The sequence below is a fragment of the Thermobia domestica genome, chromosome 8 (assembly GCF_964235325.1).
Source record: "Thermobia domestica chromosome 8, izTheDome1.hap1.1, whole genome shotgun sequence".
NCBI lineage: Eukaryota > Metazoa > Arthropoda > Insecta > Zygentoma > Lepismatidae > Thermobia > Thermobia domestica.
In genome coordinates this window covers 154,597,350-154,836,034 of record NC_137461.1, presented here as the reverse complement: position 1 = coordinate 154,836,034, position 238,685 = coordinate 154,597,350, and the positions used below count along the sequence as shown (strand labels likewise).

Genomic DNA, 238,685 nt, shown 5'->3' with positions numbered 1-238,685 from the left:
GATCGGAAGTTGTTTAAAATAACCATTTTCGGTTCCAACATTGATCGATATAGAACAAAAATAGTAATAAGTAGCCACACGTGGGGTCCATACAGCGTCGCGAGAGTATATAAGCTATATACCATCTCAACCCACAATACTATCGAAACCGAAAGTGGCTGAATTTACTAGTATATTGGTTTCAATATTGATTTTTATAAAGGAAAAACTTGGAGAAATCGTGATGCGGTTTTTCGCGATCGACTAAGCTTTTTAAGAATAGGCTCTACCTTTTCCCTTGATCTCTATTCATCAGAAGTGATTCAAATTAACGATTATAAGTTTCAACATTTATCACCACAGAACAAAATTGGTAATAGATAGCCGCAAGTGGTTTACCTGCAATCGATTCATTGTCTCAAGAGGAAATACCATTACAATCCGCAACACTCCACAAGGGCAGAAATGGTTGAAGTTTATTATTATTTTTTTATTTTATAGGTTATACTAATTTTCATAGAGCAAAATCGGTGAGAGATATCGAGTTGGATTTTTTAAAATCAATTCAGAATCCCAAGAATAGATTCCACCTTCTTCGTTAACACTTTATTTGAACCGAAAGTGTTCAAATTAACCATTTCCGGTTATAACAATTGTCGCGATAAAACAAAAACTGTAATAGATAGCGACAAGCAATTTTCTGGAATCAATTCAAGGTTTTAAGTAACATATTGTCATAACCTGTTTCACTCTTTTGTAACCGGAAATGCTTGATATGTACTACTACTTTCGGTTCCAATACTTATATTCATAGAGCAAAAACTATAAAAGATACCGAGAAGAGGATTTTCTGAAATCGATTTTACGTCCTAAGAATAGATACGTTCCATCTCCTCCCTTAACCCTCTATTGAAGCCGGAAGTGGTTCAAATTAGCCATTCCTGCTTTCAATCTTTATCGCCATAGAACAAAAACGATAAGTGATAGCTAATAATGGCTTTTTGATACGGATTCAGCATCCAAGGAACAGATTCTATGTTTGATCTTATTAATCTATTCCAACCAGGAGTGTTAGTTGTGCTACTTGTTGTACTGAGGTTTGAGTATTCAATTCGCATAGAGTGGAAGTCTACCTTAGTTTTACACTGTGAAACGAAACTCACTTGTTTCTCTACAAAAACAGGAAGAAGGAAAATGTATCACAACTAGAGATGTAGGTCGGGTAAATACCCAATGGGTAGGTAAATAAAGAATGGGTATTTATCCTTTTTGTATTTACCTACCCAAAAAATGGGTATTTTACGAAAATTCAATTATTATGAAATGTTAAGAATAATTAACCATACGATGATGTTTTTTGTATTTTATTAATTACTGAAATTGTTACACTACGGATATTTTACACCAAAAGGCATAACATTCCTTAGTTTTATGGAGATTTTTGCAGTACTTTGTATGGTTTGAATATCAAAAAGGAAAGATAATCGTTGGAGTTAGTCTCTGCCTTCAATATTAGTCTTGTACTGTGCTCTGACTGTTCTGCAAGATGGGATTGCATCAGTTTCTGTCTAAACTATATTTTTTCACTGTTATTTCAACAGTGTTTTAAAAGACTATAAATATAACATAGGGAAGAAGGGTCATGTATGGCATTCTTTAAAGCCAAAAACAAAGGTGTTGTTTGCAAGTTCTGTAATAAAGAATATAAACTTGCGAATGTCAATAAGATGACAAATTATTTGAAAAAGTGTTTTAAGTGCCTAGGTCATGTTAAACGGCTTGAAGTACTTTTTCGAATACCGTTGTAAGTACATCATCTGCGAAAGAAATAGCTGAATTATTAGAAATAGACATTCCTGATGTTTCAGTATCAAAAGAAGCCCTGCACCCCTATCGCTCGGTTCATGTGCAATACAACTACTAGTTCTCATTCAAGTAAATCATTGGGTTCTTTGTCACCATTTGTGAACCATATGGATGCAATCATAAACGTAAGCTGCCAACAGGTTAGTATATCTTAATTAAGGTGGATATTAACCCTTACGGTACCAAGGGGGTATTCGTAGAACCCACAACCAATTGCTTTACCGTCCTAACAAATAAATTCAGCATTTTCAGAAGGAATGTTAAGAACAGATTTCAATTGCATTTCTTTCTCAATGGCTACTGATTTACCCTTCATAACCCCACAAGTAGGAATAGGTTCACGATCCTCTCTCCCTGTTGGTAAGGCATGCATTTGAGAGTGCCTGAAGCTTCAATGCGAGCTGTCATATAAAAAAATTAAAGTTACATATACCTACAGGGCAGTGTCCAATCGATATGATAACACCTGCGAAAAGAAAAACCATCAACAAGAATACAATTTAATAAAGCCTTTGAATGAAATTGAGTCCTGAATGAAAGAAACATTTCATTCAAGAAATATAAGAAAATGTAATTCAAACGGTTCTATCCCGACACGGACACCACAACAAAGATTACATTACATTACACTGAGTATTGTTGTTGATTGTTATTCTCTTCCCAGCTGAGTTGATTTTACCTCGATTGGGCACTATAAGTATACCTGGTAGATAACATTTATTTTATTATATGACAGCTCACATTGAATCTTCAGGTATCATCAAATGAGGTACTTACGGGGATCTAATGGCAACTTGAAACTCATATTAATGCGCAGGATGTTAGATTCATACAAAATAGACACCAATATCAAGTTTCACTTTGACCCAAAATGGGGATGGGAGTGCCACAGGCCACCAAATGGAGTCTTAGCGATTTTGGTGTCTTTCGAGTGTATTTTTTTATTCATTCATGAGTAAAACTTCAAAATAATAATAATAATACATTGACCCCGTTCAGGTGCGGTGCAGGTTTGCAGGCAGTTTTGACCATTGCGCACCCGCGTTACAATTGTGGATATAATATGTTATTCTAGGATTAACGCAACATTTAAAACCTATTTTTTAAAATATTTTTTCTCAAAGAACTTCATAGGTAAAGAGATCAAAATATTGAATCGAATTTTTTGAAAGAGGGAAATTGTGGGGATTAGCTGATATATTTTTCAGACGAAAATCTCGTGTATACCTATACATACATCTAAGTTTTAACAACATCGATCAAGCCAATCTTGAGAAATAATTCACATCACTTTTCCGATTTTACGTGATTGCTCACGAAAAAATTAGAGTTGAAGCATAAGGGATTAATGTCTCCTGGGGTACCTACAGGGGGACTCACTTGTCTAAAGATTGATATGGGCCCATTTTAGTATCTTACCCACCTATGCCCTTTCTTCACCAAGGTGTGAACGGCTTTTAAATTTAGATTCGTTTCACCAAGACCTAAAAAAATGAAGAAATCATAGTATGGCTTCAAGCTTTAGGTTAGGTGGTTAGGTTGTATACATAGAAATCGTAGATAAACCCTTTTTATTTAACCTTTGGGTGACAATCTCAGTTTTAAATGTAAAGTCTGCGATGATTCCAAATAGTGTGATGATTCCGACTTTGATCTTAGGGTTGATTCTGAGTAGGACGATAAAATTTGTAGTCGTTTCATAGTGCTCCAAGTATGGTAAAGGTTAATTGCTGCTCTATACTGAATAAGTATAAATATTGCCTTCACTGAGTTACTATACAGCTTAACATTGTTCATCACATTAATATTTTAAATATGCTATTCCAATAAAATACTTTCCCAAAGCATTAGTGTTAGTGTTAAACCCCATTTAGTAAACACTATAAAAATCATGAATTCGTTATTTAAGTATTTTACGAACTGTTATTCCTCATTTTATAGATAATTATCTCTCAACGGCATATTTAGTAAATAGGTAATTTGATCAACCAATTTATTTGACATTATGGCCTTAGTATATGATTGAAATATACATAATAAATTATGTATTGATTCAGCCAATTTATTAAATTTAGTTACTTTGATTATTCTGCAACTTTCGTAATCATACAATTACGTCTACAGAATGGCAAATAGGTAAATGTGTAATTTGTTTAGTTCTAAGTGTTTTCTAGGATATTACTTACTAAAGCCAAGTTTCTTTACTTTGATATAACTATATCATCAATTTAGTTGTTACAGTGTAATTTCTTAAACAGATTAAATTTATTAGTTCAGTAAACCAGGAGTAAAAGATAAGAAACTTATTGGTATAATTCTTTGCATAATTGACAATTCAGTACATCTCATTATCTATACATAAAATACCAAAAATAACATTATTTTGCGTGAAGAAAGTAACCAGCTGTATCCGGAATATCAGTTCAGTTTTCTTAATTATCAAAAAAGTTGTTTTTCATCCGTACTAGTCAATTTTTAAGGTAATGTTAAAAATATATATGTATAATAAAATTGTTGCAAACTTTAGACTCTCAAAATAGGAAAGTAATTATTAATAACTCATTTTCCGCCATTAATATATTTGGCAAACCAAAAGAAAACGTGTTTATTTATTTTAGTAATAGAGATCCTGCTATTATTTAAATAGTTTAGTTAGTGTGTTCATCGGTGATTTGAAAAAAAAAACTGGAGAAGGTGTTGGAAGATAAAAGAAGATACACCAGATTGAGAAAAATGGAGAAAGCAGTTATATCAGATGCGAACCTAAGGAAGAACTTAAATTCCGTGTCATTAATATCAGGAGCTGCTGGTAGGCAGAATACTTAATAATACTGTATGATTGGTTTAGTGACAAGTGACTTCACTTTCGTTAGTCATCGTTATGTTCTATCATAAATTTTATATTTTCGTCTTGGTTTGGTCCACTATCGAATTCTATCGCGTAGCTGATTGGACGTCTCAGGGGCACACTAAGGTAAAAGTTCATGGGGTAGAATGGACAATTATTTTCCACGAAGGGTAATAGAAGGAAATCTAGTATAAGTAGTGTTAGCCTGGTCTACTCTTGTTCGAAGTGAATGTGGGGATTGTAGCTAAAATGAGAAGACCAAACTAAACTTAGAGAAATATCTGAAATTTCTCTCTTAACTACGCCCCTGAAAGATAGGCAAAATGTGTAACATAAAAGTTAAGAATAATTTGAGTTGTGACCAATGAAAATGATATTGAATTCAGAGAAAAGACTAGTGTTCATTTCGTAACAGTTTATTGATCATTGAAATTTAGAGTTTTTAGATTTGACGCGTTTAAATGTCTGAAAGGTTGTAAGGAATAAAAGTAAGGAAATCTGGCCATAAGAATATCATACCTTGTGTACATCTGGATCCATGTTTTCAAGATTTTCTCCTCTGCAGCTCAACTTTGGATGTTATAAAACGTCCTTGGAAGAATGATACTCGATATTCGTAAAACACTCTCGGATAAGAATTGAACGCAAACTTTCCAGAAAACTTAAACTTAAATGACTTATTCTGCTTCGTTACTTTGAGTATAATCTCATAATGTAAAGTGACATGTTCGTTTACTAGTTCGGCGCGTCTGATTCTATGCACCGAGCTTTTTCATCTCTCGAACTCGATTTCGATCGTTTACTCTTACTGTTACTCTTTCCACTACTTGACTTTTTTTTACTACTTTTACTAACTTCTCTTTCCAAGGAAACGGTTTTATATAATCGAAAAATGAAGTTGCGGATTTCAGAGATGTTTTCATGACAACAACAGACTCCAGTTAGCACGTGGAAAACTCAGTTGAGAAAGAATATTCTGCTGACCAAAAATCCTTAAAATCTCCTGACACAATTTCCCACATAATTTAAATTTTGTCAATCTAAGAAATTTCTGGACAAGATGAATACAAGATTCTTACAATGTTACAAACATTCTGTACTAAATTCTAAAAATAAAATGCTGAATATACCCAGCATCTCCAGAGAAAAATGATGGTAAGTAGTAGGAAATCCGTATTCTGTTACTTAATAAATATCAAATTCATTCTTTAATTACTAGAAAAAATGATTAGTTAAGTGGTTATTTAGTATTCCTGTTGCAGGTGATACAAATTACCATTATATTTTTCATTGACAACGAGAAAATCCATTTATGGTTAATTGAAACACAAAATACCCATTTTGGGTAAATACCCGGGTATTTACCCAGGGTATTTACACGTTGAAACAAATACCCAGGTATTTTACATCCCTAATCACAACCAGAGTCGATCGCCCCCCACATACACTATTTCGAGAATCGAGACAAGACGAGAAATGTTTACGATACTTTTCATCTCGTCTCGATTCTCATCTCCAAAGCGAGACGATAATTTGAGTTTGCCTTGTCCCGTCTCGAATGTAAAATGTTCCTCGTCTCGTTTGCAACATTAAACAAAACCAAAACATTCTTGCCAAATGTCACGTTTCTGCTTGTAATGGTATGACCTGAGCGATAATTAGCTCCTAGCTTTTAACCTTCTACCAGATAATAATAATTATTATTAGTTTATTATTATTATTCATGAAGATTTGATAGTTCAAGTATTGAAACATCCGAATATTCAAATATCTGAATATAATAAAACGTGTGTCATTGTCGATCAATCGCCATCAAAAATACTAAAGAAAAATGCCCTACGTGGATACGAACCACGAACATCCAGATTACTGGTCCCACGCCTCGACCACTGAACCACGATCACTGTGCAGTAAATGATTCGTCTGTAGTCTCGTTACTTTAGCTTAGTTTGCCTTCGCTTCCAAAGTTGTATGTTATATTTCTTCGTTTTAGAACGTCTTTCGTATTTCTTTTATGATGATATACGTAAATAACCTTCGGAGAAGTTTATATTAATAACTTCAGTTTTTCTTAAACCTTTGGTTCACAAGTTCGTTCCTTCATCACACGAAACCACAGATATAACTGACTTAATTATCATACTTTGCATGTTTCAAAGCAGTTGACATTACCTGATCAATGATTTATGTCCACAAGATACATTGCGACTAAGTTACAAGAGTTTTACGTCCTATCTGAACGGCGCACCCATCGAGTCAACTTTTGGAATAACCCATTAATTTAGTTTTCAACGTAATTTAAGGAAACGTATGTGAACGAGTACATAGAGTTCTCCGTAGCAGAATGGATAAAATCATGGTTCGATAACTACTAGGTTCGTGGTTCGAAACTCGTCTCGGTAGCTTGAAATTTCTTAAATTCTTAATTCCTCAGTTCTCAAGATCTTTCTCTGCCTTCGTAATCATCTGACGCTTTGAAAAGAGTTCTCCACCTCAGTTCGGCAACTCCTCACAGTTCGAAACCTTCCCTTATTGTGTTTCTCAAAATCACAATTTTTGTCATAATACGAGTGCTGTCCGATCATTTTTCCTAATTCTGAATCTGTGTATATACATAATGCCCCCTCTCTCTTGCTCGCTCGCTCTGTCTCTCAATGTCGCCCAGGAATTCATATGGCTTGAGATCAAACCTTCGACTCTTGAATCCAAATGTAAGCTCTCTAGCAATGTGCTATCGTAACTCGATAGGTTTTTTGCTAAAAGCAATGTCTTTTAGATTTTATCCGGGGAGGGGGAATTACACCCTCCTGTCCTGCCCAAATGACGCCCCTGCAACATTTGCTTGCAATTACTGAAAAGAAATTAAATGAATCATTGAATAACACTCATTTCTCTCAGTAGATATTTTAGAGCTCTGTGCGTGCATTACAGACATTAGGAAGCACAAAAACCTACTGCCGTTATTGGTAATTTCCATAGATTTCTTAGGAAGCATCTTATTAGCTTGCAGTCTTTAAAGAGGGGAAAGAATGAAACTAAAAGTATTTATTAAGCTCTGGTAACATTGTGTGACTTTTTCTAAATTTAGACTCTTAAAATATTTCGGAACGAACGAATGGAAAAGACTGTTTTAAAGCTATAACGTTGTAAACTTTATTCCTGTTTCTTTTTCAGCTGAATGAAAAAAGTATACTACGTCACACACATTGCTTTAGACAAGGAGAGGCGGAGGAATGGGACGAGTTGGATTGAATACTAGAAGCAACTAATCGATTGAGACATGTATTTCTGGATGCATAAGAAAACGGAGCAAGAGTTTGTTAATAATGTGGACTTAGAATTTGTGTAGCAATTTCTATGCCGCGAACTGTACCAAGACATGATTATTCAACTAGCCTTTAGAATTGACTTACACAAAGTTAACCGAACGTGGAGCGTGACACATAGATATCCAATTTTGACTTGTTTCATTTTGGCCAATTTCTGACATACTGTTTCTCTCGCGCAGTCTTGAATTTACATAGCTGTAATTATCTTGCTTCATTGAATGTTAAAACAATTTGTCTCATTTATTAGAAGCGTTCTTACAACAATTGGCTCAATAATGAACTTTTGAAATTTTTAATAACCAAATTTCACAGTTAATTCATATCTTAGTACTGGTCCGCAAGGACAGAACAGCCTATGAACTTCAATAAGATGTTTGAAATATTGTAGTTCACTTAGCTAGAAGACAATAGTGTAGTATATTCATTAAAAGTGGTATTTATAAATTAAATATCTCTTAAACGTAGAAATTATGGGCAAGGATAAGTCATAAATCATGTGTATGACATTATTGACTATAAGTACAAGATGAAGCTGTGACAAGAGGTAGCGTGGGAAGGGGACTATTTAACAAGGAGGTTTCCACTCTGTCAGTATCTTGAATATGTTTTAGTGGCAGGGAAAATGAGTGCTCAACAACGTATGATATGTGAACTATTATTGTATTAGTTCAAACTCGGGTATAACGCTGCAGCAATTCGAGTATAACTGCAGACAGAGTTTGCAGTGAATTTCACAAGAGCAACCCGATGGTTCCAGAAATTCCGTACGAGTTCTAAAAATGTCGAAGATCAGCCAAGGTTCGGGCCCCTGAGACTAATAGATTCTGAGGTCATACGCCACGAATTGAAGTAAATACATTAACCGTCACACGACTATTGTCAAACCATCTTGACATGTCTCAGTCTATTATAGTGTATTACCTTCAGACGATTGGTAAATCTATAACTAGCTACCATACTGTGCCACATGAGTTGACCTCACCTTCAGCACGGAGAAGAATGTATATGTGTCAACAACTGCTCCAAAATCTAGTTATCATGTGAAACATCCACACTGTGCGGTCGAACTTTAGATTAGAACATTCCGAAGAGATTGCCTTAATTTTGTATGTACTATAGGCAGTAGACGAAGTGCTGATCAGTAATACAATCCAAATGGGCTATATAATTTTGGAAAAGTCTATCATGAAGATAGAATAACTCTGGTTTGCTTACTATAACATAAAGCCTATGAACAGGACTATTGCGGAAAGCACCAGTAACTAACCACCAATTCTCCAGGTGATGAACAATATCATTTTGTTTCAGCATAGAAAAACAAGCTTTTGAATACGTAATACAGCTATAATTAAACCTGATCTGAATAAGGCTATGTTATAATCATAATATACAGTTTGACGAGCATTACAGATGTCTTGAGAATGTCCATGAAGTAAGCTCAGAACGTTTAAATACAGGATTAATAAACCAAGTTAATTGGCAGAAGTTTACACAATAAGTTTCGTTTGCACTCCGCGATTAGTGCAAGAAACTTCAATAAGGAACGACATCGCCAATGAAGAGCAGACGATCTACTGAGGTACTAAATCTGCGGCAGGATTACGTTAGCGGCGACAGGAATATTGGACCAAGAAAGACTCGTATAAAGTAGATCGTGTTCCATTACCACAAATGTTATCGGATATTCCTTTCCGTTATAGTATTTGGTCTAAGAATAAATGATAATTTTTAAGTGGTAGGGAAGCAATGAATTACATGATTTTGCTATCTGAAATCTACTACAGATATTTCAATGTCAAGTAAACCTTAGGTCCCAATTTAAATTCCACTGTAAGAGATAAGATTGTAAGTCATGTGCAGAATATGCTTTGAAATATTGAAATTCTATTGGTTCACGTTATATTTTGTCAAAACTCGGTAAGACGTTTCAACATGTTACTATGTACACAAAAAGAGTCCAATTACGAAAGCAAGAATCATATTTTTAAAACAAATGAACTCCATGACTTATTACTTAGGATAATTTACAAAGGATAAATTATATAGTTAGGATAACTGTTCGACACACAACATTAGCGTTAGATTCCCCTTGCAAACCCGGAATTTTTCATGTTTTTACAGAAGCAATCAACTTTCACGTTTGCTAATTAATAACATCTTTCCTTTTAAATTGACAGATTAAGATTCTTGGTGAAGACTACAGCGAAATATATGATGACATTCCAAAAGATTACTTCCCAAACGAGTATGGTGGAACAATAGGCTCAACGGAGGAATTAAATGGTAAGATCCCTTCTTGATATTCACATTCTCATATAATTATTTTCCTATTGAAAATCATCTTTGGTCAATAAACCGTTTATGGGTACACAACTTTTAAATATTAACGAGAAAATAAAATTGTAATATTATTATAGTTTGTAAAAAAAATAGTATTCATATTTTCATGTCTTCCTGTACATACGATAACATTATGCTCTAATTTAATATTACTCCTCTAAAACTAAAGGTCAATGTTTACTTTAAGGTCTCCTTTACACGTTCTTTCGAGTCTTTTTTTTTTCATTAATGAGAAATATAAATTATTTTTTTTAAAAAAATTAAAGCAAGCATATTAAGTAGTAAATGCTATTAAATAATTTAAGAGGTTTTTAGATTTTATATTAAATCCAGACATATAGGGTGTAGTATATGGCTTATTAAACCTTTTAATAGGTTGACTGTCAAGGTGATTTGAGAGCACTCGTCCCAAGAGGCCATAATTTCTTCTTACCTTTGGCTCAATTATAAATAGTTATATCACATTTTTGTCGCGACATTTTGTTTCTTCCGACAATGTATCAATAGGAGCCGAGCACCATGTGTGATGTTCATGGTCTCACAGTAATTTGTGATAATGAGCATCATATATGCTGCTCAAGAACCTGGATAGATTAGTAATTTCTTAAATCAAACATGAGCATCATCTATGGTGCTCATGGCCCCACAGAAAAATAAGGTGAGCACCACATATAATGGTCAAGGCAGTCGACCTGTTTTAAAATCCTGCCTTTTGGAGGGTAAATTATAGACCTTCCGTTAAGCAGATACTTCTTCATTGCTGTTTACCGTAGAATCGTAGCTCATACCTCACTCTTTTCACAATCGAACAACCTTTCAAATGGTACTATTTCAATTTTCCTATCGTGTCCCTGAGGTGGGAAATTTTGCGAGAAATCGGGATTTTCTTTCTGAGAGTCGTTTTTTTTTTTTAATTGAGCCCTCTGCGTCTGGTGTTAACGCAAAGATCACAGTGTCAACTAAAAATACTAAGGAGTATACTGAATGTGTGTACAAAATTTCAAGCTTTTATCTTGAATAGTAAGGGCAGGAAAAATATTTACATATGAACCAAGAGATTCCCCACAATGCCCCAGATGACGCAGAAAGACCCGGATGTAATATAAACATTTCCTGACACATATCTCTTTATCCTTGGGTCATGTTTTGTCCTCATTCTCTTCATAATACAGTAGCCTTTCAAACGGCATGACTCACATGAGCCTATCGTGTCCCCAACGAGGGAAATTTTGAGGGAAATAGGAATTGGTGAAAAATCCCTTTTTCCTAAGGTTAGGCCTCTCTGAAACCCTGTTGTTTAAACGCACAGATCTCAAAATCAGCTGCAAAATACTAAGAAGTATACTGAATGCGTATACAAAATTTTCGGCTTCTATCTTGAAAAGTTAGGTATAAAATATTTACCAATATGCTAAGAGTATCCCCACAATACGTCAGATTCCCGTATAAAACAGGACATCAAGTAAAAATTTCCTAAGACATCCTATTTATCCTAGGATCATGGTTCATGCCACATTCTCTAAAGAATAGAACAGTCTTTCAAACGGTACTATTCACATGTCTTCATCGTGAAACTGAGGCGGGAAAATCATAAAGGAATGATTTTTTTATTTTTTTTTAAAAAAATCTCTTTTATTTTCTTTTCCCCTCTAGACCCTCCCTGTGTTAACGCAGAAATCTGATAAATCTGAATAATACTAAGGGATACACTGAATGTGTGTGTGTGTACAATTTCAATCTTCTAGAAGCTAAAGTAAGTCTACCAAAAACTAATAAAAGTAGGCATAACAAAAGAATATTAAATTGTGACGTCATCACCCCTATGTGTCGACGTAGAAAGGCGTGAAACCATACGTAATGTGTTCCACAATGACTCCATGCTTGCAAAATACACAAAATACCCGATCTAAAAGTCTTTATTAGTACTTTTGTTTCTTGTAATTCGAGGTTTTAGAATAGTTACTATGTTATTGTACTTGATTTCAAAGCTATTTTCAAGATTGATTTGATTTACCAAGTTGCAAGGGTAAGAAAATTGAAGTTCTGCAATAATACAAACGTTAACGAATTTTAATTTTTGTACGTAGATGAGACTTTCAGTATGTCAGTAGATAGATCCCGTTGAGTTGAACTAAATGATACACATGGGTGAAAATCTTCATACGTAACTTTCTAAAGATAAAGAAAAAACTTTTTGTGTGTTTGTGAACCTATATCTACTAATACTAAACAATAGCTTCATGAAGCTTTTCGTTATTACATTAGTAAGATATCAGTTACAAGATAGTTAATTATACGTAACTTGATATTATAATTATCTATTAATTTTTAATTATTGTTTAACTGCAGTGTTCTGCAAACTAATGAAGTTATATGCTTAAAGATATATTTTCATGAACAGTTTTTGAAAAATCAAGGAAAACGTACCGGTATTTTATGCGACTGAGACGTATGTTATTTGCAGCCATTAATAATTGATAGTTCTTCCTCTACTACTAAAAAGGATTATTTATCTTTTATCTACTAATAAGCATGTTTCGTCTATTTTTGTTTGTTTCCTTCTCATTGTAACACATAAAAGTGAGGCAGATTTCTAGTATTGATGAACTTACTACTTACAATTTTGGTTTTAAATTGTGGTAGCATTGAACTACTGCCCCTCAACCGCAACAGCTATGGGAGATTGTAACAGTTATGACGGAGAAAGTACAAGTTGCCTAAAGACAAGAACTTTAAATATTCTTCGTGATCTTCATGATAGTAGAAGATTCTGTCAGGCAAGCATAACACTCTATTCTATATTTATGACATGTTCCTATCTCACTATTTTTAATCATTTTACCTCCTGCCGTCTGTGATTTATAAGCCCAAGCTCCTTTACATATGTATGTAGGCTATCTCAATGTAGAGATAATAAACATTTAAAATGACTTGAACGTTTGCAAATACTTATATTTATAATATTAACTTTGAAAAGTGCATATAAAGTCTACATGAAGGTATTATAACTGTCAAGATGTTACAGTATAAATTGTAACTAACAAATGATCAATGTAAATTCTTTGTTAATCTCGGGAATCCAATTTCACCCAAACTCGTTTCATCAACAGTTTGCACTGCAGCAATTATGAACTGGGATATTATAGCTGGAAGCTGTTATACAGCAGTAATCAGTTTACTTGTATTGGGGTAGAAGTTACTTGTACACAACGTATTTGAAATGTTCACACAGAAAGGCGCAATAAGATAAGCCTGATAATCTTTGTGGCCAACCTGTTAATCATTTTGAGCGGTTCCCCAATCTAGAGGAGTCAAAGTATCTCATGAAGGTAATTCCTAATAGTCCTATGAAAGTAAAAAGGGGTTCCATGTAGTTGATACATAAAGTTTGCACTTCTGCTGCTGTACCATAAGTCACGTAGTAACGGTGTGCAATGTTTCTCCAGTCACAGTTTCTTTAGGAGAGAAGTATGGAGCGTATAATTTGAAGATGAAATGCCACAAGACAAATTTGTCTTTTGTTAATCACGTACAATTTCAATTTTGTGAGGCTTCTTAATCCCCAGATATGAATATTTTGTTTGTTTACTTTTTTCCCGTGAAACGACAAACCGACTAACGTGAAATATTAGTTCGCAAAATGCTTATCGGCATCACAAATTTTAAAGATCGTGGAACAACTTCTTATCGTTAGGATAATTTCGAAATTTATGAAACTAGTATATTTCGAAAGAACATCATTTGAGGTTTTGGATCATACCTTGTTACACTCAACATAAGCACCAACATTCTCAACACATTTTCTTACACGGACTGGTTCTTTCGCCATTATCTAGCGCTCACAAACACGTTCCGGCATGTTACTGATCACATCTGTAATTGTTGCTTCTAATTTGTCCAAATTGCATATTTTTTTCTTGTAAACTTCTTGCTTAACTCATCAGATGAAACAATCACAGGGAACAAAATCTGGGCTTCGATACAGCCATTCATTAATGCGAACCTCTTTTCCCAATCCAATGCCTTGGCAACTTATAATGTAGCCAGTTCTAATTGTTACATATCGTCATTGAAATTTGCGGGCGCACTATAATACATAAAACAGCTCTAGTTTTATTTCCTTTGAGACTATGGCTACACAAGAGTTTTGAAGATATTCTGATATATTTCGCTATTCGTTGTATTTCGCACAAAGAAAGTATCAATAACTTTGCATGACGTCAAAACCACCAAATCATGACCTTCGGTCGCTCCTATTTTTTTTCTTTCTTTTTCACAAATGTTCGGGTTATCGCGTGCCCAGACAAACTGTTGTGACACTTTGCAAATTCATTAACATGAACACTTCTTCATCACTTCACAAAGTATTGTCCATTGGTTCCTGCTAGTAACCATACCAAAACAACAAAATTTCTGCAACTGTTACCAAGAAAGTATTGTTGTAGGCAATGTGGTTTCCTTGGCATAAAAGGGAGATCCTTTATGAGAATAGTTGCAACTGCAGACCGTGTGAAACAATTTCCAAGAGCTTTTTGACAGACTGTTTTCCTTTCACGAACCTCTTGTTGAGTCTGGTAATGTTCTGTGATGTTATCAAAGGTGGTAGGTAGACTTGTCGAACTCCTTGCATCAGACACACTATATGTTATTATCAGTGTATTATTTGCCTTAAATATATGTTTAAATACTTTTCCCACTTTAATTCATGGTACATTTTGAACTAAATATTTCAGTAGTATATCCATAAAAGCAAACTTTGCTCGGATTTGATTCCCGGTGAGAAATCATACAAATCTCAACTCATTACAGTGGTTCGGATTTTACTTTAAACTATAGGCCATGTCTCACATAGCCTCAGTGTTGAAAAGGAATGCTGAACTTTTCACGAAAATGGATACGTAATATAGCAAACCACATATATTAAATACCAGAAATTCCAATCCTAATATAACAGCCATGGAGATGGCCCCTTAGAGAAAATTTCTTCAGGCGCCACCGGGTGGAATTCATTTCCAGACCGACGACGAGTTGGAAAACGAGTCGAATGCGGGAGAGTTCTACGACAAGGTATACGAAAAATGCCACAGCGCATGCAAACGTTCATCGGCCGCAACGGTGATTACGTCGAAAAATAGCTGAAGGTCCAGCCTTTCCATCGATGTAACATTTGTTGCCAATAAACTTGATTTCTATATGAAAAACAAATGGAGATCTTATTTTACGGACACGGCTCGTACATTCTCAATTTCCAGAACTACAGTATATTTTGTCTTATGATGTCTATCTTTTGTCCTTCCAACCAAAAGTGTTATTAAATTGATTTTATATAAAGATGTATAAAATAATTATCACTGTATTGCTAGCGGTGATAACGTAATTAAAAGCCTAATAGTCACCGCAACAAACAAATCACATCACTAGGAGGTACTTTCGAAGAACATCGTCTTCATCTTTAGCCTAGAAAAGATTTAAACCATAGGAAAGAAATTATGGATAGGTAAAAATGCTTAAAAAGAATTTTAAAAATATGCGAAGCAAAAATCTTGTCACTAGAAATAGACATATGTTAATAGTAATTGAGCTGTCGCTGTTCGCTGTTGTTTACTGATTTTCTTTTTCATTATCTTACAGAAAGCGGAAATGGCTAGTAAAAACATTGCTCCAAATGGCACTTATGTCACCTTTATCTGAATTGAATACCGGTTTCTCCTAACAAATGTAATAAGCTTCGAATAATAATTGGACATGTTCGAAACCAACATTCTCCCAAAATTTCCTAATATCAGGTATTTTCGATATGCTGACGATACCTTACTTCAGTACAAGGAATATCAGAATTTAAAGAAATTATTCAATGAATTTAATCAGATACATCCTAGTATCCATTCTCCTAGATGAAGAAAATGGAGCTCTTAACTTATTTGATATTACCATCAAAAGACAACCCAATAAGTTTGTTACTTCAGTATATCGTAAACCTTTTGCTGGTACCAAGTATATTAATTTTAAGTCATTCAATTCATGGCTTCAGAAACTGAATATTTTGAAAAAAACTTCTTTAGAAGAGCTGTTCTACTTTCTGAACTCCGTGGAGACCTCAACTAAGAAATTTAATAAATAATTAAAATTGGACAACATTTCTTTTAAAAGTCTTTATTATTGAAGTGGTGTAAACATTTAATTTACAACGGTAGATCGAAGGCACCCACCATCGGCCAACAACAATGCCGAAAAGGACAAATGGATTGTCGTCCCTCTGGTCCCATGTATTTCGGCAAAATTTAAGAAGGCATTGCATAAATATAACATCAAGGTTTCTGAAGTTCCTCCTAAATCTATAGAAACATATATTACAAAAGTTAAATAATTTTTTACTGATCCCCAATAAAGTAGTGGCGTCTATGGGGTTAAATGTCAATCTGACCAAAATTATATAGAACAAACAAAATGGAATATTTGTACCAGAATCACTGAGCACATTAGTACATCCAAATCTCCTAGCTTACAACAGTTATCTGGATTTGCATGACATTTCAAAGAAAGTAACCACAACATTTCTAATTCATGTTTGATAGAAAAAGCAAAAACAGCAACAGAACGGAAAATTAAAGAAGCTTATTACATTCATAACGAGAAACCGGCACTCAATTCAGATAATGCTGACATAAATGCCGCCAGTGCAGTATTTTTACTACTCATTTTTGTCATCTGGAAGGCAATCAAAAAAGAAAAACAGTAAACAACAGTGACAAGTGAATTAATATTAACATAAATCTATTTCTAATGACAAGAAGATTTTTGCTTCGCATATTTTAAAATTCTTTTTAAGCATTTTTACCTTTCCATAATTTCTTTCCTATGGTTTATGTCTTTTCGAAGTATGCCTAAACTGAAAATGAAGACGATGTTCCCAGTACTTCCCAGTAATGTGGTATGTTCCTTTTGATGACTATTAGCCTTTTACTTACGTTATTTCTACTGTATAAGTTTACTCTTTTCGATACTATATCATATACTTTTATTTTTTATTTTTTATTACAGAAGAATTTTGGCAGGTAGTTTTAGAAAGCAAGGAATGGCTTGTAAACCATGGAAGAAGGAGAACTGATGAAAGTAGAAGACAAGGAAAAAGCAAGACGTATTCCGACATCTTTGGAATGGAAGGAAGTTTCAGAGCTCTAACTGTAGATTGAGATTAGTTGTGACTTTCATGCATACAATATGTTCAATTTAACCTGTTTACTCATTTCCTGCTAAAAATCACAAAATAGGACGACGTATGCCAAACATAAACGAGCATGTGCAAAAGAAAAAGAGAACCTGATGGACTTGCGATGTCACGTATATTGCAAAACCAATTGCATTATTTTAGGTCTCACTTTCTGTTAAATCTCGTAGCATTTTAGTATTAGTTCTCGTGTAGCCATTTCATATTTTTGCAGCTGTGATAATTTAAAATATTGATTTCAACATTATACCTAAGAATTGTCACATTTGGAAATTAGCTTAAATACAATTAAATGTTTAGAGGTTTACGTTTAAAAACGCTGTGTTAGTTATCTTTCTACATTAGCGACTTACACGGTTCTATGATTTCGTCGCACATATTCATAAGATATTTTGAATTTACCTATCGACAATTGTGTATATTGTAGACTATAGAACCTACCGGAGAGGCTGTAGCCCCAGCATATTACGAGAGAAAATTATTATAATACAAATAAACTAATTTAGATTTAAATGATGTGGTAGCTGAATATGTAAATTAATGCAAATAAAATTATTATAATGAATATTAAATAGATTCTGAATATTAATGAGTTAATTTTGAATACTATGCAAAATATCTAGCAAACTCGGTAGAGCTAATTAAAAGTCGGTAGAGCAAAAGATTAATGAAAATGATCAAGTGATCACACTAAAAAAATGAATTATTGATTATTTAAATGTTGAGAAAAGATTAGACTCTACAAGGTCATCAACGTAGTTTTACTTCAGGTATTATGAAACAATACTGTCACTCACTTAACAACACTCACCATGAGTGTTGCGTTCAACCGTGTTTTCAAGGATTAGCATAACTCCAAAGCAGCTGAAAGAAAGATATGAGACAGAAAAATTCCACATACCTTGACTGACATCCTGAGGTAGAAATTATGCACTTCAGGTTAAGGTGAATAGACAACTTTAATGAGCACAATCACACAGTAAAAATATATACACACTTTTTTACACGAAGAAAAGAAAGAAAAAATTTAATTATGATTAAAATTTTGTTAGTTTCGCCGAAAATTGATATATTAAATTTTGAGGCCTTTTCTACCACATTGAGAGTTCTACCAGTGCACATTATTTTGCGAAGATGGATGCTAATTCCTGGCTGCTCCTGCTGGATTCCTATCCTTAATTCCCGCGGTGGTCTCATTATCTTCCCAATTTATGAGACGTATGTCCAACGCTGGCCTTGCTTCTCTTCCCATTAAAGGGAGACTTCCTGGAACTCTGGAGCTTCTCCCGTCGATTTTCTCAAAAAGGACTATAGCTTACTTACTGCTGTGACAAGTCCTTCTTGCAGTAAGAGCTATGCAATAGGAAACGATTTGACTTTCCCATTTTTCACGGTGCACATAATTTGACTTCTGGTGTAGTCAAGAGCTTGTTTCGCCTACCTAACGCGATCCAGTCCGGTAAGTGGCTAATATGCGTCTAATTAACTTTCAACACCCAAATAGCAAAAGGAAGATGACACTGACTTTATCTTAGCCCGCATTACTCGGTTAAACGGTAAATCACAGTTTTGTTGTTAACTGTTTTAAGATGTTGCACCCGTGACAAAATCTTAACGCATTGCAATAGTTTCTAAAATTGTGTTAAAACGATAAACGTTCTGTGCTATTGTACATTCTTGTCTTGGTAGTCTTCTTTTTACTGATGGCGGTAAATAGTTCAGCACACAAAACGACGAGTCCCTTTGCTTAAACAAGCAAAGTAATAATATAATACTGAGATAATTCTCATCTCGAAGTATGAACAAAGAATTGTCTATACTAGTACAACCCCAACCCCAACAAGCAACGAATCATCCTTCACGACGAACGAACAACGAATCATCTAATCTCCCCTGCTATTTGCTTTCAACGAACCACCTGTTCTTCCAGAAGTTTGGGCTCGCTTCTTACCTACCCAAAATTCTTATGGCGGGGTGTTTCGGAGAGAGGGGATTGTCACCACAGGTCATTGTCCTTCCTGACCCGATTACCACACCTTGCCTGCTTTCCTTGTTAATTGTCCAAAATTGACAATCGATATTTAAATTTTAACACTTGTACAGTGTTCTACGAAGTTCAAGCTTTTAGACGATATGCAATACACACTATTATTGTCACAGTTAAACACACTAATTAACTATGAACATTAACTAAACACTTCCGGGTTGACTTTTATACATTTTCCGCACTATTTATTTCTTGCTGCCACCTGTCGGAGTTCCTCATAGGTATCTCCCTTGTATGAGAAGCATTGGTAAACTGGTGTAGCCACCAAAGTTTTTTTTTTTTTTGTTTTTAAGTAAATTAACCACTTTCTCAAATGTAACACACTACAGTAAACAACTATATACATAAATACATATTCTCTAAGCATATGACATGTTGTCATTTAGTGATTGCTGAGTATTAAACAATTTTGTTGACGTCGGTGCTGTTTTTTCTACTCAGGACGTCCTCTGCTTCAACACGAGCATTGCTGCTCTTTCAAGCATCACGCCTCTCCCCCAGTTTAGACTGCTGGACTTATCATCCCAAATCAAAACAAGCCATTCTTTTAATAATACATATTGTAATATATATATATATATATATATATATATATATATATATATATATATATATATATATATATATATATATATATATATATATATATATATATATAAGAACACGGCTAATCTACACTATATACTACCATAACGAAAACTTCAAGAAAATTTCTACATGAATAAAGAATTATTTGTGGAAACATTTTTGTAAACAGGGGTGAAGGTTTCCACCAGGAATGTTCTCTCTTTGGTTTCTTCTCCAAGCAGCCGAGAAGTTAAAAATTCTAGATCCGTCCTGAACTGGCGGAAAAGTTCGTTGCAGACAAAGCCATCGAGGAAATAGGTGTGAGAAATGGTCAAGCTCGTATTTTCTTACACCTCTTTGTATTCCGAATTTTCGCACGTACGTACATATGAACTCCAGAGAACGTTTCCAACAATAGTCGTTCTCAACATCTTGTCTCCTAGTACCAGCGTCTCCTACTGCAGTGCTATTATCGACTATATCTTTTCTGTTAGTATAGGTACATGAAATTCACCTATTTGTACCTGTGCTTTGGATTATGTGGTTAGCAACGATGTAGCCTGTGCTTCTAACCAAGCGTATACTTTTTCTTCAGACAAAGACTCTCGTCTTTAAATTCCATTTTTTATCTATGCTACGCTAACCGAGAAAGCTGAGTTTTATGACTTTATATATGTTCTCATATAACATTTACTAGCAAAACTTTACACTGAAATTAAATATAGATATACATCGACATTATGATTAATAAAATATATTTCAATTTAATCCTTCACATTAATAAACATCATGCACAATAATAATAAAAATAATACACATACAAATCAACTTAAACTTGCTCCCACAACAAGTCCTTTATTTAATTACTTAAATCTATATATTCAAAGTGTTGGTATGCAAAATAGGTAATAAGATACAACCTCTGACAAGGAAGGACCATAAACCGTGAGAGTTGGATTTTGATGAAAATTAGTAACAAGATTCAGTTCGAGTCACTAAGCAAACGTAGTAATAGTTACTCGATGCGTAAATGCTTCGTTGAGCTGCTACACCGAAATCCGGCAATCTTGAAGTCCGGTAGGAAAAGTTCAAGAACACCCTTTTGGCACAAAAACGAAAAAAGTTTTTAGTAGATCTGACTTTACAATTGTAAACCGGGATAGGGCATTTATATATGAGAGTACTTCCAGTGCATGACTGCCATTTTGAAAGGCGCCATATTGAATCGCGCTCAAATATGATAAATGGCAAGGGGATCATGTAGGGTATCAGATAGCACTAGAATTTACTCTCGTAACCATTTCCGTAACAAAAGTTTACATATCTGTATTCATTTCAGAGTTAAGAGCTGTATCACCCACAGGTACATGTAAAAACTGTGCGAGTTAGATTTGTGTTATGAAATGCGGTCGTGCGAGCAGTAGTGCAGTAGTAGTCACTTAATGTACAATAGCCTCTAAACCAATCAGGTCTTGAGCCTAGTGAGAGAAATAATTAATTAAAATTGAAATATCTGTAGTAAAAAATGGAATGGCACCACTGCAAACAAATTATACCTATTTCGAAACGTGATGGAATACACTGATGGGCGATGAAACACACGTTTAATAGCTGACGAACAGAGAACATCAAAGGAATTATTCGGACATATATATAAAAGAAAAATTATATAAACTGGTGCACATAAGCAAATATTGACCTATCTAGATACTAACCTTCTGCTTATCAGTTGTGATGATGGAAATCCATAACGAAGCGATTAGTTTACAGGATCGTGTAGCAGTACCTACACTTAACAAATGCACTTAGTTTCAATCTTCATGACCCCAGCCACTATTTTCTATTCGCAACATAGGCTCCATAGCAAGTGACTACTACTGCGTAAGACAAATCTAACTCGCACAGTTCTTATATGTTCCTATGGGTGAGGGAGCTCTTAGCTCTGAAGTGAATAGAAATAAGCAAACTTTGGTCACAGAAATGGATTCAGGAATATCCATTATTATCATCAGGAATTATCATATTTGACCGCGATTCAGTATGGCGTCTTTCAAGATGGCAATAATTCACTGGAAGTACCCTCACATAAAGAAGTCCTATCTCAGTTTACAATGGTGAATCAGTTCTACCAAAAGATTATTCATTTTTGTGCCAAATGGTATTCTTGGACTTTGCCTACCGGATTTCAAGATGGCGTCCATGTAGTAGCTCAACGAAGCATTTGCGAATCGTGTGACGATTACTACATTGCTTAGCAACTTGAACTGAATCTTGTTACTAATTTTCATCAAAATTCAAGTGTCACGGTTTATGGGCCCTCCTTGTGAGTGCTATGTGTACTCTGTTTTGATTGATATGCAGTTCTCTAGACAGGAGATTTGACAACACTGTTAAGGCGCGGTGGCTCAGTGGTAGAGTGTTCACCTCCGATGCTTCGGGTCCCTGGTTCGATCCCAGCTTGCGCCGTGTGGACAAACACCGTGCTCGTCTGTTTTCTCGGGTTGTCCCTTTTCCGCCCACTTCCTTCATCCCACCATTTCACTCATCTCTCATCATCACCGTCTCCTTTAGCCTAACGGTATAAGCGTGTGACGTAAAACTTAAAGATTTCATTTCATTTTCATTTTCTGAGAACACTGTATAAAAAGCTGACTGCTGGTAACAGGTATCACATCTTTTACGGTATTCACGTCAGGCCGGTAGCCAACCCAAAAATGTAGGGGTGAGCGGTAGAAGTTAGGCGAGTCCGAACCAATCATATTATGGTTCATCACCATATTATAGTTCATTTTAAGCCTATTTTGAAAATTTTAGAAGGGCCGGTAAAAATTTAGGGGGAGCCCGGCCCCCCTAGATCCCCCCTGGATACTCGACTGATTCACATCATCTTCACCTGCTATTGTTCTAATAGGTTGCCAGATTAGCCAGTTACCAATCTACCCATGGATTTCTCAGATGCCTAAAGATGTGCTAATGGATTTATCGTACATCTCGCAGGAAAGTGGAAAAAGGTATGAAAAATGATTTTAAAAGAGTGTATTATTTTTTGTTTTGGTGAGCACTTTTGTTAGCAAATGCATAATTGTATGGACTTTATTTGTAAAAAAAAAAAAAAAAAAAAAAAAAAATCACTGCGGTTAGCGTACAAATAGAGTGAAATTTGTACAATTCGGTGTGGGAGACTCGGGTTCGATTCCCGGAAAGAGTTCATGCAGTTCGGATTTCATGTTAATCATTAGGTCGACGTTTCATATACCTCGCTGCTCAAAGGGACTTTAAGAGGCCTTATCACTGCGAAATTAAAATACCGCTAATTTTACAGTAATTCCGTGATATCTTCAAATAAATAAAAGATAATCGAAATGTGGAACAAGAGCGCCCTAGACAATTATTATTTTGCATGAATTACCGTTATCACGAGTCATCTAGTAGCTTTCCGTTTGCAGCCATTTAGAAACGCGAAAATAAATACCGGGTTTCTGAATGGCTGGAAATAGAAATAGTAAGTGAGTGGTGAGAACGGTATTTCATGTAAAATAATATTGTCTAGGGAGGTCTTGTATCATTTTTGATTAACTTTTATCTATTTGAAGATTCACAGAATTACTGTAAAATTAGCGGTATTTTAATTTCGCTGTGATGGGGCCTCTTAAACTCAAATCAACTCAAGTTGAAATTCACTGCAGTAACGGTGTAAATAAAAGCCAAATTACCAAATCTTAACTCTAGGTCATGACTAGAGCAAAAATTTGATGCAGTTGCTGAGTGGGTACTGCACATACAATCCTTTATGACCCATCCTTAGAGTATAGACTGTTCCTCACCACATTATATCTTCCCCAAAAGAGCTGGATCACACTAACACTCCTTCTTTCGACTATTAATTTAGAAGAAAAGTAATGTGTGTGTTCATGCCATTTTTACTTTATTTTTATATGATAAACTGGTTGATATGGTAATATATAAATTGGATCTGTAATAGCTGTAAGCTGTCGAAATTATTTTGTTATCCGCGTTATTGACTGGCAAACTTAATATATGGTCGAAATATGTTTTACTTTTCTACTTGAACTCACTTCGCACTGCAACCTCGAAACATAATAAATCAAAGACAAATTTACAGTAGCATCAGCTTTTTATTTTTATTTTTATTTTTTATTTTATTTATTTACTTTTTTTTTTTTTTTTGTAACGCAGACTTTATTTACAACTACATTAACAACAAGCTCCATAAAATGTACAGTGTATTCTTGTCAAACAAATTTGTAAATTTTGTTGACTTACTAAATACAGTCAGTTCTTAGAGTCATGTTGTGAGTAAATAATCAAGTGTAATAAATCAAGAAAATTATTCGAAACTTTCAAAATCCGTCAGTGACATTGACCATTATTATCCAATCATCTTTAGAGCTCTAAGGTCTTTCGTGATATTTCTTTAATTCAGAATTACTTTTCTGGTTATGATTAGCGTAGGACTTTTCCACGGTGGGTCCGGGATCAATTTCAGGTGGAAGAATGTATGGTTTGTATCCCTCGTTCAGCTGTAGATTCACGTCCCATTTAGCCTAGATGTTCAAAGGGACTCTAAACTACAATGTAGTTAACCAACTAATTGTCTGAAAATTAAACTTCAATACTAGTATACTCTGCCACTATTTGTGCATTACCAGGAAATTTTCATTGTTATTATCATTAATAGCGCAATTATCAACGTCAGTAGTAGCAATTGAAATAAAACACACCATTGCTAAATAAAACAAAACTAAATATTAACATCTGTCACAGAGGATTGTTTTACCACATTGTATCTACCTAATCAATTTAAATTACACTTTTCAACCATATTCCTCTCTATTGTTAGCCATCTTGATATGTTACATATTAAATCAATGCAAAGTTTAAAATATAATTTCAGTGGTCCCACTCAATAAGCAATGATTGAATAGAATATTTGTTGACAAGTTAAGGTAGAATTATTATTATTTTGAAACGAAATCAGTACAATCAAATACTCTTTACAAAGCTCCAAGGATAAGTGACTCGTTTGGCATTTTCTAGATTTTGATCTCAACAACAGGGATGTGACTCCATGCTTCACTTGTTGCAGATCTTTTCCCTCACTTCCAAAACTATCCCCACCCTCATTTTTAAAAGAATTTGTGCAATGGCAATTGGAAAAAAAGACCAAAGCTAAGTATCCAAGTTTTCCCTCTCCCCTTTGTAGCGGGATCGACCCCCTGACAGAGTTCTGCAGTTTAGCTACAGTGACTGGATGAAAAAGTTACGTATTATTACCTTTCTAGTTTTGCTTAAAATTTTAGAGATGGCAAGAATTTTTCCATACCATATTTTAACCCTTATTGAACTTTTTTTTTTTAACAAAAGAGACACTGGCCAAAGCTTAAAACCCACTTTATTTTAAATTATAATTTGTAACTGTTTCGGATATCTAGTATATCCTTCTTCAGACACTATCGTGTCTGACTTATTATTATTGTGGACAAGACTTATTGAACTTGTGGAACGTAGACCTTGTATATGGGATAAGATAACAGACTCTTTCAAGGACAGAATTGAAAAGCAAAATGCATGGCGAGAAGTTTATGCAAGCCTTGCCGAGGATTTTGAGTTCATGGAAAAAAAGAAACGAGAAACGACAGGTATGTATGGAGCAATGTAAAACAAAATTACTAATTCGAATATTATCATTTAATCTACTATGACATTAGTTTTAATTGCATAGAAAACAAAATAATATACATACATACAATATGTAACAGTGTTTCAACAAAAATTAAAACTAATATAGTTTGCAATGAACCGCAGCATCAATTCTCATAGAAACGCAAATAATATGTTTACGGCATCTATTTAAAACGGTACTGTTAAATCTAAACATGTTTAGGCATAGGCGTATTTCTTCTAAGTTTTGTACCGTCCTCCACACCTCTTCAGAACACTTCTTGTAGTGCTTGTTTTAAAAAATAATTTTCCCGTTTATTATTATTTTTATTTGTTTTCATATATGGAGAAGATTTTTTAGAAACACAGTGCATATATATTGTGTTTGTCGATTACTTCGCTCATAACCGACAACGATATTGTCGACGCTTCAACCGACATTGTCGGCGATGTGTGCAAAGTACGCCGACACCGACACCGATATTATTGGGACTTTCACCGATTTTGTCAGTATCGTGTGCAAACACGTTAACGCTATGGCGAATCCGTACGTAACTTAGGGAGGATCGTATGAATTTCACAGCTATTGTATTGATCTTCCAGAAACACAGAATCTTGTCTCCAAATACAGCTTAGCAAACCCAATAACTTGACCTAGTCTTTCGGTCTCTCCTAATGTTATAACGTTCTTCTTCTTCTTTTTTTAAAAAATGATTTTTAGGTTTTACTGTACTATGAAGTATGCAACATTGCTACAATGGACATCTGTGTCCGCAGCTGTGTAACTAAAATTTCCTAAAGTCTTTGTATCCTTGTGAGTTAAATAAAGAACTGTACTGTTTTTTATGACTTCTAAACCATTCTTAATATTAAAATAGCATTTGATATCTTCTTGATTTAACTTAATAGCAGTAAATAAGATATGCTAAATAAACTGAACACACTTTCAATATACTAAATTTCAAACTTTCTAAAGCTAAATATTCATGGATATAATAAATACAATAAACAGAAGATTAATTAGTTATATGCAAATTGATGAATATTCAAAGACATGGAAATAAGAAGGGGTATAACTGTCCCTCTACAAGGTCCTCCTGTGTTTTTAGTGGACTCCTTGTGACATCGTTCATTGGGAACTGTTACCAGCTGGTCAGAGCATCAATGCAACTGTGTACTGTCAGCAGTTGAGGCGCGTTCAAGAAAAACTCAAAACTCTGGAGCCAGCACTTCTGAATCGCAAAGGGGTACTCTTATTACAAGACAACGCTAAGCCCCCGTCGCTAGTATGACCCGGGACACAATTATACGCTTTGTATGGGAAACACTCTTGCATCTATGATACTCCTCGAACATTGCACCGTCCGATTATCACCTATTCCATTCCTTGGAAATCACTTTAGAGGTCGCCTGTTTAAATCCCTAGTAGAGGTGCAAAATGCACTTAATATTTTCTTCGCTTCAGGGCCCACCAAGTTCTACCACGATAGAATCCATGACCCTCAAGAACGTTGTAACAAGGTGATCGTTGCTGATAGGGACTATTTTAGATCTTCCAGGTACGTCTTAGTTGACATATCGATGTTCGAAGGTAGTGGGTGCAAAAGCGACAGAACTGTATCTTGTTTACCTTTATAAATATTTTGCTAATACTGGGTAAAGAGCACAAGGTAGCACTGGGTAAAGAGAGCTCCATCAGCAAGCTAGATGGAATGGATTTAGGATCCCCAATGCTCTATGTAAGCAGAAGGAGAAGGTAGCTCCTAGAGCTCCAACAAAGTTAAAGGAGTGAAGGTGACCAGTCGAAGACTGATAGTAGTTGCCGTGACTCTCCTGGTTTTATAGCTGTTCCAATGTGGTGATGGCGCTGGTGTACCTGTCGGCTGCCACTTTAGTCATTCGTAGTAGGATGAACATGGTTGATGTTTATAAATATGAGCACGTGTTGGTTGTTAGTAAGTATAGCCATGTGCGGGATGGTAAATCTCAATTTAGCTCACGTTCAGTAGGATTAATTAATGTGAACTCTATTCAGTACCGTAGGGAGAATATTTAATTCGGATGTAACTTTATCAAATGTCCAAGTCTATGTCGTTTAAAGTGTTTGCCTCTGGTTTCTTAATACAAGAAATAATTGACTTTTAATACTATCTTGTTCAAGAGGGAAAGGGTAAGCCCAGCAACCCTTTTGCTTAAGCCACTGAATGTGTAGACGAAATATTGAAGCCTTCAGAGGGAAAGTCCAATTTACTATAGTTTAATAAAAAGTTACGATTTCTGATAAATACCATAATTCAAATTTGTAAGTTTCTCCATATAATAGTGCATTACTTTCTTCCCTTTATTCTAATGATTAAGAAATTATTGCAAGGTTTAATCTATTAGTACTCAGAAAACATTTTTTTAAACACATTGCTGCAATAAGCCAATATGTTTCACATGTATTTAATACACTACAAAATGATGGCTTTACTGAAATGACCTCACCCGTGACACAATGATGGGCTTCCCCCAAATGTGTGAAATCAGCACAAATGAGTAGGTGTTTACCTGCCAACAAATGTGGACAAAATATGATTATATGCAGATGTTTATCTTCTACAAATATTGGCAATGAATAATGGATTGTGTTACATGGAGTATATTTATGTATGAATCATATACCGTTCAATAAAAATTCAAAATGAGAAAGCACAATGTCAGTTATATTGAATATAGAAAATTTTATACGTCAAATATATGAAACAAATATTAAGGCAAATAATTAGTTTGTTTTGTTATGAAGAATGTATTTTATCTGAAATAATATAGCTGTCTAAAAGGGGACGTGGAAATATTCATATATTGTATAAAAGTGAAAAACAAATTACAAATTACAAGTTCTACTTTCTACTTTTCCATGTGGAAATGTTCGAAACTCTTGCTCAGATCGTCAACATTAAAGTTTATACATAAATGACTAGAACTAGAAAACTAAATGTGCGCCGATGCGAACTCGCAGTTCCTGTAGGTAATGCACTGGGGTCTTGTGTACCGCATCCTTCACGATGCCGCACAGAAAAAAAATCTAGTGCGGTGATGTTCGGAGACCTTTGAGCCAGGCAAGCGGTCGTCCTCAACCAATCTGGAGACACGGAACTTTGTCGTCCAAAGCCCTCCTAACGATCGCGGTCCAGTAAGAGAGTGGCACCATTATGCTGCAGCAAGGCGTCAGGTTCCAAGTGTTCGACCTATGGAAATGTAAACTGTTCCAATATGATTGACGCCTCTGCGAAAAAGGAAAACAGGTAATAAAGCAGATCATACAACTCGTTTAACTTTGGACAATTTCCCGGCTTATATGGGGGCTCTCTGAGCTTCATATTGTGTGGGTTTACTATCCTGGACCCATGAAAGCACTCTTTGTCCGAGAACATTACATTTGACAGAAAATCTGGGTCCTCGTCTATGCGACACAGAATCTCAATTGTAGATGCTTTGTGCTTTGGACTGTCATCAGGTTGAAGTGCATGCAGCAGTTACAATTTCTTCGGCTCCAGAGAAATGCCTGTTGGACCCGCTCCACATCTGCTTCACTCCTGCTCGGGTATTCAGAACTCGTCCTCTTCATGACACTTCCGGCTTTTCTTGAACTTCGTGTACCACTGACGGATAGTCGAACGTGAGGGTGTTAGTCTGTGACGTGTCTGGAGGTACCGCTAGATCTAGGTTGTAGACCTGGTCTCTATCCACCATTCCACACACTGTATATCTCCTGGCGGGTAGCCATTTTTGTCAATTCCTCACCTGCAAAGATACAAACGAAAGATTTGATGTAAATGTTGGTACAGAAAAAGCTTTATGTTTGTGTAAATATTTTGCCGCAAACCGTACCTTTCTATCTACTTCCATTCCTGCCTTATACGGGATCAAATTTGAAACGATTATTTGGAACACCCTGTACTATTTTATAAAGATTATATATTCTCGTCGTTTATTAATTATAATGCTGAATATGTTTACTTTTGACAGAAAGTGTACAATACATGAAATTAGGCTTCAAACTTTCAATAATGAATGAATATCTCGGGCCCATTGCCAACAATGTGGGCAATGTAAAGTAAGCGAGTGAAACAAAATTACTCTTAATACGAAATATTTTCTGTTTATGTAAAAATGAACACTCGTTCCATTACAATTTAAAAATCATGTGAAACAAGTGCAAAAGAAATCTACGACGTTTAACCCACTACTATAAAACATTACTGTTAAGGAAGAAGGAAAATCGTCGGTGTGCAGTGAATTCAGAAAGTTGCACTTTTACGATTAGTTCTGTCATCTACTGCATATTCTAAGAAGAAAATATAGAATTAGATTTTTTTTTTTAAGAAAAGAAAAGAGTATAGATGAATTGTAACATCAAATCTTTAGACTGCATCAGTCTTTTCTTTAATAAACAATTATAGTTTTATTATGAAAGTTAAGTTTTGAGTTCAGAAGTTTAGAGGAGAATTCGAATCCGGTGGATACTAAGTATGGGTGCGCCCCTTGTGCTTCCACTAGTTAAATTTAGCATAATTTTGATGTGTTTATTATAGTTTTCATATTTCTTTACTTTATAAATCAGATGTTCCGAATATAAGGTCCAATGTTAATTCTCTTCAAGACAAGAGGAAAGCAAACAATGATATTTTTATTTTAAATCTGTCAGTCATTTATTGCTTTAAATCAACTTTGAAATTTCGATCCAGTTTAGTTTCCACTTTCAGATGACAGTTAACTTTGGTCGACTATGTTCCAACTTCTTTCTGAACTTTCACAATCCGATAATGCACTAAAAGATGTACAGGAATTAGCAATCACTCAACAGAATATTCTATAAAACGGGCAATGATAAGATTTTTCTTATAAGAAATCGCCCGAAAAATGCTTCCGTATCGAACAGACTTTAAATTTATTAGTACTGAGAAAATACTTCAGGAAAGAAAACACTACAGACCTATCGAGGAGGGTATACGGGAGTATACGGAACATCACCTAATTTATTTATAGTTCAGCATGTATTTACTTTATTTGAGAGATGTAATTGAGGTGTAAGGATGGATATGAGGTATAGTTTTGAAAATGGTCGGACGCATACCTATCAAAAATTCTAGTAGAACATAGCTGATTTAACTTATGAAAAAGAAATAATAAATACTAACAAACACAATTATAAATCTAACAGTATACCATCACATATCACGTTTTCACATTTGCCACTTTGTAATACATTGAGCGAATAATCTTTCTGTGTATAAAATACAATTTCAGAAGTAAGTTACCCCCACCTCTCAAGAAAAAAATTGTCCGCATTTTCTCAGAAGTGTTACAGCTGAACGTACGTTACCATAACCATCAATACTTGTCTTTTTCTATTTTGCATGTGTTAAAGATAAATCTTGAAATAGAAAAATTAGTTCCAAAATTTCCTTCAGATTCTCACAATATTGAAAGTACCGGAGGAACTCATGTGGTTGGGATTAGCTCCTTCCACGTTAATTCGTAGGTCCATGTCCCATATAGCTCCGTTGCCAAAAGGAACGTTCAACTCAAAATCAAGTCAATAATGAAATTAAGATTTTACCATTGTAGCAATGTTAACAAGTACAGTATGTTTTGATAAGCTATTCACTTATCTCAATAAACATTTAGTTTATTTAGGCAGGAAAACCGCAGCCTAAAGAAAAATAAAAGATTATAATTATTTAAAATAAGAGATTATTTGAGGTACTGCATATATCTCGTAAGCTGTTATCTTGTGATTAGATTAGTTTCCTTTATTTGTTAATACTAAAGATAACATACATTGTATACGGATGTTTCTATAGAAAAGAACAACACGCTGCAGAAACACGTTAGAAGTGAAGTTCTCAGAAATTCCCGTTTTATCGAAACAGTTAAGGATTTGCATAATCTGCTGTCATTGAAAATTGCTTAAAACTGCAAAGGTACCGGTTTCTTTTCGAAAACATAGGTTGATATTATCGTAGGATATCTACAAAATATCGCTTTCTTAGTCATCGATATTCAATCAAATGCAGAGAAAAAACACGTCACTCGTTTTCGATGAGTGGTAACTTATGGTGATATTTCAGCAGAAAGTAAGTACGTAAGTATGATTATATCTCATTTCATTATCAGTCTTCATAGAGTGTTCTGTTTATTTTCTTTCCTTAAATTTGAAAATCTAGAAACCCTAGTTATGACAAAATGCTTCTTCCTACTTGGAAGTCAACGAGAACGTTGTAGTAGCATAATCAGTTTCATGCTACTACAACGTTCTCGTTTGTGCGTAGATACCCTTTTAATGTGAACCACTAGTTGAATATCCATAAACATAGAAATACACTTGAGGCTAAATCGCTCTGGTTCTACAGGTTTATTAAAAGTACGAAGGACATTAAAATCATCATCCAATAAGAACATAAATAATATTTGGCGGGACTCAATTTCGTTTTCCTAAGGTGATGTGAGATTATTTTGAATGGTGAAGTAGTTTGAAGTTTGTATTCTTACGAACAAGAGTGTATTCCCATCCATCGTCTTGCAAAGTAGGCCTATGTGACCAATAGTTACTTATAGAAAGGCAGGTTGCATAAAAATTTGTGAGAGTTGTAATTTGAAGAAGTAATGGGAAGGTATATATAGTTAAGGCTGAGATTAACAGCATCACTGCTATATAATTTCTGAAAAGATTTGGATACTTAGTTTTGTGATTTCTTATCTGATACGTTGAGGTAAACATTACAATATGGATCAGCGACAATGTAGATACATTTATTTTTGAAAATTGACTCTGCACTCTATTTATCGGAACATTTATTTCCAGAGGGAGATAGGGAGAACACACACAAAAAAGACATAGTCTCGGTTCAGACGAGCGGGAAAGTCTGCTGTGGGCTCGCAACGAATACGGGCGGGCATCTCAGCCCACCAGTTCACATAGATATAGAAAAAAGCTCATTTTATTTTCAGCTGCAATTCTTTCTTATTTATTGATTTACGAAATGACGAAGAAAAGTTCTTTAATTATTTTCGCATGAGCACCACTTCGTTTGATGAACTCTTAACTAAAATAGTGATCAAATTAAAGCAGAAGATACTATCATGAGACTTCCGATACCACCAATTGAAATGTTATGGGAAGTTAACTACGTTAGCTACAGTATGCAACACACTTCTTCGTACAGTGTGAATATACTGGGGAAATTGCTCTGTAACCGATAAAAGGTAAACTTCGTGAACTACCATTATTTTAGTTTGTTGTAAGGAAACATCACAAACACCAATATATGAAAACCACGAACCAAATGTAACACTCAAACCCTAAAAATAGTGGGAAGAACCAAAAGTTACTTTTTTCGTGCAACATACTTGTTGCCTTGGTACACCAACTAGCTTTCAGAATGGTGGCACCTTTTCTTGGTGTCTTTCTACGTAGTCACCCCCTAAAGGCACAGGGTGCATTCCGAAAGACGAGAGTGTACGGTAGTTCACGTTGTGAATCTGCTTTGAAGAAAATGGAGCATCGAAAGGAGTTAAGTAGTAATTTGAAGAAAGTGATTGTAAAATTTACCTTAGAAGATAAGTAACTTAGAAACATAGGAAAAATTGTGAACAAATCTCAGTCAACTATTCAGTACATTGTGAGCAAATTTAAATACAACGGCTCAACCAGAAATTTACCACGCGGGGCGCCAGAAAAGAAACTAAATGAGAGAGATGAGCGAATGATTGTGAAGTAAATCAAAAGAAATCCTAAAATTGTGCTCTTAGACTTGAATTTGCTAAAAGGCATCTGAATGACCGGTGTGTGACGATCGCTTTTCTCAACATTTTTGTGATGCCATCTGAGTCAGATAAGTTTATTTTTGAGTCTTCTGAGCAGATGCCACTTTCCCAAAATTGAAGATTTTGGGGCAAAAACCCGTTAAGTACAAAAAGTGAAAGTGTAAAGAAGATAGCTTCACAAAGTTTTCTCTTCATCCGATTTTCTTCAAACTTTGCACCTATATACTAGACCAAAAATAAATCGACACGAATTTTTTGTTTCTTCCGGAAAATATGTTAAGGGGAGAAAAGGCCCCTTTGAAAAAAATGGCCCCTTTGTTTAAAAGGGACACTTTAAAGAAACGAAACTCTGGCGATGCAAAGAGGACCTCAAAGTAGGAAACACGGGTTTTGTCGTTTTTGCAAGAAAAGGATTGCAGGGGCAATGCCCCTTCGAAACGACAAAGGCCCGCGCACAATTCTTACGGAAATTGGATTTCGGTGGAACTGCTTAAAACCGTGATATGTTGTAGATATGGCTTTCTTGAGAAAAGATCTCGATAAGCACAACCACAAATCCCTGACCGTTTTGCCACTACAGGGCCACTTTTTTGAAAACAGCTAAAAATAGTGATATTCTGAATTTCGGTAAAAAAAAAAAAAAGAAAAAAGTTACTGAAACTATTATTAGAAAACGTTACGTGTACGTCTGATGTGGGTCTTGGCTAGAAGATCGAAACGTCACGTGTAAATGTGTTTTTATATTAAATAAGTGCAGTCTTGTTCAGCAGTGTGTTTATTTTTCTGATTTTATTCGCAAGACGTTGACTATGATTGTGTGTCAGTTTGAAACCATTATATGTTCTAGATATTGTGATCTGAGAAAGGTCTCAATGGGCACACTTATCGTTTGGCCACTACAGGGCAACTTTTTTTGAAAACAGCCGAAGAGAGTGATATTCGAAATTTCGGTAAAAGAAATGACTGAAACCGTGATATGTTGTAGATATTCTGATCCTGGGAAAAACTCTTAATGCGCATAACCACCAATCACTTATCGTTTGGCTACTACAGGGCAACATTTTGAAAAGAGCCGAAGATAGTGATATTTGGAATTTCGGTAAAAGAAATGACTGAAACCGTGATGTGTTGTAGATATTGTGATCTTGGGAAAAACTCTTAATCGGCATAACCACCAATTACTTATCGCTTGGCCACTGCAGGGCCACTTTTTTGAATTTCGGTAAAATAAAATGACTGAAACCGAGATATGTTGTAGATATTGTGATCCTGAGAAAAAGTCTCAATGGGCACAACCAACAGTCACTGACAGTTTGACCACTACATGGCCACTTAAAAAAATGAAGGTAACGATATTCTGGATTTCGGTGGAATTCCTTGAAACCGTGATATGTTGTAGATATTGTAATCCTGAAAAAAGTCTCAACAGGCGCAGCTACCAATTAATGACCCTTTGGCCACTACAGGGCCAGTTATTCTGGATTTCGGTGGAATTGTTTGAAACCGTGATATGTTGTGGATAGTGTGATCCTGAGAAAAAGTCTCAATTTGCACAACCATGGCATCACTAACTTTTGGCCACCACAGGGCCATTTAAAAAAAAAAGAGCTAAAGGTAACGGTATTCTAGATTTTGGTGGAAATGAATAAAACTGTGATATATTGTAGGTGTCTTGAACTTGAGAAAAATTGTCTAGGGCTTTAAGGGTTTTCAGTTGTCCCGCAAGATGAACATGTTAATGTTGTCTATTTTATTAACAGCTATATCTTACTTCCTGTTTTACACCAAGTAGCATTTTAAAAAAGCGAATGAAATTCAAACTTAAAAATTGAATAAAAACATTGTTTTTCACCAAATTTTCCATCTGATAAAAATATGTTTTATAAATCACTAGATAGAGCATATAAAAATATAATGTACTTACAAATTAATTTAGTACCAATGTTTTATGGTAGTATACCTATTTATAGCACCTTGATAAAACGTTTGTCATCAAACTCAAATATAAATCGCAATAAATTGAGTAATCTGTTGTCTAAAAAAAGTACCGTATACAATGCTACTTGATTTTAAAAATTGCTAAGTCTTAATAAAAAAAAAATTGAAAAGTGTTTCGAAAATCTTAGTCTTTCTTTTACCAACCCTGTGGAAATCTATTACAGCAACCTTATTTTCATATTCGTCCCATTCCATGCCTCGTCTGAGATACAAATATGAACAACCCTTATTCCGCTTTCGAGTCCAATTTTACACCTCAACTCAGAGTCATTATCACCATGCATGATGCACAACTGCTAAATTGACAACTTATGGCTAGGTTAGGTAATCCGTTTCAGCCAATCCTCACAAGAACCTCTAAAGCTATAATCTTTTGTAGAAATGCATTAAAATCGTAGAATAAGGTAGGCTATATTTACTGCTTGTGATATAGGGATATATAATTTACATAAACATTCAATTGAGGGGTTCAGTGAGAGACTAGGCTAACCTGCACACAAATATCTCCTTAGCTCAATACTTAATATTTTAAGGACATTTGGTAAAACGCCGGATCTTGTTGGGTAGAGTGCGGAAAAAGGCTCTGGCAGAGAAGGGGGATAAAGCCTGAGAGAATGTCCTTGTAGAATGATTTTCTACCAAAATGAATACTGTGTGTAGTTAGAGAAGAGAAAAATGCACTACAATACATAAATATGAGATTTGATTCTACATTAAATTCATTATTTATTATCGAATTGAAATAGTGAAATTTATTGTGGAAAACAGGATGCGAAATCCTTGGGGAACTGGGGAATTCCCCTCACTGAATATTTTTGGACAAAATTCCCTCTTTAAATCCTTGCTGGGGGGAATAATACAGTGAAATAATGTCAGAAGTTTCCAAAGTAATTACCTTAATTCATATTTAATCAACGTGTATTTATATTTAATTATTAGATGAACTAGTAATCAGCGGTATACTCGTAATACCTACCTTTGTATAGTTTACAACTTCTGGATGCCCAAATACGTGAACTTTCTATATCGAAACTTTGAAGCATAAAGGTGCGCAAAGCTTCTTTTCTTCCTTTTTTTTTAACTCTTCAGTCCTCCAGTCTCCTCCCACTTCGATTTCATGATTTAGCACTCTGATGAAATATATTAAATACCGGCAGAAAAAATACTAATATATAACTTCCCTTGTAGGCGCCCCTCCAACCACGCGCCCGGAGCACGTGCCTCGCTCCCTCCCCCATAGTTGCGACCCTGTGAGATACGTAAGTAACATACATCAGTATATGTGATGCTTTGACTTACAAATGCTATAAAGAAAGGAAGAATTGCAATTTTTGTTTAACTTTCGAAAGAAGCAGAACGGAGTTACAAATAATGTAGGAAAGGCAACTCATTTGTACGAAAATGAAGTGAAACACACATTGGTCTATGCTTTAACCCAGCAGACGTATTGTTTTGTACCCTAAAATGTGACTTTTGGAATCTTGCACTTAGGTTCACAGCGGAAGCGACGAAATGAATTGACTCCAGTGCCGTGCCGTGGAAGCTCAGCGCCCAGGAGGGGAGTATATGACGGCGCCCCCGTACATATGAGTGAGATTGACAGACCAGCCGCGAAGCGTAGAAAAATTTTCAAAATTAAATCCGGCTTTTTCTTGATTTTGAACACTTTTAATTACTTTTCTCCTTGCAATTTATACATGTGTACGCACATGCATTTTCCTCCCGAAGTTTGTGTCCCCTTACATCTGCACCCCAGGCGGTCACCCCACCCAAAGGCAGGGTACTGCTTCACATCCATTGTAGCTTTTCTCTACTGTGATACCATTCGCAAAACACATTTTGTTCAATTCTCCCTACTCGAAAAGCTCTGCAAATAGTCTTACTGCAAAACAACTAAAATAATCTGTTCTCCTCCGTATTAATATGGTCACTTTTTGTTTCAAAGGGAAGGGTCTATTCACACACAAAGGAGACACGGTTACACAATATATTCACTCTGGTATCAAAATCTACTTCCCTTTGATATTTTCCTATTAGGAAAAAACTCTTAAATTTATCAAATCTGCATACTATACATAGTAAAAAGTTTATACTAACCAGTCACTGTCTTGTTCTCATTTTATTAATAAGCCTATTAATTCTTATTATTCTCTTATTAATCTCCACAATCTGCGCGTTGTCTTGTATACGCTCTTGTATCAAATGCTTTTGCGTCCAATGCTCTGGGTGTCGGACATAAGGTCACCGGCAGAAAGCTCACTGGTCATAAGCTCACCGGCATAGACTCACCGGCAGTCTTATATTACAGGGGCGGACAAAAGCTCACCGATAGCAAACATAATCTTTCTTAAGGGACTTGTAATAAAATTCACCGAATATTGAAATTTAGGCTTTGACTACTTCCTAAGCAGAAAATGGAGCTACTATCTTATATCACTTATTAGGTATAAATAATAATAATAATAATAATAATAATAATAATAATAATAATAATAATAATAATAATAATAATAATAATAATAATAATAATAAGGACGTTGCGAAGTTGTGTTTTATTAAACGTGGACAGACCTTCATGCCCTGGATATTTAAATGCCCATAAAATGCCCTGGATATTAAAATCCAGTCTTTGACTAAAATTACATATAGACCTAATAACTCAGTAGAAAGTAGAGCTACTAATGTCGTATAGCTAGGGGTGCCCATCCCCCCCAAAGCTGATGGCGCACTCCCCCCCCAAATTAATAATCTCTTCCCTCCACAAAACTCAAGTCCTCTAAAAAAACAATTGCCCAGTGTAGCAGTAGTTTTTATAGTACTAGTAATTGTTATTTTTGTTGTTGTTTTTATTTCCTGTAGTAGTATTATAGAATGCTTGTAGTAGTAGTAGGGGCAGTAGTAATTATAAAAATGGCATTACTTTTATTAGTAGTCTTGGTAGTGTACTATGTGTGTGAATGTGTGATTACATTTTCCAGGATCTGCGAAAAACGAACAACTGCCTAGCTGGCTTCACTCTGTACAATACATGGAGCTGAATATATAGAATACTACTGGAGCGACCTCTCACGGAAAGTCTCTATTGTACACAGTGATGCCACTTTTGAGCTGGTTTTCAGTTCACCGCAGGCCCTGGAAAATGTAATCGCACAAACAGAAAACTATACAAAATATTATCATTAATTCATTTATTATACATCATGTAGCAATTGAACAGCATTACTTATTAAGTGTCGTGCATGGTATAAATAAGAAATAAATAAATGCTCCCAGCAGAAAATGGGTAAATTACCTACACAAAGCGATAAACCGACCAGCCCATCCTTTCATATAGCAACTTGAGCGGTACTTCATTCATAGAATTTCTAAGTAGGGGGTAGGGGGATTCATTCTCGAGATTAAAAAAAATCGCATCGTGTTCCAATGTTATTCTGACAACAGCAAAATTACTTATTCGACATTAGAGTAAAATTCTTCCCCAATTTTTTTATTCCTCCCAATTTTTTTCTCGATGGCACAACTTGCGCCATTCATCCCTCCTGTGGACGGCCCTTCTTTCTTAAAACGAACCAACCTTTCCCTTCATACGGCTATTTGCGCGGTACTTCATTCATCGAGTATCGAAGCAGGGGGTACGGGGGTTCACCCCGGAAAATTTTTGAAAATTAGCTTCTCAAAATCGTGTTTTAATGCTATTCCGACAGTAAAATTGCTAGTTCGAAAGTAGAGTAAAATCCCCCCCAAAATTTTTCTCAATGGCGCAGCTTGCGCCATACATCCCCCCTGTGGGCGGCCCTGCGTATAGCAGTTACCTGATATCAAAATAAAATAGGGATGTTGCAAGTTTAATGTGTTAAGCATAGGCGGCAGTAGGCCTAATTTTAGCCCTGGAAATTTTGGAACCAAATTTTTTTTATAAGCCGGACAATATATTACTCCATTAAAATAATTACATGATTGGACATGAATACTTACATATTAAAATTTGCTCGCTAACAAGATTGGAGATTCTGGTTTGTAACTTTTTTTTTAATGAATTCATCATTCTCAGATGTATTTAGGCCTTGCTTCCTAGTGCTGCCGTTGTATTTGCAAACCAACACTGAAACAAATATATATCTTATTTACTAACACAAAGCTTCTTTTTTTATTTTGGTTTCATAAGTTGTTGTTTTGTTCTTAGTAAATAAGAAAGAAATTGTATCAGGCATATCTCTCAATATTTATTATAGGATTATGTTTTTTAGATTTGCATACCAATATTTAAAATTTTCTTGTATAATTTGAGATTTATATATTATTTTTTTATATATTATTTTTTAAATATAGTTGTATATTTGCTTGCATAATGAAAAGGGGATGACTAATTTGGTAATAAATATATATGTTATATTTTATTAATTAATTATTATCTTTGTGAATTCATTTCAAATATCGTGAATAACTATTCATAGTCCTAAGGTTTTCAATCGTCGACTTTGTATACAGCGAAATTTCCCTATATACAGAAGATGCATTTCTTTAAAAAAAAAAAAAATCTGAACACGCCGAAGAGAGCCACCCAAGTTGTGGATAGCAGCGTATCTACAGTATCCACAAATGGAAAAGAAAACATGATTGGAAGAAATTTTAGTTTACTTTTTCTATGAGAGAAAAGGATATAAAGAAAATCAGAACCCATTAATGGTTTGAAACTATGGTTTACATGTCGTCCTGGGCGACATCCAGACTGCAAGATCTTTTGTATTCCAAGCTCTCGAAATTTTCGTAGCTTTCTGTGAAAACACAAGAAACAAAAGGTGTGAAATAAAATGAATTTGGCCGTTTCTCGCACTATGTAGGAGCTACGCGTCCAAATCCCCGACAGCCGAGGTCCGACCTATAATTTTAGTTTGTTTTTTCTTTCTTTCTTCTTGTCGAACAATTCACAAGGAACTATTCCATCGAGTGTCCTTCACCCCCGTAGCCAGTGAAAGCTTTCAGTCATCTATCATTATTATGTTTACTTGAAAATATATTAAAATTATAGTAATGTCCAGTCTCACCTATGCGAGTTATATTTCATTTTATTACAAAACAGCAAAGCTTATTTCAATCAATATCTGTTTGTTTCTTGTTGCACTGAATAGGGGTGGAACCTGTTAGTTGTAACTGAAGTAAACATCATCACGTGTGTTCTCTCTCTCGTAGCAGGCAGTTATTTTCAAAAAAATGTGTTAGTTATTATGTAATGTGTATATCAGTTTGTATTTACTATTTTTACATGATGTTTGTATATCATATGTATTCATATACTAATCAATGATATTTCTATAAATTTGAACTATTATCCATGTAAGCCTTCATTTACCGACTCTGTGCAAGAGAATGTATGGGGTAGTTTAGTTTTGCATTTGGCCGTCAGAGGTCAATGACAGACAGGGACATGTGATAGGAGCAGCAGATCTGTTAAAAGTTGTTTTCAGAGTTACAAACAGAATTAATAGCAAAATTAATAATCTTAACAAAATGTAAATATAATATATCAGATATCCGTGAAAAGCTGAAGTTTGCTCTGTAGTGTTGTCTATCTTGATTAACACGACAACGTAAATTATAGCTAGCATAAATGAAAATAGGTGTATAGTTGTGTTTTCAGACATTCTGTCGCCAGAGTTGATAACCCCTTTCGTCTCTTCACCCAGTCATAAAAATGACAGGTAGGTCGATGCGAGCCTATCCTTTTCTTAGTTTTTGGGTGTTTGTAAATATACTGCAGGGGACAAGGAAGAGTTAGTTGATTGCAAGTTCGAGTATATACAACATCGCTTCCATGTGTAGTATACTGTCAGTTTGAAAGAGACAACCTACATTCTGCTGATCAAGGAAGTGTTCGTTTAATTTCAAGCTGTGAATAGTTCCACGAAGAAATATTTGAACGATTATTATTATGTGATTTATTCTAATACCGGAGAAAAACTCCGTAGAGATTTTTTTTTAAAGTTTGGAGTAGTTAAAAATATTAACACATTATAGAATGTGTGGACAGTTTAGTTAGATGATGGCGTTCAGAACAAAACTGTCTAGTATTATACCGTAAACTGAAAAGACCTAACCGGGATGTTACTGAACTTCCAATATTATCCGAATATAGTGACAAATGAATTAAAATTTCTCAACACGCAGTTAATATATATATATATATATATATATATATATATATATATATATATATATATATATATATATATATATATATATATATATATATATATCTTTATCTTTACTAGTCGTTTAATTAGTGGCAAGCTGTGAATAGTTCTACGAACAATGTTATAAAAGTATTTCAACGGCTGTTTAAGTTGAAACTTTAGAACTATGCCTTCGGAATGTAGTTAATATTATGTTTGACACATATAAAATAAACTTTGTGATTAATTTACTTTATATTTAGTTTGGAGATAGAGAATGTGATGTTTTATTCAGAAATACAATTACTAAAGGTTATCGAAGCTGTTCCATTAAGTGTAGTTAACAGGACCGTTACCAGCATTCTTATTTGTTAGCTAGTGTTTGAATTTAGAAAAAGGGAGATTAAATGAGGTTGTTAAATGAAGACTATGAGTTGATTTGCCAATTGGAAGAGGCAAGTTCTGCAATGGAAAGGATCGTGATAACCTTATTTGAGAAGACCAAGGCCTTCGAGAAGAAATTCGGGATTATAATTTGGTGCTCAAACTAATTATTTATTAAAGTTTCCGGAAACGTAAATCAAAATTTATTTTTTTATTATTATTAATTTGCGAGTGTATATTCAGTGAGCTTGTTCTAAAAAAAATGTGCTTGTGAATCTATAAAATTTTGTTTGGTGCTTCATTAAAAATTTTATCAAAACGGATTTGGATTCCACTTCTGTCTTTTCTATTGAGGAACTAGGCCTACTAGTAGACAAAGTTCAGATTTAAATATCCGGAGCAATTTGTTACAAGTTTCTCAAAGCCCACCCACAACAGTGTTGGGTAAGTTACTTGTAAAACTGTAACGCGTTACAAGTTACTTTACTTTCTCTTAAAATGTAACGCGTTACTTGCTCCCAAAAAGTAACTGTTACTTTACTTCGAAAGTAACGCGTTACTAACGCGTTACTTTTAGGTCCGAAAATTAAAAAGTGTGGAAAAAAATTATGACTTCAATTTTCTGTACTACTATTACTACCGCTATTATTATTATTATTATTATTATTATTATTATTATTGCACGTTCTGAATCGCTTTATGTAAATGCAAGGACAAATTTTTACTTTATATACGAACATTTTCATATAATGTAACATTGATAAAATGCCATACTGCGTTACTCGTAGGGATGGGCATGGGCGAGTTCGAGCGAGTTTTGTTTGACACTCGATTCGACTAGAAACAGACATCTTTGCGCTCGACCCGAGAACTCGACTCGAAAAATTTCCTCCAACTTGACTCGAATTGGGGTCGAATTTTCAGTCGATTCGAACCAAATCCGGTGTGTAGTTTCGAGCACATTCTTCAAGTATATTACATGGACAGTATAATTATTATCAATGACACTACTACTACTACAACTATTATTATTATTATTATTATTATTATTATTATTATTATTATTATTATTATTATTATTATTATTATAAGAACACTGTATATAAAAAGAAAGATAGGCGGTTTCTATTTGAATACTAAAAAGCTAATTGATTGCCAACCTCGGTAGTCGTGAAATCTAGGAGTCAAGGACATTGTTCACGAGATTCTGAATTTGGGTTGAGGGTCTAGGTTGAGTATTCGAGCTCGAGCCAAACACTGTTAAAAGTTATAGGGCACTGGCCAAATATCTCCAAAACTGCTCTTCCTGGGTTTAAAATTGTCAACAACTCGAGCAGCTCGGCTCACAGCTCATTCACTATCGACCCGAACCGAGAAGTGAGCCGAGCCAACAGCAGATAAAACCGACTCGGCTAGAGCCCTCGGCTCAGTTGAGCCGAACCAAGCAAATGGCTCATCCCTACCAAGACAGCTCGAGCCGATGGTTCACCCCAAGTGAGCCGGCTCGAGCCATCTTCTCAGTTGAGGCGAGCTGAGCTGAGCTTGTTATAAAAAATATCTTGTGGTCTCGCTATCGAGAAGAGACGAAATGCGAGCAATGTCCCCTCTCGTGAGCAACACTAAAAGTATTCCATATTAATGTTTAGCTTACATTTCTCATGGTTTTCGTTTTCCAGTGTAATGAGGCCATGATTTCAAGACGACTTAAAATGAACAAGCCATTTATCAAACTCGACTGGACTCGAAACTCGACGCGAAAAACTGAATCGGCTCGGAACTCGACTCGAGGATATTACCCTTGAATTGACTCGAAACTAGACTTGAATTCGAGTCGAGTCGAGTTTTAGCTTGACTCGTGCTCATCCCTATGCGTTAGAAAAATGGTTGCTTATTATTATTCTGCTAAACTAATTATACAATAATGAAAATGTTATGTAAAATTAAAAATACAGAATATAGAGAAACATTACACTACTCTATAATCAACGGGACTCTAGGATAAGCAAACTGATCTGAAAGATTTCCAATATTACAAACCATCAGCAAACTATTTTCTAGTAATAAATTAGGTCTGCTCATCAGAACACAGTTTATTCATATTAACCCTTACTGTAAATCGTTAATTATGGCACCCTAGTTGTTGATAAATACTTTTCGCCAGGGCACTTCAGACACTTTACTTTTAAATTCTGTCCACCATCATCCTCAGCTCTTAAGAAAAAAGTATTCCTTCAAATGTTCGAACGGCATAATATTTTCCTTCTCCATCTTTATAAAAACAACACCAATCAAAGTAAAATAGACTACCGGTATCATTGCACTCCTAGTTCACTCACTGAATGTATTGATTTGGAGCTGTCAAAATCTACGACAAAATCTTCCAGGTGCTTTAAATCAGTACAAGTTATTTCCCTGAGGCTGTCCTCATGTTTCAAAAACAGCAAGTGGCACTACGAACTTATCTGTTTCTCTGTGTGTCGGTGACTGTTGGTCACTGACATACGTAGTTCATACTCGATTGTTTCATTCTGAGAAATTCACTTACAGGAAAGAAACATTTGTTTCTGAAAAAAATATACATATATTGTAGTTACTCATCCGAAATGTAACGCGCAAAAAGTAACGCAAACTAGGTACGTTATTTAAAAATTTGTAACGCGTTACCGTTACAGTTACTTTGGAAAAAATGTAACGCGTTACTAGGAAACGTTACTTGCGTTACGTTACTTCCCAACACTGACCAACAATTAAGACATTAAACCGTGCAACACACTTATTATTTTATTCTGATATCTTACAATGATAAATAGCATTAGTAGCTCTTTTTTCTACTGAATTAAGCCTACTACTAGTCAAAATCTAGATTTTAATACATATTCATTCCCATCATACGTTTTTCTAAAGCAAAGTGAAATATATATCTCAGATACTTTCAGGCATAGTGAAAAAAGAAAATAATGAAATACCCTTTCACCAAAATTTCGTTTACCGTTATTTCTGTGCTGCAAAATTTCTTGCACCGCAAGTTTCATCACATGAGAGGGGGTTACATTCTTCAATAAAAGAAAGTAGTAGTCTTTTGTTTGTCCAAAATTTGTTTATTCAAAATCTATTTCATATTAATATTCAAAGACTAGCTTTTATTTTTGTCATATTTTCAGTTTGCCATTTTCCTGCTGCTTATTTATTTTATTCAGGTTTAATTTCCTTTGCAATTTAATTAGTTAACCTATAAATGTAATTAGTTATCATTATTGTACTTTTTATTGTATTAATTATCGTATAATATGGGTGCACAATTATTAGTGGTGAGCTTATGAATGGGGAGCTTTTGTCCGCTTTTGCATTAATATAGGTGAGCTTATGTCCGCGACCCAATACTCTACCTGCAACCGAAACTCTTCTTCTGTCTTTGTTTTAATTTTGCATGCCACCTCTATTCAGCTCTTGTCAGTGGTACGATTTCCCGATTTTTCATTAAAGATTCGTCAAAATGTTTAGGAATATCAAATGAACAAAAGTGAAGTGTGATCACTTGCAGAGTCGGATTTAGGTTTAGTGGGGCCCTAAGCTGTTGCAGGAAATGAGGCACTTCACGTGTCCACGTGAACGTAGGCTTCCTATATACAGAAATGGATAAACTAATGATATTTTAGGAAGCAGGCTAGCAGAAGGGGCACCATTACTTACATCATAGTAGCCTATACACCAGGAAGCACTATTGCTACGTCCTACTGTATATGTAAATTTTTATTTTATTGGCTGATATTCTTATAGTTTGGAAATGGATATCTAGTTTTCTTCAGGTTTTCGGGACCCCCAAGACAGTTTGGCCTTAAGCTATAGCTTGCTTAGCTTATACGTAAATCCGGCACTGATCACTTGCGACAAGTAAAGAAGCTTTCAACGAATATATCAATTTATTTCAAGATAGGAAACTACACAAAATTTATGCCAAGTCTATGAAAGAACTGATAATGATTTGCAGCACGAATAAAACGGCATTCTTCAAATTGCCAACTAGGTATTTAAATTTGCCAACTTGTTAAGAAATTGGGAACTTTGGGGAGGGGGAAGCTCCACTCGTACCCCCTTAACGACGCCCCTGGATATCACACTATTTTTCGATCGATATGGTCAAATAGTATTTTCCATATTATTTTACCGTAAATTATTAATTATAAGTAAACTTTGTTATTTTTAAATGACTGAAGCGAGATAATCTTACGATGATGTTTTATAAGCTGGTCATTTGGAGGGGAGAGGCAAGAACTCATTTGGGGGACCTGGCCCCGATGGGCCTCCCCGTGGCAACATCCCTGATTGCTTACATCTAGCGTCTATTCATTTTTGCCAAAAATGGACTCCGAGGAATCACCAGAAAAAGCTATAAAATTATCTTAGGATCAACAAATCAAATACATTACAAAATGTTAATTATATGGTGCTCAAACATTCTACACTACTGAATGGCTACACCATCTGGTATATTCCCATTTGATATGCAACAAGTTCGGGAACATGAATTTCTTTTGTCAAATGAACATGATCCGCCAGTAGCTGGAAACTATTTATATTCTGTGTCATCAGACTCATCCTCAAACACGTGTCAATCGTTTTCAGAATCCACAGTTAAACAGTTCATATATTTTCCTGATATTGCTTCTTCCAAACCCCATCCCAAAGGACAAGTGTTGCTAAAAGATTAAGAGTCACGAATTGCAGTTTGTTTCAAACTGTCTCCTCAAACAGAATCGAAGGTATAGATGAAAACAACTGTGGATTTTGTGGAAATAATTATTATGCACCATCATCAAGCAAATACGGTTCCTGGGTGTCCTGTACTGTGTGTAAGACCTGGTTTCATGAAAGATGTGCGGGAGGTGACAAGGAGCTGTATTTTATCAGTGGTCGATGTGTCTTAATTATGACTAGCGCTTCACGAAACTGGTAGATGTCATTAACGCAAAAAAAAAAAAAAAAAAAAGTTACTCTTAGTGCACACATATTATATATTTTACTAATAATCTAGTTGTTACTAGCACAAAATAGTAGTACAATGTAGTTCTAATGGAAACAAATGTGATTATTGTGTTTAATGATTAAACACTATAGTATTAGTTACACTACTGTGCATTTAGCTTCAAGTTTCAACAGTCATGAGTATAGAAGTTGTTATGTTAGTAATTTATATGTATTTATCATGTATTTCCCCTTCTTATTTCATTATATATTATTTATTATTATATATTATTTCATTATATATTATATATTCTTATTTCATCATGTATTATACCCCTTCTTATTTCCATGTCTTTGAATATTCATCAATTTGCATATAACTAATTAATCTTCTGTTTATTGTATTTATTATATCCATGAATATTTAGCTTTAGAAAGTTTGAAATTTAGTATATTGAAAGTGTGTTCAGTTTATTTAGCATATCTTATTTACTGCTATTAAGTTAAATCAAGAAGATATCAAATGCTATTTTAATATTAAGAATGGTTTAGAAGTCATAAAAAACAGTACAGTTCTTTATTTAACTCACAAGGATACAAAGACTTTAGGAAATTTTAGTTACACAGCTGCGGACACAGATGTCCATTGTAGCAATGTTGCATACTTCATAGTACAGTAAAACCTAAAAATCATTTTTTTAAAAAAGAAGAAGAAGAACGTTATAACATTAGGAGAGACCGAAAGACTAGGTCAAGTTATTGGGTTTGCTAAGCTGTATTTGGAGACAAGATTCTGTGTTTCTGGAAGATCAATACAATAGCTGTGAAATTCATACGATCCTCCCTAAGTTACGTACGGATTCGCCATAGCGTTAACGTGTTTGCACACGATACTGACAAAATCGGTGAAAGTCCCAATAATATCGGTGTCGGTGTCGGCGTACTTTGCACACATCGCCGACAATGTCGGTTGAAGCGTCGACAATATCGTTGTCGGTTATGAGCGAAGTAATCGACAAACACAATATATATGCACTGTGTTTCTAAAAAATCTTCTCCATATATGAAAACAAATAAAAATAATAATAAACGGGAAAATTATTTTTTAAAACAAGCACTACAAGAAGTGTTCTGAAGAGGTGTGGAGGACGGTACAAAACTTAGAAGAAATACGCCTATGCCTAAACATGTTTAGATTTAACAGTACCGTTTTAAATAGATGCCGTAAACATATTATTTGCGTTTCTATGAGAATTGATGCTGCGGTTCATTGCAAACTATATTAGTTTTAATTTTTGTTGAAACACTGTTACATATTGTATGTATGTATATTATTTTGTTTTCTATGCAATTAAAACTAATGTCATAGTAGATTAAATGATAATATTCGAATTAGTAATTTTGTTTTACATTGCTCCATACATACCTGTCGTTTCTCGTTTCTTTTTTTCCATGAACTCAAAATCCTCGGCAAGGCTTGCATAAACTTCTCGCCATGCATTTTGCTTTTCAATTCTGTCCTTGAAAGAGTCTGTTATCTTATCCCATATACAAGGTCTACGTTCCACAAGTTCAATAAGTCTTGTCCACAATAATAATAAGTCAGACACGATAGTGTCTGAAGAAGGATATACTAGATATCCGAAACAGTTACAAATTATAATTTAAAATAAAGTGGGTTTTAAGCTTTGGCCAGTGTCTCTTTTGTTAAAAAAAAAAAGTTCAATAAGGGTTAAAATATGGTATGGAAAAATTCTTGCCATCTCTAAAATTTTAAGCAAAACTAGAAAGGTAATAATACGTAACTTTTTCATCCAGTCACTGTAGCTAAACTGCAGAACTCTGTCAGGGGGTCGATCCCGCTACAAAGGGGAGAGGGAAAACTTGGATACTTAGCTTTGGTCTTTTTTTCCAATTGCCATTGCACAAATTCTTTTAAAAATGAGGGTGGGGATAGTTTTGGAAGTGAGGGAAAAGATCTGCAACAAGTGAAGCATGGAGTCACATCCCTGTTGTTGAGATCAAAATCTAGAAAATGCCAAACGAGTCACTTATCCTTGGAGCTTTGTAAAGAGTATTTGATTGTACTGATTTCGTTTCAAAATAATAATAATTCTACCTTAACTTGTCAACAAATATTCTATTCAATCATTGCTTATTGAGTGGGACCACTGAAATTATATTTTAAACTTTGCATTGATTTAATATGTAACATATCAAGATGGCTAACAATAGAGAGTAATATGGTTGAAAAGTGTAATTTAAATTGATTAGGTAGATACAATGTGGTAAAACAATCCTCTGTGACAGATGTTAATATTTAGTTTTGTTTTATTTAGCAATGGTGTGTTTTATTTCAATTGCTACTACTGACGTTGATAATTGCGCTATTAATGATAATAACAATGAAAATTTCCTGGTAATGCACAAATAGTGGCAGAGTATACTAGTATTGAAGTTTAATTTTCAGACAATTAGTTGGTTAACTACATTGTAGTTTAGAGTCCCTTTGAACATCTAGGCTAAATGGGACGTGAATCTACAGCTGAACGAGGGATACAAACCATACATTCTTCCACCTGAAATTGATCCCGGACCCACCGTGGAAAAGTCCTACGCTAATCATAACCAGAAAAGTAATTCTGAATTAAAGAAATATCACGAAAGACCTTAGAGCTCTAAAGATGATTGGATAATAATGGTCAATGTCACTGACGGATTTTGAAAGTTTCGAATAATTTTCTTGATTTATTACACTTGATTATTTACTCACAACATGACTCTAAGAACTGACTGTATTTAGTAAGTCAACAAAATTTACAAATTTGTTTGACAAGAATACACTGTACATTTTATGGAGCTTGTTGTTAATGTAGTTGTAAATAAAGTCTGCGTTACAAAAAAAAAAAAAGTAAATAAATAAAATAAAAAATAAAAATAAAAATAAAAAGCTGATGCTACTGTAAATTTGTCTTTGATTTATTATGTTTCGAGGTTGCAGTGCGAAGTGAGTTCAAGTAGAAAAGTAAAACATATTTCGACCATATATTAAGTTTGCCAGTCAATAACGCGGATAACAAAATAATTTCGACAGCTTACAGCTATTACAGATCCAATTTATATATTACCATATCAACCAGTTTATCATATAAAAATAAAGTAAAAATGGCATGAACACACACATTACTTTTCTTCTAAATTAATAGTCGAAAGAAGGAGTGTTAGTGTGATCCAGCTCTTTTGGGGAAGATATAATGTGGTGAGGAACAGTCTATACTCTAAGGATGGGTCATAAAGGATTGTATGTGCAGTACCCACTCAGCAACTGCATCAAATTTTTGCTCTAGTCATGACCTAGAGTTAAGATTTGGTAATTTGGCTTTTATTTACACCGTTACTGCAGTGAATTTCAACTTGAGTTGATTTGAGTTTAAGAGGCCCCATCACAGCGAAATTAAAATACCGCTAATTTTACAGTAATTCTGTGAATCTTCAAATAGATAAAAGTTAATCAAAAATGATACAAGACCTCCCTAGACAATATTATTTTACATGAAATACCGTTCTCACCACTCACTTACTATTTCTATTTCCAGCCATTCAGAAACCCGGTATTTATTTTCGCGTTTCTAAATGGCTGCAAACGGAAAGCTACTAGATGACTCGTGATAACGGTAATTCATGCAAAATAATAATTGTCTAGGGCGCTCTTGTTCCACATTTCGATTATCTTTTATTTATTTGAAGATATCACGGAATTACTGTAAAATTAGCGGTATTTTAATTTCGCAGTGATAAGGCCTCTTAAAGTCCCTTTGAGCAGCGAGGTATATGAAACGTCGACCTAATGATTAACATGAAATCCGAACTGCATGAACTCTTTCCGGGAATCGAACCCGAGTCTCCCACACCGAATTGTACAAATTTCACTCTATTTGTACGCTAACCGCAGTGATTTTTTTTTTTTTTTTTTTTTTTTTTTACAAATAAAGTCCATACAATTATGCATTTGCTAACAAAAGTGCTCACCAAAACAAAAAATAATACACTCTTTTAAAATCATTTTTCATACCTTTTTCCACTTTCCTGCGAGATGTACGATAAATCCATTAGCACATCTTTAGGCATCTGAGAAATCCATGGGTAGATTGGTAACTGGCTAATCTGGCAACCTATTAGAACAATAGCAGGTGAAGATGATGTGAATCAGTCGAGTATCCAGGGGGGATCTAGGGGGGCCGGGCTCCCCCTAAATTTTTACCGGCCCTTCTAAAATTTTCAAAATAGGCTTAAAATGAACTATAATATGGTGATGAACCATAATATGATTGGTTCGGACTCGCCTAACTTCTACCGCTCACCCCTACATTTTTGGGTTGGCTACCGGCCTGACGTGAATACCGTAAAAGATGTGATACCTGTTACCAGCAGTCAGCTTTTTATACAGTGTTCTCAGAAAATGAAAATGAAATGAAATCTTTAAGTTTTACGTCACACGCTTATACCGTTAGGCTAAAGGAGACGGTGATGATGAGAGATGAGTGAAATGGTGGGATGAAGGAAGTGGGCGGAAAAGGGACAACCCGAGAAAACAGACGAGCACGGTGTTTGTCCACACGGCGCAAGCTGGGATCGAACCAGGGACCCGAAGCATCGGAGGTGAACACTCTACCACTGAGCCACCGCGCCTTAACAGTGTTGTCAAATCTCCTGTCTAGAGAACTGCATATCAATCAAAACAGAGTACACATAGCACTCACAAGGAGGGCCCATAAACCGTGACACTTGAATTTTGATGAAAATTAGTAACAAGATTCAGTTCAAGTTGCTAAGCAATGTAGTAATCGTCACACGATTCGCAAATGCTTCGTTGAGCTACTACATGGACGCCATCTTGAAATCCGGTAGGCAAAGTCCAAGAATACCATTTGGCACAAAAATGAATAATCTTTTGGTAGAACTGATTCACCATTGTAAACTGAGATAGGACTTCTTTATGTGAGGGTACTTCCAGTGAATTATTGCCATCTTGAAAGACGCCATACTGAATCGCGGTCAAATATGATAATTCCTGATGATAATAATGGATATTCCTGAATCCATTTCTGTGACCAAAGTTTGCTTATTTCTATTCACTTCAGAGCTAAGAGCTCCCTCACCCATAGGAACATATAAGAACTGTGCGAGTTAGATTTGTCTTACGCAGTAGTAGTCACTTGCTATGGAGCCTATGTTGCGAATAGAAAATAGTGGCTGGGGTCATGAAGATTGAAACTAAGTGCATTTGTTAAGTGTAGGTACTGCTACACGATCCTGTAAACTAATCGCTTCGTTATGGATTTCCATCATCACAACTGATAAGCAGAAGGTTAGTATCTAGATAGGTCAATATTTGCTTATGTGCACCAGTTTATATAATTTTTCTTTTATATATATGTCCGAATAATTCCTTTGATGTTCTCTGTTCGTCAGCTATTAAACGTGTGTTTCATCGCCCATCAGTGTATTCCATCACGTTTCGAAATAGGTATAATTTGTTTGCAGTGGTGCCATTCCATTTTTTACTACAGATATTTCAATTTTAATTAATTATTTCTCTCACTAGGCTCAAGACCTGATTGGTTTAGAGGCTATTGTACATTAAGTGACTACTACTGCACTACTGCTCGCACGACCGCATTTCATAACACAAATCTAACTCGCACAGTTTTTACATGTACCTGTGGGTGATACAGCTCTTAACTCTGAAATGAATACAGATATGTAAACTTTTGTTACGGAAATGGTTACGAGAGTAAATTCTAGTGCTATCTGATACCCTACATGATCCCCTTGCCATTTATCATATTTGAGCGCGATTCAATATGGCGCCTTTCAAAATGGCAGTCATGCACTGGAAGTACTCTCATATATAAATGCCCTATCCCGGTTTACAATTGTAAAGTCAGATCTACTAAAAACTTTTTTCGTTTTTGTGCCAAAAGGGTGTTCTTGAACTTTTCCTACCGGACTTCAAGATTGCCGGATTTCGGTGTAGCAGCTCAACGAAGCATTTACGCATCGAGTAACTATTACTACGTTTGCTTAGTGACTCGAACTGAATCTTGTTACTAATTTTCATCAAAATCCAACTCTCACGGTTTATGGTCCTTCCTTGTCAGAGGTTGTATCTTATTACCTATTTTGCATACCAACACTTTGAATATATAGATTTAAGTAATTAAATAAAGGACTTGTTGTGGGAGCAAGTTTAAGTTGATTTGTATGTGTATTATTTTTATTATTATTGTGCATGATGTTTATTAATGTGAAGGATTTAATTGAAATATATTTTATTAATCATAATGTCGATGTATATCTATATTTAATTTCAGTGTAAAGTTTTGCTAGTAAATGTTATATGAGAACATATATAAAGTCATAAAACTCAGCTTTCTCGGTTAGCGTAGCATAGATAAAAAATGGAATTTAAAGACGAGAGTCTTTGTCTGAAGAAAAAGTATACGCTTGGTTAGAAGCACAGGCTACATCGTTGCTAACCACATAATCCAAAGCACAGGTACAAATAGGTGAATTTCATGTACCTATACTAACAGAAAAGATATAGTCGATAATAGCACTGCAGTAGGAGACGCTGGTACTAGGAGACAAGATGTTGAGAACGACTATTGTTGGAAACGTTCTCTGGAGTTCATATGTACAGTGCTGGAAATTGGTATAAAGGCTGAGGGACATTTCAAAATAGGAGGAGGCAAGAATGCCGAGGATGGATGTAAGTAATATATTTACAAAGTAATGTTGTATACTGTACAAAATCAAAGGCATATCGTTTGCTAATACGTCACTGGCACACGTAATTTAAACAAAAAGAGAAATGAGACGATTCTTGGGTGGAAACTGGTATAAAGGCACCCATGGTTACTTGTCGATTGGCGCTCTCTACACGTTCAGCAGTACCCCTGATACGTCTTTGAGAATCAGCTGATACAGTGCGATAAGAGAAGCGCGGGTGTGAACGTCTGTGAGCTGTTGTGTGAGCCATGCCTCGTGGAAAATTCTTGTCGAGTGAGGAACAAGCGTGTGTCTGTGCGTACAAGGACATAGGCCTGTCAAATCTGCTAATTGCAAAACGGTTAAATCGTTCAAGTTGTGTAGTTAATAATTACGTTCGGTTGGGTTCACAATATGGAAAGAACGGGAAGTATGGTAGAACGAGAAAACTCGCGAAGTCCACGAAACTATTAATTGTGCGCAAGGCAAGGGCCGGAAATATGTCATCATCCCAAATTGTTGCTGCTTGCAAGTTACCTGTCACATCCAGAAGAGTGCGTCAAATTTTGAATCAAGATCCACATCTTACATTCAAGAAACGGAAGTGTAAACCACCCTTAAGTGCGACGCACAAGCAGGCGAGACTCCAGTTTGCGCAAACACATATGTCGTGGACATCCGAATGGAATCACGTTGTGTTTAGTGATGAGCAGAAGTTCAATTTAGATGGTCCGGATGGTTTTCAATACTATTGGCATGACCTTAAGGAAAAAGAGCAAGTGCAAATGAGCAGAAATTTTGGTGGAGGAAGTGTTATGATTTGGGCAGCATTTTGTGTTAAAGGTACAACCAACATTACATGGCTCAACACCAAGATGAATTCATCGACGTACACAGAGATGTTAGAAATAGAATTGCTGCGGATATATGAGGAGTTGGATGATCAAAACTTGATTTTCCAGCAGGACAACGCTGCTATCCACAGGGCAGCAGCAACTCTACAGTGGTTTCAAGACAAAGGCATTAAGGTCATGGAGTTGCCAGCGAGAAGCCCTGACCTTAACCCGATAGAAAACCTATGAGGCATCCTTGCGCGCAATGTTTATCGCAATGGACGGCAATTTGGGACCATTGCTGAGTTGAAAAACGCGATACGAAAAGAGTGGTGAGCGATTCCACGGTAACAACTAACATATCTCATAAAAACAATACCGAAGCGCATATTCCAACTCATTCAGAAGAAGGGAGGGACAATCAAGTACTGAACACTCATTTTCCATTCTGCACTTTAAATTATACTTTCATTTTTGTCAAAGACACTGGGTGCCTTTATACTAATTTCCACCCGAAAATCGTCTAATTTATCATTTTGTGTATACTACACGCGCCAGTGACATATTAGCAAACGATATGCCTTTGATTTTGTACAGTATACAATGTTACTTTGTAAATAGATCACCCTTATCCATCCTCGGCATTCTTGCCTTCTTCTATTTTCAAATGTCTCTCTGCCTTTATACCAATTTCCAGCACTGTACGTGCGAAAATTCGGAATACAAAGAGGTGTAAGAAAATACGAGCTTGACCATTTCTCACACCTATTTCCTCGATGGCTTTGTCTGCAACGAACTTTTCCGCCAGTTCAGGACGGATCTAGAATTTTTAACTTCTCGGCTGCTTGGAGAAGAAACCAAAGAGAGAACATTCCTGGTGGAAACCTTCACCCCTGTTTACAAAAATGTTTCCACAAATAATTCTTTATTCATGTAGAAATTTTCTTGAAGTTTTCGTTATGGTAGTATATAGTGTAGATTAGCCGTGTTCTTATATATATATATATATATATATATATATATATATATATATATATATATATATATATATTACAATATGTATTATTAAAAGAATGGCTTGTTTTGATTTGGGATGATAAGTCCAGCAGTCTAAACTGGGGGAGAGGCGTGATGCTTGAAAGAGCAGCAATGCTCGTGTTGAAGCAGAGGACGTCCTGAGTAGAAAAAACAGCACCGACGTCAACAAAATTGTTTAATACTCAGCAATCACTAAATGACAACATGTCATATGCTTAGAGAATATGTATTTATGTATATAGTTGTTTACTGTAGTGTGTTACATTTGAGAAAGTGGTTAATTTACTTAAAAACAAAAAAAAAAAAAAAACTTTGGTGGCTACACCAGTTTACCAATGCTTCTCATACAAGGGAGATACCTATGAGGAACTCCGACAGGTGGCAGCAAGAAATAAATAGTGCGGAAAATGTATAAAAGTCAACCCGGAAGTGTTTAGTTAATGTTCATAGTTAATTAGTGTGTTTAACTGTGACAATAATAGTGTGTATTGCATATCGTCTAAAAGCTTGAACTTCGTAGAACACTGTACAAGTGTTAAAATTTAAATATCGATTGTCAATTTTGGACAATTAACAAGGAAAGCAGGCAAGGTGTGGTAATCGGGTCAGGAAGGACAATGACCTGTGGTGACAATCCCCTCTCTCCGAAACACCCCGCCATAAGAATTTTGGGTAGGTAAGAAGCGAGCCCAAACTTCTGGAAGAACAGGTGGTTCGTTGAAAGCAAATAGCAGGGGAGATTAGATGATTCGTTGTTCGTTCGTCGTGAAGGATGATTCGTTGCTTGTTGGGGTTGGGGTTGTACTAGTATAGACAATTCTTTGTTCATACTTCGAGATGAGAATTATCTCAGTATTATATTATTACTTTGCTTGTTTAAGCAAAGGGACTCGTCGTTTTGTGTGCTGAACTATTTACCGCCATCAGTAAAAAGAAGACTACCAAGACAAGAATGTACAATAGCACAGAACGTTTATCGTTTTAACACAATTTTAGAAACTATTGCAATGCGTTAAGATTTTGTCACGGGTGCAACATCTTAAAACAGTTAACAACAAAACTGTGATTTACCGTTTAACCGAGTAATGCGGGCTAAGATAAAGTCAGTGTCATCTTCCTTTTGCTATTTGGGTGTTGAAAGTTAATTAGACGCATATTAGCCACTTACCGGACTGGATCGCGTTAGGTAGGCGAAACAAGCTCTTGACTACACCAGAAGTCAAATTATGTGCACCGTGAAAAATGGGAAAGTCAAATCGTTTCCTATTGCATAGCTCTTACTGCAAGAAGGACTTGTCACAGCAGTAAGTAAGCTATAGTCCTTTTTGAGAAAATCGACGGGAGAAGCTCCAGAGTTCCAGGAAGTCTCCCTTTAATGGGAAGAGAAGCAAGGCCAGCGTTGGACATACGTCTCATAAATTGGGAAGATAATGAGACCACCGCGGGAATTAAGGATAGGAATCCAGCAGGAGCAGCCAGGAATTAGCATCCATCTTCGCAAAATAATGTGCACTGGTAGAACTCTCAATGTGGTAGAAAAGGCCTCAAAATTTAATATATCAATTTTCGGCGAAACTAACAAAATTTTAATCATAATTAAATTTTTTCTTTCTTTTCTTCGTGTAAAAAAGTGTGTATATATTTTTACTGTGTGATTGTGCTCATTAAAGTTGTCTATTCACCTTAACCTGAAGTGCATAATTTCTACCTCAGGATGTCAGTCAAGGTATGTGGAATTTTTCTGTCTCATATCTTTCTTTCAGCTGCTTTGGAGTTATGCTAATCCTTGAAAACACCCTATTTCCCTGAGGCTGTCCTCATGTTTCAAAAACAGCAAGTGGCACTACGAACTTATCTGTTTCTCTGTGTGTCGGTGACTGTTGGTCACTGACATACGTAGTTCATACTCGATTGTTTCATTCTGAGAAATTCACTTACAGGAAAGAAACATTTGTTTCTGAAAAAAATATACATATATTGTAGTTACTCATCCGAAATGTAACGCGCAAAAAGTAACGCAAACTAGGTACGTTATTTAAAAATTTGTAACGCGTTACCGTTACAGTTACTTTGGAAAAAATGTAACGCGTTACTAGGAAACGTTACTTGCGTTACGTTACTTCCCAACACTGACCAACAATTAAGACATTAAACCGTGCAACACACTTATTATTTTATTCTGATATCTTACAATGATAAATAGCATTAGTAGCTCTTTTTTCTACTGAATTAAGCCTACTACTAGTCAAAATCTAGATTTTAATACATATTCATTCCCATCATACGTTTTTCTAAAGCAAAGTGAAATATATATCTCAGATACTTTCAGGCATAGTGAAAAAAGAAAATAATGAAATACCCTTTCACCAAAATTTCGTTTACCGTTATTTCTGTGCTGCAAAATTTCTTGCACCGCAAGTTTCATCACATGAGAGGGGGTTACATTCTTCAATAAAAGAAAGTAGTAGTCTTTTGTTTGTCCAAAATTTGTTTATTCAAAATCTATTTCATATTAATATTCAAAGACTAGCTTTTATTTTTGTCATATTTTCAGTTTGCCATTTTCCTGCTGCTTATTTATTTTATTCAGGTTTAATTTCCTTTGCAATTTAATTAGTTAACCTATAAATGTAATTAGTTATCATTATTGTACTTTTTATTGTATTAATTATCGTATAATATGGGTGCACAATTATTAGTGGTGAGCTTATGAATGGGGAGCTTTTGTCCGCTTTTGCATTAATATAGGTGAGCTTATGTCCGCGACCCAATACTCTACCTGCAACCGAAACTCTTCTTCTGTCTTTGTTTTAATTTTGCATGCCACCTCTATTCAGCTCTTGTCAGTGGTACGATTTCCCGATTTTTCATTAAAGATTCGTCAAAATGTTTAGGAATATCAAATGAACAAAAGTGAAGTGTGATCACTTGCAGAGTCGGATTTAGGTTTAGTGGGGCCCTAAGCTGTTGCAGGAAATGAGGCACTTCACGTGTCCACGTGAACGTAGGCTTCCTATATACAGAAATGGATAAACTAATGATATTTTAGGAAGCAGGCTAGCAGAAGGGGCACCATTACTTACATCATAGTAGCCTATACACCAGGAAGCACTATTGCTACGTCCTACTGTATATGTAAATTTTTATTTTATTGGCTGATATTCTTATAGTTTGGAAATGGATATCTAGTTTTCTTCAGGTTTTCGGGACCCCCAAGACAGTTTGGCCTTAAGCTATAGCTTGCTTAGCTTATACGTAAATCCGGCACTGATCACTTGCGACAAGTAAAGAAGCTTTCAACGAATATATCAATTTATTTCAAGATAGGAAACTACACAAAATTTATGCCAAGTCTATGAAAGAACTGATAATGATTTGCAGCACGAATAAAACGGCATTCTTCAAATTGCCAACTAGGTATTTAAATTTGCCAACTTGTTAAGAAATTGGGAACTTTGGGGAGGGGGAAGCTCCACTCGTACCCCCTTAACGACGCCCCTGGATATCACACTATTTTTCGATCGATATGGTCAAATAGTATTTTCCATATTATTTTACCGTAAATTATTAATTATAAGTAAACTTTGTTATTTTTAAATGACTGAAGCGAGATAATCTTACGATGATGTTTTATAAGCTGGTCATTTGGAGGGGAGAGGCAAGAACTCATTTGGGGGACCTGGCCCCGATGGGCCTCCCCGTGGCAACATCCCTGATTGCTTACATCTAGCGTCTATTCATTTTTGCCAAAAATGGACTCCGAGGAATCACCAGAAAAAGCTATAAAATTATCTTAGGATCAACAAATCAAATACATTACAAAATGTTAATTATATGGTGCTCAAACATTCTACACTACTGAATGGCTACACCATCTGGTATATTCCCATTTGATATGCAACAAGTTCGGGAACATGAATTTCTTTTGTCAAATGAACATGATCCGCCAGTAGCTGGAAACTATTTATATTCTGTGTCATCAGACTCATCCTCAAACACGTGTCAATCGTTTTCAGAATCCACAGTTAAACAGTTCATATATTTTCCTGATATTGCTTCTTCCAAACCCCATCCCAAAGGACAAGTGTTGCTAAAAGATTAAGAGTCACGAATTGCAGTTTGTTTCAAACTGTCTCCTCAAACAGAATCGAAGGTATAGATGAAAACAACTGTGGATTTTGTGGAAATAATTATTATGCACCATCATCAAGCAAATACGGTTCCTGGGTGTCCTGTACTGTGTGTAAGACCTGGTTTCATGAAAGATGTGCGGGAGGTGACAAGGAGCTGTATTTTATCAGTGGTCGATGTGTCTTAATTATGACTAGCGCTTCACGAAACTGGTAGATGTCATTAACGCAAAAAAAAAAAAAAAAAGTTACTCTTAGTGCACACATATTATATATTTTACTAATAATCTAGTTGTTACTAGCACAAAATAGTAGTACAATGTAGTTCTAATGGAAACAAATGTGATTATTGTGTTTAATGATTAAACACTATAGTATTAGTTACACTACTGTGCATTTAGCTTCAAGTTTCAACAGTCATGAGTATAGAAGTTGTTATGTTAGTAATTTATATGTATTTATCATGTATTTGTATTTATATTCTCTACTTATCATGTTAGAATGTTAGTATAGCAAGATAGTAAGCTAAAATATACATGCCATGTATATATCTTCCTTCAAAGTTCAGTGTCCGGAATTGCCGACCTACTATCCGGATTCATCCTTTCAAATTTGCAAATCAAATATTTTGTCAACTTTCAGAAAATTATTTTTTATTTCTTAACATGCCATTCCAGGAAAACTATTTCAGTTGTAGTTGCATACCAACATATCATTAAATAATATGACGAAGTATTGGGTATTTTCATTTAGCGGGCTAGTAGTAAACGGAAGAAACATCAGAACTGTCCGCATTCACCCAAACTTACCCTATATATATATATATATATATATATATATATATATATATATATATATATATATATATATATATATATATATATATATATAGCCGCGGATCCAGGATATAATGAAGGGGCTAAATCATAGTCTGCAGCTTTATCCAGTGTAAAGAAAGTAGGATTGAAGCCCATTTTACACAGTGTATACCTGAGCGTCAAAGTAGGCTATAGCTCTCCCGTTGGATCCGCGATATATGTTCTGAAATGCTTAAAATGCTGAAATTTTGTACCAAGTTGTGTGAAATATTGAAGGGGAAATTCTTCTAATATTCTACAATACCACTAGATAAACAAGCAGTGTTGCAAACACAACATAAAGTTATATTTTCTCAAATTGCACTACGTAAGGTATTACATATTTCTAATTTAGATATTAAATAAAATCACAATACCACATACATTATTCAGTGTAAAAAAGGACAATACAGTATCACTAATATCAACGTTTTGGAGTTCTCTAGTAACTCAAATGTCATGGACTATGCAATGCGCATCAATTTTATCTTAGCCTCAAATACTATGATCATGGTAGAATGTATTTCGAATGAACGAAGAAACAAAGTTACAAGAAATGGAAAATTTAACTTTTTCTAAACACTTCGAAAACGTGCTGACATATCGCATCTCATCATGTAGATGTTTTCAAAAGACTTAAATGTCATTTACAACAATTGTTATTTCAAACCGTTTCAGAGATACTAAACACATGGATACTAATTCTTATACTGCTTAAAATGCCGTATTTGTGTTAAAGTTTTATAACGATTGTTGCTTTTCTTTGCTTCTTTAACATTACAACAATAGTTTTTGGTGGTTTTAATTATAACAAGTCACAGTTACATTATTTTAAGCAGTGTCGCCCACTTAAATAAATTGGTAAATATTATTCTAAATACAGTGCAACTAACGTAGCTAAAGTGCAAAATTTTTATCAAGGTATTCGAAATTTGTTTTATGGTGCAAGAATGTTTTCAAAAGACGACGTGTTTCATTGTCTTTGGGCTACTTATAATGTTAATGTTAAAAGTTTTCGTTCCAGCAGTACATGTAGTGCAAATTGTAACTGAAATTAAATTTAACTGATACTTTTCAGTAACACTAGTTCTTCCTCCTAAGCCTTAGACCTGGTGTACACTTTAGATTAAAACCATGTTTAATTAAAATTTCTAATTACACCCTAATTACATTTCACGTGGTTTGGTTTGACCACCGACAACATCAAACTCAATCCATACCATATAACTATATGCAATTATTCAAGGACTTACAGTTAGTAATAGACATTATGTTGAATTTGGTTTGTTTTAGTTTAGCGTCGCACAATTATGCTAGGGCGGCTAAAGGAGACGTGGTTCTACTGATTATAGTGGAATTCGAACCACTTCGGTCTTTCAAATTTACCCCACCGAGAATCGAACTCGGGATCACGCGAACCTAAGTCAAGCGTTTTAACCGCTACATCAAACGGGATCCTCACATTGTGTTGATGTAAATCATTCAGTCAATATTGCCAGATCCGAAGATTAAAAAAAAGTAGCGGATTTGAACTATTTGTAGCCCAAATATATAGAAGTAAACTATTTGGCAACTAATGATTGGTATTAAAGAAATAATTTTAACGTGGACTGGAAAATATGTTGTACATATTGCTAGAGGAAATTATGATCGACGGACGAAAACAGTTCTAGACGGGATACACGTGACAAAAATAGCCTAGAAAACGTCCGCATACAAGAAGGTGTGACGAAATCAAGATCCATCTGGGAGTAACCTGAAAAAGAATTGTCCAAGACATATTTGTGGAGAAGACTTGGAAGACCTACATGCAGCAATGGATAGATAATGGTTGATTATGATGATTTTATTATATCTGGACCTCAGAGGTAAACTAAACCAAGTCATAATTTCGTAATTTTACAGGAGAAGCGAAAGACGATTTCTTAAGACCTATAGTACAGTTTTTCAAACTATACTAAGTGGTTACAAAGTAGTAGGATACTTATAGACTTACATTATTACACCCCTAGAAACAACATAGTCTATTAAAAAAGTATTCCAAACTCAATTTCGACCAAAAAGTAACTTAGCATAGTCTACCTATAAAGTTCATCGTATATACAGGGTAACTTTTAATTCGATGCATTCCTTTGGAAGGGAATATCCTACAAGTGTATTGGATCATTTTTACCTATGTGAACCGGGGATCACAAATCAATAGTTTCTGAGTAATTTGCACACCTATGATTTCTTTGAAATTTGTCGGCTAACGAGAAGAACGCGAGAAAGTTTTACCCTGACCCACTTACACGTATCGTAGAGCAACGAAATTGTATGTGTGCAATCCTGCGTACCTACGTAGCTCATGTAAAACTGTACAGCTCATAACTCTGTACCATTGCTATGTTATAGTTCCGGATGTGAAGTAAGGTGCAATGGTCCAAAATCACTTATTGCACCTTAGAAAGCAGCGTGGCAAAATCGCAGAATTACTTGCCCCTAGAAAATGAGTGTATGGTTAGGAAGTGGTGGAATGAAGATGATGCGCAGTCAAGAGAAAACGCAAACTATAATGGATTTCATACCCAAGGTCGTGCATCTGTTTGACCAAAATTCGGGCAGTGAACGGGTGAGTTATTTTCAAAGAGACGGATAACTTTTGTGAGCATGCCACACCCTGGGACTTCACAGAATTCCGCAACGTACGCAGCAGTGAGGCATAGCATATCCTGGTATTTGTGATAGCCTTTGTCTGGAAGCAAGTTGTAATATAGCTCATGCTGATCCCACAGAAACGTGATCATCCTTTTTGTCGCTCAGAGTTGAACACGGATTTCCTTTGGTGATGGTACGTTGGCACGCTGTCAGTTGTTTAACTAGATTTTCCTCAATTTGCTTCACTCCCACGAGGCAAAGGCTGGGATGGTACCTTCTACAAGGCCAGTTCCAGTTCTTTCTCAAATCCTAGACCCATCTAAAAGACTGATGTGACCCCGGAGTTGAAGATCCGAACCCTTGCTTGTGTCATTCCCTTGAAGAAATACGTATATCCATAAAAACCTAGTCAAATCAGTGACAGTGTACCGAAGTACCACCAGCAAAGAAAGTCTGTTCAACTCTGAGCGACAAAAGTGATGATCATGTTTATTTGGGATGATGAGCATGAAGTATATTACTACTTACTTTCCAGGCAAAGAGTACCATAATTACCAGGATAAACTATGCCTCAGTGCTGCGTGCGTTGCGTGATTCTCTGAAATCCCAGGGAGTGGCATGCTGACAAATGTCCGCCTCTTGGAAAACAACGCACTCGTTCACTGCCCGAATCTTGGCCAAACAGATGCACGACCCTGGATATGAAATCCGTCATAGTTCGCGTTTTCTCTTTACTGCACACTTTCTTCATTCCACTTCTTCCTAACCATGCAGTCATTTTCTAGGGACAAGTGCTTCTGTGATATTACTACACTGCTTTCTGAGGTATAGTAATGGATTTTGGACCATTTCACCTTACTTCACTTTCGAACTTATAATACAGCAACGGTTCAGAGTTACAAGTTGTACATTACCACACGACCTACATTGGTATGCAGGATTACACTCGTAAATTTCATCGTCTATGGTATGTGGAAGTAGGTCAGGGTAAAATTTATTTGAGCACCTCTTGTTAGGAAAGAAATTTCAAAGAAATCATAGTGTAAATTACTTAGAAACTATTGATTTGCAACCCCCGGTTCATACAGGTAAAAATGTTGCAAAGTACTTTTAGAGAATCCTCTTCCAGGGAATGCATCGAATTTCCAGTCACCCTGTATAAGCACCCGGGACAAAAAATTACGGAGTGGGAGCATTCGCTAGGTCATGAGGCAACAGGCCTGATATAGCAATATTCCTGTCGGTACCGCAAATTAGGGTTTTGTATGTTATTGTTGACACTGTCACGCTTCTACGACGTATACTGATGCCATATGCTTTCATTGCACGATGAACCATGGGCCGAAGGAAGGATGTGACCGAGTGACAAAAAGGAGCCATTGTGTTTGGGCGTGCGTATGGACATTTCCTGCAGGAGGTGGCTCAGTTTGTTGGCGTGTCCGAGTCCACGGTCAGTGCTTTCCATGCACAGTGGAGGGCGTCGGGCAGCAAGCAATCCTCTCGGAGCAACTATGGCCGAAAACCCATCATGGCCGAACACGGCACTCGACGTCTGGAGAGATTGGCGACCTCTCAACGGTTTCAAACCCGACAGGAACTGCCGCAGGAGTAAGTACAAGGCAGGACTTAATCGTCCAGTGTCTGAGCGAACGCTGCACCTAGAACTGTATGGTGTAGGCATATTCAATCGCGTTGCCCGGGTACACCCCAGGCTGACTGCCACACAGAAGAAAAAGCGCCTGGTGTGGGCGAAACAATACCGCCACTGGACTACTGAACAGTGGCGACGCATCATCTGGTCCGACGAGTCCCGGTTCTGTCTCTATTCCAAAGACGGCCGGGCCAAGGTGATACGGCGGACCGGAGAGGCCTACAAAGCAGAGTGTGTGCAACGGGCTGTACAGAAAGGGAGGTAGTAGGGTCATGTTTTGGGGATGTATTTCCAGTGCTGCTGTGGGTCCCTTGATAGAGGTGAGCAACCGCTTGACAGCTGCGGATTACATGACTATTCTGGACAATGAGGTGGTGCCATTCGTCCAGTTTCAGCAAAATGGCCACATCCCCGACCCCAATTCCAAGACGACAACTGCACTGTTCACCGAGCCAGGATTGTGCAGGATTGGTTTGTTGAGCATCAGGAGGACATCCCATATCTTTCCTGCCCCACAAATTCCCTGATCTCAACGTGATCGAGAAAAATTGGGACAGAACGGGCAGTGAAGAAAAGACAGCGATATCCCCTCACGTTGGCAGCTCTACGTGCCCAATTGTTCCAGGAATGGACCAAACTGGACGTGAATGTCATCTGATCCCACACTAACAGCATGCCAAACAAAATCAAAGCTGTTATACAAGCCAGTGGAGATGTATCACGGTATTGACCAATAAAGTTGACTATTCAAGGCTTTATGATGCTGCAGAACTACGGAAATTAACACAAAAGGAAACTAGAAAGTTAAGAATCACTTGTTTTGGCGAGAGAGGGAAAATAGATACAGATAGCTCGAATTATCTATATACTTATATATGTATGTCCATGTTTCGCAAGTAATTTTCAATCAATATAAAATTTCAACGTAATGAACACACGACTAGTTTTCTCGAATAAAGATCGCATGCGCCGCTGAGAGCTCTGGAATGAGCTTAATCTATGTTACGACACTGGATATATGCTTATGTAATGCATTACGACCTTATGAACTTGTATAAGAAACGGAATGTACTTAAAATGAGACGCGAACTATGAGAAACATCGGACTTAGAATCTAACTTGTTTGGTGATCCAATCCGAGACCACACATTGCAAAGATGAGTACCGTAGCTTAGAGGTCAGCAAACCATATATCATTTCGGGCTTGTAAATTTTTAAATATACAACCGTATTTCTCGAGCTTATTCGGACCTAACTTTGTAACGATACTGTACAGCAATATGTATCGAACCGTTCTTTCAGGAGAACTTTTAAAGCACAACTGCAAAATTAAACTTGTAATTGCTGTAAATGAAAATACAATTTTTGATAATTATTAAGTTTATATATTTCGGGCTTACTTCGGGCTCACTTGATTATCACACGGGCTTGGGCCTAAAAATTAAAACGTATTTCGAACTCGGGTCGGGTCTCACATTCTAAATTGATGAGCCGGGCCGGGCCCAAGCTAAAAATTCCGGCCCTTGCAGACCTCTACCGTTGTTCCCACCACAAGGTTAAGGAAGTTCGTGTTGTAGAGTGTCAGTTACACACGGAGATGTGAATGGTAATAAAGCATTTGTTCAATTTTAAACAAAATATATATTGCAATACTAATTTGCCATATTTGTTAAGATAATGAACGTTATATTCTGTTTTCAAAATGACAGTCAAACCAGATTGTATCGGGTAATAAATGAGAAATCGTAAAATTTCAATTTCGGTATGATTAAATACATTCGTGCTTCTGTGTTGCGTTATTCGTTAGGTGTTGCACAATTTTGATTCAAAAGATGGAAATAAACTACTGTATAGTACAGGAAGTAGTAATTGCATGACTTGGCCTAACTTTGGACTTTGACCCCGACCTTTATGACGTCATAGGTCAAAGGTCAATGACCTTGGCCCGGGGTCAATGACCTAGGGGTACATAGGACCACCCCCTCTAAATTTTGGCAGGGGTACCATGGCCCACCCCCTAAATTTTGGCAGGGGTACATAGGACCACCCCCCTTAAATTTTGGAAATTGCCAAATTTAAAAATTTGGTATGGTAGCCTAGGACCATAGTATGTACCTCTATCCGTATTGGGGGTCTATGTCGTTCCCTTTCATGGGTAAAAAATTGCCAAAAAGTCAAATTTTGGGGGTTTTTGACCTAATTTATCCCCTTGGATGAGGTTTTATTACCCTATATAGTTATATGGGCGTATACAGGGGTCCATTCCCTTTCATAAGACATGGGTATATTAATGCACTCCTTGAAAAATTTGGGAGGGGTACCTTGGCCCACCCCTTAAATTTTGGAAATTGACCAATTTAAACATTGGGTATTATAGAACAGGACCCTAATATGTATTATGATAAATTTGGGTGGTCCACCTCGTTCCCTTCTAGGGGTACAAAATTGCCAAAATATAAACGTAAGCAATACGTAGTACCACGTGTTTGGTTTTTGGTCGATTTTATCCCCTTTGATGAGGTGTTATTATCCTATATAGTTATATGGTCATGTATAGGGGTCCATTACTTTTCATAACATATGGGTATATTTGTACACTCCTTTAAAAATTTGGGAGGGGTACTTTGGCCCACCCCTTAAATTTTGGAAATTGCTCATTTTATATATTTGGTATTATAGTACTGGACCCTAACATGTATTATAATAAATTTGGGTGGTCCACCTCGTTCCCTTCTAGGGGTACAAAATTGCCAAAATATAAACGTAAGCAATACGTTGTACCACGTGTTTGTTCTTTTGGCCCAATTTATCCTCTTGGATGAGGTTCTATTACCTTATATGGTTATATGGTTATGTATAGGGGTCTATTCCCTATCATAAGACATAGGTACATTTGTACACTCCTTTAAAAATTTGGAAGGGGTACTTTGGCCCACCCCTTAAATTTTAGAAATTGCTCATTTTATATATTTGGTATTATAGTACTGGACCCTAACATGTATTATGATAAATTTGGGTGGTCCACCTCGTTCCCTTTTAGGGGTACAAAATTGCCAAAATATAAACGTAAGCAATACGTTGTACCACGTGTTTGGTTTTGACCTAAGTTATCCCCTTGGATGAGGTCCTATTACCTTATATGGTTATATGGTTATGTATAGGGGTCCATTCCCTATCATAAGACATAGGTACATTTGTGCACTCCTTTAAAAATTTGTGAGGGGTACCTTGGCCCACCCCTTAAATTTTAGAAATTGCTCATTTTATATATTTGGTATTATAGTACTGGACCCTAATATGTATTATGATAAATTTGGGTGGTCCACCTCGTTCCCTTTTAGGGGTACAAAATTGCCAAATTTTAGTACAACCACGTGTTTGTTTTGGCTCAATTTATCCCCTTGGATGAGGTCCTATTACCTTATATGATTATATGGTTATGTATATTGGTCCATTCCCTATTATAAGACATGGGTATATTGATGCACCCAGGGAGGGGTACCTTGGCCCATCTCTTTATTTTGGAAATTGCCCAATTTAAACATTTGGTATAATAGTATAAGACCCTAATATATATATATATATATATATATATATATATATATATATATATATATATATTACTATAAATTTGGGTGGTCCATCTCGTTCCCTTTCATGGGTACGAAATTGCCAAATTTTAGTACAACCACGTGTTTCGTTTTTCACCTAATTTATTCACTTGGATGAGGTCCTATTACCTAATATGATTATATGGTCATGTATAGGGGTCCATTTTCTATCATAAGACATAGGTACATTGATGCACCCCAGGAGGGGTACCATAGCCAATCCCTTAAATTTTGGAAATTTTTCAATTTAAGCATTCGCTATCATAGTACATGACCTCAATATGTATCATGATAAATTTGGGTGGTCCACCTTGTTCCCTTTCATGAGTAAAAAAAAAAATGCCAAAATATAAACATAAGCAATATGTTGCATCACGTGTTTGGTTTTTGGCCCAATTTATCCCGTTTGATGCGGTCTTATACCGTATATGGTCATATGGTCATGTATATAGGTTCATTTCCTATCATAAGACATGAGTACATTGATGCACCCTTTAAAAATTTGGGAGGGGTATCTTGACTCATCCACCCAGTTTTAGAAATTGTTTAGTATAAGCATTTGGTATCTTCGTACAGGTCTTCAATATGTACCACTATAAATTTGGATGGTCCACATCGTTCCCTTTCATGGGTAAAGAACTACCAAAAATCAAATTTCGGAGGTTATTGACCCCTATTTAGCACGTTATATGGTTTATTACCTTTATATGTTTATGTTCTCTTTTAAATTTGGGAATTATCAAATAACAACATTCGGTAAACGTTTTCTAGGACCCATTGGTGTTCCTCTTATGGCCAAATATTCAAAATTTAAAGGTTATTGACCGGCTTTATTATTAAATGCGTACAGGATTTATTACTTTTTCATAAGACATAGGTGTATTTGTGTACCAATCTTAAATTTTGGAAGGGGTACATTTCTTATTGTCATATCAATAATTGGTGATTGTTCTTAAAATTGGATAGTATCTGGTAAATCATTATGATCACGTGATCAGTTATTGACCTATGATGAGATTAGGAGTCCAGGACATTGGTACATTTAAACTTTGTAGGATAATTTGAGAATGCGTCATTGGTATTGATTATTACAGCCAAATATAAACGTAAGCAATACGATGTACCACGTGATTGACCTTGATGAGGTAGTGTACAGGGATACATAGCTAACCTTATTGAATCTTATGACTCATAGTCTTAAGGGAATACATGCTACAACACTGGCAAAGTTATTGTTGATGCAATTTGATTGGTTGATCACTATCTTTCGTGCAATCTGATTGGCTGATCACTATCTTTCGTGCAATCTGATTGGTTGCTGATTTTCAAATCTTTGCTGCATTCAGTTTTGTTTTAACATTTAAAAAGTTTGAAACTTTGGTTTGACATTTTTTCGTTTGATATTTTTAGTTTAAAAATTTTTGTTTCGAAATTTTTTGTTTGAAAATTTTGTTTCAAAATTTTGTTTGAAACTTTTCGTTTGAAATTTTTGTTTGAAAAGTTTTTTTGAAATTTGTTTCAAAATTTTTTGTTTGAAAATTTTTTTGTTTGAAATTTTTTGTTGCAAAATTTTGTTTGAAAATTTTTTGTTCGAAATTTTTTGTTTTGAAATTTTTCGTTTCCAAATTTTTTTGTTTAAATTTTTTTTGTTTCGAAAGTTTTGTTAGAAATTTTTTGTTTGAAACTTTGGTTTGACATTTTTAAAAGTTTGTGCACTCATTAGTAAAGAACCGGAACTGTTAGAACTAAAACCTTTGACAACATTGTGGTGCAATAGTACACGTCAGAACATAGGGTTGTACTTGAAATGAAAAAACACAATTCATTGAAATGGATCATTTTATTACACTCCACATACATCCATACCAGATAGTGGTTCTGGATATTGTCGATACAATGTATTTTGAACTTCTTGCACTAGTTTGTCTTTAGCATATAATTTTAATTCCAGTTGAAGTCTTTTAAGGTCTAATGCAATATCAATTGGTGGAAACTCAATGTCCATTTGATCACAAATAAACTGTTTATCAATACAGGTATGCACCCACGAACGATGTTGACAACCATCACAATATCTAGATACATGTACAATATGCATAACACATTTTTCAAAATAGTACTTTTTCAGGAATATACTAGTTTTGTTGCACACTTCCACTGCATGTTTCACACACTGAAATACGCTGATGAATTTGTTCCATTCCGTTTGTGTTAGATACACCATGTTGCGAGGGACATGGAATGTACTCTTTTTACGTAACAGCACCATCTTCTCTTCGAGGACTGTACGCATCACCACTTCATGATTTGAGCCTAATGATTTGACTATGGTCACATTTAGCTCATCATGAAAATAATCGTTCATTTGGTCGATTCGTGAACATAATATTTGCCATTCTTCACAGGTCAGTTGTACACCAAATTGTTCTGCTTTGCCCAATCGAATCACAGGTTCAAATGTTCTAGCACTGATACCAATCATCACATGTTTTGTTTGAAATATATTTATTGGATAATAGCTTGCGAAGATGAACTCTTTATCGTTAGAACTACACATCTTTCCTCCTGAAAAGCACTTGCTCAAATGATTTCACGGTATTGGTTGATTTATAGAGCTACGGCTGACGTCATTGGAAAGGAATGTGCTGACGTTTGAATTTATGGTTTCATCACAGAATTTTAAGAACAATTACCAATTATTGATATGACAATGGACACTAATATGTATTATGATAAATTTGGGTGGTCCACCTCGTTCCCTTTTAGGGGTACAAAATTGTCAAAATATAAACGTAAGCAATACGTTGTACCACGTGTTTGGTCTTTTGGCCCAATTTATCCCCTTTGATGAGGTTCTATTACCTTATATGGTTATATGGTTATGTATAGGGGTTCATTACCTTTCATAAGACATAGGTACATTTGTGCACCCCCGGGAGGGGTACCTTGGCCCACCCCTTTAATTTGGAAAGTGCCCAATTTAAACATTTGGTATTATAGTATAGGACACTAATATAGATCACTATAAATTTGGGTGGTCCACCTCGTTCCCTTTTAGGGGTACAAAATTGCCAAAATATAAACGTAAGCAATACGTTGTACCACGTGTTTGGTTTTGACCTAAGTTATCCTCTTGGATGAGGTCCTATTACCTTATATGGTTATATGGTTATGTATAGGGGTCTATTCCCTATCATAAGACATAGGTACATTTGTGCACTCCTTTAAAAATTTGGGAGGGGTACTTTGGCCCACCCCTTAAATTTTAGAAATTGCTCATTTTATATATTTGGTATTATAGTACTGGACCCTAACATGTATCATGATAAATTTGGGTGGTTCACCTCGTTCCCTTTTAGGGGTACGAAATTGCCAAATTTTAGTATAACCACGTGTTTGTTTTGGCTCAATTTATCCCCTTGGATGAGGTCCTATTACCTTATATGATTATATGGTTATGTATATTGGTCCATTCCCTATTATAAGACATGGGTATATTGATGCACCCTTTAAAAATTTGGGAGGGGTACCTTGGCCCACCTCTTTATTTTGGAAAATTGCCCAATTTAAACATTTGGTATTATAGTACTGGATCCTAACATGTGTTATGATAAATTTGGGTGGTCCACCTCGTTCCCTTCCATGGGTACGAAATTGCCAAATTGTAGTACAACCACGTGTTTCGTTTTTGACCTAATTTATTCACTTGGATGATGTCCTATTACCTAATATGATTATATGGTCATGTATAGGGGTCCATTTTCTATCATAAGACATAGGTACATTGGTGCACCCCGGGATGGGTACCATAGCCAATCCCTTAAATTTTGGACATTTTTTCAATTTAAGCATTCGCTATCATAGTACATGACCTCAATATGTATCATGATAAATTTGGGTGGTCCACCTTGTTCCCTTTCATGAGTAAAAAAATGCCAAAATATAAACAGAAGCAATATGTTGTATCACGTGTTTGGTTTTTGGTCCAATTTATCCCGTTTGATGCGGTCTTATACCGTATATGGTCATATGGTCATCTATATAGGTTCATTTCCTATCATAAGACATGAGTACATTGATGCACCCTTTAAAAATTTGGGAGGGGTATCTTGACTCATCCACTCAGTTTTAGAAATTGTTTAATATAAGCATTTGGTATCTTCGTACAGGTCTTCAATATGTACCACTATAAATTTGGATGGTCCACAAAATCAAATTTCGGAGGTTATTGACCCCTATTTAGCACGTTATATGGTTTATTACCTTTATATGTTTATGTTCTCTTTTAAATTTGGGAATTATAAAATAACATAATTGGTAAACGTTTTCTAGGACCCATTGGTGTTCCTCTTATGGCCAAATATTCAAAATTTAAAGGTTATTGACCGGCTTTATTATTGAATAAGTACAGGATTTATTACTTTTCCATAAGACACAGGTGTATTTGTGTATCAATCTTAAATTTTGGGAGGGGTACATTTCTTGTCATATCAATAATTGGTAATTGTTCTTTGGGTATCTCATTATGATCACGTGATCAGTTATTGACCTATGATGGGATTAGGAGTCCAGGACATTGGTACATTGAAACTTTGTACGATAATTTGAGAATTACGTCATTGGTATTGATTATTACAGCCAAATATAAACGTAAGCAATACGATGTACCACGTGATTGACCTTGATGAGGTAGTGTACAGGGATACATGGCTAACCTTATTGAATCTTATGACTCATAGTCTTAAGGGAATACATGCTACAACACTGGCAAAGTTATTGTTGATGCAATTTGATTGGTTGATCACTATCTTTCGTGCAATCTGATTGGCTGATCACTATCTTTCGTGCAATCTGATTGGTTGCTGATTTTCAAATCTTTGCTGCATTCAGTTTTGTTTTAACATTTAAAAAGTTTTGAATTTTTTTTTTGTTTGAAACTTTGGTTTGAATTTCTTTAGTTTAAAAATTTTTGTTTCGAAATTTTTGTTTGAAAATTTTGTTTGAAACTTTTCGTTTGAAATTTTTGTTTGAAAAAAATTTTGTTTGAAAATTTTGTTTGAAATTTTTTGTTTGTAAATTTTTGTTTCAATTTTTTGTTTAAAATTTTTTCGTTTGAAATTTTTCGTTTCCAAAATTTTGTTTCAAAGATTTTTGTTTGGAAAATTTTGTTTCAAATTTTTTTTGTTTGAAAATTTTTTTTTGAAATTTTTTTTTGAAATTTTTGTTTGACATTTTTAAAAGTTTGTGCACTCATTAGTAAAGAACCGGAACTGTTTAGAACAAAAACCTCTGGCAACATTATGGTGCAATAGTACACGTCAGAACATGATAATGAAACGTCATCAGTTTTGCATCATATATAAGTATCGTTCGCGTTAGTATTCATGATCATGGCTACTTGTCTGCAGTTTCTAAACACACGTGATGTGATGAAATCATTTACCAAGATTACTGATTTACAACAGAATGTACCTTATAGAATCTTAGCTAGCCAAATGATCCCTACAGAGTTTGGATTAAGAATCGTAGTGAAGCTTGAAAATGATAAGAATATAATTTTACCAGCAAGATATTTACCCATGGAAGCATCAAAACAAGAAGAACTGCTGCGTTTCTTAAATACTGGATCTGTATCTTTATGCTATAAAAGACTCTTGGGTCGAAGTCATCAATTTGAATTTAGTACATAGCCGGATTCGTCAGCAATTGTGATGAAATCATGAATTCAAACATCAACACATCAGACATAGTTGTATGAATGTAGTTGCTCGGCATGACGTCAGTAACTGTGATGAAATCATGAATTCAAACGTCAGCACATTCCTTTCCAATGACGTCAGCCGTAGTTCTATAAATTAACCAATACCGTGAAATCATTTGAGCAAGTGCTTTTCAGGAGGAAAGATGTGTACTTCTAACGATAAAGAGTTCATCTTCGCAAGCTATTATCCAATAAATATATTTCAAACAAAGCATGTGATGATTGGTATCAGTGCTAGAACATTTGAACCAGTAATTCGATTGGGCAAAGCAGAACAATTTGGTGTACAACTGACCTGTGAAGAATGGCAAATATTATGTTCACGAATCGACCAAATGAACGATTATTTTCATGATGAGCTAAATGTGACCATAGTCAAATCATTAGGCTCAAATCATGAAGTGGTGATGCGTACAGTCCTCGAAGAGAAGATGGTGCTGTTACGTAAAAAGAGTACATTTCATGCCCCTCGCAACATGGTGTATCTAACGGAAACTGAATGGAACAAATTTATAAGCGTATTTCAATGTGTGAAACATGCAGTGGAAGTGTGCAACAAAACTAGTATATTCCTGAAAAAGTACTATTTTGAAAAATGTGTTATGCATATTGTACAAAATGTATCTAGATATTGTGATGGTTGTCAACATCGTTCGTGGGTGCATACCTGTATTGATAAACAGTTTATTTGTGATCAAATGGACATTGAGTTTCCACCAATTGATATTGCAATAGACCTTAAAAGACTTCAATTGGAATTAAAATTATATGCTAAAGACAAACTAGTGCAAGAAGTTCAAAATACATTGTATCGACAATATCCAGAACCACTATCTGGTATGGATGTATGTGGAGTGTAATAAAATGATCCATTTCAATGATTTGTGTTTTTTTATTTCAAGTACAGCCCCATGTTCTGACGTGTACTATTGCATCATGAAAAAAAATGTTGACAAAGGATTTTGTTCTAAACAGTTCCGGTTCTTTACTAATGAGTGCACAATCTATAAAAAAAAATGTCAACCCAAACTTTGAAACAAAAATTTCAAAACAAAAATTTCGAACAAAAAATTTTAAACAAAAAAAAATTTGGAAACGAAAAATTTTCAAACAAAAACTTTTAAACAAAAAATTTTCCAACTAAATTTTGCAACAAAAAAATTTCAAACAAAAAAATTTCAAACAAAAAATTTTAAATCAAAAATTTCAAACAAAAAATTTCAAACAAAATTTTTTTCAGACAAAACTTTTTTCAAACAAAAACTTTCAAACAAAAAATTTTACGTTTCACGGTTAACCGTCAAACGTTATCCGGTTTTTAACTATTCGATTACCAAATAAACGGTTTTGATCATATTTATCAGTGAGTGCAAAATGTTGAACGAAACCAAGATTTTTAAATGTTAAACAAAACATAAAACTGAATGCAGCAAAGATTTGAAAATCAGCAACCAATCAGATTGCACGAAAGATAGTGATCAGCCAATCAGATTGCACGAAAGATAGTGATCAACCAATCAAATTGCATCAACAATAACTTTGCCAGTGTTGTAGCATGTATTCCCTTAAGACTATGAGTCATAAGATTCAATAAGATTAGCTATGTATCCCTGTACACTACCTCATCAAGGTCAATCACGTGGTACATCGTATTGCTTACGTTTATATTTGGCTGTAATAATCAATACCAATGACGCATTCTCAAATTATCCTACAAAGTTTAAATGTACCAATGTCCTGGACTCCTAATCTCATCATAGGTCAATAACTGATCACGTGATCATAATGATTTACCCAGGGTTGATATGTTTAAAACAAAATGTTTAAAACAAGTGTTTAAAACATGTTTAAAACGAGGGCTGTTGTTTTATTCAGTTTGTTTTAAACGTTTTAAACAAATTGTTTTAAACGTGTTTTTTTTCGATGCTGGTTGGACATGTTTAAAACAACTAAAATATCAGATTGAAGAAGCTAATTTAATTTTCTAACAAACAACCCATCCTCCGCAGGGTTTGTGCATGGAGTAAATTACAAGCAGAGTTATATTCTTATTATAACAGCAATTACTGAACGAAATTCTGCACATCAGTGTGCTTATAACTAAACCAACAGAAGTTCAAGTGAAGTATTTGAACATTTCATGAGATATACACCATTGAAAAGCTTATAGACCACAAATTCCAACGAGATAATATGCGTGAAATTCCCGCCGTATTCGTAGAAAAAGAACAGACATAATAAAATCATTAAAAATATGAAAATATTGACTTTGCGGGGCCCTGGCAACCCTTGCAGTTACCTGCGCTGACAAAATGATGCTAATGTGTAGGCCACATACTTGTGACAATAATATAAGAAATGGTAGCCATTGCGTAATAAATTCGTTTTATGTAGGAAATATTTTTTTAAAAAATATGCGCAGAAAAACATTCATTGAATTAGACATTCTCTCCCCTCCCCCACTATAGTACCACGTCCATATGCAAATCATTTTTGCTGCACACATCATATATACGAACAAGAATTATGCTTCTAGACCCTTCAGTGAAATATATCTTGTGTTATATGGGACCGTCCCGAAAATAAATGTAAATTAACCAAATTTGACCCCCTCTTCCTCTATAAACAACAAGTACACATACAGGTTACTATCATGTAGGGGACTACTTCATTGCTTCACATACCAATTTTTATGGATGTACCACACAGAGGGGAGGAATACCCGCCAAAACCTGATGAAAAAAAAAATGATGAAAAAAAAACTTCATCCTCCCTCTCTCGGCCGTACATACGTACCCCGTATATACATAAAATGCAAGTGACGGAAAGCTTTATCTCTCAAAAATACTTTGGTACCAAATCACCTTTCTAGCTTAATTAAGGACTGAGCTATTGATGTTTGTTGTAAAAATAAATGTAATTTACGTCAAAAAACTGAAACTTCAAAAATTGGCTAACTTTGTCCCCTCCCTGCTCCCCATAATAAGCAAGAAGTACAAATCAGGGTTGGCAAAAACCATGGTTTTTATTGAAAAAACAAAAAACCGTTATTTTGGCTTAAACCAGGTTCTTTTGGCGTAAATAATTTGCTCTATATATTCATATCATATATGGACAGAAATAGGTTTGTTTCGCCTTCATGTTATTATGCAACTACCGGGTTATGCTGGAAGGGATCACATAAGCTTAAAGCGGAATAAAAATCGTTTCTCGAGTTACATCCGAGAGAAATTGTCCTCCATTTGAACTCGGAACCAGGATTAATTGGCCACAAATGCGATACGTCTGCCGACTCACTCACGAAGGAATCCTGATAAAAATACGTTGTACTGATCTTTACATGCTTCTTAATATAACTGTCAAGAGTCATTTCAGAAGGACAAAAAGATAAACAGTTGCACAAGTGAAACCATTATACAGAATTACATATGGATAATTTCAAAGTACTACGGAGTACAGAAGAACTAATTTAGTTCGAGTTAGTTAACAGCAACTTTTATTGGTCCAAATTAAAGAAATACAACGACTTCATTTGCATATTAGTAAGAAAAGTGAATAAAGATACGAATTATTTGAGTCCACTTTGGCTCAGACTCATTTATACATAAATAAATACCAAAGAGACTTCTCATTTCACTAAATGTCTCTCGTTAGGTCTGACTCCCCCCTCCCCCCACACAAAAAGTACGGCATTTCGATGTATTTTATCAATAGTAAACATTGAAACGAAACAATATTTAGAATTTTTCTTTGATTGCAATTAAATAAAAACAATAATAACAACTACAAAAAAATCACAAAACAAACATTTATAAACTTTATATATATATATAACTTGCTTATGCAGTATAATTTTTTTTGAGTAATGAATGGGGAATTTAGGTCTGAATATAATACGAATAATATACGGGAGTGAAACGTGATAACTCACAAACGTGTGTTCATCAAGATTTTACAAACACTTACACTTTTAGGAACATTTTTCGTTTTTTGGTTTAAACCAGCCAACCCTGGTACAAATACACGATATTACCATGTAGTAACCTACTTCATTGCTTCATGTAACAATTTTTATGAATCTATCCCCCAAGAGGGGGAACGGCCCCCAAAAGTCTGTTGAAAACAAAAAAAAAAAAAAAAAAAACACGATATTTACCCTCCTCCCACATACATAAAATGCACACCAGGAAGGTTTCATCTTTGAGGAATAAATTGCTACCAAAACCATCTTTCAGCCTTAATTTGAGGTTTAAGACTGAGCCATTGAGGTTTAAAGCCCTGACACAGCAGTTGCGTCAATGGGAGTTTAACGATGAAGAATGCAGACGACCAGTAGAACGTAACACAAAGAAACTAAACTACATATTCTGTGAACGGAGATCGGGAAAATCCCGATTTTTTCTCCGGAATTGAACATTTGGGCGGATCAAATTAGGGAAGTTCCCGAAATTTGATCTAGCGGTTGAATATAGATGGCAAGCAGTACCTAAGAGTGTAAAAATGTAATATATATGCTTATGTAGATTATTGTTTTAAACAAAATAAACGTTTTAAACATGTTTTTTTCTTGTTTAAAACAAAGTACTTTGTTTTAAACGTTAAAAACGTTTTAAACAAAAAAAACATGATTTAAACATAAAAAACGTTTTTTATGATTTTTTTAAAAAAAACATGTTTTTTTTCAACCCTGGATTTACCAGATACTATCCAATTTTAAGAACAATCACCAATTATTGATATGACAATAAGAAATGTACCCCTTCCAAAATTTAAGATTGGTACACAAATACACCTATGTCTTATGAAAAAGTAATAAATCCTGTACGCATTTAATAATAAAGCCGGTCAATAACCTTTAAATTTTGAATATTTGGCCATAAGAGGAACACCAATGGGTCCTAGAAAACGTTTACCGAATGTTGTTATTTGTTAATTCCCAAATTTAAAAGAGAACATAAACATATAAAGGTAATAAACCATATAACGTGCTAAATAGGGGTCAATAACCTCCGAAATTTGATTTTTGGTAGTTCTTTACCCATGAAAGGGAACGATGTGGACCATCCAAATTTATAGTGGTACATATTGAAGACCTGTACGAAGATACCAAATGCTTATACTAAACAATTTCTAAAACTGGGTGGATGAGTCAAGATACCCCTCCCAAATTTTTAAAGGGTGCATCAATGTACTCATGTCTTATGATAGGAAATGAACCTATATACATGACCATATGACCATATACGGTATAAGACCGCATCAAACGGGATAAATTGGGCCAAAAACCAAACACGTGATGCAACATATTGCTTATGTTTATATTTTGGCATTTTTTTTTACTCATGAAAGGGAACAAGGTGGACCACCCAAATTTATCATGATACATATTGAGGTCATGTACTATGATAGCGAATGCTTAAATTGAAAAATTTCCAAAATTTAAGGGATTGGCTATGGTACCCCTCCTGGGGTGCATCAATGTACCTATGTCTTATGATAGAAAATGGACCCCTATACATGACCATATAATCATATTAGGTAATAGGACCTCATCCAAGTGAATAAATTAGGTGAAAAACGAAACACGTGGTTGTACTAAAATTTGGCAATTTCGTACCCATGAAAGGGAACGAGATGGACCACCCAAATTTATAGTAATATATATATATATATATATATATATATATATATATATATATTAGGGTCTTATACTATTATACCAAATGTTTAAATTGGGCAATTTCCAAAATAAAGAGATGGGCCAAGGTACCCCTCCCTGGGTGCATCAATATACCCATGTCTTATAATAGGGAATGGACCAATATACATAACCATATAATCATATAAGGTAATAGGACCTCATCCAAGGGGATAAATTGAGCCAAAACAAACACGTGGTTGTACTAAAATTTGGCAATTTTGTACCCCTAAAAGGGAACGAGGTGGACCACCCAAATTTATCATAATACATGTTAGGGTCCAGTACTATAATACCAAATATATAAAATGAGCAATTTCTAAAATTTAAGGGGTGGGCCAAGGTACCCCTCACAAATTTTTAAAGGAGTGCACAAATGTACCTATGTCTTATGATAGGGAATGGACCCCTATACATAACCATATAACCATATAAGGTAATAGGACCTCATCCAAGGGGATAACTTAGGTCAAAACCAAACACGTGGTACAACGTATTGCTTACGTTTATATTTTGGCAATTTTGTACCCCTAAAAGGGAACGAGGTGGACCACCCAAATTTATCATAATACATGTTAGGGTCCAGTACTATAATACCAAATATATAAAATGAGCAATTTCTAAAATTTAAGGGGTGGGCCAAAGTACCCCTCCCAAATTTTTAAAGGAGTGTACAAATGTACCTATGTCTTATGATAGGGAATAGACCCCTATACATAACCATATAACCATATAAGGTAATAGAACCTCATCCAAGAGGATAAATTGGGCCAAAAGAACAAACACGTGGTACAACGTATTGCTTACGTTTATATTTTGGCAATTTTGTACCCCTAGAAGGGAACGAGGTGGACCACCCAAATTTATTATAATACATGTTAGGGTCCAGTACTATAATACCAAATATATAAAATGAGCAATTTCCAAAATTTAAGGGGTGGGCCAAAGTACCCCTCCCAAATTTTTAAAGGAGTGTACAAATATACCCATATGTTATGAAAAGTAATGGACCCCTATACATGACCATATAACTATATAGGATAATAACACCTCATCAAAGGGGATAAAATCGACCAAAAACCAAACACGTGGTACTACGTATTGCTTACGTTTATATTTTGGCAATTTTGTACCCCTAGAAGGGAACCAGGTGGACCACCCAAATTTATCATAATACATATTAGGGTCCTGTACTATAATACCCAATGTTTAAATTGGTCAATTTCCAAAATTTAAGGGGTGGGCCAAGGTACCCCTCCCAAATTTTTCAAGGGGTGCATTAATATACCCATGTCTTATGAAAGGGAATGGACCCCTGTATACGCCCATATAACTATATAGGGTAATAACACCTCATCCAAGGGGATAAATTAGGTCAAAAACCCCCAAAATTTGACTTTTTGGCAATTTTTTACCCATGAAAGGGAACGACATAGACCCCCAATACGGATAGAGGTACATACTATGGTCCTAGGCTACCATACCAAATTTTTAAATTTGGCAATTTCCAAAATTTAAGGGGGGTGGTCCTATGTACCCCTGCCAAAATTTAGGGGGTGGGCCATGGTACCCCTGCCAAAATTTAGAGGGGGTGGTCTTATGTACCCCTAGGTCATTGACCCCGGGCCAAGGTCATTGACCTTTGACCTATGACGTCATAAAGGTCGGGGTCAAAGTCCAAAGTTAGGCCAAGTCATGCAATTACTACTCAGGAGTTAATTTAATAGAGTTTAATTGTATAGGCAGTACTGAGGCTATATGACAAAGTCTATTGCTGAAAGTGAAATATGTGTTACTAGTAGGGTTTTATCCCAGGTATGATGCATCCACAGATGATTGAACCTGGAACACACGTATGGAAAGTATTAGTGCTAGCAAATTAGATATGAAGAGGTACATCATACTATAATTCTAAGTCAAGAATGAAGGCAAAAATAAGAAGCGGAAACGACAGACTATACGATAATACATTCACAATTTTAATTTCACACTATTTATTTCGAGACTTTCGAGACGAGACCGAGACTTAATCGAGACCGCTATTTATCAACCGAGACTGTGCAAAGTCTCGTCTCGTCCCAATACCATCCCTATAATATCTCTCATTTAGTTTCCTTTCTGACGCCCCACGAGGTAAATTTTTGGTTGAGCCGTTGTATTTAAATTTGTTCACAATGTTCTAAATAGTTGAATTGGATGTGTTCACAATTTGGACCGTTTTCTCAAACCTCGATGAAGTAAATTGTGAGAATATATATATATATATATATATATATATATATATATATATATATATATATATATATATATGTGTGTGTGTGTGTGTGTGTGTGTGTGTGTGTGTGTGACCGTGTCTGTGCGTGTGAGAGAGAGAGGTATGTTTTTTATGCTGCCAATCGAGCTGTGAAATCAGAATTGGCAAATCTCGAAATGTGCAATGTGTATAGAATAATAAATCATGAGCGTTTCTTCAGAACTCGATTGGGGTTATATACAATAATAAGAAAAATGCAATTCGTGCAAAAAAAAAATTAAAAAAAAGATGTTTTGTGCTCTATCAAGTTTTGAAAAAACGCTCCTCAATTTTTCGTATGTTTCTAAGTGAATTACCTTTTAAGGCAAGGTTTACAATCACTTTCTTAACTCCTTTCGATGCCCCGTTTATGCAAAGCAGATTCACAGTGTAAACTACCATGAACTCTCGCCTTTCATATTGCACCCTGTGCCTCTAGAGGGCGACTACGTAGCAAGCTCAGAGACACCAAGAAAAGGTGCCACCCTTCTGAAAACATAGTTGGTGTACGAACAAGTATGTTGCACGAAAAAAGTAGCTTTTTTTCTTTCACTATTTTTAGGGTTTGCAAGTTACATTTGGTTCGTAGTTTTCATACGTATATTCGTGCTTGTCATGTTTCCTTACAACAACCTAAACCAAAACTAGTACAGAAAGTTCATTTTTTAGCATATCTGACATATATATATATATATATATATATATATATATATATATATATATATATATATATATATATATATGTGGGGGGGGGGGGGTCATTCTATTTGAAATGGGACTTTTGATGTAACTGATATGCTCATAGGCAGGTAGAAATCAAAACACGTTGAAATTGTGTAAGTACATACATTGCAAAGGTAACTTAAAATTAATAATAAACTCAGTAATATCTTTATAATTTTATTTAGAAATATTGATGTCAAAATAGGTGATATGTCACCACCGTGAGTTGGAACCACTTACAGTTTTACGTGAATGATTCGAAATTATTAAGGTGCTATCTTTTATTCGTCAAGTATTAGACAACTTTTTTAACGTACGAATATCAATGAATAGATGGAAATAAACTTATAAGCTAAAGCTCTTTTTTATGCTATTAAAAGTAGCATTCTTTTCTGTATCCAGTTTTTTTTTTTTTTTTTTTTTTTTTTTTGTCACCTCCGTGCTAATGCATTTAAAAAAAAACATATATGTCCGCCATATTTCTCAACTTCATTTTTGTCGTAGTCTCAGGACTTGTTAGTTTATGGAACTTTCCAAGGAAGGCGCCAGTTAAGCGAGGTAAGTTTGTTGGTGGTGATTGTTCCTTTTTATTAGTCTGAAATCGCACATGTTATAATTTGGTTCAACACAAGCTGTCAACTCCGTTCGAAATTATAAGAAGGTATTTATAGATGATAATATAATTTAGTTGAATCATAATGTTACTCTTTAAGAATTAGTGCTGAAAATAAGGGTAAATAGAATCTAACCTTAGGGGTATATCTTAATCGTGCCATAATGGCGAAATTTGTCACCTCCGTGCGTATAAAGTAATGTCACCTCCGTTCATTACTGAGTGCACGGAGGAGATGTGATCTGTAATATCTTCAAAATAGATAAAATTAATCGAAAAGTGGAAAAGCAGTATATTAGACAATATTATTTTGCATGAAATACCGTTATCACAACTCATTTATCTGCTTTCGCTTTGCGAACATTTTATAGATACGACATTTATTTTCACTTTAAATAATGGCTGCAAAACGAAAGTACATAGATGAGTCGTGATAACAATATTTCATGCAAAATAATATTGTCTAGTACAATGAGTTTCCACTTTTTGATTAATTTTATCCATTTTGGAGATATTACACAAAATCTATAAAATTAGCAGAAGTTTAATTTCGACACAATGAGGCCTCTTAACTAGCTGTATTTTTAATGTGCAATCGTATTTCTTCTTATAATAAGAAACAATTACGAAGGAGGATGAAATATAAATGGGATTTTTGATCCAGAACATCAAGAGTTGGTACGACTGTCCGCTCGATTTTGCTATGTTTAGGCGGGACCGCTGGGAGTGGAGAGAGCGTGTTGTTAGATATTTCCCGGCATTTCGTCAGTACCGCTCATGATGTCGGAGCAACAAGTGCACCCCTCCACTGCGCAATGTATAATTATAAAATTTCTTACTCGTGAAGGAGTTACAGCGGGAGAAATTTGGCAGAGATTGACTGCACAGTTCGGGGATCAAACATTGTCAAGGACGCGTGTGTATGACTGGCATAAAAAGTTCAAGAAAGGACGAGAACGTGTGGAAAATCAGCAACACGATCGCTGTCCTCGGACCAGCATTTCGGACGAAAACATTCGTGCAGTTAAAGGTATTATTGACGACGATCGACGAGTATCAGAAATTGCAGAACAAGTCGGAATCAGCTATGGGAGCTGTCAAGCAATCATCAAAAACGACCTACAGTTCCGTAAAGTGTGTTACAGATGGGTCTCTCACCTTTTGACCGAATCTGAAGTTGAGACGTTTGGAGGTCTGTCAGAGGCTTAAAGCAAGGTTTGCGGAAGAAGGTGATGCATTTTTGAGTCGGATTGTCACCTGCGACGAAACATGGGTTCACAACTACACTCCTGAATTCAAATAAGCCAGTAAGGAGTGGCGAAGGAAAGGGGAAACAGCACCAGTGAAAGCCAAGACTCGACTGTCAGCTGGCACGGTTCTTTCAACCATTTTTTTTTTCGATCGGCAAGGCCTGTTGCTGATTGACTTTTTACATGAGCGACGCACAATAAATGCTAAATACTACTGCGAGCTGTTGAACAAGGTGAGAGTTACATATCGCCGCAAAAGACGAGACCAATCGCTCCGACAGATCCTCCTCCTGCACGACAATGCACGACCCATACTGCTGCTCGAACTGTCTCGAAGCTACAGGAAATGTACTGGACTAAACTTGAACATCCTCCTTACACCCCAGATTTATCGCCCTGCGATTTCCATTTGTTCGAACCGCTTAAAGAAGCTCTAGGAGGGCAACGATTTGAATATGACGAGAGTGTGGACGAGTTCGTGCGCAACTGACTGGTGACACAACCCTGTTCATTTTACAATGAGAGCATCAAAAAGCTGCCCATACGCTGGGACAAATGCATTTCCAAAGGAGGAAACTATGTAGAAAAATAAATTGTAAGTGCCTTGTGGTATTCAAAAAAATAATTTAAATAAGAAATAAAATCCCGTTTATATTTGATCCACCCTCGTATTAAAGATAGCATATGTTAAACTTCTGTACTGCATTTGAATGCTAATGTCAACAGTTGAGTTCTGGACATTGGCAATCATTTAAGCACATGTGTAATGCTAATGTTAAATTATGTAATACTACTTTTTTCAAAATTCGTTACAAATTTTTACTTTTCAATTGGGAAGAGATGGTCTTGTGACATCCGTTCATGTGATGTCACATCCATGCTGGTATAAAGTCTTCTCCATTCAATTAGCTATCACCTCCGTTCAGAGCATTTTCTAAATTTACCAATATTTCTCAAAATATTGGTTCTCGTGTTGAACCACTGTATTGATGTTAGTGTAAGTCATTATAGCGAACAGAAAAATAAATAAATAATAATAATAATTTTGAACAGTGTGAAAATTTCGTTTTTCAAACCCCCGAACACCCCTTTTCAAATAGAATGACTCATATATATATATATATATATATATATATATATATATATATATATATATATATATATATATATATATATATATATATATATATATAATTGAAGTTTTTTCCAAGCTAAACAAGCTAAATACTTCGTTCGTAAAAATTGCAATTGAAACTATTTTCATATTATAGGGCGTTTACACTTGGTCGATTTAGTCGCACGGCTAAATCGACTCGTTGCATTTGCGACTAAATCGAAGCAACTAGCCCGAATCAGATCGATGGATGTGTTCAATTGTTCAATTGACCACATAAAATAGAACGTCTTTCAATTCAGTTGCCAGTCGATTAGTCACCTTCGATCAACAAGCGATTAAGTTGAAGTCCCGTTTACACGGTCGATTAAGTTGAAAGTGACGTCAATTAAACTGAATCGAACGCAAATCGACTAAGTGTAAACGCCTCATTAGAGATTAATTTGTTTGGCTTGTCATAGAATTGGAATTTTTTATAGAAAGTGCTAACAAATTAATTTAAGTTTTAAGCGCCTGTAATAATAATAATAATAATAATAATAATAATAATAATAATAATAATAATAATAATAATAATAATAATAATTATTATTATTATTATTATTATTATTATTATTATTATTATTATTATTATTATTATTATTATTATTATTATTATTTAACATTCTCTTTGTATTAGATTTGCAAACTGTCTTTATAATTTGCACATTTTAACACAAAATATAAAGTTTAAAACGCTTATGATGAAATATTACGCATTACTTCCTTGTCGCTTCACTTCGTGCCTCGTGGCTATGCGATTTCCAATCACTCACCCGGAGTTTGTCACTAGAAGTCTTCGTGTGAGGATAGTGTCTGTGTGTTGCTAAGAGAAAGAAGATAGCAAATTGCAAATCCTGCTTATACACATCTACATGACATATACGTACGTATATACAAGGTACAAGTTATTTGACCCAGTTGCAAATAACATACACTTTCTCCACATCATTATTTTACATTGTACATTTTCCTCTTTTCTCCTGATTTTTAACCTCATTCCACGTGTATGTTGAACCATTTCAACTGCATTTCCCATTATTGCGCAGATTTTATTGTTTGTTTACATTGCCAGCAACTTTTCGCGTCGCGTTTGTGGTGCTTATCGGCAGCAGGAGAAGAAAACGAAGATTTTGCGACTTCGCTAGAAGAAAAGTGAGTGAGGCAGCAAGTTAGCTCGCCTGTTGCTGTGTGGTTACCATTGACCTTGGTCTCACAGGCATGTGCAGATTTTTTTTCTTTCTTCTTTCGCTTGCAATTATTCTATTATAACTGAAGAGTTTTCTTTCTCTGACCCTGAAATTGGTCTCGCTTTTTCTCTCTCTTTTAAATGTCACTTTGAAGTATTGTCAACAAACTAAAAGACCAAACCAAACTTTATATTTATACCATGCCTAGTGTAGTTATTCAACCTTGTCACTGTTTTGGACTATTTTGCTTCTGTTTATGGTGCTGTTATTTTGCGAGTAACTTTAGTCTGAATTTTCTAGCAAGATAATATTACACTTGATACAAATAATTTCTATTATTTTGGTCGCCCCACGTAGCGTAGTCGTTAACGTTTTCGCCTTCGGTGCGAGCGGTCCCGGGTTCGATTCCCGGTGGGGTCACTCGGTCGAAAAAGTGTAAAACGCTTTTTCAGGCCAGCCACCCTGAATGAGGTTTTACTGGGTTTTCCTAATTCACACCAGGCAAATGCCGGGGTGGTACCTAACTTATAGGTCCCAGGACGCTTCCTCCATCCTTTCTTCCTTCACTTTTCCCGGATAGTGTGCTCGCCGAGGGACGTCATCCCTCAAAACGTGACGGACTGAATGGCCTTAGATGCCGAAAGCCCAGAAATCTAAATCCTAATCTAACATTATTTTAATAGCCAGTTATATAAAATATTATTATTTAGAACCTGCTTCCATGTACTCTGCAAGTAGATTGCCCAGCGTCTAGCGAATCCGAATTTCTTGCATCAATCTATATAGCCCAGACAAAATAGGTTTTGTGTCAGAACAAATTCCCGGAGAGCTGAATTTTTTGCTGTTGATAGATTATGATGAGATATGTAATTTTCCAAAAGTCCCCGGTTCTCCCCTTGTGCTTTCCCCCCAGCCTCCCTTAAAGGTGAATTTGCCGTCTCTCAGAAAATTAGCCATAACTCCGAAACCAGTGGAGCAAATGCTTCACATTTTTTCAATTTTCTTTGTCTAATGTTAGTCTACAAAAAAGGTGTCTTTCATTTTTCTCGAGAAATGTATAGTTTCGTGGCAATTGTGTCTTAAATAGAAAACAACAGTTTTTTTTTTTTTTGGCGGGAAAAATTCCCTTTAATTTTTTTTTTTTTTTTACGAGGTAAAGTAAAACAATGTTTCAAATGAAAGTTTTAGATCGAAGTCTAAGCTTTAAAATGAGGTATAAATTGTCACGGTACGTAAAGCCAGAACTGAGTAATGTAGCTTTGAACGTCATAAGAATATGCTTCAAGCCTCGTAGGAATAAGATCAGAAAATGCCAGTTTTGGTTCGGGGGGACTATTCCCTACCCTCATATTGGGCTTACCATCATCCACCACCTATGGACCCGCCGTGTCCCGAACTGGCAACAACCGGCAGCTTTCTTATATTATGAGTTTATTTTAATTTCTATACTTTTAAATAAATTCGTAACAAGAACAGCATCACTGACCTTCCACCCACCACTATAACCTAAGAATACTGTGTGCAATGTTTTCTAATATTCATTTTAAAATGAAGCCAGATTATTCGTGTAATTGATCTTCAAAATCTTCATTGTATAGCTAAACAAGTAAAGTAAGATATTCTGCAGCGACAATAATCTCCACACGCTGCCTTGCAAGAGCATGAAATTATTTTTAGGAAGTCATCAGGAGCAAAAGGTTTCATATTTAGTATCGGTCTTAAGACTCTTCTTTTTTCATCACTTTCTTTGATATATCCATGTTTCCAACCCCAATCAGTAAGATTAACTTTGTTCCCTAACCACAATTGCACCTGTAAGTACACTGTGAAGAGATGCTGACGACACGTTTCTGAGGTTGGTGGTAATTGAGCTAAATCAAAGTTTGACTTCAAAGAAGTCTTTGCAGTTAGTCTTGTAAATCTAAAATAACGAGCTTCGTTTAAAGTTGAATATTTACTTAGCCCGTACATTGAAAGAACAAACTTTTCTCCATTCTCGACAAGAGTATCTTTTGGTGCATCTTGTTGCAGGAAACATTCTGCCTTCCATTTTGCCTCTGTTTTTTTTTTTAATTAATTCAACTGCTTTTGTTTTCCCAATTCCAAAAAATGACGAATTTGTATCACAGCCAGAAATAGCATGGGCAAGAAGGAGAAGTTTGTCTATATTTTTGTTGGATCTTTTCAATTGATCGATATCAAAACAAGTGCTTGACGGGTTCTTTCCTCCAACATCTTTTCGAAAGAAAATGGGTCTCTTCTCTGGTGCTAATGCAACTAGCAATATTAAAATGTCCGTGTCATTTCCAACAACAATCACTCTGGAAAAGGTATCAAGTTTGTCAATTCCAGTTCTTACAATTTCAGTATCAGCATCTTCTTCAGCTATAACTGCTGCTAATCCAACCTTTTCCAACTCTTTACATGTGCATTCAATCAATTTCTTTTTGTTCTTTCTGTTAGAAAGAAAAGGTTCTTTTTATACGACACATTTAGTATTTTCGTCGAACTGTATTTCGCGTCAGGAATATTTTCGTGTCCTCCTTTGGTGTTCTTCATCTTTCGTAGTCGCCTCTTCTAGATAACCATCGAACACCACCGTACAATTATTTCCATACTTGGACAGTACAAATGAGCAATAGTTCCTAACAGTATCTCCATATGTAGCATCCTTTGGCCATGAAACATAATGAAGAAGGAAACTTCCATCGATAACTATCCCAGCATCTTCTAAGCTGTTCTGGTTGCTCAACGATTCCTTCTGAAAATGCTTTAAGTATAGACGATTTAGTTCCTTTCCGAAGATAAGTATCATCAAAAATCGATGGAGGTACAGAAGACAATTCATATTCCAAATACGTTTTCAGTTTATTGGGGCTGTCACATACACATAAAATTCTATTAAAAAGCTGTTGTGGGTTTATGTTCACTTTTAATGATCGAACCGATACAGACTTATGACTGGCTTGAGTAATTACCATGTCTTTTCTTTTCAATTTTAGCTCTCCAAAACTCTTACCTTTCATTTTTTCCATAGCTGCCAAACCCACTTCATAAGCTTTATCACTGTTAACACTATCATTTGACACAAAGCCGGAATGTAAAGACACGAGATCCCCTGAAAGCTTGGTAAAAGGGTTGTGCTGTCTCAGCCAAAATGTAAATTTCTCAATATCCTTGTTATCTCTTTCTTTCCTTGATTCCCGCAGTTCAACACGCTGTTCGGTAAAATTTAAGGCTGTTCCTGCAAATGTATCTAAGGCTTCTTGTATCTTTAAACAGTAGGGTGTTCCATGAATGAATTTCGAAAAAGTACTATCTTTTATTCCTCTTCCATGCGTCAGACCCCCACCGCTTTCATTGGACGCATTAGGCATTCTTCTATTATCATGTCTCTCCAAGTTCCTGACCAATATTTCCCATTCCTGCGAACGGTAAAATAACCTTGTTTAGTACATAATTCGTATTCTTTTGATAGTTTAGATTCGAGTTTCAACATTTGCTGAGCATATAAATGCACGGATTTAGCATAGGGCAAGTGGCCTGCAGCATGGAAGTATGGAAGCATGTCTACTAATGTACTCAAGTGCATGTTCCAGTTGCCAGTTCTTTCTGCAAATATAAATTTCAACATAAGATCTATGCACTTAATTAGATTTAGCCAAAGCTTTGCTATCCTGCTAATTTTTTTATCTCTTCAAAATTTGTTTCAATGTTTAAAACAGTTTCTCTAACTTCATCATCCAGGTTAATTTGCTCAAAATCCAGTTCCTTGTCAATAAGCTGCTGACATATGTCTTCTAATTTCTTGCAGTCCTCTTCAATCTTTGGATATTCTTCTCAGATTACCGTAATGATAGACGCTGTGGTTAAACAATAAGCTCTTAGTCTCGGTTCAGACGTGCAGAAAAGTCTGTTGCGGGCCCGCAACAGAAAACTCTGTTGCGGACCCGCGCGAGCCGGAAATACATTGGTTCATATCATTCATGCCACACGTGCAGACTTTCCCGCACGACTCTGCTGCGGGCCCGCAGCGGGCAAAAATTGAGTTGCGGGGACTGCTGGCTCGCAGCGAGTCCGCATAGGTGTTGCGGGTCGGAAAACCATTGCTGGTAATGAGGCGAGCCACACGTGCAGACTTTCCCGCGCCCGCAGAAATGGAAAGCGAAGAACTGAATGAAGAACTAGGTCATTAACGAAATACAAAAATATCACGAGATATGGAATTTAAAGTGCGAAATGTATAGAGATAGAAATAAAAAAACGGGATGCATGGAATAAGGTGTCTGAAACCTTATGTAAGAAATTTAATGAAAAAACAGAAGAAGAAAAAAACAACATTGGTATGTATTATTATTACTTTTCAATGTAAAAATCTAATATTCATGTAGTGTTTACATTTGGTTTTCGTTTAGCGTCCCTTTCCAGCAGAGATTCTATGAATACTTTTTTTGTGATAACAATAGACAACAAATACGCTTGGAGAAAAAGCCTTTATTGTTAATGCAGTTTCTTTGATGAGATTTCTTGTCACTCACACCGGAATGAACCGACTGTTTATAACGTACGTTGCATTATACTTTAGGTTAAGGCAAGGGCGTCCATCAGGGGTGGCAAAGTGGGGCGTTCGCCCCCCCCCCTAAGAGGAAATTGTACTTGGGAATATCGAAAACCCAATAGAATTTTTACATTAGTTGCAGCAAAAAATAAAACTATATTTGAAAAGTCGCTTATATTTGCCCTCCCCCTTGAAAACAACAGCATGGGCGCTCTTGGGTCGAGGTCACATATTATATAGCTTCTGTGCTCAAAAGCGACGCTGAAGTCCAAAACAACCATCAACATAATAGCAGAACAGAAAAGAAAGAAAAAAACATCGTTTTTCGGCTGACAATTGTTGTCTTTATTTGGTAATGTACTAAATTAAAAAAAAAAAATAGTTAACACGAAAATTGTTGAACACCAGGGTACTCATGTGGTTAAAAAATAAAAAAAGCATGCTCGAGATGTAACATAAATATTTTTGTTCATCGTGCAATTGATAATATTGTGCACGTCGTTGCTTTTCTAGAGATAACAACTGAATGTTTTCTTACATAAAGAACAACTTAAAGTTATCTTGTCATGGAACTCTACCTATGTCGCTTACAAAATAATCAGCTCATCTGTTTCTGCTTCCGTTTGCTGCGTTGCCTCCTTTTGGTGTGCTACACTGGGGATTTCCTCAAAACCTTCTATCGTTAAATGTCACAATTATAAAAATGTTTCCTTTTTCTCACCTTAGAAATGGATTATTCGGAAACACTAAATCCATTATTTTTATTTAAGAGTTTACATTAAGAATTTCACATCTCCAATCTAAGCGAGTCCTATACTTTCTCAATATATAACGGGTAAAGTGGGAGGAAACGGGAGAACCCCGAGAAAACTCACGCACACGGTGCTTCTCGCACCACAAAGCCCACTTGACGCAAGCTGGGATCGAACCAGAGGTGAACACACTATCACTGAGCCACCGGACCCCACTAATATAGAAATCCCCCATCTCCCTTTCAAGAAAAAAACTTTCAAAGACGCTGAAACCTCTGCTCCATTATTTTTATTATGAGTTTACATGCCGAATTTTACATCTCTAACTGAAGCGAATCCTCACATTCGGTAATTTGTGAATAAATAAAGGGAAATTTTACTATTATTGAAACGCCCCTCTTGAGCGGGATATTCGGGAAGTCTCAAATAAATGTCTCATTTTTAATTTAAAGCCACCAACTGTGTCAGAAAATCGAAATTAGTCACGCAATTGTTAAACTACGCCAGTGGCCGCTAATAACGTCTGAAAATGTCTATGAATAGGTCTCCGAATGTTTAATTTTCTGTGCTCTTACAAACGATAATTAGTTAACATAATTAACTTACCTTAATGTAACAGCCAGAGCTCCTCCGTGGCTAAGCGGTTAGCGTACCCGCCTTTGGCGTGGGAGGCGCGGGTTCGATTCTCGTCGGGAGCTCATGTGGTTCGGATTCCACGTTAATCAGTAAGTCCACGTCTCATATAACTCGCTGCTGAACGGGACGTTAAACTCAAAATTAACTCATTAATGTAACAGCCAACATTTCAATTGGTGGTATCGCAAGTCTCATGAAAGTATCTTCTGCTTTAATTTTATCACTTACTTTCGATAAGAGTTCATCAAATGAAGTGATGCTCATGCGAAAATAATTAAAGAACTTTTCTTCGTCATTGCGCAAATCAATAAACACGGAAGAAAATTCACCTTTAAGCAGTCGTGAGCTTACGTATGGATGAACCACCGTCTTGTCTCTGTTTCTTCCTTACGATTTTACTGGTTAAGTATACAAAAACAGCACGTTTTCTTCTTTCAATTTCCATTTTCATTCAACTGCAGCTGAAAATAAAATAAACTGTTTTCTATGGCTATGTGAAGTGGTTGGGCTGAGACGGCCGCACGAGTCTGCTGCGAGTCTGTTGCGGGCCCGCAGACTCGTGCGGGCGTCTCAGCCCAACCACTTCACATAGCCATAGAAAACAGTTTATTTTATTTTCAGCTGCAGTTGAATGAAAATGGAAATTGAAAGAAGAAAACGTGCTGTTTTTGTATACTTAACCAGTAAAATCGTAAGGAAGAAACAGAGACAAGACGGTGGTTCATCCATACGTAAGCTCACGACTGCTTAAAGGTGAATTTTCTTCCATGTTTATTGATTTGCGCAATGACGAAGAAAAGTTCTTTAATTATTTTCGCATGAGCATCACTTCATTTGAGGAACTCTTATCGAAAATAAGTGATAAAATTAAAGCAGAAGATACTTTCATGAGACTTGCGATACCACCAATTGAAATGTTGGCTGTTACATTAATGAGTTAATTTTGAGTTTAACGTCCCGTTCAGCAGCGAGTTATATGAGACGTGGACTTACTGATTAACGTGGAATCCGAACCACATGAGCTCCCGACGAGAATCGAACCCGCGCCTCCCACGCCAAAGGCGGGTACGCTAACCGCTTAGCCACGGAGGAGCTCTGGCTGTTACATTAAGGTAAGTTAATTATGTTAACTAATTATCGTTTGTAAGAGCACAGAAAATTAAACATTCGGAGACCTATTCATAGACATTTTCAGACGTTATTAGCGGCCACTGGCGTAGTTTAACAATTGCGTGACTAATTTCGATTTTCTGACACAGTTGGTGGCTTTAAATTAAAAATGAGACATTTATTTGAGACTTCCCGAATATCCCGCTCAAGAGGGGCGTTTCAATAATAGTAAAATTTCCCTTTATTTATTCACAAATTACCGAATGTGAGGATTCGCTTCAGTTAGAGATGTAAAATTCGGCATGTAAACTCATATTAAAAATAATGGAGCAGAGGTTTCAGCGTCTTTGAAAATTTTCTCTTGAAAGGGAGATGGGGGATTTCTATATTAGTGGGGTCCGGTGGCTCAGTGATAGTGTGTTCAAATCTGGTTCGATCCCAGCTTGCGTCAAGTGGGCTTTGTGGTGCGAGAAGCACCGTGTGCGTGAGTTTTCTCGGGGTTCTCCCGTTTCCTCCCACTTTATTCATTCACTATTTCATTCATTTATCATCATCATCATTATTTCCTTTAGCCTACCTGGTATAAACGTGCGACGTAAAACTCAAGGATATTTCATTCCTATAGTAGTGACATTTCCCGTTATATATTCAGAAAGTGTTCAATATGAGGACTCGCTTAGATTAGAGATGTGAAATTCTTAATGTAAACTCTTAAATAAAAATAATGGATTTAGTGTTTCCGAATAATCCATTTCTAAGGTGAGAAAAAGGAAACATTTTTATACCGGTAATTGTGACATTGAACGATAGAAGGTTTTGAGGAAATCCCCAATACGTGTAGCACACCACAAGGAGGGAATGCAGCAAACGGAATCAGAAACAAATGGGCTAATTATTTTGTAAGTGACATAGGTAGAGTTCCATGGCAAGATAACTTTGTTTAAGTTGTTCTTTATGTAAGAAAACGTTCAGTTGTTATCTCTAGAATAGCAACTACTTGCGCAATATTATCAATTGTACGAGAAACAAAAATATTTCTGTTACATCTCGAGCATGCTTTTTTATTTTTTAACCACATGAGTATCCTGATGTTCAACAATTTTCGTGTTAACTCTATTTAAAAAGAAAATATATAGTACATTAACAAATAAAGACAACAATTGTCAGCCGAAAAACGTTTTTGTTTCTTTCTTTTCTGTTCTGCTATTATGTTGATGGTTGTTTTGGACTTCAGCGTCCCTTTTGATCACAGAGGCTACCGGTATATAATACGTGACCTCGACCTAAAGTATAATGCAACGTACGTTATAAACAGTCGGTTCATTCTGGAGTGAGTGACAAGAAACCTCATCAAAGGAACTGCATTAACAATAAAGGCTTGTTCTCCGAGCGTATTTGTTGTCTATTGTTATCACAAAAAAGTATTAATAGCCTCGCTGCTGGAAAGGGACGCTAAACGAAAACCAAATGTAAATGCTACATGAATATTAGATTTTTACATTGAAAAGTAATAATAATACATACCATTGCTGATTTTTTTCTTCTGTTTTTTTCATTAAATTTCTCACATAAGGTTTCACATACCTTATTCCATGCATCCCGTTTTTTGATTATTATTATTTCTATCTCTATACATTTCGCATTTTAAATTCCATATCGTGATATTTTTGTATTTCGTTATGAATAGTTCTTCATTCAGTTCTTCGCTTTCCATTTCTGCGGGCGCGGGAAAGCCTGCACGTCTGGCTTGACTCATTGCCAGCAATGGTTTTCCGACCCGCTACACCTGTGCGGACTCGCTGCGAGCCAGCAGTTCCCGCAACTCAATTTTTGCCCGCTGCGGGCCCGCAGCAGAGTCGTGCGGGAAAGTCTGCACGTCACAGTGGTCCAGAGACCCTCGAAACCTGGCCAAAATTACATGACGCAAATCTCGGAACTAGTAGTAGTGCTGGATAGGCATTGACCTTGCGCAGTCATATCGACATGGGTGTTTCAAATAATAGCGTCCCGCAGTCTGTGACTGGCGTCCAATGTAAGAGGTTTCCTGTGCACAAAACAGCAGTTGTGTATCAGCTAGAAACAACAAAGTTGCCAGTGTTGTGTTATGTATGTCCTTCGTCAACTAAACATGGGGGTCAGGATATATTATATATGCAAAGCTTATACTTGCTGTTGGCAGGGCCGCAACTAAGGGGGGGCAGAGGGGGCACGTGCCCCGGGCGCGTGGTTGGAGGGGGCGCCAGAAAGAAGATAGTATATCAATTGTTTTAAAAATCGCACCCTTTCCCTTGAGAAACTTATTCTAGAGGTTAAAAGAAATCAAAAGTTTACTTGGCCTTTTCCATGGGACCTCTTTTAGAGAGAGAGAGAGAGAGAGAGAGAGAGAGAGAGAGAGAGAGAGAGAGAGAGAGAGAGAGAGAGTCTCATCTAAATAGGTGTAATGTCATACATTAAAAACCTAATATTGCATGCATTTGTTCCCTTGGGCGACCACAGAGAATCCGTCCCCCTTTCCTTTTCCTACCACAAGGAGCTGTTTGTCTGTATAATTCCATTGAGCTGAGTTGATTTTAAGTTTAACGCCCCTTTCAGCAGCAAGGCTATATGAGACGTGGACCTACTGATTAACGTGGAATCCGAACCACATGAGCTCCCGCCAGGAATCGAACCCGGGTCTCCCACGCCAAAGGCGCGTACGCTAACTGCTTAGCCACGAAGAAGCTCTATAATTCCATTGAGAACAGCTCTGATGTTTAAAACGCTGTTATCAGTAGGGGCGGGGGCGAAAAGTTACCGATTTTTGTTGCTTGCTGGTGGTTGAAGAGTTTAGCTCAGACGCGCCCCTGAAATGTTACGTAATTGCTGTAATGTTTTTAAGCTAGAGGGCAGTTTTGTGGCGGAAAAGATAAGTTACACGCCTCGGTGTATTTAATTGTTTCTTGTACGCCTACCAAGGGATTTTGCGAGTGAAGGATGTATGAAGTTTTATCTATTAGTTTTGCTTGAGAGCTTTTCGAGGCATTTTGAATTGTAATCTATCAGTCCAACTTATGCTTTATTATGCTTTATTGTTAATTTCAATCATTGTTTTACATTAATCGTGTATAATGTATAATATTTACTATACATTAAATAATCTAAATATCTTGATCTATTGATTAATATTTTATGAAGCAATTTCTTTCATATTTAATGAACTTTCTAGTTAATGCACTGTAAAGAGATATGCTTTGCTCGAATCAGTTTTTTCTATCACTTATGTGCACCTTAGAGGTGCATATATACAGAAAGGTGCACAAAAAGTACAGAAAGTGCTCATGTTCGAGAGGTACACATAACAATATAGTGTGGAGTTCTTTTGTGCTTCATTGTTGATGGAAAGTTTTCTTCTTTTCTCCACATCAAAGGATTACACCGAAAAATTTACAGAAATAAAAATAAGCTTTTCATTGTTGCATTGTTATGTTCTCAATGATTTTGCATTATAAATATTTTTTTTAAAAATATTAATATAGTATATGTTAAACTTGCAGTTAAATAGAATTTCCAAGAATTATGCTATATATTTTAAATTATGCTTTATTTTCTAAAATTATGCTTTATTATTCTGTAAAATTAGTTTCTTCTGGACCCTTAGACAACCACACCCATGTTCAAGGTACCAACCATATGTCTAAATTGCTATTATGCTTTTTATGCTTTTGGGTTGCTCTATTTATAATATACCAGATATTTTCAAGTTTATTTTGTATTGTTTTTATATTTTTAAATGAAAGCTTATGTACAAAATTATTTTTGGGTTTATTAGAACTAAATGTTATTTCAATTATAACTTTATGATGTACTAGAAATTTTCTAGTTTATTTTGTATTAGTTTCTTATTTTAATATGAAAGCGTATGTTCATAATTATTCTTCGGGTTATTAAAACTAAATGTGTTATTTCAATTAATAACTGTATAATGTGGCAGATATTTTCTAGTTCATTTTGTTTTGATTTCTTCATACAACATTAAAACAAAATGTATGTACAAAATTATTCTTAAAACTTGTGAGCACATAAGGAATGTAATATATTCTTGTGGTTAAAGTATGTTTGATTAAAGTACTTAAAAATCGATATAACTGGTTTCATTAAGAATGTTATTTACAGTTGCAATCCATAAGTAAGTGATACTTTTCGACTAAACCTGGGGGGGGGGGGGCGCCGAATTGTGTGTTTGCCCCGGGTGACAGAAACCCTAGTTGCGGGCCTGGCTGTTGGTGTGCGTAGATGTGTGATGTGATTGCAGTGTCTTGTTGGAATGAGCGTTAAAGGTAAGCCTAGCAAAGGAAACAAAAGTATGCGTGTATTTTTGTGTTTCTAGACTTTTCTTTTGAGTGAAGCCAAGTGAAGCTCAGATGTTTCTCGTACATATGAGCCCAATATCCTCGGAGTTAGACACTACAAACAAACCTTGCTCCATTTTTCTCGGTTGTGTAAAATCGAGGGATGTTTGTGGGAAGCTGATAGCAAACAAAAATGTACGAAGTGACTGAACAACCAGAGTAAATTGTCGCATATATGGAAATATGTTGTTCTAAAGCATTATGTCATTAGAAGTGTAAATCCGAAACCAGAAACATTCTAACAGGATCAGTTTGTAGTTGAAGTAATGAAAATAAATGAAAGTAAGGGGCGGCCGGACCCTCTGGAAGGCAAAAATTTGATATTCATTCGTTTGCTATTGTCTCATAAACGAATAGAGATAATGAACAGTAACGTACCATGACCATAGATAATGTTAGTCGACACAAAGGAGATGGAAGAAGCACCTTCAGTATTGCCATCTGTAGTTATTCAGTGTTGCTAGACTAAAGGTTTGCAAAGAAAGCTGGAGTAAGGTATTGAGTAGACAAATGAAACCAACGGCATTTCATAACCGAGTATATTATACGTCGAATGTATGTTCGACTTTGCAAATAATGCTCTCATTGTGTTTGTAATAAAATAGTTGTGACATAAAAGCTATTCAAACTAACTAAAAGCTTGTACAATTGAAACGATTGGAAATTGAAACCCTAATGACGATAAATTGTGCATGAAGGAGTAAATAGAAGACTATATGCGATGTTAGCACATACATTGCCATACAAATCACAATGACAGACCTCAGCAATACAACAACAGTGTGCTGTGTGTATAACGGAGTTATGACTTACAGTATCAGTAATTATGATAATCGTAATGTGACGAACAGTATAGGTCATTAATGCTGAATGGGCATTTTCTTTTCGTTTCAGACATGGCGTATCACATATCAAGACGAAAACTTGTCCATGTTTTATAAGCCACTGCAGGACGCAGGTCTGCAAAAAAGAAGCACCTTGTCGCGTTCCTGAGGGAGGAAACAACAGCGGAGCTAGCAGATGAAGCGAAGCGAACTATGAATGAGTTTTGCTACCAAATATTTCAGAAGCTAGATCAAGGCAACATAAATTATGAAAGATTAGAAGCGTAACATGGGGAGTGGTTGATCGATGCGTTAGTGTTAGTGCTTCGACCGGACAGTGCAGCCGAGCCTGAACCTTCTTCGTCAATAGGAGGAAGGGGAAGGCCGCATACAGGCTTCGCGGCGAGCAGCGAGCGCTCGAAGCGGAGAAAGACGGAGTCATTAGATCGTCGGCAGAAAGGGGTGAGTGTCTTGTATATGCGACTGCTATGAAATACAGAGAGGAGAGTGAGTTGGAAAAGACCAAACTGCTGCATGAAATGGAAAAATCACCAACCAGGGCTGCCAAAATGAGGAGGGCTTGAAAGCAGTCACAACAGACAACTGCAAAGTGTTATACTGCGGACGAAGCTCTGGTGTTGCCCCTTGAAGGAAATCTGACATGCCACCAGTACCAGCTGCTGTGAAACGGCGCGAAGAACTTATCATGTGATATATATCCTGCATATAATCGTGTGCTTGACGCAAAACAGTGTGCTACCCGAAACTTATCGACGTTACCGAGTCCCAGGCGGAGGTGTCCCTGCAATCGCTGCTAGACCACACAGCTGCACGAACTGTACAAACACAGGAGCCTGTGCTAGAAAGAATTCCAGCAAAATATAGTATGTCACTTCAGCTCATTACCAAATGGGGATGCGATTGTACTACTGGACACGCTGAATACAAACAAGTTGCACAAGAGGAGGGCTTTATAGACACTGACATTGTGTTCACGTCAATTGTACCAATTCAACTGTTCTATGAAAGGAAGGGATTACAAGTCGTAGTGTTGCAGAATCAGCGGCCATCATCCCTGAGATTCTGCCGGCCCATAAGGTTGCAGTTTAAGAAGGAAACAATTAAACTGATACGACAAGAATTTGAATGTATACAGGGACAAATACGAGAACTGACGCCTAGCCAAATCATCATCGCAGGAAAGGTATTTGAGGTCACACACAGCCTGCATTTCACAATGGTTGACGGCAAAGTCTGTAACGCGATTACGCACACAAAGTCAACACAGACCTGCTATGTGTGTTGCACAACGCCAAATGAGATGAACACATTGACAAAGGGCCCTAAGCCAGTAAAACCTGACAATCTTGGCTTCGGACTGTCTCCTCTTCATACATGGATCCGTTTTATGGAGTGGCTGCTTCATGTTGCATACCGCTTGGATCTTCGAAGTTGGCAATTTCGTAAAGAACACAAACCGATCATGAAGAAGAAGCAAGCCGACATCCAAAAGGCCATGAAGGCCCAGCTAGGGCTGACCATCGATGAACGAAGGCAAGGCGGAAGCGGTACTTCAAATGACGGAAACACTGCCCGTCGTTTCTTTCAATATCCCGATAAGGTTGCATTCATAACAGGTCTGAACCGGGATCTTATCGAGAAGTGTGCTGTGTTGCTTCACGCCTTATCTTGTGGGCTGAAGATAGATCCACGTAAATTTGAAGCTTGGTCAAATGATATACTGGAATTGTACCTTCAACACTATTCGTGGTTTTACATGCCCGCTTCAGTGCATAAAGTTCTTGTTCATGGATCCGCAATTATCAGTCATTGCATATTACCGATTGGGCAGATGTCCGAAGAGGCCCGAAACAATCATATCAAACAGTACAGGGAACATCATTCTCGTAAGTGCACACGAGGGGACACGTTGCGAGATGTATTTCTGCGACTCCTGGTCACAAGTGATCCCAAAATCTCGACGCTTCGCGAACCCATGAGTAGTAGTAGTCCCCCCCGTATGGCGAACTGAGTCAGCAAAAATTCCTCGATTCTGATTGGCTGAGAGAGGTCACGTGACGTTAGGCCCCGCCCACGCGGGAAATTCAAATTTTCCAGGTCACGTGGTATGACGTCATGAGTCACCCTGCGGGGAAATCCCTCACTAATTTGTTCCCTTTTACGGGTAAAATGTGTGTTTCTGATTGGTTGATAGCTGTCACGTGATTTTAGACCCTGCGATATTTGAAATTCGTTCCCTTTTACGGGTAAGATGAGTGTTTATGATTGGCTGACAGAGGTCACGTGATCTTAGGCCCAGGGATTTTTTAAAATTCGTTCCCTTTTATGGGTAAGATGAGTGGTTTGGTACCTTGAATTTGATTGGTTGATAGAGGTCACGTGATCTTAAACCCCTGTGACTTTTGAAATTTGTTCCCTTTTTACGAGTAAGATGAGTGCTTTGGTACCTCGATTCTGATTGGCCGACAGAGGTCACATGATCTTAGACCCGCCACATGGTGAACAGAATACGTGGGAAAACCCCTCATTCATTTGTTTCCATTTTACGGGTAAGATGATTGCTTTGGTACCGCGATGTTGATTGGTTGATAGAAATCGCATAATCTTACACCCCCACCCCCAATGCTAGACATTCAGAGTGCTATGACGACGATCCACCCTAGACCTGGATTTTAGAATTTAGTTCCCTTTTTATGGTTATGCGTAAAGTTCACATGAAGGGTTCAACCTCCTCCTTAAATAACCCTTTTTGGTATCATGATATTGTACTGAAGTTTACATTAAATATTATCGTTCTCTTTGGCAGATAAGATGATTACCAGCTTTTTTACCTTGATGGAGATCCTGTCCTTGAATTAGTTGCCTATGTCTCTGGAAGTAACAATGGTGAAAGAGGGGTGTCGCTTGTAGATTTCTTATAACACATTGTTGTGAGTTTAAGCGATTTTTTAAACGCTCAGTAAGCGATTCATTAATGGAAACAGTGTTGCCAGATTTTTCTTACCTAAACTGCTCCGATTCCTTTCGAAACGGTTCCGCAGAGTACAAGAAATTTTAAACTAAAAATTTTTCGAACTAAAAAAAATTTTGTAACTAAAAAAAAATTTTAAACAAAAATTTTCAAACATTGGTTTTGACCTAAGTTATCCCCTTGGATGAGATCTACCTTATATGGTTATATGTATAGGGGTCTATTCCCTATCATAAGACATAGGTACATTTGTGCACTCCTTTAAAAATTTGGGAGGGGTACCTTGGCCCACCCCTTCAATTTGGAAATTGCTCATTTTATATATTTGGTATTATAGTACTGGACCCTAATATGTATCATGATAAATTTGGGTGGTCCACCTCGTTCCCTTTTAGGGGTACAAAATTGTCAAATTTTAGTACAACCACGTGTTTGTTTTGGCTCAATTTATCCCCTTGGATGAGGTCCTATTACCTTATATGATTATATGGTTATGTATATTGGTCCATTCCCTATTATAAGACATGGGTATATTGATGCACCCCGGGAGGGGTACTTTGGCCCACCTCTTTATTTTGGAAATTGCCCAATTTAAACATTTGGTATAATAGTATAAGACCCTAATATATATTATGATAAATTTGGGTGGTCCATCTCGTTCCCTTTCATGGGTACGAAATTGCCAAATTTTAGTACAACCACGTGTTTCGTTTTCACCTAATTTATTCCCTTGGATGAGGTCCTATTACCTAATATGATTATATGGTCATGTATAGGGGTCCATTTTCTATCATAAGACATAGGTACATTGATGCACCCCGGGAGGGGTACCATAGCCAATCCCTTAAATTTTGGAATTTTTTTAATTTAAGCATTCGCTATCATAGTACATGACCTCAATATGTATCATGATAAATTTGGGTGGTCCACCTTGTTCCCTTTCATGAGTAAAAAAATGCCAAAATATAAACATAAGCAATATGTTGTATCACGTGTTTGGTTTTTGGCCCAATTTATCCCGTTTGATGCGGTTCTATTACCGTATATGGTCATATGGTCATGTATATAGGTTCATTTCCTATCATAAGACATGAGTACATTGATGCACCCTTTAAAAATTTGGGAGGGGTATCTTGACTCATCCACTCAGTTTTAGAAATTGTTTTAATATAAGCATTTGGTATCTTCGTACAGGTCTTCAATATGTACCACTATAAATTTGGATGGTCCACATCGTTCCCTTTCATGGGTAAAGAACTACCAAAAATCAAATTTCGGAGGTTATTGACCCCTATTTAGCACGTTATATGGTTTATTACCTTTATATGTTTATGTTCTCTTTTAAATTTGGGAACTATAAAATAACATAATTTGGTAAACGTTTTCTAGGACCCATTGGTGTTCCTCTTATGGCCAAATATTCAAAATTTAAAGGTTATTGAACGGCTTTATTATTGAATAACTACAGGATTTATTACTTTTTCATAAGACACAGGTGTATTTGTGTACCAATCTTAAATTTCGGGAGGGGTGCATTTCTTATTGTCATATCAATAATTGGTAATTGTTCTTAAAATTGGATAGTATTTCATTCATTGGGTAAATCATTATGATCACGTGATCAGTTATTGACCTATGATGGGATTAGGAGTCCAGGACATTGGTACATTTAAACTTTGTAGGATAATTTGAGAATGCGTCATTGGTATTGATTATTACAGCCAAATATAAACGTAAGCAATACGATGTACCACGTGATTGACCTTGATGAGGTAGTGTACAGGGATACATAGCTAACCTTATTGAATCTTATGACTCATAGTCTTAAGGGAATACATGCTACAACACTGACAAAGTTATTGTTGATGTAATTTGATTGGTTGATCACTATCTTTCGTGCAATCTGATTGGCTGATCACTATCTTTCGTGCAATCTGATTGGTTGCTGATTTTCAAATCTTTGCTGCATTCAGTTTTAAGTTTTGTTTAACATTTAAAAATCTTGGTTTCGTTCAACATTTTGCACTCACTGATAAATATGATCAAAACCGTTTATTTGTTAATCGAATAGTTAAAAACCGGATAAAGTTTGACGGTTAACCGTGAAACGTAAAATTTTTAGTTTGACATTTTTTTGTTTGAAACTTTTTGTTTGAAAATTCTTGCTTTCAAATTTTTGTTTGAATTTTTTGTTTCAAAATTTTGTTTGACATTTTTTTGACAACTTTTGTTTCAAAATTTTTTTGTTTAAAAATTTTTCGTTTGAAATTTTTGTTTGAAATTTTTCGTTTCCAAATTTTTTCGTTTAAATTTTTTGTTTAAAATTTTTTGTTTCAAAATTTTTTCGTTTGAAATTTTTTGTTTCAAAATTTTGTTTCAAAGATTTTTGTTCTAAATTTTTGTTTCAAAGTTTGGTTTGACATTTTTAAAAGTTTGTGCACTCATTAGTAAAGAACCGGAACTGTTTAGAGCAAAAACCTTTGACAACATTGTGGGGCAATAGTACACGTCAGAACCTGGGGTTGTACTTGAAATGAAAAAACACAATTCATTGAAATGGATCATTTTATTACACTCCACATACATCCATACCAGATAGTGGTTCTGGATATTGTCGATACAATGTATTTTGAACTTCTTGCACTAGTTTGTCTTTAGCATATAATTTTAATTCCAATTGAAGTCTTTTAAGGTCTAATGCAATATCAATTGGTGGAAACTCAATGTCCATTTGATCACAAATAAACTGTTTATCAATACAGGTATGCACTAGCCGGAACTGTTTAGAACAAAAACATCTGGCAACGTTGTGGTGCAATAGTACACGTCAGAACATGATAATGCAACGTCATCAGTTTTGCATCATATATAAGTATCGTTGGAGTTAGTATTCATGATAACGTCATCATGGCTACTTGTCTGCAGTTTCTAAACACACGTGATGTGATGAAATCATTTACCAAGATTACGAATTTACAACAGAATGTACCTTATAGAATCTTAGCTAGCCAAATGATCCCTACAAAGTTTGGATTAAGAATCGTAGTGAAGCTTGAAAATGATAAGAATATAATTTTACCAGCAAGATATTTACCCATGGAAGCATCAAAACAAGAAGAACTGCTGCGTTTCTTAAATTTTTTGTTTCAAAATTTTTTCGTTTGAAATTTTTTGTTTCAAAATTTTGTTTCAAAGATTTTTGTTCTAAATTTTTGTTTCAAAGTTTGGTTTGACATTTTTAAAAGTTTGTGCACTCATTAGTAAAGAACCGGAACTGTTTAGAGCAAAAACCTTTGACAACATTGTGGTGCAATAGTACACGTCAGAACCTGGGGTTGTACTTGAAATGAAAAAACACAATTCATTGAAATGGATCATTTTATTACACTCCACATACATCCATACCAGATAGTGGTTCTGGATATTGTCGATACAATGTATTTTGAACTTCTTGCACTAGTTTGTCTTTAGCATATAATTTTAATTCCAATTGAAGTCTTTTAAGATCTAATGCAATATCAATTGGTGGAAACTCAATGTCCATTTGATCACAAATAAACTGTTTATCAATACAGGTATGCACTATCCGGAACTGTTTAGAACAAAAACATCTGGCAACGTTGTGGTGCAATAGTACACGTCAGAACATGATAATGCAACGTCATCAGTTTTGCATCATATATAAGTATAGTTGGAGTTAGTATTCATGATAACGTCATCATGGCTACTTGTCTGCAGTTTCTAAACACACGTGATGTGATGAAATCATTTACCAAGATTACTAATTTACAACAGAATGTACCTTATAGAATCTTAGCTAGCCAAATGATCCCTACAAAGTTTGGATTAAGAATCGTAGTGAAGCTTGAAAATGATAAGAATATAATTTTACCAGCAAGATATTTACCCATGGAAGCATCAAAACAAGAAGAACTGCTGCGTTTCTTAAATACTGGATCTGTATCTTTATGTTACAAAGGATTCTTGGGTCGAAGTCATCAACTTGAATTTAGTACACAGCCGGATTCGTCAGCCATTGTGATGAAATCATGAATTCAAACGTCAGACATAGTTGTATGAATTTGGTTGGTCAGCATGACGTCAGCAACTGTGATGAAACCATGAATTCAAACGTCAGCACATTCCTTACCAATGACGTCAGCAATAACTATAAACCAGCAAATACAGTGTCAGCTCATGAAATCATTTGAGCAAGTGCTTTTCAGGAGGAAAGATGTGTACTTCTAACGATAAAGAGTTCATCTTCGCAAGCTATTATCCAATAAATATATTTCAAACAAAACATGTGATGATTGGTATCAGTGCTAGAACATTTGAACCTGTGATTCGATTGGGCAAAGCAGAACAATTTGGTGTACAACTGACCTGTGAAGAATGGCAAATATTATGTTCACGAATCGACCAAATGAACGATTATTTTCATGATGAGCTAAATGTGACCATAGTCAAATCATTAGGCTCAAATCATGAAGTGGTGCTGCGTACAGTCCTCGAAGAGAAGATGGTGCTGTTACGTAAAAAGAGTACATTCCATGTCCCTCGCAATATGGTGTATCTAACACAAACTGAATGGAACAAATTCATCAGCGTATTTCAGTGTGTGAAACATGCAGTGGAAGTGTGCAACAAAACTAGTATATTCCTGAAAAAGTACTATTTTGAAAAATGTGTTATGCATATTGTACAACATGTATCTAGATATTGTGATGGTTGTCAACATCGTTCGTGGGTGCATACCTGTATTGATAAACAGTTTATTTGTGATCAAATGGACATTGAGTTTCCACCAATTGATATTGCATTAGATCTTAAAAGACTTCAATTGGAATTAAAATTATATGCTAAAGACAAACTAGTGCAAGAAGTTCAAAATACATTGTATCGACAATATCCAGAACCACTATCTGGTATGGATGTATGTGGAGTGTAATAAAATGATCCATTTCAATGAATTGTGTTTTTTCATTTCAAGTACAACCCCAGGTTCTGACGTGTACTATTGCACCACAATGTTGTCAAAGGTTTTTGCTCTAAACAGTTCCGGTTCTTTACTAATGAGTGCACAAACTTTTAAAAATGTCAAACCAAACTTTGAAACAAAAATTTAGAACAAAAATCTTTGAAACAAAATTTTGAAACAAAAAATTTCAAACGAAAAAATTTTGAAACAAAAAATTTTAAACAAAAAATTTTAAACGAAAAAATTTGGAAACGAAAAATTTCAAACAAAAATTTCAAACGAAAAATTTTTAAACAAAAAAATTTTGAAACAAAAGTTGTCAAAAAAAATGTCAAACAAAATTTTGAAACAAAAAATTCAAACAAAAATTTGAAAGCAAGAATTTTCAAACAAAAAGTTTCAAACAAAAAAAGTCAAACTAAAAATTTTACGTTTCACGGTTAACCGTCAAACTTTATCCGGTTTTTAACTATTCGATTAACAAATAAACGGTTTTGGTCATATTTATCAGTGAGTGCAAAATGTTGAACGAAACCAAGATTTTTAAATGTTAAACAAAACTTAAAACTGAATGCAGCAAAGATTTGAAAATCAGCAACCAATCAGATTGCACGAAAGATAGTGATCAGCCAATCAGATTGCACGAAAGATAGTGATCAACCAATCAAATTACATCAACAATAACTTTGCCAGTGTTGTAGCATGTATTCCCTTAAGACTATGAGTCATAAGATTCAATAAGGTTAGCTATGTATCCCTGTACACTACCTCATCAAGGTCAATCACGTGGTACATCGTATTGCTTACGTTTATATTTGGCTGTAATAATCAATACCAATGACGCATTCTCAAATTATCCTACAAAGTTTAAATGTACCAATGTCCTGGACTCCTAATCTCATCATAGGTCAATAACTGATCACGTGATCATAATGATTTACCCAATGAATGAAATACTATCCAATTTTAAGAACAATTACCAATTATTGATATGACAATAAGAAATGCACCCCTCCCGAAATTTAAGATTGGTACACAAATACACCTGTGTCTTATGAAAAAGTAATAAATCCTGTAGTTATTCAATAATAAAGCCGTTCAATAACCTTTAAATTTTGAATATTTGGCCATAAGAGGAACACCAATAGGTCCTAGAAAACGTTTACCAAATTATGTTATTTTATAGTTCCCAAATTTAAAAGAGAACATAAACATATAAAGGTAATAAACCATATAACGTGCTAAATAGGGGTCAATAACCTCCGAAATTTGATTTTTGGTAGTTCTTTACCCATGAAAGGGAACGATCTGGACCATCCAAATTTATAGTGGTACATATTGAAGACCTGTACGAAGATACCAAATGCTTATATTAAAACAATTTCTAAAACTGAGTGGATGAGTCAAGATACCCCTCCCAAATTTTTAAAGGGTGCATCAATGTACTCATGTCTTATGATAGGAAATGAACCTATATACATGACCATATGACCATATACGGTAATAGAACCGCATCAAACGGGATAAATTGGGCCAAAAACCAAACACGTGATACAACATATTGCTTATGTTTATATTTTGGCATTTTTTTACTCATGAAAGGGAACAAGGTGGACCACCCAAATTTATCATGATACATATTGAGGTCATGTACTATGATAGCGAATGCTTAAATTAAAAAAAATCCAAAATTTAAGGGATTGGCTATGGTACCCCTCCCGGGGTGCATCAATGTACCTATGTCTTATGATAGAAAATGGACCCCTATACATGACCATATAATCATATTAGGTAATAGGACCTCATCCAAGGGAATAAATTAGGTGAAAACGAAACACGTGGTTGTACTAAAATTTGGCAATTTCGTACCCATGAAAGGGAACGAGATGGACCACCCAAATTTATCATAATATATATTAGGGTCTTATACTATTATACCAAATGTTTAAATTGGGCAATTTCCAAAATAAAGAGGTGGGCCAAAGTACCCCTCCCGGGGTGCATCAATATACCCATGTCTTATAATAGGGAATGGACCAATATACATAACCATATAATCATATAAGGTAATAGGACCTCATCCAAGGGGATAAATTGAGCCAAAACAAACACGTGGTTGTACTAAAATTTGACAATTTTGTACCCCTAAAAGGGAACGAGGTGGACCACCCAAATTTATCATGATACATATTAGGGTCCAGTACTATAATACCAAATATATAAAATGAGCAATTTCCAAATTGAAGGGGTGGGCCAAGGTACCCCTCCCAAATTTTTAAAGGAGTGCACAAATGTACCTATGTCTTATGATAGGGAATAGACCCCTATACATATAACCATATAAGGTAGATCTCATCCAAGGGGATAACTTAGGTCAAAACCAAACACGTGGTACAACGTATTGCTTACGTTTATATTTTGGCAATTTTGTACCCCTAAAAGGGAACGAGGTGGACCACCCAAATTTATCATAATACATGTTAGGGTCCGGTACTATAATACCAAATGTTTAAATTGGGCAATTTCCAAAATTTAAGGGGTGGGCCAAGGTACCCCTCCCAAATTTTTAAAGGAGTGCACAAATATACCCATATCTTATGAAAGGTAATGGACCCCTATACATGACCATATAACTATATAGGATAATAACACCTCATCAAAGGCGATAAAATCGACCAAAAACCAAACACGTGGTACTACGTATTGCTTACGTTTATATTTTTGGCAATTTTGTACCCCTAGAAGGGAACGAGGTGGACCACCCAAATTTATCATGATACATATTAGGGTCCTGTAGTATAATACCTAATGTTTAAATTGGGCAATTTCCAAAATTTAAGGGGTGGGCCAAGGTACCCTTCCCAAAAATTTAAAGGGGTGCACAAATGTACCCATGTCTTATGATAGATAATGGACCACTATACATGACCATATAACCATATAAGGTAATAGGACCTCATCCAAGGGGATAACTTATGTCGAAAACAAACACGTGGTACTACGTATTGCTTACGTTTTATATTTTGGTAATTTGATACCCCTAGAAGGGAACGAAGTGGACCATCCAAATGTATCATAATACATATTAGGGTCCTGTAGTATAATACCAAATATGTAAAATGAGCAATTTCCAAAATTTAAGGGGTGGGCAAAAGTACCCCTCCCAAATTTTTAAAGGAGTGCACAAATATACCCATATCTTATGAAAGGTAATGGACCCCTATACATAACCATATAACTATATAGGATAATAACACCTCATCAAAGGGGATAAAATCGACCAAAAACCAAACACGTGGTATAACGTATTGCTTACGTTTATATTTTGGCAATTTGTACCCCTAGAAGGGAACGAGGTGGACCACCCAAATTTATCATAATACATATTAGGGTCCTGTACTATAATACTCAATGTTGAAATTGGTCAATTTCCAAAATTTAAGGGGTGGGCCAAGGTACCCCTCCCAAATTTTTCAAGGGGTGCACCAATATACCCATGTCTTATGAAAGGGAATGGACCCCTGTATACGCCTATATAACTATATAAGGTAATAACACCTCATCAAAGGGGATAAATTAGGTCAAAAAGCCCCGAAATTTGAATTTTTGGCAATTTTTTACCCATGAAAGGGAACGACATAGACACCCGATACTGATAGAGGTACATACCCTGGTCCTAGGCTACCATACCAAATTTTTAGATTTGGCAATTTCCAAAATTTAAGGGGGGTGGTCCTATGTACCCCTGCCAAAATTTAGGGGGTGGGCCATTGTACCCCTGCCAAAATTTAGAGGGGGTGGTCCTAGGTACCCCTAGGTCATTGACCCCGGGCCAAGGTCATTGACCTTTGACCTATGACGTCACAAAAATTTTTGCTGACTCGGCGCAATATACGTCGACCCCTACTACTCCATGGCACAGAAGCATAGGAAAAAACAACTGTTTCCAGCTGTACTCATGCTTTTGAAAGATATAGAGGCTCCGCACGCACAGTCTTCTGATGATCAGTCCGAATAACTGTGTTAAAGACTATTAACTGCCTATCTGTCACGTTGGTTATTGTTCTGAACAAAATACTTGTTTTGTATGTAAAATGCAACACGAACTGAGGAGTGTGCACATTTTGCAACCAACGTGGTACATATTGTTAGAAAATATATATTTGTTTACTTTATATATATATATATATATATATATATATATATATATATATATATATATATATATATATATATATATATATATATATATTGCATGCTATTATACACATTTGGTGGCTACATGTCTTATTTGTTTCCACAATCCGCCATATTGGATCCGCAATTTTGCATTTTTCATTTGGATATCAGATTCGTATTCAGCGACCCCAAAACCTTTATTTACCCAATTTCAGATCAGTGGCTTAATTTGTTATGTTTTGTCCGCCATATTGGATCCGCCATTTTGAAGTTTTTCATTTGGATATCAAATTCGTATTCAGCGACCCCCAAAACCTTTATTTACCCAATTTCAGCTCCATGGCTTGATTTTTTCTTTTTCTGTCCGCCATATTGGATCCGCCATTTTGAAGTTTTTAATTTGGATATCAGAATTGTACTCAGCGACCTCACAAACCTTTATCTGTGAAGTTTCATGGACATGGAACCACATCTTCCTATTTTGGCCACATTTACAGGGTTTCTGGACCACTGTGGTGTGGCATGAATGATAAGAACCAATGTATTTCCAGCTCGCGCGGGTCCGCAACAGACTTCTCTGCACGTCTGAACCGAAACTTATTCCTCTAGAATATGCATGCCCACTTAACATGTGAGTAACAGTTGCCGAACCATAAACAGTTTCACATAGATTTTGTAAGCTACTTCCTTCCATTATGCGGTCCACTGATCCCATATAAGACATTAAAAGGTGAAATCCACCTAACCTAAGAATAACATTTGATAAGTCACTATTAGGATCTGACCTTTCTACGATTTCTGTTGCTTTCAGATACAATGGTTGGTCAAAAGTAGCAATGCAAGATTGATTTCTTTTTCTACATTGATCTGCAGCAAAAGATAAAGCAGAATAGATGATAGAATATTATTTGGGTCTAAGTTTATAAATGGTACTGCCATAACACATGTAGATTCAGAAGAATGCTTGGTGCTGCAAATAATGTTCATAAGCCCATTCCAGCCAGGTTGCTTCTTTATACCTCCCATCCAAATTAAGTTTATCGGGTAAAAAATTGTACATAACTCTTCTGTGCTCTTACTAAGATTTCTGAGCTCACTGTACTATTTCGTCGGATTACACCAGCACTGAGGCTCGCTGACCCGGTGGAGCACATTTTTGATATTTTTTTCGTTATGTGTCAAATAAATACCTCGTTTTAAAACTTAGACTTCGATCTAAAACTTTCATTTGAAACATTTTTTTACTTTACCTCGTAGAAAAAGATTAAAGGGAATTTTTCCCGCCAAAAAACTGTTGTTTTCTCTTTAAGTCACAATTGCCACGAAACTATACATTTCTCGAGAAAAATGAAAGACGCCCTTTTTGTAGTTTAACATTAGACAAAGAAAATAAAAAAAGTACGAAGCATTTGCTCCACTAGTTTCGGAGTTATATGTAATTTTCTGAGACAAGGCAAATTCACCTTTAAGGGGGGCTGGGAGGGGGAAAAGCACAACGGGGAGAACCGGGGACTTTTGGGAAATTACATGTCTCACCATAGTCTATCAACACGAAAAAATTCAGCTCTCCGGGAATTACTTCCGACATCTAGCTTATTTTTACCTTCATTTACTGGGCTAATAGGAGCGTAGGAGTAGGTCTTGAGTAGGTCTACTAGCCGTGCGCAAAATGAAGGGCCAAACACACGCTGCGTAATTCTTGGAAAGGTAGTCTGCATTCTATCTATTACAGGGTTGTCACACTACTTTATCGTTAACTAAATTTGTAAATAGAAACGCCACTACTTTCTTCTTGTTGTTTAATCATCTTTCGAGCTCCCTTTGTAAAATGTTGTTATAACATGCCTTTGAAGAACAATTTTTAAAACATAGAGGATATAGACTTTTCTGTTTAACATCGGAAGCAGCGATTTATGCAGAATTTTCAAATTAGGGGGGTGTTCAAAAAATTTGCGGGGTGCAATCTTGAATTAAGGTCGTATACTATTATCGTCTTTTTTATTAGTTTTTTTTTCAAAAAAAAAACTAAAATTCGTTGCTGCAACGAACGATTGCATTGAATTTCCTTCCTTAGCCAGAGCGAATTAGCGTCGACTTTCTCATGTTTTCGGTGAAGTCGAGATGAAATCGATTTCAATCGCTGAGCTTTACAAAAATCCTTCCTAAATGTGTATGGAATCTAGCTGGATTTTGCAAAACTTAATCCGTAAGCATAAACTGGGAATTTTGTATTGGCTTTGTAAAGTAGCATTGTATAATACGATTTGCGCGCGTGACTGTTCAAAACCCATTTCATCCTGTTTCATGTTTTAAATGCTCTGTGATCGAGAAAAGTTTTATGCCAGAGAAGCCGTGGAGGAGACTATTGTGCAATGCAACAACAATAATAAACCTTCGTGGTCTCCACGTGTGACGAGGAAGACTCTGCAATGAGACCCACCCAGTAGTAGTGGTCCCGTTATGGCCCGCCGAGCCAGCAAAAATTTTCTCGATTCTGATTGGCTGATAGAGGAAACGTGACTTTAGGCCCCGTCCACGCGGGAAATTTAAATTTCCAGGTCACATCGTATGACGTCGTGAGTCACCCCGCGGGAAAATCATTCTCTTTTATGAACGGGATTTTTTAAATTTGTTCCCTTTTACGGGTAAGATGAGTGCTATGATACCTGATTCTGATTGGTTGAGAGATGTCACGTGATCTTAGACGCTGGGATATTTGAAATTCTTTCAATTTTATGGGTAACATGAATGCTTTGGTACCATGATGCTGATTGGTTGATAGAGGTAAAGTGATCTTAGACTCTGGGATTTTTCTTTAAATTCGTTCCCTTTTTCGGGTGAGATAAGTGCTTTCATACCTGATTCTGATTGGTTGATAGAGGTCACGTGATCTTAGGCTCTGGGATTTTTAAAAAATTCGTTCCCTTTTAAGGTTAAGATAAGTGCTTTGATACCAGATTCATATTGGTTGATAGAGGTCACGTGATCTTAAACCCTAGGATTTTTGAAATTCGGTCACGTGATCTTAGGCTCTGAGATTTTTCTTTAAATTCGTCCCCTTTTACGGGTGACATGAGTGCTTTGATACCTGATTCTGATTGGTTGATAGAAGTCACGTGATCTTAGGCTCTGTGATGTTTTAAAATTCGTTCCCTTTTACGGTTAAGATGAGTGCTTTGGTACCTGATTCTGATTGGTTGATAGAGGTCACGTGATCTTAGGCTCTGGGATTTTTCTTTAAATTCGTTCTCTTTTACGGGTAAGATGAGTGCTTTGATACGAGATTCTGATTGGTTGATAGAGGGCACGTGATCTTAGACTCTGGGATTTTTAAAAAATTCGTTCCCTTTTAAGGTTAAGATAAGTGCTTTGATACCAGATTCATATTGGTTGATAGAGGTCACGTAATCGTAAACCCTAGGATTTTTGAAATTCGGTCACGTGATCTTAGGCTCTGAGATTTTTCTTTAAATTCATTCCCTTTTACGGGTGACATGAGTGCTTTGATACCTGATTCTGATTGGTTGATAGAAGTCACGTGATCTTAGGCTCTGTGATGTTTTAAAATTCGTTCCCTTTTACGGTTAAGATGAGTGCTTTGGTACCTGATTCTGATTGGTTGATAGAGGTCACGTGATCTTAGGCTCTGGGATTTTTAAAAAATTCGTTCCCTTTTAAGGTTAAGATAAGTGCTTTGATACCAGATTCATATTGGTTGATAGAGGTCACGTGATCTTAAACCCTAGGATTTTTGAAATTCGGTCACGTGATCTTAGGCTCTGGGATTTTTCTTTAAATTCGTCCCCTTTTACGGGTGACATGAGTGCTTTGATACCTGATTCTGATTATTTGATAGAAGTCACGTGATCTTAGGCTCTGTGATGTTTTAAAATTCGTTCCCTTTTACGGTTAAGATGAGTGCTTTGGTACCTGATTCTGATTGGTTGATAGAGGTCACGTGATCTTAGGCTCTGGGATTTTTCTTTAAATTCATTCCCTTTTACGGGTAAGATGAGTGCTTTGATACGAGATTCTGATTGGTTGATAGAGGGCACGTGATCTGAGGCTCTGGGATTTTTTAAAATTCGTTCCCTTTTACGGTTAAGATAAGTGCTTTGATACCCGATTCTGATTGGTTGATAGAGGTCACGTGATCTTATACCCTGGGATTTTTTAAATTCGCGTATCCTCTTTGATGTGTACTTTGGTACTACGGTACTGATTGGTTGATAGAGATCACATGATTTTAGACCCATGATTTTAGATCCACGGTGAACAGGTTACATGGTATAACGTGGGGAATATCTCACTTTGATTTTTTGATATTCATTTCATTTTACGGGTAAGATGTGTGTTTTCATACCTCGATTTTGATTGGAGGATAGAAGTCACATGATCTTAGCCACAGCAAAGCTAAAAATTCAAATTTTTTAGGTTATGTGATATGACGGCGATTCACCCTTGACAGAGATTTTAGAATTACGTTACGTTTTATTGTTATGTACTGAAGTTCACCTTAAATATTATCATTTCCTTTTATGGGTAAGATGGTTCTTACCTTATATGTTTACGTGTGGAGATCCTGTCCTTGAATTAGTATATCTCTGAAAGGATACATTTATTCTCTAATGATGAAACAGGGGCCCGTCCTTCCTTATAGGGTGTACGTATAGCCTACCTCATTTTTGTTCCCTTTGATACGCCCCTGTGTCCACCTTACCATCGCCTTTAGGATTACGTCATGGGGTCACGTGATGTTAGGCTATACACCACTTTATGGGGTACTTCCACTGAGGGGTTTATTTCGTTTCCTTTTATGGTTATAAAATTTTGGAGAATGTTATCTTCTTTTCTTACCTTATAGGTTGTATGTATAGTCCGTTTCCTTTGATGATTATCAATGATTGATTTGGAGCCTTATTACGTTATATGATTATTTGGAGGTGTACTTAAGATTATTTCCTTAAATTTGATATGTACTTCGTGATCCATTTTGTTTCGCTTCAGGGATGAACATATGTTGATTATTATGTTATAGACATTGCAGTCGTCCGAGTTCGTTCCTTGGTGCTAGTTTCAGGAAATTTTAAGTTCCCTCGAGGCTAAGGGAAACGATGATGAGAAATGATAGGACGAAATAGGAGAAAACATGAACTTACTTGCTTGCGGATTGAAGCAGGGACCACACACATTGGAGACAAGCGCTGAGCAACCGTGCCCCATTCTGTGTGACCAATTTCACGTATGAAAAGATCATGGACATGTTATGTTACATTACACATTTCTGCTCGTTGTTATGCATACGAGTTTGTTGTGAAATTGCAGAATTTGCGTTTACGAAGAGTATAATGTCAGTTCGTTTATTGAATATTTCTAAGATGTGTAAAAGAAGGTCGATTCCGGACCTGGTTAACAACATTAATTTATATCGTTTTTGTTCGCAGATTAAATAAAAATGTTGCAAAGTTTAAAAAAGCTTCTTCGTGCATTGGCTTATAATCATATGTTTAGAAGCTAACGTCAGCTATATTGTGTTACTTGTGCTTACGTATTCGTTGTCAGTATCATTCCCATTCTTTTGTTATTGCATATTGAACATATACAGTATTTAATTGTCAATGGTTTACTTTGAAAGAATATATTTATTCTTTGAGAAGAATTAAAGGGATGGGATTATGTGATTTTGGACCTAGTTAGTACCTCTCGTTTCCGTTCGTGGATTAAATAAAAAGACGACTGTTTGCTTAAATCTGATTAGTTCATTGTTCGAGTGATTTTTTTAAACGCTCACCGTTTGTTGATCAGTAAGCGCTTCATTGATGGAAACAATGTTGCCAGATTTTGAAAATCTAAACTGCTCCGATTCTTTTTTGAAACGGTTCCGTTGAGTGCAAGAATTTTTAAAACTAAATATTTTGAAAAACTAAAAATTTTCAAAGTAAATAAATTTAAACTAAATAAATTCAAACTAAATAAAAAACGAAAAATTTTTCAAACAAATTTTCAAATCAAAAAAATTTAAACAAAATTTTCAAAACAAAATTTGAAACAAATCTTTCAAACAAAATTTCAAACTAAAAGATTTCAAATAAAATTTTGAAACAAATTTTGAAAATCTTAAAATTTTAAAACTAAAAAAATCAAATCAAACTTTGTGGAACGAAACATTTTAAACTTAAATTTGTCGCACTTAAGATTTCATAACGAATTTGAACACTAAAAACTTTCCGAACCAAATTTGCAAACAAATTTTTCGAACTCAGAAAGTTTCAAACTTAAAACTTGCAAATAAAAATTTTAAACTAAAAGTATTTGATCTAGAAAAATCGAACTCAAAGTTAAAACTAAAAATTTTCGAACTCAGAAAGTTTAAAATCAAAATTTGAAACTCAAGTTTCGAATTAAAAATATTTTCGAACTACAATTATCAAACTTAAACTTTTCGAAAATCTTAAAAGAGATTGAAAGTGATCACCTAAACAGATTACATCGTAGATTGTGAATTGTTGCTAATGTTGAAAGTGCAGTCAGTTTAACGACTTTTAATTTACTGATTTGAATTTAAATTATCTTGGAGAAGTATTCAAGATTATATTTGATATATGATGATGAACCGTTTGGCTAGTCATTTATTTCGTAACGGAATATTGAAATGAAGTCTCAAGCTCATCTCATAAGACAAACTAAACTATCTAGCCAGCACTAACTCACAAATCGTTTCGCTAGCCAAAGACCGTTGGTAAGCCGTAACTTTTAGTAATGTAACATAGTTTACGGTTTAAGATTTATATTGTCTTGAGAACGATTGAGTTCGTTTATGTAATGAACCCGTTGGCCAGCCATAGCCTGATTTCACATCGTAGCTCATGAAAGTAATATTATTTTAGTTGTTTAGTCGTTTCCATTTTTCTGGACATAGTCTCTACCAGGAATGAAATACTACTTAGTTTAGCTACCATTAAGACGTGAAATAAGGTGAAATCTGAACCATCAAATGTTAAGACACCCTGCAATAAACAAACAAAATGTGTGTTTTCCTTACCTGGAGTCGGTGTGAGTGTGTGTGTGTGTGTGTGTGTGTGTGTGTGATGTTAGTCTAAACAACAGTCTTTTTCATGAATGGATTTTTAAATTATTGTTGTGGTATCTGCTCTCCGAGGAAAGCTGAGGCCTGCAAAATGATCTTCCTCAACTCAGTGACTTTGCTTGTTTCATGTTAAGTATATCATTATCTGTTTTACGTCGTGATGACTCAATGACAGTTGTGTGTAAGGTCGCTGGTTCGATCTTAGCTAACGCCAAGTTGCGTTGTGGTGAACAAAAAGCCATGTGCATGGGTTTTCTCAGGATTCTCCCCACTATATTTAATCCATCATTACATCTGTTTCTCATCATCATCGTCTTCTTTAGCCTAGTTGGCATAACCGTAAGACGTAAAACTCAAAGATTTAATTTCATTTCTCTGAACCACCATGAGTGTTTTTTGTTCTCTTGACAGTGCCCAGGACGTAAATCTTGTGTTCCTAGACTTGCATAAGACGTAAACGATAACATCTGAACCACCATAAATGTTTTATGTTGTCTCAACAATACCTAGGCTGTAAAGGACGTGGACTTACAGTTCAAAGTGAAATTCGAATCATTATAAATGGAGCTATAAACACCCAATATTTGTTTCTATTTTACGTATAAGATTGAAAACGTTTATGACCTTAGGCTGTATAAGACTTGAACGTACTTCTGTGGGTTGTGTACTTAAATCCGTAATAATAACGTCGAAAATCGAACCTGAACTTAGCCACTGATATCTCAAATGGGCTTAAGGAAAGATTTTTTTATTGTAATGCATTCAACCTGGAAAATGCTGATTAGCATCTTGTCCTTCAAGTGAGAGGAGTGAGAGGTAAAGAAATACTTCTGTCCTTGACGTCACATGAATGAAATTCTGTCCGTCTTAGCATTTTGTTCGTTCTGTGCTTTGATCAGTAAGCCGTTATCCGTTTCATACAAGTCCAAGTGTTAATGTGGCTAATATTTATTAAATCACGTCTTAATGGTCGCTAAACTAAGTAGTATTTCATTCCTGGTACAGGCTATATCCAGAAAAATGGTCACGACTAAACAAGTACAAGATTGCTTTCATGAGCTACGATGTGAAATCAGGCTATGGCTGGCCAACGGGTTCATTAAATAAACAAACTCAATCGTTCTCAAGACAATATAAATCTTAAACCGTAAACTACATTACTAAAAGTTACGGGTTACCAACGGTCTATGGCTAGCAAAACGATTTGTGAGTTAGGGCTGACTAGATAGTTTAGTTTGTCTTATGAGGTGAGCTTGAGACTTCATTTCAATGTTCCGTTACGAAATAAATGACTAGCCAAACGGTTCATCATCATATATCAAATTTAATCTTGAATACTTCTCCAAGATAATTTAAATTCAAATCAGTAAATTAAAAGTCGTTAAACTGACTGCACTTTCAACTTCAGCAACAATTCACAATCTACGATGTAATCTGTTTAGGTGATCACTTTCAATCTCTTTTAAGATTTTCGAAAAGTTTGAGTTTGATAATTGTAGTTCGAAAATATTTTTAATTCGAAACTTGTTTCAAATTTTGATTTTAAACTATCTGAGTTCGAAAATTTTTTGTTTGAACTTTGAGTTCGATTTTTTTAGATCGAATACTTTTAGTTTGAAATTTTGATTTGCAAGTTTTAAGTTTGAAACTTTCTGAGTTCGAAAAATTTGTTTGAATATTTGGTTCGAAAAGTTTTTAATTTTCAAATTCGGTTTGAAATCTTAAGTGCGACAATTTTAAGTTTAAAAATTCCCGTTCCACAAAGTTTGATTTGACTTTTTTTAGTTTTAAAATTTTAAGATTTTCAAAATTTGTTTCAAAATTTTATTTGAAATGTTTTAGTTTGAAAGATTTGTTTCAAAATTTTGCTTTGAATTTTATTTGGAATCTATTAGTTTGAAACTTTGTTTGAAAGATTTGTTTCAAATTTTGTTTAATTTTTTTATTTGAAAATTTTAGTTTGAAACATTTTTCGTTTTGAAAAGTTTGTTTAAATTTTTTTAGTTTGAAAATTTTTAGTTTTTCAAAATATTTACTTTTAAAAATTCTTGCACTCAGCGAAAATTCGAAAAAGAATCGGAGCAGTTTAGAATTTCAAAATCTGGCAAGGACGGGCCCCTCTCATCATTAGAGAATAAATGTATCCTTTCAGATATATATTGTGCCGGTGCTGTGTCATCAGTTATAGCTCAGAATACGTAATAAATAAATGCAACCAAATGGGGATGGAACTGATGCACAACACGGTACTTAACAGTAAAATTGTGGTTGAATTTAATGAAATTCAAATGCTTCTGATTTGAAAAATGACTAGTAGGGAATAGGTGAGAGAGAGAGAAAGGTTATGACTAAAAGATAAGGGATGAGCACTAGCCTGACAGATCCATCGAGACTGGCGTCGTCCTGGTCATCTGGCACGATGGAAGGTTTTCCCCGGGAAGAGCCTGGATGTTCTGGTAACAGCCAAAAGCTGGAATTCAATCCTGCTGGACTGCTAGGGGCGTCGAACTCTCTCCGTGATGCGTCTCTGGAATAATGCTTCTTAGGATGTCCTCTTACATCTTCATTACTCTAATCACAACTGACCAAAGTATCTGCGGCGATGAACCGGCAGAATTGTATTCTTTAAACTTGGAGTCGGTAGTCCTCCAATGGTGGGATCTGCTTGTCTCTGATGATCCTGCACCTTCCTTAACTTTGTGACGAATACCCCTTGTTGTTCTGTTCCTCGTGGTTTTGATCAATTCAAGAATGATGACCTAATGACAGGTGTCTGAGAATGTACACTTCTAGTCAAAGTTTTCTTTCAAAGTTTTCAAAAGTTCATGTTTCTTTATATCCAATACATAGTTACTTCAGTTACTTCACAATACTAATTCAAGGACAGGATCTCCACACGTAATAATATAAGGTAAGAACCATCTTACCCATAAAAGGAAACGATAATATTTAAGGTCAACTTCAGTACTTAACATTAAAAAGTAACGTAATTCTAAAATCTCTGTCAAGGGTGGATCGCCGTCATATCACGTAACCTAAAAAAAATTGAATTTCTAGCATGGACTGTGGCTAAGATCATGTGACTTCTATCCTCCAATCAAAATCGAGGTACCAAAACACACATCTTACCCGTAAAATGAAATGAATTTCCAAAAATCAAAGTGAGGGATTTCACCACGTTATACCATGTAACCTGTTCACCGTGTGGTGGGTCTAAAATCATGTGACCTCTATCAACCAATCAGTATCGTAGTACCAAAGTACACATCAAAGAGGATACCCGAATTTAAAAAATCCCAGGGTTTAAGATCACGTGACCTCTATCAACCAATCAGAATTTGGTATCAAAGAACTTATCTTAACCGTAAAAGGGAACGAATTTTAAAAAATCCCAGAGCCTAAGATCACGTGACCTCTATCAACCAATCAGAATCAGGTATCAAAGCACTCATCTTACCCGTAAAAGGGAACGAATTTAAAGAAAAATCCCAGAGCCTAAGATCACGTGACATCTATCAACCAATCAGCATCGTGGTACCAAAGCATTCATGTTACCCATAAAATTGAACGAACTTCAAATATCCCAGGGTCTAAGATCACGTGACATCTGTCAACCAATCAGAATCAGGTATCATAGCACTCATCTTACCCGTAAAAGGGAACAAATTTCAAAAAATCCTGGTCATAAAAGAGAATGAGGGATTTCCCCGCGGGGTGACTCACGACGTCATACCACGTGACCTGGAAATTTAAATTTCCCGCGTGGGTGGCGCCAAAAGTCACATGACCTCTATCAGCCAATCAGAATCCAGAAAATTTTTGCTGACTCGGCGGGCCATAACGGGACCACTACTACTCTCCCGCTTTACTTCATACTTGCCGACTTGCTGTCGGCGTCTCGCTGGCGCCGAGTGAGTGTCGGCGCCAGCCGGTTTGAATTTTCAATGCTTTATCTGGTCTAAAGTCTGGAAGGAAGGTATAACAATAAAGGAATAATATTTTTTCCACAATCTCTGTTATTAATATAAACTGTGGAAGTATAGACTTCGCTTTAGTTGGTGCGGTGCGACTGAAGAAATCTGAGTTCCGCTTCTGGCTGAGTGCTGAATTGTGATTTGAGAACTTCGTGTGTCTGTAGGTGACGGCGCGGGACAATTTTAACATCACTATGAATCGAGGTGGTAGACTTCTTCGTAATGTGTACGAAGAACTCGGATTTATTCCCACTAAAATTGAACTCAAGAATTATGCTAAGTGTTGTGAATGTGGATTAACTGTCAAAACTACTGCAAGGAAACGTCTGAAAGCTCACAGGAAGGTGTGTGCCAGAACTTCCAGCTCGAGTAAAGCTACTTCAAAACCACTGCCACAACAGCCTTCACTTCAGAGGGAGACTTCCAGTTTTCCCGCAGGTCATTTGGACTCAGAAATGACAATAGACGTAGATGATCCTTCCAGCTCAATCGCTTCTGAGGTCGAGGAGTCATCGACGTCATCAATAATCAATCAACCCTCCTCTTCTCATTAAGAATGTCCCACCACTATCAGGTATATATTTTCCACGGCTAAACGACACATAACAGACTTTTGTGATCGAATGAATCCCACCACGAAGCACGATATTGATCTTGCGCTTGCAACTGTTTTTATGGCTGCAACATCCCATTCAGTGTGGTAGAGTCAGTACACTTCAAAAACTTTTGTAAAGCAATGCAGCCTGCCTATAAACCACCAACCAGAAAAACACTCTGATAATTTACTTGATGAAGTGAAATGAAATGAAATGAAATTTTTGAGTTTTACGTCCCACGGTTATGCCGGTTAGGCTAAAGGAGACGGTGAAGATGAGAGATGAATGAAATGGTGGAATGAAGAAAGTGGGCGGAAACGGGAGAACCCCGAGAAAACCCACGCACACGGTGTTTGACCACCACAAAGTTCACTTGGCGGGAGCAGGGTTTGAACCCTAGACCCCTAGCACCAGAGGTGAACGCTCTACCACTGAGCCACCGCGGCCCCCTATTACTTGATGAAGTGTACAAGGGAGTTACTAAAACAACTATCAAAGACACAGACTGCGTTTTGCTTATAGATGGTTAGGAAAACGAATCTACTAACACAAAAAATGTCGTAACACTTATTCACAATGCATGTGAAAGTAGTGACAAAGTTGAAAGCGTCTTTCTCGAAACTTTCGATATGTCTGGTTTATCAGAAACAGGTGTAACTCTTTGTGACGATGTCAGTGAATCAAGAATACTAGCAAAAGAACGATACAATGTGAACGTTTATTGCAACGTTTCAGACAATGCAAGTAACATGGGTAAAATGGTTAAACTTCATGGCCTTTGGCATTCTCCCTGTAATGCACATACTAGAAACCTTCTAGCCAAAGATCTGCTTTCGAAAAACATTATATCTCGAGTTAATATGGTGTTGAAGACCTTCAAGCACCCTGACCGGGAACATGAACTTATAGAAAATGGTGGCTGTAAAGTATGCCTCGCTGTACATACTCGCTGATGCTCTCAGAGAGATGCATGCCTTTTCCTTTCTAATAATTTAACTGCAATGAGGAAAGTTGCTGCCAATGAGGAAGTTGTTAAAATAACGTCTATAGTTAAATCCCTTCTCTATGACAGTGCATTTCGTCAAGAAGTTTCCGATACAATCGCAGTACTTAATCCAGTGAGTGAACTAATAAATGCATTCCAAAGCAAGATGCAAGTGTTGCAGACGCTGTTGAATTGTGGATGAATTTTCGTCTCCCTGATGCCCATGGGAATCTCTTCACGCATGTACAAAGAAGAAGAAATGAATCATTGAACATATACAGTCTAGCATCTAATGTTCTCCATCCACTGTACCAAGGTCTGAAATTGAACGAAAAGCTTCACGAAGAAGCAGAAGAGATTCTGTTGGAAAACCTCGGCCCTTCAGGAATAACTAGCTACCAGCAATATCGGACCAGATGCCAGGTCAAAAGGGTCCCCGGCAAAAGGGCGCGAGTCAAAAAGACCCTGCGCCAGTAGTAGAAAAATGTACGTTTTGCGCCACTGACCCTCTACCCACTTTCTCAGTCCCGCCTGAAGCAGACAACGAATTTCCCAGTGCCGCCTGACACACTATGCCGGACGACACAGGGACGATACGAGAAATTGAGCACCTTGAACCGTTCACCTACGGTCTTTTACGACCTCCATTCTAGGGATGTATTCATTCCCTTTTATGAGCACTTTTTAGGGGGTGTACTCGTTCCCTTTTATGAGCATTTTTAGGGGTGTACTCGTTCTCTTTTATGATAACTTTTTAAACCCCTATTTGACCATAGCAGAGACTACGAACACATAGCAGAGCAAAAGATTACGTAACATAGCAGGGATGTACTCGAACAACCTGAACCGTCAACCCACGGTTTTTTACGACCTCCATTTTAGGAGTGTACTCGTTTCCACCCCTATTTGAATTTAGCAGATAATACATAACTAGCAGGGATGTATCAATTTTCTTTTATGAGCATATTTTCCAACCCTTATTTTAACATAGTAAAGAATACATAGCAGTTGGCCTATTTTTCCTCCCCTATTTGAACATAGTCAATTTTAGGGGTGTACTCGTTCTCTTTTATGAGCATATTTTCCAACCCCTATTCGAACTTAGCAGAGAATACATAAAACTACTCCAACCCGCTAAGACTTATTTTCCAACCCCTATTTTAACGTAGCAGAAATTACATAAGAATACGGAACATAGCAGGGATGTATTCAACCCCTATTTTTCCACCCCTATTTGAACATAGTTCATGGACTCGTTCTCTTTTATGAGCATTTTTTTCAAACCCTATTTTAGCAGACAATGAATACCTATGTAACATAGCAAAGGTGGTGTGAACACACAACTGTATTCGTTCCACCCCTATTTTAAGGTCTTTAGGGTGAACATAGCAGTAGGACAGGGGGTGTATTCATTTTTCCAAGCCTAATTGAACATAGCAGAGATTATTTTCTTTTACGGGGGTAGCAACCCACAACCCTTCTCCTTTCTCATCCAGAGCTTGGGACCGGCAATAGCGGAGTTTAAAAAAATAACAACACCATCATCATCATACTCTCATAAATGAATAAATGATATTCTCATAATATCATTAGCATCAATAGTGGTGAGCGAGAATTTGTTTAAGAAATCGCGCAGTGAATAACCAGATGCACGACATGCTAGATATAAAAAACAGTAATGTCCACAAAATTGAGATAAATCACCTTGAATACGTAGACAGTTTCGTTTTAAAAACCTTATATGATGTTGTATATAGGGAGGTATACCATAGCTATCGAAATACTCTCCCACACATATAAACAGCAACCCAATGTTCACCAGGCTTATCGCTAGAATCAGTATTTATAATTATGGCGGCTGGAAATCTATGAATAAACAGAGGTAACTTATCTGCAGCATATACACCAATAAAATGTTTTTTAGGCAGATTTTGTTGTAGTGCCTCATAAAGTTCAATTGTATTTAACATTTTTTTAAAATTAATTAATATATATTTTTCTCTGGAAATCAATTTCTAATTCTGAAGAGAATTCACCATAAATAATTGCTGCTACAGGAGATGGCAGTGCTTCTTTAAAATGAACCTCTAAACGTAAATTTCCTTGCCGTTGTGGACTAGTATGAAATGCAGCACTTGTGCTAGAATCGGGAGTTAAATCAAACACCAGTAGAGTATAACCATTAGGAGTATAACCATTCGGCAAGTGAAATATCATTACCTTGATTAGAATAATAAATACCTGAACCTGTAAATAACGTAGAATATGCTTGTATATATAGCTTATTATCAAAATCAGGTTGTATTGATTTTGATGGCACAGGCGTTCCATCAACATACAGTGTAAAAAACGACATACTAAAATGTTGAAAATTGAACGGATTTGTTTGATAAGTACCATTAAAAGCAGCATTAGAACAAAACCAATAATAATACGTTTAGGCACTATGCCTGAAAACAGATATGGAAGTGTACTATCCATAATTCCTTGTGGCAGAGTTTCTGTCTTCACCTGCACTTTTGTTATAGGATATTTTATTCTAAATTTAGGATTTTGTAATACTTTATTTTGTGCTATTTTAACTGCTGGTGATACATCAACCTTTTTCACAAGCAATGCTGCATCTGTAATTACAACCTTTCCATCAGCATCTGCGTCACCCATTAGACAAACTGTAGGTTTAGCTGGAATTAGTTTAATATGCAGTTGTACACCATTTAGTAAAAATTTCTCCTGATTAAATAAAGATGGTGATCAGAAAAATGGAAACACCTGAACGAAATTACAACTTACCAGATTAATATGGTGTCGGGCCACCTTTCGCCTTCAGAACAGCCTTGATGTGACGTGGGATGGAAGCATAGAGGTCGTGAATGGTAGCAAGTGGAATTCTACACCATTCCTCGTGCAGGGCATCGGCCAGTTCTGTGAGAGAGGATGGAGGTGGAAATCGTTGCCGGAGTCGTGTTTCCAAGACGGAACACAGATATTCAATTATCTTGAGATCTGGGAATTGGGCGGGCGAGGGGAGGTGTTGAACTTCATCCCGATGTTCCTCAAACCACGCTGCAACAACGCCAGCTGTATGAATGGGTGCATTATCATCCTGGAAGATGGCGTCATTGTCCGGGAAGAATATCCGGGCCATAGGATGCAAGTGGTCTCCTAAAATTGCGACATAATCGTTGGCACTGATTCATCCGCTAAGAGTGACCACAGGACCCAATAAAAACCATGATATTGCGGCCTACAGCATCACTTAGCCGCCGCCATGTTTCACAGTTGGGCGGAGACACTGCAGATCATAAGCTTCTTTGGGCACATAAACACGGCCCTTGGTTGCTAATAGGGTGAAGGATGACTCATTTGACCATATCACACGTTTCCAGTCCTCAACGGTACAAGTTGCATGGTCGCGGCACCATTTGCGGCGTGCGAAAGCGTTATGGTCCCTGATGAGCGGTTTGGCCCGTGCAACACGACCCCGTAAGTTCATGTCATGTAATTCGCGGCGGACTGTGATTGTCGAAACAGGGTGGGGGAGGTGCTGATTGAGTTCCTCCGTCACTTGCTCCGCAGTGGCACGACGGTTCTGCGTAACAATGCGCTTTAATACCCGGCGTGACCTGTCACTCATGATTTTCTTCCGCCCACTGTTCCGCTTCCCCGATATGGTTTTCCCGTGTGTTGTGTAGGCCGTCATCACCTTCGACACTGTCCCACGCGACACACCTAACACTGTAGCCACTGCCGTCACACTCACTCCACATAACCGCGCACCAACAATTTACCCTCTTTGAAAATCTGCGAGGTCTTCCATTTTACACTACCTCCGTCTGCTGCAGCCACTGGACACTGCTGTTCCACTGCGCCTGACGTAGTATGGAGACCAACCTAACACACCACCACCAGCGGTCCGGCGCTGCGGGCACCACGACACCACTGCCAACCCATACATCTGACGTGTTGCCAACTACATATGTTTTCATTTTTCTGATCACCATCTGTATATCAGCATGAATATAACCCAGTAATTCAAATGACTAATTTAAAGTAGTGAGAAGAAAACGTTGTTTAAATCCTAAATTACCATCGGCCACACTATCCATATGACCTGCAATATCTTTAAACCACATTGATGTTTGAAGATGCGTTGATTTAGCATTAGCATTATAATTTAGTAGTTTTTCATTATACGATCGATATGGATATGTATGTAAAGAGTAGGAAATAAGTTGATTATTCAAATATAATTGCACTTCACTGAACATTGCATTGAGAAAATCATTTACAGGCCAATTTTCTTATCGGCAGAAGATAAATTAGAACCATCTGATTTAGTAATTTTACCTTTAATATATAACATTGTGTGCGGTAAGTTCATATAGTCATCCCCATGACCGGGGACAACAAATTCTATTGGTGCATTATCAGATATTGAAGCCACAGGCGTATATGGAACTATTTTATTACCTATAATACTGGTTTGAGTGGGTAAACCAGCAAATAAATCTAATTCTGATTTCATACACTCACACCGCATTTTTGTCTTTTTTCTTATTATTAATATTCACACATGGTAAAATTTACAATACCGTATTACGTCTACGAAAATGTAATTTTACACATACACTGCCATATTGAAAACGAAGTGGATTACCTGTACTATCTCTTAAATCAATAATAATTTGATCAAATTGTTTACGTTGCACCGGCACATAATGAGGATTGTCAAAAATATGTACATTATTAATACCATGCTCTGTAATATTTGTATTTATAATATGTAACAATGGAGCTATGGTGTCACCTACCATTTGTGGTTCTACAATATCACTGTAAATATACATAAGTGTAGGTAGCGATTTTTGTAAATCAGGTGCATAACGAGCATGATGCACAACTGCAACATCTTCCTGTTGTATATGATCAAACCATAGTATTCTGGCTAGTTCAGGAGATAGGCGTACTTCTATATGCTTCTCTTGATCTTTTATTACTCTATTAACCTCAATTCGTTTTACTGATGTTTTAACTTTTAATTGTAAATTTAATATATCACTTTTATGATTAATTTGAGATAGAATATCATCAACATGATAATAGTGTCCTGGTAAGATTTGAGTTATGTTTCAGCTTTTTGTATTCTTGATACGGTAATAAATATTATTTGTATATTTGGAAATATTCTGAAATAAACTTGTATAATGTACTTCAACAACAGGTGTTTCCCACACTCCCTTCTCCAGTACAATAGGATGATATAATTTAGTAGTATAACAAGCAAGAGTATTTTGAGGAAAATATTCCATAGAACTATTGCTAGGAAGTGTGAGATAAGAACTATCACTTTGCTCCATAATCAATCAGTCAAAAATATCTTTGGATCTTTTTATCCGCTTCACACCACTAAAATGAACTTTCTTCCTTTTTCTTCCAGATCCTACCAACACCTGATTTAATTTATTTTGAGCTTTGTTTTTTAAATTTGTTTTAGCTTCTTGCCACCCATCTTGTAAAGACTCTTCAATAGGTCTATTATTATCTAGTACATCTCCTGCTACATTAATTCCTGTACGTATCAACTCTTTACCAACAGTTTTGCCCCTTGTTTTAATAAAGGAAATACAGTGCGGAATAAACCTCCTAGAAAACTACCAATGCCATAACCTTCTTGATATGCTGTACCTTTATATACATTGTAACTACCTCTTGCTTGATTAGTGTAGTAATAAAAGTACGGATTATTCATCTTTCTTTCTATATACTCAAAAATATCAATAGATTACAATATTATATTAGTATTATTAGTTATAAGTATGCCGTTTGCGTTTACGGGGTGGAGGGCTATTCTCTTCGTTCTCATCATCATCGTCGTCCTCTGTGAGTTTTCTAATATATTCTATTCGTTGAGGATTCTAAGGGTATATTTGCTTTTGCTAATAATGTAGCAAAAATTTCCAACCGGCAACTGAAATATTTTTCTCACGACATCTAACAAAATCGGATACCAAATCCACTACATTTGCACCTGGAATTAATTTATTATTAATATTCACATTTCCATTATCATCCCATTGAATATTAGGATTTTGTTTCAATTTACGTAATAAAGGTCTTTCTTTACGTTTACAAATTTCGGGGAGAGTAGATATTATTTCATCCTCCTCCTCCTCCTCCTCGTCTTCTTCTTCCTCCTCTTTATCAATAGTAGTAGTAGTAGTTGTTGCTGTTGTAACTGCTGCCGGTTTTTGAATTATATTTAAATATTTTAAGACCTCTCTATATCGTACCCATTTTTCTTCTGCATTTAAACTTTTATTATTTAAAATTTCTTTCATTTCATCATCAAGATTAGATATCGTTTGATAATGATGTAATTTTTCTGGTGAGATTAAAATAAGTTTTTGTGCGTTTTGCATAATTACTTAATTAAACTTGATAATATACCTTTTAAAATAGGTGCAAGCAATGCACTAAGAAAACCACCTTTTTGTATAATTATTCGTTTTTCCTTTTGTTTTAATGACGGACATTTTTAAACCAAATATCTCAGTTCCGTTTTATATTTTTTAAATTTATTTATCTCTGTTTTATTTAACGGAACATTTCCCTGTAATATGTTATAGGAACATTCGCAAATAGAGCGAATTAAATCAGGATCTGCATTTTGCAAAATTGCCTTACGTACTTTCGGTTTTGACTTTGCTAAAAGTTTTAACAAATGTGCATTTTCCTTACTAATCAGTTTTTACAGCTATTATAGCACAAATAGTTGTTAGAATATAAACCATATTGCAATTATTTTTTTACAGGCATATAAACATAATTAAAAGAATCTGTTGGAAAGATATTTGTTCGAACTCGCTGCTCATCAGGAGTATTTTGTTTTAAATCAAAAAATAAATAACCATGTGCAATTCGAGTTGCATCTTGATATGCTTCTTGAATAAATTTTTATTACCTTGATAGAATTGTCGTGCCAGATAATTAATTTGAGCTTGGTCTCTAGGATTTTTAAAACAAACAATATAATGACAATTTAACGAAATATCCCGCATTCCCTTTTGTTGATGAAAAATATTCTGTGTTATAAATATTACACTTATAGTTCTATGATGGCTACCCTTAGTAAAAATATCTACAATCCGATGGTCACACTCACGCATTAAATCATCAATAATTACAAGATGTGGACCTTCGTGTGCTTGAAATACATTATTTTGAGGTAAACCTTCTTTAAACGTGCAGCCTGAAAGAGTATTATACAACGGCTGTCATTCACCATAACACCATACAATATTTTTAAATAACTTACTATAATGGTCAAGAAATGTTTTAACAAAATATGATTTTCCACAGCCTATAGGACCTGCTACCATACATGAAAAAGGAATTTTCCACTCCATGATTTTTTCTCTCTCTCTCTCTATTACAGATATATCACATTTATTTTAAATAACGTTTTTAAATATTTTGCTTTATTTTCTCTACATAAAAACACAGCGTTTGTTGAAGAACAAATTTGATCTAATATACCTTTTACTTGTGATACTGATAAACCTCGTGATGATGATGATAATTTAACTAAGCAACGAAAATTTACAGTGTTGCTAGAATTTAAAATATAAAATTCACCTTTTGAAATTATAAAATCTACAAGAAATACTGGTGACGACATGCTTCACCTATGAAGGCTTTGAATTTTCTTTTTTTTACAATAGAGTATGCTTTAAATCAACCCAAGAATTTTTTCGCTTTTTGGAAAATCTAACTATTTCACATAGGCTTTATTATTTTTCTTCCGCAAAACTTTTTCAATCAAATACGTGTGAGGATATTTGGTTTTCATTAATTCCTGTTCATAAAAACGTCCCTGTATAGGTTGTTGCTTGCTATCTTTTAAGTGGTAGGTCGGTGGATTTGTCAGGAATACTTTAGCTATTTGAAAGATTTCAGTCGTCCAATTACGAGTAAATCCTCTTTCAAATTGCTTCTTCGCCTTACTTATTCTAACATAATCATTCACTTTAAATTTTGGTTTAAAGGAAGCAAATTTTTTACAATACACGGTTGATAATAAAACCTGTTCATGTTTTTTGGTTACATCTGCAGGTGTCATTTTGATAGTGCTATGTTTAGTATGATTATATTGTTTTAGTAATTCTGGTAATATAGCGACCCATTTATAATTACCTTGTAAAGTAAAGCATTTCCACATTAAATTACGCAATGTTTTGTTAAATCTTTCGACAATACTGGCTTTTATTTCAGTATATGTAGAATAATGCTTAATATTATATTTTTTCATTAATTGAGTAAAGTATGTGTTGTAGAATTCTTTGCCTCTATCCGTCTGAAGATAATTAGGACTTATCTGATTTTGCTTTAAAATCGACTCAAAACCTTTGGCAACATGTTCACCAGTTTTTTGTTTCACAGGCACCGCCCATGCTTTTTTACTAAATGTATCTATGACAGTTAATAAATATTTATAATTTTTATTAATTTTTGCTAGACCTTTTAATTTCCCACTATTCATTTCTACAAGATCTGCCTGCCATAAATCGTGAATACCTTTGGTAATAACAGTAATCCTAGCATAGTGTTTTCTAGCAGATTTATGTAATTAATTTACAATATATTATCTTTCATCCTGATAAGACATCACTTCTATATACTAAAATATTATTGACATATTTCACATTGATTATCATTATGCTGTTTCGATTGAAAAACTTCTTTAAAAAAGATTTTATTTTACATTTTACACTTATCACAATATTTCAATGGTAACTGATAATGTCCCCATGGCAATGTATGAATGTTACAATTAAGAATACATCGCTTGTCATCATGAGGATCTAAAGCAATTTTATTAACAGATACAGTAAAGATTTCATGTTCTTTAGACTGAAACTGTGCTTATTTCTTTCTAATAGTTCGATTATTGTTTAAGCAATCTTTAAAATCTTCGATAGAAATCATACGTGTTACATTTTTTTCTTATACCCTTATTTTTTTATTTCTTTATCAGATTTAATGCGAATTGCATATACTTTAGCACGTAACCCAACATATTCTATAATGGGGAGTCCACCTACTTCATCTTTCATTTTACCTAAAACTTGCTTATTTTTTGTGCTATATAAAGCATGATTTTCCGGATAATTAGAAGTATCAAAATAATCCGACATTTCTTTCATATCATTGTATAAATTATCTGTAAATATCTTGTAAATGAAACTGTCTGTATCTGTGTACATAATTTTGATGTTATCACCATATTTTGCTTTCATTACATTATAATGAAAGTTATACATTGCAAGTTTCGATAATTCTAAAATTGCAACACCAATATAAATAGGTTTGTTTAATTTAATTTTCGAAAGCTCCATGTTAAACATGACCAAATCCTCGTTATAAATAACTCTAGATTTTAAACGAGGTGATGCTAAAAGTTTCTGAGCTTTCAGTCGATCGGATACCAATTGAATGTCAACCCTATTTCTTACATTTTCCATTGTTTTACCGTAGGGTGAGTTATTCATAAGTTTATAAAAATCCTTACAAAAGGATGTAGTGGCTTGTGCTCGTAATTTTGTGTAATGTTCAATATATGATTTTAACCATTGAGTCTGTTTAAACCATAAAATTTTATGAATTTTTGTATGTTTAAGACCTTGTAAAATGTAAAATTGTAAAAGTCCGTAGTGAACCACATAATTAGATTTATTATGTAGGGTTAACATTAACTTTTTATGAAAACACCCTTCTTCCTTATCTATACACCAACTTAAGATATCTCCTACAGTATATTGTTCAGGATATGTATCCCAATGAAATCCTCCATATGGTAAATAGTCCGTCATTGCAAATCCATACAAATGATTTAAGTCAAAATACGCAATCCAAGAATCATTTTCAATACTATTTGCATATCTTTGGCAACACTGTGTGATTCCCCCACAAATATTAAAATCTAAAAACATATACATATCTATGTCTGAAAGCAATTCAAGTTCAATATTAGTAAATTTTAACATAGCATTCCATGCTAATCCAGGTGTTGTAAACATGTGTGCTGGATCGATCTGATACGTTAGCATACACTCATCTCGAAAATTATTGAAAATATCAGCAGTAAGTAATACATCTCTTAATAAATAGTGGTCATGATAATCACCCAGTATTTTGCAATCAAATCTATACCATACTGCGAGAGCATACGAATAGTCTTCATTACTTATTACACCAGTTAAAGTATTATGAAACGCTTCCTTCGGGAGTAATTCCTCTTCTTCAAATTTATTAAGTGATGTAATATATTCGTAAGGAAATACCCCTTTACGAGTGATTAAATCAATTTTATCAACCCCAAAGAACGATGTAGTAAATTTCATTTGATCTGCTACCAATTTTGACGACAAAGCCTCCAGACTATACGGCAGAAATCGATACATATCTAAAAAGCGAAGCTCTACAGTTTGATTGCCAAAAGTGAAATATTTTGAAAATGATATATATCGTTCTTCAGTTTGTGGTATTACATTGATCTTTCCAGGCATACACCCTAATTTTTTTTACAAATAAATGACTGCCATATCCTGATAAATTGTGAAAGAATATAGGCACGAAATTATGTTGCCGTTTTACTTGTAGGTTGCAATTATTACATAAAGGACTAATATATTTACCTGTCAGGTGGCTGTGGTGTTTAACTTTGTAATTTTCATATGTAAATTCCTTACAACATAGAGGACATTCAGTGGTTTTCTTATACATTTCCTCTTCTTCAAATGTCAATACATCCATTTGTTTTTTATCGTGAATCCGTTGAATAATATTATATAATTCATTTTCTATGCGAAACAAAAATTCATCGGATGCAGATCGATCATCGTCTTTATTTCGTCTGTAAAGTACAGGTTTCGTTGGTGTATTATTACTCCAGCATACTTTGTACGCAAAACTGCAAGGCTCATGATGCTGAATAGGACGGCTATACGATATATCAGGATTATTATCAGAACCGCTAATTGGTTTCAAAATGTTTTCAAAATCTACTATAATTATTGCATCCAATTTTAAAGTGGTCACAAGTTTAATTAATTTAAGTATTTCACCAAAATTAGGCATTTCGATTCATGATACTTTATGCTTTGTACATAGCTCCAAATGATTATCTAATTTAATTTGTGTATTGAAGAATTGAAAACTTCGTAGACAGATATATGGTTTACGGTCATGACGCGTTAATTGACTATGAACTAAACGTGAAAAATCTCGAATTAAACAATAATGTCTTCGACCATCTTCGTGAGTCAAGTATAACAGATCAACATGTCAATCACATTGTTCGCTAACATCACTTACACGTAATGGATAAATATTATTGTCACATCCATATACGTTTACCGAAATAGTCTTTTGAGTATGTTCATAATATTGTTTCTCAAACTTATCAATATCTTTTAATGCAATAGGAAACTCTATACCTTCAAATATACTTTTGAGTTCATTTTGATATTGAACATAGCAAGACACACGATCAGGATGATTTTATCGTGAAATTGGATGTAACGCTGCCAATACACACCATACAAAACAATGATTATCATTACTTTTTATATTAAGTACGCATTTTTAGCTTTAATCCAATCTGGCAAATCTACATAACTTGATGCTCTCAAGAGAATATATTTATCAACATCCAATTTTTAATTTATGTTCCGGCTCAGAACATAGACTCCAGCCTGATTTCTGAATACATCTTTCCTCTTGAAAGTGACATAAGTCCTGGAATATTTCATCCAGTTTTTTGCTGATATCATCAACCCGTTGATTACTTGATATCCGGGTACAACAGGAAAATTTGTTATAACATCTGGTGATGAAGGTTGTATAAATCTTGTTGTTAAACTGCAATTGACTTTAACTAAATGATCGATACTCAAAGCTTCTTTTATAATTGATTCACATTGCGCCTTAATACGCTTTAAAAACGTTGGTGTGTCACATAAATAGTATTCAGTATTTTCATCTGGTAAAATATAAGTTCTAAGGGTACGCTCGAATGCAGTCTTTACCCCCTGATTAGCTTTTTTTCCCTTTTCACAATATTACTTGATTATGATGAATGAATACGTTTCATATGTCTGCCATAATGTTTCTTTATAATCCAATTGTTACACATACCACATTGTTGCTTTGAATCCATATTTTATCGTTAATGTTAACTCTTCCAACTATAGAATACCAAATACTGTTTTTTTCCAATAACGTATTATTCTTAACGCTGTAGATTACCAAGTAATGTTTGCTGTTTTTTTAATCTTAATTGGGGCTTCCAACTATAGAACGCCAAGTAGTGTTTTTTCTAATAAGCTATTTCTATTAACGTTCACTGTTTTACAATTATATATTGAAAGCATTTGTTTATAGCATTTCTAATGAATCAAAGCCGCTCTCTCTGTCCCTTATTTTTCTAACTATACTATAATAAAATGTCTTTTCTCCTAATAACTTATAATAATAATTAATTATTGTAAATTCTTGCAAAACTCCTCTCGGAGAAACGCTATCTCTCATAACTGGGAGATGATTGCCAGGGTGCAAGGTTGCAACTATGGCACTGAAACCCCCTGCCATGGCACGGCATTGGAGCTCTTCATCTCCCAATTGAGAGATAGAGTTTTTTTATTCAACAATCTATGGAGATGTAATCCTTTATAACCCGGCCAAAGTTATAAATTATTACGGCTCCGAACAGGATTCGAATCTACATTATCGACCGAATCTCTGTTCTTTAGATTGCTACCTTTACCAATTGCGCTACAATTGGAAAGACAAAAAATCTCTGAATAAAAAGATATTTAGCAGAATTATTAATCAATCATTCTTTTCTCCTATCGGCCGGCAATGCCATCTATTAGCAAAACTATCAACCATTTACTGCCATCTGTTGGAATGATTAGTAGCTTCGGAACTTTTGGATTCCGACGTCGCCAAATTTAACATTGCCACGACAGGGGTGGATCATTTTTTTGCCAAAATTTCAAATAATCGACAATTGTTCGCTCACTGGTACAGCTAGGGGTATACAGTTTTCAGCGAGATTAACCAGATTTGTTAAATGGTGTTATTTTTTTTAAACTTCGCCATTGCCGGTTACACTCCTTTTGCTATGTGTTTCTGCTAGAGGGGTTAAAAGGGAACAAGTACATCCCCATTATTCTCTAGTTTTTGCTGTGTTCGAATAGGGGTTGGAAACGATGCTCATTCTAAAATGGACTATGTTCAAATAGGGGTGGAAAAATAGGCTCATAAAAGAGAACGAAGTGTTATATAATTTCTGCTATGTTAAAATAGGGGTTGGAACGAATACACCCCTTTGCTATGTTACATAGGTATTCATTGTCTGCTAAAATAGGGGTTGATAAAAATGCTCATAAAAAAGAACGAGCCCACGAACCATGTTCAAATAGGGGTATAAAAATAGGGCTTGAATACACCCTGCTATGTTTCGTATTCTTATGTAATTTCTGCTATATTAAAATAGGGGTTGGAAAATAAGTCATAGCGGGTTGGAGTAGTTTTATGTATTCTCTGCTAAGTTCGAATAGGGGTTGGAAAATGTGATCATAAAAGGGAGCGAGTAATTTCTGTTATGTTAAAATAGGGGTTGGAAAAGTGCTCATAAAGAGAACGAATACATCCTTGCTAGTCTTATGTATTATCTGCTATGTTCAAATAGGGGTGGAAACGAGTACACCCCTAAAATAGAGGTCGTAAAAGACCATGGCTAGACGGTTCAGGGTGTTCGAGTACATCACTGCTATGTTACGTAGTCTTCTGCTATGTTATGTGTTCTGTGCTATGTTAAATAGTGGTTATTAGCTTTGCTATGTTCATACGGGTTGAAAAAGTGATCATAAAAGAGAACGAGTACACCCCTAAAAATGCTCATAAAAGGGAACGAGTACACCACCTAAAAAGTGCTCATAAAAGGGAATGAATACACCCCTAGAATGGAGGTCGTAAAAGACCGTAGGTGAATGGTTCAAGGTGCTCGATTTCTCGTATCGTCCCTGTGTCGTCCGGCATAGTGTGTCAGGCGGCACTGAGAAATTCGTTGTCTGCTTCAGGCGGGACTGAGAAAGAGGGTAGAGTGTCAGTGGCGCAGAACATACATTTTTCTACTACTTGCGCCAAAAGGGGCACCGAGTCAAAAGGACTCCGCGGTAAAAGGGCCTCACGTCAAAAAAGCCTGAGATATAGCCTGAAAAGCATGAGAAATATAAAAATACTTATTTGATTAAAAGTATTCAGTGGACAGCACCTGATTTGTGTTGAAAGTACGTACATGTGGAACTTTATACAGTGCTAGTCAAAGTTATTACGACAGCCCAGTTACGATTCATGTGAACAGAGAAAAGTGTTGCACGTAGGTATTGATCAGTGCCGTGTCATGGTGCGGGTGAGCGGGGCAACGGCCCTGGCTGCCGAAGTAAGGTGGCGCAAAATTCGGGAGTAAGAAATAAAAGGAAAGGAGGAAAGAAAAAGAAAGAGGAAAAATTACATGGAATATTTTAGATCAATAGCAGATAGTGTTACTCGTGTTAGGAAAATCTATGTACACCCAACCACAAAAGTCTCTCCCCCCTAAGTGCTCTAATTCCATAACTTGGGGTCCAGATAATTTGCAGTTGTGAGAACGCCTGGACAGATGCAACCCAATTTACACGTAACTTTTCTCGGCACTGACAACAGCTGGTCGCACGGAATCCAGTCTTTATGCAAGTAAAATTGTGAGTAGATGACGCACGAAACATTTCTCCATTCTGAGATGAACCTCTCTGGTTCAGAGCGTGTTGTCCAATGAACATCATATGTTAGTCTCAATATTGTTGTGTATGTAATGTATTATTTCACTATATACTGTATATTCAAAGAAATAAAAACACTGATCACACATGAATCAGAAAATGCTTGAAAGTAGACGAAAATATCAAATCTAGAACAACTGCTGGAAATAACTTAATAAATGATTGCCTTCATTGAGAGACCTTCTCCAATTCTCCTCATTCCAACATTTTTTTTCTTTCTGGAGGAGAGAAAATCTTGCTTGTCACACTGAATATGTATTGAAATTGAAACATTTGAAAAAGTTAGAACCTGACCGGGATTTGAACTCGGGTCCGCCGAATATAAGTTCAATGTGCTAAACACTTACCCACCTCGTCACTTCATCCTCCCCCTAAACTATTAACAAGTTAAAAGCATTGCATGTAAGACTATACACAAAATACTCGTACTAATACTCGTATAAGGAGACGTTCCTTATGAGTGTCACAATGACTTACTCGAGGTTTGCTTCTTTAACTCAAAAACAAGTGATATAGACCTTCGTCAATGAGAAAAATATCGCGAAGCGTTTTCTCAAGATGAGGCTACCTCATTGATTTAACTGGTCCCGATTTATATTACTGCAGTTCTTCCTCACCGTAACTTCAAATTTCTAAAGAAGAGAAGCCGGCAGACATTATTTTCGCATTCTTTGAATTGCATCAACACGTGTAGAAATAGTGTGTGCTATGTTTATGTAACATAGCTACTAGTTTATTTTCTTATCTTTGTATCAAGTGTGAAAGCAGAGAACTGCCATTTCAGTGACACGGGTTCGAATCCCAGCGTGAGTTACTTTTTTATTTATTCGAAGGTATTGTTTACGTAATTGATATTGTAATTCTGTTATTATTATTATTATTATTATTATTATTATTATTATTATTATTATTATTATTATTATTATGCGTATAACTGTATGAATTTCGATGGCAACTGTCGCCGATTATTAAAAGTGAATATGGTACAACTATGAAATAAAGTAAAGAGATGCGCGTAATTTTATCATAAAATTATATGGCGCAACGAATTTTATCTTATCGCAAACGGTTATCGTCGAATATACACGGTTAAAGGAGCACTCTGTTGATCAAGTTAATAGAAGTTGCTAGACAAGTATTGGCCACCGGCAGAAAAAAATACAGAGTAACTACAAGTCGAGTAGTACTATTGTACAGGAGTATGCTCAAAGACCTTTAGAGAACTATCTTCGTGGCTTGGCTCACAATTTTAATTTGCAATCAACGTAAGCAGATTGAGACAAATGTCAATCGTATTTGGCATTTGGAAAGTTAAGCAAAAATGATAATAAACTTATGTCCAATATAAGTTGGAAGAATTTCAAAACAGATTAAAATAGCCAGAATTTATCAATGTAAGTTCACATACTTTATATATCTGCGACTTGGGACTAAAAGGGCTAATGTCAACACGAAGTAGTTTGGAATATATATGCCATTCATATTAACATTTGCTTTTCTTGCAAAACAAAATATCCATTTATAGGCGTTAAAATTTGATGAACATCTCATTTTTTGCCAAAAAGTGACACTGGCCCTTTTAGACCCGAATCACACACACACACACACACAAACACATACACACACACACACACACACACACATATATATATATATATATATATATATATATATATATATATATATATATATAAAATTAATTCGACAAGATATAAAGATTTTTCTTTGTAAGGATTCATGTTAAGTAAGTACTTTTCAAATATATATATGTAATATGTTTATCTCAAAAATACTTTTTGTTAGTAATGTCTTTTTTTCACTCTTTTTATCTTATTGTATAGTTTTATGCAACATTGGTACTTCTAAAATATAATGATCATAATGTAATGTTAATCAAAGTCAAGTTGTTCAAAAAATATACTGTAAAGTAAAATAATTATATACGTATAAAATCTGATCAGATGCAACAGAAAATACAAACAAATGCTATTTGTTTGTAATGTTTGTAATTTGTCTTTCAGCCGTTTCTAAATCCTTATTATAAGGATTCGTGTTAGGTTAGCACCGTTAATATATAATAAGAATAATGTAATGGTCACCGAAGTCAAATTGTTAATATTATATATATATATATATATATATATATATATATATATATATATATATATATATATATATATATATATATAATTTGATGAAATTTAGTGGAGAAAATATATATAATAGTTTTTAGTAAGAATTTTTTGTTTATAATATACTTCTTGTTTCATTATTTTTTTATTTGATTCCATGTCAGTAAGGCCTAGACAAAGAACGACGTGTACAGAAGGGGTCGTCCTCAATGCAATATCGTATATCAGTGGCTCCCAATCATGTTTACCAGGCACCCTCAATGCAAGCCCTTAATACTTCACACATTTCTTACCGCTTGTTGGCTACACGTACTTTTTTCTTATCTTTTACCTGATTTCAGATGCACCATTGAATTTTCAATTCGATAGTAATAATAATAATGATAATAATAATAATAATAATAATAATAATCTCAATATATTTATATTTCCTCTAGCAAGACTTCTGAATACCTTTGTAGTCCAATATTAGTATTTACCAGCTGTATTCCTAATTAAACCACAGTTCGTATTCAAAACAATATTTTGCATTCCGACTTTTAATTTAACTTCTCTCTTATATCATTCGTAATATTTCTAATTAAGAATGTAGTTTATTTCTGTCAGTAGCTTCTGCCCTTCTGTTCTTGGAAATAACATCCCATCAATGTGGGTTTTTGACGCTCCAATAGTGATAATTCTTTCCGTTCACCAGACCATGTAAGGTAAATATCACTTCATCAAACCGGAGGGAGGGGCACGGTGGTTCAGTGGTAGAACGCTTAGCTCTGGTGTGTGGGACTACTGGTTCGATTCTCGGCCAAGTAAGGTTGTGGTGGACAATATTGTATACGTGAGTTTTCCCGGGGTACCCTCGTTTCCTTTTGATTTCACCCGTTCTTTCATCATTATTCACTTGCTTTAATCATCGTCATCCTAAAGGGCATAATGTGGGACGTTAAACTGACAGTCTGAACGTTAGCAGAGAATACCATGTCATTTACGACAATATTGCTGTCATCGATATTTCATATCATTACTTTCCAAAACTCAATGCGGTGATCAAAATCGTCTTCCGTTATTTCATGCACTAAACGCATTCTCCTAGGGTTTAAACTTATACCGCCTTATGCAGAGTCGTTTTAATGTATGATTAGCGTCATACTAAAGGTTTGACTATTGCAATTAACATATGTTAATCGAACTCTTTAGTATGGTACTAATCATACTTCAGAATGACTTTACATAAAGAGCATAGCGTACAAAAATTCATTGCGCTGAACTCTGGGAAACACCTAGATTGTTAGCAACTCTCGTTTTCAATGGATGCGAAATTTCTACAAAAGATTGTAAATTCAAAGAAACTGCCAATTTGCTACGTTGTTTCGGCCTTCAAGATCGCATGCGGTACCTTTCTGCAAAACATTCAATGGTCTCTTAGGAAGTTGACTTCGAAATTGGGTTACGTTCGGAAAATGTAGCATTAAATATCTGTTGTACCTCTGTATATGATGTCTTCCTATCCTATAACCGGTGTCACGTCAGAAGGGCCCGAACCAAAGAGCGAGGACAGAAAGGCCTTAGGTAAAAGGGCCCCAGTCATAAGGGCCTGAGTCAAAAGGACCCTTGTCAGAGGGGCCCCGGTCAAAAGGGCCCCCTGACAAAAAGGCCCCCCGTCAAGAAATCTGAGATATAGCCTGCAAAATTTCAGAAGTATAAAAATACTTATTAGATGAAAAATATTACGTGAACATACCTGTTTATTTGTGTTGAAAGAACATACATGTGGAAAAAATATAGGGTTGGTAAAACTGTTACGACAGACCAGTAATAACGATACGCTTGGACAGAGGTAAAGTAAATATTGGAGATGGGTATTGATGCGAAAACTACATTGAATGGGGTATTCACTTCATGGCAAAAACTTTGGATTCTGCGATATTTGATATCACACAATATCTTTTGAATGGAAAGAGGTGTGTTTGACACATCTATTTAGGCTAGAATGTTCCCACAGATGAGATGAAGAACTCATTTTTTTAAAAAAAAAATCTATCGTCATTCGTTTGCGAGATAGGGTGCTACGTTTGACATTTGTATCTAGTAGACCAAAATATCTGGACAGGCAAAGAGACACGTAGACGTAGAAAAGTAAAAGGTTGCAAGTGTGTTGATGCGAAAATTGCACTGAGTGAGGGCGTGGACATAATTACAGCCATCCTAGATTCCGCCATATTGGATATCACATAATATTTTTAAATGGAAAGGAGTATGTTTAGCACATCAATTTAGGATTGAATTTTCCTACAAACGAGAATATGATTCATTCTTTACCAATCCTCATTCTTTTACGAGGAAAGTGTGCTATGTGTGATATTAGTGTGTAGTAGACAAAAGTATCAGGACAACAAAATAATAATGTGGCGGAGGAAAAGCAAATGTTGCAAGTGTGTGTTGTTGCAAAAACTACATTGAATGGGGATGTGGACACTGTTGATCACATAAATATTCAGATATTATTAAACAAACTACTATAAAATGTCCTCTAAAATTATTTTTCCCTCCAAGTTAATACAGTTAGTATTTAATAGCAAACACACAACGATTTATAACTTTATTTAAGCATTTCGGCATCGTTACAATTTTTCTGGTGTAGTGTGGGGAAATATTGTTCCAATCTGTACGCAATGCTTTTCTCAAACCTTCTTTCACTGTAACTCGTATATATTGACCTTACGTTGCAATTCGTTCCAAAGATTCTCAATGGGATTAAAGCCGGTACTGTGTGGTGGGGTTTAGCGCACTTTTGGGCAGTTTTAAAGCAATCTTTTCTTTACAACATATACTTTGTTTGGGATCAATATCTTGATAAAATTAGAAGTCCTTTTAAGAACGTTAAGATATATTTCTTCTGTATTTTAAAGTAGGCTGGAAGTTCTTGACATTTATTTCTGTATTTACTTGTCGAAAAACTATTATTCTACCATCATATTCATGCAGATTTAACTTAAATTTGTCGATAAAAAACATTCCCACCAGTTTTTGGGTTTATTTTCAAAAGTTCTAGAAAATTTAAGTATCTTCTATTTCTTAATTTGGGTAATACATGGTTTCTTTCTAGCAATTCTACCATTGTATCTTTCCCGTATTAACTCTACATGGTACAATACACTCACCAGAAGAAACATCATTATCACCCACTACTATTTGAACGACGTTGTTGAGCTCTACCAAATATTCGAAACTGCACATTAAATTGCTTTATAGTCGTAAAGTAACAATTAATCACAAATATGCTTACTATTAAAATATGTTATACATATGTGGTAACTTCTCAATATTTTACAAACGCAAGCAAACGAACACAGAAACGTTAAGAACACAATGAAGTACTATTTATTAGTTACCTGTCTAAATACTTTCTTCTACTAGAAACAAATGTCAAACTTAGCACACACTATCGCGTAAATGAATAGAGATCGGTCAAAAGTCGACTCAGTAAGAGATGCGCACGAGACGAGTCGAGACAGAATTTTCCTGAGAATATCGGAGTCGAGACACAGGTCTTCCAATAGATAAATGCACATTTTTCGAGTCGAGACATCACATTTACAGTACATTTTTGAAACGAGACAGCCTCAAATCTTGTCTCGTGCGCATCCCTAATTCAGATTATCGTTTGTAGCAAGATTCTAGCCTAAATTTATGTGACACATGTACCCCTGTCTATTTGAAAATGTTTTATGGTATATAATATGCGGAATTCAAGTTGGGTGCCATGATCATTTAACGCAGTTTTAACACCAATACCAACCTTTAACATTTACTTTTCCTTTGTCCATTTGTCTCTTTGTTACTGCCCTGTCATGATACTTTTTTCTATTAGATACATATGTCAAACACCCTGTCTCATAAACAAATGGTAATGTGTCAAAAATGAGTTCATATTCACATTTGTGGAAATATAAAGCCTAAACTGAAGCGAAGCCTTTTCCATTAAAAATGTACGATCCGCAATATAGTGTAATTCAAAATGGCTTCCACGGTGGCCACACTCCAGCCAATGCAGTTTCTGCAATAACACCAGTTGCAACATTTGATTTTCCTCCCTCCACGCGTGTCGTTATTATTGTTCTGTCCCAATATTTTTGACTAACCCTGTATGGAGATTTACATGTATGTTCTTACACCAAAATTAAAGAAACGTTTTCAAGATAATATTATTCATATAATACGTATTTTTCTACTTTGATTCAGAAGCAGAAATTGAATTTTAGAACTAAGGAAACAGTCATTAATAGATAGTCTGATTGGGCTAAGTCTCGAGAATACAAACTCAGAGATATGATATGATATGATTTTCACTTTAACATTCCTTTCAGCAGCGAGGCTGTATGAGATGTGGACCTACTGATTAACGTGGAATTCAAACCACATGAGATCCCGCCGGGAATCGAACCCGCGTCTTCCACGTCTACAAGCTCAGAGAGACGCTGTTGAAAGCAAACTTTCATCGAGAACCGACTTAAGCGATAGGGATTGTTGCAGAACAAACAGCAACCAAACAAAATTAAGATCACCATTCAAGTTTCCTTTTTGTCTCTAATAACCACTGATATTCTTCCTTCTATTGGAAAATCACTTCTACTTACTAAGGTGGCACTATCCCCTCGTGCACCTTTGATTTCCACTTCTGTTTTGATTTAAGGCTTTCTGGCCGTGGGACTATTTCTACCCGTGCTCTTTGCACTCAAGGCCTTTTTCGCAGGGCCCTTTTGACGTGAGGCTATTTTGACTCGGGCCCTTTTGTCGTGGTGCCCTTTTGACCCGGGCCCTTTTGTCGGGGGCCCTTTTGACGCGAGGCCCTTTTGACCGGGGCCCTTTTGACGCGGGTCCCTTCTAACCCGGGCCCTTTTGACGCGGGGACCTTTTGACTCGGGCCTTTCTGTCCTCGCCCTTTTGTCCCGGCCCTTCTGACATGGAATCATGTAGCATATAGTACTAGACGCATTTGTTACTTGTAGTATACGCGAAAGTAATTCAATTTACACTCAGGCTTCAAAAGTTTCATTGAAAAATATTTCATGTGCAGACGTTACTTATTTGTTAGTTAGAAATTTTACTTGAAATAACTTTAATTTATAATCATATACGTCTAATATAAAAACAGCAACGAAATACCGGTACACAATGTAATGTTAAATAAGTCAAACATAATAAATATGTCATTTTTGGTATGGCAAATAGCCGCCCCCAAAAAATGTATCTGCCCCTCTTTTGCCCCCCTAAGAACTTAAAGCTGGCGTCGTTACTAAAAATTTCCCTCTATCCTTCTCTATTATTTCCCTTTTGCTGGCTACATTAGAACAAACGTACCGCTATCTGAAAGCCTCCTCTTTGGCCTACAGAATGCACCATAAAAAGTTTCAATAGGATAATTAGGGAAGCTGAACCCCGGCATATCTCTTTGATTTTTACTTCTGAGGCGTAAAAAGTGTCAAAATTTCATGTGTATGATCACAGAGAATTTTTTTCTTTCTCTCTTTGTATGGCAGCCAACGACTTCATATTTTCACTGTACCTTGTCGACACAGCACAGAATTTCTTTTTCGGTGACTTGTACCCGTGTGACAACACGTGTGGACCCTCGTGGCTACAAAAAAAAAAAAAAAAAAAAAAAACTTTTTTAAATTTCACCCCAACATTTCCCTCAATAATTTCCCTCCCCTGAACAACACTGCAATGTAACGTACACTAAAAGATAACCATATTCCTCGTCTATAAAACAAGGCCTTAACCACATCTATCAGGTGAATAATTTTTGAATAAGTCACTAACTGAAAATGTAGGAAAACGCCAAAAATTAACGGGGTCCGAAGGGGCTAATAAAGCTATGCAATGTTGGTCAATAACGACAGCCGTGCCTCTTTGTGAGAAATTGTAACTTATTTTTTTATTCTGCCAATTGTAAAAGTATACTCAACAAGAATTTCCCTACACTTTAAGACATTTTAAGAAAAAAATACCTTATTTCCCCTGTGCAAATTTTGAGCATTTTTTTCCCTACGCCGCTGCCGAATTTTGTGACATTTGCGGTTTTCAGTTTTTTTGAGAAAACCGGTTTTCAAAGCCGACATTTCGGTTTTATGAAATTTCAATTTTTCAAAAACCGGTATTTCGGTTTTATGAAATTTCACTTTTTTTCAAAAACCGGTTTTCGGTTTTCCAAAAACTGATTTCTACAGCACTAGTCAGAATATTAAATTCTCCAAGGTAGTTCAACATGGCAGAGGGCATAGTATGCTCAACTGATGATGCCAATGAATATAGAGCTCGTTCATAGTGATGTGGTTAATATAGGGCGTTTGGCTTAGAAGATCGAGAGATCAAGTGAATCCGATCGCATGTTAAGCTGCAGGTTCATGTCATATAGGCTCGGTTCTGAAAGGGAAGTTAAACTCCAATCTAACCAAACAATTTAACTTTTGGATTGATTTTTATTTTAGCGTCCCTTTCAGCAACGAGGCTATATGAGACGTGGACCTATTGATTAACGTGGAATCCGAACCACATGATCTCCCACCTGGAATCATACCCAGGTCTCCCATTCCAAAAGCGCGTACGCTAACCGTTTATCCACGTCTGACGAACATAATATATTTGAAGAAGAAAAGACTGAAGAACAAAAATTTATTCATTGTTTAAAAGTTAATGCTTTTACATTTAATTTTATTATCCCAGTAGGAATATATGTGGCTTGGATTTCAAATAAAATTACACTCACGTTTTATATAATCTACAATGCTGGAAAAGGACGTTAAACTTGACAGGAAAACTGTAGAAGTGAACAAATAGTAGATTTTTCGCTTCCTAGTAGAATGTGCCGGGTTGGAATTAAGTGTACATACAGACTTGTAATGAAAGAACTCCTAAATTAGTTCTGATGTCTCATTCTTAATAATTTCTAGTGTAAGTTGTTGGTACACGTAGTGTCACGTACCCGCCAGGAAGAACAAATGAAACATTTTTTTTTTATCTTTAAGTGTTAAAAACAGTTTAAGATAGTAAATAACTGACAACGATGAAATTCAGTATGCAACTGAATAAAACCTGACCCCGTATGCTAACACCCAACCTTTAAATAAATGACTATTAAAGTGGTTTCTAATAACAAACAACAGGAAAAAAAAACTTCCAAATAATAAAAAAGCTGGGTGGGAGCAGCGGAGTCATCTCTCTCTCTCATCGCCGCTCTTCTCATCTCTTCACTTCACTCCAAAGCGATCAAGGATCAGTCCTTTTTAGGAGCATGGAACTAGAAACAATAGTGTGTCATTTTTCCTTTCCTCCGATCTCTGAGCTGGGAAAATCGATATTTAAAAGATCGAAACAGTAGGTTAATAAACTTTCGAACAGATAATAACAGTGCATGATGAAAAAAAAAAAAAAAAAACTGGAAAAAAGTCGGCCGTTAGTATACTGGAATTGGCTTAGACATTGCAACATTGTTTAAGTTTAATACGGACTAGATAACTGCGCCATTTGAATTCGAATGTCTTGTAAGATTTATCTTGTACTCGTATCTCTACATTTTACTTTATTATTATTATTATTATTATTATTATTATTATTATTATTATTATTATTATTATTATTATTATTATTATTATTATTATTATTATTATTATAGATTTTTCGCAAATTGAACCATGTGCCACTATTTAAATCCCTTGACGAAAGAAGAGGAACTATGTATATTAAAGACATTGGGTGAAGATTCAGATCAAGTAGAGAAGGATATGTCATGTTTAAAAGATTGGTTAAAGGAGCAACATCACATTCCACAGGATATAGGTGAGCTTACATTTCTACAATTGGAAGATTATAGTATTAATTAATTCAAGTTAGGTAATAACATCTGGCATACAAAATTAATGTAAGGCAAGTTCGTGATAATTTAGAGAGAGAACCTATATCCCTTGTGTGTCGGAATGCGAAATGGTAAATGTATTCTGGAACCAGTGTCAATACGGAATCGCTTAACGAAGGCCAGAATGCATTTTTATTTCTTTTGTTCTTCCTGTTAACATAATTCAATAGAAAACTCCATTTACAAGGGGGGACCATCAAGTTCTTAATCTCACCATGAAAAAAATGAACTATTCTTCTGCTATTTGGTTTACAGACTCGTTCTCTACATAATCGCCATTTCTTAATGCCTTGCATTTCTTAAATCTATTTAGTCTGTTAATACATTCCACACAAAAATGTGCGAATTGTAGAAAAAACAGATTTCCACCGCATTGACCACTTTCTTATCATCCACAAAACACGTACCCAGCAAATATTTCTTTCTGCTTGGGAAGATAATATAATTGGATGGAGTGTAGCAAAGTGTAGCAAATCTTTATCATGATCAGAATAAGAACTTTGTTTCTCCTCTTTGCCACTAGATCACAGTTAAAACTCAATTCTAGTCTTCGGCATAACCGTGGGGCGTAAAACTCAAAGATTTCATTTTCAATTCTAGTCTTAATCAACTACATGAGTTTTGGTGTCTATTCATAAGTAAAGTCACTAATCAGGCACATGTCTACTGATACATGTTGTTGCCTATGTGAGTTACTATTGTATAAAATGCGCTCTAGACGGTCAGTTTGACCGTTCTAGAATTACAGTATAAGCAGTGATCGTAATGCAAAGTAAATGTGTAAGAGTTTAGCTTCGCTTATATCAATATCACAGGTAGTTTGGTGTACCAAGATTAAAACACGCTTAAGCTACTTCTGTTTTAATATGAAACGAGTTCTCGTCATTTTTAAATAATGTCGCAAGCTTCATCTTGACGCTGTCAGTAAAAATCAACTTCAACAATTATTTAAAAACTTCAATAAGTGCTTTTGAGTTGCTTAAACAGGTGCGCACCCACATTTTTTTTTTCTTAGGAGGATCCCAGTGTTTGTACAATACAATAATACAATACACTATACTTATGCACTATCAAATGGGTATCATTCTACAGCAGAAAAAAGATAAGTAATGTTTATGTACTGAGACTTATATTCTCACGAAAATGACTACTAAAGCTTGATTGCTTTTATCAGAAAAGAAATAGTGCAGATCATGAGTAAGGCAAATCATTAGCAGATATCAAGTATTTCTCTGCTAAACAAGCTTAGTTTTATTTTTAATTTTTTTTTAATTTTTTTTATTTTTTTTATTTTTATTTATTTTTTTTTTTTTTTTTAAGTGTAGACATGTATGTCCAATTACGAAGATTTGGGATAGAGAATGTGGGTGCGTCCCTGTACTTAAAAGTTGATTTAAAATCTAGTGACTCACGATCAACATTTAACTCATTTCACCCTTGATGAATTTATCAACTCCATCCTGACAGTGTACACTTACTATTTAACGCATTCCCTAATCAGAGCCGTAGCTAGAGATTACAGCGCCCGGGGCGAAGTAGAATTCAGAGCCCCCCTACATTCACTTTACCAAGTTTTTTCTTTCTTCTTTTTCTTTTACATATAAGAAAAGCAGCTTTTGTTGTTATGCTACGCTGAATTTTTTATCAAGCTTCTTGGACAGACAGACTATTGCAACAGCCAAAAGCGAATATTATGTATTCTTTTACAAATAAAAGATGTTTTCAAGAGGATTTTCTGTTAAACTTAACAAAACTACCTTTGGTTGTATACAGATCCACTTGGAGAACAGTTACGGAAACTTACAACTATTTTCAATGTTTCTTACTATCGACAAGATGAAATTCCAATACGTTATAATCTATTTCTTTCTTTCTTTTTTTTCTTTTTTTTTAATGTTCGAAATAGGTGACAGAATTAATTTCCAATAATAATTGTAAACTTTTGTAATAATTTTATTCTCTATGTGGCCATACAAATAACTTTTTAATTTCGATTCTTTTACGGTAAAAAAAAAATATTTTGTGAAATGTAACAGAAATTAGGAAGAGCCTTTTTAGCGAGTTTCTGAATATTGATCAATGGAGGTGAATAATATGTTTAATGTTTGTACCCAAAATATAGTATGGCTATTCCATATGTTTTAAATTATAGTAATTACTTAATTTCTTAATGAATGAAATTTCTGAATTTAAGATTATTTATTACTAATTAACATGTTAAAAATACACAAACACACATACATAAACATATGTATACGTATAATGTGTGTCTATGTTTTGTAGGTATGTAGATAGATAAAAAAAAAATATCACACAACTAGATCATATGAAAAAATAATCCTGGTGATACAAGCAGTTGGTGGAAAAATGATCCCAATAAATTCTTTCAAATTGGAAGCATTTCATATGCCAATGGAATAAAAAAAATCACTGGTAGTGATCAGTCTTTGGAAAAGACGAAATTTGTTGTGTTAAGTTCTGACCCCTTAAGCCCCTATTCTAAAACTGCTTCAAGTTCAGAAAAGTTATTATTCCCCTTGTTTAATTTTATTTTTAATATTCCCGCGCAAACAGCAGCTTCCGTGTTCTTTCGTGTCTCTACACTCCTCTCATTTCCATACCTTCATTCTCACCGTCGTGATTAATCCGAGTGGGTAGAAAAGCATGATTAATTAAGCAAATTCATCACCATCAAAACGCCGAACACGTATTTCAGATTTTGACCGTTTCTGATTTTCAAAACGCTGGTGAGTACACTGTAAGTTATTACTTGGCAGTACGCATATCACATCGTCATTAACAAATCATATATAATAACTTCCTTTAAGTAATAAGTAAAAACTTGTGACTCATATTGAAACTATTGTGTTGCGAGCAAGAAAATTTGCACCGAATCTATTTCTTTCCAAACCGACAACAATATTTATTTAGTAGGGTGTCAATATCTTTTCGGGGCGTCGCATCATTACTCATTTCCAATATTTTTATCCTTTCTTCTTGCTCTTCGGCGCCCTCTTGCTATTAGCGCCCGGGGCAACCGCCCCGCTTGTCCTTCCCTAGCTACGGCTCTGTCCCTAATAATGTAGTTTTACATCACACTAAATCTTTCAGAATGACTTTATATACAGGATGTTTCAAAACAACACTTAACAACGTTTAGGAGGTGATTCCTGACACCAAGATAAGACGAAAAGTATAGACCAACTTGGGTGCACAAATGCTTCCTTTCGAAGATATAGGCTGCCGAAAACATGAAAAAAAAATAACTTTAAAGGGCCTTAGCTCCAAAACTATGAGACCTACTGTTGTCGGGTTAAGACTTCACTTAGGAACTAATATGTGGGCTATCCAAAAATACATGTTTCAGAATTCTAAGGTACTCAAGCAACAATTTTTATAAAGGCAGTTTGGCTACTGCCACATAATTTGAACTAGTCACCAACTACCTCTATAAAAATTGTTGCGGAAGAACCTTAGGATTCTGAAACATAGATATTTGGATAGGGCGCACACTAGTCTAGATAAAGTCTTGACCCGACTACAACGAGTCCCATACTTTCAGAGCTATGGACCTTTAAAGTTCATTTTTTCATGTTTTCGGCTGCCTATAATAACTCTGAAAGGAAGCATTTGTGCACTCAAGTTGGTCTATACCTTTCGTCTTATCTTGTAATGACGAATCACCTCCCAAACGTTGTCGGTGTTGTTTTGAAACACCCTATATATATATATATATATATATATATATATATATATATATATATATATATATATATATATATATATAGTTTAATATTTTTTCCTCGTCAGATGACTGCATGCTACTTTTGTTTCTAAGGATGAGCAAATACAGAGTGGAAAGAGTACAGCAGAAACTAGACCTTTACTTTACAGTCAGAGGGATTCTAGCAGAGTGGTTTGATAATGAGAGTTATTTTCAACCAACAACGAAACAAAATATTATGAAACAATAGTAAGTATTTGCACTTTACTCTTATAATATAGTTTTCCTTAAATGATTATACTTACAAGTTGGATTTATATACACAATAAAGAGGGCAGTAAAAGTAGAATGCGAGTTTTTCCATTGTCGAACAACATTTATAATGTAATTTTAATCTTGAGTAATAATATTCTAATGATGTTTAAGTAGTAAGTTTCTAAATTCATCCTTATTTATCTTGATTGATACTTACTAACGCCCTACGCACTATGTTTAATGTAATGACACTATGATTATAGATTTAAGATATCACTTGTGGCTGGAAATCAATAAGTAATGATTTTTTCAGTATGGTTAGCGTACGTGCCTTTGGCGCGGAAGACCCGGTTCAATTCGTGGTGACGACTCATGTTCTGATTCCAAGTTGAACTATACTTCCATTTCACATATAATCCCAATGCTGAACGGCACTTTAAACTTCAATCAGCCGCAAAGTGATTGAATTAAGTTAGGAAACGATTAATATTAATTGATTAATGCTCAACATTGTTTTCCTATATGAATTTGGAATTGTGAACACAATAATCGTAGCAATCTTTTAGTAAAAATTTATAATGAAACACAATTAAAGTACAGAACAGTATTACTGCACAGTTAAAACAATTTAATTTAAGAACTTCCTCTATACTAAGCACTATTCTTTTTTTTTTTTTTTTTTTTTTTTTGGTATTTTATGGAATATCTTCTAAGACAAGAGGGCATATAAAATATTTAAATAGTGAGCCAAATAGTGTATATTTTTTTTATTAAACTAGTGTTGAGTGAATTGTATTCGCGACCGATTTTTATTTTTGTAATTTGACATTTGCATTACTTTACTTACTATTCACCAATTGCCATTCTAATCAACAGCAGTATTATTCTGTACCTTCCAAGGACACATCCTCTCCTTCATGGAAATCAAAATTATTATTGTCAATAAAATTATTAGTGTTTGGTGTTATTTGAAACATGTGCTTCAAGCTGAGATGAATATTCCTCATTGCTCTCGAGTGATGTTTATCATAAGCTATAAATTTCATTGGGAAGAATGAAATACACAATACGCAACATTTTGTGATAACTGGGCACTTTCTAAACAAATACTTTCACAAGAAAGAGAAATTCTTTCTCTTTTTCTCTGAATAATTTCAACCCCAAAGAATTAAAGTTTGTAGTTTAAAACAAAACAGACTATTGTCCATAAATTTCTGATTTTTTAAACAATATTTTCGAAATTTTCACTTTTCAGTTGGGGAGATGGTATAATTTTAGTTCATCGTTATTGTCCCTCTTCAAAAATAACCAGGGAAATATTTAAGAAGCCTAAAATAATATGCCACATTCCACTAAAATCAAATATTTCTCGACGATAGTCTCCTAAAAAGTATTTTTAGTTGGTTGTGAAGGTTAAATTGCTGCCCATTCTTGAGTGATTTACACCCCAAATAGTACATATTGTAAAAAAGTCATAAAAACAAATGAGTGTAATTTAGTATCAAAAGGAGAAGGAGTGTAAACTTAAATGTTTACTCATTTTCAACCAGAGCAGTGGTGGTGATTGTGAAGCCTCAGAACTAATATAAGACATACTGTACAAAAATTTAATTTAATATATACTGTTTATATACGTTAATTAACTCATTAATGTGACAAGTACACCCCGAGTTCTTAACTAATTTTGAATCCTATCAAAAAGGGGGACAAAAACTCAATAATCGAATACGCCGCGTTTTCTAACAATACAATACTTTTACGATATATATCACGAAAGTTCTTCTTTTCAAATATTGGGAATGGGTATGATTGACTTCAAGTTAATCCCAAGCAGGGCCGTCGTGTGGGTTGTAAGAATTCCCAGGCGCCCCCTCCCCTTAGGTTTATGAAAAATAACCAGAGTTTATTCGATACTCCTAGATTTAAATATGGAATGTAAGATCATAATCTTACGTAAAATAAAAGAAGTTGGTATTATGTCATTTTTTTAAAAGTGCACTGTAAAAAATGAGGTGTTCAAACAGCACAAATTGACTACCACTTTAGCGTGTTACTTGTGTGTTAATTCAGCACCAATACATCGCCTTCCGAGCATATCAGAAATAACTAGTTACTACCTGAGAGAATTTGCATGGGTATTTATCGTTTACTATAAGCAAAGCTTTGCAAAATATCTTTGACACTTATGCCAAGTAACGAATAATGTTCTGTGTTTTCTGTAATCGGTCACAATAATATTGTTGTAAACCTGTGGATCGTCTGACAACAGTTACATAGGCAACAGTTCTACCATCTTATGTTCATATATGCTAATACACAAGAATAACAAATAAAGAAAACAGATAGAAGTACAGTTATTTGTGTAACTGTTGTCAGATGATTCACAGGTTTACAACGATATTATTGTGACCGATTACAGAAAACATAGAATGTTATTAGTTACTTGCCATAAATGCGAAATATGTTTTGCAAAGCTTTGCTCATACCAAACAATAAAAAAACAATGCAAATACTTACAGCCAATAAATAGGTATTTCCGATATGCTCTGAAGGCGATGTGGCTGGTATTGAATTGACACACAAGTAACACGCTAAAGTGGTAGTCATTTTGTGTTATTTTAACACCTTATTTTTTGCTGTGTGAATGACGTTTGAAGTTAAATAAGAAAAGTTAATGAAAACAAGGTTTTGAATTATTGAAATCGAGTGCTATTCTTGCTTATTTTGAAATCGATATACATCAACATACTAATAGCATAGAATATACAATAACGATACAAATATTAAAACCCAATGTGTAAGTGATAAAAACGTTGTAATTTTCTGACGTTGGCTTAAAAAGAAATTCTTTCCTTGCGATTAACATAAAATTTTTCAGTAAATTTATCATAGCGTTAGAATACTAAAGTAACTTTTCAGGTGACGCCTGTAATTATTTGTATTGGCTTTAATTCAATCGTACAATTACAATTTATGTTCAAAATAAAAATGTACGGTTTGTTAATGTTTGCTCTGCAAGGCGATGTTAACGATACGTTGTTCCAAAACATGTAGTGTAAAAAGATCATAGAATGATAACGTAAAAATACTAGAGTAATAAATTAAAATAGACGTAAGCAAAATTAACTGCATAATGACATATACATACTTTATTCAAACACTAAATGGCATTCTTCTGACTTTTCTGTGATGTGGACAATTTCTCCTTGAAATCTTTCTGGCTTCACCATTTTCAACAGCTACTATGGCCAATTAATTAAGTCTTTTCTGGGCCATTCTTGAGCGTAAATACGTCTTTATCACCTTTAACTTACTAGAATGTCAATGGGACAGATATTCTTACATACATATATATATATATTAAAAATAGACATTTGTTGGACACGACAATTATTCGTGTTGTTGACATTGTAATAGTTGACAGGGACGCAGCCAGGATTTTGATTCGGTGACACCGGAAATGGTCTCCCCGAGTACACGAGGTCTGGCAAGTACCCTTCGAAACTTTCTGTAAAACTTAAGCCTTAAAATTGTATTGCAATGCCTTTCCAAAAACTGTTTTCCGTTTAAACCAATATGGGATATCCTAAATTTGAATTTTATTAAAATTTCTTTTCCCATTTTAGTAGGGGGTCCCTTGAGCCTCTTCCATGGCTACGTCCCTGATAGTTAATAAAGACAGTTGTTATACGAGGTTAGTACAGAATTGAAGGACTGAAAAAAAATATTCTGTTATTGATTGGAAAGTACGTGCTAAATTGTATTTGTGGTGCTAACCGGTTATTAAGTGGTGTCAAAATAAGCAGATAATTGTAGTTTGCAGATATTGTGGTATTACTTGAGCATTTCTTGGACGGAATAGGAATAAAGAAAAGTTATTGAATCCTACCGAAGTTTCTTCACTTTATACCAAACTGTTATATGGATAAGAAGTAAGTAGTAGCAGATCTTGCTCAGTTTTCCAAGATAAAATCTCTTCTCACAGAGGGCTAGAAAGAGTTCCCGTTGACATTACCGTAATTTTACCCAGCCCTTACCTGATCATTAATAAAATATTTGAATTAACATTAATTAAAAAAAATGATTTACAAAAATAATCTGAATTCCTTAATTCTGTTAATTTGTCGATCCGGTGCTTCTCTGGTCGTGGCGCCCGGGGCGATTGCCCCGCCGACGCGACGGCTCTGATCCCAAGCAATAATTGAAAAATGAAATGGAATCTTTGAGTTTTACGTCCCACGATTATGCCGGTTAGGCTAAAGGAGACGGTGATGATGAGTAATGAATGAAATGGTGGAATGAAGAAAGTGAGAGGAAACGGGAGAACCCCGAGAAAACCCACGCACACGGTGTTTGTCCAGCACAAAGTTCACTTGGCGGGAGCTGGGTTCGAACCCGGGACCCCAAGCACCAGAGGTGAACGCTCTACCACTGAGGCACCGCGGCCCAGCGATAATTGATGATTATGACATTTCAAGAAAATAACATATGACATATTGCATTTTTACGAAAGTTACCGTGGAAACTAGCTTTGAAATTTGACAGGGAGAGTAATTCAATCCTGCTTTGATACATTCATACCAATTCTTGACTGATTTAAACAAAAACGGAGAAACCAGAAACAAATAGATGCACCATATATAAAAATAGAATAAAGCAGAACATTATTTACATACATGCGTACCGTCTACCTGGTTGCTGCGGGGCTCCAGAATCCACACTGTAATCTTGTGGAAGCTCCGCGCCCACAGGATTTTTAGATATAAACAAAATAAAATAAATACTTCTCACTTGCCATACTTTATTCTCACTTGCAATTATCAAAAAATAATAAACAATTAAAACTTCGAGAGGAAATTAAACTTTCTAACCTCCAAAACATAATTGTTTGTTTCAAATGTGTTTGTGCAAAGGCAACCAAGCAACATACTCCCCCTTTCCTTCCCTATCTCGGGTCTAGTCAAAGGCAGTCCACACCATAAAAATGGAATTATATTGTGAATAGAATCGAGCACAGCCTTTTATGACCGCGTTCATAAAAATCTAAGGGCCTTATACAGAGTCGTTTTGCCGTATGAGTAGTGTCGTACTAAAGGCCTGACTACTGCAGGAAACATGTTAGTCAAACTCTTTAGTATGGCACTAATCACGCATCAGAACAACTCTGAACAAGGCCCTAAAAAACTAGAGTTTTAACTAGAAACTAAGATTGCGCGTCTGAACGGAATTCACATGTTTTATGTTCACTGCAGTCTACACGTTTTTTTTTTCCCTTAAATTGATTCAATAGTTATGTGAAAAGAATAAAAAATGAGACACTGCCTTTCTACTAATGAGATTGCTGGTATTGAGAAAGAAATTTATATTTCTTTCCTTAATTTAAGAAGTACAGATCTTAAAATGTAAGTTAAGTAATTTTACATTAAAGGTTGCAACGACTCAAAAAAACTGGGAACGAACCCACTATTTAGACATAGATTTCAATATATTGTCCTGTGTTTTTAAATATTTTAGTAGTGAAGTACTACAAGAGGAAAATAATTTGCTGGCAAGATCATCTCTCGATAATTATTGAGCTAGTATTGATCAAAATTCTCTTTATTATTAATTAATTAATTAATTTATTTTTTGTGCGTGTAATGTGTGAAAATGAAAAGTTAGTAGACCTTTCTTTTGAAAATATGATTAGGAGTAGCCAATGTATCTGCACTCTGTAGAACATAGTGAGAGTCATCTCATAAAGTTAACAAATAGACCTGTGGTTATGCAATGTTTGCAAAATGAGTGCATACTCAATAACCTTGCACTTTGTATTCTTGAGATAACTGTTTTTTTTTTTTTTTCTTGTGTTAACGTATGATATAGTACAAAAAATTGCAAGCGCGTGTTCTATTTTTAAAACTGCTTACTTGCATGTTGCAGTAATCATTGCAATCTCGAGTGCAAGGCCATAGCCTTTAAGCTGACAACGCAGCATTCGTTTCAGCCCAAAGCGTATTGAGCTGGAGTGACCTCAATTTCAACACTTAAAAGTAGGTCATTTACAGTAATAATAATAATAATTCTGCAGCAAAAACCTTATTTTGGAATAAATTAATGATGTCACAGTAAAGCAGTACTACAAAGTGAAAATGTTAGTGTCAATTGTGTAGTTGGGATTAATAAGACAGTGTTACATAATGAAAATACAAGTTATTGTTTTCAGCCTCCGTTAAGTCATCAGAAACGAGCTACGTGAAATGGTGAAACCGGAATAAAACTGAGTTGTTCATTGGATGTTGTCCATCCTCCAAACATGACTCTGCCATTGAATCATTATGGAGTAGCGAATGTGAAAACATCACCCCCGCCATATGTAAAATACGTAATTCAATTTATCCAGATTGCTGCTTAGTTCCATAAAATTCTAAGATCATGACGTCTCTCGGTGAGTACACTGTCCGGTAAAAGGGGAAGGAAGAAAGGAAACGGGCTGGGATCTGCATGTTAGGTAAAATCCTGGCTCCGTAGCTCCTATTCTTCTGGTCCATAGCACCCTAAATTTTGCTTATTTTCATTTCTCATGATGCTTTATCAGATGTGTTGTGTGACAATCAGATTTGAGCGGCAACTTGTGGGACCTTCCCTTGTAAGATCAATCCAGGGATCATGCGCAATACAGCTGAATGCTTTATTACTAAGGCACTACAGCGCCCTATAGACATTCAAAATAAATAAAATAAATAATCAAATAATAACATACATTTCAGGTTGTTTTTGAACAAGCTTTTACGTATAGGTAGTTCACTTACATCTTCGTATGTCTTTCAGGCTAAAGGTGGGGGATGATTACTAAACTGAATAATGATGTAATAAAGTTTTTGTGCTCTCCCATTGCTAAATAAACCTGGGTCCACGCACACTTATGTCCAAAATGATTGTCGCACATCTATAACTGTATTCTTGTAAAAATATAATTTGATAATGATTTTCCAGAGCACGTTTAATGCTGCGGGAAATGTATATTTGTGATAAATTTCATAGGAAAAGAATTATAAATACGAAAATTAGAGTGAGTAACACAAAATGTTGCTAAATGGACAAGAAAGTCTTATTTTCGTTTTATTGTTCTTATTTACTGCTCTTTTGACATGGAATTTGCCGCATACATATCTTTGCCGATTATACACATACTGACATTATAAGAAATACCGGGCGAATTCGTTATCAAATTATATTCCTTCAATAACATATTTATAGACATGCACCAATAATTTTGGACATGAGTGTACATCAAAAGCATACACGCTAATCGTTAGGCCAGCGCGGATGGCTTGAAAAAAGGGGGCCGTTGCCATAGAAACCACCGTTTCCATAACAACGAATCCCGTCACGGCTCGTCAATCTAAAACTGATTGAGGGAAAAAAAAAGAATCTGCAACAAATGTGATGCACGGAATAAGTCGTGAGTGGGAACCCTTCACCCCTGGTGGGGATATTCATGAAGCTATCAGCTTATGTCTAATTATATTGGACTATAATATCCATTTCTTAATTTCGAACATACTAGGTTCGATCGAAACGAGAAAACTTTTTATCGGACTTCTAAAGAAAATAAAATAAAATAAATAAATACATGACCGTGTTTATTACATATAGAATTCCCAGTCACGACCCCCTTTTCAGTTTTATTTAAAAATTAGAAGAAGAAGATGAAGAAAGGAAAAGGAAGATAGAAGAGGAAAGAGGTAAAGTAAGAAGGTGATAAAGAGGAAACTGTTACTGGATATTTTGAGAAATATGGTAAAGGGAAAGTGAATAATTATCGAATTGGGATCATTTCCAATAGCTATTGGGTGAATGTTTGGTATTAAGGTGATCAAAGGTAGACACATGTTAACCCATACATCCCCGACCTAGATCCATTTAACCCCAACTACCGAATTATCCCAATCTAGCTCTGAGATAGATGAGAAAGTTTAATTTTACCGTTTACTCAATATTTCCAGAAGTTCTAGACTAATATCCAATATTTGAAAAATGAACGACGAAGTTGATGGCATGTTAGAATCGACCACAGAGGAAAAAAAAATCAGAGTATCACATATTTGTCGAAGATTTTGACTTTCACAGTTCTCCCATGATGATCATTTGTTCAGGCTACTTCAGTCCTTTTTACTTCCTTCATAGAGCCAACTTAAATTAAGTTAGTATTAACATTCAATGACTTTAATTGCTAGCTACCATTAATTATAATAAGTCACACATATATGTCAAAATAATTTGTGCACTTAATACTAAGCCTACATTCCGCTCACACTCACATTCATACAGGACAATGTATACTTCAGGTTGTATTTAGTTGAATTAAACTAACCTAACTACGTTTCTATAGACATTTATTACATTTCAATAAAAGAAAACTTAGTTTGACATAACAGGAAAAAATTTAATACATGAAAAGAATGTTTCATAAGCATGCACAGAAATCCGCTACTTTCAACAAGATCAAATAACACATTTCTCTTTCTAGATATATTAAAAGTTGGATTACATAAAAAAAATTCGACAAAAGACGAAAGACAAAAATAAAGAAAAAAAATTCAAAGGTCAATATATTTAAGATTCAGTGCAATGAATACATATCATTGCGGGCAAAAGAAAGAAAAAAATATAATTGGTTAATCATTCTTAAAAAAAAAACTTTAGTAACATTTTATTGAGTCTCTGTCCCAAGAGGAGACATTTCGACAATTTTATGAGTCTTTGTTCTCACGTCGATAATAACTCCTTTTTCAACTCTCTTTACGCACTGTGATTGGTGTCCATGAGAGTATTTAGTCGTTTTGGTTTTAACTATAGACAAATAGTTGCTTCATATCACATATAGATTTATATTTCTCATTTCGTCACTTGACGCACTTGATATAAAATTTCAAAGTTTATCAAGATTAAAGAAAAATTATCGAATTCAGTCACAGACATTGGGAACATATTTCCATATTCCTGTATTCACACTACTAAATTATTGACCAAATTTCACTTCATTGAATTTAAGATCAGTATTTTTTTTTTTATAGTATAGATCTTGTAGTCAAAAGATTCTAGTCACTGAATAGTTAGGTTTCCGATCGTAGGGGAAGGATTTGTTTCATAGTTTACTGATAGAAGGATTCGTTTCATAGTTTACTGATAGAAGGATTCGTTGGAGGGGCACACTGTTTCGTAGCTTACTGATTTCACTATGATCTCGCAAATAAATTTGGATAAGGATTAGGGTTATTTTTACTTTTCTTACGACCTGCTACTTGTTTTATTTACATGCAGTATTTAACATGATATTTAACTTTAATAGTCACAAACATCAATAACAACTCAACAAAATGTCATTTATTACAATTTACGCGGTAATACTATATATCACAAATAGTTGGTAAATGTCGGGTGTCAAAAATCTATGGCAACCTAAAACAACCAGGGTAAATACCGAGCCCTTTACATACATACTCGCATATATATATATATTCATATTAGTCAATATAATAAATTTCATTTTAATATCCATCATAGTATTTCGTCGACATTTAATATCTACATAACCTTTTTATATTCGATAAGTATTCATATTTTATTGGCTCAAAATAAACAAAAACCCTGACTATAAAAATTCACTTTTTTCCATCATAAGGTTGCAACATTGTACTTTATATATATAAACCCGATAATCAATAATCATTCTCAATTTACTAAAGATCCGCGTATAAAAAAATAGTTGGTGTTATTTAATAAGCTGACATAAGAGGTGGAAATACAACAAATAGAGCAGGCACGTAACTTTTCAAACTATGTAAGTACATATATATAGATGTATATACAGAAAAAAAAAATCAATGTTATTCGAAACTAGTGGGCCCAAACTACTAATACATACACACTATATGACCAATCAATAGAAATAAAACCAGAAATCAGTCGTCAATGGGTATAATTTGTACGATCAATGAATAACAGATGTTTCCAGGAATCTGAAAGCCCAGTGTACCTTCTCGTCAGTTTCTCCCGTGGTGGATTGAATATCGCGAAAATGGTCCTGAGTTGTGCTGCAATACCTCCACGAATTGCATCCCTCGATGTCTCAGTTAGTACATACGATCGAAATAAGTGATATGAATATTGTACGTTTTCATGAGTTTCAGAAACCGGGGGGGGGGGGTTGAAATTAAAAAAAAAATCTCGAAGTAATGAAGACAGAGAGAGAGATAGAGAAGAAGGAAGACGAAGAATAGGGGCGCCAAAGACTTAAGTGGGAAATAACTAACGCTACAAAGATAAAAGTCGAATTTCGCTCTCAACAAAATCCATAGCCAAAATATTCTTAACATGCCAAAAGGGTGGTCTACTCAAATACGTAGACTCAAGGAGCGCCCTGCTGCCAAGGATGCAAGTTCTGTGTCCATCAGATCCCAATCTCACAATAGTTTGGTTGTAAGATTGAAATCCGATCCCCGTATCCGGCCCAAACCAGCAGGATAAAAGGAGAGGGGGAAAAGGGACCAGGTAACTGCGTCCCAAATTTTGAAATCTCTAAGTAAAAAAAAAATATTCGACCCCTTAGAAAAAACAGAAGGTTCTAGGACAGTAATGAAACTAGAGTAAAAGTATTAGCTAAGATATCCCTAACTAATGATTTGCCGAAAATAAAAAAAAAATTAAATAAACTGAATTTTGGATCGGTGATTTCTATTGCCAAACTTCACCGATGGCTACCCCGCGCAGACATGCCACAGTCTGGGACGTCGTTAATTTCCCTCATCTAATTAAACTAAGAAAAGACATGAAAATACTTAAGGGGACTAGGGGTCGACGTCCGGGTACGCTAATGACATAAATATTAATTTAGTAGCAGTTGATTTAATCGGATAGTCCGAACTGAGTTATATGAACACTGCACAATAAATAAACAAGGTAAGCAACGGAAAAAAAAATCTCGGAGAGGCAATGAATGTTAAAGGTACAAATGACCGAAACCTGTACTTTTCGATGATCACAGGAAATAGCAGTTGGTTTTCTTTAATTATCATTTCTGTCAACCTTTAGAAGTAATTCCCACATGATGCTACCCTATCTATTGAAAGGCTTAAGATCCGGGGCTGTTATTATGAGGTACATAAATGCGAAGTAACACACAATTCCCAACTACAATTCACTATCCAAGTAGCAAACTCGGTTGGATGAATGTACTGGTGTAGAAGTCAAAACGCGAGAGATTTTTTTTTAAGTAAACGTATTCATATTTTCACTATATAACATACACTAGGCCTATCCATTTAAATATAGGGGTCATCATCTCATTCATATTTTATATCATATTATTAATATATCATTACATTCATTCATTATCTACTAATTTTCGCGCGAAGTAATATTTTATAGACACCCTATTTCATACATTTTACACGCAGGCCATACACATATTTATATTACACACTAATAAATATATAATTATCACAATCTATCACGCTCAAACCACTACACGATAACATTCATCGAACCACGTACTCTTTGTTTCGAAGCACCCAAATTGTATTTACTTCGCAGGTTTAAAAAAAAATCATACGTGTATTCACTGAAAGTTAATTTGTCAACGATTAATCTATTTCCGATTTGCTGATAAAACTAAAGCAACAATAGAATTTTTCTACAGCCACGGGAAAAGAGAATTTAATACTACATTTTGAAACAAACAGTAACAGCATATGGGCTTTACTTCTATTAAGAAAATAGGTATTCTTTATTTCAGTAGATATTTCAATTACTACTGGACCTAGCAAGCTGAAATTTTCAGTACAGTAAGATCTCATGCTATCTTATATGAAGGTATACTCATCTGAACCGAAAACCATGTCCACGGGAAGTAATTTGAGAATAAATGGCCAAAATCAAACAATCTAGATCACTAAGTTATGCGATGTCGTAATGTCAACAAACAATTGATTAGCGAAACCGGACACTATGGCGCTGTGGTGGAGGCATAATTTACCGTGTACTGAAATATATACTTGTACTCATTAATCAGAAATTTAATATTTACTCCGGTTTAGTATACTTCGAGTTAGACAAATGGTACTAAATTAACGCATATTTATACACTGTCCTAACCGAAAATTCACACACTCACACAAAACTACTAACTACATACACCACTGTTAGTACTATACATAAAGACAACTAACTAAACCAAACATGCACCATTTAATTACATGCATATTGAAGAAAGTAACCTAACATATTAGATTTAAAATACATTACTCCCTCGTCGGTATATACAGTCGGCTCTATTAAACTTAAAGGGGGGCAAAATGAGAAAAGGTAACCCTAGGTCCAATTGACCTGACCAATTGTTTACATAATTATTGCCAAAGATTGATGCCCTGGGGGCACCTTAACGAGGTTTATTGAGGGACCCTTCCCCTGAGAGGGGAAAAGGCCCTAAAACTAACAATAACTAACCCATTCCCCCGCTAGAACTGGTTCAATTTGGAAAAGGGGATAGGAGCCCTTTTAAGCTAACTTAAGCTGCCATTATGATTATTTACATTACAACTATCAAACCTACTACGTACATGCACTTACTGTAAAATAAAAAAATCACATCTACCTAATACACGAACAACATGCACTAAACAGGTCGTAATTTCCCTAATCCCTAACTGAATATATGGTTTGAAAGAAAAAGAAAGTAAAGTCACTATTTCACTTTGTATATTCTAGCTGGGCAGCAAACATGGCTTCCTAGTAAACAGAACTGGATGTTTCACTAACTTATTGTTTCTTTACGAAAAATGTAGATTTTTTCCCTTTTTTTGGGGCTCCTACACAGCCTTCAATGTTCAACTATGAAATTAAATCAGATTTTTACCTGAATTCTATTAAAATCCTAGTCCTTTTACCGCAGATATGTAGGCGAAATTATAAGCTGCGCCTCGTAAGGTGTCTTCGATTATTCTGATAACATTGCGCCGAAAACGCCAGAGGTAGGAGAATTCCTCCAATCAGAACGAAAACTTTAGCCGCGGAAATTACAAAGCAAATAGAAATTTGGCAAATCCAGATATAACCGGATCTGAAAGTGACTATGGACTAATGAGAGGGGGCGAGGGAAAGATTAGGTACCTGACTAAATTCTACATTGGTCTGAAATTAAGAAAATTTATATCCAATGACGGAACTATGTTTCGGTATGACGTCAGAATGGTAAACCTTGTAACTATTCAACTTATATATCCGAAAATGGGATTTACACTTAATCAAAATATAAATAAAATATATTATTCAGTGGGAATATGGTTACTAATGAAACCTTTCGATTCATTATATTTAATTCGAAGTAAAGAGAGTAAATAAATTGTGTAACTAAACCGAAATTGAATGAAAAAAAATTACTAGGTACAGGGTGCGTAAAAAAAATTGCCATTACTTTCAACTGTAATGGTACATTACAGTTTTCCCCGGCCCATTAACAAAATTTTGTTAGAATAACAAAATTTTGCTAATTGGGAATACTAACTAATGATGCTTGTTAAGTTAACACACTCATTCATCCCATTCAAACGTTACCAGTCACACTAGGACAGTATATTATATCTACTTGGGGTATTGCGCGAGTAATTCACTACGTTTATCTTCTGTACAATTGAAAATCTTTAAATTTCGAAAATTGTGAGTTCCGATACTTTCACCTTTGAGATTATGCAAAACAGCGCAGTTTTTTAGCAATTTTTTCACGACAAACGGGCCAGTGAAAATTTTCATCCATTTGGCGGATTCCTGCTTTATTATTGACGATAAGTTGTGTAATTTCAGCATTACTAGTTGACCTTCTTCCAGAGTAACAGCATGTGTTGACCGTTTACTAGAATTTCGCGAATTTATATCTATCTCCGTAAATTTAAACCTATTTTCAACGGAATCTAATTGTTTTGGCCATGGGAACACCTTCCGGTAGTTGTCAACAGCAGAGTAACTCAGAAAGCGTTCCGCCGGCGTGCAACCAATACTTGAGCAATAAGAATTATTAAGAAGGTCCTGTATTTTTACAAGATATCTATACCAGGTGGTTTGATCTTCATTACACCATAACCGAACTAACCTATTGAGCTCTTTATGGCTGCGCTCTGTTATGCTGTTACCCTGAGGAGAATAGCTAGCTGTTTTCTTGTGTTTAATTTTATACTTAGCACAGAAATCCTGCCACAGTTTAGACTGGAACTGTGGTCCCCTGTCACTTAAGAATTCTTGAGGATATGGTAAAAGGTGAAAGTATCTTCTCTCTAGTACCGTTATTATTTCTTTGGTATGAGCTTTTCTGAGCGGAAGAAAAGTAACAAAACGAGAGTAAATATCTATTAGTGATAAAATATAATAGTATCCCTGGCTAGGTGGTAATTTCCCAATAAGGTCCACCCCCAGAGTCTCATGGGGTACATTTGCTCTTATGTGATATTCTTGCTGAGCTATGGTTCGGTTTGTAAACTTTGTTTCCGCACATTGGATACAGTTTCGGATGAAATTTTTTATGGTAGATTTTTGATTTTTCCAATAAAAGATAGCGCGACAAAAGCGATAACATTTTTGAACTCCAAAATGACCTGTGGAGTGAACAATACTGATAATTTGGTGAATACAAGCCTGAGGTATTACTAAAAGCCATTTTTGAACTCGCAACGGTTTTATGTACATTAACCCACAATTCATTGCGATTCTACTCTGATTACCACTATTTTCATATTGCCTTAAGAACGTTTGACATAATTCATCAGTTTCTTGATTTTTCTTTATATGATTTAAATCAATGTCAGCATATTGTGTTTTCGTTAGGAAATGCACATAATGGGTTTCGGGTTCAAGCAATACCTCAGGCGGATACCTACTAAGTGTATCGGCGATAAGGTTCTCGCGGCCTGGACAGTGCTGAAATGTTAAGTCAAATTTCTGTAATTTAAGTAGGATCCTGGTGGTTCTTGGTTCAAGGTTCTTCTGAGTGAAAGCATGAGTAACTGCTGCATTGTCGGTATGAACATACGTGATACGACCCATAATATGTTGTTCAAAGTGCTCACATAGGAACAGAACGGACAGTAGTTCTAACTGAGAGATCGACAGAGACAACTCGTAAGGCTTTACCCGTCGACTAGCATATCCGATGACATTAGGATCTTCTTGACCTGCTGGATATTGTGCAAGATAGCCAGCCAGATTTTCCATACACGCATCACTGTGTATGTGAAATGGCATGGAGAAATCTGGCTGACTTAGAGCAGGCGGATTGCTAATAAGCTCTTTTAACTTATGGAAAGTTTCCAATGTTTCATCGTTTCATGTGAATTTTTGATCCTTTTTTAGTAGTTGATATAATTTAGCGGTAAGTCCAGAAAAGTTTGGTACGAACTTTCTCCTCCACCCTATGAGGCCTAGGAACTTTTGTAATGCCTTCTTTGATTTCGGAACCGGAAAACAACGAATGGGTTCGTTTAATTTAGGGTCGACCTTTATCGTTTTGCCACTAATGATATGACCTAAAAATTTTATCTCCCGTGCGAAGAACTTACATTTTTGAAAATTTAAGGAAAAATTTGCCCTCTTGAAAATTTCAAAGGTTCTTTCTAAATGAGATAAGTGTTCTTCTTCCGTGACCGATTTTACCATAACATCATCAAGGTATAAAACTACAAAAGAACGAGTTGAGTCGTTGAAAAAATTAGTCATAACGGATTGAAAAACAGCAGGACTGCTCTTCAATCCCTGTGGCAAAACGGTAAGGCAATATTGCCTTCCTTTATACACGAAGCTAGTACATTGATATGATTCTTTGTGTAAACTGATCCCATAATAGGCACTAGATGCATCAAAAGATGAGAACCAAGTGGCTTGTGAAACACGATGTAATAAATCGTCTATTGGTTCAACCTGTGCTTGTGGAGAAATAATTTTAGAGTTGGTAGCCCTGAGGTCCAAAACGGGACGTACGCCCCCAGAGGCCTTTCTGACAACATGAATAGGATTTCTGTATGGGGACATCTGTTCTATAGCAATTCCTAACCGTAACCATTTATTTAATTCGGCCTCAAACTCGGGTTGCATTGCTTGTGGGACAGAATAGCAAGGTCCCACAACTGGTTCGTTATCTTTTAGTTGAATTTTGTATGGAGGCGCATTAACACGACGTGGGTACTCGGAGAAGAGAGATCTGTACTGTAATAATAGTTTACGGAGACCTGATCTAATTGGTGGTGGTAAATCATCCCGAGTAGTAATGTAAGTATCGATATCTTGTGGAGAGACATTGCATTCGGCATTCAGGAATGGATCCAGCTGATCGTCCCTGTTAACCTCTCCCCCATTGAGAGGTGTCACTGCACAGGCAGCTTGACAGATAAACCTGGGGTCAAGCATGGGCTGATCCATCACTGGCCGCCCTGACTCACCGATTGCAATCTCTCTTTCCGGTATTCCCACTAACATTACATTTGGTTTATTAGTTGAAACAATAACTGCATTCCCGAGACTATCTTTCATACGAATTTCTTTCTTTTCACGGTCGATGATACAATGGAACTTATCTAAGAATGGGCAACCCAAGATTAAATCCGTTCGCAAGTATTTAATAACAAAAATAGCTATTTCAAAAATATGGTTTTGAATATTAAGATTGAAATTTTGAACCCCTTGAACTGAAAAACTTTCCTTCCCAGCAAATGCACCGAGTGTAAGACCCGTGTACGGCCTTAATTTTGCAGAAGGGAAGCGCTGTTTCAATCTTCTCCACACCTCCCAGTCCATTAGGCAGAGCTCCGAACCACTATCTATGGTAGCAACAAGTTCAACGCCACCGATACTTCCCTTTAGGCTGGGAGATGCCGAGAAATAGCGTTCTTCCCCCACCGCAAATGGCTCTTCATCGATTACGAATTTTATTATAAATTCTAAGGAATTCGGCGAGGGGTATTCTTGTATCTGAAACTCGGATTTACTATTATTAGAATATTGCATTTTGTAGTTAATGGGGTGTATGTACCCGCAGTTATCCTCCCCCATTTTATCAGGTAACTGCGGCGTTAGTTTGTCGACTTTACCACAGTTTCGCGACTATCACTCCCATTTAATATTGTTCTAGGCTCACCGTTACCACGCACTTGCGAAGGGACTGAATTCTGGGGTCGATTTACATTATTGTTACTATTATTGTTATTATTATTGCCCTGACTATTACCGTTCTCCCTTCTTCCGTACGTCCTGTTAAAATTCCTCCTGGTGTTATCGCCCCTATCCGGGTTCGATTCCATGTTGGTACGGTCATAGGGACGATAACTCCGGCGATTGTTGAACATGGGCCGATTCCTGAATAGTCGCCGGCCATTAGTGTTGTTTTCTGAGCCATACCCACTAGGATAACGAGATCCAGCTTGGGTATAACTCAGGAAATCTGTCTGGCAACTTGCCGTTACCTTCGTCTTCGTCGGTTTTAGAATCTTTGCCTGTCGGGCGAAGTATCGTTTTGGTGGACCACCAACTTCCTTGCCGCACAAGGCAGCTAAACGTGAGGTGACTTCTCGCACCGTTTGGCACAAGTGGGACGCTATGGCCCGGGACTCATCGGGTGGAAGAGCGTTAACTATAATATCTACCAGTTCGGCCTGAGAGGGATGTTCAGCTATCTGATAATATAGTTCGATGATTTTCCAAGCATAGTCCAAGAGGGACCCATACTTGGAGCGATCATACCGGAGTGATTGTAAGTTTCTCTTTTGGAGCCGCTCGATGTGCTCATTACAATACTCTTCTTTGAAAAGAATCAAAAAATCACTGAACGTCCGGATTTGGTATTTAACCGAGGCAAACCATGCGCCCGAAGCGGCGATCAAACATTTTTCGACTATTTGTAGGCGTTCCCCATCAGTAAGTTTGTACATATCTAGATATTGCTGCAATCTTCGCAGGAAAACTCGAGGTAACCCGTTAGCAATGTTCCCATCGAAAGTGGGAAAACGTTCAATATCCCGGAGGGAAACTTTAGAGCTCATACTATACGGGGCAGGAAAAGAATCTATTGGAATCAACGCGTTATCCTGAGCGGTTGGGGTTGTCACCGGATTTGCCACCGACGGAGTGGTCACCGAACTGAACGCTCCCATATGACCAAGAGAGGTTTTATAATTAGTGTTGACCATGTGAGGTTCGAACTTAGGACCCACCACGGCAGTAACCGACGGTCCGGCACATCTCCTTTCCCCTCCTGGCAGCACGCTGTAAGATTGTACCATTCCAAAGGTAGAGTGAGCATTTACGCTAGTGACTGTTGTAGTCACAACACTCGACTGCATCGGTACATCGAAATTACTCAACCATGATTTCGAGGTTGGCTGATGCGGGGGACAATACATGGTTGTGTCCCGTGCATCAGGCAACACTTGACATTTTCCCGGGGGGACGTTACTTGTTTCTGGGAAAATTTTCCCTGGAGAATCGCCATCAGGAAAAGGATAGGAGATATCAGACTTGACGAATTCCAATTTAGTAATATTCCCCTTAAGACTGTCTACTTCGGTTTGAATTTGACCAATCCTTTGATCAACCGACTCTAGTTTGGTTTCTATTGATAGGTTAGATATTGCAACATTTAATTTACTTATTTCAGCCTGCTGCTGTTCAACCTTTTGTTCGATGTCACAAAATCTTTTGTTTGTGCTCTCAAACCTTACATCTATTTCATTTAATTTTTCATTTGTTTCGTCTCTGAGCTGCTCGGTAGAATGTTGGGCCTGGTATCTAACCTGTTCTAGTTCAGTAGACATTTGCTCTTTCAATTTGCTAATCGAAGAAGCAAAGTCTAAACAGATCTGGTCAAATTTATTGTTTAGTACCTCGAATCGAGCATCGGTCTCTCGTTTCGAGGTATCAAACTTTTCATTTATTTCACGTCTCATTTCTGCATTCTCACGCCTCAGATCTACACTATTCTGATCTAACTTCTCATTTATCTCACGCCTCAGGTCTGCACCGTTCTGTTTCAATTCATCAAATTTGTTGTTCATCATTTGCATCATTTGGCGAATTAATGCAGACGTGTCAGACCCTCCAGATGACATTCCTTCCTTCGGGTTTGCCGTCTGATCACGAGAATCATTGTGATCTCCATCCTTTTCATCATCATCGAGGTCAGATATCTCCGCTGGAGATATTTGGCCTCGGTCCTTTTCACAATCCTCACAGTATTTTATTATTTCGCCGGTTCGAACTTTTTCTGCATTTTCAGCAGTATCATCCAAATTGGTGCAAGCAAAGTGGATCCATTTTAGTCCACAACCGGTGCATCTTATTAATCTCCGCGGGGCGCGAGATCTTTTCTCTTTTTCATCTAACGTGCATTGAGTGCACGTGACTTCACATTCGTCCTGTGACGAAACAACCTTTTTTAATGTTGCCATAACTTTGACACACTATACACTTTACAAAAGACAAGATATATATCAAAAATACACATATACTATAAAATACTTATTCGCTATCTCAAGACAAGTATTATTCATAAATTAAAGGACTCCCATTCTCTTTCCTTCCTTGAAACCCTTCTAGCGTTTACTTCTAATTTAGAAAAAATTTTGACACTCCTTCTCTTTTTCCCCCTTAGAAAAGGAAACAAAAATGACAAAGTAGCCAACGACTCTACTTGTTTCACTTGACTATAAAATTTCTCTTATTAATTTCAATGTTGTAATCAATTCAACATGCCTTCAACCTCACTCTTTGACATTCTTAAAAAAATTCAGATCTATCGGTCGCCATTTAAACTGAGATCCGTTGCCATGGGAACAAACGTTGCCATGACAACCATTCTTGTCGCGGTTCACCAATCTAAAACTGATTGGCATGATAACTGGTATTATTCAACAAGCATTTTCAGATCCGTTACCACAGCAAACATGCGTTACCATGGCAACAGTCTTGTCACGTGTCGCCACTCTAAAACTGAAAAAAGGGGGCCGTTGCCATAGAAACCACCGTTTCCATAACAACGAATCCCGTCACGGCTCGTCAATCTAAAACTGATTGAGGGAAAAAAAAGAATCTGCAACAAATGTGATGCACGGAATAAGTCGTGAGTGGGAACCCTTCACCCCTGGTGGGGATATTCATGAAGCTATCAGCTTATGTCTAATTATATTGGACTATAATATCCATTTCTTAATTTCGAACATACTAGGTTCGATCGAAACGAGAAAACTTTTTTTCGGACTTCTAAAGAAAATAAAATAAAATAAATAAATACATGACCGTGTTTATTACATATAGAATTCCCAGTCACGACCCCCTTTTCAGTTTAATTTAAAAATTAGAAGAAGAAGATGAAGAAAGGAAAAGGAAGATAGAAGAGGAAAGAGGTAAAGTAAGAAGGTGATAAAGAGGAAACTGTTACTGGATATTTTGAGAAATATGGTAAAGGGAAAGTGAATAATTATCGAATTGGGATCATTTCCAATAGCTATTGGGTGAATGTTTGGTATTAAGGTGATCAAAGGTAGACACATGTTAACCCATACATCCCCGACCTAGATCCATTTAACCCCAACTACCGAATTATCCCAATCTAGCTCTGAGATAGATGAGAAAGTTTAATTTTACCGTTTACTCAATATTTCCAGAAGTTCTAGACTAATATCCAATATTTGAAAAATGAACGACGAAGTTGATGGCATGTTAGAATCGACCACAGAGGAAAAAAAAAATCAGAGTATCACATATTTGTCGAAGATTTTGACTTTCACAGTTCTCCCATGATGATCATTTGTTCAGGCTACTTCAGTCCTTTTTACTTCCTTCATAGAGCCAACTTAAATTAAGTTAGTATTAACATTCAATGACTTTAATTGCTAGCTACCATTAATTATAATAAGTCACACATATATGTCAAAATAATTTGTGCACTTAATACTAAGCCTACATTCCGCTCACACTCACATTCATACAGGACAATGTATACTTCAGGTTGTATTTAGTTGAATTAAACTAACCTAACTACGTTTCTATAGACATTTATTACATTTCAATAAAAGAAAACTTAGTTTGACATAACAGGAAAAAATTTAATACATGAAAAGAATGTTTCATAAGCATGCACAGAAATCCGCTACTTTCAACAAGATCAAATAACACATTTCTCTTTCTAGATATATTAAAAGTTGGATTACATAAAAACAAATTCGACAAAAGACGAAAGACAAAAATAAAGAAAAAAAAATTCAAAGGTCAATATATTTAAGATTCAGTGCAATGAATACATATCATTGCGGGCAAAAGAAAGAAAAAAATATAATTGGTTAATCATTCTTAAAAAAAAAACTTTAGTAACATTTTATTGAGTCTCTGTCCCAAGAGGAGACATTTCGACAATTTTATGAGTCTTTGTTCTCACGTCGATAATAACTCCTTTTTCAACTCTCTTTACGCACTGTGATTGGTGTCCATGAGAGTATTTAGTCGTTTTGGTTTTAACTATAGACAAATAGTTGCTTCATATCACATATAGATTTATATTTCTCATTTCGTCACTTGACGCACTTGATATAAAATTTCAAAGTTTATCAAGATTAAAGAAAAATTATCGAATTCAGTCACAGACATTGGGAACATATTTCCATATTCCTGTATTCACACTACTAAATTATTGACCAAATTTCACTTCATTGAATTTAAGATCAGTAATTTTTTTTTTATAGTATAGATCTTGTAGTCAAAAGATTCTAGTCACTGAATAGTTAGGTTTCCGATCGTAGGGGAAGGATTTGTTTCATAGTTTACTGATAGAAGGATTCGTTTCATAGTTTACTGATAGAAGGATTCGTTGGAGGGGCACACTGTTTCGTAGCTTACTGATTTCACTATGATCTCGCAAATAAATTTGGATAAGGATTAGGGTTATTTTTACTTTTCTTACGTCCTGCTACTTGTTTTATTTACATGCAGTATTTAACATGATATTTAACTTTAATAGTCACAAACATCAATAACAACTCAACAAAATGTCATTTATTACAATTTACGCGGTAATACTATATATCACAAATAGTTGGTAAATGTCGGGTGTCAAAAATCTATGGCAACCTAAAACAACCAGGGTAAATACCGAGCCCTTTACATACATACTCGCATATATATATATATTCATATTAGTCAATATAATAAATTTCATTTTAATATCCATCATAGTATTTCGTCGACATTTAATATCTACATAACCTTTTTATATTCGATAAGTATTCATATTTTATTGGCTCAAAATAAACAAAAACCCTGACTATAAAAATTCACTTTTTTCCATCATAAGGTTGCAACATTGTACTTTATATATATAAACCCGATAATCAATAATCATTCTCAATTTACTAAAGATCCGCGTATAAAAAAATAGTTGGTGTTATTTAATAAGCTGACATAAGAGGTGGAAATACAACAAATAGAGCAGGCACGTAACTTTTCAAACTATGTAAGTACATATATAAAGATGTATATACAGAAAAAAAAATCAATGTTATTCGAAACTAGTGGGCCCAAACTACTAATACATACACACTATATGACCAATCAATAGAAATAAAACCAGAAATCAGTCGTCAATGGGTATAATTTGTACGATCAATGAATAACAGATGTTTCCAGGAATCTGAAAGCCCAGTGTACCTTCTCGTCAGTTTCTCCCGTGGTGGATTGAATACCGCGAAAATGGTCCTGAGTTGTGCTGCAATACCTCCACGAATTGCATCCCTCGATGTCTCAGTTAGTACATACGATTGAAATAAGTGATATGAATATTGTACGTTTTCATGAGTTTCAGAAACCGAGGGGGGGTTGAAATTAAAAAAAAAATCTCGAAGTAATGAAGACAGAGAGAGAGATAGAGAAGAAGGAAGACGAAGAATAGGGGCGCCAAAGACTTAAGTGGGAAATAACTAACGCTACAAAGATAAAAGTCGAATTTCGCTCTCAACAAAATCCATAGCCAAAATATTCTTAACATGCCAAAAGGGTGGTCTACTCAAATACGTAGACTCAAGGAGCGCCCTGCTGCCAAGGATGCAAGTTCTGTGTCCATCAGATCCCAATCTCACAATAGTTTGGTTGTAAGATTGAAATCCGATCCCCGTATCCGGCCCAAACCAGCAGGATAAAAGGAGAGGGGGAAAAGGGACCAGGTAACTGCGTCCCAAATTTTGAAATCTCTAAGTAAAAAAAAAATATTCGACCCCTTAGAAAAAACTAAGAAGGTTCTAGGACAGTAATGAAACTAGAGTAAAAGTATTAGCTAAGATATCCCTAACTAATGATTTGCCGAAAATAAAAAAAAATTAAATAAACTGAATTTTGGATCGGTGATTTCTATTGCCAAACTTCACCGATGGCTACCCCGCGCAGACATGCCACAGTCTGGGACGTCGTTAATTTCCCTCATCTAATTAAACTAAGAAAAGACATGAAAATACTTAAGGGGACTAGGGGTCGACGTCCGGGTACGCTAATGACATAAATATTAATTTAGTAGCAGTTGATTTAATCGGATAGTCCGAACTGAGTTATATGAACACTGCACAATAAATAAACAAGGTAAGCAACGGAAAAAAAAATCTCGGAGAGGCAATGAATGTTAAAGGTACAAATGACCGAAACCTGTACTTTTCGATGATCACAGGAAATAGCAGTTGGTTTTCTTTAATTATCATTTCTGTCAACCTTTAGAAGTAATTCCCACATGATGCTACCCTATCTATTGAAAGGCTTAAGATCCGGGGCTGTTATTATGAGGTACATAAATGCGAAGTAACACACAATTCCCAACTACAATTCACTATCCAAGTAGCAAACTCGGTTGGATGAATGTACTGGTGTAGAAGTCAAAACGCGAGAGATTTTTTTTTTAAGTAAACGTATTCATATTTTCACTATATAACATACACTAGGCCTATCCATTTAAATATAGGGGTCATCATCTCATTCATATTTTATATCATATTATTAATATATCATTACATTCATTCATTATCTACTAATTTTCGCGCGAAGTAATATTTTATAGACACCCTATTTCATACATTTTACACGCAGGCCATACACATATTTATATTACACACTAATAAATATATAATTATCACAATCTATCACGCTCAAACCACTACACGATAACATTCATCGAACCACGTACTCTTTGTTTCGAAGCACCCAAATTGTATTTACTTCGCAGGTTTAAAAAAAAATCATACGTGTATTCACTGAAAGTTAATTTGTCAACGATTAATCTATTTCCGATTTGCTGATAAAACTAAAGCAACAATAGAATTTTTCTACAGCCACGGGAAAAGAGAATTTAATACTACATTTTGAAACAAACAGTAACAGCATATGGGCTTTACTTCTATTAAGAAAATAGGTATTCTTTATTTCAGTAGATATTTCAATTACTACTGGACCTAGCAAGCTGAAATTTTCAGTACAGTAAGATCTCATGCTATCTTATATGAAGGTATACTCATCTGAACCGAAAACCATGTCCACGGGAAGTAATTTGAGAATAAATGGCCAAAATCAAACAATCTAGATCACTAAGTTATGCGATGTCGTAATGTCAACAAACAATTGATTAGCGAAACCGGACACTATGGCGCTGTGGTGGAGGCATAATTTACCGTGTACTGAAATATATACTTGTACTCATTAATCAGAAATTTAATATTTACTCCGGTTTAGTATACTTCGAGTTAGACAAATGGTACTAAATTAACGCATATTTATACACTGTCCTAACCGAAAATTCACACACTCACACAAAACTACTAACTACATACACCACTGTTAGTACTATACATAAAGACAACTAACTAAACTAAACATGCACCATTTAATTACATGCATATTGAAGAAAGTAACCTAACATATTAGATTTAAAATACATTACTCCCTCGTCGGTATATACAGTCGGCTCTATTAAACTTAAAGGGGGGCAAAATGAGAAAAGGTAACCCTAGGTCCAATTGACCTGACCAATTGTTTACATAATTATTGCCAAAGATTGATGCCCTGGGGGCACCTTAACGAGGTTTATTGAGGGACCCTTCCCCTGAGAGGGGAAAAGGCCCTAAAACTAACAATAACTAACCCATTCCCCCGCTAGAACTGGTTCAATTTGGAAAAGGGGATAGGAGCCCTTTTAAGCTAACTCAAGCTGCCATTATGATTATTTACATTACAACTATCAAACCTACTACGTACATGCACTTACTGTAAAATAAAAAAAAATCACATCTACCTAATACACGAACAACATGCACTAAACAGGTCGTAATTTCCCTAATCCCTAACTGAATATATGGTTTGAAAGAAAAAGAAAGTAAAGTCACTATTTCACTTTGTATATTCTAGCTGGGCAGCAAACATGGCTTCCTAGTAAACAGAACTGGATGTTTCACTAACTTATTGTTTCTTTACGAAAAATGTAGATTTTTTCCCTTTTTTTGGGGCTCCTACACAGCCTTCAATGTTCAACTATGAAATTAAATCAGATTTTTACCTGAATTCTATTAAAATCCTAGTCCTTTTACCGCAGATATGTAGGCGAAATTATAAGCTGCGCCTCGTAAGGTGTCTTCGATTATTCTGATAACATTGCGCCGAAAACGCCAGAGGTAGGAGAATTCCTCCAATCAGAACGAAAACTTTAGCCGCGGAAATTACAAAGCAAATAGAAATTTGGCAAATCCAGATATAACCGGATCTGAAAGTGACTATGGACTAATGAGAGGGGGTGAGGGAAAGATTAGTACCTGACTAAATTCTACATTGGTCTGAAATTAAGAAAATTTATATCCAATGACGGAACTATGTTTCGGTATGACGTCAGAATGGTAAACCTTGTAACTATTCAACTTATATATCCGAAAATGGGATTTACACTTAATCAAAATATAAATAAAATATATTATTCAGTGGGAATATGGTTACTAATTAAACCTTTCGATTCATTATATTTAATTCGAAGTAAAGAGAGTAAATAAATTGTGTAACTAAACCGAAATTGAATGAAAAAAAAATTACTAGGTACAGGGTGCGTAAAAAAAATTGCCATTACTTTCAACTGTAATGGTACATTACAGGCTTACCTCTTCGTCTTTCGATTTAGTTCATTCCGTCTTATTAGAAGTACTTGGTGTGAGTAAGGAACTCAATACACCTCCTTTAGTACTCTTCGTACTTTCTTTTTCTTTTTTTTAAGCTCTGCAGTAATCGGATCAGTTATCAGAAATCGTTCTTGTATACAAATATCGTTTTCTGAGTATCGTATAAAGATATAATTATGCAGTTTTACATACCATCTACGCTGGACAAAAGCAGACGCTCACTGCAGGAATACTTATGACTTAACCAATAAAATTGTATTATTTTCTTCGAGAAAATTCGGATAGTATTTTCTCCTTGATATGCCCATTTTATTGAAAGGTGTTTGAAGAAATATTTGAAATCTTTTGCATTACTTTTGGAGTTACATATTAAATACGTATTTTAGTGGAAATCCCCATTTAAAAAAAAATTCTTCCTCCATAACACAACCTGCTCTGCTTTGGTACTCATCAATATATCCCAGACTGTTCGGTCAAGAGATTCTCTTTTTAATGTTATGTATATTTCTTTCTCTATTTCAATCAAGGCGCACGGCAGTATACCAACAACAGGCCTCTGGCTGGAGCACGTCATATGCCTATTTACACGAAAAACTTGGACTTTTCTCGAACATCCATAATTTTGTGTCCTATGACGATAGTACAATCAATATTGGTTCAGTTGCTAAACCATACCAGGTCATGCTTTATATGAAATTTCAATGTTAAATCTCAACCATCTTATAAAATAGGGGGTTGTAAAATGTTCATAAAATCCATCATAAATTTTACCACTCGCTACTGGCACGAGCTCCTCAGTGGCTAAGTGGTTAGCATACGTGCCTTTGGCGTGGGAGACCCGGGTTCGATTCCCGACGGGAGCTCATGTGGTTCGGATTCCACGTTAATCAGTAGGTCCACGTCTCATATAGCCTCGCTGCTGAACGGGACGTTAAACCAAAAATCAACTCAACTCAACTCGCTACTGGCTCATTGAAAGTAATAGTGCAATTCCTGTAAATATGCAAACAAAAATTTAGAACTAATGAAAGGCAAAGCTGCAAGTGAAATGAGCACATCAATATACTCAAAATTTCCCTCTCGTGAGAGTTAGGGGAAAGGGAGAAATGATATGTTGACATTAACTTGTGAAGGCAAATATGAAATTTTGGCGTCCGTCTTGTAAACATGGAAAGTTTTAGATCTGAGTCATTCAGGAACACTAATTCTAACATATACAGTAGAATATTTCCTGTAAAAGAAGAATGATAAATTACACACAGATGTAGGGATTTGGTATAAGTAAAGATAAAACTTCTAAAATATCAACTTTACCAACTCATGGCGATCGTAGTGATATTGTATATTGGGTTGCTGAGTTATTGTCACTGGAAACCAATAAACACTTGCAAAGTAGTCTCTATAAATGAGAATATCTTGAACTTGTCTAGAAAAGCAGGAATGTATCATTCGCCATTATCACTATTTAAGACGAACAAATTATCTTTCTGCGTCTTTAGGTACTAGATACATTATAAACGCTTTCCAAAAAGTAGTGATATTCCACTGAAAGCATGAATGTTAGACATAGAGTGATGTTCTTGTACAATAATCACTTTGTTCGATATATATAATCTGAAACGACACGAATTTCTAGATACTGAAAATTGATAATCGGAATATTAAATTTGCAATTTTAGTACTGAGAACAGCTTGACATGGAAATGCTTCTCGATATTATGGTATATAGAACTTGTTTGAAGCTTAAAAGTTCCAAATTTTATTTTCCAATTTTAGGATTTCAATAAAAAAAATCATTTCAAAATATTTACACAGAATCGTTCAATTCCAGAAATCGGAAACGCTGTCAAGTTTTTATTGAAATTCTAAAATTGGAAAATAAAATTTGCAACATTTGTGCTGTTAACAAGTTCTATATAATATTTTCTTAAAAGGCTTTTGCCTTTCCAAGTTGTTCTCAGCACTAAACTTGCAAATTTCAATATTCGATTTTCGTATTTCAATAGAAATTTTCATAAATTCAGATCTCTGTTGTTTTCCGGGCCGAACGAAATTTTTAACGAGTAGTTTCCACATTTATGATTTTGTGGGGAACATCTTTCTGGGGTTACTTAAATGGAAGGGAAAAAATAAGATACATATTGTCCATTTCTCCGTTTCTACCCAGAAAGTTCCATCAAATTTTCATCTGACATTCCGTCTCACATGTTAGTACTGTGTTATATCAGATACGTGACATGTGATAAGATTCATTGCTGTTCTCCGCTCATGTTCTTTTTGTGTTCATCTATTTCCTTACCGTATCAATATAGTCTCTAAAATGTTCACATCCCTGTATAGCGACATTTTTCTTGAGTTCATTATTTTTTCTTCATTCTTTATATCTAGTTAGCACGGAGTTTCAATCAATGTTTAGTGCCTCGATGATTCTTTCATCTACGAAACTTCTTTTCATTCATTATATTGCCATTCTTATTTTCTATCATACTTGTATTTTCTATATTCAGATAGATTCTAATTCATTTATCTTTATGATACATTCGTTTGCACTTCCGACCACACTTTCTCTCTTCACGTCTACTGTTGTTAGTCCTCCTAGCTTGGTTAATTTGCTTTTGTAATTTATTATTAGGTTCCTGAACATCAGTTTTCCTTCCTCGGTTGTGTTTCCTTATCCTCTTTTTTCCCCTTTGTCTTCAGCATTGCTTTCATAACCCATGGTTTCTTACTTCTGTTCTGATACGTATCATCTAAGGCTTCTACTGCAACTTATGCACAAATCTCGAACTTTTCCCTCATCCACTGACTCCGGTGTCCCTTCTCAATTTACTTGCTTCTAACTTCCAACCGATTTTTTTGATTTGCCATGTTTAAATTTTTAAATGTATAACTTTTTGTATTTTACATATCTGCTGGCTTTATTCATCAACCGAACGTCATCAACAACCAGCATGGTCTGAAATTTCCACTCCAGAAACCCAAGGCAGAACTTTTGTTCTTTTTTTAAATGTTTCGAAACCTATGTCATGATATAATTAATTCAATATTTCCTTTCAACCATTGTGGTAATATTGCCTTCTGCTAGAAGATCTGAGAGTTTCCTGTTGCAAGTAAATTTTGTTTAGGAAAACCAATTAATATGTCTCCTCTCACATTTTTTTCTCATAAGCTGTGTTTCTCCATTCTACAATTTTTGATTTCACAAATGTTAAAATCCTTCGTTAAAATTTACACACTCTTTGTCTATCCATCCATAACTTATCATTATTTTCCATAATTTTTCTCCTCTTCCGTCATGTATAATGCGGTCGTTGCATACCTTGTATTGGTATTAAATTCTTGTCTTTTCTCTTAAATATGATCATCATAACTATATAATGTTTATAAACATTCTACATATGTTAATTTTTTTAATTTTTTGCTCGCCTTCTCAGCACTATTCCCACTGCATTATGCAATTTCACATGATTCAATTAGAAGTAAATTATTGTGTTTCGTCTTAAATTCCCTTCCTTGTGGATGCGTAAATCTGATTCGGCTGACATGCTATACTCTTAGTGAAACTCGTCAATAATTTGGAATATTCATCCACTGGAAAGCAAGTTTTATACCATATTTGGCAATAGTGTGTCTCAAGTTTATATATTTACGCCAAACGTCAATTACATAAGTCAACGTTCCGTGTTAACTGGTCTTAAATGTAGGTAGTTAGCATAGTTCCTGCTTTTGATTATTAATAATAGGTAGTATTTTTTATTACTGTTTTGGCAAGAAAATTCAAGTTTTCCTAGCAGTGCTCTAGTAGCACTTAAACTTCATTTGACTATTTTTTTTTTAATACTATGACACATGATATTTGAGGTAAGTTAAGAACGTGAGGAATTTACTACAGTGAGTGTCGACTGGACCTAGGTCGACTAGACGGTCGACTGGATCAGAATGTGGTCTAAGAATCTTTAGAAAATAAATACATTACTTTCGTCCTATTCATAAGATTAAGGGTTCATAAGAAATAGTGAAAATTAACAAGACCAAATTTCATACAACTTCAAATCAAAGGCGCTTTTGGGGCCGCGGTGGCTCAGTGGTAGGACGTTCACCTCTGGTCCTAGGGGTCTCGGGTTCAAACCCTGCTCCCGCCAAGTGAACTTTGTGGTGGACAAACACCTTGTGCGTGGGTTTTCTCGGGGTTCTCCCGTTTCCTTCCACTTTCTTCATTCCACCATTTCATCCATCTCTCATCATCACCGTCTCCTTTAGCCTAACCGGCATAACCGTGGGACGTAAAACTAAAAAATTTCATTTCATTTTCATTTTCAAAGGCGCTTTCTACAATATCATTTTCACCAACAAGTTTCAGTTTCTTTAGTGCTAATGACATCGTATATTCTGCTCTTTGAATTATTCTTTTTATATTTTTCTTTTACTACTTTTCGTTTTTTGCTACTTCAGTTTCTTATACTCACAATTTTATATTTTTATGAGTTTAAATCGACTCCGTCTACGATTGTACAAATCGGTTTATTTAAAAGCACACAACCAATTTTTTTAATATATGAGTTATATATGAATGCACAAAATAGTTCTTACTTTGAAAAATACAGTAATGTACTATCAAATATTACGTAATGTAAAAATTAGGAAAAAGAAAGACCTACCTTTACAACTGACCTAAAGTGCGAGTGGACATGAGGAAATCACATACATAGATAACTTCCTTTGTTCGAAATCCTGTGCGTCAGTGGTTTTAAGTTTACTTAGTTTAATAGAACTTTTTCTTCTTGTATTTATGTTTTTTTGTTAATTTCCTTATGGAATCTTCTCAACGTCGTCTTCAAGATTATAGTGACTACCAGAATTTGCGTCCTCTCCTCGAAATGCATTTTTTAAATGGGTAAAATTGTAATATAGGTGATTGACTCTGAATTCTTTCTTTAATTCATATTTTAGTATTATTATTATTAGTTCGTTTCGAAGGATGACCATAAATATTATTAATATACCATATGCATGTTTCTAATTTTAATTTCATTATTAAAAATATATTTTGACATTTAATTGTTCCTTTCAGTTTTATTGTTCCTCTGAAGAAACTGTCCCCTGAAGGATGTATGGTAACAATAATTCAATTTCCAGTTAGTGCATCGGAATTTGATCCTATTTCTTACATTAAGCTAGCAGCATTGACTGTAGATTGTTTGCACAATTTGAACATTCCATGCACAGGATATATAAGTGTGTTCGACTTAGATGGATTCACGATATCACATAGCCTAAAATTTTCTATTTCGCTGATGACTAAATTTATTACGTGTTTCTTGGTGAGTATTATTATTATTATTATTATTATTATTATTATTATTATTATTATTATTATTATTATTATTATTATTATTATTATTATTATTGGTTGATTTGAAGTTTTACTTTAATTGATTTATTGGTTAAAGTTTATTGAGGATATCAACTACGAGGATATTTTTCCCGTCGCGATAAGACCAATGGCCGACACAAATTCTACATTAAAATCTCACACTAAGAATTCGAAAAAATGCAATCAAACGCAAGAAAACAAACAAAAAACATTAAAAATTAAAACAGAAATCACAAAAATGATAAAGGAGTATATAACACAGTGGCGTATTTAGGGGGGTAGCTTCCGGGCTTAAGCCCCCCCGAAATCTTACTTAGTATAGTAAAGTAAATGAAAGTAAAGTATCTTGCAGAATTTTCACATTTCCAGGCAAAGCTTCCCCCCCGAAAGTTAGCAAAGCCCCTCCCGAAACAAAATCGTAAATACGCCACTGATATAACATAATATAAAATATATCCCAAAGAAACGATTAGAAAGAAATACAATAAAAGAAACTCATAACAGGAAAAACCTTAATAGGAAATTCATCAGAAGACGTTAACCATTCTGATCTTACGAATAAAAGTGAGAATAACATCACTGAAGACAGCATTATCCACAAAAAAATATAATGCCGAAACCTTGTCTGAGGTCTGAGTATTCTGGACATTCTAGAGGAATGGGCCAAATATTTAATGGAACGGTACATCCTTACCAATGTAACCGGTTAGCGACACATGAAATACAAATGAGTGAGATGAGTGTAACTGATACGCGAGCGTGTAAAAATCTCGGAGAGTAGTATGATGTATGCCAATTCTACAAAATAAGTTTTACTGCCTGGAATTTTATTTTCGTTGGCCTGATTCCAATCCAATTACCAGTGAGAGTATAGTCCTCCAACAAAGTAATTATAGTCGTCCGAGTATGAAAGACAATGCTTCAGTGCAATCTCACCCAATGTGACGTTTTTAACTGCTGTGTCAGCACGCTCGCTTCCCTTAATGGCGTTGTGCGCCGGCACACTGCAGAAAATAGCGACATAGTTTTGCTGCTATAGATTATGGCATTTGTCAAGAAAAGCTGAAACAATACATGAATGAGAGAAAACTTAATTGTTGTCAGCTCTGTAGGAAATACTGAACATAGGCGATGCAGAACAAATTCCGGACTATCTTTCTATGAAAAAATCACGGCAAATATTTAATATAATTTTCACTTTTCGACTAATCTGTATAAAATATCTACATAATATTAAAGTTCGAGCTTAGCCAAAGTTTGAATTTAGATTATATGTGTCAATGTGTGTGAGAAGTAGTTTTGTTTCTGTAAAGTAGTATTTTTTTGCAATCTATAGTATTTGCTTTCGTTTTCCAGAAAGCTTACCCAGATAGATACAGGGGAGTATTTATCATTAACACAAATCCAGTATTACTGACATTTCTCAACATATTTCGAAAATTGCTGCCACAAAAGATTGGTGAAAGGGTAAGTTACCTTTGGCATTTCTTACGTTTATAGCGAACATAGTCCTCATTGACTATATTTAAATAACTTCAACAAATTGTTGTTCTCATTGTATATAGATCGCCAAATGCTAATGTATAAAATAAATAGTTCTTGCAATAGTCTATACAAGTTAAGGCAAGTAGGATAGGGGCATCTTTTCGACATTCACAAATATTCATGAGTGTCGATATTTCTGACATTTTAGCAGTTCCTAATGCACGTTTTAAAAAAATGGATACACCCTTTTTTTTCCGCATACTAATGACACATAATGTATGCAGGTGCGGCCGGAGGTTGTATAAAGAACATGACACATAATAAATTGGTTTCCGGTTAAAAGAAATGTTAATTGGATAAGCAGAATACAGAAAAAACCTTTTCGGAAATAAAATATGCAGATCACACACGTAGAACAAGGTAATTCATTAATATGCAGCACATGTAACGCGGCAGCTGCTGCTGGTCGTTGGTATGAGTGAAAGAAAGCAGTGGAAACTTCCAGATCTTTTTTCTAAGCTTATTATTGTTGGAATAGAGGAAAGAACACTCTCGAAACTTCTGGAAAGATTTCTTGTATTATACTTGTTTATTTTTATATGGAAAAGGGACATATTGTAATTGTCTGGAGTATAAGGGGGACGGAACTCTTTGGTTTTAATCGGGAATTGATTGCGGATTTTCCGGCATTGAAAAATGATATGACTCGGTGTACTTTTATGGAATTATAACTTGACTAAGATATAGTATAATGTAATATGTAGGGAATTAACATTAATGATTGCACTGGGACTCGAATTAGTATTCTCCCACTTGGAGAACCGTACGCTAAATATTTTGCTTGCAGTGCGAACTTGTTACTTATACATAACTATGAATTGTGTATGACATAACAGGTATATATAAATTATATTGTATAGAAAGTTAGCAGAATGCGCCTCGGGAATCGAACCAGAGCTTTTCCACGTGAAAAGCCGTACGACAAACATTTTGCTTAGCAGATGTTGTTACTTATATGTAGCTATGAATTGTGTAAGACGTATAACTGGTATTTAGAAAGTATATGGTAAGAATTATTATTATTATTGTTGTAAACTGTTGTGTTTTGTTTCATAAACGCTAGTGTAACAATGAGGTTATATGGCGACAGAACGTTTAACGTTACCGCAGATTGAACTTAAGGGTTTTTCATGTTGAAAGCTAAGGCAATAAAAAGAGACCCGAGATTGTTTGAAATGTAGTAGTGAAGTTAAAAGGGAAACTTTATACTTATATTTTGTAATTGGAAATCGTAATACAGCAAATAATTAATTTTTAATTCTTTTATTGTTTTTAGGTGGTGAAGGAAATAAAAAATTTTAATAGAAACACTGGAGAACAAACCTTATTTTCCTGAATTGTTTGTTGCGGAGTTTTTTTTTTAGTGAAAAGGAGTTATAGATTGGTTTTAAAATATGGATTTATTGACACCGTTGGATCTTAGTTGTATGAAATATCGAAAATATTGGATAATGTGTGATATGAATATTGAATACTGAAATATCGACATAAAAGTTATTATAAGTGTTACATTCAACGAATATACTGGCTAGACTAAAGGAGACGGTGATGATGAGAAATTAATGAATATGGTGGAATGAAGAAAGTGGGAAGAAGCAGGAGAACCACGACAAAAACCCACGCACATAGTGTTTGTGCACCAAAAAGCTAACTTGAAACAAGCTGGGATTGAATTAAGGACCCCATGCACCAGAGGTGAACACTGTATTGCGTACCCACCATAGCTTTTTCTATGTATTATATTTGGATGGATAAAAGTACGCATGTATAAGTTGGTGGAACGAGAATGTAGGTGGAAACGGGAGAACTTCACAGACAATGTTTAAACTAGAAAATACACTTTGATTGAGGGAAAGCATTTTGTTTTAGAAGTGACTTTTTTATGATCAGCGCTATTTAATGTTTATGAACGAGGAAAGAAACTGTAGCAGTTATTGGAGAATTATACTTTTGAAACTCTTTATACAAAATTATGTGTTTATATAACTTCATACATACTAGTAAAGAAGATATATGATGTACATTAAGGACGATTTTGACATTATTTAAACAGTGTAGGTAACGACTCTTAAGGCAATACAAGAGACGGACAATTATTTGACAGCGCAGATTAGTTTTATATGCAGATGGAAACAATTGCTTTAAATAAGAGATAGCACTTTGAACGTATAGTTTGGTTAAAATTGCTTTACTTTAGAACTCATAACATTAAGTACAAGGTAACCAACACCATTGGCGATAACTATTAGCAGGACTGTGAACGATGGGAATTAGCGTGTTGGAGAGTCAGATACATTTTGCGTATATAATAATAATGAGCATGAATATTTAACTTTGGCACCTAGAAGATTATGCAACCGACAAGTTAAAAATGCTTTGAAGATTGCATATTATATTCACAGACAGTCTGATACGATTTTGTATTTTACTTGAAGTATGATGAATGTTTGTTTGAACTAAAAGGGTATTTTATTTATAGATCTTGTTTGTAACTTAGAAAAAACAAGAAAATATTCTTGTAATGGTGTTACGACCGCCAGAAACGAAATAATAGCTAACATGTCCTTTTTACAGTTGAAATAGATATCTGCCAATATTAAACTTTAATAAAAATTATTCTGAATTTCAAGAATTTTAAACTTTATTGTAATTGTTACAAAATGCATAAGAAAATAGTATTTTAATGTTTTAGTTGTCTGCATATAGAGTATATATATATATATAGTTGTGAGCGAATACATGGCATACAGTTATAACATATTAGAAGTGTTGTTCTCAAGAAATTAGATTTTCCTAAACCTTAAAGAGATTATATTGTGCAGTTTGCACTTACTGAGTTAAATTTGGTCATTTAAGACGAACTGTGGTTTTGCTCTTTTACCCAATGCAATTATATTGGATTGAAATACGGAGGTTACTGTTTGGAATTTTAGTTACTGTTTTGCTGGTTTTCACGAGCGATTTCGGAGGGCTGTTATTAAAAGTGGAATTTGAACCATTACTAATGCTTGTAACGAGAAAGTATATCTATTGAGAAGTGTGGATTTTCTTTGACGCAGATGAGAAGTAGCCCGTGTGTAAGACAGCTTGACGAAAACGAATGTTTGCACAACGAATTGAATTACTATTGCTTACAACAAGATTTATTTTAACTGTACCTGGGACTTTTGATTGATAAGTAAATTAGTAAATTATGTTTAAAGCGGTGTTGAGATTTATTTTGTATTAGGTTATCGACTACTGTTTGGATTATTTTTAATTTATGTTTTATATAACAACAAGGTTATAAAGAACAATATAACAGTAATATGGGTTTTGAATCACAATAGGGACAACTTTAATGCAGTTGCTGTGTATATGAACTGTTATGGAACATTAATCACTATTGCAGTTGCTGTGTTAGGTAGCATTTTTTTTATATTATAACTGCAAGAGAACTGTATTATAAGACTACCTAACACATGTAAATAATAGTTAGAGCTAAAATACTGAATTACTGGCAACTGAATTGTCAGTGAGAGTAATGTATTTTTAAAGAAATAAACAGATATTAGAAAAAAAATAATCTTAGTTGTTTGTATGCTATATGAAGACACTATTGTTTAAGAAGCAGTGCATTAAAAGAAAAAATAATTGTTTTCGAAGAATATGGTAGGAAACTGAAAATATTTAATACTTTATTTTAGATTTTTAGAAACATTACCAACGTAAGTAAATGATGAACTATTGTCGATTGAACGGGAATCACTGAGGTTGATACCTTGTGTTTAGTTTATGATATGAAGACTTTAACATTCTTGTTTATACAGTTACTTTTAAATGAAAACAACTTATAATCTTATATGCAGAATGGATTGAATTAGGGGCGTACCTACGTGAGGGATTCATTGGATGCGGACCACATTTAAAACTCTATAACCCAACAAACATGTCAACACCTTTTTAAGAGAATTATGGTTGCAGTAGGAGAGAAATAGGCTATGTGATATACTGTAGAAAAGTCGATGTTACAGTACCCCTGTACTCTTTCTTTTTTTATAAAAAGAAGTTAGTGTACTCTTTTGCTGAGAATATAAATGACAATATTGTAAAATTACATGTTGTTTTATTGCAAGTAGAATAATGTTACTTCAATAATGCTTACTCGCCAAATTTCACAAGTTTCGTGGATACGAGTTTCTTCTTTTCTGGCTTGAGAGCAAAGCGAAAACACTTATTTTGGCATGTAGATATGAGTTTCTGCTTTTTTTCTGGCTTGAGAGCAATGAGAAAACATTTTGTTCTGGCATGAGTCTTATATACTCATCTACTCGAGACATTTTACAAGTAGGCAACGTTGAATGGTTAATGATTGCAAAAAATGTTGAATATGAAGAAAGTGGTAGGAAATGGAGAACCCCGAGAATATCCACAGGGTGTTGTCCATCACAAATTGTCACGGTCTTGGGATTGAACTAGGGATCCTCGTGCCAGATGGGTGCACTCTACCAATGGATCAAACTGTTTCCATTTAAAGAAGTATTCCGTACAGTGATAATTATGAATGTTGTCTAATATTTTTCTTGTAGGTTTTCGTGCTCATGTTGTTAAATAAAACATTTTTTCTACTAACATTACAATGGACAAATGATGAAAGCGAATATGTATAAGAAATAATAAAATATTAAATGGTCGTATAAAATAATCTCTAATATTAAAAGTTAAATAAAATTGAATTACTCGCACACAACTCGTATTCAAAAATCAATACATAAACGTTTCATCCACACCTGTATCGCCCTCCTATAATGCAACTAGATAGCTCGTCCGTTTATTATACACCGTTTAAGTTGAATGCTTGTTCCGATGAAATTTCAAAAAAGTATTAACAGTCCAGATAAAGAAACATTTCGTCTTTTGAAAGTTCATGTATCGTTAATTTTAATACCAACAGATGTTTCGTGAAGTTGTTGTTGTCCACCAGCCCCACTACCCATGGAATTTTTGTCCATCACAATTGCACATGTTCTGAGATTAAACCATGTAAAACCATTTTGCAAACACTACCTGGTTCACTTTTCCAGTTTTAGCTACTGGCATAAGCATACAAACTCATCACCTGAGAAAAATAATCGTTATATTTGATGGTCAATCTCAACCATGGATAGTCTCAGCTTGAAAACAGAGGCTGTTTTCCTTAATTCTTTTGCACGGTGGGAGTTTTCAAGTTTATTTCACCTCAGTATGTTTTTATTTTCTTCATTATGTTTAAAGTTTTACATTAAATTTTAAAAAAGGTTCCAGCGAAAACATTTATTCCAACAAAAGTCTACCTAGGTTCGATTCCCGGCGGGAGCTCATGTGGTTCGGATTCCACGTTAATCAGTAGGTTCACGTCTCATATAGCCTCGCTGATGAAAAGAGACGTTAAACTCAAATCAAATCAAGTCCAACAAGAGTCTTATACAAAAAATCTAATGGCCTTATAATTTTGAATTCATGTGTATAAAGCTGTAAAATTAAAACTGTAATCCGTGCACCATAGATAGTTCTTGAAATCTATCATTCTGGTCTTCTTAAACATTAGTCCAAAAAGAACAAAAATAAAATTCATGTAACCTTTGTATCACATAGTATACTAAGAATCTCAAACAATCATTAATACTACTGTGGAATTATAAAATATTCTTCATCGCCTTCAAAATCCTTCACCTCTGGCACATGATGAATCCATGGTTCGATCTTAGCCCGCCAAGGCATAGAAATCGTATTATTATTCAATTCAAAATCTTTTGTTGTTGTAAAATTCTATCGAGGAAGTTGAGGTTTTAATATACAACGACAATCGTACCTGTTATACTATATATTATGAAACATGATAGCTTCCTTACTCTGAAGAACGTCCTTTAAGTTAAGGGATAAGCGAATTAAGCCAATAAATGAATGCTGTAGGAAATGGAAGTACTAGGAGAAAAAAGGTGTTGTCCACCACAAAGTTCATTTGGTCGGTTTTAAATCACGACCATCAAAATGTCGTTCTACCACTGAGTCATAGTGCTCTCCCCATATCCGAGTATACCTCACTGTGGGTCTACAAGTTTCAAGAGGTTACCATACAATGTTTATTATCAGGATCAATAAAAGTAAAGCGTCTGCAGTGTGTGTCAATTCATTATACGTAGGATTTCTAGTGGTTGTCTAACAAAAGGGTTGTGTTTGATTTTCAAGTCCAAGGTAATTATTCACAAAAGTACAATCTTGTCCTTTTACTATATAAAATGGAATAAGTATTTCAAGTTATCATCATACTAAGAAGAAGTATTTTCCTGTATATTTCTATGCATTTCATAGACATTTTATCCTTTACCTCAAAGTATTGAGCTCTCTAAGCTTTATTCTTTTAAAAAGCATATACCAAGTAAGGGTCTGCACATCCTGAAATTTGTTGGAGGGTGGATTTTGCACTAACAGTCACTGCGTTTAAGCATTATTGAAGTAACATTATTCTACTTGCAATAAAACAACATGTAATTTTACAATATTGTCATTTATATTCTCAGCAAAAGAGTACACTAACTTCTTTTTATAAAAAAAGAAAGAGTACAGGGGTACTGTAACATCGACTTTTCTACAGTATATCACATAGCCTATTTCTCTCCTACTGCAACCATAATTCTCTTAAAAAGGTGTTGACATGTTTGTTGGGTTATAGAGTTTTAAATGTGGTCCGCATCCAATGAATCCCTCGCGTAGGTACGCCCTTAATTCAATCCATTCTGCATATAAGATTATAAGTTGTTTTCATTTAAAAGTAACTGTATAAACAAGAATGTTAAAGTCTTCATATCATAAACTAAACACAAGGTATCAACCTCAGTGATTCCCGTTCAATCGACAATAGTTCATCATTTACTTACGTTGGTAATGTTTCTAAAAATCTAAAATAAAGTATTAAATATTTTCAGTTTCCTACCATATTCTTCGAAAACAATTATTTTTTCTTTTAATGCACTGCTTCTTAAACACTAGTGTCTTCATATAGCATACAAACAACTAAGATTATTTTTTTTCTAATATCAGTTTATTTCTTTAAAAATACATTACTCTCACTGACAATTCAGTTGCCAGTAATTCAGTATTTTAGCTCTAACTATTATTTACATGTGTTAGGTAGTCTTATAATACAGTTCTCTTGCAGTTACAATATAAAAAAAAATGCTACCTAACACAGCAACTGCAATAGTGATTAATGTTCCATAACTGTTCATATACACAGCAACTGCATTAAAGTTGTCCCTATTGTGATTCAAAACCCATATTACTGTTATATTGTTCTTTATAACCTTGTTGTTATATAAAACATAAATTAAAAATAATCCAAACAGTAGTCGATAACCTAATACAAAATAAATCTCAACACCGCTTTAAACATAATTTACTAATTTACTTATCAATCAAAAGTCCCAGGTACAGTTAAAATAAATCTTGTTGTAAGCAATAGTAATTCAATTCGTTGTGCAAACATTCGTTTTCGTCAAGCTGTCTTACACACGGGCTACTTCTCATCTGCGTCAAAGAAAATCCACACTTCTCAATAGATATACTTTCTCGTTACAAGCATTAGTAATGGTTCAAATTCCACTTTTAATAACAGCCCTCCGAAATCGCTCGTGAAAACCAGCAAAACAGTAACTAAAATTCCAAACAGTAACCTCCGTATTTCAATCCAATATAATTGCATTGGGTAAAAGAGCAAAACCACAGTTCGTCTTAAATGACCAAATTTAACTCAGTAAGTGCAAACTGCACAATATAATCTCTTTAAGGTTTAGGAAAATCTAATTTCTTGAGAACAACACTTCTAATATGTTATAACTGTATGCCATGTATTCGCTCACAACTATATATATATATATACTCTATATGCAGACAACTAAAACATTAAAATACTATTTTCTTATGCATTTTGTAACAATTACAATAAAGTTTAAAATTCTTGAAATTCAGAATAATTTTTATTAAAGTTTAATATTGGCAGATATCTATTTCAACTGTAAAAAGGACATGTTAGCTATTATTTCGTTTCTGGCGGTCGTAACACCATTACAAGAATATTTTCTTGTTTTTTCTAAGTTACAAACAAGATCTATAAATAAAATACCCTTTTAGTTCAAACAAACATTCATCATACTTCAAGTAAAATACAAAATCGTATCAGACTGTCTGTGAATATAATATGCAATCTTCAAAGCATTTTTAACTTGTCGGTTGCATAATCTTCTAGGTGCCAAAGTTAAATATTCATGCTCATTATTATTATATACGCAAAATGTATCTGACTCTCCAACACGCTAATTCCCATCGTTCACAGTCCTGCTAATAGTTATCGCCAATGGTGTTGGTTACCTTGTACTTAATGTTATGAGTTCTAAAGTAAAGCAATTTTAACCAAACTATACGTTCAAAGTGCTATCTCTTATTTAAAGCAATTGTTTCCATCTGCATATAAAACTAATCTGCGCTGTCAAATAATTGTCCGTCTCTTGTATTGCCTTAAGAGTCGTTACCTACACTGTTTAAATAATGTCAAAATCGTCCTTAATGTACATCATATATCTTCTTTACTAGTATGTATGAAGTTATATAAACACATAATTTTGTATAAAGAGTTTCAAAAGTATAATTCTCCAATAACTGCTACAGTTTCTTTCCTCGTTCATAAACATTAAATAGCGCTGATCATAAAAAAGTCACTTCTAAAACAAAATGCTTTCCCTCAATCAAAGTGTATTTTCTAGTTTAAACATTGTCTGTGAAGTTCTCCCGTTTCCACCTACATTCTCGTTCCACCAACTTATACATGCGTACTTTTATCCATCCAAATATAATACATAGAAAAAGCTATGGTGGGTACGCAATACAGTGTTCACCTCTGGTGCATGGGGTCCTTAATTCAATCGCAGCTTGTTTCAAGTTAGCTTTTTGGTGCACAAACACTATGTGCGTGGGTTTTTGTCGTGGTTCTCCTGCTTCTTCCCACTTTCTTCATTCCACCATATTCATTAATTTCTCATCATCACCGTCTCCTTTAGTCTAGCCAGTATATTCGTTGAATGTAACACTTATAATAACTTTTATGTCGATATTTCAGTATTCAATATTCATATCACACATTATCCAATATTTTCGATATTTCATACAACTAAGATCCAACGGTGTCAATAAATCCATATTTTAAAACCAATCTATAACTCCTTTTCACTAAAAAAAAAACTCCGCAACAAACAATTCAGGAAAATAAGGTTTGTTCTCCAGTGTTTCTATTAAAATTTTTTATTTCCTTCACCACCTAAAAACAATAAAAGAATTAAAAATTAATTATTTGCTGTATTACGATTTCCAATTACAAAATATAAGTATAAAGTTTCCCTTTTAACTTCACTACTACATTTCAAACAATCTCGGGTCTCTTTTTATTGCCTTAGCTTTCAACATGAAAAACCCTTAAGTTCAATCTGCGGTAACGTTAAACGTTCTGTCGCCATATAACCTCATTGTTACACTAGCGTTTATGAAACAAAACACAACAGTTTACAATAATAATAATAATAATTCTTACCATATACTTTCTAAATACCAGTTATACGTCTTACACAATTCATAGCTACATATAAGTAACAACATCTGCTAAGCAAAATGTTTGTCGTACGGCTTTTCACGTGGAAAGGCTCTGGTTCGATTCCCGGGGCGCATTCTGCTAACTTTCTATACAATATAATTTATATATACCTGTTATGTCATACACAATTCATAGTTATGTATAAGTAACAAGTTCGCACTGCAAGCAAAATATTTAGCGTACGGTTCTCCAAGTGGGAGAATACTAATTCGAGTCCCAGTGCAATCATTAATGTTAATTCCCTACATATTACATTATACTATATCTTAGTCAAGTTATAATTCCATAAAAGTACACCGAGTCATATCATTTTTCAATGCCGGAAAATCCGCAATCAATTCCCGATTAAAACCAAAGAGTTCCGTCCCCCTTATACTCCAGACAATTACAATATGTCCCTTTTCCATATAAAAATAAACAAGTATAATACAAGAAATCTTTCCAGAAGTTTCGAGAGTGTTCTTTCCTCTATTCCAACAATAATAAGCTTAGAAAAAAGATCTGGAAGTTTCCACTGCTTTCTTTCACTCATACCAACGACCAGCAGCAGCTGCCGCGTTACATGTGCTGCATATTAATGAATTACCTTGTTCTACGTGTGTGATCTGCATATTTTATTTCCGAAAAGGTTTTTTTCTGTATTCTGCTTATCCAATTAACATTTCTTTTAACCGGAAACCAATTTATTATGTGTCATGTTCTTTATACAACCTCCGGCCGCACCTGCATACATTATGTGTCATTAGTATGCGGAAAAAAAGGGTGTATCCATTTTTTTAAAACGTGCATTAGGAACTGCTAAAATGTCAGAAATATCGACACTCATGAATATTTATGAATGTCGAAAAGATGCCCCTATCCTACTAAGGTATGCAAAGTTATAGACAAGGGAAATAATACATTTCCGAAAAAAACTTCAACTTCTGGAGGGAGAACAATAAGAGTAATAGAAAATAACAGGGTATATACACAGGAGAACAAGAACGTTATGCAGATTTAACAGCTGCTTAGAGATCCTCATAAACAACTATATAACACTAGCTAGGTAGATAAAGATTTAGTCACATGTTTGACTGTCTGTCCGTAGATAGAGCAAAAACAATAGCGATTGTATGAAGTTTTCTTGGTATATATATATATATATATATATATGGAATCGATTCACCTTCCCAAGAGTAGTTTCTATTTCAACCTTTATGTCTTTACTAAAATGGAAAGAGGTAGAAATCTACTTCCATTTCCGGTTTTAACGTTGCTCTTCATACAGAAGAAATGGTAAACTATTACAAGAAATCGCTTTGTATTCAGTGTATCCAAGAATAAATTTCAAGTCTAACCCATATATTCCTAGACTCCGACCAACCACACACAAGGTGTGCAGAAGTATTCGCCACAAAAATTGCTGGCAAAAATATACAGATAGAGTAAATGGTTATCATTGCATGATAAATGAAGCCTTTCTCCCAACTGTAACCCCCTTAACTTGGATGAGGTTCCATTGTTCGAAGCTTGACCAATATTTTTTTTAAATCTTAAAAAATAATATTTCAAATTATGTATTTCACGCATACAAGAAATAGATAAATATAAATTTCTCATTGTTTCTGCTACCGTGAATGTCAGAATTGTAGTTGGTCTGAGTCAATTATCAAGTCATATAGAGCAGATTTAGGGCAGGGTAGCACTGATGAGTCGTACAATAAGTTTGAATCCTGCTATACTTGCAGAACTTCGCATATGTTTTGAAGCAGCCTCGTCGATGTGTGGTTAGTAAATGCAACTTCAACAGATAATACAAGGTTTCGATTTTAAGTAAGAGCACATTATTCAAATTCTACATCTTTGCACTGAAAATGAGTAGATGAATAATGTTTTCATAGCTTTATAAACTATCTGAAATGAATTTATACTTGACATGCAATGCATTACTGTAATATTATCTCGTCCCTATTTTAGAAGTTCATAATTATTATAATGTACGGAAATTGAAGTTACTTCTTTATTTAGCTTCATATCCGTTTCATTTTTCCTTTTTTTTTTTTTTTTGGTAAGTATGTGCTAGTTAGTATGTAAGCAAAAATTTGTTCTACGGGATCTACTGAGAAATTAGACTGTGAAGAAGTACATTGAACAGTCTTAGTAATGTTAATTCCTTTCCATTAAATATGACAGTTTTACTTCATGAATAGTTTGAATTCTGTGAGCAAAGTAAAGTTTAAAATTTAGTTTAAAAATTGTATGTGCAAAACATAAAGGGTTTACAATTAGTGCAATGCCAAATTCGTTGTTTCGATTTCCTATATTTTGTCCACTGACTCATTGGAAAAGATACAATAACATAAAGAACTAAAAGGTCTTAAATGTTTGCGTGTTTCAAAACGGCATTTACATACGAATGTAAGAAGAATAGAACTGCTGATAATAATGAATACATTAGGTAAGCGTCTTTGGTCACGAGTATGGAGAGAAAACACTTTATTTGTATTGATGTGATTTCGTTTTGAGGAACTGAGGCTCTACTGGTCAGTAGAATTCTTTAATAAGCCACAACCTGCTTTCAGACCAAATACAGCCATGTGGAAAAGACAAAAATGAAATTTTAAGATCATCGAAGGATCTTGCGATGTGCCGGATATACGATAAAGTTTCATAAATTTGACATTTTTTGTTCTATTACAGTCTCTTTCACTCTTGGTTTGCGCTAAAAAACCCATGAATGTACCTTGTTGCATTTTTATTGATGAAACAAACTTTTACAAGGAAGAAGGCAAAGCTTAAATTTACGCTGAAATTGAAATATATATATATATATAAATCAGTAGCTAAAATCGTGCAGAAAAACGAGAGTTTTAATCCAAATACAGATAAAAACTGGCAAAATACAGATAAAAACTTCCGTTATTATCAGGAACAAAAAACAAAAGTTGACAAGGACTGGACTCGTATTTATGTTTATGTTCATTTATCATTTTGATTACTGAACCACAGTTTATCAATTATACTGTATTATCAAGTCAGCTTGCACTCGACGTACTTTTATGAAGAGATGTGACCCTATTTCAAATAAAACTATACAAAACAACCACTTTTATGAATAAACCTTTGACTGTTGTTATGCGCATGTGCCATGAAAACAACGGATAATAAACTCGTAGTTAAATTTCTCTAGACAAACGTTTTTCTGCTTGTGTGCATATGTATGAAAGGGCTTTAACGAAACTCTTATCTGTTTCTCATTTTCCACTGCCATGGTAAACAATCGTACCGAATCTAGCCGTTCATTGTGGTCTAATTTTGTCTAGATACCGAGGTCAGGCGGTTAAATGCATCCTATCAGTGTGAGTGACAAATTACTCTCGAATTTCGAAAGTAATTGGTAATAACTGATTTGGACTTCTATTTTAATCTGTAACTTCTAGCTAAATATTAGGCAGTATATTCAAAATAGAGAAGAGTACGTCACTATCTGCTAACACTTTACAGAATACACTTTGAAGTGTAATAGATAATCAAATTTTATCACATTATGTCTATAAGCATATCAAAACATTTTGGAGTAGTGGAGTAGTCCATCATGTTTTCATTGTTGCATACACTTCTCCACTTGCGATGCCCTTTCGTTGAAGAAACAAACTTTTTGTGGGGGAGAGGAATAAGTAAGCAATAATTCTACCATAGTCTACAATAATAATTTTTCGTTTAAAAAGCTCGCTTTTCTGCACAATTTTGGCTACTGATTTACTTTTTTAAATCTCACCATAAATTTAAACTCCGCCTCCTCCCCTGTAAAAGTTTGTTTCATCCATAGAAATGCAACAAATTACATTCATGATTTTTTTAGTGCAAACAAAGTGTGAAAGAGACTATAATAGAAGAAAAAAAGTGTCAAATTTATTAAAATTTATCGTAAACTCGGCATTTCAAAGCATTCTTAGATGACCCTAAAATGTTATTTTTGTCTTTTTCACATCAAAAGGCAACTTTTCCGCATTTTTACAAATAAATTTTAGAAAATGATTTCTTTTTGTTGCACCCTGCTGCACATCAACTGAGCATTTTTTTCTTTTTACTTTTTTATACAATCATATGTTATAAGGTAGAGAAAAGATATGTAGTATGTTGCTTTTGTTGAAACAGCTTCTACAGCATTTAATTGAAAGCAACATAATGATCTTTTCCCTACTTCATAACTGAGAGAAAAACGTGTTCATTTGATGGGCAGTAGGGTGGAACGAGAAAACCCAATTATTATTTTATTTATTTTCAAATTAGCTTTTGCTAGTAAGCAAACGCATGTTGGTGAACGGTTTATTTTTGGTTTTAATGACAGCTTTTCAACTGTGTTACGACCTTGATAAGGTCCGCTTTGCCATAGTGGTTCTAAACCAACCAATTGTTTCCTGAAGAAGAACCAAACTGACAACCAGATTTCAACTTAACTTTCAAAAATAAAAGTTGGTCATACGATGAATATTGACTGGTTGAATTGAACGAAATTAGCAACCACAAATTAAAGCTGAATTAAGTCAAATTCGTTGGCTGAAATAAACGGCTTTTACTGCCATAAAACGAGTGTCCCAAAGATCTTTTACAAATGAAAAATCAACTCAACAATAAACCAACGTTGGAACTACCAGTTTGGTTACTTAGGATCCTTCAATTTCAACTTAACTAACTATATTCTTTAGAAGTTGGTTGACAAGACTCTTGAGCTAACTCAAACGAATAAAATTAGATACAATCCATTAAAATGCGGTAATTTTTATATTAGAAACAGGTAATTATAAGAAAATACTTGCTTTTGATGCATAATATCCCAGTATGGACTGGATTTTAATAAAATGGAGAGCGATAGATACTTTTCCTTGTGTATTTTCAACAATATCACAGGAAATTGTCTACTTTCGCTTATTTGAACCCATGTGGCAATAACCTTTAAAGCTAATGTTATTAGTATAAAAGATATATTTATTATGAACTTGCAAATACACTTTGTATGCTATACGCAAAAACAATTATTTACCTTTTTTTGTGTATATTTACTTACAAAGTGATAGCATACCATTCGTTTTAAATTGACAGGTAAAGATTCTTGGTGAAGATTACAGCAAAATGTATGATACAATTCCAAAGGAGAACTTCCCGAACGAGTATGGTGGAGCAATAGGTTCAATGAAGAATTTAAATGGTAAGATTTCTATGTTATGCCTACAGTGATGATTTCAAAGTGTGACTCAGGGAACACATTCTCCCTCCGGGCATATCTTCGATCATGCTCAACATGAATTACAAGTAGTGTTGTAAAAAAACGGTTTTTTTTTCTGTGAAGTTTTTTTCAATAAAAAAACAGTTCTTTTTCATGTTTTTTTTCAAATGTCTGTTTTTTTCTGGCACCTATTATTTATTGATTTATGTTCAAGATTATAGAAATAATCAATAGAACTTGAGTCGAAGCCCTCGTAACTTACAAATCGTTTTTTTTCCCTGTACCTATACGAGCAAAATCGTGTGATTATTCCTTTCGAACCCAGGTCATTTTTGGCGCTTTCCTACCTTGTCAGTTAGTGACTTATTGCTTAAAAACCATTTGCCCTATCGATATGGTTAAGACCTTGTTTTTAAGAGAAGGAATGTGGCTATTTTTTGGTGTACGTTACATTGCAGTGTTCCGAGCAGGTGGGAAATTACTGAGGGAAATGTAGGGGTGAAAATTTACAAAAAAATCCCTAACCGAATTTCAAGACTTTTTGTATCTAGCACCACTGTTGCCATATGGGTCCAAGTCACCTAAACAATTTCTTTGGTGCGTTGACAAGGTACAGTAAAAACCTGAAGTCGCTGGCTTCCATTCAAAAAGAGAAAGAAAAAATTCACCGTTTCCATACACATGAAATTTTGACACTTTTTACGCCTCAGAAGCAAAAATCAACAGATATGCTGGGGCTATCGCTTCTCTCATTATCCTATTGAAACTTTTTATGGTGCGTTCTGTAGGCTAAAGAGAAGGCTTTCAGGTAGTGGTACATTTGTTCCAACGTAGCGAGCAAGAGGGAAATAATAGAGGAGAAAGGGAAATTTGCCGAATTTTTCACTTAAAATCGGGAATTAATTGTTTTGACTGCAAAACACTGCCATAAAACAGATGCAAACTATCTGAAAGTAAACCTTGGTACCATAAGAATTTATCCTACAAGTATCATGGCGATATCTAAGAAAATAAGCATGAATTTTTTTTTAAAAAAAAATCTCATTCTATCTCAGAAATGCACAATTGTCTTACCATTTAGAGAACATGGTTTATTATAGCCTCAACTCTACTTCCCCTAATTATTCTACCGAAACTTTTTATGGTGCGCTGTGTAGGCTAAAGACGAGGCTTTCAGACAGTGTTCGAATGTAGCCAACAAGAGGGAAATAATATAGACAAAAGGGATTTTTCAAAAATTTCTCCCTAAAATCGGAAACTAAAATTTTCTGTAGCTGGCAACAGTGCTAGCAAACACACACAAACAATCTTAAAAGAAGCTTTGGTATCTCTATAATATATCCTACAAGTATTGTGGCGATATCTAATAAAGTAAGCAGGCCATTAAAAAGTATTTTAGTCTACGCAAAAAAATCAGTTATCTTTCCACTTAGAGAACAAGGTCTACTGTAAACCTCAACTGTACTTCCGCTAACTATCTTATTGAAACTTTCTATAGTGCTTTGTGAAGGGCAAAGACAAGACTTTCAGATACTGTTGTTCCTATGTAGCCAACAAGAGGGATATAATAGACAAAACACGTAATCTTCCCCTAATATCTTGAATTAAACTTTTCCGTAGCTGGCAACACTGCTACCAGACAGACGAAAACTATCTTAAAATAAACACTGGTACATTACTAATATATCCTACAAGTATCATGGCGATATTTAAGAAACAATGCTTCTAATTATTAAAAATATATTTCGATAAACAGAAAAGTAGGGGAAAATCAAGAGTTAGAACCTAAATCCGAATTTTTCGTGCGTCCCCTAATTACCCCACTGTAACGATATGTACCCGAGTTTGTTCAGTAAGGACTAATGTTCGACTGGCGTAAGTTGACTTGCATTCGGACGTATAGGTACGGTTTATAACAAAAAATTCGATTTTTTTGCCCAAATTTAAGGATATTTTAATTTCCGTAGTTGGCAACACTGCGCGCAAACCCGTCCTACTGAGGGAGTTCTTAAGTTGACATAACCACAGCAACAGGACATGACGTCACTTAATGTCGTCACTACCCTGGAGCACTTAATGCGCAGTGTATCCATAAGCAAGGCAGCTCTGTTGACAGCATTACGGCTGAGATAATATGCCAAGGTGGATTATAATCTAAGACATACCTGGAATTTGTTCGTATACTGGTGGACAATAAAAAACACATTATGTTGTTACAGCGGTTGTGTGAGTTGCGTTTTACATTCAACAAACGAACAAGATTATACACAAACAATGCACTGAATAATGCGTAAATAATTGCGGCTTGTCCCATCAAAGGCGGGAAGAACGCCGGGATTTTTTAAAATCTCATTTCGTGCTGCGCACTGATACGTGTATCAAGATTGAAATTACAGGTTTCCTCAGTTATGCTCTATTTTATAAGTGTACTGACATTCATGATATATCAATTTATTTTAGCACCAAATGAACTCTTGTAGGTTTAGTAAGTGTTTTGCAGTGGCAGAAACGGGATTAAGAATACGTGGACATTTTTAAAATTACAATTTACAGGTAAAAGGTGTTAATTCAGAACAAAAGACAAATGTTTAGGGAATTTATTTATGAAGGCGCAGAATATGTAAGTCATCTGTGAACATAGATACAGCAATAAGATGTTGCTTTAATTCTATGAAACTCTCCATAAGGGCGTTATTCCAGGGCTGCAGACTAATGTACAAGGGACTTGAAATATGACAATTTCGCTGCCTGAACCTACCCTAACCTAACCCGGACTACTGCTACTGTACTACTACTAGTATACTATTATTACTACTACTACTCAACTACTACCATTACTGCCTTACTATGCTACTACTACTACTGCTACTAGCCTATTATTATACTATCATTGCTACTACCAGGGCCGAAACCAGCTATAAAGTTTTGGGAGGACCGTGAATATGTTACGGGGGGCCAAGTCTTTAAAATTATCTTATAAATACCTAAATTGTGTTTTTTGTATTAATAATAAAATTTTGTATTGAAGTCTGGAGGGGCCACAAAAAGTTTAGAGGGACCTGGCCCCCCTCTGGTTGCGGGTCAAGCTACTACTAAACTACTACTCTATTACTACTGCCTTACTACTACTATACTATCATTACTACTATTACTACTACTAAGTGTGCACCCATAATTTTTTTTTTAAATGTAATTTTTGAACAATTATCTCTTATAGCGCCCCTGAATTTTACCTGTTCCTGGTGGATCACTGGCATGCGCCAACACATGTGCAGTTTAGAAGGCGTGATGACGCTATTTTCATCGAGAAATGTGGGTTTCAAACTAATATGAATTTGCCCACGTATTATTGATCTGAACTGAGGAAACTGCTCTATCCCAATTTAAGGATGCACATTAACACTGATGTAATAAAGTAATTATGCAGCCTATACCTAAGCTACACGAGGTTTACGTTCACGCACCCACCGTTTCAACTTTTGAAGTATTTCGTTTTATTAGCTTATCGACGTCGACCATACCCTAGACGCCGCATGGACAAAGTCGCACATAGTAACGAACTATTCGCAAAATCAAAGTAGGCGAATCACTTATCGACAATTTTCGCATTTATTACTGCCTTAAAATGGGGAGGTCCTTAAGTGACATGAATTCCCGCCTATATCTGTGTGCGTTGTGGATTACACGCACAACATTTAATAGATTTCTCAAGAAATACTGAACCCACAGGTTCAGCACCCACATAACTGCATTACTTATGAACAAGAGCCCCCATCAAGGGGGGCAAGGTGGAGCGCTTGCCCCCTAAGAGGAAATTGTACTTGGGAATACTGAAAACCCAATAGAATTTTTACATTACTTACAGCAAAATTTGAAACTATATTTGAAACGTCGCTTATACTTGTCCCCCTTGGAAACCCCAACATGGGCGCCCTTGCTTTGAATTACACACTAAGATAAATCCGTTCTTCGGACAGCGGTATATTGTACAAATATACAAAATCCTCTTGCTTACTACAGAAATCAGCATGGAGCATATGGTACATACGCACTACCCTTAGATGTTAGATCATGCCATTGCAGGATGTTTGACATCTAACAGTTTTCCGTATATCATCTATGTTACACATTCTGCAGCTATATTCTATTCTACTATGGACATTCTGCATCGATTTGAGGTGTTCCTGACCGCCTATATTGTTTCATACGGAAAGTACGTATAGATGGAAGAAGTATTATAAAACATTCGTATAGAAGTATAGAAAGTAAGTATTATAAAACATGCGTTTTCAGTTATACGTTTGCTGTACGTTGTCCAAAAACTACAGGAATTACGCATGTAACCTACCGTTTTGAGTACGCTACCTACATTTTTTTTCTCAGTATGTGCTTTGAAAACTAGCCATATGTCGGATTACTGGGAGAAAGCATTTTTTGTTGAAAATCATTGCTGTTTTCTTAAATGTTTTTGAGGTTAATCTACCTAAAGCCAAACATACCACTAACTAAAGAGTTTCAGACAGTATTGCTGAGCATGAGTAGTCGCTAATGCTCTCGTCTTTGGTCCTGGGCTCAATTTCCGGCAGGGTCAGTCGGTCGAAAAGGTGTAACAGCTTTTTCAGGCTAGCTATCCTAAATGAGGTTTTTCCTGGGATTTCCTCATTCACACCAGGTAAATGCCGGAATGGTATCTAATTTACAGGCCTCAGGCCGCTTCTTTCCTTGTCCGTTCCTTATGTCCCTCCCCCGTACCGTGATTGTGTGCTCGCCGACGATATCATCCATCCAACCTGACGTGCTTAAGACCATAGATGCCGGCATGGCCATGACTTGTATCAATAAATAAATAAATAAATATTGACGAGCGAGCGCTAGCAAGCGAAGTCGGGTTAGAACGCCGCAATGCATGTTATATTTGTCCATTCTAATTAATAGCAAATAGTAATTGCAAAATTTTCCATTCAGCACACGGCATTTCCAGTCTTCTCAGTTCACAAATTATTCACATATCAATATCAATTATCTTTCCGCAACATGAACTCATTCCACCTATAAACATTGTGTTTTTAGGTAGTTTTGGTCCCCGTAATCCTACAAAACCCGAGAAATATATTACATATTCTTTCGTAAATTTTACAAATTCAAACTCATAAAATAGGACAGCACCATCGTTTTCTACATACAGTAAACGTTATATAATTTTTAAAAATTAGTAGTACAGTCCTCTTTCACACGCAATCATTCATTTTAGTCATAAATTACTGTTTTTAAGTTTATGTATTCTACACCTACATCCATTTATCCAGCGCCGTAACTTAGATTGTTTTCTTGGGAGGGGGGTAAGAAGCATTAATACGCGTATTTGGTGCTCCAAGAAAAAAAAGTTGTTTCTCTAATCTTGGATTACCTCTTTCCATCTTTCTCTTACTCTTTATGGGCCCGGGTCGTTAGTTACACCTTTGATCCCGTTTCATACATGACAAATGAATTAAGGGGGCAAAATTGACAAATATCAAAGCCATACGAATAAACATTACTTCTAGGGCCCCTAATAGAAACTTTTTTTATTGAAATGGGCCCACTACTCATTCTTGTTTTATTTATCTTTTATGTGTTGTTTTGTTTATGTAATATAGTGGACATATTCGATGCTTCATTTATAATTTCATATTCGTATCGTATACGGAGTAAGAAAATGTCTTAAAATGGGTCCCCTCGAACGGCGGGGAGCTTCCTTGGGGAAGCATTTGCCCTCTCCCTCCTCAAGTTACGGCCCTGTCGCTTATCACATACTAGGCTGGTAGCCAGCCCAAAAATCTAGGGGAAGCCCGGTAGAAGTTTGGGAGGGAGTCCCGATCCAAACGTATTATAGTTAATCATCATATTATAGCTCAGCGTACAAATTTTCGACTAGAATTTGGCGACTAGAAATTTAGAGCAGGCGACCAGTGTTCAGTAGGAATGGTTTCTGCCTGAACTCACAGGGCAGCGCATTTTGTTTCGTAAGAAAATAATTGTCACTGAGTGAGAGAAAACATGGAATGTGAAGTCTTTCTTTGTCATACCAAAGGCCGCTTTTTGGAGGACATCTCAATTCATATGTGAGAGATACTGGCGACCATTATTTTTGGATTGGCGAGTGCGTCTGACTTTAAAATTTTGCACCCTGTTATAGTTCATTTGCAAGCGTACTATGAAAATTTTAGGGGACCAGTACCGTAAAAATTTAGAGGGACCCGCCCCCCTAGACCCCATCTATAAGGGCCCGTCACATATTAATATGATGTAGACCTATCATTAATTTTTATGTCAATTATATATTGTGGATCTCCAAATTTTTTGTGGCAACATATCTTTTGCGGAGCACATCATCAAATATCGCGTGTGGAAATGTTGTTTTCATACAAATATACAAATATCTATTTAAGTATATTACTTCATTAACAGATAATCATTTTTAAACATTTTCTTTACCGGTCTGTTACTCTAGTATAAAATTAATAAATTGACACCAAATCAGTTGCAAACACTGCTCAACTTACTATCACATTTAGTGACGTCATATTGTGTGGTGCTCTGGTTTTGTCAACTTAAGATCTCCCGTCCTACTGATGTCAACAATTAGGTATCCATCCGACGTATCTACCTGACAAGTCTTAAGGACATCTCTCTACAACGAATGAAGCAACAGGGGAAAAGTAATAAAGAAAATTCTAAAATTCTCGAATTTTTAACTGGGGTGAAATTTGAGAAGGAAATTCGACACACAGAAAAAGAACTCCAAAATGATAAACTATGGACCAACCATATTTGGCAAAAAAAAAATATATATACCGATATCTTAATTAGTGACCATACAGGAGCGGATTAAAAAAGTGACACACCCGTATGTGCCACTTTGGCTACCTGGGTCCGAAAGGGTTATGAGTGTACATTTAATTACATTTTTTGACTACTAACTTGTGTTGTTGTAGGCCTAGTAATTATAATCTTGACTAATAATAATATCGTTGTTGTAAACAATTACAATCTCTCCTTTTTACATCTTAGTTTCAATACTGATGCTGAGAAATGCAGGGTGTTTCAAAATGAATATCGGGAAATTAAGTCTTCGTAGTACTTACTACATTTTACGCACAATTATAAACAATACATCAAATAAAAGAACACCTCAAACAGTTTTTGCTTCAAGTGTTCGATGTGAGCTTCATTCGTCAAGTGGCACACATTGACTCAATAGGTGAGAAAGGCCCATTAACTTTTCGCCATATGGCACAAAACATTCAATTTACTCACACAGGCGGTTGCACTGTAAACACCAAAATTAAAACGCACAAAGCTTTCTGGTCTCTAGTCTCCATCTTTGCTACTTGCTCTTTCTAACGGCAGACAGAGGAAACAATGCATGGCATGCGTGTGTACAAAACTGTTTGAGTTGCTCTTTCATTTGATAATACTTATAATTGTAAGTTAATTGTAATAGAAACTACAAAGTTTCAAACCCTAATATTCATTTTGAAACACCCTGCATTACTTCAAATTATGTCATTCTATATTCATGTCTTGTATGTACACTCATGTCCAAAATTATTGTCGCATGTCTGTAAACATGTTGTTGTAGGAATATAATTTGATAACGAATCCGCCTGGTATTTCTTATAATATTAGTATGTGTATAATCGGCAAAGACATGTATGTGGGAAATTTCATGTAAAAACAGCAGTAAATAAGAACAATAAAACGAAAATAAAACTTTCTTCTCCATTTAGCAACATTTTCTTTTACTCTTTCTCATTTTCGTATTTATAATTCTTTTCCTTTGAAATTTACCACAAATATATTTTCCGATTATACATACAGCATCAGTATTAAAAGTACCCTGCAAAATCATTATCAAATTATATTCTTACAAGAAGACAGTTATAGATATGCGACAATCATTTGGACATGAATGTACATATCATCAGGGCCGGCCCTAGGCAATTTGTCACGCTTTGCCGCCTCCCTCTTTCTCCAGAAAGAACAAATCTTAAAAGTCACGATTTTAAGTATGCTACTCCAGCATGAACAACGAAGGGGAGGGACACTACACTCGCAATCAGAAAGGCTTAAATACTTACTACAAATACAATATTGTTGTGTCTGTTTTTTCCTTTAAATATTAATCTATTATGTTAGTGAAAGATAAAGGTAATACATCTGAAAGATGGTAATTCTTTTTATAGAATTCAATATCGAGTTTCAATCTCAGCATATCAGTTTGCAATTATAGCGCAACTAGCTCTTTTACCTTTATTTCTTGATTTTCCTTCTACATATGTTATTTTTTTTTTTTTTTAAATAAGTGTTCCCACCTTTAATGATAACGATCTTATTTGCGACAAAGACAAGAGAAGCTTTCATATCAGAACTCTGATAATTAACCAAAGGGGACAGGCATTCGAGAATTGAGTTCTTGTATTTGACAACAATCAAGCAATTTATTCTGGGATTTATTTTACCATTTGCTTTAGCACTGACCATGTGACTTTAAACTAATGCGACCTAAACATAATTTATGAATGTAGTATGAATGTAGTAAATTTAGCTACCATGATCATGAAGTCTGTTTCCAACAAGAAATATTTATTTTAAATAAAATACTAATGACAGATATTGCAGCCCCGTGCAAATGCACGTGTTTCACATATGGTAGAGCCAGCAATGCATATCATATATCTAGTCGACAAATTATTTATATATGATATTCAGAAAAATATTAGTAGGCAAATAAGTATTAGTTTTTACCTTTAGACAAGTTATTTGCATTGTTATACTGTTCGTGATATTATTTTCGTACTTATTAAAGGCCTACTTTCATGAAAAAACATATTTCTTCGTTGATATTGGTGAAACAGTACAGAAACCCGGATTATTAGTAGGTACGATACTCATATAAATTGTAAAATATTTGTACCATATCAGTATCTAGCGTTTAATTTATGTTACATTTTACGGTAATTACACCTACATAAAAATATTTCAGACTTAAATGACGTACGATGCATTACAAATGACTATTTGAAAAAAAACGAAATTTAGAAAAAAACGAGAGGCAATGTTTTTTTTTCTAAAAAAACGTACATTTTTGAAAAAATACGAACGGTTTTTTTTCTATTTACAACACTAATTACAATTTTTTTTTTTTTTACCGTGCTACTTTCACCATACATGTATTGAAAGTTATTCCGGGGAAAAATTTGAAATCATCATTGGATATCAACATAAAAAGTAATTATCTTCGGATAAAAAGAAGCATCTTTGATCAATCTCTTGGATATATGATCTTCACCACATACGGGGATTTGCTGGTGGACAACTGCAAGAATACAATTTTAATCTTCAAAATATGTATATAAAAATACACCTAACTTCGTTTCTAGTACTTAGTATGACTGCTCTGAAAATTATGTTTGATTCCTAAATTACTTTTACTCATACATGCTTCTTTATTTCAGAACTTTTGTCAACATTTCATTGGCAAAACACGTTGAGATCTGTCAAGTGCTACTAAAAAAAAAAAAAAAAAAAAAAAGTCATTTTAATGTTGGATTTTTCTTAGAACTGCGTGAAAAATTAAATGTCTTATTAAATTTAAGTTGTAATTAACCGTGAGCATAAGAGAAATTTTCTATAGGTCAAATTCTTATATCTACATGAAGAAAATAGTGTTTAATTTGCCCGGATCGAAATCAGTAAACTAAAGACAAATGAATGTATAAAATGATTACTTCAGACAGGGCTTCCCTGTTGAATTTCAAATTGGGAATGTTCCCACAGGCCTGGCCGTAGCTAATAGAAATATACAAGTAACAACTCCAGGACTTGAACTTCGAGAGCTTTTATTATTATAGTAGTGGTAGTAGTTGCAATACTAGTAGTGGAAGTAGTAATAGTAGTAGTTGCAATACTAGCATTGGAAGTAGTAGTAGTGGTAGTAGTAGTAGTAGTTGTTGTTGTTGTTGTTGTTATTGTTATGACTGTGGTTGTATTGAGTAGTTTTATAGAAAACAATATTTTGTTCAGATATCAAGTATGATATAATTAAACCAGGGATGCAAATAACCACTCACCCGGGGCGAGTATTCAATATCATATCGAAGGTAAGTAAATGATTTCTATTGTGGGATATCGGCTAGTAGCCTTTTTCCTTGGGCTAGTAAAATGTTGTTGCTTATTTGCATCCTTGAATTAAACCATTCTTAAAGAAGTCTGGTTGATTTCTAGAAAAATGTTGCCAAAGTGGCTACACGATGCATGTAAGTTCATTGGTGAATTCAGTAAATCTAAACAGAGAAATAGAACTTGTGCTTAATGGTGTAGTAAAAAGAACTTGAATTGAAGAATTTTAATAATTCTTATCATAAAATGCCTTAGCCAGACAGCCAGGCTAATAGTTGTCACTAGCTGTACTGACGACAGTAGATGTCGCTAGAGTGCTGGCTGGCAATTTGCAGATTAATTTAAAACTTGGGAAATAACTCATGTGCAGTAAAATTAGAAACAATTAAGTAGTTGATATAAAATAACAGACAAAAACAAAAGTCAAACATTAAAACTCTTTTATTTTGTACATCAAGTTGCAGCTAGAAGTAAATATATTAAAACATGTTTGAAATTATAGCTTGGAACGAAATCTTTCATTTGCAATAAGATGGACATATATCGTACCTTGAAAGAACTACAGTACCACGTTATCAATATAAGATAAAGTTGTATTTTATTAATACTACGTCATATTTATACGTATTTAAAATCTACATGTTAAATCTATGATAAATGTAAGCAATTAATACTATACTTATTATTCAGTATTGCAAACTAAAAACGCTAAAATATCAGGAACATCAAAATTCTGAAGGCCTGTAATTTTTGGGAGCTAAATGTAAAAATCATTTAGAGAAATATGATATCTCAAACTATAGTGGAGATTTGAAAAATATTGCTGTACTTCTTAAAATAACACATTTGTTAGATTTTTAAATCATGATTATTGTTTCCATTTGCTTCTATAACATTACAGTAATAGATTTTGGTTGATGTATTTAGAATAGGTTGTCACAATTACATAATTTTAGATCTTAGGTCACCATTGCTTTCATTACTATTTTGAACGTGTGACTATCAATAGATTGGGACCATGACTTTTCGTTCATGTTGTATAGTGTGCACGATCATTTCGCAATCCAGTCCAGATGGGTTTAGATGTGCTGTTTTCACCACAGCTGCAAATTCTTTCTCTTCTGGGCAACTTCCAAAAATTTTGGAATAAAATATGACTAGATTTATGTAACAGTATTAAAAAGAAAGAATTGGCTAATAACATAACTGACCAAATATCATTTCTCGTTGCTTGGTTAATAGTTATAAACAGGTCAAACGTGGCTGCTTCCAGATATACATTTACAATACAGTCTCGTTTGGTACTTCACTACTTAACGAGGCGAGAAGATATAAATGTTTTGAGTATTTCTTAGAACTGACGACCTTGCGTGGATACCTTTTAAATCTACGACCTTGGGTGTCATAGGTTTAAAAGAGAAGAGAATAGAAAATATAATTTAGCGATCTGAAGCTAATCAACATGTTGAAAATCCATTTAAAAATAATTTACTAATGACAACTATGATATATATTTATAACATTTTTATGTTGCACAAATTAATTGTATGTTATTTATAAAATATAAACTCATATGTAAATAATGATTACAATGATAAAATATAAACTAATATGATGTAACTGCATTTGAAGTGTTTTATGTTTTATAATCATATTTGCTTCAAAATGCATTTATTTTCCACAAGCTGGCCACTTGTCTAAGTTGACCTTATTTGAATTGAATTGATGGTTGTCAACTTAAGAACAGTGTGCTGTATTTAATAATTCAGAAGCAGGAAGTATGCCAGTATGTACTCACATGATTTTATTATTTTAACAGATGTTTCTACAGACAACCAATGCAAATGAAATAGCACTAAATAGATAATTGAAAAATATAAAGAATGTGTAAAATATAAATTTTAAGTCAATGTACGAATATCAAACATATACAGGAGACACTTATTACATACTACCTGCGCTTATGAATTGAAAAAAATAAATTTTTACTGGGTATATTGTGTAAAATACGAACTTATCAATAATTAATCATTTGTTACTGCACTGGAACTATGTATATTACAATCATTGATAATTTGTCTTCTATGTGATTTCCAACACATACAGTCATCAGGGAAATGTGTGCTCACATATGCTAGTAGTTAGCAAGCGTGTCTTTGGTTTTCATAATCCTGATAACCAAGTAAGACCATAGAGCTTCAATACTGACCCAGTATCGTGAGGCAGTTATTGAATTATATACTTGTATCCAACGAATTTGATATGAAAGCACAGGCTATGCTCTGAACATGCATCATAGTTGAGCGGCACATCGGAAAACTGAGAACTTTCATTGATTGTAACACCAAATATTAGTTTAGAAAACAGAAAAAGTTTCACCAAATTTTACTCTTAGGAAACAAGTTATTTAGTCTTGCTGTTGATTGGTACCATTACATATTTCTAAAACAAATTTTGCTCAAAAAATACATTCATCATACATAATTATTGTTTTATTACAGAAGAATGGTGGCAAGTCATGGAAGAAAATAAGGAATGGTTAATAAACCATGGAAGAATGAAAACAGATGAAAGCAAAAGACAAGGGAAACCCAAAACATATGGCGATATATTTGGAATGGTAGCTACATTTCGAGCTCTTGCTGTAGACTGAGATGAAATTATGTCATCAGTTCATTAAATTTGAACCTTATTAAACTTAAATTATTTGTCTATATCTTTCTCGCCCAAAATGTGAAGTACGCCAAGCATTTATGTGTGGCTGCTGGAAAAGGAAAATTCTAAATATTATGGGTGTTTAAGAAAAAAGTTCAAAGATGAAGCATATAGTAATCGATAGATCTCATCAAACTGAACAAAATTGTATATATATATATATATATATATATATATATATATATATTGAGCTTTAAAAAGAAATTGGTAGTTTACAAGACTCATGCTACTTAGTAAGGAAAACTCTTCGTTTGAATACGCACTCATCACTATCAAGATCTTCAGTATGACACTAGTCAGACAATAGTAGATATAATTGCTAACGACACATAACTCCGAATTATTATTATTATTTTTAAATTTATATTTCTGGTCAACTAAATGAAGTTTATTAATGTACGACTTGAGTGATGGCATCATGCTGAGTTAAATGGTATGTTTGAAAGTAAACTCCCGTAAATAATTTTCGAGGAATAGTAATCTTTATGGCATTAAAAGCATGTTGTTCGTACCCAATAATTGACAGTTTTTACTCTGCTGGAAAAGGATACTTCTTTGTATATTATACTGTATATGTTAAAACACACTATTAACTAATGCATGTTTCTCTTGATGTTTATGTACTCCTAGTGATAGCACACATACTCCTAACAATGACATAGATACCTCTAACAATTGTAGAATATTAAAATACGGGGAACAAATTTTTAATTAAAACACTTTCGTCAAAGAATTAAAAACTTCGTCCCTTAAGCTACAAAGCTTCTTTCAATTTAGTTTCCATTTTGTTTGCACTTTTATTCAAGTAAGAAGCATTTTCACTTCAGTCTTCCTGATTATCATAGTTTGGTACTAGGTGTAATAGAGTTTTGTTTTTAAAGTTCAATTTCTTTTAGCATTTTATGTCAGTTAACTTTACATGTTTATGGCTAAAGGCTTTGTTAAGGGGTTCAGTGATTTTATTAAAAGATTGATTCCATAGAAGAATGTCCAATTTCCGGGAGGAAGAATAATATGTTCCACTACATATGTTTCAAGCATTGCTTTATAGAAGGAAATTGTGTACATGAAACAAAATAAAATTTTAAACTAATCTTGTATTCTTTAAATTTATATGTTTTCTTCCTTATGGCCCTACCAACCTTAAGTTAAACAGACAACTCTGTAATGCAGGTAAGCAGACTGTAGAAAAATTAGTGTGAAACTAATGAAATAACTTCAAAAGTACTTCCTTAGGTTAATTTACAAACCACTCACTTTAGTAACAGCTCTCTTTTTCCTGTTGGAAAATAATACATAATATAAAAATGTGTATATTTACTAAGTATATATGGTATAAATTTAAAAAATGTACTTAAATTTTCTCTCTATTTGAAGTAAGAAATAAACTATATGTATCACAGGCAATGTTTTAAAACTAGTAATGGAATATAAGATCCCTAGGAAAGCTACATAATATGTGTCATTTACTTTTCTTCATAGTTGGAATTTTTAGCGGAAACATGAAAAAGATTTCGGAGACTTTTATTAAAAGATGAGCTTGTAAATGCATGAAGAAAGAAGAAAAGTACAGTACCAAACGAAAACCAGTACCTATTCCATTCGTGTTTGAAGCGAACATTGAAACGTGCACCTCAGCATGTCATCAAGGTTTTTCTTTCTTACTTTCTTCAGGTTTATCCTCATTTGTCGTTGATGGGGTATAGAATTCGTATAATATATGGAAAAACGAAGCAGTTCATACTTTACCTTTCTACTTTCGACATTTTATACATTCCCTAAGCATATTATGTCTAGTCAAAACTTATATGAGACTAAAATAACCACTTTTCGTTCCCAGCCTGTAGGCCTAAGCCTTGTTAAAGATGAAAAAGTTACTCAACCAAATTTTAAAAGGAAGTATTAAAAATAAAACACTCTTTTTCATCCTTTAATAAATGACATAAATTGAATTTCCATCATGCTATGATACATTATGATGAATGAATATTGGGTATTATACGATATATACATTATAAATATGAATATTATGAATTGAATGAAATAAACCCGATAAAAACCTGAAGAAAGTAAGAAAGAAAAACCTTGATGACATGCTGAGGTGCACGTTTCAATGTTCGCTTCAAACACGAATGCAGTAGGTACTGGTTTTCGTTTGGTACTGTACTTTTCTTCTTTCTTCATGCATTTACAAGCTCATCTTTTAAGCATTTACAAGCTCATTATGATTATATCATGATATATATTTACTTTCTCCACTGTTTTCACAGATTCCTCGTGCCTATATGTATAGAAAACGTTCACGCCTTCGGTGCGAGGCCCGACATTAATTCCCGGTTAGAGCTAGTGTAACTCGGACCTCATATTAAGTTGTACGTTCATATCTCATGTAGCCTCGGTGCTGAAAGAAATGCAGAACTCTAAACAAACCAACCTATTGTTTTTCGTCGTAATTCAATGGACCTCATTCATACGTATATGGACAGTAAATTTATTGCATACATCCAACACGTAAGATTTTCACTCTTTATTGTAATTTTTCTCGTAACTGCACAGGACTGCTTTTATGGCGTCAGTACGTGAAGAATGCAAATTATTTATTTTTAATATAAACCAGAAGGTTCAAAGGTGTGTATATATATAAACTTTGTAACTGATAATGTAAATTTCTGTATGTTTGATTATTATTAAGTTGGTGGTAATCATACACAGACTCCATATTCTAATTCATATCCTTTAAGATCGTCTTTCCTATTCAATTTACAAATATACAGAAGCCAATCATAAAACTGCGTTCCAAAAGACGTACGTACATCCAATAAGTAAGATATTTTCTGTGTTTGTATTGATTTGTCTCATATTTGTACATGGAAATCAAATTACCATGAAACAGCTATTCTTTTATGGTGTTAGTACATACAGACTACAAGTGATTAAGTCTTATTCATTTAAACTCGTGAGTTCAAATTAATACTTATTCCCTTTTTTTACAGCCGACGTAGATATTATTTAAAATAAGCTGTTGGAAACTATTTCCAAATCTGAGATCGTTTCGTATTCAAGGTTTCTATTATAATATATTTTCATCTGGAAGAGTTGGTATATCAATGTTTTTTTCTGTATCTTCCCATCATAACAAAACACTATTTTGTTTTAACACCAAACATTATAGAATTGGAGAAGAAAATCAACCAATGTACAAAACAAGTGCATTTATATGAAAAAAAAAATCAACCAGGAGAGAGCCATTTCAAAAAAATATTTGTTACTACAAGGCTAACCGGAACGACATTGGATTAACAAAGCACCTGTGTTTTAATACAAGAAAAAACTTTTACTTCGTCACTTGTTCTTATGTATACATTTTACAAATCCATTATCTGTTCGACTTGCGTGTAAAGTTGCGCGGCTCCTTAGCACATAATACACTAACGTCTTCACATTCATTAAAGAAACTTTGTCCTAGGCGTTGGTATTGAAGATATGATTCATTGAAAGCTTTAAGTTATGCATATTCAATTATTATGAAAGCCTTAACAAAACTTACGCTTTAGTGAGAAAAAAGAAAGAAAAAAAGAAAAAACTAACGAAATAGACAAGGGAATGATTTAAAGAATCAATTAGTAAAGTTTGAATTTGTTTTTCAAGTTGTCCTTCACATCAAAATATTTCAAACTGTGAACTTGATTTCAAAATATTTTCAGACCAATGATTTAATCTTTACCAGGCATCAATCCTTCCTCAGACTGCTACTCATACTCTATCTAATTACATAAATAATTTCCAAGATGCAATGTTGTCAGCTATTGAATTTGCAAAACAATGGGGTTTCGGCGTAACATTTAAGAACACGAGGGTTTGAAGAGTCAAGAAACATTTTGGTGAATTAGTTAAGGACGAGCGTTTGACAAACCTGGAAATACATTATCGAGTAGCTGTATTTAATAATATCCTACACATCTTTATACATAAATCCAAATTAGGTTTGAATCAATGAAAGAACTGAATGAGTTATTTATTGTACTGACTCTTCAATTTTTGTCTTCTGCTTCAGATGAAGAGTTACAGAGGATGTGCTTGTTTTCTACGTATGAAGAGAACCTGACAGAAGATTTTGCATATCAGTTTCAAAGTTCTAAATTGGTATTACACAATGAGATAAAGTTGGAAACAACAATTCGGAAACTAGCATATCTCCTATTAATAGATAACTATACTTTGACTCCTAGCATTCCAGATGTATGCATAGCATTTTTGTTATTTTTGACCTTACCAGTGATTGTTTCTACAGCGGAGCGATCTTTTTCAAAATTAAAACTCATAAAGAACTATTTACGAAGTTCTATGTCTCTAGAACTGTCGACCAGTCTTAGTATTTTAAGTGTTGAATTTGAGAGAGCAAGAACAATGGATGGAACTGATATAATACAAAAAATTGCAACAAAAAGTGCTAGATTACACCCTTCAAATGAACTTCGACATTCAGCAGTTCCTTTGCCTTTTTTGATGAGCATTAATTTTAGTTGTAATTTAATTATATTCCATGGTCACTATGTTAATTATGATTTATGAACCATTGTCTTCTACTGGGACATAATGTATTGGGAAGTTAATGGGCATGGGAAGGGGGCTCAAAAATAATCCTGCGGGTGGGCTCGACATTTTTGCGTTACGCTGCTGTGTAGCAGCATCATTCGACTGCGTTTGAATTAGATATGTAACAGATATGCAGCACGTCCTTGACCTACACGAACATGTCATGTCCATATTTACTAGAGTATATTCGGAGAAAAAAATATGTACATGTCTCCTTGTTTTCTAGCACGTATTATACACCATGGCTGCTGACTGCCCTGTCTAAATATTTGATTTTATTCGCATAGGATTAAAATCCAAGTTCCGAGGAAGAGCAGCAGGAGCTAGAAAGAGAAGTGGAAAGGGACAATCCGTAATTTTAAGGAGAATAATACGCTTGTTCCAAAAGAAATAATTATGTTGGCTATTCCGTACAGAATGCTTCAGAATTTAGTTTCCTACTCTGAATCAAAGGAGGAAGACCACTCGAGAAGACGACATATCAGCAGATTTTGTTAAGGGATTAGGAGACAATACAACGAAAACAATGACTTCACTTATGAATAAGATCTACCTAAGTGGAGAATGGTCAAAGGATTTTCTTGATGTTACAACGGTTGTATTACCCAAGAAATAGAAACGAAGAAGTGCAGGTATCACAGAAACATTCCACACTGGAGAAAATTAAATATTGCATGAATACTGAACAGGAAGCTGGAAAGTAAGATAGTATGGAATGTGGAGGAAGATACATTTGGATTCGGAAAGTAGAAAGCACCGAAGGTGCTATTGGCTTGATGCAAATTATATCAGAACTTCTTAATGTAAAGGAAGAGTTCTGTTCATGCTTCATCGACTGTAGAAAGCTTTCAACAAGTCAATTGGACCAAACTTCTGAAAATACTTAAAGTATTCAGGACCAACAAGAAAGACCAACGACTCGTTCACAATCTGTACATAGAACAACGAGCGAAGTTGTTTGATGGAAGGAGAAAATAATAGTGTGGAGATTGAAAGAGGAGTCAGACAAACATATAGTAAGTCACCCCAATTATTTAACATTCACAGTAAATCTTTAATGAAGGAAGCATTAATGGGAATTGGAAATTTCAAGATTGGAGGGCAAATCACTAACAAGATCAAGTATGCAGATGATACGGTTAATATGGCTAGAACCGAAGAAAGACTAAAGGCAATAATTGACACTGGGAAACCATATGGAATGGAAATCAACATCGAAAAGTTGAATGTCATGAAAATATCAAGTGGAAATATATCCTTACGTGTCAGAGTAGAACAAAGAGAACTGAAGAGGTCGGTAGTTGCAAGTACCTGGGAAGTATTTTGACGAGGGACGCTTACTGTACCAAAGAGATCAGGTCAAGAATTGTCATAGCCAAACAAGCATTCAACAAGAAAGAATCTCTTTAACTAGTAGGATTAATATTGGACTAAGAAAGAAGTTGATAAGGTGCTATATATGGAGCATTGGGTTGTATGATTCGGAGACATGGACATTACGGTAGTTAGAGAAGAAATGTTTCGTTTCGAGTAGCAGCCACAGCAAACAAGAGTCCCTGAATAGTTTCATTTTGCAGGCCAGCACGACTGTATTTATTGACGGCAAATTTAAGAGCTACAGCAAACTTTTCTACCAAATTTTTGTAATTCATGCAGATATTGGAAGTTTAATAGAGGAAACTAATGTGATTCCAATAGTTTTTAGTCTTCTTCCGAACAAAAGAAAGCATATACATGAAAGGTTCTGAATTGGAATCTTGAATTTGTAATGGTAAACTTCAAGGAAGCAGTAATAAATTCTTTTAGGACAATTTTCCCTTCAGCTTCAATAAGTGGGTACAATTTTCACTATAATAATGTCTTTGGTGTAAGATACAGGATTTGGTCTTGGTTACAGACTACAAAAACAATGACTTCAGGTCCGAATGTTTGCGTCATTAGCTTTTCTTCCATTAGAAATAGTCGACAGTGGTTGACTGTATATTCAAGAAGACATCCCCCAAGCTTGAGTAGTTCTATGGCTATTCCATTGACCAATGGCTAGAAAATTCTACAGTCCCAATAAGCATGTGAAACTGTCATGAAAAACGCCATAGAACAAATCATCTCACAGAGGATTGGGATAATAGATTAAATACTCTGCTAAACAAGCAAAATCCTCATGTCATCGAATTAGTCCGTTTTCTCAAGTTAGAAATCAGGAGAAGTGACCATGCTTACGACGGAAAGTATCTCAGCTTGCAAGGTAAAAGAAAAAAAGTATATATGCAGCTTGGCAAAAAAAGAAAAAGAAAGCATTTTGCGTAGTTTTGATGTTTCAAAAGATGTTAGATGATATTTTGTTGCATTTTCATATATTCGTAAGTGGTCAAAAACTGTAAGTCCTATATATATATATATATATATATAATGATAAGGATTACTTATAACAGGTGGTAACAACGGTAAATGGCCTACTGCACATGGACCAAGATCATACAAGATCCAGATCAGGGGCGGCCTGGCCAGGTCGGCAGGTGGCAATCGCCGAGGGCCCCGGAGCTGTGAGCCCCCAAGAACAAAACGATAAATTTTTGGTTGGTATTAAAAACGTTTACATACATTTAGATACTACTCCATCGCATTCAAGCATAGGATGTGTGAAAATTACTTCAAAACTGTAGGGCTATGCCTCGTTCCCACTAACTCATCTTTGCAATAAGCATTAATATAAACTTACCTTGCAGTACACAAATTTGGTTGAAATTCTGAAAGAAAGCAAACCTGGTGGGCTGCTGAAATTTAGACCTAAAATATGAAACTTGTATAACTTAGTGGTACTGAGTAAAGAATAGCGACAGTGCAAACATTGGAACGCACCGGGGGCCCCGCTCAACCCGTTTATTATTCTGTACTTAATATTTATATTGTTATTTGTTTCTTATATTTGAGAAAAAAATTGTGAAATTTTAGATTAGGGCTTACTAGCAATTTTGGTATCATTTTTTTTTTCTGTTTTGGAGGTCCCCTTTAAATTGTCAAAATACAAATGACGTTGGAAATTAAAATTATTTTTGCTGATTAGTGTTGTGTTTAGCTAAATGGTTAGCGCACGTGCCTACGATGATTATGGTCTGAAGTTCGATTCCTGATAGGGACACTCAAAACTTTCAGTGTTGACCAGCATCGTAAGGACAATTGGAGAGCTACCTGAATTAAGAGGTAACGGACTTCCGTCTAGAAAGCCCACGTTAAGGACTTCGGGTGTCGTTGCACTGATTTCGCATCCTCGTGGCGATGACAGCTATCGAAAGCCAAAGCGGACATGATATTTCAACATTATTAGCTTCCAACCAGATAAAAAAAAAAAAAGAGAGAAAGAGAGAGAGAGAGAGAAGCAGAAATTCAGACCAGAAGATTGGTTATACAGCGTTTAATCGACATGAAGATAAGGAATTATTTAGAGAGAAGGGGGAGTCAGAAGAGGCGCATTCATTAGATTCTGTGAAAGACCATGGGAATTTCCTTGAATTGGTCATGTTAGTTGCAAATTATGATGTGATTTTGTAAAATCATGTTACAAAGTGTATTGAAGACACTAAAGCGCACAAACTGAAAATAAAGAAAAAAAGGGGGAAGTAGAAGGAAAGTCGACAAAAGAACCAACTGGACGATGCTCTCTCTTGACTTTTTTTTTTTTTTTTTTTTTGGCAAAAAGATTCATCAAAAAGTTAATCAAGACAATAAATTTGGAAAAATATTATTTTGAAAGACCTTCAAGACTGTTCTTTATAACTTGATGGTGGATAGTACACAGGATATAGCTTTTATGGACAAGTTGGCAATCTATGTCCGCTACGTAGTCCAAGGAAAGGTATAAGAAATACTTAAATTTAACAGTTGTTGATTCAAGTGGACTTGCTTCGTACGAATATATAGAGTCGGAGCTAGTTGAATGTGGCATTAAAATTTCGAATATTATAGCGTGTTCTTTTGATGGGGCAAGTAACATTAGAGACTGTTACAACAGTCGTCAAGCGCATTTCAAAAGGGAGAATCCGTATTTAATTTACACTGCATGGGACACGTTTTTAAATTTGGCTGTAGCTGATTCTACAGTAAACTTACTCCAAGCAGAAAATTTATTTTGTTTAGCAGAGGAATCAGCTGTTTTCTCAAGTTCTTGTTACAAGAGAATGACTGTCTAGGAGAAAGAGACTAAAAATAAACAGTGCCAGCATCAAACTATGGAGACTCCAAAAAAATTCGTGCCAGAAGATGGCGGAGTAAGCATACGGCACTTTAATCAATTACAGACGAACAGTTTTTGATAAGTGATACCAACTCAGGAAAGTTGACATATTTGTTGAATGTTTTAAATAAAATATTGAATGGAAGCTTGGATTGCAAATCAACGTTCGTGGCCATAAATATGATAAAGCAATAGTCCAAATTCGAATGTGTTTCCATGCCTTTTATCATGCTTGATATTTTTCTGGTCACAACTCCCGTTTCAAACTACTTAAAGAAATGGATTACTGTACAGCTTGGAAATTGGTGCAACTTTGTTACAACATCACTGCTAAAATTAGTTCAGAGCACTTTGAATTTCTCACTTGATAATCAAAATAGCAATTGACATGAATAGTATTTTAGAGCCTGTGGATGATGTAGAAATTTCACTGGACTTCGATGAGAAGAGAATTTCAAAGAAAAATGCCTTCTTGTAAATTTCGTTTGTAAATTCTTGTTCGTTCTAAAGACTTGTTCGTAAATTTAGATAAAAAAAAATTGATTATAGATGAAGCAGCAATAACGAGTGAGAAACTTAGGAAAAAATATTAGTTAAATAAATCATTTAGTCATTAGGCCTCTATAGACCTGATCTAGGTAGAAGGAGACTTTTTCTCTGTTAGTAATTGTTGTATTTATAATATGACAATATTCTTTATCGTCAACAGAACACAGTACCGGTATTAGATATTCAAACGTAATTTTACAGGCTAATAGTTTGAAATTTTCTTTTTATGAGCGAATCTAAGTACAATACGTACACAATTTGTATATATTTCTTTGATTTTATAGGATTTTTTATATAGATTTTCTACGCCTATGCAAAATCACTATGTTGAAGTTTAAAGTAATCTACATATTGTAAGTTTCATGTATTAAAGTATGAAAAGTGGAAAGTATTTGTGGTAATATTTAGTCTATTGGTTACTTACCTTATATTATTGATCAAGGTATTGAAAATTTGTTTTTAAAGAATATTATGGTAGAATTTATCTAATTAGAGCATGTAATCATTCTGTAGAGGTTTGCTATTAAAGTACAGTAAAGCCCCTATAAAACAATGCCGTAGGTAACTTTACTTAAGTGGGCCAATAATATAAGAATTTAATAACATACGCAAGTGGACATTTTTTAAAGGGGCACCTCTAGTTTCTTGCAGCCGAGAGCCCCCAGAGGTGCCAGACCGCTCCTGATCCAGATATTAGTTCGACGAAGACTCTTTATAAAAGCCGACCTGTGAATCCCTTTGATGTGATTTGTGAATTCATATCACACACATTTCGGGGATACATTGATCGAATTTGAATGCAATGTAAAGAGTTGAGTCGAAAAAAAACTCTTACAACACTATGGAAAGTATGTATGCATCTTTTTGTATTTCCTTGAGCATGCAATTCCATATCCTCCTCTGCTCAAACTTTACTAAAAATGAACAGAAACAGTGACAGTTATTAAACATGTATGGAAGTGGGAAAAAACTTATCAATATCAAAATATGTCATATGCCCATGGCACTTTTACGCATCTGGGAAGGATTTTGACATGTACGCATCTGGTAATGTACGCATGTGGGAAGTAATCTTGGACACGTCTTGCACAGAGGATGCAACACGTTTGAGTATATGATGTAGTCTGTATTATCGTTTTTTTCGTTACCCTGCAATAGTTAACGTGCTCTGGATTTCTTTTGTATATGTTTTCTGTCATCTGTTGCTAAAGGGTGTCTTAATAATGAGGCATTTTTGAAATGGAAAATGAAACAAGATGAATTTCAAAGTAAGTGTATTCAGGGTTATGAATATTACATGGTATGCCAGTAATGAGATAGCTCTCGTATATTTACAAGATAATCTTATATCATTAAGATGACTCAGTAAGACTGCCACCGTTTTCACATAAACATTCCTGATGCCATCCAAGAGTTTGATTGATTTTCTCTATGATTTGTGCCCTCAAGTCCTCAACTCATGTAGTTTGATGCTCGTACTCTTTTGAATCCAATGGGGCCGCGATGGCTCAGTGGTAGAGCGTTCACCTCTGGTGCTTGGGGTCCCGGGTTCGATCCCAGTCCCCGCCAAGTGAACTTTGTGGTGAACAAACACCGTGTGCGTGGGTTTCCTCGGGGTTCTCTCATTTCCTTCCAGTTTCTTCATTCCACCATTTTATTCATTACTCATCATCACCGTCTCCTTTAGCCTAACCGGCATAACCGTGGGACGCAAAACTTAAAGATTTCGTTTCATTTATTTTATTTTATTTTATTTATTTATTTATTTATTTTTTGAATTCAAGTGATACCACAATAAGATTTTTCTCTATTTGATTTGCAGTTTAGCGTCTCTTTCTGCAGCGAGACTATATTAGACGTGGAACTACATTTTAACGTGGATTTTGAATTACATGAGCTCCCGCTACGCCAACAGAAGAAATCACAGACTGTGAAATCTGAAGATCTTGGAGGTATTGTACTGTGACCAAATCGAGAAATTAGTCGATTATCAAATAACTCTCTCTATGCTCGAATTGACTGGCGAGTTGTATGTGACGTTGCCGTCCTACTGAAACCACGCACTGTTATGAATTTGTGGAAAGTGATTTAGTTCTTTAGTCAGGAAAGTGTTCACTACAGCAACACAATGTCCGCAATTGAATGTCACTGTAAAGTGAAAATGAAATGAAATGTTTTAGCTTTACGTCCCACAATTATGCCAGTTAGGCTAAAGGAGACGGTGATTATAAGAAATGAATGAAATGGTGGAATGAAGAAAGTGGGAGGAAACGGGTGAATCCCGAGAAAACCCATGAGCATGGTGTTTGTCCACAACAAAGTCCACACGGCGCGAGCTGGGGTCAAACCAGGGACCCCAAGCACCGGAGGTGAACGCTCTACCACTGTCGAATGTCACTGTGTCTATCATAATCCTTAAGAGAAATGAGCCTATGATTTCAGATGACACAACAGCACGGAGTAACAGTGACACAGTGTAACGGCACTTGGTGCACTAAACAGAGGTTTTCGGGACTATAATATCGGAGATTTCGCTTATTCACGAAGTCACTTACAAGTAATGGACCATATGGTTGTCGCGCAAATCAGATGCAGACATACGCCATCTGATTGAGCATAAAAAGATATGGAGAACACAGAAATTTAAGGTGCTAAGGATCATAGGGAGCGGAGCGAGGAAAGAGGAAACATTGAATGTCGGCAAAATTGAAGAAAATCAGGAATGACGGGAAAAGTTAATTTCTTGCAAACAGGAAAAGAAAGTCAACCAAAAGAACGAAACTAAACATAACAAGGGCATCAAGGACGAAGAAAGATCATAATCAGGATTGCCATCCGGACCGCAGTCTTGCCAGCGCTGCATAACATTGATATGGAAGGTATAGCACAGTATAGCAATTCATGCACAAGGAAAAATATTAGTAATACAAAAGACAATTGAAAAGACTCTCTACACGTGCGTAAAAAGGTTCAACGATAGTCGTGAGTAAATAATGTATATACAACTTGCCAACTGACCCGTGGACTGCATGGACTCATTCTCCGCTGCCTACCTCGTGCCTCCCAGTGCCACTTTTCGATACAGTCCTTATTTGAACAATTTCTTACAGGAGTAATTTCGCTCTGAAGCTAAGAGAAGTGTATTCCTTATTGTTTGCAATATTTTCTGTCACTTCATTAATGACTTTAGATCTGGAAGAGATAGCATTACATTCAGTGAAGGTGTGTAGTTATGTTCTTTAGTTATGTTCTTTAGATGGGATCGTTGAAGCTTTTAATTGGATTAATGAGTGTGTCCTCTTTGAATTCTCCATACCTATTTCTTCTATTCTTTTCCAGACTTAACAAAACAAATTGTAATCTTAGAGTTAAACGATGACAGCTCAATGGGATTTTTGCGAATCTCTTTCAATTTCGTCTTTTACAGTCTAAAAAACTTCGAGCACCTGGTCACCTTTCCTGTTTGACACTTTTCATAACTCACACTTGTTGAAGTACTCGCTGAGACACTGATTGTGGTATAAGGCATCAGGAGCAAATATAGATTTAGTATCTTCATACAAATTTAATCCGATAAATAAACGATCTCTTTCACACCTATAGCATTCAAAAGTTTCCGGTCATTCCTTCTTTGCATATTCTATATAAAGTTCTTTCTTCTTTCGCTCTTGCTGGCAGAAGATACACTTCTTCATGTCTGTTCCAACACGCCTGTCTGTACTCCTTCTCAATCTGTAATAAGATTACCACTCTTTGAGGTTGTTGGATAAGTCCTTATGTAGTTGCTGTTCTCTTTGTTTTGTGCTTACTGACATACGAACATTAACAATGCCTGTTGTAGCGTTCTGAGAAGAACGAATGCAGAACAGTAAAAAAGAAGAAGAAGAAAGACAATATAGTTGAGTGGGAGAGGCGGGATGTTATTGTTTTCATGGAACTTCTGTTTTATAGAAAAAAAATTGTCTTGCCTAGAGATTACTGGAATGAGTATTGACTATATTAAGAAGATGTATAACAGATATTGTACCAAGTAGTTGAGTGTTGGGAATAAATGCATGATCTATCCAACGTGGGAATTAATGGTTTTTGTTATTAATGTTCGAGATCCGATGCAATTAATGTCTGCACATTTATTGGAGACTGGTGGAAAATATAGTTAGGTTATTGGTAGCAACTATTAGAGTGTAATTGGTGAAATTGCAGTAAAATAGGTAAGCTTCGCAATAATAGATTTAACATTTTTGTTGCACCAGCGTGGGGCATAGAGTTTGGCATTGTATATATTGCGAAGTGATAGTGTAACTAGTGAAACCACGATGGATAAGTTAATTGCATTACGGAAACCCATTCGTACATTGTATGCAAAGACTATCATTAGTGCAAAAGAAGAATTGAAACATAGTAATCCGAATGAAGAAAAATAAGAGTGTATATTACGAAGTTAAATAGGCTGAGTACAGAACTTGCTGATTGCGATACAAAGATTCTAGAGCAGTTGGCAGAAGAAATAGACACAATTGACGTAAGTGTATATGAAAGTGAATATAACAGCATAGAAGAATATAAGTCAATGTGGGACGAAGTGCAAGTGTTATATGAGCAGCTCAGTAAATCACAGTACGAGAAAAAAAGTGAACAAGGCAGCAGTAATAGTTCTACTGTTTGTGTTAATTCATGCAAAAAACTGAAACTATCAAAATTAGAGCTTAAGAAATTTGAAGGACAGATTAGCGAATGGCTAGGTTTCTGGGGACAGTTTAAGAGAATACACGAAAACAAGGACATTGACAAAGAGGACAAATTTCAATACCTACTGCAATCCGTTGCACAAGGTACCAGAGTCTGGGAAGTAGTAAACAATTATCCTCCTACAGCACAAAATGACGACAAGGTCATTCAGAGTTTGAAGAACAGGTTCGGTCGTGAGGAATTGTTAATAGAATTCTACGTCAGAGAGTTGTTACGAATTTTGATACAGAATGTGTCAAACCAATCCAACAAGCTATCGCTTCCTCGTTTGTACGATAAATTAGAATCACAGTTGAGAGCATTAGAATCGATTGGTATGAATAGTGATAAGTTCGCAGCAGTACTGTTTCCCTTAGTTGAATCATGTCTGCCGGAAGAATTCTTAAGAGTATGGCTAAGGTACTCAGGAACTGATACAAGGAGCACTGAAAATGAATCAATTGTAACGTACAGTGATAAAATGAATCAGTTGTTGAAGTTTTTGAAAAATGAAGTGGAGGGAGAAGAAAGAATCGTTCTAGCACAAACAGGCTTCAAGGTATCAAGCAGTAAAACAAGTTACGCAAAGAAGGAAATGCAAATTGAAAACAAAATCCCCACAGCTAGTAACTTGTTGTCAAGTCATAAACAGGATACAGAAGCAGGTAGGAAGTGTTTATTTTGTGAAGAATCACATCGTGAACAGAACTGTTCCAAGGCCCGTGACATGTCACTGGACGAGAAAAAGAAAGTTCTTTTGCACAATAAATGTTGCTTTTTGTGTTTTCAGCCGTATCACCAAACAAAGTCTTGTAAAGTGAAGGTCAATTGTTTTAAGTGTAAACTAAATCATTTTTCTGTGATGTGTCCAGTGAGTGTGGAAAGAAAAGGTAAAAGTACTGGTGATTGTAAAGAATCGAAAACGTGTACGCTTACAAACCAAAATCACTGTGATCAATATTTGTTACAAACTGTGAAAGTAAAAATGAATGTGAACGGAAAAATGCGTGAAGTAAGAGCTTTAATAGATAATGGTTCTCAGCGCTCTTACATTCTGAAGCGGGTCGCAAGAGAACTGAATCTTAAAACCCAAAGAAAAGGAACCGTGAAACATATGTTGTTTGGTGGAGTTGAAACAAAGAAAGAGCAGCACAACTGTTATACGATCACTGTCTGCGACATGCAAGAAAAGTTTTCATGTGAGTTAGAAGTGTTGGAAAGATCTATTATTTGTGTTCAAATACCAAGTTTGAAACCAGGGCCATGGGTTGCAGAAATGAAAAGAAACCAAATTTGGCTGTCAGATTTCGGAGGTCATGACACAGAAATAGAATTATTGATCGGTGGAGATGTGGCTGGTCAACTTATGACAAATAAAGTGCATAAGTTAAAATGTGGATTAGTTGCTGTTCGAACTTTGTTAGGCTGGGTTATGATGGGAAAGGTGCCGATAAACAAACAAGATAGCTGTCATGAAGTTTCAACAATAAATGTTGTTTCTCTATTGACACAGAATGCAAAGATATCAGATTTGTGGAAGTTAGACACATTAGGAATTTTGGACCCAACAGAAACGAAATCCAGAAAAGAATCGGATGAAGCGCCTTTGAATCATTTTAAAGAAACTGTACGAGTTAATGAGGAGGGACGGTACGAAGTCAGTCTTCCATGGAACGTATGTCACCCAGAACTACCTGACAACAGAATACAAGCAGAAGAAAGATGTGTTTTGGTTACAGAAAAAATAATCGTAAATGGAAAGTATGAAGAATATGAGTCCATGTTCAATGAATGGTTGCGAGATGGAATAATCGAAGAAGTCCCACCAGACGAGGTTACAGATTCAGGATATTATCTCCCGCATAGAGCTGTTTTCAAGGAAAGATCAACGACGAAAATTAGACCAGTTTTCGACGCTTGGTGTAAAGTACGAAATTCACCTTTGTTGAATGATTGTTTAGAAAAAGGTCCCAACCTTGTAGAGTTGATTACTGACATTTTGTTGAGATTTCGAGAGCATAAAATCTCTCGATATAATCGATTTTGTAACATCTGATATTAAAAAAGCATTTCTACAGATAGCTGTTAATAAAAGGCATTGTGATTTGTTGAGATTTTTGTGGTGGAGAAATTTTGCTGAAAGAAACTTAAAAGTGTTCCGGCATCGTAGAGTAGTTTTTGGTGTCAATTGTAGTCCATTTATGTTAAGTGCTGTTATACAGTTTCACTTGGAACGTGTTTCTTCTGAGTACAGGGGTACAGCTAAAAAGTTGAAAGAATCATTTTATGTTGACAATTGTGTTACATCAGTACGAAATGAAGAACTCACCTCATTTATTGAACAAGCTAAGAAGTTATTAGCTGAAGCACAATTTGATTTACCTGGTTGGGAATATAATAGTGTAGATGATAACAGTGAAAATCATGACAGTACCAATGTTCTAGGCATGTATTGGAACAAACAAAGGGATGTTATTATGTGTGATCTGAATAGTTTAAAAGGTGTTGAAGAACCTGTGACCAGAAGGAAAATGTTGGCGGTAGCTCATAGCATATTCGATCCATTAGGATTCTTGTCGCCTGTGACTTTAGTACCTAAACTTTTGTTACAAGACAGTTTCTGCAAGAAAGCAGGATGGGACGAGGAAGTATCTCCTGAAGTTAAACGAAAGTTTGATCGATGGGTAAAAGGTTTATATCAGCTAAAACAAATAGCAATATCGAGATGTTTGTCGGTAGATGAATCAAGGAAGTCATGGTCTCTGCATATATTTTGTGATGCTTGTCAGTATGCATATGCTTGTGTCGTATACTTGAAGAGTGAACATAATGGTAAAGTCTTAGTCCAGTTGATAGCCAGTAAGGCACGTGTTGCTCCTATAAAGGAAATAAGCATCCCTCGTCTTGAGTTATTAGCATGTTGCATTGGTGCACGTCTGGCGAATAATATTATTAGTAGTTTGAAATTAAATATTCCCGTAAATCATTGGACTGATTCTACAACTGCGTTATATTGGATCCGAAAGAACGAACCATGGAGTGTGTTCGTGTTCAATAGAGTCAAGGAAATTCGTTCGTTGAGTGACATAGCGTGTTGGAGACACGTACCTGGTAATTCTAATCCTGCGGACATTCCCAACAGAGGTTGTAATGCCGCAACTTTTGTGAAATCTCGTTGGTGGGAGGGACCGGATTGGTTGAAGTTAAGAAAAACTGATTGGCCTACAGAAGAAAGTGCTTGCGACGAAGTTGAAATAAATAAGGAAAGAAAGAAGACGATAGTTGCGATGACTGTACAGTGCAAAGATGTGTGGTATTTGAGACGCTTCTCCAAGTATCAAAACGCGTTGCGTATTGGATGCGCAGATTTATTATAAATTGTCGGACTGTACCAGTTAACAGAAATGTCGGAGAGTTGACTACAGGAGCTCAACACTGCAGAAAGGCGGTTAATATATCTAATGCAAAAGGAGAATTTTAATGACGACAGTGAGAAATTGAAGACGTTGATGACTTTCAAGGACGAAGATAACTTGATCCGAGTCAAAACGAAGATTGTTAGAAGAGATGATAAAACGAACTTCAGGAATCTATTTGTACTTCCGTCAGATCATGAGTTAGTTCACAGAATGGTTATGGAGGAACATGTTAGAATGAACCATGCAGGAACCCAAATTTTATTATGTAAGTTAAGAGGAAGTTTCTGGATATTGCGTGGAAGAAAAACTGTACGGAATGTAATTCGAAAATGTGTCACATGTAGGAAACAAGACGCTGCAAGAATGACTACAGTTACAAGTCCCTTGCCTGATGATAGAGTGCGTGGTTGCCTTAGCATTTGAGATAACAGGAATTGATTTGACAGGACCGCTTATATTGAATGATGGAAATAAAGTTTGGATAGTGATATTTACTTGTGCGGTGTATAGAGCTGTGCATTTAGAATTAGTATCATTCTTGTCTTCCTGTGAATTCATGTTGGCAATGAGAAGATTTATTGCACGACGAGGTAGACCAAAGGTAGTGTACAGTGACAATGGAACGAATTTTGTTGGCACTGATAATTTGTTTAAGTCTATTGATTGGAAAGAAATAAAACTGATTTGCTCTGTATATAAAATTCAATGGAAATTTATTCCCCTAGGAGCTCCATGGTGGGGTGGATAGTGGAAGAGAATTATACGTACCTTGAAAAATCTGTTGCGAAGAACACTAGGAAAAGCTTCGTTGAATTTTGAGTTGTCTACTGTTTTATGTGACTGCTAATCCGTAATTAACTGTCGTCCTTTGACGTATATATCTGAGGACACAGAGGATTTCGTTGCTTTAATACCCGCTATGTTCATACAGTACGTTCAAGAAGTTGGCGTGCCTGACCTGGACCGAGTGGAAGACACATTATTGATCAAGAGATACAAGAGGTTGAGTGCTATTAGACAACAATTGAGGGACTGGTGTAGAAATGACTACTTAAGTCTGTTGGTGCAGAAGCAGTGGGATAAAGGACATGGTAGAGAAGTGTAGCTGGGAGATGTTGTTTTGGTAGCAACGGAAGATAAGAAAAGAGTTAACTGGCCACTAGGGAGAGTTATAGAATTGTGTCCTGGTGTAGATAGTCATGTTCGAGTGGTAAAGGTGAAAACATCGAGTGGAGTTTTAACTCGACCTATACAGAAATTATATCCTTTAGAGATAGTGCTTCCGACCGATCATAGTAAACAGGTTTCGTCAAAAACTGTTGAGAAGATCGAAAAATCTGAAACAGGTGAAGAATTGATTGCACAGCCAAGTGGTGATAAACGAAAGGTGGTCACTAGGAGTGGACGTGTAGTAAATGTTCCGTTACGGTATTTGTTTTGATTGCTATTCGTAATCAAAAGGTGGGAGGATGTAGCGTTCTGAGAAGAACGAATGCAGAACAGTAAAAAAGAAGAAGAAGAAGGACAATATAGTTGAGTGGGAGAGGCAGGATGTTATTGTTTTCATGGAAGTTATGTTTTATAGAAAATAATTTTTTGTCTTGCCTAGAGATTACTGGAATGAGTATTGACTATATTAAGAAGATGTATAACAGATATTGTACCAAGTAGTTGAATGTTGGGAATAAATGCATGATCTATCCAACGTGCGATTTAATGGTTTTTGTTATGAATGTTCGAGATCCGATGCAATTAATGTCTGTACATGGATTGGAGACTGGTGGAAAATATAGTTAGGTTATTGGTAGCAACTATTAGAGTGTAATTGGTGAAATTGCAGTAAAATAGGTAAGCTTCGCAATAATAGATTTAACACCTGTGCCACATTAATGCAGGTTGAGCACCTGCTTCTTCTTCTCTAAAAGTACTCTGAAGGTATGCATCCTGTTGTCGTTGTGCTACACTAAATTTATACCCTTTGGATCGGTGACTAATTGTCCGTTTAAGGTATGGCAAATGATGCAAGGATAGCTATCTGATACTTTCTGCCTCTTGGAATGCTGTATAACTTCAAATGTGTTTACTTTGCAATGGTAGAAATTACAAATGTGAAAAGAGAAAGAAACACAAAATCAGAAACTAGTAGAAATCACAAATTATGCCAAATGCAAAATGAACTTCAGTAACATTCTTATACGCTTTATGGAGAAGGATCTAGAATGCACTGAGCACTCAATACAAATTCAATTCAATTAAGTTTATAGTTTCTGTCCTCCGAGGCAAAAACAAACTAAATACTTGTACAACTAACTTGTTTTACCAAGTTGTTTTAGTAATATTGCATTTTGAACGCCATCTCGGATTTGCACTATCTTCGAACATGACGTCATCGATTTCTGACATCACCATGGCATAGGAAATACAACCGAAGGAACATTCGCTCTGGTAAAGTAATGCACCATTAGGTAATTTTGAAAAAAAAAAATCTGCCTCCTTACAGTGGCAAGTGACAAAATAGCAAATAGAAAGAAAGAACTTGAAATAATATTTTTTTCTTAATACACATTGCACCGAATGAAATGAAAGTTGGTGAATTTGTCATCCATTAAGTGTTATATATATATATATATATATATATATATATATATATATATATATATATATATATATATTAATATTTGGATTTCTGATTGATGACTATAAGGAGAGCTGAGTCATGGGTTGCCAAATTCGCAAAAAGGGAAATTTCAGAGGGAATTTTTGTTGAAATTCCCTCACAGCTCCTCTCTCTTTCGTTAGAGTGTAACGCAAGTATTACCACTTGAACGCCTGTTTAAAACTGAAGAAAATCATATGCGAAATATAATTGTAATATAATACAGCAGTAGTGTCTATTTTTTAAATGAAAGTCTACAATTCTATCGAACGGCATGGTAGCCATATTGGATGTTGGCCGCCATCTTGGTTTTGCACCACCTAGGAACATGACATCATCGCTTCCTGACATCACCATCATATGGGAAACAAGATAGAAGAAACATTAGTTCAATGTGATTGCTCATAGTAAAATTTTGCATGCTCAATGTGAGCTAGAGCCTGGTATAGTCATGACATCCTCATGGATGTCACTGGTACGTAAGAGGTTAAAGAAAATGCCAACTACATTTGTTTTACTCGTTTGCTTTTTACTTTTTTAAAACTTTTTCCATCACTTTTCTTTAAAAAAGAAAAAAACAAATCTTAATAGATTGTCCGCTGCAATGAGCTCACTGTTGCTACTGTATTGAATGCTGGCAGACGCTAGGTAACTTCGTGTTTGTAAACTTGAAAAGGGCAAATTGTTGCGTTTTTAACAAAATGTTAGCAAACCGCTGTGGCGAAATAACTACGCCGTCGGCAATTAATAACCGATATACGTGCTTGCCTTCTGAATGAGGTCACCGCACAGTGCTTCCATATACAATTGAAATTGTATGGTCGCAAATTAACAACTTGGATAGTGCTTGCCTTAGGGACAAGGCTACCGCCTGGAGTTCAATCAAGCAGGAATTTTGCGAGATTGACGCTGTCAAAGTCATGAATAGACTCATTGGCTTACGCTTGGGTGCAAAGTCACGATGAAGCGTGATCTGTTATGATTGGCTAGATCATGCACGTGATTAAGAGTTCGTTTTTAGCTTGTCCACAAAATTGACCAATGATCAAAATTTGTTTTCAGGACTTCGCTGAGCAAAAATTAGAAGTACGTGGGACCATGAATTTTGCTAAAACACTGCATGAACCAACTATTGTTTTAAGAGATCGTCCACATATTACGTAAAGCAGCAAAGGGGGTAGGGGTTTCTGCCTTGCCTTATGAAGTGTGAGGAGGGGGTTTACGACCTCGTTGCGTAACGTATGTTTCTTTTCTGTTTCTTTTACTTTTATTCTCAGGTTTATATGCAATCTTTTAAACAAATAATTTTATTCAGTTCTTTTCTTTCTTATAAATAAATAAATAATTATATTGTTTTGAGAAATTGCGAACATATAGCCTATATAAATTGAATCATGCACAAGGGATTCGAAGACGCTACTAGACACCAGCATGACTAGTGACGAACACTTCGAGTATTACAACATAATAAAACTCCGTTTTGTGGCTACCGCAGCATTGTATTTACGCACACACTTTTCTGGAGTTAGTTGTTAGCAATCGTAACTACCCTCGCGTTCCCACTCGTATCGCTATTTCTGAAAATATTATTTAAAACTTTAAATCTGAATCATTACTCCACTCTATTCTTCCAAGGGGTTTCTCATTTGAAACAGAAGAAATAATATTTTCCACGATGGAACGATCCATGGTTTGGAGCAAAATATGATTAAAAACTTAATTCATCGGATATTCATCTCGTACTGAATGTTCTTACTTCTGGATTTGAATATTTCTGGTGAAATCGAGTTTATTTAAATTCTGGCACTGATTTAGGACAAGAAGAATTTAAAAAGGGGTAAACTGAAGTCCAAAATCTAAAGAAGATGCTCGAAAGCGTGTTTTCAGAGATGTCTCTGCTCCTTTACGTGTGTAACCACTTAGAATCTGAGATCGACAAGGAAGAGAACTTCTTTGCATTGTCGACACTTCCCTAAGTTCAGATGCACTGGGCTTTATCTAGTTTAAATGGCTCCAGAGTTACTATTTTGCTAAAGCTAAATTTTCACTATGAAACTAAAATGAATGTTTCGTCCATGAAGGAAATATAGCGTCGAGTAATTATTACAATATATAAAACTACATGAACTGACATAAATTAAAGGGATACTTCCAGTTGACGTGGAAAGTTGAAATTTAGCATGGTTGTAGCTTTCCGGGGCTAATCGATAGGAAAATTGCCCGAAGCGAACATTTTTAATTTTTATGGGGTATAATGGGAGGATGAAGAATTTTTCCATGTTATTTAAAGGGTCTTTTTTGGACCTATAATCTCATGTTTCATGTACTTGGAATTGGAATAAAAACTTGAAATTCGGTATACTTTCACATAAACATTTCCAAATTTAGAGTGGTTTTATGGGAAACTGAAAATTTTTTCCCGTGTTATTTATATGGAAGACCATTTACACACCAAAATTATTGGGCACTTCCTGTAGGGCTACAATGATTAAATTTGACATGATTGTAGCTTTTCGTATCTAACCGACAGAAAAATTGCCAAAAGTGAATATTTTTAATTTTTAGGGGGTATAAAGAGGAGATGAATAAATTCCTCATGTTATTTAAATGGGCCTTTTTTTTTTTTTTTTTTTGGATATACAATCTCATATTTTAGATACTTGGAATTGGAATAGAAATTTGAAATTCGGTATGCTTGCACGTTTTCGTTAGCGTTACCTACGTAAATCAAAAAATTAAAAATTTCCAACTTTAGAGTGGTTTTACGGAGAACTGAAAAATCTTTCCCATTTTATTTATATGGGACGTCTTCTACACTACAAAATGTTTAGGCACTTCCGGCAAAATTAGAATGATGAAATTTGGTATGGTTGTAGCCTTCCAGGACTAACCGACACGAAAATTGCCAAAAGTGAATACTTTTAATTTTTAAGGGGTCTAGAGGGGGATGAAGAAATTCCCATGGTATAAAAGTGGGCGTTTTCTTGGGATACAAAATCTTATTTTCTAGATAGTTGAAATAGGAAAAGAAAATTGAGATAGGTAGAATTGCGGATTTAAGAGGTGCTAGGGTATGGGAGCGAAGCCCAGCTGGACAAATTCAGAAAATATAAAGAGTAAGTGCACGAAATTCACTGTTGGTGCAAAGGCTGATACATAAGATATGCGAGGCCGTAGACCGAGCAAATGCGGGGATCTGGGGGGCGGAGCCCCCAGCTAACCAGAAGCTAGTTTCTTTTATAGATTTCCTGCCGTTGAAAATTCGGGCTTATGGGTTGTATTAAGAGATTTTGTTCAGCCAATCAGGAAAACTTTGATGAGAGAATGAAGATATTTGAAGAAGATAAAATGACTCATCTCAAAAAAATAAAATTTAGAAAAATATTTCGAAAACAAGATTTCTTAAGATGATTTCCTATTTTGATTTTCCCCACAAACAACGACGAAAAATGATTAAAAATATACTCTTAATAATACCATGATCTAATATTTACGGCAAAAAAACCCAAAATAAGATATTAATAATGCATTCATAAGTAAACGATATGACACACTAAAACTAATAGCAATTAACTTCGAAGGGTTATCCACAAAATAATAATTTACACAATATATTCAGACATTTTAAATAAACTACCCTACTAAGGCAAATCCTATACAGGGTGTCTCAAAATTCTCGAATCATGATACATTAGTCAAACGTAACAGTGTTGAATTCAGACATTTTCACCCGGGGAAGAATGTGAACTGTTCGGAGGGGGGATTTGCAAGAAAGCACAATATTTAACAATTCCATCTTACCTAATATTCAGGCTAATTGCGGATAAATATTCAATGTAAGATTATAATTAAAAAACAATCGTTTAGTTTGATCTTAAACATTAAATAATTATTAAGACTGGCAAAAAAATATTTTAGACTAAACTTTAATTGCAGTTCACAGTAGTTATTTCTGTCATTTAATATTTACAGTAATTAGTGTTTGTTATTAATGTAGACGTTTGGTAACAGAAGATTTAAAACATCTCAAATATATTAATTTTTCTAAAAAAGCATACATAGAAATATTTTAACAAAAAGTTCTCATTCTTTCTCACACTTCTGATTCTAAATCAAACATATTCACCCTGGCTTCTTCACTGCACACATATCAATAGCTTTGTTCACGAAATCTTCAGTAAAATCTTCGTCACCTTCAATAGCAATCTTTCACTCATATACTACTATTCTATTGATAAAATCTATATACATCTCAAAC

At 35.2% G+C, this 238,685-nt stretch overlaps 1 protein-coding gene across 3 annotated transcripts; it reads left to right on the top strand.

Annotated features, from left to right (window-relative positions):
* Nucleotides 1-86,993: 86,993 nt before the first annotated feature.
* Nucleotides 86,994-215,342, top strand: LOC145693303 (retinol-binding protein pinta-like). Of its 3 annotated transcripts, none has more exons than XM_081769166.1 (6): nt 149,173-149,336; nt 153,251-153,385; nt 184,661-184,910; nt 186,320-186,430; nt 201,249-201,354; nt 214,035-215,342. In XM_081769166.1, the coding sequence occupies exons 1-6, from the start codon at nt 149,287-149,289 to the stop codon at nt 214,184-214,186; spliced, it is 804 nt and encodes a 267-aa protein (XP_081625292.1). In that variant the 5' UTR covers nt 149,173-149,286; the 3' UTR covers nt 214,187-215,342. The 3 variants fall into 3 exon arrangements, with proteins under 3 accessions (XP_081625293.1, XP_081625292.1, XP_081625291.1); XM_081769165.1 differs by having other exon boundaries at nt 153,223-153,385; XM_081769167.1 differs by lacking the exons at nt 149,173-149,336; nt 153,251-153,385 and adding an exon at nt 86,994-87,117.
* Nucleotides 215,343-238,685: the final 23,343 nt, after the last annotated feature.

Excerpts from the sequence above, each read along its gene's own strand:
- LOC145693303 (XM_081769165.1), top strand. The coding sequence starts at position 149,192 with ATGTGCCACTATTTAAATCCCTTGACGAAAGAAGAGGAACTATGTATA. Across the intron at positions 153,386-184,660 it reads CAAAATATTATGAAACAATA|TTTTATTGTTCCTCTGAAGA; the intron begins GTAAGTATTTGC and ends TGTTCCTTTCAG. Across the intron at positions 186,431-201,248 it reads CACAAAAGATTGGTGAAAGG|GTAAAGATTCTTGGTGAAGA; the intron begins GTAAGTTACCTT and ends TTAAATTGACAG.